At 38.6% G+C, this 265,615-nt stretch overlaps 1 pseudogene; it reads right to left on the bottom strand.

Moving 5' to 3' along the window:
• Positions 1 to 53,322: 53,322 nt before the first annotated feature.
• On the bottom strand, positions 53,323 to 208,501 carry LOC124976387 (serine/threonine-protein phosphatase 2A regulatory subunit B'' subunit gamma-like; annotated as a pseudogene).
• Between the last annotated feature and the right edge of the window lie 57,114 nt (positions 208,502 to 265,615).

Below are 265,615 nucleotides of genomic sequence, written 5' to 3'. Positions count from 1 at the left end.
CTTGGTGAGATGGGCCATATTCCTACCAGTGGTGGTCAAATTCTCCCTAGCCTCCTCACTCGCAGACTCTGAATTGGGGGCAGGAGGACTTGGTTATGCAGTTACTGCCACACAAAAGCTAGAACAGCAACTCCAAGAGGCAGTAGAGGTCTCTGCTGCCTCCCTGGCATCATTACAAAGATAAATAACTTCTATTGCCCAAGTTTCCTTACAGAACCATTGAGCACTAGATCTCCTGATGGCAAACAAAGGAGGAACATGCCTTTTCCTAAGAGAAGAATGTTGTTACTACATCAATGAAACTAGGCTAGTTGAGAAAAACGTTGAGGCTCTCAGATGTCTGAATGAAAGGCTGAAGCAACAACAATCAAATGGCCCCTGGTCAGGATGACTAGATTCCACTCTTGTCACCTGGTTGACCCCTATCCTTACTCTCATATTAGTGATAGAACTCTTACTAATGATTGCTCCCTGTCTTCTCAGGTTTGTCCAGAGTCGCATGAGTGAGGTCACTAGAGTAACATACAACAAGATGCTCTTGTACCCTTACAGCCGTCTCTCTACTGAACCCATGTCCAAGCCTTCTCCCCATGATGCCCCCTAATAAGCAGGAAGTAGCTAGATGGACTCTGGTGCCCTATATCATCAAAAAGGCCAGAATATTAGGGCAGTCTGAGGCAGCTAGGTGAACTGGTAAATCTTGCCCGAGAACTAATCCCAATACAGCTTTGTTTAGATGCTCATGGTCTGATCCCTTTTGGCCACCATCTAATCTCATATTGGTATTAGTTCTTTTTAAAGGTCTGGTAGATCTTGGCTGAGAATGAATCCATTCTAAGACTTTTCTTTGTTAGAGGACTTTTGATAGCTGCTTCAATTTCATTACTTGAAATTGATCAGTTTACATTTTCTATATCCTCCAGGTTCAATTTGGATAGGTGAAACTAAAGAAATAGCTCGTGTTGGAGAGCGCTTGCCTAGCTAGCTATGCTCAAGGACCCCGGTTCGAATCCCTGGCCCCTCAGAGGGGAGGAAAAAAAAAAAAAAAAAAAAAAAAACGAATTTGGATAGGTCAATGTCTCTAGGAATTTGTCAATACCTTCAAAATTATCAAAATAGACTGACACTGCTGCCACTGCCACTGCCATGGTCTGGAGGCCTTTTCTCCAAATTTGGCCACTGCCACAGTACCGTGGAGGCCTTTTCTTTGGACACTGCTGCCGCCAACTCATTCTCACTATGCTGCTGCTGCTGCTGCCCAGAAGTCTGTTGCCAGAGGGCTTCAGGTTTGGTTGCACACAATTGCCTCCATTTTGGGCTGCTGACCAGCACCTGGGGGGTCAGGGGGTCAGTTGGTTGACTGCTACCACCATCTTGGGATGCAGTCGCTTCTGTCTAGGGACACTGGTCAGGACCTGGAAGTCCAGTGTTGGGGTGCCTGCAGGTTAGGCTGTGCCTGGAGTCTTCCTGTTGGGAGTGCTGGTGATCATCATCTTGCTGCTTCTTCTCAGGGTCATTCCTCTGTGGGAGTGCATCCATGGTGGTCTCTGCAAATTGGAACAGCATTGAGATCTTGGGACTGCAATGTGATTGAGCCAGATCTGTGTGATAGTGACTGGGCCTGCATGGGCTGGTCTGGACCTGGCAATTCCATGAGAAATCGGAGACTGGGCTGAGAAACTTTTGAACTACAATGAAGGTGGTTGTTCAATTTTCCAACGAGATTTCTTTTTTCTTCTCTAACATCTCTGCCATATTTGAACCAGGTATTTTTGTGCATAAATTTGTTGAGGGCTGTGATGTATGAATAGTGTTTTGCAGTTTTGATTCTTATATTTTAATTTTTCTTTGTATAAATTATTCGTCTCACTTTTCTGTTTTCCTGGGTTCTCTAAATGTTCTCCTGCTAATGGCCAATCTCTGTTGATTTCTCTTCCACACTTCCTATAGATTTTTGCTCCTGGCTTCTCTCCTCCTTTCTCATAGACATCACATCTTATACAACTTCTCTTTGTCCAACATTTGAAATTGTAAGCCCTTTTAGCAAATTTACTGTATGTACTGTAGACAATAATTGAACTAATCATTTCTGTTCGTTGAGAGAAAATTGTGGATGTCTTAATAGAAACTACTGAGTTTGGGAGTGTATATTGGTTGCATTAGGTGCTGCTCATATTAGTCTCCCCTTAAAGGTGAGGAACTGGAAACCTTCAGAGACACTATAAGTCTGCAGGTAGAATCTGTGCTACCTCAGATCCATACTGCTAGATGGGAAAACACATGAAAAACAGGGGAATAAAGCGCCCCAAACAAACCAAGGTGCTCCAATAGCAGAATCCACTGACAATACAGTAGAAGAAAGGTCAGTGAAGGAGTTTAGAATGTACATAGTTAAAATGATTTGTGAAGTAAAGTATAAGGAGTGAAATCAAAGAGGAAATACAGGAAGTGAAAGACCACTTCAATAAAGAGTTAGAGATTGTGAAAAAAAATCAAGCAGTAATTCTCAAAATGAAGGAATCAATAAACCAAATTATAAATTCAATAAAAAGCATCACTAACAGACTAGACCACTTGGAAGACAGAACCTTAGGCAATGAAGACAAAATATATAATCCTGAAAATAAAGTTGACCAGGCACAGAAAATGGTAAGAAACCATGAACAAAACTTCCAAGAATTATGGGATAACATCAAAGGACCAAATTTAAGAGTTATCAGGATAGATGAAGAAGCAGAGATATGAACCAAAGGAATACACAATCTTTTCAATGATATAATATCAGAAGATTTCCCAAATCTAAAAAATACAAGAGGCTTACAGATCCCAGTGTATGAAATTGTGGCAAACCCACATTAAGACATATATTATGTGTCTTGTGTTTATGTGTGTTTTATGTGTCTTGTGTTTATGCATGTTTTACCTGCCTTGTGTTATGTGTGTTTTATGACTAAAGCACAGAATAAGGATAAAATCCTAAAGGCCATGAGAGAAAAAAATCAAATTACGTTTGGGGGAAACCAATTTGGATCTCAACTGATTTCTCAACCCAGATCCTCAAAGCTAGGAGGTTCTGGAATAACATATTTCAAGCTCTGAAAGAAAATGTATGCTAGCCAAGAAATTTACTTCCAGCAAAATTAAGTTTCAGATTTGAAGATGAAATAAAAACCTCCCATGGTAAAGTTAAAAGAATTCACAACTAGAAAGCCTGCACTACAGAACATTATATCAGCAAAATATCCCATGAGGAGGAAATGAAAAACCAAAACCAAAACCAAAAACAAAAACAATGAAAACCAGCAGAGAGAGAATTACACTAAAGGAAAGATCAATCAAAGGAGAAACTAAGTCAAGTTAAAAAACAAAAATAAACCAAAATGACTGGGATTACAAATCATATCTCAGTAATAACTCTAAGTATTAATGGCCTATTCTCATCAATCAAAAGACATAAACTGGCAGATTGGATTAAAAAACAAGACCCAACAATATGCTGTCCTCAAGACACTTATCTCAGAGGCAAAGACATACACAGACTGAAGGTGGAAGGATGGGGAAAACATATCACTCATGTGGATTGCATAAACAAGCAGGGGTTTCTATCCTCATATCAGATAAAGTGGACTTCAAGCCAAAGTTAATCAGAAGGGCAAAGAAGCTTAAGGGAATTATACTGCTTAAGGGAATTATACATCAACAAGACATAACAATAATAAATATTCATGCCCCAAACAATGAAGCATCTGTGTACATCAAACAAACCCTTCTCAACTTCAAGAATCAAATGGATGACAACACAATAATACTGAGTGACTTCAATACACCTCTCACTATTGAACAGATCTTCAAAAAAAAAAAAAAAAAAACTAAAGAAACCATAGAAAAATACAACCAATAATTTAGACTTAACAGACATATATAGAATATTTGATCCATCAACAAGCTGATACCCTTCTTCTCAGCAGCACATGGATCCTTCTCTAAAACTGACCATCTCTTATTCCACAAATCAACTCTTAGTAAATACAAGCAAATGGAGATAATACTCTGAATTTTATCAGATCATAATGGAATGAAATTAGAAATCAATGATAGAATATAAAATAGAAGTTACTCTAAAACCTGGAGACTAAATAAGACACTATTGGACAATGAATGGATAGCAGAAGAAATCAAGGATGAAATAAAAAAATACTTAGAGTTAAATGAGAATATCAGTGCAACATAGCAAAATCCCTGGGACACTGTGAAGGTAGTACTAAGAAGAAAGTTCATTGCATTGAGCTTATTCATTAAAAAAAAGTCAACAAATAAATGACCTAACATTACATCTCAAAGCCTGAAAAAAGAACAAATCAGTATCAAAAACAGTAGAGAAAAGAAAATAATTAAAATTAGAGCTGAAATCAATGAAATTGAAACCAAAGAAACAATTAAAAAAATTTGACAAAACAAAAAGTTGGTTCTTTGAAAAAATAAATAAAATTTATAAACCCGGAGTCATACTAATGACGAGAAAAAGAGAGAAACTGAAATTACTAAAATACATGATAACCCTCATAGAAATAGTGAAAGCAATCATGATATTCACTTGGAAAAATAAGAGACCTGGAATAGCTAAAGGAATCCTTAGCAAGAAAAGTGAAGCAAGAGGCATCACATTACCAGACCTTAAACTATACTACAGAGCAATAGTAACAAAAATGGCATGGTATTGGCACCAAAACAGATACATAGACCAATGGTACAAAATGGAAGACACAGAGACATACCCACATAAATATAGTTATCTCATACAAGACAAAGGTGCCAAAACCATACAATGGGGAAAAGGTAGCCTTTTCACAAATGGTACTGGGAGAACTGGAAATCCCATATGCAGCAAAATAAAATTAAACCCATATCCTTCACCCTGCACAACACTCAACTCAAAATGGATCAAGGACCTAGGATTTAGACCAGAGACCCTGCACCAAATGGAAAAAGTAGGCCCAAATCTTCACCATGTCAGCTTAGGACTAGACTTCCTAAACAAGACTCCTAAAGCCCAAGAAATAAAATCAAGAACCAATAAATGGGTTAAATTTCAACTAAAAAGCTTTTCCTCAGCAAAGGAAATAATTGAAAATGTGAAGAGAGAGTCTACAGACTGAGAGAAAATCTTTACCACATGCACCTCAGTTAAAGCACTAATCTCTAGGACTTATAAAGAACTCAAAAAACTTAACATGAAAAAAACACATAACCCGATCAATAAATGGACTAAGAAACTGAACGGATACTTCACAGAAGAAGATGTACAATTGATCAACAAACATATGAAAAAAATTTCAACATCTTTAGCAATTAAAGAAATGCAAATCAAAACTACTCTAAGATTTCATCTAACCCCAGTCAGAATGGTAATTCTCAAGAATACAAGTAACAATAAATGTTGGTGAGGATGTGGGGAAAAAGGTACATTCACACATTGCTAGTGGGACTTGCAAATTGGTGCAACCATTATGGAAAGTGATGTGGAGATTCCTCAGAAAACTGGAATGGAACCACCATTTCAAGATATCTCACACCTTGGTTCACACCTAAAGGACTTAAATTAGTATATTACATTCTTCATAAATTCTGGAGATTAGTGCTCTATCTGAAGTGTGTGTGGAAAAGATTTTCTCCCACTCTGCAGGCTCTCTTTTTACATTATTGATTGTTTTCTTTGCTGAGAAAAGCTTTTTAGTTTGAATCCATCCCACTTATTGATTCTTGCTTTCACTTCTTGTGCTCTGGGAGTCTTGTTAAGGAAGTCTGGTCCTAAGCCAATGTGATGAAGATGGGGCCTACTTTTTCTTCTATTTAGTGCAGGGTCTCTGGTATAAATCCTAGGTCCTTGATCCATTTTGAGTTGAGTTTTGTGCAGGGTGAAAGATCAGGGTTCAATTTCATTTTGTTACACATGGATTTCCAGTTTTCCCAGCACCATTTGTTGAAGAGGCTATTTTTTACCCATTGTGTGTTTCTGGCACCTTTGTCTAGTATGAGGTAAATTTACACCAAAAATACAAAGAACTCAATCAATAAATGGGCTAAGGAACTGAACAGAGACTTCACAGAAGAAGATATACAGACAATCAACAAATATATGAAAAAGTGTTCAACACCTCCAATAATTAGAGAAATGCAAATGAAAACCACCCTAAGATTTCATCTCACCCCAATTAGAATGACTATTATAGAAATCTTTCTCTCAGCAAAGGAAACTATCAGCAATGCAAAGAAAGAGCCTACAGAGTGGGAGAAAATCTTTGCCAATCATACTTCAGATAGAGCACTAATCTCCAGAATATATAAAGAACTCAAAAAACTCAACACCAAAAATACAAATAACCCAATTGACAAATGGGCTAAGGAAATGAACAGACACTTCACAGAAGAAGATCTACAAGCAATCAACAAACATATGGAAAAATGTTCAACATCTCTAGTAGTAAGAAATGCAAATCAAAACCACCCTAAGGGGCTGGGGAGATAGCTCAGTCGGTAGAGTGCTTGCCTTGCAAGCACAAGGCCCTGGGTTCGATCCCCAGCACCAAAAAAAAAAAAAAAAAAAAAAAAAACCACCCTAAGATTCCATCTCACCCCAATTAGAATGGCGATTATCAAGAATACAAGCAACAACAGGTGTTGGAGAGGATGTGGGGAGAAAGGTACACTCATATGTTGCTGGTGGGGCTGCAAATTAGTTCAGCCACTCTGGAAAGCAGTGTGGAGACTCCTTAGAAAACTGGAATGGAACCACCATTTGACCCAGCTATCCCACTCCTTGGCCTATACCCAAAGGACTTAAAATCAGCATATTACAGAGATACAGCCACATCAATGTTCATAGCTGCTCAGTTCACAATAGCCAGATTGTGGAACCAACCTAGATGTCCTTCAATTGATGAATGGATAAAGAAAATGTGGTGTATATATACAATGGAATATTACTCAGCCATAAAGAATGATAAAATTATGGCATTTGCAGGCAAATGGATGAAATTGGAGAATATCATGCTGAGTGAGATAAGCCAATCTCAAAAAAACAAAGGACGAATGATATCGCTAATAAGTGGATGATGACACATAATGGGGGATGGGAGGGGTTAGTTTTAGGGTTAGAGTTAGGGTTAGGGAGGGGGACAAGAATGGACGAAGGAAGGACTGTATAGAGGGAAAAGAGGGGTGGGAGGGGTGGGGGAAGGGAAAAAATAACAGAATGAATCAAATGGCATTACCCTATGTAAATTTATGAGTACACAAATGGTATGCCTTTACTCCATGTACAAACAGAGAAACAGCATGTATCCCATTTGTTTACAATAAAATAAAAAAAAAAAGGAAAAAAAAAGAACACAAGCAACAATAGGTGTTGGCGAGGATGTGGGGAAAAGGCACACTCATACATTGCTGGTGGAGTTGCAAATTGGTGCAACCACTCTGGAAAGAAGTATGGAGATTCCTCAGAAAACTTGGAATGAACCCACCATTTGACCCAGTTATCCCACTCCTCGACTTATACTCAAAGGACTTAAAATCAGTATACTACAATAACACAGTCACATCAATGTTTATAGCTGCTCAATTCACAAGCTAAATGGTGGAAACAAACTAGATGCCCTTCAGTAGATGAATGTATAAATAAACTGTGGTATATATACACAATGGATTATTATTCAGTCATAAAGAAGAATAAAATTATGGCATTTGCAGGTAAATGGATGGAGTTGGAGAATATAATGCTAAGTGAAAAAAGCCAATCCCCAATAATACTAGGTGATTTTAACATGCCTATCTCACCACTGGACAGATCTTCCAAACAAAAATTGAACAAAGAAACTATAGAACTCAATAACACAATCAATAATTTAGACTTAACGGACATTTATAGAATATACCATCCAACGAAGAGTGAATACACTTTCTTCTCAGCAGCACATGGATCCTTCTCTAAAATAGACCATATATTATGCCACAAAGCTACTGTTAGCAAATATAAGAAGATAGAGACACTACCTTGTATTCTATCAGATCATAATGGATTGAAATTAGAAATAAATGAAAGAGGAAAAAACAGAAACTGCTCCAACACCTGGAGATTAAACAATATGCTATTATATGATGAATGGATAACAGAAGATATTAGGAAGGAAATTAAAAAATTCTTAGAGGTCAATGAGAACAAAGAAACATCATATCAAAATCTCTGGGACACTATGAAAGCAGTACTTAGAGGAAAATTTATTTCATGGAGCGCATTCAATAAAAGAAGTAAAACTCAACAAATAAATGACCTAACACTACAGCTCAAAGACCTAGAAAAAGAACAGACCAACACCAAAAGTAGTAGAAGACAGGAAATAGTTCAACTCAGAGCTGAAATCAACGAAATCGAAAAAAAAGAAACAATACAAAAAATTGACAAAATAAATAGTTGGTTCTTTGAAAAAATAAACAAAATTGATAAACCCTTAGCCACACTAACAAAGAGAAGATGAGAGAAAACCCAAATCACTAAAATTTGGAATGAACAAGGAAATAACACAACAGACACGACTGAAATACAAAACATAATTAGAAGCTATTTTGAAAATCTATATTCCAACAAAATAGAAAATTTCGAAGACATCAACAGGTTTCTAGAGACATATGAATTGCCTAAACTGAACGAGGAGGACATACACAATTTAAATAGACCAATTTCAAGTAATAAAATAGAAGAAGTCATCAAAAGCCTACCAACAAAGAAAAGTCCAGGACCAGATGGATTCTCAGCCAAGTTCTACAAAACCTTTAAAGAAGAGCTCATTCCAATACTTCTCAAAGTATTCCATGAAATAGAAGAGGAGGGAACCCTCCCAAACTATGAAGCCAATATCACCCTGATACCTAAACCAGACAGAGACACATCGAGGAAAGAAATTTTCAGACCAATATACTTAATGAACATTGACGCAAAAATTCTCAACAAAATTTTAGCAAATCGCATACAAAAACATATTAAAAAGATAGTGCACCATGATCAAGTGGGTTTCATCCCAGGGATGCAAGGTTGGTTCAACATCAGGAAATCAATAAATGTAATTCACCATATCAATAGACTTAAAGTCAAGAATCACATGATTATTTCAATAGATGCAGAAAAAGCATTTGATAAAATACAGCACCCCTTCATGCTCAAAACACTAGAAAAAATAGGGATAGTGGGAACATTCCTTAACATTGTAAAGGCCATCTACGCTAAGCCCATGGCTGATATCATTCTAAATGGTGAAAAATTGAAAGCATTCCCCCTAAAAACTGGAACAAGGCAGGGATGCCCTCTTTCACCACTTCTATTCAATATCGTCCTTGAAACTCTAGCCAGAGCAATTAGACAGACCAAAGAAATTAAAGGGATACGAATTGGAAAAGAAGAACTGAAACTATCCCTATTTGCTGATGATATGATTATATACTTAGAGGAACCAAAAATTCCACCAGAAAACTTTTAGATCTCATAAGTGAATTCAGTAAACTAGAGGGATATAAGATCAATGCACCTAAATCTAAGGCATTTTTATACATAAGTGATGAATCTTCAGAATGAGAAATTAGGAAAACTACCCCATTCACAATAGCATCGAAAAAAATAAAATACTTGGGAATAAATCTCACAAAAGAGGTGAAAGACCTCTACAATGAGAACTACAGAACACTAAAGAAAGAAATTAAAGAAAACCTTAGAAGATGGAAAGATCTCCCATGTTCTTGGATAGGCAGAATTAATATTTTCAAAATGGCCATACTACCAAAAGTGCTATACAGATTCAATGCAATTCCAATTAAAATCCCGATGAGGTACCATACAGAAATAGAACAAGCAATCATGAAATTCATCTGGAAGAATAAGAAACCCAGAATAGCTAAAGCAATCCTTTGCAGGAAAAATGAAGCTGGGGGTTTCACAATACCAGAACTTCAACTCTACTACAAAGCACTAGTAACAAAAACAGCATGGTATTGGTACCAAAATAGACAGGTAGATCAATGGTACAGAATAGAGGACACGGACACACACCCAAATAAATACAATTTTCTCATACTAGACAAAGGTGCCAAAAATATGCAATGGAGAAAAGATAGCCTCTTCAACAAATGGTGCTGGGAGAATTGGAAATCCATATGCAACAGAATGAAACTAAACTCATATCTCTCACCGTGCACGAAACTAAACTCAAAATGGATTAAGGACCTCGGAATCAGACCAGAGGTCCTGCATCTTATAGAAGAAAAAGTAGGTCCAGAGCTTCAACATGTCAGCTTAGGACCAGACTTCCTCAACAGGACTCCCATAGCACAAAAAATAAAAGCAAGAATCAATAACTGGGATAGATTCAAACTAGAAAGCTTTCTCTCAGCAAAGGAAACTATCAGCAATGCGAAGAAAGAGCCTACAAAGTGGGAGAAAATCTTTGCCAATCATACTTCAGATAGAGCACTAATCTCCAGAATCTATAAAGAACTCAGAAAAGTCTACCCCAAAAATGCTAATAATCCAATCGACAAATGGGCTAAGGAAATGAACAGACACTTCACAGAAGAAGATCTACAAGCAATCAACAAACATATGGAAAAATGTTCAACATCTCTAGTAATAAGAGAAATGCAAATCAAAACCATCCTAAGATTCCATCTCACCCCAATTAGAATGGCGATTATCAAGAATACAAGCAACAACAGGTGTTGGCGAGGATGTGGGGAAAAAGGTACACTCATACATTGCTGGTGGGGCTGCAAATTAGTTCAGCCACTCTAGAAAGCAGTGTGGAGATTCCTTAGAAAACTTGGAATGGAACCACCATTTGACCCAGCTAGCCCACTCCTTGGCCTATACCCAAAGGACTTAAAATCAGCATACTACAGAGATACAGCCACATCAATGTTCATAGCTGCTCGGTTCACAATAGCCAGATTGTGGAACCAACCTAGATGTCCTTCAATTGATGAATGGATAAAGAAACTGTGGTATATATATACAATGGAATATTACTCAGCCATAAAGAATGATAAAATTATGGCATTTGCAGGCAAATGGATGAAATTGGAGAATATCATGCTGAGTGAGATAAGCAAATCTCAAAAAAACAAAGGAAGAATGATCTCGCTGATAAGTCAATGATGACACATAATGGGGGGTGGGAGGGGTTAGTTTTAGGGTTAGAGTGAGGGTTAGGGAGGGGGACAAGAATGGAGGAAGGAAGGACTCTATAGAGGGAAAAGAGGGATGGGAGGGGTTGGGGAAGGGGAAAATAACAGAATGAATCAAACAACATTACCCTTTGTAAATATATGATTACACAAATGGTACACCTTTACGCTATGTACAAACAGAGAAACAACAAGTATCCCATTTGTTTACAATAAAAAAAAAAAAAAAACACCAATCCCCAAAACCCAAAGGTCAAATGTTTTCTCTGATAAGTGGATGATGATACATAATGTGGGGTGGGGGGCAGAGGGGTAAGAGAAGAATGGAAGAACTTTTGGATTGTGTAGAGGAAAATGAGAGGGGGAAGGGGATGGGAGAAGGAAAGCTAGTGGACTGAGACACACATCATTGCCTTATGTACATGTATGATTACATAAATAGTGTGACTCTACATTGTGTACAACCATAGAAATGAAAAATTGTACCCCATTTGTGTACAATGACCCAAAATGCAATCTGTAAAACTAGAAAATAAAAAAAGTCAGAGTTCAGACAAATCTGAACTTTAAAATCCTTTTACATGCTATCATTCAAATACTTCATTTTTTTAAACAATTAATAAATTGTTTTTCAAGGAAAAAAAAAGCAAGCAAGCAAGCAAGCAATGTAGTGGAATCAGCGAAAATTCAGAAAATGATATTTTTGTTCATCCCTTTTCCCTTTTGGGATGTGCGTTGGTGGAAGGGAGTCCATTTATTTCTTTTCTTTTACTTCTGGGTTTGACAATCACTTTCAGTTATTGTGAGAGGAGCCTACTTAAAGATTTGACCAAACCCCCCCTCCAAAAAAAAAAAAAAAAAACAAAACAACCCAAAACAAAACAAAACAAAAGGCTGCAGAAAGCTTTCTTTTTTTCCTCTTTCCTACCTCCCACAGAGAGGCTGCTTTCACACCCGTCAGTCCTGTTCCATGCAGGAGAGGAGATGTGCCACTGTTCAGAAGACCCAGGCTTGACTAGGGTTCCAGTACCATTCACCACCACATCTCCAAACCCCTCCAGGGAATTCAAAAGCCTGGCTCTGCACACCGCCGCTGGAATGACAGCAGGCTTCCTAACACATTGTCCCTTTTAGAGCAGTTTATTAATGGGTAAATTGAAGCTTGTTGAAGTTGCCTTCTCTTAGGAAAATGAGAACTTTTCCAACACATTAGGCATACTTATTTAACATACATAAGCAGACCGTTTAAAAAGTGTGTACATGCAGGCATTCACACACACACACACACACACACACACACACACACACACACACAATCAGTGTTTTGGAAAGAGCAGAATTGGAATGGGAAATGCACATGCTACAGCTGAACTGTGCCCTCCCTCCCTACAAATTCTTATGTTCTAGCCCCAAACCCCCAGTATCTCAGAGTGTGATTGTGTTTGGTAAAAAGGCCTTTAAAGGGGTAATTAAGTTAAAATGAGTCATTAAGCAGGCTCTAATCCATTCTGACTGCTGTCCTTATATGAAGAGGAAATTTGAACCACAAATGAGACACCAGGGATACCTGTGCAGAGAGACCATGTGAAGCTGCAGCAAGAGGCTGGCCCAGGAGAAAGGTTTTCAGGAGAAATCAACCCTGCTGACACCTTGCTCTTGAACTTCCGGTTTCCAAAAATATATTAAACATGACAGGGTAAACATTGTTAGGTTGGAGCCCACAAAACTGCTTTTGACCAACAGCATGGGGATGAGAGATGGTAATGGTCATAATGTCAGGCCAAAACTACTGCAAATCAAGGACTCTGTAAATGTTGGAGAACAAGTATCTGCTTCTGAGAGTCTCAGAGAGGCTGCACACTGCAGTTCTAGTGCAGTTTGTAGGAGTTCCTTGAGATCCTGCCTTCTTTGGAGCTGAATGCAGAAAAGACTTCAGGGAGAAAACAATCATTTCCTGTTGTATTCCTAGCCTAATGGCTACCTCCCTTGTCCAGGGACATTTGGCATGCCTGGTGACATTTTTGATTGTTACAACTGAAGTGGCATCTAGTGGTTAGAGGTCAGGATGCAACTAAACATCCTATGACACCACGGACAGCCCCACAACGAAAAATGGAGGCGCCTCACCTGTCAGTAGTGCTATGGTTGAGGAACCCTGCTATAGACCTTCCTGGGCAGTTCTTGCCAGTGAGCTCCAGCCACTGGCCTCCTTACCCTACCTTGGCTTTGATCTCACCTATACCTATTTTGGTCTCCAGGAAGCAATATCTATGGAGAAACAGGCTATTTCTGGGAGAGTTGATGGGAACTTGAAATTAAGAAATTCTGATGGAGGGTTGGAGAGGAAAGGGATGTCAGAGATGTTTGATTTCCCTGCCATTAAGAAATGGGAAGTAGGGTTTAAAGAATGAAGAGGAATAAAGGGCACATATGCTAAGAGGATCACTTCAGGCAAATAAAATGCAGCCAGAGCCCAAAAGCAGGGAATTCAAACAGGCTGTAAATAAACGGCATCGGTTTTCAGATGAAAAGAGGACAGTGGGTCCCATCAGCCCCGAAAAGCATATTGACTTGGCAAACAGATTTCACGTTGACATTTCGCAGCTACCACAGGAACGACAAAGGCAGTAAAATACCAAAAAACAATCTGATCCCAGCGGCAGTGGTGCCGCTTTAACGATGTTTCTGCACCGGCGTGGGGTTTCGTTGCGCAGCGTCGACGAGACGCTGCCCTTTCCAAACTTCCATGGAAATATTTTCCATCACGTTGACATTTCATTTAAAATGAAATATAGGAGATATTAAAAATTCATGTTCATGACAGGTATTATTTGTTTGACTTTGAAATATACAGTGAACACAGTGTTAATGAACAGTGAGCGAAGTGTCAGTGTTGTGTGCGTGCATATTCATGGGCGGCTTCCTGACTTCAGAAGGAAACAGTTGCAGAATCAAAGAGTGCTGACCTTTTATGGTTCTAAAATCCGTGAGTGTGTGGTTATGAATAATTGAATGCGAAATAATAAAAATGACCCCTTTTTGGGGTAGTTCAGGTAAAAGCAAAATGCCACGACTTTATCCTGGAAAAATGAACCTCAATTATTTTTGAATTTGCATGAATTACATGAATATCTCACTTGAAACATTACTGGGATGCAATCACATTAATTCACCCAACTGCCAGCATGCCATCTGTGTCTCTGCCGTCTGTCCTCCACCCCAAGGACTGTGCAGTCTTTAGGTGTGGAGAGAAAGGCTTCCTTCCCTGGAATCCTCTATTCTCCTCTCATTTAGACTCCAGGGGAAAATTGTTTTATTCTGCACTGGGAGGCACTTTTCCTGCATGGTGCTGGGTGAGGGAAAGGAAAAGGAATGTTTTGTGCCTGTTACTATTGGCATGAGAAAAGGGAAGGGTGCCAGGCTGGGCCAATACATGGGAATAAGAAAAAAAGGGCAGGAAGGAGAACATGCATATTTCCTCACTTAGTAAGACCAGCAAGGACAGCTTTTCACTTTCTTTTACTCATAAAACATAATTGAATTTAGTGTTATTTTTAAAAACCAAAGTATAGAACTCCTGTGTTCTTAACCAATTTTCTATCATGTAAAGTTCTGTGAAAGCATCTGGGTTTTCTCACTGATTGCTTTTATAAATTAAAAAAAGAGCTTCATTTATTCACAGATCTTTCTGGAAAGGCTGCCATGTTCTGGGCACAGGGGAGACATAGTTCTGGGCCTTGCAGACGTTATGGACTAGACTAGTTGGGGAGGACAAATCAGGAACTAGTAGTTATGAGTGATAAGCAATGTGGATGGGGAAGGAGGGTTACTGCAGGTGCTTGCGATGGGGAGCCAGCTGGGTATGGAAGTTTTGAGAAGTGTTTCCCTAGTGAGCTTGAAGGAAGTGTGGGATTTGGTCTAGTAGGGCAAACACCAGGTGTGGGGACCTGTGGAGAGAAATCTTTCTAAGATGATCTCAGATGCCACAAGGATAACAACAGGTAAACAAGGAGAGAAACTGGCTCTCAGGGATAAAGCATGGCCAAATGAAGAAGGCCTGGATTCTAGCATGGGTTCTACCATTTATTAAGGAACAGAGAGGTTGCAAGATTTATTCAAGGTCACACAGTCTGTTGTCTCATTTGTAGTTTCTGTGTGAGGAGTATGGTAGGGTAGGAGCTTGAGGAGTTTGGGGTTGGATTTAGTGATATGAAATTTTACAATTTGAAAACTAAGCAATCTCTTATGTTTGTGCATGTATATAAAGGACATGACAATTCAATATTAATGCTACACTGTAAGATTTTTTTAAAAAAATTAAACACCTTAGCACATTCAAAGTATATAATTTAAGGAAAGTTTAATAAAGAGACTATTAACAAAGGTTTGCAGGTGACTAGGAGTAATCATAAGAGATGCCAGAATCCTAGAGTTATTTTCTGTGGCTCTAGAGTTCTATGAGAACAGAAACTTAGTCCTTGTTCACACTGCCTGGTAAAGTTAGGCACAGTGGATGTCTAATGGATAAAGTTGAGTGCATAATAAATGTCATTAAAAACCAACAATTTACCTGTCAATTAATGTCATAATGACAAAAACCCAGTGAGCACAATTTTAGGGAGATGGACCTGGTCCCCAGTCAGGGGAACAGTGGGTTAGGTGTCAACTAGTGGTGGTCCAAGTTTTCACTTTTCATCCATATGTTTTGACATTGAGTATGTTAATTCATCTTTTATGTCAGCAAGTTGAATATACATGAAATTTCAACAAAACAAATACTTTTGCTCAATGCAAATGTTATAAAAAAAACCAGAGAAACTGATCACTGACCGCCAGTGGAGCACCAGCTGCCTGCTGTTGCCTGGAAGTTCACTGTTACAGTACCTGCAAGTTTGATTACATGTGGCTGCTGTCATTTTGAGACAACAGCCAGGCCCCATAGGACCCCTGGCCGGACTGACTGAGCACCATCTCCAGGATCCCTCAGCCCGACCAATCACTCCCTGCCTCTGGGGCCCTCACATCGACTGACTGCTCCCTGCCGCCAGGACCCCCAGACCAACTGACTGCGCCCTATCACCGGGACCCCAGACCAAATGATTGCACCTGGCATCTAGGATCCCACAACCACACCAAACACACCCAACCTCCAGGACCCCTGCCAGACCAACCACATCCCGCCTCCAGGACCTCCAGCTGACCATGTCACCCCTGAGCTGCAGCTCCCCATTTGCCAACACATTTCGAAGCTAGAGTGGCCATCTTGGATAATCCTGGAAGCCATAGCTCCGATCTTTGGGTGGGGCAAATTCCATCCTGAGATGCCTGCTGGAGGCTTGAAGCTCACTGTCAGATACCTCTCATGCATCAGGCTACTGAACACTGGGAGGTTTCATTAGTATATGAATGTTATACTGTAGATTTTCTTTTTTCTCCTTTTTAAAAAATTTAAGTTTTTATTTCTTTACTTTTCTTACTCTCTTTTCCTTTTGTTTACCTGTTCCCTCAGTCTCTTTCTTCCCTTTTTTGCATGCTAATATCCAATTTCTTTTGATTACACTCTCACCCTTTCTATTTTCTAGAGCTTCTGTATATTCTTTTCTTATCCCATTAGCAGCCACATTCTACATCCCTCTGCATCCTCTTTGTCCTCCATTAGAAACTGCAGACCTTATTGCAAACCTGTTTGTTTTACCAAAGATAATATTTGAACTCATTCTGTTTACTATGACAATTTTGTTATTGTCCTCATAGGGGCTATTTGGTCTAGGATTGCATAGTGTCTGCTTTGGGCACTGCTAATATTGATCTCCCCTTAAAGAAAGGGTTTTAGAAATCTATAGGGCCACTATAAGCCCATAGGGGGAAATCTGTAATACCCCAGATCTGCACTGCTAGAAGGGAAGATACATGAACAACATGAAAAAACAAGGGAAGAAAATGATCCAAACAAATAGAGATTCTATATTAATAGAATTCAATGACAGTATGTTAGAAGAAGTGTCAGAAAAGGACTTCAGATTATACATGATTAGGATGATTAGTGAAGCAAAGGATGAGATTAGAGAACAAATGCAGGCAATGAATGATAATACCAATAAGCTGAAAGAGCACCTGTAGGAAGCAAAAGATCATTTCAACAAAGAGATAGAGATTCTAAAAAAAACCAAATGGAAATCCTTGAAATGAAGGAAACAATAAACCAAATAAAAAACTCAATGGAAAGCATCACCAAAAGACTAGACCACTTGGAAGACAGAACCTCAGACAATGAAGATAAAATATTTAATCTTGAAAATAAAGTTGCCCAAACAGAGAAGATGGTAAGAAATCATGAACAGAATCTCCAAGAACTATGGGACATCATGAAAAGACCAAATTTAAGAATTATTGGGACTGAGGAAGGCACAGAGATACAAACCAAAGGAATGAACAACCTATTCAATGAAATAATATCAGAAAATTTCCCAAACCTGAAGAATGAAATGGAAAATCAAATACAAGAGGCTTACAGAACACCAAATGTACAAAATCACAACAGATTCACACCAAGGCACATTATAATGAAAATGCCTAACATTCGAAATAAAGATAGGATTTTGAAGGCCGTGAGAGAAAAGCATCAGATTACATATAGGGGGAGACCAATACGGATAGCAGCCAACTTCTCAACCCAGACTCTAAAAGCTAGAAGGGCCTGGACCAACATATTTCAAGCTCTGAAAGAACATGGTTGCCAACCAAGAATCCTATACCCAGCAAAACAAACCTTCAGATTTGAAGATGAAATAAAATTCTTCCATGATAAACAAAAGTTAAAAGCATTTACAAATAGAAAGCCTGTGCTACAGAATGTTCTCAACAAAATATTCCATGAGGAGGAAATGAAAACCAACAGTGTAGGTCAGCAAAGGGAGGAACTACCTTAGAGAAAAACCACTCAAAGGAGAAACCAAGCCAAGTTAAAAACCAAAAATAAGCCTAATGACTGGGAATACAAATCATATCTCAATAATAACCCTGAACATTAATGGCCTAAACTCATGAATCAAAAGACATAGACTGGCAGAATGGATTAAAAAGAAAGACCGAACAATATGCTGGCTGCAAGAGTCTCATTTCATAGAAAAAGACATCCACAGACTAAAGGATGGGAAAAAAACCTACCACGCACATGGGCTCAGTAAAAAAGCGGGGGTTTCCATCCTTATATCAGATAAAGAGGACTTCAAGCCAAAGTTAGTCAGTAGGGATAAAGAAGGACATTTCATACTGCTTAAGGGAAGCATAAATCAGGAAGACATAACGATAGTAAATATTTATGTCCCAAACAATGGTGCATCCCCTTACATCAAACAAATCCTTCTCAATTTCAGGAATCACATAGACCACAACACAATAATTCTGGGTGACTTTAACACACCGCTGTCACCACTAGATAGATCTTCCAAACAAAATCCAACCAAAGAAGCCATAGAACTCAATAGCACAATCAATTACCTAGATTTAATAGACATATATAGAATATTCCATCCATCAACGAGCAGTTTCACTTTCTTCTCAGCAGCATATGGAACCTTCTCGAAAATAGACCATATGTTATGCCACAAAGCAGCCCGTAGGAAATGCAAAAAAATAGAGATACTGCCTTGTGTTCTATCAGATCATAATGGACTGAGAGTAGAAATCAATGACAAAATAGAAAACAGAAATTACTCCAACACCTGGAGACTAAATAATATGCTATTGAATGAAACATGGATAACAAAAAACATCAGGGAGGAGATAAAAAAATTCTTAGAGGTCAATAAGAATGATGATACAACATATCAAAATCTCTGGGACACTATGAAAGTGGTACTAAGAGGAAAATTCATTGCATGGAGCACATTCCAGAAAAGAATGAAAAGTCAACAACTAAATGATCTAACATTACAGCTCAAAGTCCTAGGAATAGAAGAACAGAACAACAGCAAAAGTAGTAGAAGACAGGAAATAATTAAAATCAGAGCTGAAATCAATGAAATTGAAACAAAAGAAACAATTCAAAAAATTGACAAAACAAAAAGTTGGTTCTTTGAGAAAGTAAACAAAATAGATAAACCCTTAGCCACACCAACAAAGAGAAGGAGAGAGAAGACTCAAATTACTAAAATACATGATGCAAAAGGAAATATCACGGGGTTTTCAAGATGGCAGATTAGAGGGCGGCTGCATTTCATGTTGCTCCAGGACTCAGGATTCAAAAGAGGAGATAGTGAGTGACTTGGGACCAACTCAAAGCCGCCGGGTGAGTCTTTTCCATTGGGGAGGCGTCCCGGATGGGGCGGTAGTCCCGGAATGCAGGGAACTTTGTGAAGTAGAGTTGCCCGGCGAGACACCCCTCCACCCGCTGGAGCGGTAAACTCGGACCACTGGGAACTTTGCAGAGGTAACCGCTCAGCAGAGCACTTGGTTTCAGAGTAAACCGCTGGGCTTCGGCGGCTGCCCAGAGGACGGCCTGCACAGGCAGGCGATTAGGTGCAGAACAGGGTCCCAGGTACTAGGCGGCTTTTCCATGGAAGAGCTGCAGAGAGAAGCTGAGGGGCGGAGCGAAGCTTCCAGGACTGCGGGCAGATTCTCTGAAGAGGGGCAGCCTAAGGAGACTCGTCTGCGAAGGGTGAGGCTCCCAGGCCCAGGAGGTAGGTCCGGGCCCCTGGGAACGTTGCCTGGGAAGGCTGCCCTGCCCAGGCGGTAGTTGTGGACTGAGGGGAACCTCTAGGAGGGGAACTGACCAGCGAGACCTCCTCACCAGGTGAGTTTTCCCCGCCGGGTGAGGTTTTCCCACAACGACGGTAAAACCAGAGACACAGGCCCAAACAGGCCTTGCCTCAGCCCGCAGCCTAGTTCCCCTTTGGATGACCATTAGTCAACAAGTGGAGGCACCTCTGCCCACTAGCAGGGAATATAACCCACCTGAAGGCCACCACCCCTAGAGAGGCAGCTTCCTTGGGGAGTACTGCATTATCAACTTCCTCCAAGACTTCAGGCTATTGAAGGATAAGAGGGGATACACTAGCAATCTTCAGGGACATTATAAGTCAACAGAGGAAATCTGCAACATCTCAGCAGTCCACTGATAACCTGAACGACATGAGAAAACAAGGGAAGAAAATGCTTCAAACATATCTGGATGTTACATCAATAAAATCCAATGACAGCCTGGCAAAAGAAATGTCAGAAAGGGAGTTCACAATGTACATAATACATATGATAAGGGAAGCAAACGATGAAATGAAAGAGCAAATGCAGGCATTGAATGAACGCACCAATCGACAGTTAAAAGAGCAAATACAGGAAGCAAAAGACCATTTCAATAAAGAGTTAGAGATATTGAAAAAAAACCAAACAGAAATCCTTGAAATGAAGGAAACAATAAACCAAATTAAGAACTCCATGGAAAGCACAACCAATAGGATAGAACACCTGGAAGACAGAACCTCAGATATTGAAGACAAAATATTTATTCTTGAAAACAAAGTTGAACAAACAGAGAAGATGGTAAGAAATCATGAACAGAATCTCCAAGAACTATGGGATATCATGAAAAGGCCAAATTTGAGAATTATTGGGATTGAGGAAGGCTTAGAGAAACAAACCAAAGGAATGATCAATCTATTCAATGAAATAATTTCAGAAAATTTCCCAAATCTGAAGAATGAAATGGAAAATCAAGTTCAAGAGGCTTATAGTACTCCAAATACACAAAATTACAACAGACCCACACCAAGGCACATTATTATGAAAATACCTAACATACAAAATAAAGACAGAATTTTAAAGACTGTGAGAGAAAAGAACCAAATTACATTCAGGGGGAAACCAATACGGATATCAGCAGATTTTTCAATCCAGACCTCAAAAGCTAGAAGGGCCTGCAATAACATTTTTCAAGCCCTAAAAGAAAATGGATGCCAACCAAGAATCTTATACCCAGCAAAACTTACCTTCAGATTTGACGATGAAATAAAATCCTTCCATGATAAACAAAAGCTAAAAGAATATACAAAAAGAAAGTCAGCATTACAGAACATTCTCAGCAAAATATTCCATGAGGAAGAGATGAAAAACAAAGAAGCAAATCAACAAAGGGAGGAGATATCCTAAAGGAACTCTCAAATAAAGAGGAACGAAGTTGTGTCAAAAATAAACAAATAAATGAATAAAATGAGTCAAATGACTGGGAATACAAATCATATCTCAATAATAACCCTGAATATTAATGGCCTGAATTCATCAATCAAAAGACATAGACTCGCAGATTGGATAAAAAAGAAAGATCCAACAATATGTTGCCTGCAAGAGACTCATCTCGTAGAAAGAGATACACATAGACTAAATGTGAAAGGATGGGAAAAAACATACCATGCACATGGACTCAGCAAAAAAACTGGGGTATCCATCCTCATTTCAGATAATGTGGACTTCAAGCCAAAGTTAGTCAGAAGGGATAAAGAAGGACATTTCATACTGCTTAAGGGAAGCATAAATCAGCAAGACATAACAATCATAAATATCTATGCCCCAAACAGTGGCTCACCCATGTATGTCAAACAAATCCTTCTCAATCTCAGAAACGAAATAGACCATAATATAATAATACTAGGTGATTTTAACATGCCTATCTCACCACTGGACAGATCTTCCAAACAAAAATTGAACAAAGAAACCATAGAACTCAATAACACAATCAATAATTTAGACTTAACAGACATTTATAGAATATACCATCCAACGAAGAGTGAATACACTTTCTTCTCAGCAGCACATGGATCCTTCTCTAAAATAGACCATATATTATGCCACAAAGCTAATGTTAGCAAATACAAGAAGATAGAGACACGTCCTTGTATTCTATCAGATCATAATGGATTGAAATTAGAAATAAATGAAAGAGGAAAAAACAGAAATTACTCCAATACCTGGAGATTAAACAATATGCTATTATATGATGAATGGATAACAGAAGATATTAGGAAGGAAATTAAAAAATTCTTAGAGGTAAATGAGAACAAAGAAACATCATATCAAAATCTCTGGGACACTATGAAAGCAGTACTTAGAGGAAAATTTATTTCATGGAGCACATTCAATAAAAGAAGTAAAACTCAACAAATAAACGACCTAACACTACAGCTCAAAGCCCTAGAAAAAGAAGAACAGAGCAACACCAAAAGTAGTGGAAGACAGGAAATAGTTAAACTCAGAGCTGAAATCAATGAAATTGAAACAAAAGAAACAATACAAAAAATTGACAAAATAAATAGTTGGTTCTTCGAAAAAATAAACAAAATTGATAACCTTTAGCCACACTAACAAAGAGAAGACGAGAGAAAACCCAAATCACCAAAATTCGGAATGAACAAGGAAATATCACAACAGACATGATTGAAATACAAAACATAATTAGAAGCTATTTTGAAAATCTATACTCCAACAAAATAGAAAATTTCGAAGATATCAACAAGTTTCTAGAGACAGATGAATTACCTAAACTAAATGAGGAGGACATACACAATTTAAATAGACCAATTTCAAGTAATGAAATAGAAGAAGTCATCAAAAGACTACCAACAAAGAAAAGTCCAGGACCTGATGGTTTCTCAGCCGAATTCTACAAAACCTTTAAAGAAGAGCTCATTCCAATACTTTTCAAAGTATTCCATGAAATAGAAGAGGAGGGAACCCTCCAAACTCATTCTACGAAGCCAATATTACCCTGATACCTAAACCAGACAGAGACACATCGAGGAAAGAAAATTTCAGACCAATATCCTTAATGAACATTGACACAAAAATTCTGAACAAAATTTTAGCAAATCGCATACAAAAACATATTAAAAAGATAGTGCACCATGATCAAGTGGGTTTCATCCCAGGGATGCAAGGTTGGTTCAACATCAGGAAATCAATAAATGTAATTCACCATATCAACAGACTTAAAGTCAAGAATCACATGATTATTTCAATAGATGCAGAAAAAGCATTTGATAAAATACAGCACCCCTTCATGCTCAAAACACTAGAAAAAATAGGGATAGTGGGAACGTTCCTTAACATTGTAAAGGCCATCTACGCTAAGCCCATGGCTAATATCATTCTAAATGGTGAAAAATTGAAAGCATTCCCCCTAAAAACTGGAACAAGGCAGGGATGCCCTCTTTCACCACTCCTATTCAATATCGTCCTTGAAACTCTAGCCAGAGCAATTAGACAGACCAAAGAAATTAAAGGGACACGAATAGGAAAAGAAGAACTGAAACTCTCCCTATTTGTTGATGATATGATTATATACTTAGAGGAACCAGGAAATTCCACCAGAAAACTCTTAGAACTCATAAGTGAATTTAGTAAAGTAGCGGGACACAAGATCAATGCTCATAAATCTAATGCATTTTTATACATAAGTGATGACTCTTCAGAAAGAGAAGTTAGGAAAACTACCCCATTCACAATATCCTCGAAAAAAATAAAATACTTGGGAATCAGTCTCACAAAAGAGGTGAAAGACTTCTACAATGAGAACTACAGAACACTAAAGAAAGAAATTAAAGAAAACCTTAGAAGATGGAAAGATCTCCCATGTTCTTGGATAGGCAGAATTAATATTTTCAAAATGGTCATACTACCAAAAGTGTTATACAGATTCAATGCAATTCCAATTAAAATCCCAACGACGTACCTTACAGAAATAGAACAAGCAACCATGAAATTCATCTGGAAGAATAAGAAACCTAGAATAGCTAAAGCAATCCTTCACAGGAAAAATGAAGCAGGGGGTATTGCAATACCAGAACTTCAACTATACTACAAAGTACTAGTAACAAAAACGGCATGGTATTGGTACCAAAATAGACAGGTATATCAATGGTACAGAATAGAGGACACGGACACAAACCCAAATAAATATAATCTTCTCATACTAGACAAAGGGGTCAAAAATATGCAATGGAGAAAAGATAGCCTCTTCAACAAATGGTGCTGGGAGAATTGGAAATCTATATGCAACAGAATGAAACTAAACCCATATCTCTCACCATGCACAAAACTAAACTCAAAATGGATTAAGGACCTCGGAATCAGACCAGAGGTCCTGCATCTTATAGAAGAAAAAGTAGGTCCAGAGCTTCAACATGTCAGCTTAGGACCAGACTTCCTCAACAGGACTCCCATAGCACAAGAAATAGAAGCAAGAATCAATAACTGGGATAGATTCAAACTAAAAAGCTTTCTCTCAGCAAAGGAAACTATCAGCAATGCAAAGAAAGAGCCTACAGAGTGGGAGAAAATCTTTGCCAATCATACTTCAGATAGAGCACTAATCTCCAGAATCTATAAAGAACTCAAAAAACTCAACACCAAGACTACAAATAACCCAATCGACAAATGGTCTAAGGAAATGAACAGACACTTCACAGAAGAAGACCTACGAGCAATCAACAAACATATGGAAAAATGTTCACCATCTCTAGTAATAAGAGAAATGCAAATCAAAACCACCCTAAGATTCCATCTCACCCCAATTAGAATGGCAATTATCAAGAATACAAGCAACAACAGGTGTTGGTGAGGATGTCAGGAAAAAGGTACGCTCATACATTGCTGGTGGGGTTGCAAATTAGTGCAGCCACTCTGGAAAGCAGTATGGAGATTTCCTTAGAAAACTTGGAATGGAACTACCATTTGACCCAACTATCCCACTCCTTGGCCTATACCCAAAGTACTTACAATCAGCATACTACAGAGATACAGCCACATCAATGTTCATTGCTGCTCAATTCACCATAGCCAGATTGTGGAACCAACCTGGATGCCCTTCAGTGGATGAATGGATAAAGAAACTGTGGCATATATATACAATGGAATATTATTCAGCCATAAAGAATAATAAAATTATGGCATTTGCAGGCAAATGGATGAAATTGGAGAGTATCATGCTAAGTGAGATAAGCCAATCTCAAAAAACCAAAGGAAGAATGAACTCGCTGATAAGTGGATGATGATACATAATGGTGCGTGGGAGGGGTTAATTTTAGGGTTAGAGTTAGGGTTAGGGAGGGGGGCAAGAATGGGGGAAGGAAGGACTGTATAGAGGGAAAAGAGGGATGGGAGGGGTGGGGGGAAGGGAAAAAATAACAGAATGAATCAAACAGCATTACCCTATGTAAATTTATGATTACATAAATGGTATGCCTTTACTCTATGTACAAACAGAGAAACAACATGTATCCCATTTGTTTACAATAAAAAAAAGGAAATATCATGACAGACACCATTGAGATACAGAACATAATGAGAAGCTACTTTGAAAATCTGTATTCCAACAAAATAGAAACTACCAAAGACATTAAAAAGTTTCTAGAGACATATGCTCCTCCCAAACTGAACCAGGAGGACATACACAATTTAAACAGATCAATAACAAGCAATGAAATAGAAGAAGCCATTAAAAATCTACCATACAAGCAAAGCCCAGGACCAGATGGATTCTCAGCCGAGTTCTACAAGACCTTAAAAGAAGAACTCATTCCAATACTTCTCAAAGTATTCCAGGAAATAGAAAAGGAGGGTACCCTACGGAACTCATTCTATGAAGCTAATATCATGCTCATACCCAAACCAGACAAAGACACATCAAGGAAAGAAAATTTTAGACCAATATCCTTGATGAATATAGATGCAACGATCCTTAACAAAATATTGGCAAATCGTATCCAAAAACATATTAAGAAAATTGTGCACCACGATCAAGTGGGCTTCATCCCTGGAATGCAAGGATGGTTCAACATCCATAAATCAATAAACGTAATCCATCATGTCAATAGACTTAAGGATAAGAATCATATGGTTATTTCAATTGACTCAGAAAAAGTGTTCGACAAAATACAACACCCCTTCATGCTCCAAAACTAGAAAAAATAGCGTAGTAGGAACATACCTGAACATTGTAAAGGCTATTTATGCTATGCCCATGGCCAACATCATTCTTAATGGAGAAAAACTGAAACCATTTCCTTTAAAAACGGGAACAAGACAGGAATGTCCTCTTTCACCACTTCTATTCAACATCGTCCTTGAAATTTTAGCCAGAGCAAGTAGGCAGACCAAAGAAATTAAAGGGATACGAATAGGAAAAGAGGAACTTAAGCTGTCACTATTTTCTGATGACATGATTCTATATTTAGAGGATCCAAAAACCTCCAGAAAACTTCTAGACCTCATCAATGAATTCAGCAAAATAGCAGGCTATAAAATCAACATGCATAAATCTAAAGCATTTTTATATGCAAGTGACGAAACATCTTAAAGGGATATGAGGAAAAAAACCCCATTTGCAATAGCCTCAAAAAAAAAAAATACTTGGGAATCAATCTAACCAAACAGGTAAAAGATCTCTACAATGAAAACTACAAAACATTGAAGAAAGAAATTGAGGAAGACCTTAGAAGATGGAAAGATCTCCCATGTTCTTGGATAGGAAGAATTAATATTTTCAAAATGGCCATACTACCAAAAGTGCTATACAGATTCAATGCAATTCCAATTAAAATCCCAATGACGTACCTTACAGAAATAGAGCAAGCAATCATGAAATTCATCTGGAAGAATAAGAAATCCAGAATAGCTAAAGCAATCCTTAGCAGGAAGAATGAAACAGGGGGTATCACAATACCAGAACGTCAACTATACTACAAAGCAATAGTAACAAAAACAGCATGGTATTGGCACCAAAATAGACAGGTAGATCAATGGTACAGAATAGAGGACATGGACACACACCCAAATAAATACAATTTTCTCATACTAGACAAAGGGGCCAAAAATATGCAATGGAGAAAAGATAGTCTCTTCAACAAATGGTTCTGGGAAAACTGGAAATCCATATGCAACAGAATGAGACTAAACCCCTATCTCTCACCCTGCACAAAAATCAACTCACAATGGATCAAGGACCTTGAAATCAGACCAGAGACCCTGCATCTTATAGAAGAAAAAGTAGGTCCAAATCTTCAACTTGTTGGCTTAGGATCAGACTTCCTCAACAGGACTCCCATAGCACAAGAAATAAAAGCAAGAATCAATAACTGGGATAGATTCAAACTAAATAGTTTTCTCTCAGCAAAGGAAACTATCAGCAATGCAAAGAGAGAGCCTACAGAGTGGGAGAATATCTTTGCCACTCATACTTCAGATAGAGCACTAATTTCCAGAATATATAAAGAAGTCAAAAAACTCTTACCCAAGAATACAAATAACCCAATCAACAAATGGGCTAAGGATATGAACAGACACTTCACAGAAGAAGATCTACAAGAAATCAACAAACATATGAAAAAATGTTCACCATCTTTAGTCATAAGAGAAATGCAAATCAAAGCTACACTAAGATTCCATCTCACCCCAATTAGAATGGCGATTATCAAGAATACAAGCAACAATAGGTGTTGGTGAGGATGTGGTGAGAAAGGTACACTCATACGTTGCTGGTGGGGCTGCAAATTAGTGCAATCACTCTGGAAAGCAGTGTGGAGATTCCTTAGAAAACTTGGAATGGAACTACCATTTGACCCAACTATCCCACTCCTTGGCCTATACCCAAAGGACTTAAAATCAGCATATTACAGAGATACAGCCACAACAATGTTCATAGCTGCTCAATTCAACATAGCCAGATTGTGAAACCAACCTAGATGCCCTTCAATTGGTCAATGGATAAAGAAACTGTGGTATATATATACAATGGAATATTACTCAGCTATAAAGAATAATAAAATTATGGCATTTGCAGGCAAATGGATGAAATTGGAGAATATCATGTTAAGTGAGATAAGCCAATCTCAAAAATCCAAAGGGCGAATGATCTCACAGATAAGCGAATGATGACAAATAATGGGGGGTGGGAGGGGGGTAAGAATGGAGGAAGGAGGGACTGTGTAGGGGGAATAGAGAGGTGGGAGGGGTGGGGGGGAAGGGAAAAATAACGGGATGAATCAAACATCATTACACTATGTAAATGTACGATTATGCAAATGGTATGCTGTTACTCCATGTACAAACAGAAACAACATGTATCCCATTTGTTTACAATAAAAATAAATTAAAAAAAAAAAAAAAGACCAGAACTCAGGAAGTTGGGTAGGATATCTGATTCACTGTAAGAACTATACTACAAATGCTAGTAGTTCAGAGAAAGTTTAATTTCTGCTCTTTCCTTCTCGTCCCTCCTTTGTTTCTTTTTATATTGTATTTCTGCATCAGGTACTTCACTCGCTTCCATCCCTCCTCATACTAGTAGCATTTGATTCATTTATGTTCTGCGATCCAATGAGGTTTCAAAAAGTTATCTTAAAATCCTGAGCAAAAAGAGTAAGGCAGGAGGATCATAATACCTGATTTCAAATTATACTAAAGAGCTCTAGTAACAAAAACAACATAGTATTGGCATCAACACAGACATGAAGACAAAATGGAATGAATTTTGTTGAGAAATAAAATCAAGAATCAATGAGTGGGATGGCATCAAATTAATAAGTTTCTGCAAAGGAAATGAGAGTGTGAAGTGAGAGCCTACAGAATGGGAGGAAATTTTTGCCAGCTACTCCTCTAATATGATAAATATCCAGAATATATAAAGGACTCAAAAAACTTAATTAATACCATCCCCAGTGGGGAAAAAACCCAAATAACTCAATCAATAAATGGGCAAAAGAGCTAAACAAAAATTTTTTAGAAGAAATACAAATGGCCAACAAATACATAAAAATTTTTTTCAACATCTCTAGTAATCAGGCAAATGAAAATCAAAGCCACGTTTCAGTCATGATGGCAATTATCAAGAATACAAATCATAAAAAATGCTTATGAGGATGTGGGGGAAAAGGTACACTCATTCATTGTTGGTAGGGCTGCAAATTAGTATGACCACTCTGGAAAGCAGTATGGAGAGTTCTCAAAACACTAGGACTGGAACCACCATATTACCAAGATGTCCCACTCCTTGGTGTTCATCCCAGAGAACTAAAATTAGCATATTATAGTGATATAGTCACATCAATGTTTATAGTAGCATAATTCATAAGAACCAAATTAAGGAACCAGTTCAGATACCCATCAACAGATGAATGGATTAAGAAAATGTATATATATACACAGTAGAGTTTTACTCAGTCATAAAGAAGAATGAAATTATGGCAGTTGCTGGCAAATGGATGGAGCTTGGAGAATATCATGCTAAGTGAAATAAAACAGACTCCAAAAGTTAAGGGTCAAATGTTTTCTCTCATATGTAGAAGCTAGAGGAAAATAAGGGAAAAAAGTGTTGAAGGAGTCAAATATCATAAAGAGATAGGGAAGATCACTGGAGTAGAAGAAGATCAAGAGGGAGGGAGGAAGGATGGAAAAGGGGAGGAAATGTGGATTGAATTTAACAAAATTATGCTGCATTCATGTATAAATATACCACAGTGAATTCCACCTTTATGTATATGTAGAAAGCACTAATAAAAAATAAACAAGTGAAAGGAAGACCAGTAGCGTAGAAGAAGGAGAATAGGAACAGGGAGAAGGGGAGATTAAGTGGGGGCACTGGGGACTGACATGGAGTAAATCAAATTCTATGCATATATGATTTTGTCAAAATGAATTCAACTATTATGTATAACCACAATGCCCTCATAAAAGTTTAAAAAATCAGCTTAATTTGACATAATGTCTTTATAATCTGCAGTAATTACCCCTTTCAAGGATGTTGGCATTAGGATTTTGAGAATAGAGAAAAATAGAACAAACAAACAAAACTTCCCACTCTCCATAAAAGAGGAGATTTTTCTCTGTTCTATATATTAGTAAGATGATGCATGGTGAGAGGACTTCCTTAATGTCACATAGTAGATCAGTCTGAGTACACTCAAAGTTGGATAATTCAAGGACATTTTAATAAAGAGACTATTTACAAAGGTTTGCACATGATATTGGGGAAATCATAAGAAATGATGTAGAATCCTAGAGCTATAACCAGTGGGGCAGTAACTGCTTTTAGAAATCAAGGCAAGAAGCAATCAGCAGAACCCAGATTTAGGGAGGGGTGTGTGGAATGGGCTTCCTGAAAGGAGCTTAGACATTTTGGTGGAAGGACACAGCCATCTCTTTGTAACACCACAAGGAGAAAGCTGGGCAATGAATCTCTCCACTTTCTTCACCTCTGTTCCCTCTGACATATTTCCAGGGCTCCCTATCCTGCAGACTCAACTGGAAGCCAGAGGAAAGGGGGGTCCTATCCAAGGACTGGTGGATCTCCTAGCACAAAGTGGGGTGGGCACAGGTGGAGAGTGATCTCGGGAGCAAAGGAAGATATCTGCCACACCCATCATCTGAGGTTGGTTGGGATAGATGTCATGTCTCTAGATTATACTTTCACAACTTGTCCCTGAGTCATGCCTTCCTCCAAAGGAGTGAATCTGAATTCAGATCACCTAACCCCAAGTCACCTATGAGCTCTCTGCTATTTTATCTCTTGATCTCAAGGATATCTGACTAGAGAGCACAACTTTGGGAGGATATATCATTTATCTATTTGTCATCCCTGTATATCCTTAACATGGACCATGGAAAGTTGACAACTGTATATCTAATAATTGATTCTCCTGACCACTAAATATGAGAATTTGTTTCCTTGCTCCAACTGCAAGGTGATTTTTGATACAGAACAACTGATTATGTACTCTAGCTGCACACATCAGCATGCTGATTATGTGAAATCTCGTAAGGAATTATAGTCAATGCCAATCATTGTGTAAGTGAAGGTCAAATTTTACATCTTCCATTGGTGTCATCAGCATTTTTAGGATAAATCTTTGAAGCACACAAATTAATACTGGGATACATGTCAGTACTGAAGGGATCTGTAAGATATTAAATGCCTGTGGACTACATAAGAGAAAATGTGTGAGAGAGAAAAAGATACCAGAGTCCCCACACAAAAAAACTATTTAAACTACAAGGACTATGATCAGTGAGCTTTTTAATAGTGCCAAATGCAGCTCAGATATTCCAGTTAGTCAGAAATACTTCTTCCAAATTTCAAATCTTCAGTAGGTGAACAGCTGTGGAGGAAGACTTGCATGCATCTGTGTGCACATGTCCACCTACATACATACATTGCTGGAGCTGCATTTAAAATTATAGCTGGAAGTGTATCTGTGTAGGTAATAATATATAGAAAGTGGTAATTAAAACAATTCCTCTGGATCAAGACAGACTTGGATTCAAATCCTGGCTGCACCACTTACTAACTGAATGACTTTTCCAAGCCTCAGTTTTTTTTCCTATGTAAAAAAGGAGTCACAATACTATTTATCTCATAGGGTTTGTTTCTAGGAGAGTGATCTAGGGGGCACTAAAAGTGTCTGTTTTTGCCATGACAGTTCTGCATAATAACTATAAACTTTCAGTGGTTAAAAACAATGAGTATTTATTGTTCATATGCCTGAAGTCACACAAATGTTGACCAGGCAGCTCTGCACATTTGGACTGGGCTTGGTTAAGTGGCTATGGTTAATCTAGGGTGTCCTCATCTGGGATGACTCAGGTGACTGGTTGTACTTCATGTGTCTTTCATTCTTCAGTAGGCTAGTCTAGGTATAGTCTCATGTGATGGCAGAGGGCAAGAATAGCAAGCAGAAGGAGAGAAGCACTTTTTAAAAAAGACTTAATTTTTAATTATTATTTTTATTTGTTATAATTAGTTATACATGACAGTAGAATGCACTTTGACACATCATACATACATGGAGTATAACTTCTCATTCTTCTGGTTGTACATGATGTAGAATCACACCAGTCATGTAGTCATATATGTACATAGGGTGATAATGTCCAATTCATTCCATTATATTTCATACACCCATACCCCATCTCCTCTTTTCACTCCCTTCTGCCTAATACAAAGCAACTGTATTCTTCCCTAGCCAAACCCCTGCTTTATTGTGAATTAGCATCAGCATATCAGAGAAAACATTGGACCTTTGGTTTTTTGGGATTGGCTTATTTTGCTTAGCATAATATTCTCCAGCTTCATCCATTTACTGACAAATGCCATCATTTCATTCCTTTTTATGACTGAGTAGTATACCACATTTTCTTTATTCATTCATTTCTTGAAGGAAGGACACCTAGGTTGGTTTCATAGTTTAGCTATTTGCGAGTAGAGCCGCTGTAAACACTGATGTGGCTGTGTCATTGTAATATACTGATTTTAAGTCCTTTGGGTATAAACCAAGGAGTGGGATAGCTGGGTCAAATGATGGTTCCATTCAAAGTTTTCTGAGGAATCTCCATACCACTTTCCGTAATGGTTGCACCCAATTGCAGTCCCATGCGAATTGGTGCAACCATTATGGAAAGAGAAGCACTTTTCAAGCCTCTGATTGCCTTATGATTTCTAATACTCCATTGGCCAGGGTAAATAACATGGTTGACCCTTAAATAAGAGCAAGAGGGAAACAAGTACATCGTTAGATGCAAAGAATGTGGATACAAGGAGAGATGAAGAATTGGGGCCATGAATGCTATTGATGTATTACAGGATACTGAAGTTCAAGTGAGGGAGTACTCAACCAGTACTTAGAACATGGTAGTGATTTAATAAATGATGGTACTTGTCATTTTTATTATTCCCTGCTTATACCACAACAAACTTTATATCAAAGTTTTAATTTTTACAGATGGTCTTTGTGTGCTACTTATGAGTTTTCAGAAATTTTTGCTTTAAAACAGAATAGGAGGTTTGAGTTCAAAGTCTGAATATGGACTCTTATTACACCCTCCCTGTGTTATATGGTGGAAAATTGTTTCCTGAGTAGCCAGACAGACCTGGTTAAATAGTGACTTTGTCTCCTTTCTGTTCTTTGATCTTGTATGCTTATGCCTCTTCAGTCTTCTTAGATGTAAAATGCAGATAACTGTACTTACCCTGTTGGATTTTTTGTGATGATAAATTAGAAGAATGTGTTTTATATCTTTTTCAGTGTTTATCACACAGTTTTCAAGAAATAACTATTATTTATAACTTTAGTGATCTATGTTGAAAAATTAAAGCAATTACCAAGTTTCTACTACACAAATACAGTACCTGTTAACACATCAATTATTTTATAATTTTACATGCACATATTTCCAAAATTAGTATTAGTTTCTTATCTTATTATACGAACCATTTTTCTTACTTAATATAACATGACAACAATTTCTTGTTAGGTAACATCTCATTATGGTTTAATTTGCGTTTCCCTGATGATTAGTAATGTCGAGAAACTTTTCATGTACTTTTTACCCAGTTTTATGTCTTCTTTGGAAAAATAGCTATTAAGATTCTTTGCCTATTTTAAAATTTGCTTTTTTTGTTTTGAGTGGGTAAGTTCCAACTATATTTTGGGTATTAACCATTATCATATAAAAGACTTGCAAATATTCTCTCCCATTCCATGGGTTGCATTTTCATCGTGTTGGTTGTTTCCTTTGCTGTGCAGAAGCCTTTTTGTTTAATATAGTCCCACTTGTATGTTTTTGCTTTTGTTTCTTGTGCTTAAGGTGTCACTTCCAGAAAATCATGTTCAATACCAGTGCTAAGGAGCTTTCCCCTGTTTTCTAAATTGTTGTTTACATATATATGATGGAATATTACTCAACCATAAAAGATGGAAATTCTGCCATTTGTGACAATGATCTTCAGGGCATTATGCTAAGTGAAATAAGCCAGATAGAGAAAGACAAATACTATAGAGTCTTACACATGGAATCTAAATATTGAACTCCCTGAAACAGAATGTAGGATGATGGTATTTTGGGGTTGGGGGAGAAGGGAATGTATAAGTCAGGGTTCTCAAGAGGAAAAAAAATCAAGGAAGTACAATTATAAAAAGGAATTTATTAAATTGGCTTACATAACCAGAAGCTGGAGAGTCTACAATGGCCATCTGCAGGCTAGACAGCTGGAGGAACCAGTAGCTGTGCAGTCTAAGAGGCTGAAGCCTCAGAACAATTGGAATCTGTGGTGCTACTCTAGTCCGAGATGGAAGACTTCTGGAAACTCCCTGGAGAATCACTGGCAGAATCCACTTTGGAAGAGTGAAGGATGAGAGTCTGATGTCCTCAGGCAATAGCAGTAGTAGTCAAGAATCTATTCAAGAAGACTGGAGTTTGTATCTGCTGCTGGTTCCTTGTTCTTCCAACCTTTATTTCAGTCAAGCCACAACAGTTAAGCCATCCTATTGGGCAGTGCTGCCCACATTTAGGGACGGTCTCCACTTCAATTCACTATTCCACATGCCAATCATTCCTAGACACATCCTCATTGATACACCCAGAAGCCTCGTAATCTTCAGCATCTCTTGATCCAATCAAGTTGACAATTCAAATTAACCATTACAGGAGAAATAGAGAAATTTTGGTTAAAGTGTACAAACTTTAAAGTTGTAAGATGAATAAGTTCTGGGGATTTAATATACAGCATATATAGCATATATAGCATAGTGACTATAGTTAATAATGTATTTTATACCTGAAATTTGCTAAGAGAGTAGATCTTTAATGTTCTCACCATGAAAAACAAAATAACCAAACAGCAACTAGGTGAGGTGATAGATGTGTGAACTAATGATTATGGCAATCATGTAATGACATATTTGTATATGAAATCATCATGTTGTACATCTTCAACTTATGCAATTTTGCTAGTTAAATGTACCTCATAAAGCTGGGAAAAATTACATGACATTCTTTCACAAGAACAAATATAGGTAGGTCTATAGCAATAATTTTAATATATCAATCATCTCCATTATGGTAAATTCTAATTTATTAAATCAGTATCCTATTGTTGAATCTTTAGATTATATCTAATATTTACTGTGGCAATAGTACTGCAATAAGTATCTTTTTAATATATTTATTCACTCAACTTCTTTCTGTAGGTTAAGTCTCTGTCATAAAATTGTTGAGTTAAATAAAGGCTAATCCCTGAAAGAAAAGTTTATTGTCAAGTACGATAAACATTTAGGAAAGTACACAAAATATAAATTAGAGATCAGCAAATCTTCACAAACACACTCCCATAATCACCACCCAGCACAAGAACCAAAACAGGACCAGGCCCCAGAAACCCTCCTCTGGTTTCCCCTCTTGGTCACTAACCGTGTCTACTCCCCAGAGGGAGCCACTATCCAGAACTGTTAACAGTATATTTAGATTTTCTACTTTTGAATTTAATATGAATGTGCTAGTTCTATATATGTTGTTTTGTTTCTGGTTACTTTCAATCAACATTCCAATTTTGTTTGTAAGATTCACCCATATTGCTTAACATAGAAACCGTTCACTCATTTTCATTGTTGTATATTATTTCATTGTATAAAGAAGTAATTTATCTGTTGAACAAATTGGGTCATTACCATTTGGACTCTTTAAGAGCAATGATTCTATTTTCGTAAGTGTTTTTGTGAGTGCACATTTCTGTAGAGTATATACCAGTAGCAGAATTGTGGAATCATAGGTATGTATATGTTTATCTTTAGAGATAATGTCAAACTCTTCCATGATGATTGTACTAATTGATGCTTCTACCTGTAGCATTTGAAATTTCCTGTTTGTTCCACATTCTCTTTAACACTTGCCATTAAAAATGAGCTCTTCTGGAGGGAGCATTATGGGTTTACTTTGTATTTCTCTAATAACAATGTTGTTGTTTTGAATACCTTTTCATATATTTGAGTCACTTAGATCTTCTTTCTTGAGAGGTGCTTGTTCAAATCTTGTCCATTTTTCACTGCCTATCTGAAAGTTCTTTTATATTCTAGAGAACTTTTATTGTTAAAAATGTGTTGCAAATATATTTTCAAACACTTCAGTTTGCTGTTATACTTTCTTCTTAGTGTCTTTTAATGAACATAAGTACTTAACTTAAAGAAAGTTAAATATATCATTCCTACCTACTCTCCCCTTTACTACATTTAAAAAAAAATGTGCTCTATTGAAGAAAAGTTTCTACCAACTTGGATAATATTTTAGGAAGTTTTGGCTGCTAGAACAAAGTACCATAGACTGGGTGATTTATAAACAACAGAATTTGCTTATCATAGTTGTGGAGACTGGAAGTCTAAGATCAGGATGATGGCGTGGTTGGTGTCTGGTGAGGGTCTTTTTCCAGACTGTGGACTGCCAACTTCTCTTTTTATCCTCCCATTGAGGAAAGAAGGTTAGAGAGCACATTGTAAGGTACTAATCACATTCATAAAGGCTCCTCACTCATAGTCTAATTATCTCCCAAAGGCCCTGCCTCTTAATGGCGTCACATTGGGATTAGTATTTCAATATATGAGTTTTGGAGTTAAGGGGTCACAATAATTGCATAACAGATGACAGCAATATATTATCTTCTAAAACTGTTTTTGTCATTTTGGCTTTCATATTTGCATTTTCAATCTACTTAGAATTGAGTTTTGCAGAGAATAAAGTCAGACTGAATTTTATTATTATTATATATGGATACCCTATTGTCCCAGCCACCTTTAGTAACAATATTATTTTTTGCTCATTACTTTGTAGTCCCATTTTTATTTTACATGAATGTCCACATCTGTGTGAAATGTTTTTGGGCTTTCTATTCTATTCCATTGATCTATTTGTCTAAACTTCAGTATTTGAATGGTACTATTTATTTACTCAATTCTTTTGGGGAGTAGTAGGATTTGAATCCAGCTTAAGATTAATTGGTTTTTTTTTTTTTTTGTACTGAAGGTTGAACCAAGGGGCACTTACTCACTAAGCCATATTCCAAGCTCTTTTTTATATTTGTTTTAGAGACAGGGTCTCACTTAGTTGCTTAGGGCCTCACTGAACTGCTGAGGCTGGCTTTAAACTCATGATCCTCTTGCCTTAGCATCCTGAGCTGCTGAGATCACAGGCATGTGCCACCATGCTCAGCTAATATTAATTTTTTAAAAAGGCAGTTGTCATACATTGCAGAGGAAAAGGCTATTATTTTGCTATCTTTTAAAAAAAGGTAGTTTTCTTGAAGCTACTTTTCTTATAGAAAGTCAACAGATGTAATGTCTCCTAGTTGTCCCAGCTATATGTGAAACTGCAGAAACAAAGTCAGTCAGAGAATTCATATTTTCTCATGGTTGATATTCTCTCATCTGTTGTTTTTGCAAACATTGATATTGTTTCTGGGAATTTACCAACTATTCTAGCTCTACATCCTTATCCTCTCAACCAGATGTCAGAAAACTGTGCAGACAAATAGGTGATTGTAAGCCAGCTCTTCTCAGAGACATTTGTATTTTAAAATGGTCACCTTAGAACAAAATGCCTCTAAAACCAATGGAATGGTTGTTACAATTATGTTTTATTTATTTATCTGTAATGTGATAAAGCAAGACTAGATGACTCCTGATTCTGCAGCCAGAGAAGTAGCTTAAGTCACTCAGACTCACAAACTTAATGTGTGGGAAACAGGAGCAATGATCAGTATCAGAAGATATGTTTTTGAGATTTTTAGAGATATCTTCTTAGTGACCTTAAAGTTTTACCTAATGAGTAGTGGTTTATTCATCTTCCTATAGAGGTTAATATTTTTCTTAATTAATTATTATGGAATTGAAAGATTAGATTGCAGCCCCTTGTTTAAAATTCTTTTAAACATAGGTGAAAAGACAGGAAAGCTTTAAGATGGATCTTTCTTCTATTAAATACAACTTGCCCTCATCTTGTTCTTTTAGTCACATTTTATTGTACATGCTTCCTCCCAAATATGGTCCTTTAGTTTTTGCTTCAGCAGTGCTTCTGCTACTTAGTTTTCTAAAAAGGACTCTTTTTTCCTTCTATTTTTTGGTGAAGACCATGTACCCTTACTTTATCTTGGGTACCTCTCCTGACAGGGGTCAATTGACCTGGAAAGAAACACTTGTACTCCATTGCTATTCTCCTCTCTCTGGTTTCCATTCAGGTAAGTTAGATTAGACATGATTCAATTCAATTCAATCCTCTTCAAGTAGTTTTTGAGTACCAACTACATGCTGAACATCAAGGTAGATACTAGCAATACAGAGATAAATTGATAGAGCAGGATTCCTGCTTTCATGGTGTTTATATTACAGTTGGGAGGCTGGACATCAAGTAAGAAATTACAATTGTGAAGGCAGTTTTGAATGATGCTGATTATAACTATGAAGGCAGTTTTGGATGACTCAAAGCTGCCCATTATGGTTTGGATCTGGAATGTTCCCCAAGGCCTATGTGTTGAAGGCTTGGTTACAAATTGGTAGTGCTATTGGGAGGTAGTGGAAACTCTAAGGAGTGAGGTCTGCTTGAGAAGTAGGTTACTGGGGGCATGTCTTTGAAGGACACAACTTATCCCCAGTCTCTTTCCCCCTGTAAGGGTTAATTTGAACTGTCAACTTGATTGGATTAAGAGATGCCAATGATGAAGAGGTCTCTGGGTGTGTCAGTGAGGACATGTCTAGGAATGATTAGAATGTGGGATAGTGAACTGAATTGGAGACCCTCCCTAAACATGAGCAGCACTGCCCAATAGGATGGAATAGAAGCTGGAAGAACAAGGAAGCAGATGCAGATGTAAGCTCCGCTCTTCTTGAACATGTTCTTGAATGCTGCTTTGATTGTTTAAGGATATCAGACTCTCACTTCTTCACTCTTCCAAAGTGGACTCTACCAGTGATTCTCCAGGTTGTTTCCAGAAACCTTGGTCTTGAACTAAGGTAGTACTGTTTATTGTCTTGTTCTGGGACTTCTGCATCTTGGACTGCATAGCTGCTGATTCTTCCAGCTCTCCAGCTGCAGATGGCCCTTGTGAACTATCCAGCTTCTGATTGTGTAAGCCAATTTAATAAATCCTCTTTTAATAATCATACTTCCTGTTGATTCTGTTCCTCTAGAGAACCCCAATACACCCCCACTTCCTGGCCACCATGAAGTGAACAGCTTTTCATTGCTGTGACCAAAATACTTAACAAGAACAACTGAGAGGAATAAAAGTTTATTTGGGGTTCATGATTTCAGAAGCTTGATTAGTCCATGGTCAGCTGACTCCATTGTTCTGGGCCTGAGGTGAGGCAGAACATCATGGTGGAAGGGTATGGTAGAAGAAAGCTGCTTAGTTTATGGCAACTGGAAAGGAGGTAGTGGGTAGGGAGAGAAAGAAGCAGGCTAGGGACAAGATATGATTCTCAAGGACATGATCCCAGTGATCTACATTTCTCATCTATGCCCTACTTGCCTACAGTTAACACCCAATAGTCCATTCATGTTAGTAATCCACCAAATAGATTAATACACTAATGAGGTTACAGTTCATGTAACAATGTCACCTCCAAACATACCTGTATTAACAAATGAATTTTTTTGGGATACACCTCATGTATAAACAAACCATAACACATACCCTTCCATCATGATGTACTGCTTTACCATAGACTTGAAAATAAGGGAGCCAATCAACAATGCACTGAAACTTCTGAAACACAAACCAAAATAAATCTTTGTTCATTAAGTTTTTTCTCTGGTATTTTGCCATAAAGATGGAAAATTGATTAACATTGCACAATCACATCCAGGAGGGAAGACAGACATCAGTCCAGAGCTGTTACTTCGTTTCAGTCCAAATTCATAAAAATAAGACTACTGTGGCTTCCTCTTCCCTGCCTAATATTACTCCCTGTAATTAAATTGAAAAACAAATTCATTGAGCAACAAATAGGAGTCATTGTGGTGTATGTTGGGAGATCAGGGTTTGGGAGAAAGGAGAGGGACCAAAAGTTGAGAAACATGATTCCTGACCTTAAATGGCATTGGGCCTGGGTTTGGGCACAGGTCATAAGATAAAATCATAAAGGAAAAACGAACAATGTCCTCTGAGAATGGTGATGTAACAATTCAATGACTTTGAACTCAGGGAAAGAAGGTACAATTTATAGGGTCATTGTGAAAAGCTCTAGGAAAGAAGAGATATTTGTGGTAATCTTTATGGAATGGGCAGAGTTTTAATAAGGAAATATGCGGAAAGACTTCTGGGTGGAAGGTCTGGAATGAGAAAAAACATAGAAGTAGGGACCAGTAAGCAGTTCCAATGACTGAAGCTGCAGGGAATGGTGGAAAGGAGCTGGAAAGGTAGATGGGAAGATAATAATGTAGAGGACGTTATGTCAAAAAAAGGAGCAAATGTTTAATCAGGTTAGCAAATATTATTGGGGAAGAATTACAGGATCAGAGCTATGTCTCTTTGACTCAGCTTTTCTGACCATGGCAGGAGACAGAGTTGATGGAAACTGGGAGAGAGCAGGTGAGGGGGAGATTAAAATAGGTCTTAGCAAGGGCCTGTGAGTGTAAGAAGAGATTTGGGAGGGACATTATAGACAAAAGGGCTAAAGGATGACTCTTCCTTCTCATTTTCCAAAATGATTCCAAGATTTTAAGTCTTGGTAATGGGGAAAAGATGATATCTATACTGGGTAGTTATCATTTTGTTATTTTTTTGACTTTCCTATATCTACTGTGTGAAAATGAAGAAAAGCAGGTTCCTGCCCTTCTGCAAAGAGACTAGAAGGGGCCAACCCTCTTATTAGCTCTGGCACCTAGGGTGTGGACACATGATACAGGTTTGGCCAATGCAAACTCCCACTGGGACGTTGGATCTGGAGGGGGCACTATAGGGACACAAGGGAAGCAGTGGAGTTGAGTGAGGGTTTGGTGGCAGGGGACCAATAGAAGCTTCCTCACCTGGCTTCCTAATTTCCATGGCTTTTGGTGAGTTCACCTTTTCCTGGACTCTCTTCGACCCTATTTCTAGGTCAGTTCTTCAGGCTTCTTATTAGTCCTCTGAATTGCCCAATATTATTCCAATAAATTCCTTTTTAGATAGAGACGGTTTTTGTACTTTCAAACCCAGAACTGACTGATACATTGCAGTGAATAGATACAGGGAAATTTTGAGGAAGATTTGATTTGGAGAAGAGAATTAATTTGATTTTGGGTATGAAGGACTGGCAGGACATCCACTCGTGCTTTCTATAAGGTTGAAATGAATAATGCATATTGGGAAAGAGGTTGAGGTTGAGTGATCCCTTTTAAAGATTTAGAGAGTAGCAAACCCTGAAAGAAACTTGTTACCTCAGCTGTGGAACAAGCAGGTGGGATACTTGACCCACTGATGAAAGTGATAATGAAGTCTACAACTTCATTAGTTGGGATGGCCATAGAAAACTAGGAAGAAAGGAGGCTGAGAGGACAGAGATTCAAGGCCCAGTTATGCATAGCAAGTGGGAGGGAGGATGAGAGACAGGCAGGGCAGAACAATGGGAGACACTGTCAGTGTAGAAGCTAAAGAGAGTTTCAAGAAAATAAGACCTGGGCAACGAGGTTCAATGTTATATCAAAGTGAAAGAGCATAACTATGGAGACTTTTATGTAAACGTTTTCTAAAGTGATGGTGGCAAGATTCAGGATGTCTGGAATCAAGGAGCTAGTAACTGTTGAGGAATCAGAGGCAGCTGGTTTAGACCATGTTAAAAGAATTTTTGACAAAGGAAATGGAATGAGAAGAGTAACTTGTATGAGTATTATCATTGAAGGCAAGTTCTCTGTGGGAATAAGGGAGCCCTAAACATGTCAAGAGAGCAGAGGAGGTGGAGAGAAAAGATTGCAAATGTTAAACTGCAAGAGAGACTACTATTGGAACTGCTTTTTGAAGGTAGCAGAAAGAAGAATTAAAGCATGCAAGGATCCTGCTTGCTTTGGTGATAAAGGGCCTTTCAGAGGATGGGAAAAGGAGCTGGAAGGGAGAATTCTTGATCCAGCTTCATCTCCAGTCCATATGGGAGCTTCCTCTGAGATCTGGGTCCCCTGGTTTTCTCTTTTTCAATCCCATCTTAACCCCATATCTGAAGCTTATCAAACTGTTCCTTTACTCCAGAAGCAGGAAAGGGACCTGGGGAAGGTCCCTTTAGTTCCTTTTAACTCAACCCCTCCTTGCATTTCAGATACACTTCTGAAAAGACTTCAGCTCCTTAATCCTGGCCTCTGTTCCCTGACTCCAATCCTTTCAGAGGACTTGACTGTTAGATTCTTATTTCCAAGTCACAGGGCCTCATTATCACATCTAATGCTCAGCAATTTGCAAAACTTAGCATACTGTAGTCTTTGATTTCACTCAGGTCAGGAGGATTATTTTTAATTAACCATTTTAATACGTATAATTCAGGGGCATTTAATAATTCACATTTTGGTGCAACCATAACCTTTATCTAGTTCCCAAACATTTTCATCACCTCAAAAGAAAATCCCATTGCCATTAAGCAATCACTCCCCATCACCAGTTCTACTTCCCCTGGTCCCTGGCAGCCACCTACCCATATGCTCTCAATCATTATGGCTATACCTACACTGCACGTTTCATGTAAGTGGGATCATTCAAAATTGATCTTCCATGTCTAGCTTCTTTCACTTAGTATGTCTTCAAGTTTCATCTACGTTGTAACCTGAATCAATACTTCTATTTATAGTTGAATAATGTTCCATTGTTTGTACATACCATATTTTGTTTATTCATTTGTCTGTTGAAGGACATTTAGGCTGAATCCACCTTTTGGGTATAGTGAGTTGCTTTAATATGAACAAGGTGTACAAATACATTTTGAGTACATATTTCAATTCTTTTGAGTATATACGCAGAAGTGGAATTGCTGGATCATATGGTAACTCTGCATTTAATTTTTGAGGAATTGCCAACATGGTTTCTCACAGTGGCAGTGCCATTTGACAGTCCCCTCAGCAATTTAAAAGAGTCTCAATTTCTCCACATTCTCACCAACTTATTTCCATTTAAAAATTTACCTTTTTATTATAGTTATCCTAATGGGTATGAAATATTTCACTGTTGTTTTGATTTGCATTTATAAAATAACTACTGATGCTGAATGTCTTTCTTGGACTTGCTGATAATTTGTATATCTTCTTGGAGGAATGTCTATTACCTTTTTACCCACTTTTAAATTTTCCTTTTTTTTTTGCATTTTTTGTCATTAAGTAGAGTTCTCTATATATTCTGGAACATTATTTGCAAATATTTTCTCACATTTTATAGCTTTTTTCACTTTTAAAATTTATTTTCATGTACAAAAATCTTTATTTTGATAAGTTCAGTTTATCTATTTTTCATTTTGTTTATGGTATGTTTAGTATCATATTTAAGAATCTCTTTCCAAATATATTAACTTTTCTGGTTTATACCTTCTGAGTCAGTCCCACTGTAGGGTGTTGAACAATACTGCCCCATAGTCTCCAGCAGCCCAGAGTGCCAGACCTGGTCTTCTCCAAATTTAAAAGAATTCAGAGGCAAGGAATGGTGACTCAATATTTCATAGTATATTGATTAACCACAAACCGGTTTTTAGGAAAACCACTAGTTATTAACTTTTAGTTCTCTAGCTGCTGAATATATAAGTGACAACCTTGAGACAACACATACTTAAGTACACAGGGAGAAGGCTCTATTTGCGTAGCAATAAATTTCCTACATAAAGAAATGTCCTGATATGAACTAGGTACTGTATGTAGACCATGTGTGCCTTATATCCATTACTGTCAGCCAGCAACCAAAAATATAATGGAAGGAAAAGGCTTGTGGAAAGAGCATACTAGGAATTCAGGGATTAGGGTTCTAGTTCTGTTATTATCATCCAGTAGAGGTGTGGTCATTGTGTTGATCTTCTTATTTATCTCTTCATTTATAAAAAAATTCTTTTGGCAGGCTTTAAAGCCACACTAGCTGCTTTTACGTCCCAAATGTTTTCAGCTCTCCTTAGATACAATCTAACTGCATCCCACACAGCTGCCTGCTGAACTTCCTCACATTCACAGATATCTGCATTAAAATTGAGAATCCAACAGTTTTCTCTTTTCTTTTTGTAACTGTATCAAGGAAAGGATGCTTCATTTTAAAGTCAAAATATAAAAAACAGGACTAGAACAGAGTGAATTGGGAAAAGTCAATTTGGGTGCTGAATTGACTAGGGAAGTTTTTCCATTTCCCTGTCTAGAGGATTGATGAAGGTGTGACTTCTTTTTTTAGAACTAGGACGGCTATGATAATGGCTGTATTTTTTTCAAAATTTGTAACTTTTCTAGAACTGAGGTGACCAAATGAATGATCTAGGAGAATAGTTAAGAATATAAAATCTAGGGGTCTTCTCTGTGAAGTTTAGATTGGGTCTTCTCTGTGAACTTTAGATTGGAACCAAGGCATCTATATATTCAAAATACAACTTTGCACTAAATTTCAAATGCACAGCCAAGCTTGGAAATCTCTAAGTTCTAAAATTTATGTCCTATATCTTGTGAGATTATTGAAACCTATTTGACTGAACAATATTTATCCACATTGTTTGCTAACTATGTTCTCTGTGTATATCTTTTTCTTCTTTGAGCTTGAAAGATTAAGGACAGTGGTTATTCTTTTTATCTTTACAACCTCAATAACAATAGGTATTAAAAAGCTATCATTAAATTAAACCAGAAATATCGAGCACATTTATTCAGCTCATAAGGAGGCATTGGTATGTCAGATTCTATACTAGGGTTTTATTGGGTATGTTCACTTATTTGTATTTATTTTTATGTAGGACTTCTTTCTCTTGCTTTTTCCTCTTAACACTTTTTGTTTGCTACCCCACATTGTATTTCTTGTATAAAATTGCACAACCATACAAGGACTCAGAAGAAAATCATGTTGATGTGATTGGTTGGTTGGTTATCTCAGCCAAAGAGGATTAGAAAACTTATGTGTCTGAACTCTCAGTCCTAAGTCCTTTTCACTAAACTGACAATTCTGTTTCTCTTCCATCCTGAGAATAAGAAAAAAGTTTTCTTTTGTCTCTTTCTCAAAAACATGACCCTTTTGCAGCTCCCTCACTTCCCATGGAGATGGTCCATTTGAACCCTCCAGGTCTTGCATCCAGAATGGCTGCAGTTGCAGAGATAAAGGCAATGAAACAAATGCTATCAAGGCTTACTCTAAGCTCCTAGTAAAGGGATTTACATGCAGCAGCTATGGAACAAACTGAAACAGTAATTGACCCCTGTGACCGTCTCTGATTATTCAAGGTGCAGTAATCTCAAGGGACCTCATTCATCTCTTTGCTGGAGTCTTAGCTGACTGAAGAATAATTACAGGGAATTCAAGTTAAGACTTAGAAAGATTTGTCACTGGCCGATGGGTACCACTGGCTTAATAAAACTCAACACATTTATAATTAGTATAAGCCAGCTATAAGTAACCTTGTGTTAAAATGCAAATTATTAAAACATCTATTACCAAATAAGAAAAGTTTTAAAAATATTAGGGATTCCAAGCACAGGAATGTGTGGTGAACTTGAAAAGCTTGATGCTAATTATGTGCTTCACTGAATTAAAATGAATTGGTGTTATTAATAAAGACTCAAATGATCCACCCTGCCAGCCCAACCTTTTACCACCTTGCATTTCATTAGAAATGAACTTTTCAATTAAGATCTGTCTTCCCACACTCACCAAAAAGAGTTTTCCAGACTTATGATTCAGTTATAGAAGCTAAAGGAACAAGGTAGGTGGGCATAGGGGTGGTAGGTAATGTCCAATTTGCCATGACAGCTTGCCAGTCTCTAATACAATATTGTAACTTCTTTCAGAGTAATGTGGTCCCTTGTCTAGGTCCCTGACATTGAATAATTTATTCAATAAAATGGTGCAGTTTAAGGGAAAATGAATGAAGATATTTACACGTGGTGGCAGCTCTCTAAAATAATATTTGCAGCCAAAAATTGGAATGAATCTGTCATCAACTATCTTGTAAGAAGAGAAGGAAATAGATAGGAATCAAAATGTTTGAAGATGTATTATTATTCTCAACTTAGATTATCCTAGGAAGAGCTTTTCCATGCAAATGAGAAAACATTCAATTTGAAATTCTTCTTGGAAACTAGATTGATTTGCAAATGTTTGACATATTAATAATTTCATAAGTAAATAGAGATAGAATTTAAGGCATGATTCAGCATTTCAAAAAAAAAAAAAAAGGATCAGGGGTATATTTCTCCTGATTTGGTGATCTGTTTTCACAGTGGTATAATTATTTTGTACGCTTTTCTTTACCTTTGATGCCTCTTTTCTTTAACTTGGATTCACCTAGTTTGCCAGGTTACTCATAAATATAAAGAAATATAGCAACAGAGCTAGTTATTTTCACCAGTTTATACACTTACCTCCTTCTCCCTGGATAGTATCAGTTGGAAAAGCCTTTTTTGGTGGGGAGAGTTATTTGCACCTCTTCCCTTTAGATTTGATTATGTGTGCTTTTCACTTTAGTAATAATTTCCCCATAAGATCTCCGTTTCTAGGAAATGACAGCTGGTATGGTTTCTGGTAAGTTCCTTGAGCACAGGGGCCTTTTAAAGACCTTGTTTGCTGCTGTCACCAGTGCTTGAGCAATGTCTGGTGCAGTGATGACATAATGGTCCGTCTTATCTCAGTCTTAGGTCTTCTTACCCACCAGTCCCCTGCACTCTGTCTCTTCAGTTCTCATCCCCAGCACACCCGACAATCATCCTCACTTAGGGGTTGTGCTCACACTGTCCTCTTCATGGAAACTGCTTCCCTCCTCTTCTCTGCCTAGTCATATCCCAGACATATTGTTTACTGAATGATGCTAGTCGACAAAGGCTTGGTTTTTAATAGTCTGACTGTATCTCACTATCATTTGCTATCACCAAATTTCATGAGAAATGGTTTGCCCTTATGGAGTTTGGAGTAGGTGAGCAGCCTAGGTCCTATGCCTGACATTTGTATGTTGTGTTTGGTTTCTCAAGGATCCTACACTGCCCAAGAATCTGCATGAGATGTCCAGTGGGTACTCAAACTGATTGACAGTTCTCTTTCCTCACTACTACAGTAAGTGATGGCTGTTTAGCTTTGATCCCTGCATCTGTTTTGGTCCTGACTTCAGGGAGACAGTTAGGTCAAAACATGGCAGACAGTTCCTCCCTCCTGTTTCCTAAGCTGCCTCTCATCTTTCTGGATGGCTCAGCAGCCTCTACAGAGAAGCTGTGTTCTTAATGTTTGGCTCTTTTCTGCTCTCTTGTGTCCCAACCCCAGCCCAGCTGCTCTTTTCTGCTTCTGGCTACTTTTGCCTTTGCCTTACTCTTCCCAGTAGTAATATATCATCATCTTTTAAAGGTACATTTTTGGTTTGGTCTATAACCCTCCTATACTTGAGAATTGTCACTCTCCATTTAAAAAACTCATTTCATAATTTGTACTTTTCACTGTCAGACTGACCTTCCCTTCACTTAGTTCAAATTACTGAGCTTTTAGTGTATTGAGCTACACTTTTCACCCTTAAATTTCAAAAATACCTTTTTCTGTCAAATCTTATTTAGGAGGGTTAACAGGAGAATATGACTATGTATAGAATGTTGACACCCAAACAGGATCCTTGAAATAGATGACCTTGCATGTGGGCTCTAAGATAATTAGCAAAAGGGAATTAACAGAAACCAACTGCTGACAAGATAGCACAGGGTCACAATCAAAAGAAAAGCATCAGGAATTGAATAGACCAACTGATCAAAGACAAAACTTATCAAGGAATCTGTGTCTTTAAAGAATATCATCAGGGGCCCTTTTGTTCCTTCCGTAGTACTTCTATGGCAGCATGCTGAGCAGCATCTATATCATCTGCACGGTTCTAGGCACTTGGTGATACAGAGAAGTGAGAGAGTTTTACTGACCTGCTCATAGTCCAGGGGTGTAGAAATCAGGGTAGAGGCAACAGTGGAACATAAAATGTATTGTTTCTGGAATTTAAATGCGCTAAGTTTAGTTTTGGATCCATTGTATTCAAGGTATTTGGGACTATTCAGTAGGGCTTGATTTTCCCATTATAGACACTGAAGTTTTTATAAGTCACTTGTTGTTACTGTAACCAAAAACCCTGACAAGAACAACTTAAAGGATGAAGGATTTATTTGGGCTCACAGTTTCAGAGGATCCTGTCCATGGCTGACTAGCTCCATTGCTTTGGGCCTGAGGTCAAGCGGAACATTATGGTAGAATGACCTGGTGGAGGAAAGCTGCTCAACTCATGAGAGAGAGAAAGAGGACCTGAGAGAAAATGAACTCTTCCAGGGCACACTCCCAGTGACCTACTTCTTTCAACTAGGACTCACCTCCCAGTGGTTCATTCAGTCATTAATGGATTAAGCTAGTACTAGATCCCTTGTGATCTAATCACTTCCCCAAAGCCCCACCTCTGAGAACATGAGATTTGGGGGAATATTTCAGACTGAAACCATAGCAAAGCTGATGTTGCAAGGTCAGCTCCTGGTGATTTTGCAGAAGGGATGACCCCTGGGACTGAATGAACTCACAGAGCATTTGAACGGTACTGTGTTTATTCCCACAATACTGTGTGATATCTTCTCTTCAGTACTGCTCATGGGAGAAGATGGGGGATTCTGTGAACTTCTGAACTCTTGGCTCACCCTCTGTGGGGAGCCATCCTTATCTAGCAGAATCAAACATGGTTGAGCCATGGGACACAGAGACCTGACTTCTAGGAACTGGCAAGCCACCAAGGAATGTCCCAGATCGCCGGGGAGTATGTGGCTCTATGTGGGAGTGATTCCCTGTCTGATTCTATGATAGTTTCCCTGAGCAAATTAACTCCCCTAACTCCACTCCATCCTGTTCATCACAGATGAAGCTCCTCCCGTCCAGGCCCCTTTACCTGTGTGGCTATAAATAAAAGAGAGTTGGGCTACTCCATGTTGTTAGAGTCCAGATCTGGTATGGCCCGATCCGTCATGCTCCCTCTCATTTAAAAAGAGTATTGACTCTTGTGTGTTTATTGATTAGATAAGTTTATGGGTAATTGATTGATTTATAACCAATATTGTCCTCACACAGTTAACCCTTTTCTTATCCACATGGGACGTGGCAGAAATCCTCACAACCCTCCTTGAAACAGAAATCACAAAAGAGATGTGTGCGTTCTATTCAGGTTATGAAGGCAATTAAATGTTTCATGATCTAGTTCTTGCCTTTCTTTACCATTTTTTAGGCTGACATCTGAAATGACCTTCAACCCGATAGCCCTGTTCTAATCATCTAAAATTAAAGAAAGATGAAATGTTTGTATTTCTTAGGGAAAAAAAAATGCATATCACTCCTTGCTGGGGCTCAGGAGGTAAAGCTCTCAGGGAAAACTGATTTGCTACTTCAGTAAATTTAAAACAATAACTTTTTTCCTTGATACTAAAACACAAAGTCATTACAGAAAACTCCAGACAAAATGGATAGGTAAATGACAATAAAAATCACCTGTGATTCCACCACCCTGATACAGCGACTGCTAATAACACTTGGATCTTCCAATCTCTTTTCCCTATGAACATATTGAGACATATTTCATGATAGTTGGTTTATACTAAGCATCCTATTTCATAAACTACTCATTTCTGCTTGTAGTATGTATTGTTTTGCCAATTCACATTACTTTTAATATTCAAAACACAAGAATATCTCTCTTCCATTACTCTCATTTTTCTGTCTAGTTGTCTATCTATCTAAGCTATCATTTCATAATTTTAATATACAGTGTTTTAAAAGCCCATAGGGATTTGCTTAACTCCAGGAGTTAGTCATGGTCACTTTCCTGCTGTGGAAAAAAATCAGAAACAGCATGTAGGTTGCTGAACAGCCCCAATCTAGCTCTGGTTGCTCCTACTGCTGCATGCTGTTGCTCCAGTGTTATTACTTGGTGTTAGGGTTTTTATATTAGGTGTTCCCCAAAAGCTCACGTGTGAGACAACGCAAGAACATTCAGAGGATAAATGATTGGATTATAAAAGCCTTAACCCAATCAGTGAATTTATCCCCTGATAGGATTAACTGAGTGGTAAATGTAGGCTGGCAGGGTGTGGTTGGAGGAAGTGGGTCCCTGGGGTCACGCCTTCGGGGTGTACATTTGGTGAGCTGAGCTTATTCTCTCTCTCTCTGCTTTCTGATCATCATGTGAGCCATTTCTCTTCACCACACTCTTCTGCCATGCTGTTCTGCATCACCTCAAGACCAGAGGAATGGGGCCCACTGTCTATGAACTGAGACCTTTGAAAACCATGAGCCCCCAAATAAACTTTTCCTCCTCTAAAATTGTTCTCATCAGCTCTTTTATGTTCAGCAGTGGAAAAACCACTAAAACACCTAACCACACCAAAAGATTGGCAGTAATAGGGACATACTTGCCTTTGGCACTGATGGCCCTGGAGCCTGGGATAGTTATTGACCACTAAAAAGAGCTTTTTCAGATTGATGCTTATGTTAACTCAGGAATAATTCCTCAGAGTACTGTTAGGGGTGGAGAGGAAAGTATATTTCTTGTATCATTACATTTATCTGGGTTGTACCATAGGCCCGGGCTCCCACACTCATACACATGTGAGTGTGCACACACGTGCACAGAGTTGCAGTTGAATTCTTTAGAAACAGACACTAAGATGGAGATTGGGGTGTAAGATGTTTATTGGGGATTAGCAGCTGGGAAAGGAAGGAGTAAGGATTGGGCAGAGGGAAAAATCGAACCTATGCAGGCGTGGCAAAGCCTCAGTCAGCCTATTAGGAGCTCTGGAGCAAATATTTCCAATCAGAATCATCCTGTGTTGGGCCACAATGGCTGAGCCTTTACCCAGTCTCATTTAGTCACTGGATGTAGATTGCCTCAAGGAAGGATACAATCTTGGGCAGGGTATCTTCAGATACCCTAAAGGTGTCCCCACTCTCTCCAAATCTGGCAGCAAGTTTTTTCTTGCAGGGGAAATCTGAGTGGTGGGCTCCTGGTCTACCACCATCCACAGCCTCCTTAGCTCCACTTCTTCATATGTTTTTTGAGTGCAGCTCCTTTAGGATACCAGTGGCACTATGTACCCAATGGAAAACTTAGAAGATGGAGATTAGTCGAATGGATGATAGGTCCTACTGTTGCAATTGACATTCATTATCCTTTTCTTCCACTGTTAATTTGAGATTTTCTCATCTTCAGAGACAGGGCCTACTAGCCCCAATGGCTTAACTAGTGGTCACACACTAGACCATGGGGGTTAGGGAGACTTGATAACCATACTCTTCTCAGGAAGGGGTTGTCGTCTTTACTCATATTGGGCAAGAAAGGACCAAAATTACTGGGTCACTCATATCCCTCCTTGCCCCCATTGTGTAGCAAGATTCCTGCCTGATTCTCATGAATAAGAACAATTACTTGGCTAGTATGGTGACTGCTTTGATTTTGTTTGCTGGCCTTTGAAAGGAGCTTAAAGTGCTCAGGCAGCAGCTTATATGGTTCAAAGAGGTCTTTGCTAGTCCTCTGGTTGAAGTATTCCTTCTCTGAGAACTGGACCTCTGTCCCTGTAAAGCACAAAACTATGGAGACAGGAAGCACAAATTTCGCAAGTAGTGGAGTGGAAATGATGGTGAGTGAAGTCATTCTGTATTGAAACCCTTTGTTTCTTGGATCCACGCATTTTTTCAACTAGGAACACAATGCCCCATTAGGTGTTTGATTCAATATCTATGCTGTGTCCTGTAGGATGGCATTTCATTCTCTCAGGGTATTGCTTCTAAGAGGACACTTCATGCCAACACTATCAGGCTTGCAGTTATAGGTGTCACAGTATAGGATCTAACCAGTAGAACCTGTGATTGCAGAAACACTCCTATACCTGGCACAGAAAGAAGGTCTCACTATAAAACAACAAGTGTCCTTGCACCTGGATCTGCCCATCATGAGTTGTGTCCTATCACATAACTGGCATTTTGTGCTTCTTTAGTTTGAATCTCAGCTGGTCCCATCTCAGGGACACTCCCTTGGGCCTTTAGGGAAAGTCATTTCTATAGACTCAGAAAATTCAGGAACTCAGATCTGCAGGACATCCTCTTGGAGGTCTCCATTGCATGTCGGGTCCTACCTAGGTTTTCCTAAGTAGGGCCTTGACCTTGGCATAACAGAACTGCTTTGTTGGCTCTTAACCTTTGAAGTTCGGTCACTTAGACCACTAAATTCAAGGCTGGGCCCTTATTTTTCTCTGTCTTTGCACTGTAGGAAATAACAATTTCATTCTGTTACCAAAGGATTCCTCTAGTTTTTTAAAAAAAATTTTTTTTAGTTGTCAGTGGATTTTTTATTTATTTATATGTGGTGCTGAGTATTGAACCCAGTGCCTCACATATGCCAGGCAAGCATTCTACTAAGCCACAACTCCAATCCTCCTCTAGCTTTATAGTTAGTTTCCAATTGCTTGTTAACTTTCTTGAGCATCTGGTTTATTTCTGAGGAGCACCAATGTACCTTGGCCATAACCATCCAATCTCATTTTCCTTGTAATTAATTTATTCTTCCATTCATCCATAACTTTCTTTCTTTCTTTCTTTTTTTTTTTTTTAGTTTGAATACTGTTTATTGACACATCCTATTGAAAGAAAGATCATGTCCAGATACTTCTAACCCAGAAATGAAATGGCTCCACTCTGGCAGATAAGTCATTTAACATCCTTGAGATATATATATATATATATATATATATATATATATATATATATATATATGTTTTAGATGAAGAATGAAAGTTAAATGACCAATAATTTAAACAACTGCTCAAATTTTCTAATTCTGTATGAGAATTTCCTTTATCTCTAAAGATTATACAGATTTAAACTGAATATCTCTATACCTACAGCAAATCACACTTGCCATATCTGAGCTGAATGAAACCAGAACTTACCTCCTAAAAAGCAGTATTTGGTCCTATTGCTTCCAAGCTATTATAACAAAATTCCAGGAACTGAAACATTTGCTGTGTTCTTTAGAGACATTCTTTTATTTAAACCTTTTCTAAAAGAATTCTGCTTCAAAGGTTTCACATGCAGCATTCAGGCATCTTAATGAAGACAGTCTAGCTTTTCAGAGATCATGTATCATCATCTGCAGAGTTTTCATTGTCTTTGCAACAAGGGTTTCTCTGTTTTCATAAGTCTAGAAACCATTCAGATCAATTAGAATGGTTGTGACTGTGTCTCCTTGATTACTGTTGATTAAATCCTGAAGAGATTTTTTAAGGATCCTTTGATTTTATCATGTCAAAGATTTCATCCTTGACATCTTGAAATGAAACAGGATCTTGTCCATGGATTTTCATCAGTTCTTGTATGACCCTAAGGAAATAATTAAGGGAAAAGACATCAAGGTATCCCTATTTCTCATTATCAAGCAGTTTGAAAATACATTGCAAAGTTGCAGGTTCCTTCCTGTTTTCTAATGCAAGAACAAAATCCAAGTAGGTCTTATAGTCCATTTCTCCATCATAAGTGAGACATTCCTGGAAAACATGATCTAAGATGTTGGTCATGGTTGCTGTTCTGTAGTAGGAGAGTTCTTTACTGAGCATACCATTGTGATCCTTATCAAGATTCAAATACTTAGGACAGAAGGATGAGAAAACCAATTTGTTTCTTGACTCTTTTTGGATATTTCCTCATCCTTTAGCTCCCGTAAGTCCTCCAGGAAGCTGCATGCTAAAATATCTTGAATTTTAATTTTTCTTGTTCTTAGAGGTTCCTAAAAGAAGAAAAATTTCTAACTGCTGTACAAACATAAAAGGAGTAAAAGGATTTTTCCAGTCCATTTAATTGTGGCAAAGTAGGGATAAGTTCCAATATGTAGTTTTCTGAATCAGATTCCAGAAGATACCCTTGCCCAGCAACATCATATGAACTGAGTCCTATTCTTGTTTGATGAAACCAAACTTTTTGCATGACATAGGCAAAGAACTGCATGATGGAAATTCTTCCGTACAAATCTGTATGAGGGAGTTTAGCAAAGACTTTTGCAGTGAAAAATTGCTGGTACTTTGGTACCAGCAACCTTCAAAACCTTCAAAATTTTCACCAAACTTCAAAAAATTTTCATAATTGATCATTGTTTCCTCTCCAATCACAGGTGATGTCTGGTTGTTTGTCTAACAGAAACCACAATTTCTGTAATTCTTCATTATCTAAGAGTTCTCTGCTTTTCCTTTGTAGAAAAGCAGCTCTGGATTCCTCCCTTAATTTCTGTAGTAAGACTTCATCTTCAGCTGGCAGCCTATAATAAAACAGGGGAATGGTTTTATATAATTAATTTGTTTTTTCTACCTCCTTCCCATTCTGAGTAGTATTTGGTAAATGAATCCATTTCTTGATCTTTTAATTCTTGTTCACTGTTTTGATTGGATCGGTGTTGGGCATCGCTAACCACCTACAAAGCACTTCTTTTCAGTTGGTGGCAGAATCCTGCACAGTAGCTCCGGCTTTTGCTGTTTATCTCTAACGTAACTTTCAAATGCCTGATCCATTACCACCAATAAATGGTAAGAGGCAACTTGTACGTGGCCTTTATTTCTGATTAATAAGTATATTACATTAATATTATAATTACCTCTAGGGATTGGTCTCATGGTTCATGATTTCTCAAGGGCAAGGTAATGTCACATTAAGTTTTTTTGTAAATATTTTTTGAATAAAGGTATGAGATATTTTATGGGAAGGTGGTTTTTGAGCTCTCTCAAATTTTTATCAGGGATTACTGTTTTCATTATTTAGGAGCAGAAGCAGTTTAAAATCCATTCAAAAAAAAAAAAAAAACACTAACGGTAAGAATTCTACCTTCATTGTTCTCAAATCAAATTAGATGTAGACCCACAATATTATCATTTATTGGGTTCTTCATGATGATAAAAGCTGATCTCAACCTAGCTGAAAGTTGAAGAATTTAAGACATGCACTAATGATTTTTAATATAAAGCCTAAAATAGATTTTGAGATACTGATGCCATGTGATTTCTCTGGAGTCTGACTTTTAATTTTCAAAAACTACCTAATACGTGCCAGCACTTCAGTGTGTTCATGCATTTGATCTTCATAATGACTCCATGAGGAGGTTCCTGTTGACATTTTCATTTTTTAGATGAGGAAACTGAGGCATAGAGAGGTCATAATTTCCCTAAGTTCACAATACAACTCTTAAATAGACTGTAGCTTCAGAGTTGTTTCATGTCTATGCTATAGTTATAATTATTCAACACTTAAAAATACATATATTTTTAAAATTCACAGTCTACTAAGAAATATTTATCCACTCAGTTTTCAAAAAGTCTATGTTATGGGATTTTTTGTTAATAGTAGAAATTCCAGATTGAAAGCAAACCCCCTACTCTGTAGAAGAGAAACCTGTGAATTGTTGTGTTCCCTATGGTTAAGGCACTATTTAAGTAGGATTTCAATTGAGGGCATATGCCTGGTACCATTGGTTTCTTACTTAAAGACTGAAAGTGGTATGCAGCACCTGGGACGGGAGATGAGTGCATCCCTGTCCTTTCATTAATGTCAAAACCTACCCTTAGTTCCTCTGGTCTTCCCTTCCTAACCAGCTCTTTAACATAACCATGCATATCACTTGATCAGCTGGCTGCTCTGTGTCCTGCTAACTGGCATTTGAGGATGATAATGAGGACTTCCTGCACCGCCCTTATTCTAACAGGACTGACCCTGCTATGACATCCCATAAATACAGCCCTGACAGAAGTCTGAAAATTGGTTCTGCTTGATTGTCTTTACATGGTCCTGTGACTCATTGCTTAATTTCTTCCTGATGCTTTTGCCATAAAAGTTCTGTAGCCTTTAATTTTTGTAAAAAAATATATCTAATTCCTGGTGTTAAAAATGTTTCAGGTAAGTAGTCACATTTATATAACTCCTAAATCCTAGGACAACATTTTACTTACTGCCTATTTTTTAAAACAAGTGTGAAAGGCTATTGAACACCTATTATATGAGAAATATATGAATTTCACCCTGTCTGTCTCCCCCTTTTTTCTCCTAGGCACCATGTCCTCATTCTGTCAGAATCTCTGTTTTAAGATTGATCTCCTTGTTGATTGTCCTATGGTCAGATGTAACACTTTTGGTTTAGATCTCAGAACAAAAATAAAGCTGAAAACATTTCCAATCTTTTTTTTTTTTTTTTTTTTTGCAACACGAGACAGAGTTTTAACACATACCCCACCCAGATGCTCAGCTTTTATCCACATCTGCGTGTGTGTCTCTGAGTTTTTACTTATCCTAAACATAGATAACTTGCACTGAGTACTGTTGCAAAAAAACATGCTCTAACCACCGATGGTTCCCAGAGTGTCCAATTCTACTCTGGGAAACCAAAGTTTCACACTGTCTTAGTGGAGGTAAGCATCCCATGGACAAAGTATTCTATCATGATGTTCCCCAAGACCCAGAATGTGTCTGGCATGTGGTCAGGGGTCAATAATTGTTGAGTCAATATGGCACATCTAAAGAAACATATGATTTACTTTATTTCTCCTTTTTCTTAGGAGTCTTGCTTCTTATCATTGTAGGTTTACTAGTTGAAATATCTTTAGTTACATATATTTTTCTAATTATAAGAATAACATGATTACTTATAGATATTTTGGAAAACAAAACAAAACAAAAAAACTAAAAAGGAATAAATAAAGACAACCACACATTAACACAGTCTGTTTAATTTTCAAATTGCTTCCATCTCTGTTAAATTTCTGTTATACGATTGAATTGTTTCTCTGTGTTTTCTTGAAGCTCACTGAATTTCCTTAAAACAGCTGTTTTAGATTCTTCATCTGACTTTTATTCCATGCTGGTTACTAGGTGGTTGGTTTTAGCACCTAATTATGAATGTTAGATAAGGTTGTGGTTTCCCGAAAGCTCTTGATTCTCTATGTATGTATTGGCATTGAAAGAGTAGGTATTTATTTTAGTATTCATGGTGTGGCTTTGTTTGTACCTGTCTTTCCAGAAGTCTAAGTAGTTCATTTATTTCTTCTGAGGCTGTCATCATTTCCATGACTGTAGCACTAGATGGTGCCCTAAGTCTAGGTTTGACAGGAGTTTGTTGGTGTGTTGTCACTGTTTCAGCACTAGAGGGCAATCTAACTCCAGGTCCCAAACTCACAGTAGGGGTATTGTTCAGAATAAAACAGGGAAGAACCTTTTGGGGCCAGACTAGGTCCAGATACCTCATCCACAGCCACCAGCTTGTGGTTAGAAACTTGAGAATTCTGCTGAGTTCTAGGCATGTAGAACCCAATCCCGGACTTCTACACCTTGCCTATGGCTACCAACATCACAGTGCTGTGTCACACTGCTAGCCTTTAAAGACCAGTGCAGCACTTGGGTAGTACCCAAAGCCCACACTACTGTGGAATACCTATTGCTGAGGTAGACTTGTGGCCCAAGACAACTACAGCCAGCCACAGGTGATGCTGCTGGAATAGAAGTTTGATAGGCTGGTGCTGTGTGTCTTCCCCTGGCATTGGACTATTTCAGAGGCTCCTTCCATAGATAGGCCTCGGAATGGGGACTGTTATGATTTTCCCAGTGTTAGGTTTCAATAGTCCAGTACTAAGCTCAGGACAATGTCTTGTGCTTACTGTTATGGTTTGGATTTGAGGTGTCTTCCAAAAGCTCATGTGTGAGACAATGCAAGAAGGTTTAGAGGAAAAGTGATTGAATTATGAGAGCCTTAACCCAATCAGTGAATTAATACCCTGATAGGATTTTTTTAAAATTGTAAACAAATGGGATACATGTTGTTTCTCTGTTTGTACATGGAGTCAAGGCATACCATTTGTGTAATCATACGTTTACATAGGGCAAAGATGTTTGATTCATTCTGTTATTTTTTTTCCTTCCCCCCACCCCTCCCACCCGTCTTTTCCTCTATACAGTCCTTCCTTCCTCCATTCTTGCCCCCTCCTTAGCCCTAACCCTAAACCTAACCCTAACCCTAATGCTAACCCCTCCCAACCCCATTATATGTCATCATCCACTTATCAGCGCGATCATTCGTTCTTTAGGTTTTTGAGATTGGCTTATCTCACTTAGCATAAGATTCTCCAATTTCAATTGAGTGGTAACTGAAAGACTGCTAGGGTGTGGCTGGAGGAGGTGGGTCATTTGTGGCTTGCCTTTGGGGTATATATTTTGTATCTGGAGAGTGAAGTCTTTCTTTCTGACTTTTGATCATCATGTGAGCTGCTTCCCTACACCACACTCTTCTGCAGTGATGTTCAGCCTCACCTCAACCCCTGAGGAATGGAGTTTGCTGGTTGTGGACTGAGAAGTCTGAAATTGTGAGCCCTCAAACTTTTTCTCCTCTAAAATTGTTCTTGTCAGGTCTTTTAGTCACAGCAGCAAAAATGCTGACTAAAACACTTACTGCCCTGTCCTTCAACCAGCAAGTGGGGTCTGCACACACTATGTTGCCCAAGGTTTGTGTAGTGTTTGTGAAGGCAATCCCTTGTCCACCAAGACTGATGCTAAACAGGATAGCCCCTGAGTCTCATAACTGGAAGGATCTGAGCAGTCCTGGGGTACACCCAAGTCTTTGCCACAGCTGCCAGTGATGCAGACTAAAATATGAATCTATTACACCAGAGCGCCAGTTCTTGGGACAGGTCTGGAGGCTCTGTCACTTGCACTGGTCTGAGGATGGTTAGGCTGCCCAAGGTTGGGGATGAATGATGGAGACAACCCTGTGGCTCCCAAGGTTGACTAAGTTGGGTCACACCTGAGTTTCACAGTACAGGTACAGACTTTGGGGTGGGAAGTTTCCTGGGCATACTTTAAGGCTAGCAACTGAATAGGCTGAAACTTGGATCTGTCCTGCTGGCTCCCAGGTCTCTGTGGGAGCTGGAGCAGATCTAGACATTCTGCCTGTATTGACTTGGGTGTCATTGCCTTTGTTTTATATATGATTGCTGGGTCTCACCATAGTGGTCTTGGCATTGGGCTCCAAGAGAAAGTCCTGTGCTAACTTTTGGCCCTACCCCTCAGTGGGTGGTTTGTTACCTGCACATGCTACATGAGGTTGGGAGCAAGGTGGTAGAAGCAGTCAACAGTATGGCTTACATATATATGTCCAACGACTAAGTTCCTGGGTACTGGCCTGAGATAGGGATCATTTGGCTCTTCCCAGCACTGGGTTTCATTTAGGCATGCCTCGTACTTAGTTTTGAGTCTAAGTCCTGAATTTAATTTCCTTTTCCTCCCCCAAATTTCTCCATACTGCTTGGAATTGGGGGATTGGTGCTTCAAGGTAACTCCTTCTTGCCCTCTTTAAAGTTCTTTTCTTTTTGTTATACTAAAACCAGGTACTGTGATCTCTTGCCAGCTTCCTTAACTCTTGTGTGAAGGTAGTTTGGTACATGAATAGCTGTTCCAACTAGTGTGACTGTGAGGGATCTTACTTGCCACCATCTTGGTCCACCCTCCTATTTGTTGATTTTTGATTTGGTATCATATTTTTTAGATGGTTTGGATCTTGTTTTTCCCTTGGAATTATAGTTGGAATATTCTCCTCTATTTTAAAATATACAAGACTATTTTTTTAAAAGTCTACCTATAGAAGATTTCACCATATAGAATATACTATGTTCCATCTCCCCTTTCAGATTCACTGTCTACCTTTCTATGCCTTTGGAAGCTGATTTTACCAACCTTATAAAGGGATTCCTGTGCCTTTGGCTTCCTGTTGGGTTTGATCCATGGAAAGCCCTGGGAGGAGATGGGAGAAAAGAGGGAGGAAATAAAAAACATGTATATTGTTCCTTTGATGCTCTGCTATGGTTTAGATGTGAGGTACCCCCAAAGGTTCATGTGTTCATGTGTGAGACAATGCAAGAAGGTCTAGAGGTGAAATGATTGTTATGAGCACCTTAACCCAATCAGTGCATTTATCTTCAGATATGTATTAACTGGGTGGTAACTGAAGTCAGGTACTGTGTGACTGGAGAAGGTAGGATATTGGATACTTGCCTTTGGGGTATACATTTTATCCCTGGCAAGGGGAGTCTCTCCTTGGTGATCATGTTCTGACCTGGACCTGCTTTTCTTTGCCACATACTTCTACCATGATATTCTTCTGCCTTGCCTTGAGCCCCAAGGAATAGAGCCACCTATCTTTGTGTCTTTTCACCAAAGGCCATATTTTAGTTAGCTTTTACGTCACAGTGACCCAAATACCTAATAAGATCAATTCTAGAGGAGGAAAACTTTATTTTGGGGCTCATGGTTTCAGAGGTCTCAGTCCATAAGTATCCAGCTTCATTGCTCTGGACCAAAGACAAGGTAGAATATTATGGCAGAAGGGCATGATAGAGGAAAGCAGTCAGGACATGCATCAGGAAGACAGGTTAAGAAGGGGTGTTGGGAGGGAAAGGAAGCTCCACTTTCCAGGGATAAAATATATACCCAAAGGCACACCCCCTAGACCCACCTCCTTCAGTCACATACTACCTGCCTAGAGTTATCAGTCAATTAATCCCCATCAGGGGATCAATGTACTGTAGGTTAAGCTCTCATAACCCAATCATTTCACCTCCAAACTTGCTTGCATAGTCTCACATATGAGCTTTTGGGGAACACCTCATATTTAAACCATAACAGATAAATTCTATTGGGTTCTTTCCTTTTGAGATCTGGTAATTACTCCTCTCCTCATCCTTTTAGGCTAACGTATTACAGCCAGCATTATTACACTGTCTGTTGTTTTCCTACACATATCTTTGTAAATAGTTACTTGAATATCCCATTTTGATTGTGTAACTTTTTTCTGTTGAAAACCTGATTGATATATATAGACTTCCTGGGATTATATCATTACAAATGCTATTTTAGTTGTATCTACTTGTGCCTTAGATCCTGGTATTCATTCCTAATACTGTTTTTTAAAATGATAACTTCTCAAAATAGAATTACTTATTCAAAAATTAAAATAAAATGACATAAGACCATTTACATAGATCTAAATTGGTTTTCACTGGGAAATACCTCCAGAAGGGAGTCATTAGCTACTTGATTTTGATAGGCCACTAACTGAATCTCGTTCCTCTTGTAGGTATCCCTAAAAGTATAAATCTCGGAGATGAGTAGAGCTCTGCCTCTCACTTTATTTTCATCTTTTATGGGTATTTTGAAAATTTGTTCTTTTTTATGACCTGTACATGAGTAGAATGTATGTTTATTATTACTTTTTATTAAATTCTTTTTATTTTTACAGACTGCATTTTGATTCATTGTACACAAATGGGGTACAACTTTTCGTTTCTATGGTTGTACACAATGTAGATTCACACCATTCATGTAATCATACATATACATAGGGTAATACTGTTTGTTTCATTCTACTCTTTCCATCTCCCACCCCCTCCCACCCCATTTTTCTCTACAACATCCAAAGTTCCTTCATTCTTCTCTTCCTCCCTGCCACCCCCCTTGTTATACATCGTCATCCACTTATTAGAGAACGCATTTGGCCTTTGGTTTTTTGGACTTGGCCTATTTCACTTAGCATATTTTCCAACTTCATCCATTTACCAGCAAATGCCATAATTTTATTCTTCTTTATGACTGAGTAATGTTCCATTGTGCATATATATACCACAGTTTCTTTATCCATTCATCTACTGAAGGGCATCTAGTTTGGTTCCACAATCTAGATATTGTGAATTTAGCTGCTATGAACATTGATGTGGCTGCATCACTGTAGTATACTGATTTTAAGTCCTTTGGAGATAAACTGAGGAGTGTGATAGCTGGGTCAAATGGTGGGTCCATTTCAAGTTTTCTGAGGAATCTCCATACTGCTTTCCAGAGTGGCCGCACCAATTTTCAACTTCAACCAGCAATGTAAGAGTGTGCCTTTTTCCCCACATCTATGCCAACACTTATTATTGCTTGTGTTCTTGATAATAGTCATTCTAATTGGAGTTAGATGAAATCTTAGAGTGGTTTTAATTTGCATTTATCTAATTACTAGGGATGATGAGCACTTTTTCATATATTTGTTGATCACCTGTATTTTGACATATCATATATACATGGAGTATAATTTTCCATTCTTGTGGTTGTATGTGATGTGGAGTTACATTGGTCACGTATTCATATATGAACATAGGAAATTTACATCTGTCAGATTCATTCTACTCTTTCCCATTCCCATCCCCCTCCCTTTCCCCCTTTCCCTCTTGTCCTATCTGGTGAATCCCCTACCCCGACCCATGCTCCCTATTGTGAGTCAGCATGCACATATCAGAGAGAACATTGGCCTTTGGATTTTTGGGATTGGTTTATTTCACTTAGCATGATAACCTCCAGTTCCATCCATTTACCGGCAAATGCCATAATTTCATTCTTTATGGCTGTGCCTCTCACTTTAGAAATGAAAGAAGCAGTTATTTCCTCTTTCTACTCCTGCCCACTAAACTTGGGCATATGAAGCAGGTTTTGCCATGGTAGGCTTGCATCCTGGGCTTGAATCTGAGAGAGATATAAACCTGAAGACATAGGTGGCATTCAGAGATTGCACACAGTGGGAAGGGAAGGAGCAGCAATGATTATCTTGGGAACAAAAACTTCTGCACTGGTGAGTGCCCCAGGCAGGTGGCCCCAGCTGTTGCCCTAGATAACTATGCCCTTGACTCTACCAAGGCACTCATCATTCCTGCTTGTGTTCTAAGTCTGGTTCTTCAGCCTCTTTTTCACTTTTTGGGAATTGACCCCTGAGTCATTATGAAATGTCCCTCTTTGTTTCTTAAAATATTCTTTGCTCTGAAGTTGACTTTATCAAATGTTGATATAGCCACTCTAGCATTTTTATGCTTAGTGTTTGCATGGTACATTTTCCCCATCCTCTTACCTTTAACTTATCAATATCTTTATATTTAAAGTTCTTAAGATCTATTTTATTAGCAAATTTTGAGTACAGTAGAGTAATGCTACCTATAATCATATTACTGTATATTAGAACTCTAGAACTTATTCATCTTACATAACTGAAACTGTATGTTTTCAAAACATACACACAAATGCTAACTATGGGATGCATATGCTAATTACCTTTCTTGTGGTAATTATTTAACAACGCATGCTTGTAGGAAGATATTAAGTTGTATATCTTAAACACATACAATTTTTATTTGTACTCAATTAAAAGTATGTATCCATAAAGCTGGAAAAAATGGATTTCTTGTTACTCTACCATGCCTGAAAGCAAAATTGCCTCTCTGTCACTTTTATGACAGTTTTGCTCCTTCTTGGAAATTTCTTTTCTGTTTAATCAGTTCATTTCCATGATTTGCAATCATAAACCTCAATGGTGCAATACTGGAAATGGGGACAGAATGTAAGCCACAGATCCTCAGGAAAACTGAAGGAATGCAGGTTTGCTAGATGGAGCAAAGGGTGGTAAATTCCTTTGTATGAAGGGAACAGTCTTTTGGCAGTTCAGGGCGTGTGGTGGTGAAGCAACCCCTTGTGACCTACTGTAATGAAGAGCTCGATGAATACGAAGTTTAGGGAAATCAAATGTCTCCTAGGATTGAAAAGTACAAGTGAGTGAAAATTGAAAATATGGCAGGATGGTCTGACACAATCAGGATTCAGGGGACAGATGTAAGCTTCCTCTCTACCGTCTCTGACTGTCATGTTAGGGCTCTCGATTTAATTGATGTTATATTTTGAGTACTTTTGGATTGGGTCATGGACGTAATGAATTTCATGTTGTAGAGAATCTGGATTCTGATGATTTCTTTTGATGAGTCATGTTCCTTTCATTGTAGCACACATCCAACCAAGTTAACTGTGTGCTTCAAACTGCATTTTGTTGTTTTGTTGTTTGTCTTTTTCTTCTCCAATTCCAAACTCACTTCAGATCTTTTAACTTTTGCTCAGGTGCTTCCAGTTTTCTCCAGACATGCCTGATTTATGATGTGGGCAGACAGAATTTGGGTATTCTCTTTCTGGCTCTTTTCCTTCCAAAATCTCCCCTTTCTTTAGTGACTACAGTTACCCTAGAATCAGTACTGATTCCCTCTGCCAGAAAAAAGTGCCTTTTTTTTGCACCTGCATCTGCTGCTTTGTGCATGTTTATTCAGGCTAGCAGCAGTGGAATGAAAACTCCACATAATGCTCTCCTTTGTTAATAGAATCTACTTTTCTTCACCCTCTTGTGCCTCAACATAGCTGTTTCTTGTGCTATGTCCATATTTCATAGTAGCTGTCTGGGAGGATCTTTACTTGGCCCCTATCAGAAACTCAATCCTGGATTTAAAATATCTCTGCTTTTTCCTCTTCATGCTTCTGAGATGCTCCTTCCCAACAATTATGGCTGAAAATATGCCCCTCAAAATGCTCTCTAGCTTTGCTGCAAAATCTGAGTCCCTGAGAGTTACACGTGGAAGGGACTTTAAAGATTGTTTAGAGGGACCTATTTATTGCATGGCTCAGAAAACAAGGCCTTAATGGGGCAGGTCATTCACCCATAGTAAGGGGCAGCGTTGCTAGGGAAGGTGAATGAGAGGGGTCTGAGAGAGATACTGAAGTCTGTTGAGAAGAGATGCATCTTCTGAAGAGAGAGATGTAATTTGTGAAACCTGTTGGGAAGGAGTGTTGTCCTTGGTGCTTCTTTGTAGCAGCGATAAGGGTATTATAGATGTAGAAGCTTGAAATGAGGAAGAGAAAGGATTTCTTTGGAAATCTTGTCTGAAGCCACCATAAATTTTAGAAACATCCACTTGGAAAACACATCAAACATGTCCTTTCTGAAGCGAGTTGTCACATTTCATCACCATGGCTGTTTTCTATTTCAGTCTCTGTCTCCTAAAGCAGCTGTGTTCATGTTGGAGTGAGATTCAGAATGTGAGACAGAGCCTGACAGGTGTTGCCTCGAGTCAGAGGCCTTTATCAAAAAGCATAAAGGTCCCCTGCCTTTGTTTGCCCATCTGTGTAAATACAGACATATGCCATTATCTCCAAGGCCCTCCGTCTCCACCTCCCTCTGCTCCCCTGCTCCACGACTGACAGAATTTGAAAATGATGACCTCACGCTAGTCTCTTGCTAGTAGTCGTAGTCATTCTTTATGCTAAAGCTGAATTTAGATCCCTCATTAATTCAGACACCTCGGTGGATTGGGTGGTAAAATGTCATAAATGAGTGTTTTCTGGATTATTTTGGTTATTGCTTATGTTCCAGAATCATAATAGCAAGTTAAAGGAACAAGAAAGAGAAGGAAGCTAAGTCAAGCAGAAACCCAAGTGGAGGGGGTGAACATGCTATTAAACACAAATGCCTAGAAACAGAAGGGAAAGATATAAAACATAAAATAGTGCCTGAATGACCCAGACCTATTGTGATTTGTTGGAAATGGTGACTTGAAAGCACACATGGATTTCGAAAAGGTGCCTTCATTGAAGTTTGGCACTGGAGTTACTTGCCCCGTTGCATGGGCTAACCTCTGAGGGGCGAGACTCTGTCCTGCCAGCAGACCTGGGACTTGAGAGCCATTTGTTCACTTGACGGACATGACTAAACACACACACACACACACACACACACACACACACACACACAAATAGAACAAAACCTCTCAGTTCTTTATTAAATGAGTAGAGGGAGTGGATTCCTGGACTGGGCAGGATGCTTTCCCTCACACGTAATCACCACAACATAAGTATCTATGACATCTCTTCTAAGAAGATGAAGGTTCTCTTACTAACATGGGTGGGAATTCTCAGGTTTGGTATTTTCACGGAAAGCTGCAGGTTCAGAAGGTATTTGTGGCAGGGGCTAGCACCTGGGAGCATTTACATGCACTGGGATAGATGAGTGATTGAGTGAATATATAACTCACTGTCAGCCTGTAATAGCATCTGGTGACTGCTCTCCTGGGGGGTTCATTCAAATAACCCTACAGGTACAGGCTTTTATTTGGAGGTCAGGAAGTCAGAAAATGGCAATTGAACACAAAATGGTTTTCTCTGAAATCAGTTATTAAAAATAAGCTGTGGCCATCACTAACTTTCTCATTTTAAATGGAACTGACACTATGACCAAATAATTGGTGGTAATTGCAGGCCTGGTGTCAGATTTAATAAACCTCCCAAACAGCAAATCCTTTAAAGATATCACTAGTTCTTTTCTGTCACAAGATGAGCTTTTATATCCTTTAGCACCTGATTACAGTTGCTGGTATTTTTCTTCAATATAATATTTCCTGTTTTTTAATAAAAGAACTGTCATTTCTAATAAAAATTGAAAAAAATCATCCAAGGAAATAACACAATTGATGGGAATCACAGGTTGAGACACACTGAATAAGCACCCATCTTCAAAAAGTGGAAATCTAATCTCAATTATATGCTGGAGATTGTTTTGGAATTGCAGCTCACTGTATGAAATGGGAAGGAGAATAGGAGAGATTCCTAACTCCTGGGAGTCCTCAAGCTGTACGCCCCTTGTCTGCAGAAGGCTTCCCCCTTAAAATGAGTAGTGGACTCTTGATTTCGGCTGACTAGAAGCAGAATGCTCTTTTGATTGGAGGGGGGAATGGAAACACATTCCTTCTTTTCTGGGAGAATAACTTTTCAGTACTCCACTCTGTCCCACATTAGAATTATCTACCTGCATACCCTTTGTCACATGATCTCACAGTCCCATCCATTAAAGCAAGAAGAATGTCTTTCTGTAGTCTGATGATGGGATCAACCACACAACCTGCTTTGACCCACAGAATATAGGTGGAAGGGGCAGCATATCAGTTCAGGGCCAGGATCTCACAAGGCATTATGTGCTTCAGCTCATGCTTTTGTGATTATGGCTTTATACTTGAAAAAAAAAACATGCCCATATAGTTTCTGGTTCAAAGAGAGACACATGGGTTAGACCTGATCCCACCTGCATTCTGAAGCAATGCTAACCCAGTTGACTTATACTAGAGAAATAAACACTCGTTGTTATAGGTCTTTGTTTTTTGAGGTGGTTTGTTATGCAGCGTTATTGTTGCAATAGCTGACTAACATAGACAATTAGCAAGATGTGGGGTGAGCTTGTGACCTAAGTATGGCCAACTATTTCTGACTGAGCCCTTAAAACCAGGAGAGGCAAATCATGGTGGGTCAGACAGTCATTATTCCTGGAAACTGTGACTGAGTTAAGTGAGTTAGCATGGCAGACGGTGGCTGTGGGTGACAAAGCCCTGAAGAGCCATGGTTAATGGCCAGAGCAACAGTGCTAGTGGTGGGTCCTGAGTGCATTGTGCCCACAGCTGGGTTTTGAGTCTGCCTCACTGCTCTTAGTGTCCTCCCAAGCCTTATTTGCCAAGTTTTCTATGGTTCTGTGGGTCACTTAATATTCTTGGGAAAAATTCCTCTTCTGCTTTTCTGCTAGTTTTACCAGAGATACATTGTCTATTCACAATGAACCCTCACCAGTACATCATGAATTGGGAAAAAAAAAAGTATTGTTTTCCCATATTATATTCCCTTTGCATGGCCACTTATTATATGTAGCACAGTGCTAGATTATCTCATGTAATCCTGACAGCCAAGCACACCGTATAGCAGAATGATTTGGAGCTCCCATCTCTCACTATGGAGTATGTTCTCTGTCTCTACAAACTATTGTCTCATTAGGCAAGTTGTTTAACTTAGTTCTGTGTCTTAGTTTTCTCATATGAAACTAAGAACAAAAAAATAACAATTTGTGTGCAGTTAAAGGCACTTAATATACCTATTCCATGATAAATTTCCCACCAGTATTCATTATGAAAGTAGTAGATAGGATGATGATGAACTAATGATGCTAGTATTAATTTTATGAGCTAGAAAATACCTGTGGTATTTGGGCTAACTCAGGTGAAGTGGTAGAGCTGAGATCTGCCCTGTTCTCCCAGCTCTCTGTCATTTCAGAGCATTTTAAGAGTTCATATGGGCTGGGGATATAGCTCAGTTGGTAGAGTCCTAGCCTCGCATGCACAAGGCCCTGGGTTTAATCCCCAGCACCACAAAAAAAAAAAAAAAAAAAGTTCACGTAGCACAGTGGTTATAACCCTTTCATCAGGCATGGTTCACATGTCTATTGCATTCTAATGTCTGTGTCTAGATTTTGAAAATACTTTGTGTGTGTGTGCTGGTATGGTAGTGTTAAAACTCATGTTCCTTTTAGTAACATAAAAAACTCATACCTCAGTGAATAACATTTTATTCAGATCCCTACACTCCCCACCTCTATGTTCTCATTGGAGAACTTCTACAGAATGATCTACTGTTCTGGTAAAAATTTATGTTTTGCATGTTCCATCTCTGGGGTTGGGGTAGGGAGAAGACTGGGATGTTTGTTGAATATTCTAGTTAATACTACAGGGCAGTGTCTTAATAGTGGTAGTGTAAAGTGTGTCCTGAGCAAGGACATTGGAAGATGCATCCCTGGAGCCAGGAAACAACAGAGGGAAGGCAGGCAGTGGACAACAGCATTATGAATGATGAATGGAAGAGTCCAGAGACACTTCACTGCTTCGCCATTTCACCCAAGACCTGTTCCCAGTGACAGGTCAAGACAATCATGGTAGGTTTGAATCTCAGCCCCAAATTCTAGTGTGTTAAGTATTACTTACTCTCATACACCATAATCCAGAGCCACTTTCCTCTGGCAGATAATTAATACTCAGCTATTCTGAGGATTCCCCTTCTAACACTACTGCATGGCCTCTGCTTTCTGAACTTGGGTCCAGATTCCATGTGTCATTACTATGTGTCAAGTCAGACATGGTAGGAATGTGGGGAGCTCTGGTGATTGGTCATCTGTCTCGTGTCCTGGTCTTTTGTGTATTGGGACACTGTTACTTCTTGAATATGCTGGGCCTCAGAACATCTTTGCAGAGGCTCAGATCCTATGCCTATGATATCATGTACTCTGAAGCATTTCCTCTCACGGTTTTGTGTCCTCCCTGGCTACAGTGTCCCAAAGTGGGATCTGGATCCTTGCTGATTTGGGGTTCTCTTTCTACTGCTCCCAAATATCAGGGAGTCCTTTCTAGTCTTCTACTTCCTATTTCTCTATTATCTTATGTTTCTGCTACTCCTCTTCAATACTTCTTTGTTCTTCTATTTTCCTCTCGATTTCCTTTGGAAGCTTGTGGAATTCTCCAGGACTAATTTTGCTTTATTATTATTTAAAAAAATTATTTTTAATTGACACATGGTAATAGTACAAATTTATGGAGTACAATGTGATATTTCAGTATATGTATGCATTATGTGATGATCAAATCAAGTTAATTGGCATATTTACCACCTCAAACATTTATCATTTCTTGGTAAAATATTCAAAATCATCTCTTCTAGCTACTTTGAAATATATGATTAATTTTATTTTTTGAATCACATACCTTCCCTGGGGCAATGAGCATAGCAGAGAAATCTGTTACTTGCTTGAATAAAGGGAAGAAGAAATATGGGAAATAGTCCCTCTTGATTAATATTTTGTCATTTTTTCTAACTACATGAGTAAAATTGAATATGACCTTCTGTGGATGAGTGAAATTTACTGGCAGTCACTTCATAGACAAGTTGATTTGCTATTCTGTGCCTCAGTTTCTTCATTTGCAGATAGCATTTCTGCCAACTTTCTAAGCTCAAGGTACTATTAAGAGGATGAACGGATTAAGAGGTATAAAAAAGATTAAAATAAAACCCCAACTACTACAGATATCTGGAATTAGTAAAGGAGAGCCTCAGGACTCAGAGGAATGCTGGGATATTTTGTGTTGGCATGTAGTATTTTGATGTTGAGTTTGTAGAAAATATAATCACTGAGGAGAGGACAAGAGAAGTGAAGAATGAAAACAAAACCTCATATAAAAAGATAATAATGATGTTTCTCATCTCAAAAATCATCTCCAAACTGCCCGTTTTCCTCCCATCAAACAATTGATGGGCAATGAGATTGTGCTTATTTGCAGTTAAAGCGATTACAATGTTGACGATTAAATGTACATGTGGAACAGAATAATGGAACAGTCCCATTTTATCACCAGTGTTAGCCATTTTCTCCACAGGGCACAGAGAGCATGTGGGTGAGCTCCATGCTCTGCATGATTTGCATGTAAAACTGTGTCCTTTTTGTAGCCTGGAAGCTGGTACCTTGGTGGTGTCAGGACCTGGCACTGGGTCATAGCACATGTTATGGTCACTGGAGTCACTCACAACTAACTGCTCTGGGTGTGGGCTCATTCCTCTCTCCCTCGTTCCTTGGATTTGCTAAGGAAATGACTGACATGGGAGAGTCCTTTACCATAGCCATCACCTTCAGGCTGTATTAAAAAAATCACTGGGTTCAGAAATGTCTCAGCCATAACCTTGAGACTGTGGCCCTTCAGTGCGGAGACTAATAATGACCACAAATGCAGCAACCATAGGAAAGGGAAAGGGTTAAACCATGCTGCTGCCTTGTCCCTACCCACTCCGTTCATCTGGGCTCATCAACAGCAGAGAGAGTTGCTGGCAAGCTAAGCACCTATTTCTCTTTTGATTCACATTAGATCTTGCTTTGTATTGCTCAACTTTGCTTTATCACTGCAGTTCAACTGGGATTTGTGTGTGTGTGTGTGTGTGTGTGTGTGTGTGTTTGTGTGTGTAATTCACTGCAGTTCAACTGGGATGTGTGTGCGTGTGTGTGTGTAATTGTGTGTGACAATTCTCAAACAATGGACCATCTCAACTAGTAGGGGATGGATTAGTGGTTAAGTGCCCAGTCTTCCTTCTTTTAGTGCAGTGGTTCTAAAATTGTGGCTCTGGTCTGGCAGTGTCAGCTCATCTGGAAACTTGTTAGAAAAGAAAATGTCTGCTCACCCCCTCCTCCCATGGAAACTTAGGGAGTGGGGCCCAGCAGTCTGTTTTCAGGAGGCCTCTAGCTGGTTCTTATGTGCTTCAGGTCTGGGAACTGCTTCTCCTGTGGGATGATTCTGAGCTGCTTCCCATCTTCTCATAGTCTTCAGAGCTTTGAGCCTCAGTTGCTCACAGTGGTTACCTGGGCACTAACATACACTCTATTGACCTTTCTGCCTTCCCTGTCTCACTTTCCCCACTTCCCCATTTGTACTTTATATCACCTCCCAAATAAACTACAATATCCAAGCCCCTTTCTCAGAACCTTCTTCAGGGAACTTACAAACTCAGGAAGTAAACCACCATCTGCTGAAGTCCTACCATGTGTGAGGTGCTTTACATACATAATCTCATTTAATTCTTACAGATGAGGAAACTAAACCCCAGTAAGATTAGTTGATTGTCCAGGGCTACCATTTGTTAAATGGTAGAGTCAACTTTTAAATTCTTTTCATACTGACTCCAAAGCCCACACATATTGACAACTGAAAAGCCTGGTAGCTCATAAATATGCTGGTTAAGAACGTGAGTTTTAGAATAAAATATTTGTGCATTTATAAGCTAGCTCTACCACTTCCTAATTATGTGAATGTGGGGAATTTTCTCTACTTCTCTGAACTTTAGTTTTTTCTTCTGAGGGTGTCTCACAGTAACACCATAATATTCACAACCTTGTATACATGTGACACCATGATAGTGGAATGAGATTTTCTTTGATTGAAAGAGCAACTCATTCAGATAGGTGTCATTTGAATCCTCATTTTAAAGAGAAGAAAAATGAATAACTTACTTTGCATAACCAGCTCTTTCCAGGTAGGTCTCTTGAACACCTTCAAATGATTCTTGCTTAGTACAATTGTTGGTTTATATTGACATGATTTTACAGGAGTATTCTGGGGGAGATGAGTATTGCTTCATGCTAATGGGAAAAAAAAAATTGGTCCTTTGGACCATCATGTATGTTTTGCAGGCAGGAACAGCAAGAACACCCTCCATCAAGAACTTAGCTCTGTCATCTATACCAACAGAGTCAGAAGCTTAGGGCCAGACAGGAATATCATAATAATGTGGTGTAGCCACCCAATTTTATGGATAAGGAAGAAGATAAAGAGGACATAAGGGAACGGAACTGGCCCGCTGGTGAGAGCCTTTCTGACCAGAACAAGCTCTGAGTCCCGGAGCCAGTGCAGCTCAGCGTACTCTGGCACGCAAGCAGATTCAGGGTCCAGACAGGGCAGCCAGAGACTTCCCCAAGTAGTCTGGACCCCTGCGGTGGGAGGTGCCATTCAAGGCTAGCCTCTCGGAGCTGACCGCCCAGTGAGAGACTTTCTACATAGAACCAGCCACAAGCCCCCGAACCAACGGAGAGCCTCGATCCGCAAACAGCCTCTGGGATCAGGGCAGGGCAGCCAGACACCTCTTCAGGCGGCTCTGCCCACTCCGGCTGCAGGCTCTCTTCTCGGGGCGATCCAAGATGGCGGCCTAGAGGGAGACTGCACCCCCGTCGCTCCAGAACCCAGGAGTTAAGAAGGGGAGGCATTGAGAGACTGGGACTGAAATAGAGCCACGGGTGAGTCTGCCCACTGGGTAAAGCTCGGCCCGGGGGGCAGGCCCAGATAGAGGTGCCTTATCGGAGCTGGGCAGGGCAGCTAGAGTCATCCACAGGCAGCCCTGCGCACTCTGGCGGTGGGCCCTGCCCACACAGCCAGCTTCTCCAGGTTCTCGGAACGGAACTGGCCCGCTGGTGAGAGCCTTTCTGACCAGAACAAGCTCCAAGTCCCGGAGCCAGTGCAGCTCAGCGTACTCTGGCACGCAAGCAGATTCAGGGTCCAGACAGGGCAGCCAGAGACTTCCCCAAGTAGTCTGGACCCCTGCGGTGGGAGGTGCCATTCAAGGCTAGCCTCTCGGAGCTGACCGCCCAGTGAGAGACTTTCTACATAGAACCAGCCACAAGCCCCCAAACCAACGGAGAGCCTCGATCCACAAACAGCCTCTGGGATCAGGGCAGGGCAGCCAGACACCTCTTCAGGCGGCTCTGCCCACTCCGGCCGTAGGCTCTCTTCAGGGGGCGATCCAAGATGGCGGCCTAGAGGGAGACTGCACCCCCGTCGCTCCAGAACCCAGGAGTTAAGAAGGGGAGGCATTGAGAGACTGGGACTGAAATAGAGCCACGGGTGAGTCTGCCCACTGGGTAAAGCTCGGCCTGGGTGGCAGGCCCAGATAGAGGTGGCTTATCGGAGCCAGGCAGGGCAGCTAGAGTCTTCCCAAGGTAGCCTTCCACACTCCGGCAGTGAGCTCCTCCCACACGGCCAGCTGCACGGTGCAGGCCCACAGTGAGAGCATTTCAGCACAGAGCCAGTTCCAAATCGTGGAACCAGTAGGGGGCTAGGGGCAGTTTTCTTCGGATACGCTGCTTTATCAGATTCCTCCAAGACATCAGGCTACTGAAGGCTGGGAGGTGATACACTGGAAATCTACTGGGACACTATAAGCCAATAGCGGAAAACTGCAATATCTCAGGGTCCCACTGACAACTGACCAATATGAGAAAACAAGGGAAGAAAATGTCCCAAACAAACCTAGATACTACATCAATAGAACCCAATGACAGCACAGCAGAAGAAATGTCAGAAAGGGAGTTCAGAATGTACGTAATTAAAACGATCAGGGAAGCAAATGAGGAGATGAAAGAGCAAATGCAGGCATTGAAGGAGGAGATGAAAGAGCAAATGCAGGCATTAAATGATCGCACCAATCAACAGTTAAAAGACCAAATACGGGAAGCAAGAGATCATTTCAATAAAGAGTTAGAGATACTGAAAAAAAACCAAACTGAAATACTTGAAATGAAGGAAACAATAAACCAAGTTAAAAACTCCATAGAAAGCATAACCAATAGAATGGAGCACCTGGAAGACAGAACCTCAGACATTGAGGACAAATTATTTAATCTTGAAAGCAAAGTTGGCCAAACAGAAAAGATGGTAAGAAATCATGAACAGAATCTACAAGAATTATGGGATATCATGAAAAGGCCAAATTTAAGAATTATTGGGATTGAGGAAGGCTTAGAGAAACAAACCAAAGGAATGAACAACCTATTCAATGAAATAATATCAGAAAATTTCCCAAATCTGAAGAATGAAATGGAAAACCAAATACAAGAGGCTTATAGAACTCCAAACATACAAAATTACAACAGACCCACACCAAGGCACATTATTATGAAAATACCTAACATACAAAATAAAGACAGAATATTAAAGGCCGCGAGAGAAAAGAATCAAATTACATTCAGAGGGAAACCAATAAGAATATCAGCAGACTTTTCAATCCAGACCCTAAAAGCCAGAAGGGCCTGGAACAACATTTACCAAGCCCTGAAAGAAAACGGATGCCAACCAAGAATCTTATACCCAGCAAAACTTACCTTCAAATTTGACGATGAAATAAGATCCTTCCATGATAAACAAAAGCTAAAGGAATTTACAAAAAGAAAGTCAGCATTACAGAACATTCTCAGCAAAATATTCCATGAGGAAGAGATGAAAAACAACGATGCAAATCAGCAACAGGAGGCGCTAGCCTAAAGGAATAGCCAAATAAAGGAGAAACCAAATCATGCCAAAAACAAATATGAGTCAATTGACTGGGAATACAAATCATATCACAATAATAACCCTGAATGTTAATGGCCTGAATTCATCAATCAAAAGACACAGACTGGCAGATTGGATTAAAAAGAAAAATCCAACAATATGCTGCCTGCAAGAGACTCACCTCATAGAAAGAGACACCCATAGACTAAAGGTGAAAGGATGGGGAAAAACATACCATGCACACGGACACAGCAAAAAAGCTGGAGTATCCATCCTCATCTCAGATAATGTGGACTTCAAACCAAAACTAGTCAGAAGGGATAAAGAAGGACATTACATGCTGCTTAAGGGAAGCATAAATCAGCAAGACATAACAATCATAAATATCTATGCCCCGAACATTGGCTCATCCACGTACGTCAAACAAATCCTTCTCAATTACAGAAATCAAATAGACCACAACACAATCATACTAGGCGATTTTAACACACCTCTCTCACCACTGGATAGATCGTCCAAACAAAAATTGAATAAAGAAACTATAGATCTCAACAACACAATCAGCAATTTAGACTTAACGGACATATATAGAATATACCATCCAACAAAGAACGAATACACTTTCTTCTCAACAGCACATGGATCCTTCTCTAAAATAGACCATATTTTATGCCACAAAGCTACTGTTAGCAAATACAAGAAGATAGAGATACTACCTTGTACTCTATCAGATCATAATGGATTGAAATTAGAAATAAATGACAGAATAAAAAAGAGAAACTTCTCCAATACCTGGAGACTAAATAATACACTATTATATGATGAATGGATAACAGAAGACATCAGGAGGGAAATAAAAAAATTCTTAGAAGTAAACGAGAACAAAGACACATCATATCAAAATCTCTGGGACACTATGAAAGCAGTACTTAGAGGAAGATTTATTTCATGGGGTGCATTCAAAAAAAGAAGTAGAAATCAACAAATAAACGACTTAACACTACAGCTCAAAGCACTAGAAAAAGAAGAGCAGACCAATACCAAAAGTAGTAGAAGACAGGAAATAGTTAAAATCAGAGCCGAAATCAACGAAATCGAAACAAAAGAAACAATTGGAAAAATTAACAAAATAAATAGTTGGTTCTTTGAAAAAATAAATAAAATTGATAAACCCTTAGCCACACTAACAAAGAGAAAGAGGGAGAAAAATCAAATTTCTAAAATTCGGAACGAACAAGGAAACATCACAACAGACACGAGTGAAATACAAAACATAATTAGCTATTTCGAAAATCTATACTCCAACAAAACAGAAAACCTCGAAGACATCAACAAATTTCTAGAGACATATGAATTACCTAAACTGAACGAGGAGGACATACACAACCTAAATAAACCAATTTCAAGCAATGAAATAGAAGAGGTCATCAAAAGCCTACCAACAAAGAAAAGTCCAGGACCAGATGGGTTCTCAGCCGAGTTCTACAAAACCTTTAAAGAAGAGCTCATTCCAATACTCCTCAAACTATTCCATGAAATAGAAGAGGAGGGAACCCTCCCAAACTCGTTCTATGAAGCCAATATCACCCTGATACCTAAACCAGACAGAGACACATTGAGGAAGGAAAATTTCAGACCAATATCCTTAATGAACATCGATGCAAAAATTCTCAACAAAATTTTAGCAAATCGCATACAAATATATATTAAAAAGATAGTGCACCACGATCAAGTGGGTTTTATCCCAGGGATGCAAGTTTGGTTCAACATTCGGAAATCAATAAATGTCATTCACCATATCAACAGACTTAAAGTTAAGAATCACATGATTATTTCAATAGATGCAGAAAAAGCATTCGATAAAATACAGCATCCCTTCATGCTCAAAACACTAGAAAAAATTGGGGTAGTGGGAACATTCCTAAACATTATAAAGGCAATCTACGCTAAGCCCATGGCTAATATCATTCTAAATGGTGAAAAACTGAAAGCGTTCCCCCTAAAAACTGGAACAAGGCAGGGATGCCCTCTTTCACCGCTTCTATTCAACATTGTCCTTGAGACTCTAGCCAGAGCAATCAGACAAACCAAAGAAATTAAAGGGATACGAATAGGAAAAGAAGAACTCAAACTATCCCTGTTCGCTGATGACATGATTATATATTTAGAGGAACCTGGAAATTCCACCAGAAAACTTTTAGAACTCATAAGTGAATTCAATAAAGTAGCAGGTTACAAGATCAATGCTCATAAATCCAATGCATTTTTATACATAAGTGATGAATCTTCAGAAAGAGAAATTAGGAAAACTACCCCATTCACAATAGCATCGAAAAAAATAAAATACTTGGGAATCAATCTCACAAAAGAGGTGAAAGACCTCTACAATGAGAACTACAGAACACTAAAGAAAGAAATTCAAGAAAACCTTAGAAGATGGAAAGATCTCCCATGTTCCTGGATAGGCAGAATTAATATTGTCAAAATGGCTATACTACCTAAAGTGCTATACAGATTCAATGCAATTCCAATTAAAATCCCAATGATGTACCTTGCAGAAATAGAGCAAGCAATTATGAAATTCATCTGGAAGAATAAAAAACCTAGAATAGCTAAAGCAATCCTCAGTAGCAAGAGCGAAGCAAGGGGTATTGCAATACCAGATCTTCAACTCTACTACAAAGCAATAGTAACAAAAACGGCATGGTATTGGTACCAAAATAGACAGGTAGATCAATGGTACAGAATAGAGGACATGGACACAAACCCAAATAAATACAATTTTCTCATATTAGACAAAGGTTCCAACAATATGCAATGGAGAAAAGATAGCCTCTTCAACAAATGGTGCTGGGAAAACTGGAAAACCATATGCAATAGAATGAAATTAAACCCCTATCTCTCACCCTACACAAAACTCAACTCAAAATGGATCAAGGACCTTGGAATCAGACCAGAGACCCTGCATCTTATAGAAGAAAAAGTAGGTACAAATCTTCAACTTGTTGGCTTAGGATCAGACTTCCTTAACAGGACTCCCATAGCACAAGAAATAAAAGCAAGAATCAACAACTGGGATAGATTCAAACTAAAAAGCTTTCTCTCAGCAAAGGAAACTATCAGAAATGTGAAGAGAGAGCCTACAGAGTGGGAGAATATTTTTGCCAACCATACCTCAGATAGAGCGCTAATTTCCAGAATATATAAAGAACTCAAAAAACTCTACACGAAGAATACAAATAATCCAATCAACAAATGGGCTAAGGAAATGAACAGACACTTCACAGAAGAAGATGTACAAGTAATCAACAGATATATGAAAAAATGTTCAAAATCCCTAGTAATAAGAGAAATGCAAATCAAAACTACCCTAAGATTTCATCTCACCCCAATTAGAATGGCGATTATCAAGAACACAAGCAACAATAGGTGTTGGCGAGGATGTGGTGAAAAAGGAACACTCATACATTGCTGGTGGGGTTGCAAATTAGTGCAGCCACTCTGGAAAGCAGTGTGGAGATTCCTCAGAAAGCTTGGAATGGAAACACCATTTGACCCAGCTATCCCACTCCTTGGTCTATATCCAAAGGACTTAAAATCAGCATACTACAGAGATACAGCCACATCAATGTTCATTGCTGCTCAATTCACCATAGCCAGATTGTGGAACCAACCTAGATGCCCTTCTGTTGATGAATGGATAAAGAAACTGTGGCATATTTTTACAATGGAATATTACTCCGCAATGAAGAATGATAAAATTATGGCATTTGTAGGCAAATGGTCGAAATTGGAGAATATCATGCTAAGTGAGATAAGCCAATCTCAAAAAACTAAAGGACGAATGATCTCGCTGATAAGCGGATGAGGACATATAATGGAGGTGGGAGGGGTTAGCATTAGGTTAAGGGTTAGGTTTAGAGTTAGGCTAAGGAGAGCGGTAAGAATGAAGGAAAGAAGGACTGTATAAAGGGAAAAGGGTGGGAGGGGGGGGGGGGAAGGGAAAAAAAAGAAACATCATTACCCTATGTAAATGTAAAAAAATAAATAAAAAAAAAAAAAAAAGAGGACATAAGGAATCTGTTCATGGTAGTATTTCTCTTCAGTAGGACTTTGAGCAAGCCCCAGCATCACCAAAGGAACAGCTGACCCAGGATAGCATCATGGCTTCTATTTCCTGGCCTGAGTTTAGGTAATACAACCTGCTTTTGCTATGTTGTAAGTTACCAAAACCCCAACATAGTCAACAGCTAATAGCATACTGTTATTACTGAAAAACTATTTCCACCACTGTTCTTACCTGCAAAATCACCCCAATGAACAACTCCTGTAATTCAAAAGGGTCAAAGAGAGCACCCAGGCTGAGCGTAGGCATTCCCTGGTGTAAATGAAACACAATAACAATTCCTTCTCTGGTTCCCCTGAAATTCTTTTTTTCTCTGAAGCTTATGTCTTCTGGTTACCTTGTCCCAGCTACTCAGAAACTTGGTAAAATCTCCAGAATTTCCTCCAGTTGAAGAGAAGAAAGTGAACCTGCAGCCCAGTGGAGCCTTGCGTCTTATAGGCATGCCTCCAGACTCTGTGTGTGTGTGTGTGTGTGTGTGTGTGTGTGTGTTTAGAATGTTTAGAAGGTGAGATCTGTTGACAAAGATGAATGTATGTTGGTTGATCTCCAGGAATAGCCACAGAGGATAAAAAATATAGGTAGTACATAGGTCTGATAATTTCTTTTTTTAACATTTTTGTGATTTGCAAGTTTCACTTAGAATTCTTTACAGTAAGCTCTGTAGAGTGGTGTGCTGGAGTATGGGCTTCTAGGGGACATGCACTGGACTTGTAGCACCTGTCCCTATGGTGCCATCATGGCTGATTTCATTATACCAGTGTGACATCACTGAATGTGGGGCTAGAAGAGATGTGGACATTTGGCAGCTGGTTGCCAGTGAGGCAGCCCCAGTTCCAGATAGAACCCCTGCCCCTATTGTTTTTATTTTTTTATTGACATATATTAATTGTGGAGAATGGCAGGTTTCATTGTGGCATATTTATGCACACATAAAAACATAATTTGATTAATTTCACTCTCCCCTCTCTCGTGTACCCTTCTCCCTTCCCTACTCCTGACCCCTTTCTTTTGTCCTTCTAATTTCATGGAATCCCTTTTTTGTTTTTTCCTTCTGGCTTCCACATATGAGAGAAACATATGATTCTTTTCTAAGTCTGACTGACTTAGTTTGTTCAAAATTATGGTCTTTAGTTCCATTCATTTTCCTGTAAATGACATAGTTTTGTTTTTCTTTATGGCTAAATAAAACTCCATTGGGGTATATATACCACATTTTCTTAATCCACTCATCTGTTGACAGACACCTAGGCTGATTCCACAATTTGGCTATTGTAAATTGTGCTGCAATAGACGTGGGTACGCGTATATCTCTAAAATAAGCTGAATTTAATTCTTGTGGATAAACACCAAGGAATGGTATGGCTGGATCATATGGTAGTTCTATTTTTAGGTTTTTTGAGAACCTTCCATACTGATTTCCATAGTGGCTGCACTAACTTGCATTTCCATCAACAGTGTGTAAGTGTTCCTCTTTCCCCTGCACCATTTTGAATTCTTGGTGCTTATCATTCCAACTGGAATGAGGTGGAATCTCAGTGAAATTTTGATTTATATTTCCCTGATATGCCTCAGGATTTTTAATAGAGTCTCCATTGGCCATCTCTGGCCAAGCAAAGGCCAGGTTCTCAGCATTGCCACATCCACATCAGTGGATGACCCCTGGAGATGGACCAGCAGCAGACATGCTGGCTTTCAGGACAGACTGAGCACATACACATTCCCCTCTGTCCTCACTCCATTTTGGAGGCAGGCAGGGTCAGAGGACAGAGAGATGCCAGCTGTTGCAGAACATAGCCACCTCAGCACAGCCTTGTCCATTCAAAATGCTACTGCTTAAGATGAATTCAACCCCATTACCTTCCTTATTCCCTTTTGTGACTTGAGCAATGAGAAAGTTTCCAAAATGTTCCCAAGTCAAGTTTATTTCAGTCAGGTTATGAAAGCATAATTAATTTGTTCAAATGTAGTAGACAAATTGAGACCACAGCATTGAAATTATTAAGTTGGTTGTTTGTTGGGTAGAGTTACAAGATATAAAGACTATTAAAGCATATTATTTACTTATATATAAACAAAGTCAATGAAATTTGAATTTATTAGACTAACAAAGAGTGAAAATATAATATTTCTATGTAGAAATTAATACACATCAAACATTATATACATCATCAAATTCTACCCAGGAGGTAAGGAGCCGTATGGATGCACTTTAAGCCAGCAGGTAAAGAGGTAGGTTGGATCACATTATGAAATATTATTAAATACAAAGGGAATAGAGCCATTTATGGCTTCACCATTTATAAATTTGACCAACCCTTTTTGAACCCATTTCTATTTCCTGCCTGCACCTTCTCCTGTGGGTAATGAATTCCACAAATTTATGACCTGCTGTGTGAAATAATACTCCCATCAGGTGCACTGGGAAACCAGCTCTTCCAGCAGGGAAGGTGACTGAACTTTCTGCCAGTTATTTCTGCTCATTAAATGTGGCAGGGCCATTTGTGAGGTGGAAGAATTTTCTGACAAATTATGTCATTGTGATGCATCATTTTCATAAATTATGTTACTATGCAGATTTAAGAAGCTTAAGCAATTGGTATAATTTTATCTTATGGACACTGAATTGTATTTCCATCTTTGGAATGACTGTTAGAGAGTGTAGAGAAAAATTTATGGCACTCATAGCTGTGAGTAGGATTTCTTAGTTTGCATTTTTGTATTCATTTCACTTCTGACCTTACTTCATGTCTTTCTTTTGCTTTTCCTTCCTTTTCTCATCCACTTTGGATCTATGCTATCTTGCTATCAAGAATAAATATTGGTGAGACACAATAAACCCTTTTGTATGTGAAATGAGAAATTGACAAAGAAGAAACACAAACATGCACAGATGGAGGCAGAAAGAAACACAGAGAAGTGGAGAGAGAGAGAGAGAGAGAGAGAGAGAGAGGAGAGAGAGAGAGAGAGAGAGAGAGAGAGAAAGAGAGAGAGAGAGAGAGGGAGGGAGAGAGAGAGAGAGAGAGAGAGAGAGAGAGAGAGAGAGAGAGAGAGAGAGAGAGAGAGAGAGAGAAATATCCTGGAGGTAAGACTGCAATAACACAGAGACTTCCCTGTGAGGCTTATGGAATTCCTGTCACTACTAACCTCATAAACCTCATAAATATAGCATTCTTTAATTGCTTCAAAGTTTCAAGTTTCAATAAATCTATCTCTGAATAATGGCCAACAAGCAATAAAATACATTAATTACTCAACCAAGTGACAAAACCTGTGGATAGTCCTATACATGCAGAATGCATGCCCATATTCCACTGTATTCTTTTTAATTAAATCAGATTTACTTAGGCCCTGCTTCTTATTTGTTCAATTCAGCTCTAACAAATGACATCCCACCTGAGGAAAACCTTTACAAAAGCAGTAACAAAAGGAACTATGGGTAGATAAGAGGCAGGGCAGTATGTAGGATTCTAAACAATAAAACAGTTTGGATTGAGGTTTTTGGACAGTGTATCTCTTTAGCATTTCATTCTCCTTCTCTCCTCCTCTTGCTGCTTATTGGAACTTTTCCCTGATTCCTTTCTTTCACAAGGTCCTGCTGCACAACTCAAACTCCTTTTTCTCCTTCAAGATTCTACCTCAAGCTCCTTCCCCTTGGGTATGTCTTTTTTTTTTTTTTCAGAGCAAGTTGACTTTCTGTACCCTATTAGACTGTAGTCCTTACTTTTCATGTTTAAAGATTCATCAATCTGCAACAGAGTTCATGTTACTGATTTTGATTATTCATGTAAACAACAGAAAATGACTGGCTAAGCAGAAAAACAATTTGTTGGAAGACCATATTAACTTTCAGAATCAAAGGAGAGGCTATTGAGCCAGGATCAAAAGTGGGCAGGAGCCAAAGAAGTCTCAGCAGCCAGGAACATTAGGCTCGTGCTGAGAAAGTATTTGGTTGGGATGTTCCTGTGGGTGTCATTGGAAATGGACACTTGCTCTTGGTAGTGGTACTGCCACCAGATTCAGCTTGACCACCACTGTATCCTTGACCTTATTAGTGAAAATAACCTCTGCCTTTGAATACTGAAGGAATGATACAAACACACAAACTGGACTTGCAAGCCTGAGTTATATGATACTGCTCCAGCAGGTAGAGGGTGGGGATAGGAAACGGTGAACTCATATCATGGTAAGGAATTCCCCCAACCTGGAAGGATATATGGATGCTGGGGGAATGTTCTGTGGAGGCTTCTGCTCCAGATCTCTCACCATTTAGCATCACGTGGGGTTCTGCAGGATTTGGTCACTCCTTTGAAAGAGAATAGAAGTCATTGAAAGGTTTTATGGAGTTCAGGGCATAACTGGACTTATCTTTAGTAGAATTACCTGAATTCTGTGTTGAAAGAGATTTCTCAAGGGCACAAATACAAAAGTAGGGAGACCAGCTGGGCCTTTCTTTATATCTTTTGGGGAAAGGGCATGTGTTAGGATTTCTGATGATGCCAATTTCTCTGCATACTTACTCTCCTTCCCTAACCTGATTTATTTCTTGGATCTCAAAACTAATGTATCCTGCTTAAAAGTAGATTCATTTTGAATCTGCTCTCATTGAATTTTATAATTTCTTTGCATTTTTTGGCCAGTTTCCAGTACAGTCCTAGAAGTCAGTGTCTTAAATAATTAGGTAGGCTTGCCATCTTGGATATTGACCAAATGGGTGAATGGATCCTTCCACATCAACTTGGCCAGCCCAGAAAGAGCTCATTCTCTATGCATAAACATGAGACATGGTCATTTTGGAGACAAGCAGTTTCCACTCCCACACATATGCATGTAAACTTCGTACAATATATACAGTTCCTATCTCTGCATTCAGACATCTTTATATGACCAAATTACCTGTGAAATATTGTGTAAATAATTTTCAACTCAAGGTATTCTTTAAATACATTTTAACCTTGAGTGCCTTGGCTGGCTTCCCAACTGCTAGTCTTCATCCATGCATTGACTGAACAAATGATAATTGACTTAACTTCTCAAAAATATCTGTACTTTTGCCCAGCTCTCTGCTTATTCTCTTCATGTGTCATTCCTTCCATTTGCTGAATTCGCTTGTTGTCTGAATGGCAAGAAATAAGATCTTCCTAAGGAGGCAGCAGCTTTCATGTTAGTTCAAGGTTCCCTAACTTTATGTACTCAACCAACATTAATTCCTTTGAGATTTTTGTCTTGAAAACTGTTCCAAGAGAAGTAGATGGAAAGCCAGCAGCCCTTACCTTTGGGTAGTTTCTTCATTCTCCTGTTTCCCTCTGACCATAGCTCTTTCACACACTTCCTATTTAATGAACAATTTACTTTCTTAGGTGGCACATTTCTACATGCCCTTTATTTTTAGTTGGCATAAAATAAGAGAGTTTGGGAGTAGAATATAGTGAATAGAGTTTAAGTATTGGTATTTTGATAAATACTTGTTGATTTGATTATTTTTCTTGTAACTGCAATAATATTTTTGGTAATAATTTTTTCAGATGGAACCTATTTTTTAGTGACAAGAGAGATTATGAGAGAAAAATTTGCAATTGGTTGGGAGCAGAGAAAAGAGGATACCAAATGATGACTTTAAAATCTGTACTATGTGTGAACTTGAGCCAAAAAAAAAAAAAAAAAAAGCAAATAGAGACTGTAGTCAGACCTCATTTTGTCAAAATGAATTTCTAAACTTTTCGTGTAGCCCTCTTTTGGGCTATAATCTTTCTTTCTTTTTAAAAATTATTGTTGTTTTTAGATATACATGATGGTGGGGTGTGTTTTGACATGGAACTTGAGAATCATGCTAAGTGAAATAAGCCAGTCCCAAAAGACCAAAGGCTGACTGTCCTTTCTGATGTGGGAAGGAGACGGAAAAATATAGAAGTTCATTGGGACTATATACTTGACTCAAATCATAACATAAAAAAGTAGTTACGATCATCAACAACTATAAAGGAAAAATATCATGCAATCAATTTAATCATTTAAAATAAAATTATTTCCAATTTCTATAAAATATTCTTGATACACTTTATATATTTAATACAAAAAGGTTTATGTACTACTACAAAACAACAGATGTGGACTAGAACATGCCTCTTAATTTTCCTGTGGTAATTATAGATAATACTCATCATTTTGTTTGCTTTTTTGTTATTTAGAAGGTTTATAAAAATAATTTTGATGACTTAGAAAACAACAGCTTCAGGAACATATATTAAGAGAAAAATAAGATATTTGAGCATCCATCCTGAAACAAAGTCATTTCTACTAACCCAGAGTGATACCCCATTGTTGGTACTCAGTAAATCACTGTCTTGGGTTGTGGACAATAGTGAGGGCCTGTCTTCCATGAAAGATCATGTTTACAAATAAAGGCATCTGTCCCTTGCACATTGTAGTAAAGGGAGGATAATTCATCTTCTCTTAACCCCTAATGCTCTAGTCAGTTCTGCCCTCTTGCCGATACCACTGCATTTTCTCTGCAGATAACACCAGATCATTTATTCACTTTATCTCCATTCACCTCCTAGTGCCAGTTACCATCATCTCTATCCTGAATGCAATAGCCTCCCAATTATCTTCTTGTTCCTACTCTTGTTTACTCTTCAATCCATTAGTCAGAATAATCATAAAGCACATAGATTAGATAATGTCACTCACTGGTTTAAAATTTTCCAGTGGTTTTCCATTTACCATTAAACATAAAATGAAATCAAAACTTCCCATTGGATCCCATTGGCCCTGCACAATTTGGTCCTTCTTGTTTCCTTCTGTGTCATTCTTCCCCTTGCTCACCCTGTTCAGTTTCCTAATTCTCTTTTCAGTCTCAGGGCTCACCAACTCACTTCTATTGCAGGGATTCTGCCCTTGCTGTTCCTTCTGCTTCTCTGCCAGGAATTTTCTTCTCCCAGCTGTTTACGTGGCTGGCTCCTTCTCAACCTTTAGATCTCACATTACCTCCTTGGAGAGTCTTATCTGGCTTTGTGTAAAATAACCCACTCTCATTGCTCCTGTTATTCTTTGTTATATGTATTATAATCAGTAATTGTTGTGTTTATTGGTCTGTTTATTTTATTGTTTATTTCCCACTAGACTATGATAATACTAGCTAACTTTTATAGAGGACTTGCTATGTGCCAGGCAATACTGTTTAACATGATTTCATAATATCTCTATGAAGGGATACTCATCACCGCAACCCTATAAAATAGGTTCTATATTATCACTAGTTTACAAATAGGAAAACTGAGGCATGGAGAGGTAAGGTGTCTTGTTCAAGGTCACATAAACTAGAAAGTGACAGAGCCAGGGTATGAACCCAAGTGTCCTGGGGTCTGGCAGCTGAAACTTTCCCTGGTATGCTCTGTTGTGTGCATGATGATGTGTCTGCCTTGCTTACCATGTGTGCCCAGAGCCAGCTCACCAACTGAGGTGTGACGTGGTGGGGACAGTTGTCCCTGTTGGTGTAGGTGAAAATCAATCAGATCCAATGAAACACTGGAGCAGGTAGTGGTGATGGTGGTGGAGATGAGGCTAAAGTTCTGAACACTAACATAGAAGGAGAGAAGAGCCAGGCAGACCAGTTTTGTCTGTAAAGAAGTGACTGAATTATCTCAGTGTCTGTCATTCAGATTTCTCTGATACCAACCACCACTAACCTCATCTGGGGCTTATGTAGAGCAGAGGTGTGCAAATTAGTGGTAAAATAGATGTTTTATCCAGGTGTATAACAAAATTGAGGCACAAGCTATATTGTTTTGGGCAATGATGGAGATAAACTTTCTTTGCTCACTTCCTCCTTTCTTTTGCCAAAGGCCACCATCTTGAAGTCTTTAGGGTATCAGTGGAGACTGTGGTGACAGGTGGATCAGGAAACTCCTGCAGATTGAAGGAATTTTGTGTAAGCAATTTCCTGAGCACATTTCTCTCTCTCTCTCTCTTTCCCTACCCTACAATGAATCTGAGATCTGACAATTAAAGGTGGGGGCTACATTCAGTGGTTTTTGGCTTAATATTACTAATAACTTCATTGGTGACCTTAGCTAATGAGGCCTGGGGAAGCTTTGTAATTCTTTCATTCTATGAACATTCATTCATCACACATTTATTGGCTATTTTCTGTGTTTCAGCCAAGGTGATAGGCACTGAAGTTACTATGTAACAATGATCCTTGACCTCAAGTAAGTTACAAAAAAGTATATGAACATATGAAAGTGTAATTAGTACAGGGAAGAATGGAATGCTTTGAGATTCCCAAGAAAGTCGCATCTGATTCAGACTGGGGAAATGAGTGTGTAGAATTCAGCTTGGCATGACTGGAGCCATCTTGAGTCATAACTGCCATGATTATCCTGATTAACTCTGTTCTATTTGTCCTGCAGTTTCCAAGTACACTATTAGTAAACAAGACCACTGGAGTGATTTGTGGAGTTTTATGACTCTGGCATTGTCAGTGATGGGATGTGTCTGACATCTTCAATATTAGCTTGCAATAAACCAGGCACATTCTGGCTTGGATGAAAGTCCTTTTTATCCTGACCACTATATATGCCTTTTCCCTCTGACCCATATCACTGGGACCCACAGGTCCTACCACTGCTTTTCACCGTGCTGCTGTCAGTAAATCCCCAATATATTGTACTTTGTGCAATCTGGATCTGTTCGACTTTCTTTGGGCTTATGGAACCTTGTGACTGGTTCTCATATACTGGGCTTGCGTTTTTCTGAAACAGAGGGGAAGGGCAGAGAAAATATTCTAGTGGAGATGACAGTTGACATGAGTCTAGAAATATGAGCAAACCTGGACAAATAGGGTGTGAGCAAACGGGCTCTGAGTAGAGTTGCAGGTGTATAGAGACTTGCAGGAAAGAGACACTGTGGGAAACCAGACACTAAATGCAAGTAGAGTGGGTTTTGGAGATGTGATCCTGGGTAGGCAGGCAGGAGCCTGATCATTGGTGCGTCAGTGACTTTGAATGTTATCCTGGGGCTGTTGAGATTTACTGACTTCTTTTAGACAGAGGTGTGCTATTAGATTGCATTTTAGGAAGGCCAATGGGTAGAATGACTTGATCGGAACTAAGACTGAGAAGGCCAGGCAAGAGGCTGTTGCAGAAATGTCAGTGAAGAAGAATGGAGGCTTGAATTGAGACTTGGGATAGTAGTCTCCAGAGGAAGGGAGAGATTCTAGGGAATTCAGGAGGTAGAAACCTTGGGAATTTGGATGTAGGGATGGGTGAAAAGAGACTTTAAATGGTTACTAAATTTCTCATTTGGTTGACGTGGAGGATAAATGGTATCATTTACTTAAATAGGAAAGAGATTGTGTGTGTGTGTGTAGATAATTTAAGTTTTTGACATGCTGAGTTTAGAGGCTTGTGGGCCATTTCAATGAAGATGTCCAGCCGAATGGACTATAGAACTGATTCATAATGGGAACTCCCTATGCATTTGTTAGCTGAATTAAAGTGACAGCACTCTGGAGGAAAGTATAGATCTGTTAGCATCATAGCACCATCTTTCATTTATTATTATTGTATAGCTGGTGTTATTCTTAGGGCACTTGATGAAGTTACCTGGTCAGAGCACAAGCTAAGAGATAGAGACTAAGCATGGTCCTTATTTAAGGGATAGGGGTGGTGGAGACTGGAGAGGAGACTGAAAGAGAGTAGTCAGAGGTAAGAGAAACTCCTGGAGGGAGAAGGAACTTGGAATCCAATGGGAGAGATTTCAGAGAAAGAGGCATTGCTGATGGAGAAAAATCAAATAAGGGAAGAATTGCAAAGTGACCATTTGGCTTATCAATTTGGGGAAGGTTGGCTGAAGACATTCTGTATTTATGCTTACACTTACTGATCTTTCATCTTTTGCCAGGCACAGTATGACCACTGCACATGAAATGACACAGATGAACTTCAGCTGGGTTTTAGTGAAGTAATGGAGGCTGACTCCAGATCACACAGAACTGATGAAACAGCAGTTACTGAGGAAATGGAGACAAAATAGAGATTAGACTCATGGGTAACTCATCTGTACAGGGAGGAAAGAGATTTAGTGAAAAATCAGAGTGGGTATAGTCTTGAGGAGTTTGCTTGTCTTCCCTTTCCTTCTCATTTCTCTTTTCCTTCCATTACCTTATCTTCCCTCCCTTCTTCCTTCCTTTCTTTCTTCCTCCCTCCCTTCCTTCTTTTCTCTTTTATTGTTCCTTTCACAGTTGAGAATTGTGAGACTTCTGAAGAAATTCTAGAGATGGAAAAGCAAGAGAGATGATAATGCTGAGAGAGCCAAGTCTCTGAGGAGGTGGGAAGGTTTGAGATAGAAACTTAGGTGAAACAAATTAGTCCTGGACAAGAAGAGGAACATCTCAGGGACAGAGGTGTGGTTAGGGTGAAGGCAAAGTGGAGATGACAGGGGCAGGAAGGAGCAGAAAATGAAAGGACTTTTAAAATCATGTTCCTATTCTCCCTTCTGTGCAGAAAAAGGGGAGGTGGTGAGACAAGGGACTTAGAAATGCTAAGGAAGTTTAGAAACTGCTAATGAAGGAATGAAACTGAGACACAAAGAAGGACTGCAAGCCGCACAGAAAGTCAAAGACTTTTGATTTGATGCTTCCCTACTTTCAATAAGTGTGTATGTGACTCTTTTGACAGTTCTGTTATGGAAAGGAAAGGAGGTCAAGAGCACTGGGCATGGCCTGGGGATTATTGCATTTATGTCAACACTCTTCAGAGTCTAATCCTAGGTTTAAAAAAATCCGAAGATGAGTCAAGAAGAGTAGCAAGCATCATCCGTCCACAGTATTGAAACTTTACTGACATAATAGGGAATACTTCATTTTTGTTGTTGTTGTTGGAAATCCATAAAAGTCATAAGACAGCCAGGTGGTAGAATTCACTACAGATGGCTTGAAGACCCAACAGTGAATGGGTGAAAGTGTAAAGTTGACTCTCAGCTAGCAGAAATAATGAAAAACAAAGCAGTAGAAGGTGGCATCTATAATTACTTCATGCATACCTTAACTTTTCATGGGGAGACACTGATGTATCTTTTTTCCTACCCTCAGTTCCTTAATAAAGAAGATCCAGAAAGAGGAACAAGAGCCAGGAAATGCTATGAATGCAAGGACACAGCTGTTGAGAAAGAAACTGCTCAAGCCTTTTGGGTGATGGGGAGGGGATTCATGAACTAGTGTGAAAGGACTGGGGACTCTGTTTTATTGTGTTGTTTAATGTGTGTGACATAGCATTTTAGAGCTGGGAGGGATATATGTGCATTTGCATGACAATCAGAGCTTGAGCCAAAGCCCAAAGATAGCTTCATTTGCATTTCATCTCATAGGGCACTGACTTCTGGTCCCTTGTGAAGTTTCTGTTAATTATGGGTAGAATCTTTTGTGATCCTGCCTGACCCACCAAATCCTCTTGCTTGCTTGAGCATAAGCCTATTATTCTGCCCTGCTTGAGATGTACAAAAGACTGCTTTGTGCAGTGTAGAAGATCACTATATGTGTAGTTGCCATGCCTCCTCTCGTCTCCCTCACCCCAACATGAGTTTCTGTGTCAGATAAAGGATGAAAGAAGTACTGGGGGGAATCTCTCCAGGGCTGTGGGTAAGGATGTGGGGAAGTAGCAGTTCCTCACACCAAAAGGACCAGAAGGCTTATAGCTGGCTTTCCTGGTTTTTATATCTTCCTGCATTCCTCACCAGAGAATTGGGCTGATGATGTCGTTTCTCATATAAATGCCAAGAAATTGACACTTGTATCTGACTGCCTAGTAAAATGACTGCCATCAATCATTACCCCTGCCTAATAGCATTACCATGTTAATAACAAATAGATCTCACCAAAGACTTGGGATTTTTAATATAGTTAAGTGTTGGCCTGTGGCCATAGGTTGCTGTCTCTCCAACCTCCAGCTGAAATCTTGCTAATTCTCACAAACTAGTCAGAGCTGAAACAATCAAGTGAAAGGCCTTTGGGGGAAGCACAGGAACTGTTAGATTTGAGTGGCCTTGCAGTAGATGGCGCTCTTTCCTCTGACTCCAAGCTGGTTTACTGTGCATAGTCAAGAAAGTTACTCTCCAGGTAGCAGTGTTCAGAAGCAGCAGATGAAATGAGGCCCGCCTTCTAATCCATCAAAAGCCAGATTTCACCATAAGCCCCATCATATGGGTATTTGAGTTTCAAGTAATTATTACCTGTGTGGGTAGATTAAAAAATCTATCAAGCATCTATGCACATAACTTTGAACTTCAATTTTGACCAAGGTGAAGGCTTCTGTACCCTATTTTCATGAAGTACTCTAGATCATCAGAAAGATAATTTCATTGTTATCTTTTAAATTTAAAATTTATTCCTACATACTTGAAACCAAAGAAACAACTCAGGTTTTGTGGGCTATTTTGTTGCCTTTCACAGACTGGGTGTCAACCCTATAAACCTGGGCATTTACTATATAAAAGATTATGTTTTACTAAGTTTCAGCAAGAATATGTATAACCCTAATTAAAATTCACTATTTACAAACCATTGCCTAATATCTGATGTGAATCTCCCCTCTTTATTTTTTTTTTTCTTCTTCTTCTAGCTATATCATTGATTTATGCCTCTAACTCTGAGGTCAAACAGAGATTTTAGCTTAAGAATGTCAGTCTTGTAATGAATAAATCGGTTAGGAATTAGTATTTTTTCCACAGACTCTGAATTTTATTAAAAGATCAGTCTTTTCGTGCCATGATACTTTATATTCACTGTACAAGAATTAGAAAATATAGTAAGTAAAATGATAAAGAACCCTCCATATCACCAAAATGATAGCTTTTTGATATAATTACTTTTGTACATAGAACTCCTCTCTGCCTTTTTCTTCCCCACTCTCCTATCTATGCATACAACAGACACATGCGTGCACACACACCAAACAAAGCTGTCATGGTCTGGCGGGGAGCAGGTGGCACACTGGCTATTCTCTCTGCCTCAGGACAATTTACAAAGGTGGGGCAGGATTCAGGAAAATTGAGAAATTACAGGGGCTGCAGTGGGGAGCTGTGATCACGTCTTCACCTGAAGGTTCCTGGTGAGTTTCCTCAAGGAGATGTACCAGCAGAAGCTCTGAAGGCTGGTGGAGGGTAAGGCTGAGGGGTTATTTCCCAGGCCGCTCCATTCCAGCTTAGCAGGGTCTGGGCACATCCCTTCACTGAAGGCAGAGTTACCGTTCTGGGCAGGCATCTCTACCCAACGCTTTCTCTGAGTTCTAGTGACCTCCCTCTTTCTGTGCTATTCTGACTCTTTGCTCTTAACAACCTCTCTAATCCTTGTTACTGTCTCTATATCCTGCCCTCATCTTTTAAAATACTCATTATTAAACTTTTCTCAGCTACCGAGTTTGAATGTGCTGTTTTCTGCCTAGACTCTAACTAATGTTTCATCAATTTCCACAAATTTTTGGCCATTATATGTTGAATTACTTTTACCTCATTCTTTAATTTCTCCTTTTCTGGAATTCCAGTGAGAGATGTTTATAACCTCCTTGTTCTTTGTCTCTTCCACATTTTCTATCTCTTTATCTCTCATTGCTGCATTTTGGTTGATTCCCTCATATTGGTGTCCTCATAAGCCATCTCCAATCTATTCTTTAATCTGTGCATTGAATTTCACATTTTCATTTCTAGAAGTTCTTTGGTCATTTTCTAACCTATCAGTTTTTCTTCCCCCATAGTACCTGTCTTTCCTTATGTTTTAAAGTCCTTCTGTTTTTATCATTTGAAGCATAATGATTTAATAGTCTCTTTTAGGTTGTTTGTCATGAACCATACAACTCTTCCAGTTTTCAAGGACAGTGGACCTTTCTTCATACCAATTACCTTCCCCTGTTTTGAACTTTTTAAAATTATGAACTCATTTTCAGCTGGAAAATATTTTTGTGTGTGTGTGTGTGTATGCACATGTGTGCGTTGGAATGTTCTGTTTGCTTTGGGTGTTAGAAGGCTTATTTGGAACACTTTTGTGTTAGATTTTGCTGGAAGCCCCATGGGTTTTGGTTATTTGGGGCCTACTTTTACACTAATTTATTGGCTAGAGATTCCCACACCACCTGAGTAGTATAAATTCAGGTCTCATATACATGTGTGGAACAGGCTGGGTCTGTTACTTCCAGGGTGTTGAGGGTGTTTCTTCCCCATAAAGATGGGCTGTTTTATCCCTTCCTTGAGCTACTGGGTAGAAGATAACTAGCCCATGTTACAGCCCTTTGAGAATGCTGGCTCCTCACACAGGTTTCAGTTCCTGCCCTCCATCTTGTGCATTTTGAGCCTTAAGTATCTTGCTCTTACGTGGTTTTTAAACCCCAGACCTGGTTCACAAGCTTATGGGTTTGGCTTTACATTCCTTCTTTACTTCAAGCTATTAGGGATCTTCCTTTTATTTGGGCTTAGCTGGGTATTTCTTCTAAATCTTTATTTATCAATTCACTGAACTTTTATGGAAATGGAGTTTCAAGGTGCCCCTCCATAAAGTTCTGTAACTCACTTCTCTACATAGCCACATTTTGACATAGAAAGATGTCCAGCATATGGAGTCCTTTTCTAATGGCTCCATGATAGAGTATGAAATACAGGTCACCAGTCTTTAGAATAAGACTTCCTGGGTAGACATGCTGTCTCCACTATTTACTAGTGCTAGATGCTGGGCAAGAGTCTTGTTCTCTTTATGCCTTATTTCCTTTTCTGGCAAGTGAAGATAATAGTACATCTACTTTGCAGGTTTCCTGAGGCTTCTGTAACCAATTGGCACAAACTTGGTAGCTTAATAGAACAGAAACTTGTTCTCTCACAGTGTGGAGGCTGGGAGTCTAAAGTCAAGGTACGTGCAGAACTGTACTCCACACGGAGATTCCAGGGAGACCCCCTTCCTTATCTCTTCCAGCCTCCAGTTGGTTGCAGGCATTTCTTGGCTATGGCTGCATTGCTCTAATCTCCTCTGCTTTCATGTTCACCTTCTTCTTTGTGTGTCTATCTGGAACTCCATCTGTCTGTCTCTAATTCTCACCCAAGTCATAGCTGATGCCAGATTCAGGAACAGCCCTTACCCTGTGGCTGTTGGTGTGTCTCAAGCAGGTGTTGACTCTTGGCTCCTGAGAGTTCAATACATTTACTTTTTTGTTTGGCTCTATAATACTTTTAAAATAGTTTTAGAATTGCTTTGCCAATGTAGGGCTGGGGTGCAGAGGTAGCATGCTTGCCTACCATGCGTGAGGCACTGGGTTGGATTCTGAGCACTACATGTAAATAAATGAATAAAATAAAGGTCTATCAACATCATATATACATATATATATATATATATGTATATATGTTTCATATATATATATATATTTGAAACAAATGTATTAAAAAGAGCTCAGGTTTGTTTGCTCCTGTCTCCATCCTCAGTCTTTTGCCTGAGACTAGCAATATACAAATACCAAGATCATAAATGATGTGGACTAGTACTTCATTCCATTTATTTCTTCTTCACTGTGGTTATGGTATTTATCTGAAACATAATTGCTTTGTTTGTTTTAGTTTGCTTTAGGTTTTAGGGTTTTTCTGTCATTGTCAATTTCCTTTTATTTTTTGAATATGTAGATCATTAACAATGTTATCATAAGTCAAAACTATTCTAACAGGTATTCTTAGAAGTGTCACTCCCTGCTGAATCCCTTCTACTCATTCTCTCAAGTAAACAGATTCAGTGTTTTCTTATTGATCTGTTCTGTGTTTATTTAAAAGATAAACAGCATGTATCTTTTATTACCTGTTCTGTTTATTTATAAAAGATAAACAGATTAGGCATTTTAATTTCCCTTTATTCATATGTAAAATATACTCTTTTGCCCTTTGGGAAGCGTCTTTCTTCATGGGAAAGTAGGAAGGGGACAGATGCCACTTCTTAATATTTTTGGAATTCTCCACATTCTTCCTTTTTGTCTTCCCCAATGTCTTTGAAGGGTGACCTATCCTTATAGGTCACCTGAACTGGGTGTGGATTTTAATATGCATCTGAATCATCTGGGGTCTTGTAAAAATGCAGATGTAATAGCCTCATGTGGGCCTCGCTGCCTTGCTAGGCACATAAGGGATGTTGCTGCTGAATGGGCCACTTTCTGAGAATCAGGACCCCAGACTTCTCCTGGTATGGCTAGACTGCACCATGGACAGTCTTCCTTGGTTCTGAACAAACTTTAGACTGCTGTTGCTGAGATGTCTGCTAGGAGCCAATACCCAATTGTCTACATTGGTCTGTCTGTTTAATTCAAGAAAGGAAGTTTGTGTCCATGTGCCTGGTGCTCTGTTTTGGTGGTAGTGATGATGGTATGCTGGAGGAGATAAACATGAAATGCTAATTCATAGTTTGATGAAGTATAAAATGTCTTTCTCACTTATTTTTTCTTCCCAGTTCCTTCCTACTTCTCTATCCAATTGCCTCATAAAATGCTTGTTACCCACAAAGATATTCAAATCATTTGAGCAGAGGTGTTAATTATGGAGTAAGCACACCCACTTAGCCCGAATAAGAAAAATGCAGGGTGTGACCTATGTCAGAGCATATTACGACAAAGGAAGTGCTGTTTAATCTCAGGTATAGGGTTAAGGTGTGTCCCCAGCCTCCTGATCTTTGGGCATAAATATGGTGTTGTTTTACCCCACATTTCCCAGTTATTACATTCTACCTTCTTATATATTCATTCCTCCTCAGAGCTCCCCAGTCATTTTTGGGAGAGGGTGTCCCTGAGCCAATCTCGGTTGTGTGCAGGTTCATCTACCCTTGTTGGCTCCATTTTCTTGAGGGTTGAAGCCTGTGTCTTTTTCATTTCTTTGCTCTCTCCTGGACACCTCCACATAAATCTCACTCTTGCCCTTTACCCAAACAGAACAAAACACAAAAATCATGTTTATCAATAAACCAATGTCTGGAGGAGGTAAGCAGCTCACTGGTCCTGCGAAGAGTGAAATTTCAGATGCCAATTTGGGCTAATTCTATGCTAATTTGCTATTATAGCATTGAAAAATCAAGTGTTTTGTTTATTCCCTAGCTTTAAATTGAGGGAAGAATTGCGTCCAGAACTGTGTTGAGCTCGATCAGGTTTCATTCTTGAAAAGAATGGCAGTGATTATTCCAGACCTGCCACTTTTAATTAGTTCAACTGCTTTGGTACTTACCACCTCCTCGAACAAACAAAAAGGTCAGGTTATAATAAGAAGGGCCTCTGCCTTTTTAGTCTGAAATGAAGCTTAAGAAGATAACCAGAGTCCCCTCTTACTGCATGGGGCTCTCTAGTCCCTTGAGGACAATAGTCATAATCTAAAATCTATTACATGTAATTTCAACATCATTTAGCACAGCTGTCAATCTGCCAAAGCAGAGCCCACAAACTGAGCTTCCATGGAGACCAAATCATCTTCCTTCTAAACATGTCATCTGCACAGTGGGCTGGAGGTCACTTAGAAGAGAGCAGAGGGGAACTTTGGTTTGTGTTCCTTTGTTCCCAGCTACTTACCTTCTCATAAAAAAATGTGTTCAATTTACAGACATATCAGCATAAACTCTTCCAGCAAGTGCAAATATTTACTTGGAGAGGAAAACAAAATAATGTCCGGACCAGAGCTTTCATTTTCTGTTAGACTTTGATGTTACTTTTTTATTTGAAGTCCAAGGAGAATAATAAATTGAATTCTTTTGTAAAAGCGAGGCATGGCAAATGTTGGATAAAAACTCAAGCTCAGTAAGTTAGTCAAAGAGAAAAATCCTGCTTTTTGCTAGAATCCGTGTGATCTATACATTGTTTTCTTAGCATCATCTTTAAGGTTTTTATTTTTTTTGAGGAGGGGGTGGAGGAAAACGCTTTATGTACATGTGACTGAGTTTCTGATTGACAGAGTTCACGGATGGTTCTTTTGAAGTGAGAACAATCTAATCCTGGAGCCACAGAACCACCCACAGATGTCACACAAGATCTCAGCTGTCAATATGCCACCTTGTTTTATTGCTATTTTCTTTTGCTCTTGGCTTCCACCAACCATTGTTCTTCAAATAGCTGGACCAAGATACAGCATGCTGTGAACCCATTATTTCTTTCAATAGTTACAATTAAATATTGTTGTTGCATGGCCATTAAGTTCGTTGTTAGGCAACTTAATCATTTAAAAAATATATCCAGTGAACCATTTTGTACCTTAGTGTTACTCCTATCACATGGGTCTTGGAGGTTAGGTGACTTGGAACTTAGGTACCTCTGCCAAACAACAAACCATTTCTTTTTCAGGTGAAATGATGTAAGAGAATGTCAGTATAAAAAGCTACTCAGGACATGTGGTACAATTTCATTTTGTAGCAGTAGAGAAAAAATAAACACAAAAACCTTGGGAGTTTTTTGGTACTAAACTGTATCCTTGGGATTTTAAGTCATAATGCACATAATCACTGGCATATAGGTGTTCTCAAATACCTGCTGTGGTAGCGTGGATATGACCCAGACCTGGCTGTGGGCATTGTTGGAGTTCTGACCTGCCTGGGCATGTCTGATGCGTGCTGGGATGGACTGCCAGTAGCTATTTGTGTGTGTGCATGTGTGTGTGTTTTGTTTATTTGCATGAAGGTGTATGTTTTTGGCTGGAGGAGGAGGGAGGCCATTTTGTGTCAGCTGTGTTAATGGTTGTGGAAGCTGAAGAGTGGGGACGAGGGAGAGATGGGTAGCTCCTGGGACCAGGGCTGACACTAAAGAAGCTGTCTTCAGGACTGAGTCTCAGATCTGAAGCAGTCATTTCTGCTCTCTGTGCTCAAAGTGTGACCTGGGAAATAGAAACACCTTCCTATTTCCCTATGGATCTGGCATGGGAGAATCAGAGAAATGTGCCACCTGGGCCTCTGGAGGGTTTGCTGACTTTGGGAGCAGGAATGTAACACTTTTGGTGTGGTCTTGCATGGGCCTGGGCAGCCCAGGTGGCCAAGAGGTGCTGCTTGTGGAGGAGCATATACAAGGAAGTCTGCAGTGGAGAGGAAGAATGTGGCAAATGTCATGTGGTGAGCACAGGTGGCAGATCGATTACTGAGTGTGTAGGAGGGGCCTCTGGAGGCTTGCAGATATAAGTAGCTGGAAGCAGGAGGACTATGGCCTAAAGCTGAAGGGTAAGAGTCTCTGAAATTTGAGCATTTATCATGACTTGCACCCAGAGCCTGATGGGACTTGGGAAAATTCTAGTTATATCACCCAACCATTTTTTTCCTCACTAATAATTTAGCAATTATAATCCTGGGATTAGTGAGGATTATTCTCTAAGGTGTATAAAAATCACAGAGGGCTGATAAAAATTATCCCAAGTTGTGTATATCAGACACCTAGGCCCACCTTTGGAATCTAGTTGTTGCTGTGGCAACCAGAGGTGCTCAGCTGTAACCTGGCTGTGCCTTGCTTCAACTGCACCATTTATCACTTGCTTTCTATCCTTGGGCATCTCTGCTACCATCTTCCAGGACACCTGCAGAAATGTGCTTGAGCATTCATGGTTACATGCCTAAAAGGAAGAAAGGTAAGTGACCATAGGCAACACTTGACCAATGGGTGAAATGAGCATGTGAATAAATTCTATCCACATCTTTGTCTGGCAGGACAATTGTGAAGTGATATTCCCATGTCTCTTCAGTGTTCCCAGTGAGGGAACTCCAGTTGCCCAAGAAGGAACTGGCTTGATAACATGGCTTATTTTGGTTTCCCTCCTTTTTTATTTCATCCTTTCTAGTACCCACCCTCGTTCCTATTCCCCAAAGCCTCTATTTCAGGGAATTCAGGCTAAGACAGAGTGAAAGACAGCTCTGCATATATTGCAGATTCCCTTATTTCCCCACTTATGATTTACCCAAATAAATCTGGGGAAGAGGGGAGGGGAAAGAGGGCTTTCCAATGTCCTATTGATAACAAATGAATGCCATTGTTATAAATTTAATACTTTTCTACTTTGATCCAGGGCCCGTTTTTATTCAGGAATCACTAAGACAGATCTTTGCCATTATTAAGCTCACAAACCATGTGGGGGAAGCAAAGGTACATATCTTACAAAGTACAAAAGAGAGTTTAGTGTGCTTTAAGAGTGTAGAGAAAGGGACAGTTAATTTGTTTCTGGGAGTGGAAAGACTCCATGGAGGAGAAGACATTTGATCTGGACCTTGAGAGATGAAAAGGCTATTGAAGACAGTGAATTGAAGAGTTGGAGAAGCTTAAAAAGAGTCTTACAGAAATGGAATTGGGGTGAGCTTCACTGTTCTTTCTGCTAAAGGGCCAGAGGCCTGCAGCCCTAATTCTTCTTCCCTTTGTTCCCCTGACTAGTGTTTGATTGCTCTCTCACAACCTTCCTTCTCAGAGATATCCTGCACAGCCTTTTCTCCTTGGAGGTTTTATCGCCTCTGTGTAGGGGAGAGTCAGAGCTGTAGTTCCTAACCCTGCTTGTGCTGGCTGGCTGTGGGGGCCTTATTTCTGGATGCTGGAATCTGGGAAGACAGTGAATGGTTCTGAGTGGTCTCCCTCCTACCACGGTTGGGATTACTTTGGTTCAGATGAGGGTTGTGGTGCAATTGCCTAGTGCATGGCACACAAGTTCACTGCTGAAACAATCAAGGACAGGCCTTTTTACATTGAAGGTAGAGGTCACATTTGCAAGCTCGCTTCTCTCCCAGTTTCATTTGTACTGCTAATTATGAACTGTGGGTTCTTATACTTCTGAAGAGGTGGTGAACAGTGGTGTATTTTCTTTTTTTTTAAAATAAGGACCAGAGGTGCATTTATTTACCCAAGTGTGGAGACCTTGACTGACTTGTGCAGCATGGTCCTAGGAAGGCAAGGCTTGGTGGGAAAGGCAGGTGACAGGAAGGGCAGGATCATATTGTCCACTTCACTCTATCTTTGCCATTAACCTGACTCAACCTTCTTTTGCATGTCTGCATCTCTTTTTCTCACTGGTATTCAAATGACAAGTTTTTGAGTTTTAATTTTAAAATAAAGCTAAATGAAACAGTCCCACAGATCAAACTAGAAATTGTTAATGACTGGAGGTACCTCTGCTTAATCAGTTAGCACTCCTGTGTAAAGAAAGGTCCAGTTCATGGGTGGACAGTTTAATGTAGATGAGGAAGTGGGCATGGTGCACATCCGTATTGCTATCTCTGGTTCATTCCATCTATTCTTCCTATATGTACAAAGACACCCACATGACATATTCTATCATATGCTTGCATGTGGGTATTCACTTCTAAGGTAGAGGCAACTCAAAGGCACAGTGCATCATTCAGAGTTCCAACAGGAAACAGGTGATCTGTTCAAAATAATACAGTTTAATGGGCTTATTTATAAAGGGACTATTTATAAAAGTGTGAATGATGAGGACCACTAGGGACAGAGCAGTACCCAGAGTTTATAGTATTGGAGCTGTTATCACCTCTGTTTCCAAAAAAGAGGGGAAGAAAGGATGATTTTTGAAACTTGAAGACGAGAGGATCACACAAGAATCAACTGCACTGGGAGGATCAAATGATTTTTTAATCAAGAGACAATCATCCAGAGGCAATCCTGCAGATAGGTATGCAGGCAAATACTGATCTTGCTTTCTCTATTTCCTCACCTGTATTTCCTGTGGGAAATACAGCTCTCCAATTGGGAGCTCTCCAATGGCCAGAGACAAGGAAAACCAGAGGGGTACACAAGCCATGCTGATATACTGCACACAGGCCAGTCTCTAGGCAAGGAGCAGGACAGATAAGGTTAGACACAGAGCAACTGTATGAAAACAAATCTCTGTCACTGTGAGTGCTAATCAATCTGTGCAACCACACTCTGCCATAACTGTCCATTCCCTGTTTTGTTCCACTGTGGTCCTACTTGTTATCCATCATTATTCCATTTATGGAATAAAAGGAGGCATGACAAGCACCTGTTCATGAATTAATCATAGGTCTCTTTTTTATTAAGCTTGGATTTAACATCAAAATCCTTCTGAACACAGTGGGCCAGGCAGCCACCCCTGATCAATTACCATTGATTTAAGATGCAAAAAAATTTGCCATTTCTCACCCGTTCAGTAAATCTATCATCTATTCACTTCCTATGCGGTAGTGGAGGAAATATAGAATATGATTAAAATAATTAGAACAAGATAATGAATTCCCTCCCCTTTAAAGAGTGGAAAGGAAAAACAAGAATGGCAAGATGCCTTTTCAGTATTTGGAGTCACAAACTGGCATGAAAAGTTTTCTCCATCAATGCCTGTCTTAGTCTGGTTGTGCTACTATAACAAAATGCCAGAAATCTGGTAATTTGTAAGCAACAGAAATTTATTTCTTGCAGTTCTGGAGGCTGTGAAGTCCAAGACGAAGACACTGGCAGTTTCAGGGTCTGGCGAGGGTCCTTTTCCTGGTTTACAGGTGGCCTCCTCTTGCTGTGTCCTCACATGGTAGAAGAGGGAGAATCTCTCTGGGATTTCCTGGATATGGGCACTAATCCCATTCAGGAGTGTCTCCTGACCTAATCATATCCCAAGGTCCCACTTCCTAGTACCATCACCTTGGGGGTTGGGTTTCATCATGTTACTCTAGGGGACGTAAACATTCAGTCCACTGCAGTGCTGTTGCTGAGCTCTCATTATTTAACTGCAGTATCCCATACATTGCACTAAGTGCTTTGCACAATTATGTCATTTAGTCTCCACAGCAACCTTCCACAAAACATTAATTATTTTCTCCATTTTATAGATGAGAAAGCTGAAGTTAAGTAACTTTCCCAAAGTGATGAGTAAACTGTAGAGATGACACTCAAATTCAGAGCAGACTGACACCAAAACTGTGCTCATGACTGCTAGGCAATACGACTTAACCTTCAATTGTTTTCTCATCCTTGGCAAACAATTTTGCTGGATAGAGAACAAGTGAGTTGTCTAGTCCTCACTGTTTTCCTTTCCTCACAACTTAATTGACCTTTGCCTGGCTCTCCAGGGAAACCAGACACCGCCATGTTTATGCAGTATCCATGCCTATAACCCTTGCATCTCCGATGCACCTGTGTGAAGAGCCTGGGGAATCATGCATTTTATCACATTGCCGCTAGATCCAGCCCTCACCCAAAGACTTGGAGAAAGCTTTCCACTGGACAGCCCAGCAATTTTCTGGTCTCATCTCATCCCATGAAAAGGAGACTGATCACAATATAGGCTGATAAAATATTGTGTAAAATAAAGAAAATCATTCTTCTTCTGGTTAGGCTTTCTCCAACAGATCTCTGGTCAGTGAATTCCATGTGTCAAGAATGTGTCAGATGCTGGGAGAATTGAAACGATGTTTTCATGATTGCTGCTTTCAAGGTGCTTAAAGACATCAGAATATGCCATAGTGCCACAGAGTACTTTTTAGTGTCACTTGCCATCCTTGGGTAATGTTAATTCATTCAGGGACTCAACACACATCCATCAACCTGGTACTGACATGACCAGTGCCCTCAGTATCTTCAACAGCAAAACTGCCTGGGATCTCTTTTGAGGGAGCTGTTCCTACCTCTTCTTAGCAAAGTGTTTCTCTGGGTCCTGCTAATTTTGTCCCTCCCGCTACTTTCCTAGTATGGTGGAATTTTCAAAATTTTTCCTATGCACTGAAAATACTAGAAGATCGAGGAGTCTGCTATTTTCTCTGTGTTATTCTGGGCCAGTCAGTTTCTCTCTCTGCGCTTTAGGTCATTGAGTGACAATAGCTTCTACCAACCAAGGTTTTAGAGTTTTCACAGATACTCTGAAATTTTCTTGGAACCAGGTTCTGTCAGATGTTTCAGTAATGCTTGGCCGGGAGGAGAGGCAGGGCAGTCCTGGGACTCTTACCCTCAGGGCAGGGAACTGCTTGTCTACTTGGCTGGATCATAGGACTGGGTGCTGCAGAGATGATGCTGGGGAAAGAACCATGCATAGAAACTCCAAGCTTAAGGGTTGAAATAGCAGCATATGAGATTCTTTATTTATAGTTGCTCTCAGTTTCCTGGAAAGGGAGGATGAGGTTCGATGTTATGTTAAAGCATGAATTTGGAAGGCAGTCATGTAGGATGCTTACAGAATTCTTTTATGTATATTTGGAGATCAAAGATGATTATGACATTTTACTCCACTCTGAACAAAAATAACCTGGCTAAGGGTCATGGCACACACCTGTAATCCCAGTTACTCAGGAGACAGAGGCAGATTAAATTAGTTTTTAAAAAACGTATTATCTGTTTTAGTTAACTTTTTTGTTGCTGTGACCAAAAGACCTGACAAGAAGAGGAAAAGTTTATTTTGGGGCTCAGGGTTTCAACTGTCTCAGTTCATAGATGGCTGACTTTGTTGCTCTGGGCCTGAGATGAGGCAGAAAATCATGATGAAAGAGTGTGGTGGAGGAAAGTAGCTCAGGCCATTGGACCAGGAAAAAAAGAGAGAGAGAGAGAGAGAGAGAGAGAGAGAGAGAGAGAGAAGACAGCGCTCTATTCAACAAGGACAAAATATATACCCCAAAGGCACACCTCCAGGGACACACCTCCTCCAACCACACCCTAACTTCCCACAGTTATCACCCAGTTAATCCCTGACAGAGGATTAATGCACTGATATTGTTAAAACTCTCATGACCCAATCATTTCACCTCTAAACTTTCTTGCATTGTCTCACATATGAGATTTTGGGGTATACTTCATATATGTCATAACTTTATCTTTTGGAATAACTAGACTCCTGTTTATTTTATGAGACTCATCTATGAATATTTCTGTCATAAGCTGTTTGCTTATTAAATGTTTTAATTTTCTGCCCTATCTCTAATGTGGTCTTGAGGTTATTGCAATTTTTCCATTCTCCTATAGTTAAATTCTTAGCCCATTTGAACTCTGTGTACATCTACTTAGATAGAATTAAGAATTCTCAAGTTTTATGATTCTAATTTATGTCGTATTATCATCCTTGGCCAGATTAACAATTGATTCACCTTGTAACTTGTCTTAATTTGAACTTATTTTGAGTTGATAATCATTTGCTAGAATTTATAGTAATGATGTTGAGTGAGTTTGCTTTGTCTGGGGAATTAACTGTTACTGTTACTTCCATGTAATCTTTGTTCCTTCTGCTACAAGATATTGGAACTTCAAATAGTTATATGAACTTGGGGGAACAAGGGACAAACTCATTAAGAATAGCTTGTATATCAAAAACTAAAGTAACTGATGAACTGTGAGAGAAAACTTTGCTCCTAGAGTCCATTCTTTGGTTTTCTGATTTGAGACAGCTTACCAGAAGGAACCTCCAAATTTAAGCGATTGAATTTTCTGAATAGATCAGAAGAAGATTCTTCAGAAAACCATGCAAGGAGAACTGGGCATTATTAAGCTGTGATTGCCAATGAATCTCAAACTACTACATATATCCCAATGTACATCAAATACAGTAAACTATAGCACATGGGCAGAATCCATCCTTCTGCCTGTCTGGTATGTCTCCTGAGCTAAGAATGATTTTAAATCATTGAAAAAAAATCAAAGGAAGAGTATTCATAAGTTGGGAAAATTATGTTAAATTCAAATTTCAATGTCCATAAAATTATTTTTCATTAGACTACAGTCATACAATTCATTTAGGTAATTGCCTACAGCTGTTTTGTGCTACCATGGTAGAAGTGAGAATTTGAAAAAGAAATTTACTACCTGCAAAGGATAAAAAATTAACAAGAAAGGCTTGCCAATCCTTGGTCCATAAAATAGCATTCCACAAGAAAAAAAATTACTACTTCTTTTAATAAACAATCTCATTGAATTATGAGAGCTTGTGAGTGAACGTTTGTTCTAGTATTTTTGAGGGGAGAATTATGGTATGCTTTGTTTCATAGACAGGTCCAGAATAGACTTTAAACTTCATTCTTTCTATTTTGTTTTTAGAGGCACATTTTCCATTTTCTGTTGTTTTTATGAAAAAAAGTCATATTTTTTCTCCTCTTGGGGATTTTACATGTAGCCAGGTTTCTGCATGTTAATGTAGATCAAAGAAACTGGAGAAGTAATGCTTAGGTTGAACGGTGTTGGTGTTCCTGTAAGGAATGCATGGAAGAAAGATGAAACACAGGAATGCAAAGGTCCAAGGGGCAGGAGAAAGGAAATGGAAGTCCTTAATAGAGTCATTGTGATCATTTGTTGGCAATAGCAGACAAGCAAAATGCTGCTATCTGAAATTTCAGGAAACTGCTTGGGTTGCAGCTTACATTGCAGTTGGGGTAGCAGTTAGAGTAACTGGATAGAAAATGCCTTCTTTTTTCCACTGAAAGATAGAGTGAATTAATCTCTGGTTCTGGGTAGACACAGACAAGAGAATCTGAGTTCTGGAGGAGGGAGGCTAATCTGTGAGTGCTGTTTATCACCAGCTATCAAGAATTTACAAGACGACCAAATTTCCAGATGAGAACCTCTCCCTAGGGAGAATGAATACTAAACGGAAGGGCATATTTTGCATTGGCAGGCTCATTCCATCTGTCTTTCCTAATCATACTTATTACTTACTGTGGAATATGGGCTGTTATGGTGATGTGAGGACAGAAACCATCTGCCTCACAGAATCTTAGAAACTTTATAGACCTCATAATGTCAGCAATAATAAGGGAACAGAGGATGTGACATCTGAAGACCAACTTGAAAGAGCACATGTTCATCATGGTTTACATAAGATTCCCTCCCATCTTCATGACATAATTTCAGAGTACCCTTTTGTTTTCCCCCTCTCTGGTCACCTCTGAAAATCCCATTGGTTAAGAGACTTCCACCACAACCCTGATGCCCACTGTACTGACCTCAGTTTCCTGCACACCATCCTGAGCTTCCCAACCTGTCAATGTTGAGTATTTTTTGATCAAGCGAATGTGGTATCTTGCATTTTATTGACTTTGTAGTAAGAAGGCTCTATGTTTTCAGTACAATTGCTGAGGGAATTTATTAGCATTTGCCTTTCCATTTAGAAGGAATACAAATTTTTATACTTTCCAGTTCACCTTCACAGAAGAGTAGATTTAATAAAAAAAGAGTTGTGAGAATTTTTATCCCATTCTCTTGCGATATATGCTAATTGCAGTCACAGAAGACATTGTGGCCTGCTTTATGAGTTTAGTAAGTTTTCTGATCTTTTGGCCATCACTAGAAATTGGTTACTAGAAATTTCTAGGAATAATAAGATATAAAAATTAAATCACAGAAATAGAAGATAACATGGGTCAATATTTCTTTTATCTTTTTCTAAGTGCAAACACAAAGAAGAAACTGTAGAAAATCTGACTTGTGCTAGAATACTATTCTATTCACATTTTGGGCTAAATAGTTCCCTACTGTGGGGGACTGGGCATCATAGATGTTTAGCAGCCTCCTGACCTCCACGGAGGAGTTGACAGTGGCAGTCCCCCAAGTCGAGACAATCGATGTCTCCAGACATTGCTAAATGTTTCCCGGGTCAGGGGGAGGCAAATTCACCACTGGCTAGGAACCACTGTTCTAGAACTTTTGTTTTGGATGCAAGGGAAACAAAACCCTCAAATTCAAGTCTTGGGGATTTACTATATGGCTACACGGACCTCATCTTGGAGATATAAAATTCCAGGGAACAAAGCAGATGAAGGGACTGACTTGGGAACCTGTGTCTCTGGTGGGTGTGTGGAGCTTCTCTCAGAGCAGCAGGACCTCCATCCTCACAACTGTGAATCATTATTTTATTGGCATTTTATTAATTTTTGACTTATTAACATATGAACACAAGGTAAATATAGAGAATAAGATGGTATGCACGAAAGAGTAAACTTTCCTCCTCTCTGACCACTAAATTTAGTTCCTTTTTCCCTGATGCAACCAGGTTATCCATTTTCTGTCTATACATGGAGAAGCATAGATACATGTTGTGGTTTAGACATGAGGTGTCCCCCAAAAACTCAGGTGTAAGACAATGCAAGAAACTTCAGAGGTGAAACTATTGGGTTATGAGAGCCTTAACCTAATCAGTGTGGGTAGATTATCTGGGTGATAATTGTAGGCAGGTAGGGTGTGACTGGGGAAGGTGGATCACTGGGGACATGCTTCTGGGGTACATATTTTGCCCCCGGTGAGCCAAGCCTAGTTTCTGCCTGCTTCCTGATTCTCATGTCCTGAGTTGCTTTCCTCTGCCACATCCTCCCCCCATGATGGTCTACCTCACTTGTACATAGCAATGGCGTTGGCCATCTATGGACTGAGACCTCTGAAACCATGAGCACCAAATAAACTCTTCATTCTCTAAAATTGTTCTTGTCAGGTTTTTTGGTCACAGCAGCAAAAGAGTTGACTAAAACTATATAAGTAATGCCTAGCTTTAAAAGAAGAGTAGAGATAAGACCTATTTTTTGGAAGCTTGCTTTGAAAATTTAAAAATCTTACCTAAAAATGTTCCATATTCATATATATGTTCACACACACACACACACACACACACACACACATACCTATAGTCATCCCTTGGTATCCATGGGGGATTGATTCCAGAACCTTCTGTGGATTCCCAAATCTAAGAATGCCCAGATTCCTTATAGAAAATGATATAGTATTTGCATATAACCTATGAAATTATCTAATATGCTTTAAATCATCTGCAGAGTACGTACAATACCCAATACAATGTAAATGCTATGTAAATAGTTGTTTTGTTTAGGGAATAATAACATGAAAAACTATGTATGTGTTCAGTTCAAATGTAATTTTGAAAAACAACTTTCAATCTGCTCTGTATTAGTTGAATCCACAGATGTGGAACCCATGAGTAGAGGGCTGACTACATATTTGCCTCACTAAACATCTTAATCATGTGCTTTATAAACCTCACAGATGAATGAATGAAAAGGCACGGTATCATTGTTATCACAAGCATTGGTTCCATTTTGATGCAGTGTCTTATTGGAGGTGATTATTGCTGGGTGATTTGTCTGCTTCTTACTGTCCCGGGCTCCTCACTGATCTCCTTGTAGTAGACACAGTGCAGAGTAGGCAATTGCAGCAAGAAAAGGGAGCAACCTGAGCTCTGTTTGGCAGAATGAAGCCATCTGAGAAATGAAATATGAGAAAGAGGAGAGGATGAACACCATCCCAGTCTTCATTGATTTCAAGTTCTGTGCAGTTTTACTCAAATCCATTGAGATGTCATGAACTCCAGACCACACAGCCCAGAGTCTCTGGATGGCATATAACACTTCTCCATCAAGAAGCTCAGCGCACATCACATGGTGCAGGTTTTGAGTATTGGTTCATGAAACCTCAGAATAGCAATTTTGCTTTCAAGTACCCCACCTTGGACTTGTCTGTACAATATACACATATTTTTTCACATTCTCTCAGGTAAAGTGAAAGTGGTTCTCTCAAATGTGTCCAGGCAGCCATGGAGACGAAAGTCAGTTATCACTGTTCACCGTCTCCTCTCTGGACATTGCTCTTTACACAGTGGCTGTTCAAACCTCAGGCCTATGAGACCCACATAACAAAACCCAGAGATGTTTCTTTTAATATCTGTGGTAAAACTCAGGCATTTATTTTTTCAATTATAGTTGTGGGGGAGAAAAGAAAATTGCAAGACCAGAGAGATGAAAGAGATTCCCCACAAGACACTTTTATTTATTTATTCAGGTTTTTCTCATCTCCTTTCTCGGCCTAGATTGCCCCCCTTACCACCACTTCAGCTGAGAAAGTAATTATAGACAACACCAAAGAGCACAGAAACACTTCCAGAGCCAATTCCAGTTATAAATGAGCCTTTAGGAAGTAAAGAGCTTTGTAGCAGTCTTAAAAATCTCCAAGCCTGGCTGGGATGTCAGGACTAAGGATTTGATCCATAAAAATTTCCTAAACAGCTCCACAGAAATTGTAACCATATGTTTACAATTTTAAAATGCATATCTGAACGAGATAAACCTGGCATCCAATGCATATGCCGTTGATGCAAATAAAGCATTTTCTCACGAATACCATTTACTTAAATGAGGAAGTTAGCTATGGTGGGATCTCAATGTTTCATTTTAGCAAATTGCCTTGAAGTGATGCTATGATTTTAAAATTTACTTGCAACTCATTCTGCATCAGATTTCTGTGGGTAGGCTGTCTCAATGTCTGTCAACACTAGGACTTTTCTTCTATGGACTTGACTGTGCTATGATTCTTCTGATTACAGGGAAATGTCTATTTTTGTAGAGTGAGAGAGTAGGCAAAGGGGGTTTATTGACCTCTTGTTTCCTATCAAGAACCATGTTACATTATCTTCAGATAGAATCTGTTCTGTCAGAAAATGCCTGCTGTAACTAGTTCCTCTGAATCCAGTACTTGGTTGAGACCCTTCTGGGATTTTTGAGCTGGCATACATACTGGCATCTGCACTGGGGTTTTTGTGCCCGTTGTGAAGACCTGAAACCTCATGGGGACCATGAGGTAGCTATTGCAGCAAAAGGTGGGAGAACATTCTGACCCCATTTATTACTTACCTTAAACCTGACATATATTCAATCATAACTTTACCTTATGTGAGTTTCCAAGGAAAAAAATTTCTCATCTTTTTAGATTTATTTCTACCCATTCATGTAAATATCAAGCAAGCAGAATTTCTTGCCAAAATACATCCAGCAGGGAATTTGCAGGTTTTAAAGTTTTCTTTTCTTGGAGAAAATATATATCCCATAGGTTGTTGCCTATTTTATACCTCTATATATTTTGAAGATGTTCAGCAACCTTGGTGGTACTTTACTTAAGTCTAGGTTCCCACCTGCTCCTGAGGGAAGGAAACATCATACAAGATAGGGTCAAGGATTGGAGAATTCATTTGCAGAAGTGTTCCAAGGGTTTCTCCTCATATACAGATGGATTCTTTAAAATTCTACCCAGTAATGGTAGGAAACAAAAAAGTCTTCAGAAATGAATTGAACTGACTACACATCAGGTATTCCTAATATAATTCATAGGGACTTGGTTTCCAGATGTAGCACAATGACATTTTAAAATATGTGTGTTAATATAAAATTTGAGGTACAGAGTAAGGCCCAAAGATCAGGAATGGTTATCATTGGAAAGATAATTTGTCACTCACAGTTTCTAAGAGAAGTGTGCATGCCATGTCATGGGGAACCACACGTGGGGAGGTCAGTTAGGAGGACAAAGGGAAACTGAGTCTTTATTTTGGTTTCTGCAGAAGAAACGGACAAGGCAGATTTAAGCAGACTTAGGATAGTGTAGTTTGAATAATTTCGGTGGGCTCTGGGGCATGATCCTTAGTTGTCTGGAATCTGGTCATAGGGTAATTAGGGCAGGCATATAGTGGCCCAGAGCATCAGAGCCTCATAAGGGAGATGGTTGAGGATGTGAGATCTGGATTTTTGGTTTGGAGATGAAGTGTGCTTCTTGGAGAACTCCTCCTGAGGAGAGGGTCCTGAATGAGGCAGGGGTAACTCAGACATTGTTTAGAATTGGAATTGTTTAGAATAAGGTAGTTCTGACAAATGCATGTAGGGTGCATAATAAAGTACATTCATAGAAGCTACAAATATGGTTCACACAAGTCGTTAAAATACAGATTCTAGAATCATTCTACCTGATAATGAATCCTGGTTCCCCACTATATATTGGCCACGTGTTATTTGACATAATTTCTAACTTGTTGACTCTTTATAATAACTCAAGATTGCAAGCACTAGTATCATCTCTGTTTTACATATATAACAACTGTATTAACAAAGAACCACCAGAACTTTCTCTGGAGCGAATAAGTGGCGTGATCAGTGAAACTTCCTATAACAGGCACAGAGCTAAAAGATAGGATTTACATACAAATCTTAAACCTCAATGTGGGACTTCACCTGTCTGTGGCCTTTGTCATGATCTGATTCCCACAAAATCTTGGATACATTTTCACTCTAGTTCCAACTCTGCAGTGCTTGTGTTTGTTTCAGCTGAGATTCACGTGGAGAATCTTCATCTACTCAAGGAACACAGCCTTTCTGAAAACCAACTGATAATCTAATAACATTTTTCCTTCTCTAACCATCCTCTTTGCTACCATGGTTTTTGGGGAAATGAGAGAGACTTTTATGTTTTCTGGGCATTTTGCTTGCTCATCTAACCAAGTGTGAGTGTATCAGCCCAATCACATGGTCTACTGACATTGTGCTTCAATGTTGCTGGGCTGGATTGTCACGTTTCATGGGAGGAGGAAAAGAGTGTGAATCAGATGGTGTTTTCAGCAGGAACAGCTGAAGCAGTTTGATAAAGCTTACTTTCTTGTGTTCAAACAGGACAGGCTCTTCCACTGCTCATGCTCACAGATAAGAGTGTGAGCACCCCTGTGGGGACTGCTCTGGGCTTCCCATGTTTCACTGTTCTGATTACAAGGAATTCTTGACAATGAATAATCAGGACAATAGATGCTATTTTCAGCAAGTACTGGTGTAGTAATCACTCTTCCTGATGAGGGTACCAGATTGTTCTAAAACCAGTAAACTGAGCTCTGTGGAAACAGAACATATATTTTGGAGAAGCATAAGTTTAAAACAGTCAGAAACACTCACAATTTCCTTTTCAGCAACAGTAATATTTTAAATAAGGGTTCCCCAGATCCTAGCTCATGGGGAGGAGTTAGTTTAGAAGGCATTAAAAAAGCAATGAGCCAAAAACAGACCCATCATCTTCTCTTTAAGGAGAGCTGAAATGATCTTTGCACCAAATATGTAAATTTGTCCTTGACTGATGGAGGCCATTATTTCTGAGACTTAGTGTGTGAAGATTCCTTAGAACATAGAAAGGATGTCTTCTTGTCTTGCTAGAATAGAAACATTTGAAACCTCCTGCCCAACACAGTGGACCAAATCTCTAAAGATTTACAGACCAGAGTTCCTCTTTAATTATACATTCTTCAAAGCAGCCTTAGAAATGACTTCATATTATTTCTTTTTTTGCAGATAATGACAACTTTCTTATGTATTATCCAACTGGTGGACATTTAGATTGTTTCTAATGTTTATTATAGTATACCTTTAAAATACATGAGGGCCAAGTCCTGAAGTCTTTGCAAATTCTAGTACCTCCAAGTTGGGTATCAGCACAGAAAAATCTTTACTTTTCATTTTTTTCACTCTCGATATGATGGTTTTAACTTAAGGAAAAAACTAATGAATATGTCATCCTGACAGTTTGTGATCATTGAATATGGTCCAGAATTGGCAACCCATCTTTTCCTCAGTGTTAAAATGAAAATAGTTCATTACCTTTTTTATTAAAATTCCAAAAAATCATTCATACTGTAAATTTTCTAAGAACCCAGGTTACATTCTATAGTCTGGAATTCAGTATTTGAAATTGGGGCCATGTTAGAAAATTACAGCAATGAATACAAAAGTTTCAGGTTGCTATTATTATCCCTGTGCACTGTCCTCAGACAGTTTAGTGGTGCTATTTAGAAGTGTCAGTCAACCTTGGGTCTTGTCTCCATCTTTATTTGAACTCATAAAATGTGACATTATAAATTCAGGAATTAAACAGCAATGCTAATACAGAACTACTTCTGGAGGAGGTGCATGAATGCTAATTATCATCCTTAAAATAATCCCCCATACACCAAACATTTTTCTGAAATAGCTTTGTTATAATAAATACATCTGCAAATAATCTTTTATGAGCATGATTCATGTGTGCATACATTTTTTGACAGTGTGATAAAATGTAGGAAGTAAGAACACATTTTCACTCTTCCTGAAGTTTCCTAGCCACCAAAGAGAACTTTAGGTAGTCCTGATGAATGCAGAGTGCCTTGCATTATTATACACAAGAGGTGGGTCCATGACTTAGCAACTACTGTTTTATTTTTCTAAGCCACAAAATGTTCTAATTTGACATTCATTTCATTCATACATTGGATTTGTCTTAGGTACAGGTGAAATTAAGGTCTCCCACTTGATTCCCTTTGAAGTTCCAGGAAGGCCCTCAGCTGTTTTCCCCATTTACTTGACTTCTTGAAATTCTACAGTTGGAGATGCATCCATAGACAAAGCAACTGTCCACACAGGTGTCCTTTTTTAAAAATGCATTTACTGTGCAGGATAAGATTTAAGACACGCATCTTGGTATTAAGACATACAAGTAATAGAGAACCGACAGTGAGATGTTAATATAAATAAGTTCACAAAGCTTAGAACAAATTGACAATGACTTTTAGGTTAGAAGACTATTGGTTGGAGGATTCTGAATACAAGGAGATTTAAAGGCAGAGATTTCTGTATTCTACTAATGATATCTGACATGAGTTTGGAAGCATGAGATTATGATGTTCAGACGAATTTTTGGCCATGTAAAGTCTAGATATTTGTTGATGGATGAGTGGTTTATTACCATTTTTTTTTTTTTAACAAAAGTTGGGACAAAGAGTCTGGTAAGAGAACTTTTTGCTGTTTCTGGGTAGAAGAGGACATATAACAAACAAAATATAGATGTGAAAATATTGGAATTTCCAGGGTAGTTTTCTTAATTATAGGAAATGAACATTTGAAATAAGTAATGTCTTGGTAACTTCCAGGGTTAGGAAAGTGTGCTGAATTAGGAGGTCCTGGCATGGAAAGAGCAGATATTCTGATGAAGGATGGGGAGAGGGAGGAAAGGAAGGAGCCTTACAGTAGATGTGGCAGTGTCTGGGACACTCAGGAGAATCAGTCTTGTTTGAAGCACCCATGTTTGAGACATGTCCCAATGTAGTCTGTGAAGACAATATTCACAAACTGGACCAACTTCCTACTATTCAGGCCATGAAGGCAGGTGTCTCATCCAGACATACCCTCTTTTTTCAAAGGACACAAATGATTTTATTATAGCTGGGCAAGGTTGAGAGACACTGTTATCCTCCTCTGAGAAAACCACACCACTCCAAACCAAAGTCAGAGGAGCAGGAGTGACCATCTGAAATGTTTTTCTCATCCTTACTCCAATATTACCTGTGTTGTTCATAAACAGGCAACATTTGAGCCATTCAAGCCGCCATTGGCTCACCACATTGCTGCTGAAATTCCCTTCTACAGTCCTCAACTTTCCTGGCCACCCAGGGGAAACCTTTTAACGTAGAGCAAAGCCAAAAGGATCCTGCGCACCAAAGATCAAACTCTGTCTCCAAGAATCGTCTCCTCCTAGGTTTGTGGCTTTAGGAGAAAAAGAAATAAGTGTGGCTATCTCTACCTTAGTTCTCACATTTCCCCTCTCCTTTGGGTACCTCCTTCTGGGCTGCTGACTCCGGCCACTCCTCATCAGGGTACAGTACAACCTGGCATCCTTCTTTCCCTTTCCCCACTGATGCTTAGGCCAGAAGCTGGCACTATTTGTCCTAAATGCTTAACTTTTTCCTAACCATTCTGAGGCCATGCACACAGCTGGTGCTATGTGTATGAGTGCTTAGGTGTCAGGATTCTGCTTCCCCTGGCCGGCCACTGGCCTCAGAGTTCTTGGAGAATTCTCCTGAGCTCTTGTTGGTTTCCTGCCATCCTGATTAGGGAACTGACACTTATCTCTCAAGATGATTTCTTTCTCTGGGAAAAAAAAAGTGAGAAATAACTTCAAAACTTTTTATTGACCTCTTGGGATTCTGACTTAAAGAATTTCTTAGCTTGGAGGTGGTGGGTGTTGATGCAGGAAGCATCTCTTCCTCCATTTCTCCTGGGCCAAACACATCAGACATTTGGTGCTCTCCAAGGAGGGTGGCTAGGGATAATTAATGCAGCTGTCTGTATTAATATGTGATTCTGTGGTGCCAGCTCTTGATTCTACTTAAAATGCCTCTAGCTTCTCAAGAACATTCTGTTCTCCAATAAAGAAAAATTAAATTTTTCATACCAAAATTATCTCCCACTTCTTACTGATGATGCTCTAGTCTTTCATTTTCCCTCATTCCACTTCCTAACTACTTATACCCATTTTCTTACGTTGCTCCTGTAAGAGCCCACAGATTTCAGAATATTTTGAAATATAGAGTGATTCTTCTGTTTAAAATAGCAGTAGGAGAATTTGAAGGCCCTTGCTCTGCCATAACTTGGTTCAGTTCACCCCAGGATCATGCACATTGCAGACACCCTTCCTATCCTCCCTAAGCCATTGTCTGAATCACATCTGACCTCAGTGCCAAGTCAGCACCCCTCTCTTTTTCAGGGTTCAGTTAGATTGTTGATTATGCCTTAACTCAAGCAGGATTTGAGGATAGGAATTCTATGAAGTAAAAAGATCATTTGGGAAAGAGATGAAAAGATGCATTTATTGGGATAGGGAAAAGAGGACTAGCAATCAAAAAAGGTCTATGGAAGAAAACAATTCTGTCTACTTTAGCACCATTTTTTAGAGTTGACTTTTCTTAGACAATAAGTTGTTTCATGAAATGAGTTCATTTGGAATCACACTACCTTGGTTCAAATTTCAGCTCTAAATACTTATTGCTCTGTGGCTTTGGACAAATCACTTAACCTCTCCCATCTCAGCTATTTCATGTGTAAAGTTAGGCTAATAATATCTACTTTTAGGGTGGTTGTGAGGACTCTGTGTTGAAAGTGCTGAGATTGGTGCCTAGCACATAGTTAGTACTCAACAAATAGTAATTCAAAGAAAACTTTTTGTTTTTTGATCAAATACATCAATGTTAAAATGACCATAATAACAATGATGATCATCACAAACCAATGCCTAGAATAGTCTGGAACTGGAGGTGCGCATATGTAGGCCTGGTTCTCAGGGGAGTCTAGGAACCTATATGTTTATACATGCTCTGCCAATGTTGGGGCTGTGGGAGGGAAACAAAGCAGATGAGGCTTCCCGGCCACGGTCAGACTGTAATCCTGCTCTTGCAAATAGAGGTCTGTGTTGTATATGTTTGCTCAAGAATGGAATGAGAGCCTGGTTTTCCTTCAACATGGTGCTAAACATCTGGTGAGGGAGAGTTTAGGAAAAGATTTAAACCATTTGTTCTTTATAACAGCTCTATGAAAATCTGCTAGCTAAAATCCATTCTCTCTAATAATTACAATTTCCAAAACTCTAATAAGCTGCAAAGGTAGTGTAACCTCTAATAAGAAGCATAGGTCTGGTGTAGAACATTTGAGTAGAGCTGCTAAGTGGGCTGAGGGCAGCCTGCTGGTTCACTGAGGTGCAGCTTCTCACCCAGGTTACCTGGTGTCTCCGGTACAGCGGGCAACCTACTGCATAGGAAGGAACACTGGAATGAATCAAGATGCCTGGGACTCAGGAAGCTGAAGTTCTCTCTCTAGAAGAGAGGTTCATAATGCAAAATCTACCCATTTGCCAACATATGGCAGAAATCTAAAGAGGATGAAAACTATAAATTTCTGTTCAAACATTAGTAGGAGTCCTTACCTGCACTGTTGATGGAGGGACTGGAGTCCCTGTGTGTGATTTGTTATAACATGCTCCTGGGTGCTCCTGCAGGATGGGGGCTCATCTTAAGCACATAAGTTCTATGCTTTTGTTATTATTTTTTGATCTTTAAGAAAAATAATTTGCAAAGGAATATTACTTGCAGCAAAAAATTTATGTATACTTCTACTTCTCTGAGGTGACCGCTGTGAGATTGTTGTTAGTCTGGGTATTCTAAGAAGCAGTTGCCAATCTGCAATTAGACATGCAAGAGGTTTATTGGGGGAAAACACCTGTGAAGGAAAATGAGGTGTAAACTAGAGGAGAGAAAGAGAGCCATCAGACTGCAGTGCAGTGAGGGAGATAGGCAGGGAAGGAAAGAACATCTTAGATGATAGTACAGCTTAGGTAAGTGAGACCTGGCTAAGGACAATCTTTGACAAAGTCAGGAGTCATGCATCTCCCATAAATGGGTCTAACTTAGTCTCAAAGCTACAGTCCCCAGAGACTGATCCCAGTCAATGACTAAATGCAGCAGAGAGACAAATACAGTCATGGGTTTCAGAGCACAGCATCTGGGGTTCATCTGTCACCTATGCTTCCTGCAGTAGGAGATCTAACAGGTACATTGACATGGCTGCTATCGTGTATAGTGTTTTACAGTTTTCCTGTGCCTATAGGATCTTGTGTCTTACAAATAGACATGAATATGTTTACATAACATTTTCAGTTGTGCAGATGAGGGCATACTATACATTTTGTTTTATATTTTTCTTTGATAATAATTTCTCATGAATGTTATGTCAGTACATAAAGATCTTTCTCACTCCTTTTAATGGCTGAATGGAATTTCATTGTTGTACAAAATCTATTCAACTCATTCTCAATTGGTTCATATTTGAGTTTCTTCCAAATTTTGACTAATGCAATTAAGACCATCTGTGTTAGCTTTCCGTCACAGTGACAAAATACCCGAGCAAATCAATTTAACAAAGGAAAAGGTTTATTTTGGCTCATGGTTTCAGAGGCTTCAGTCCATGGTCACTTGGACCTATTGCTTCGAGCATATGATGGCATATGGTGGGGGCATGTGGTGGAGGGAGCTCTTCACCTCCTGGCAGTTGGGGAGTGAGAGACTGAAAGCGTCTGGGGGTTCCAATATCCCCTCCAAGGCCCAGTGACCTAACTGTCTTCTACTAGGCTTTACTTCTTAAAGGCTCCACAACCTACCAGAAGTACCATGGACTGGGGACACATGAACCTTCGGAGGACATTCAAGATCCAAACTATAGTGCCATCAAACTCAGTCTTATGTTCATTTCCTTATGTACATATATATCTTATTAAATAGGGTAAATTCCTATAATTGGAGTTGCTGAGTCAAAGGGCATCGACATATTAACCTCTGATAGATCTGCCAAATTAATATCCAAAATGATTTTACCAATTTGTTCTTCTACTGACAGTAAATGACAATGTACCTTCTCCCCCTCAACCCTGGGTATTGTCATGCTTTGTCATTTTGCCAATTCAATGAGTGAAAATAGCATGTAGGGTTTAAATAAGTCAGTTTGAAAGGAGATCTAATATCTGCTATTCTTTAAAGCTTTCTGTTGGTGGGTCCATGGTGAAACTCTCCTGTGAGCCTGGGGGGTGACTCATCTGGGCTTGGAGCTCTGAACTCTGAAGGAAAAAAGCAAACCGGACATGGTTTCCTCGCCAAATATCAATCAATCACAAACTCCAAAAAGACACCAGAAATGGTTCCATTAAAGATTTCTTTTGAAATCTGAGAAAACTTCAGAATTCAGAAACCTTTTATTAAAGCGAAAATACTCTTTGACCTTCAGATAGAATCTAGCATCTATGTTTTTCAGATGGGAAAACTGAATTCTTTCATAGAGTCTGCTCTTAGCCAAGGTCACAGAACTAGTTAATGACAGATTTCACTCTAAACCCAGGTTTTCTGATTTCTAGTACTTTGTACTATGAGAATATAAATAGTAGTTATTTTTACCATAATTACAACTGGAAATACTGGTGCTAGCAAACCTCATGAAATCAAGACACTTAACTGAAACAGAGAAAATGAAAGCTGAAAGCATTGAATATTCAATATTTGAATAACAATTCATACATGCATGTCACCATGTAGCATGTATTAAACCAAACACTGTTTATGACAAGTTAAAAAAAAAAGTTTAACTGTCACCCATGACCCTTCAGCTCTCTGACAAGTAACATTTTGTGTGGTTACTGTGCACACATAAATGCACGTTAATGGCAAGTTTGGTAGCATAGGCTAAGTAATCGCCCAAGACCTTTATCATTTCTAGTTTAACCTAATAATGTGGACTCCAGTCCCCTCTCTGACTCCTCAGAGTTGGCTGACAGCATTGTTTGGATCACAGCACCTTTGTACACTGGGATAGAATTCATTTAAACATGGAAATCTAAACTCTCAGGGAGTAACTGGTATCTCTGAGCATTTTTAATCAACCTTAGAAACTGAACCAAAAAGACAGAGCAGTCTGGTTAAGAAGAATGAAAGATCCCTTCCTGAAGTGAAGACAGAAGTTCTGGCCTCTCATTTTCTGCTGTCACAGGGATCTGTTAACATTAATCCTTTGGCCCTAAGTAGTGAGTCTTTCTTGTTTACATTTTTTTAAAAATTATTTTGCACTCTCCTGAGGGACTTTATTCCTTTGTTATGATCTATCTTTCATCAAGCCCCCATTTTCCAACTTTGTATAGTTTCTCAGAGTTCTGAGAGCTGAGATCACATTGATTTTTTTTCTTAACCTTTTTAAAAGGCACACACAGAGTGAACGTATGGCTTACTGGGTTAATCACCAGGGGAGGACTTATGCAACTATCACTAAGTTAGGATATAGAACTTGGTCACCCATCCAGACACTCCTCCATGTTCCCATTACAACGTCCTTCCCTCCCTCTCTCCCTCCAATGCAGCCCTTCACCTGGTGCTTAGTAATCCCATCTGGCATTCCCAAGATGCTGTATTTTAGTTTTGCCATTTTAATTTTCTTTCAAGTCTCTTTAATTTACAGTGCTATCTCCATCCCTTTTATTTTCCTTATAGTCTATCTGTTGACGAACTTGGGACTTTTGACCTGTAGCATTACCCTCAATCTGGACTTTGCTAATTGTATGACTACTGTGTAGATCATCATGCTCCACTGTGTTTTGAGGTTTCTGAAAGTGGGCAGCTAATGCAAAGTATTTGTCAGATTTATGATTAATCCTTTTGATATGCTATTGGTGGTTGCATGATCTTTCATTGTGAGACATATAATGTCTGGTTGTTTATCTTTTTAAGATGCTAGCAGTGGTTGAAATTCAATATGAAGGTTCATTATTTATTGGGAGTAGTTAGATAGTTCCATTTTATTCTTCTCTTGTTAGTTAAAATACTGCTGTAAAGAAATACTTCCTCTTCTGTACTTGGTTATTCAGTGGTATTGTTCACATAAAAAAGGGTACATACATGCAAAAATGTAGTGTGAGGTTTGTAACATTTAGAACTAAATGTGTGACAATAGCATATAGAATGGGAGGGAGGAAATTCTTTTTATTTTTATGGACTGCGTTTTGATTCATTGTACACAAATGGGATACAACTTTTCATTTCTATGGTTATGCACAATGTAGAGTCACACCATTCATGTAATCATACATGTACATAGGGCAATGATGTTTGTCTCATTCCATCATCTTTCATATCCTCATCCCTTCCTCCCTCTCATTTCCCTCTACGTAATTTGAAGTTCCTTCATTCTCATCTTACCCCCCACCCCATTATGTATCATCATCCACTTGTCAGGGAAAACATTCGGCCTTTGGTTTTTGGGGATTGGTTTATTTCACTTAGCATGATATTCTCCAAGTCCATTCACTTACCTGCAAATACCGTAATATTCTTCTTCTTTATGATTGAATAATATTCCATTGTGTATATATACAACAGTTTATCCATTCATCTGTTGAAGGGCATATAGCAATCTAGCTATTGTGAACTGAGCTGCTAGAAACATTGATGTGACTACATTACTGTAGTATGCTAATTTTAAGTCCTTTGGGTATAAACCAAAGAGTGGGATAATTGAGTCAAAAGGTGGGTCCATTCCAAGTTTTCTGAGGATTCTCCACATTGCTTTCCACAGTGGCTACACCAATTTGCAACTAAATCAATGAAGTTTGCCTTTTTCCCTACATCCATATCAACATCTATTATTGTGTTCTTGATAATAGCTATTCTAATTGGAGTAAGATGAAATCTTAGAGCTGTTTTAATTTGCATTTCTCTAATTACTAAAGATATTGAACACTTTTTCATATATTTGTTAATTGCCTGTAAGTCTTCCTCTGTAAAGTGTCTGTCCAGTTCCTTGGCCAATTTATTGATTGGGTTATTTGTATTTTGTGTGTAAAGTTTTGTAAGTTCTTTATAAATTTTGGAGATAAGTGCTCTATCTGAAGTGCGTGTGGAAAACATTTCCTCCCACTCTTTAGGCTCTCTCTTCACATTCTTGATTGTATCCTTTGCTGAGAAAAAGCTTTTTAGGTTGACTCCATTCCATTTATTGATTCTTCTTTTGATTTCTTGTGCTTTGGGAGTCTTGGTGAAGAAGTCTGATCCTAAATCAAAATGATGAAGATCCAGGCCTACTTTGTCTTCTATTAGGTGCAAGGTCTCTGGTCTAATTCCTAAGTCCTTGATCCATTTTGAGTTGAGTTTTATGCAGGGTGAGAGATACAGGTTTAATTTCATTTTACTGCATATGGATTTCCAGTTTTGCTAGCACCATTTGTTGAACAGGCTATCTTTTCTCCATTGAATGTTTTTGGCTCCTTTGTCTACTATGAGGTGACTGTATTTATGTGGTTTTTTTCTCTGTGTCTTCTATTCTGTACCATTGGTCTGCCTGTCTATTTTGGTGCCAATACCATGCCGTTTTTGTTACTATTGCTTTGTAGTATAGTTTAATGTCTGGTATTGTGATACCTCCTGTTTTACTTTTTCTACTCAGAATTGTTTTGGCTATTTGAGGTCTCTTGTTCTTCCGGATGAAGTTCATGATTGCTTTCTCTATTTCTATGAGGAATGTTATTGGGATTTTAATTGCAATTGCATTGAATCTGTATAGTGCCTTTGGTAGAATGGCCATTTTGACAATGTTAATTCTGCCTATCCAAGAACATGGGAGACCTTTCCATCTTCTAAGGTTTTCTTCAATTTCTTTCTTTAGTGTTCTGTAGTTTTCATTGTAGAGGTCTTTAACCTCTTTTGTTAGATTGAGTCCCAATTATTATATATTTTTTGAGACTATTGTGAATGGAGTGATTTTCCTAATTTCTCTTTCAGAGGATTCATCACTTATGAATAGAAATACATTAGATTTATGTGTATTGATTTTATATCCTGCTACTTTACCAAATTCATTTATGAGTTCTAGAAGTTTTCTAGTAGAGTTTTTTGGATCTTCTAAATATAGGATCATGTCATCTGCAAATACTGACAGCTTAAGTTCTTCTTTTCCTACTCGTATCCCTTTAATTTCTTTGTTCTGTCTAATTGCTCTGGCAAGCGTTTCAAGGACAATGTTGAACAGAAGTGGTAAAAGAGGGCATCCCTGTATTGTTCCAGTTCTTAGAGGGAATTCTTTCAGTTTTTCTCCATTAAGAATGATGTTGGCTGTGGGCTTAGCATAGATAACCTTTACAATGTTGAGGTATGTTCCTACTATTCCTATTTTTTCTAGTGTTTAAAGCATGAAGGGGTGCTGTATTTTATCAAATGGTTTCTCAGCATCTATTGAAATAATCATGTGATTCTTAACTTTACGTCTATTGATGTGATGAATTACATTTATTGATTTCTGGATGTTGAACGAAACTTGCATCCCTGGGATAAACCCCACTTGATCATGGTACACTATCTTTTAAATATATTTTTGTATGTGATTTGCCAGTATTTTGTTAAGGATTTTTGCATCTATGTTCATCAGAGATGTTGGTCTAAAATTTTCTTTCCTTGATGAGTCTTTGTCTGGTTTTGGTATCACAGTGATACTAGCCTCATAGAATGAATTTGGAAGTGTTCCTCCCTTCTCTGTTTCCTGAAATACTTTGAGGAGTATTGGTATTAGTTCTTCTTTAAAGGTCTTGTAGAATTCGACTGAGAATCTATCTGATCCTGGGTTTTTCTTGGTTGGTAGGCTTTTGATGACTTCTTCTATTTCAGTGCTTGAAATTGATCTGTTTAGATTGTGTACATCTTCCTGATTCAATTTGGGAGGATCATATGTCTTTAAAAATTTGTTCATGTCTTTGATATTTTCTATTTTGTTGGAGTATAGATTTTCAAAGTAGCTTCTAATTATGTTATGTATTTCAATAGTGTCTGTCGTGATCTTTCCTTTTTCATCATGAATTCTAGTAATTTGAGTTCTCTCTCTCCTTCTCTTTGTTAGTGTGGTTAGGGGTTTATTAATTTTGTTTACTTTTTCAAAGAATCAACTTTATGTTTTGCCAATTTTTTGAATTGTTTCTCTTGTTTCAAGTTCATTGATTTTGGCTCTGATTTTAATTATTTCCTGTCTTCTACTAATTTTGGTGTTGATCTGTTCTTTTTCTAGGACTTAGAGACATAATATTAGGTCATTTAGTTGTTGAACTTTTTTTAATGTATGAGCTCAATGCAATGAACTTTTCTCTTAGTATTCTTTCACAATGTCCCAGAGATTTTGATACGTCATGTTGTTGTTCTAGTTTGCCTTTAAGAAATTTTTAATTTCTTCTCTGATGTCTTCTGTTATCATTGCATCATTCAATAGCATATTATTTAGTCTCCAGGTATAGGAGTAGTTTTTTGTTTGTTATTTTATTGTTGATTTCTAATTGTATTCCATTATGGTCTGATATGATACAAGGTAGTATCTCAATTTTTTTGTATTTACTAATGACTTCTTTTTTTTTTTTTTGTATGTAAAAATTACATTCTTTTTTTTAAATTTTTTTACATTTACATAGGGTAATGATGTTTATTTTATTTTTCCCCTCCCCCCACCCCTCCCACCCCTCTTTTCCCTCTACACAGTCCTTCTTTCCTTCATTCTTGCCGCTCTCCTTAGCCTAACTCTAAACCTAACCCTAAACCTAATGCTAGCCCCTCCCACCCCCCATTATATGTCCTCATCCGCTTATCAGCGAGATCATTCGTCCTTTAGTTTTTTGAGATTGGCTTATCTCACTTAGCATGATATTCTCCAATTTCGACCATTTGCCTACAAATGCCATAATTTTATCATTCTTCATTGCGGAGTAATATTCCATTGTATAAATATGCCACAGTTTCTTTATCCATTCATCAACTGAAGGGCATCTAGGTTGGTTCCACAATCTGGCTATGGTGAATTGAGCAGCAATGAACATTGATGTGGCTGTATCTCTGTAGTATGCTGATTTTAAGTCCTTTGGGTATAGGCCAAGGAGTGGGATAGCTGGGTCAAATGGTGTTTCCATTCCAAGCTTTCTGAGGAATCTCCACACTGCTTTCCAGAGTGGCTGCACTAATTTGCAACCCCACCAGCAATGTATGAGTGTTCCTTTTTCACCACATCCTCGCCAACACCTATTGTTGCTTGTATTCTTGATAATCGCCATTCTAATTGGGGTGAGATGAAATCTTAGGGTAGTTTTGATTTGCATTTCCCTTATTACTAGGGATGTTGAACATTTTTTCATATATCTGTTGATTACTTGTACATCTTCTTCTGTGAAGTGTCTGTTCATTTCCTTAGCCCATTTGTTGATTGGATTATTTGTATTCTTCGTGTAGAGTTTTTTGAGTTCTTTATAGATTCTGGAAATGAGCGCTCTATCTGAGGTATGGTTGGCAAAGATATTCTCCCACTCTGTAGGCTCTCTCTTCACATTTCTGAGAGTTTCCTTTGCTGAGAGAAAGCTCTCAAGTTTGAATCTATCCCAGTTGTTGATTCTTGCTTTTATTTCTTGTGCTATGGGAGTCCTGTTAAGGAAATCTGATCCTGAGCCAACAAGTTGAAGATTTGGACCTACTTTTTCTTCTATAATATGCAGGGTCTCTGGTCTGATTCCGAGGTCCTTGATCCATTTTGAGTTGAGTTTTGTGTAGGGTGAGAGATAGGGGTTTAATTTCATTCTATTGCATATGGTTTTCCAGTTTTCCCAGCACCATTTGTTGAAGAGGCTATCTTTTCTCCATTGCATATTGTTGGAACCTTTGTCTAGTATGAGAAAATTGTATTTATTTGGGTTTGTGTCCATGTCCTCTATTCTGTACCATTGATCTACCTGTCTATTTTGGTACCAATACCATGCCGTTTTTGTTACTATTGCTTTGTAGTAGAGTTGAAGATCTGGTATTGCAATACCCCCTGCTTCGCTCTTGCTACTGAGGATTGCTTTAGCTATTCTAGGTTTTTTATTCTTCCAGATGAATTTCATAATTGCTTGCTCTATTTCTGCAAGGTACATCATTGGGATTTTAATTGGAATTGCATTGAATCTGTATAGCACTTTAGGTAGTATAGCCATTTTGACGATATTAATTCTGCCTATCCAGGAACATGGGAGATCTTTCCATCTTCTAAGGTTTTCTTGAATTTCTTTCTTTAGTGTTCTGTAGTTCTCATTGTAGAGGTCTTTCACCTCTTTTGTGAGATTGATTCCCAAGTATTTTATTTTTTTCGATGCTATTGTGAATGGGGTAGTTTTCCTAATTTCTCTTTCTGAAGATTCATCACTTATGTATAAAAATGCATTGGATTTATGAGCATTGATCTTGTAACCCTGCTACTTTACTGAATTCACTTATGAGTTCTAAAAGTTTTCTGGTGGAATTTCCAGGTTCCTCTAAATATATAATCATGTCATCAGCGAACAGGGATAGTTTGAGTTCTTCTTTTCCTATTCGTATCCCTTTAATTTCTTTGGTTTGTCTGATTGCTCTGGCTAGAATCTCAAGGACGATGTTGAATAGAAGCGGTGAAAGAGGGCATCCCTGCCTTGTTCCAGTTTTTAGGGGGAACGCTTTCAGTTTTTCACCATTTAGAATGATATTAGCCATGGGCTTAGCGTAGATTGCCTTTATAATGTTTAGGAATGTTCCCACTACCCCAATTTTTTCTAGTGTTTTGAGCATGAAGGGATGTTGTATTTTATCGAATGCTTTTTCTGCATCTATTGAAATAATCATGTGATTCTTAACTTTAAGTCTGTTGATATGGTGAATGACATTTATTGATTTCCGAATGTTGAACCAACCTTGCATCCCTGGGATAAAACCCACTTGATCATGGTGCACTATCTTTTTAATATATATTTGTATGCGATTTGCTAAAATTTTGTTGAGAATTTTTGCATCGATATTCATTAAGGATATTGGTCTGAAATTTTCCTTCCTCGATGTGTCTCTGTCTGGTTTAGGTATCAGGGTGATATTGGCTTCTTAGAACGAGTTTGGTAGGGTTCCCTCCTCTTCTATTTCATGGAATAGTTTGAGGAGTATTGGAATGAGCTCTTCTTTAAAGGTTTTGTAGAACTCGGCTGAGAACCCATCTGGTCCTGAACTTTTCTTGTTGGTAGGCTTTTGATGACCTCTTCTATTTCATTGCTTGAAATTGGTTTATTTAAGTTGTGTATGTCCTCCTCGTTCAGTTTAGGTAGTTCATATGTCTCTAGAAATTTGTTGATGTCTTTGAGGTTTTCTGTTTTGTTGGAGTATAAATTTTCAAAATAGCTTCTAATTATGTTTTGTATTTCACTCGTGTCTGTTGTGATGTTTCCTTGTTCATTCCGAATTTTAGTAATTTGAGTTTTCTCCCTCTTTCTCTTTGTTAGTGTGGCTAAAGGTTTATCAATTTTATTTATTTTTTCAAAGAACCAACTATTTATTTTGTTAATTTTTCCAATTGTTTCTTTTGTTTCGATTTCGTTGATTTCGGCTCTGATTTTAACTATTTCCTGTCTTCTACCACTTTTGGTATTGGTCTGCTCTTCTTTTTCTAGTGCTTTGAGCTGTAGTGTTAAGTTGTTTATTTGTTGATTTCTACTTCTTTTTTTGAATGCACCCCATGAAATAAATCTTCCTGTAAGTACTGCTTTCATAGTGTCCCAGAGATTTTGATATGATGTGTCTTTGTTCTCGTTTACTTCTAAGAATTTTTTTATTTCCCTCCTGATGTCTTCTGTTATCCATTCATCATATAATAGTGTATTATTTAGTCTCCAGGTATTGGAGAAGTTTCTCTTTTTTATTCTGTCATTTATTTCTAATTTCAATCCATTATGATCTGATAGAGTACAAGGTAGTATCTCTATCTTCTTGTATTTGCTAACAGTAGCTTTGTGGCATAAAATATGGTCTATTTTAGAGAAGGATCCATGTGCTGCTGAGAAGAAAGTGTATTCGTTCTTTGTTGGATGGTATATTCTATATATTTCTGTTAAGTCTAAATTGCTGATTGTGTTGTTGAGATCTATAGTTTCTTTATTCAATTTTTGTTTGGACGATCTATCCAGTGGTGAGAGAGGTGTGTTAAAATCGCCTAGTATTATTGTGTTGTGGTCTATTTGAATTCTGTAATTGAGAAGGATTTGTTTGACGTACGTGGATGAGCCAATGTTCGGGGCATAGATATTTATGATTGTTATGTCTTGCTGATTTATGCTTCCCTTAAGCAGCATGTAATGTCCTTCTTTATCCCTTCTGACTAGTTTTGGTTTGAAGTCCACATTATCTGAGATGAGGATGGATACTCCAGCTTTTTTGCTGTGTCCGTGTGCATGGTATGTTTTTCCCCATCCTTTCACCTTTAGTCTATGGGTGTCTCTTTCTATGAGGTGAGTCTCTTGCAGGCAGCATATTGTTGGATTTTTCTTTTTAATCCAATCTGCCAGTCTGTGTCTTTTGATTGATGAGTTCAGGCCATTAACATTCAGGGTTATTATTGTGATATGATTTGTATTCCCAGTCAATTGACTCATATTTGTTTTTGACATGATTTGGTTTCTCCTTTATTTGGCTATTCCTTTAGGCTAGCGCCTCCTGTTGCTGATTTGCATCGTTGTTTTTCATCTCTTCCTCATGGAATATTTTGCTGAGAATGTTCTGTAATGCTGGCTTTCTTTTTGTAAATTCCTTTAGCTTTTGTTTATCATGGAAGGATCTTATTTCATCGTCAAATTTGAAGGTAAGTTTTGCTGGGTATAAGATTCTTGGTTGGCATCCGTTTTCTTTCAGGGCTTGGTATATGTTGTTCCAGGCCCTTCTAGCTTTTAGGGTCTGGATTGAAAAGTCTGCTGATATTCTTATTGGTTTCCCCCTGAATGTAATTTGGTTCTTTTCTCTCGCGGCCTTTAAAATTCTGTCTTTATTTTGTATGTTAGGTATTTTCATAATAATGTGCCTTGGTGTGGGTCTGTTGTAATTTTGTATGTTTGGAGTTCTATAAGCCTCTTGTACTTGGTTTTCCATTTCATTCTTCAGATTTGGGAAATTTTCTGTTATTATTTCATTGAATAGATTGTTCATTCCTTTGGTTTGTTTGTCTAAGCCTTCCTCAATCCCAATAATTCTTAAATTTGGCCTTTTCATGATATCCCATAATTCTTGTAGATTCTGTTCATGATTTCTTACCATCTTTTCTGTTTGGCCAACTTTGCTTTCAAGATTAAATAATTTGTCTTCAATGTCTGAGGTTCTGTCTTCCAGGTATTCTATCCTATTGGTTATGCTTTCTATGGAGTTTTTAACTTGGTTTATTGTTTCCTTCATTTCAAGTATTTCAGTTTGTTTTTTTTTCAGTATCTCTAACTCTTTATTGAAATGATCTCTTGTTTCCCGTATTTGGTCTTTTAACTGTTGATTGGTGCGATCATTTAATGTCTGCATTTGCTCTTTCATCTCCTCCTTCAATGCCTGCATTTGCTCTTTCATCTCCTCATTAGCTTCCCTGATCGTTTTAATTACGTACATTCTGAACTCCCTTTCTGACATTTCTTCTGCTGTGCTGTCATTGGGTTTTATTGATGTAGTATCTAGGTTTGTTTGGGACATTTTCTTCCCTTGTTTTCTCATATTGGTCAGTTGTCAGTGGGACCCTGCGATATTGCAGTTTTCCGCTACTGGCTTATAGTGTCCCGGTAGATTTCCAGTGTATCACCTCCCAGCCTTCAGTAGCCTGATGTCTTGGAGGAATCTGATAAAGCAGCTCATCAGAAGAAAACTGCCCCTAGCCCCCTACTGGTTCCACGGTTTGGAACTGGCTCTGTGCGGAAATGCTCTCACTATGGGGCTGCGCCGTGCAGCTGGCCGTGTGGGAGGAGCCCACTGCCGGAGTGTGGAAGGCTACCTTGGGAAGACTCTAGCTGCCCTGCCTGGCTCCAATAAGCCACCTCTATCTGGGCCTGCCACCCGGGCCGAGCTTTACCCAGTGGGCAGACTCACCTGTGGCTCTATTTCAGTCCGAGTCTCTCAATGCCTCCCCTTCTTAACTCCTGGGTTCTGGAGCGACTAGGGGTGCAGTCTCCCTCTAGGCCGCCATCTTGTATCGCCCCGTGAAGAGAGCCTGCAGCCGGAGTGGGCAGAGCCGCCTGAAGAGGTCTCTGGCTGCCCTGCCCTAATCCCAGAGGCTGTTTGCGGATCGCGGCTCTCCGCTGGTTCGTTGCCGGAGTACGCTGCGCTGCAGGGGCTCCAGGACTCGGAGCTTGTTCTGGTCAGAAAGGCTCTCACTAGCGGGCCAGTTCCGTTCCGAGAACCTGGAGAAGCTGGCTGTGTGGGCGGGGCCCACCTCCGGAGTGCGCAGGGCTGCCTGTGGATGACTCTAGCTGCCCTGCCCGGCTCCGATAAGCCACCTCTATCTGGGCCTGCCCCCCGGACCGAGCTTTACCCAGTGGGCAGACTCACCCGTGGCTCTATTTCAGTCCGAGTCTCTCAATGCCTCCCCTTCTTAACTCCAGGGTTCTGGAGCGACTGGGGGTGCAGTCTGCCTCTAGGCCGCCATCTTGGATCCTACTAATGACTTCTTTGTGGCATAGCATATGGTCTATTTTGGGGAAGGATCCATGAGCTGCTGAGAAGAAAGTATATTTGCTTGATGATGGATGAAATACTCTGTAAATGTCCAGTAAGTCTATATCATTGATTGTATTATTTAGTTCTATAGTTTCTTTGTTCAGTTTTTCTTTTTTTTTTTTTGGGAGGATCTATCCAGTGGTGAGAGTGGTGTGTTAAAGTCCCCCACTATTATTGTGTTTTGGTCAATTTGATAATTAAAATTGATAAGGGTTTGTTTGATATACATAGATGCTCCATTGTTTGGGGCATAAATATTTAAAATCATTTTGTCTTGCTCTTTTATGCTTCCCTTAAGCAGTATGAAATGTCCTTCTTTATCCCTTCTTACTAACTTATATTTGAAGTTCACTTTATTTGATATGAGAATGGAGACTCCTGCTTTTTTACTGAGTCCATGTGCATGGTATGTTTTTCCCCACCCTTTCACCTTTAATCTGTGGATGTCTTTTTCTGACATGAGTCTCCTGAAGGCAGCATATTGTTGTGTCTTTCTTTTTAATCCTATCTGCCAGTCTAAGTCTTTTAATTAATGAGTTTAATTAAAGTTTAATTAATGAGTTTAGTCCATTAACATTCAGGGTTAGTATTGAGATATGATTCACATTTCTGGTCATTTTGGCTTATTTTTGTTTTTTAACTTGACTTGGTTTCTCCTTTGATTGGCTTTTCCTTTAGGGTAGTTCCTCCCTTTGCTGACTTGCATTGTTGTTTTTGCCCTTTCTCCTCATGAAATATTTTGCTGAGAATGTTCTGCAGTGCAGGCTTTCTATTTATAAATTCTTTTAACTTTTGTTTCTCGTGGAAAGATTTTATTTCATCGTCAAATCTGATGGTTAGTTTTGCTGGGTATAGGATTCTTGGTTGGCATCCATGTTCTTTCAGAGCTTGAAATATATTGTTCCAGACCCTTCTTGCTTTTCCAATCTGGGCTGAGAAATCTGCTGATATCCATATTGGTTTCCCCTTATATGTAATCTGACACTTTTCTCTTGTAGCCTTTAATATCCTATCCTTATCTTATATGTGTGGTATTTTCATTATAATGTGCCTTGGTGTGATCTGTTGTAATTTTGTGCACCTGGTGTTCTATAAGCCTCTTGTATTTGATTTTCCATTTCCTTTTTTAGGTTTGGGAAATTTTCTGATATTATTTTGTTGAACAGGTTGTTCATTCCTTTGGTTTGTTTCTCTGTGCCTTCCTCAATCCCAGTAATTCTTAAATTCAGTCTTTTCATGATATCCCATAATTCTTGGAGGTTCCGTTCATGACTTCTTAACATATTCTCAATTTGTTCAACTTTATTTTCAAGATTAAATATTTTGTCTTAATTGTCTGAGATTCTGTGTTCCACAAGATCTGTTTTGTTGGTGATGCTTTCTATTGAGTTTTGAATTTGGTTGATTGTTTCTTTCATTTCAAATATTTCTGTTTGATTTTTTTTCAGAATCTCTATCTCTTTATTGAAGTGTTCTTTTGCTTCCTGTATTTGCTCTTTTAACTGTTTATTGGAATGATCATGCATTGCTCTCTTATCTCATCTTTTGCTTCTTATATCATTTTAATTATGCAGATTCTAAACTCTTTTTCTGTCATTTCTACTGCCATGCTGTATTGGATTCTATCAAAATAGCATCTTGGTTTGTTAGGGACACTTTCTTCCCTGTTTCTTCATATTGTTTCTATATATTCCCCTCTACCAGTGAAGATCAGAGGTACTGAAGTTTCCCCCTTGCAGGTTTATTATGACCCTGCAATTTTCCTGTACCTCTTCTTTGAAGGGGAGATCAATACCGGTAGCACCCAATATGGAGAAAATGCAGCCCTGAGCAAGATAACATCTATAAAGACTTTAACATTATTGTAATAAACACATAAGTTCAATTACTATTTACAGTGTTTCTAGTTGTCAATAAGAGGATGGGGAAGGGTGTAGGATATAAGTGAGTCAAGGGGTCCCCTGTCAAAGGGCCTCCAGTGTCCTGTAGGTGTCTCAGGAAGGGAGTCGCCCTTCCAATGATGATGGCCATACCCTCTGGAATAATTCAAAATGCCTGCACCAACCTCCAAAGAAGCTGGGGAGCCCCAGCGAGGATGTGTTGAGTCAGCAGAGGGGGCAGGTGCAGTGTCCCTCTGCGGTGGGGGAGTGGGCAGGCTCTCAAGGTTTATTTTTGATTGCTTTCACTTTATACAACTAAGTATCTTTTAAGAAATTAAAAATAAGAAACATTGTATTAATATAATTGTACAGATTATAATTTATAAAATTATATATATATATTCCATATTCAATGTTCTTCCTTTATTTGTGTAAATCCAAATTTTCATATGTTGTCTGCCTGAAGACTTTATTTTAGTATTTTTTTATTATGCAGATGCCTGGCATTGAATACTCTTATTGGTCTGAAAAGGTCTTTATTTTCCCTTCATTTTTTTTCTTCTTTTTTTAAAACTTTAAAAATTTGTTCTAATTAGTTACACATGGCAGTAGAATGCATTTATGCTTTTTGATAAATCATACATAAATGGAGTATAATTTCTCATTTTTCTGAGTATACATGTTGTAGGATCACATCGGTTATGCTGTCATATGTGTACATGAGGTAATGTCTGTTTTACTCTACTATAATTCCTACCCCCATACTCCTTCCCCTCCTTTTGCTCCCCTCTACCTAAAGTAACTCTACCCTACTGCCCTCACATCCTTATTGTGAATTAGCATCCACACATCAGAGAAAACATTTGGTCTTTGGTTTTTTGGGTTTGGCTTATTTCACTCAGCATAATATTTTTCAGCTCCATCCATTTACCACAAATGCCTTAATTTCATTCTTCTTTAAAACTGAGTAATATTCTATCATGTGTGTGTGTGTATAAAATCATATTTTCCTTATCCATTCATCTGTTGAAGGACACCTAGGTTGGTTCCATAATTTAGCTATTGTGAGTTGAGTTGCTATAAACATTGATGTGACTGTTCACTGTAGTATGCTGATTTTAAGTCCTTTGGATATAAACTGAGTAGTAGGATAGCTGAATCAAATGGTGGTTCCATTCCAAATTTTCTGAGGAATCTCCATACTGCTTTCCATAATGGTTGCACCAATATGCATTCGTACCAGCAATGTATGAGTGTATCTTTTCACTGGGTATAGAATTCTGGAATAATCAATTGTCTTTCTTTCTTTCTTTCTTTTGGGGTGGGTATCAGGATTGAACTCAGGGGTACTTGACCACTGAGCCACATCCACAGTCTTATTTTGTATTTTATTTAGAGACAGGGTATCACTGAGTTGCTTAGTGCCTCACTGTTGCTAAGGCTGGCTTTGAACTCTCAATCTCCTATCTCAGCCTCCTGGGCCTCCAGGATTACAGGCTCATTTTTGCTTTTTATTAATTTCCCTTTGTCTTATGGCTTATATAATTTCAGATGAAATATCTGTTATATATCTTATTTTTCCTCTATGTGTAATGTTTCTTTATTCTCTGGCTTTCTTTAAGATTTTTCTCATCTCTGTTTTTCATCAACTGTGTTTTTCATCAAGTACAATTTTTTTTAAAATTTGTAGTGCTTTGATTTCTCTGAGTTTTTTTTTTAACCTTTTTTTTTTTTTTGGTCTTACATTAATTTTTGGAAAATTCTCAGCTATTACTCTTCAGATATTTCTCTTTCCCTCTTTCTGATTTGTTCTGCGTTTTTGGGTCTACCAATTTACATATGTTCAATCATTTGATTTTTTAAAATCACAACTATTAGATGCTCTGTGTTATTTTCTTACTATTTTTGTTTTTTTTTTCTTTGCTTTCCATTTGGATATGTGTGTGTGTGTATATATATATATATATATATATATATATATATATATGCATATATATATATTTTTTTGATATTCAAGTTCACATATTTCAGTATGACCAGTTTGTTCATAAAATGATCGAAGGAAGTCATAATCTCAGTGTTTTATTTTTATTTGCATTTGCATTTCCATTTAATTCTTTCCAATAATTTTCATTCTTCTTTTGAAATTCCTTACTTGTTTATGCATAACTTCCAAGTTTGCCTTGTGATATTTTAACATAATTTAATTTTCATTTTAAAATTCACATTTGATAGTTCCACCAGCTGGGTTCTTACTGAGTTTGGTTCTGTTGGTTGCTTTAATTTTTAACAATGTGTGAGTGTATGTTTCTTCTTTGTGTGATTCATTTTTAAAATTGGATTTTGAACATTGTGTGCAGAACAATGAGAAGGGTCTCTCCATGTCCTGGTCCCTTCTCAGAGGCAGGCTGCTAATGCTTGTTACTCATTGCTAGGCTGGTGACTCTTGTGATTGGGGCAGGGTTCAGTGTCTAAAGTGTGTGTGTTTGTGTGTGTGTGTGTGTGTGTGTGTGTGTGAGATCTTACTTTTTTAGCACTTTCCAGGGAAATTAGCATTGTTAAGAATTTTTCTTTGAAGTAGTTCCGATCCTGGAAAATAATTTTTCATTTTATACTATTTATCTCTGAGATTTCACTCTTATTCTGGAAGTGTCTAAGGTACATGGCCATTGGTTCTTGTACCACATGAAATTTTTCTTAAGATTTCTATCACAACTCTTGCATGGATTAGTACTTCCTCATTGATCAAAATATGGGGTATCTGTATAACTTCTGAAAGATGAATTATAAATAGTGAGACAAGTCCTACTTCTTTTTCAAAATGTGCAGGGCTTAAATAATAGAGTCATATATTTATGGAAGTTTCGTTTTGGTAGGAAGTGACTTTCAAAGAAGTAAAATTTTTTGTCAGACAGATGTGGTTTAAAATCCTGGTTAGCTGTATCACTTTTATCAATGTAATTACTTTATCTGAACCTCAGTTTTTCCATCAGAGAAATGGAGATAATCTATTTATTCATCTTTTTTCAACAAATATGTCTTGAGTGTTTTCAAAGTCACAAGCATTACTCTAGAACTTTGGAATACAACATTGATCAATAGAAACTTAGTCCTCAAAAGCTTCTATACATTCTGTGCTTACACAGAGGTTCCTGAAGATTAAATGAGACATAATGTGAAACTTTGAGTTCAGAGCTGGGACATGATCATTGCTCTATAAATGTTCATTCCCTCTTATATCCTTTTAGTAGATGATTTCTATAACTTTAAAATTGATACTTTAAATTTGTTTAGCTCTTTGGCATTATTATTTCAGTAGTCAGTGGTTTCCCAAGCAACAACTGCTAGGCAATATAACTGAGGCATAAATCAATGTTAACAAATTTTGTTCTGACTCATAGCAGTCACTAGCACGGTATCTATTTTCTTTGTCCCCAAATATCTTCAATCTCATTCAGAAAGTCCCCAAATGCCTGTCTCACCTGGCTAGCGCAAGGCATTCCTGACACCTGTGGCCCCCTTCCTATGGTTTGGTGTCTTTTCTTTCTCCCCTACAACAAACATTACTCTACTTGGCATTACCCATATTGGGATGGCAGCAGCTTTGTTCTATTTGTGGTTGAATTTAGAGCGAAGGAATATTCTCCTTGTACCTTTCTCAGGTTTTGAAGCAAGGACATGGGATGGAGGGATGTTATATTTTCAATTCCCTTCAAATGACCTCAACTTCATATTCTTCTGAGCTTTCATTTTTTTATTCTTAAGACAACAACTATTGTTTATTTGCCCAGAATTCCCTCCCTCTTGTTCTCAGATATGTAGCCCTCTTCTTTTTGGAATGCCTATTTCTTTGTTTCTGTGGTTCTAATTTGTATATGTAGGGGCTATGGATCCTTACACGTCACAGGTTACTGGGTTACAACCATCACAGCACTGTGCCTACCTGTTCACAGTGAGTATGTCCAGGTACATCTGTAAGATTCAAAATTCTGGGTTTTGCTCCAGGATTTTTCAAGGCAAAACTGACAAAGGAGATCAAATCTCTTCCCAGATGGGAAGCTGTGGAATTGATTAGAAGTCTGCCTTCTCCCATCCAAAGCACTGCCTGCCTGAGGAGTTAATTGACAGGTATTTTTTCCTGATTACTTGAGAGATCTTAACTCCAGAAATATACATCTTTTTTTTTTTTTTTTCCTACATGCCTAGAAAGATACTTCTAGATCTCTCAGAGTCATTTTAGTTATGCAGCTTTGGTTCTTCTTACATATTATGTGCTATTTAGAATATTCTGTGAGAATATTAGGGCAGATACCATTTCTCTCTCTCTGATATTAAAAGTGGCAAAGATATCCTTTTTCTTTCTTTTTTTCTTAATGTTGCACAAGTAGAAAATGGCAAAATCAAAATTATAATTTAGGATTCTTAATTTTGTGATTAGTTTCACTTCCAATATACCATATTTTCCTTTTGTGACTTTTAAAATCCTACTAGAAAAATAATACCCACATATGTAGCCTGATGTTGCCTCAAGATTGCATCACATTTGTATCTCATCAGTTTTTCAAACCTCACCTAAGTCCTTCCTCAGGGCTTCCTACTTCAGGTTCCAGGTTTCCCCACAGACTTTGCAATCCATGTACTGTTCCTCATTTGTCTCTCACCAACCTTGGTGATACCATGGAGATTTTGTTTCCCATTCACATTCATGTTACTGATTCTTACTGACTACAGACCTGGGCACACAGAGGCCTGAGGTCTTCAAGTTATTCTTAGGTTGCTTAGACATCTCCTGTCCTTACAGCAGAGGATCACATCCAGGGATAAGAATCCAGGTCTCCACAGGATGGAATCAAGGACAAACAGAAAGGGACATAGGGAAGTTGACAAAGGAAACAGTCCCTACTGCAGGCACATTCTTCTTTGCAGAAGGTGGGCTTGGTGTGACCTTTAAGTAAGCATCATTACTCCCTGTACTTAATCTGTTCACTGATGTGTTCTGCTACATCTTGGTATTCATGAAATCATATTGTAGATATAACCCCCATACAACCAATCTTCCCTCTGTTTCAGGGTCAGAGACACTTGCCCCAACCAGTCCCAACTTGCCCTTAAACCAGTCCTGGGCTGGTTTAAGCAAAGATAGTCAATAGTGATGGGGGTATGGGGTTCAAACTCCTTCCTGCCACCACAGGGGCTTTGAGATCCTTTCTGGGTCAACTGCTTTTTCTGCTGTTGCTTTTGTTGTGCCCAAAGGCTTGAGACCCCACAAGGACCACCAGAGACCACGATCAATGCAAGCAGCAAAGAGTCATTTATTAGCGAGTTCGAACTCGGTCCTCTGCGTCCTTAATCAACGACGCTAGGAGAGAGGCCCCGAGCCCTCGTCAGCAGGGTTTTTATAAGGAAAAGCAAGCAGTTTTACAGTGTTCTTCTAATTGGCTAACATTCGAACAGCTAAACCTCCCCTGGTTGGGTCCGGTCAATCTATTTGATTTTCATTGGGTCCGGCCAGAACTGGACGGTCCTAGAGGAAGAAGGGAGGAGGGAAGGGGTGAACTATTCAGGAGCTGAGTCGGGGCTAGGCCCTGCTCTCGTCCTTGATGGATAAGGTCTCCAGGCAACTGCACATTCCTCGGACAAATATCTCTTAACAACCTTGGTAAGCACAGGGGCCCAGCAGTCCTGTTTGTCCTTGAGACAGTTAGCAGCACAGATACCACCCTGCTCTCAACACTTTCTGTGCAACTAAGAATAATATTCTAATAGAAACATATTCATGAGTCAAATAATGCTTGTGTTAAGTACTAAATTGGTCATTGTGGTTTTACGATAAGTCTTCACATTCTTTAATGCTCCTCTCTTATTTACCCTCCCCTTGAGTGGGAACTGAACTTAGTGTCTTGCTTCTAACAAATAGTATATGGTGGATGTCATGATGTACAATGTCTGAGATTAGGACATAAAAAGGCACTGTGACTTTCTTCTTTTCTCTCATGTGAATCATTCACTTTGGAGAATTTTTCCATTCAAGCAGTCCTGTGGAAAGACTAATTTGGCAAAGGTCTCTTGTTGATAGCCTGGAAGCAATTGAGACCTCCTGCCAATAGTCATGTGAGAGAGTCATCTTGAAAGGGGTCTAGCTATGGTCAAGCCTTCAGATGGCCGCAGTTCTTGTTGACACCTGGACTTCTGTTCATGAGAGTTCTAGAGTCAGACCACACAGTTAAGCTGCACCTGAGCTCCTGACCACAGAAACGTGTGATGGTAAGTGTTTATTCTTTTAAACCACTGAATTTGGGGTAATAGATAAACAGATTTTGCTTATGTACACTTACACTCGGGTGACAAAGTTCTGGATTTTGAGTTGATGACATGAAGGGATGAGAATTTTGTGGGGTTTTGGAAGGTGGATCCATTTTGTATGTGGGAGGAATGTAAATTTCTGACTGAAGGCAGTTGTGGAAGTTTAAAATTATGTCCTCAAATTCTTTAACGCTCCTTTATTTGAAGGTAATAAACCTAATTCTTTTCTCTATCAATAAGGATATGCTCAGCTTCTTCAGGGGTGGGTTCCTGGTGTGTAGCCTGTGCTGTTGCACAGGTCCCATCCTCGAAAGGACTTCACATTTGGTTTATAATTCAGTTGCTACAGCTTGAAGTTTGTAGTCGTTTTTAAGAGGCCCCGCCCATTCATTCTGCACACATTGCATGATCAGTCCTGCACTGCTTTTGCCACAACCTTGGGGTCCCCACACTCTTGGTAGTTGGTCTTCTATTCCCAGAGCTCTAGTGAGCTTGCCTTCTGGTCTACGGGAGCATGGGAAACAGCTATTCATTTGACATTAATTAGGACAAAACTAATTTTCTCCTGGTACTCAGGTGATGACATCAAAATTTGGAGGTAAAGACACTCAGGGAATGTTGATGGTCAGTGTCCCATGTGGTTCTCCCTCTGAGCTCAGGGGGCACTTCACTCAGCCAGGCTCTAATCCTCCTCATCTCTTTCTTGGCCTCTGCTCGTTTATGGGACCACAGAGTATCCCCAAACCTGTCGCTGCCTTGTTTCCTCCAGTTCTTTCACCTTGCCCTTTTCCAGGGATCACAATACCTTTTTATATCTGGGAAGCTTCTGAACCAGATCATTCTTTTATAACATCAGAATTTAGCTTCATTAGTTAAGTTCTGTTTCTATCCAGGTTGAGCACATTCTTAAACCAATAACAATTCTCCTTAGGAGAAGAGACTTGAGGTCTTATGGACTAGAAATTCACTTTTCTGAAACTTTGTGTTTACAGCTTCCCCAAATGCAACAAATGGAGTAGTTCTTGGTTTTATCTCCTGAGGAGCTCCTCCATCAAGCAGGAGCTCTCAAGAAGGGACTTTTAGTATAATGTATCATCCATTCTGGTCTCAGTGTTGTAGTATTTTCTATACATGCTGAAAGAGCCTGAAAACATCATAAAGTCAGAGCTTAGGTTGTCATTTTATCTTCAGTACTTTCTACTGTGGCTGATGTAGTGTGATTTGCAAGATGCAAACTTGGGAACTTTTTGACACTCCAAGTCTGATTAGAGAACCTACAACTGTGCCTTGGTTTTCTTGGTTGACCCAACTGTTTTCCATTTGACTTCCTTTTCAGATGAAGCTAGTTAGAAAAATAAGACACAGTTTCAAAGGTAAAGCTGCTGTATTTATTTACTTCTCTCTCTTGACATGGAGATATGAAGGAGCTATCTGGTACACACTAGGAAACAACTGAGGGGGACTGAGAGACTTCTGGAGATGAGTGAGGGTTAAGGAACTCATTAAACCAAGCAGAATTTGTCCAGATATCCACTACGGGCCTTGGGGTCTTAATTAGGTCAATATATATTCTTGCCACGTACAGTATTAAACATTATTTTAGATCTCATAAAGGTAAATGCAGGGCTGCATTATTCAGGTCCCTCTCTGAGAAAAGACTTCTTGCTCAGTGGCAAGGAGTGTGTTTTTACAGCAGCTTTCTGTGACTTTCTACTTCAAGTCTACCTCAGCCTCTGAGGATTGTCCTAACAGATGATCATTGCTCCATAGATTCCTACTGTGATGGTGGAGACTTTGTATGCATTTGAACCATCATTTCTCCCCTCTAACCCAACTTCTTCCCTTTCTGTTCACAGGTGTTCCTCTTCAACTTACTATTTGTAGTCTTAACTCTGTCTCAACATCTGCTTCCCAGAGGACCCAACTGACAGTGGTTCCAGGAATGCTTGAAGGAAACAGGTGGTAAGATGAGTTTTTGGGCCTGAATCACTCATGGTCTTGCTGGCAATGAGAGCTGCATCCCAGGTGGTATGGGAGGTGGGCCCAAATTGTCTCTGGCATGAGATGTTGGCCCAATTGCAAAATCCTCTCTGATGAATTGAGAGAATGTCCCAATGCAATAATTTAGGCATTTGAAAAAGATAGGGGAAACAGTTCATATAAGGAAAATGGAATTGGTTGGTTGTTATGAAGTTGTATTACTGTCTGTTAGAAGGATAACGAAAAGCTAAAGGCAGTTAAAAGTTGAAAACTAAGGTCAGAAGTCCTCTTTGGAATCTTTCAGAGAGACCTTTATTTTCAACATTTGGAGAAAAGAAAAAGACCAAACTCAGGATTGAACAGAATCCTGAGCTTCAAAGATACTTGGTTACACAGCTGAGGCACAATATGTGTATGTGTGTGTGTGTACACACACACATATTGTGCCTCAGTCAGGGCCCTGTATGAGAAAACTGGGATTCTGGTACATGGAATGGGGACAACTTTTTGGCCACCTTCCAGATAGATGTTGGCTCTCCAGCCTCCTCTAAACTCTTAGGACTTACAGAGATATTTATTGCCCTCTTAAGAGCTAACACATATCCCTCCTATGTAAGAAGCCATTATAAGCTAGGTAATGAATATGCAGGTTATCTCTTGTAAGGGAATAGCTCTAGCCCACCCATGTCAAGATGTTGTCTCATCCATTCTGTTAGGTGCTAGAACTATATTAGTTTAAATCTCACAAGGACCCAATTGGGGATGTCCTGAGACTGATGAGAGAGGAAAGGTATTATACCTTGAAGGAGTTACATGACTTAGAGTGTACCAACAGGAGTCAGGGGTTATCCATGGTATGGATTTAGAGGGGTTTTGAACAGAAATTTGAACAGAATATTGAGCATAAAAGAATTTACTGCCTTAGAAGCACTCTTGGGATAAAGGATTTGATACCTTAATAAAGGCTCAGGGGAAAGGTGCAAATTTACTGCTAATGTGACTTCTGGAAGTGGGAGAAAATGATGGTCTATGCTGGGTGAGATGGAAATGCCAGATACTGGAGGAAGTAAATAAAAACATCTCAGGAAAGTGAACCTGCTGGAATGGAGATCTTATGCCAGGCCAGAGAATCCGTCAGAGAATTACATTCTATGAGAAGGATCAGGGACACACACCATTTACTAAAGCCCCCAGGAAGGTGCCCTTTGCCAGTAAAGCACTACAGCATTATTATGAGTTTATCATTGGTTCTCTTTTGCAGACCAGTTCTGATGGTAGTAGAGGCTAGTATAGAAGTTAGCTATGAGAACAAAAATGCAGATTCTCTCAGTTTTTAAACCAAGCCATAATATCTTTTGATAAACAACTCTGGAATTCTAATATTTCCTTGGCAAGACAGAATGCTTGGTCATGGGGAACCAACTGATCCTGAATACAGAACCCAGCAGAATTCTGTTATAACTAGAAGTTGTAAATCTAGGATGGAGAAAGGCAAGACCATGGGCACAAGCAACCTGTGTGAATAAGTAGCCCAGACTCACTCTAATTCTACTACAGCCCTTTCCTCAGTGTCCACTTATGGTGTAAAACACATTGTAACATCAATAAGCATCTGACATAGCAGACTGTTGGCATGGTCTGCTGAAGATACAGCCCAAGCACAGGTCAGAGGTAATGCTCCAACATGCCATTCTCTAGGGTTCAGTACAGACATGTTATTAAAAGACCTCTATGTGGTGCTCTGTCCCCAAAAGAAAAGAAAAAAAAAAAAAAGATGCTGATATCCAGGAACTAAGGGATGGAAGTAAGAATGGTCCCATTTATTATTATTCCCAATGACCCACTGGAGACTTCTCTCCTCTTGCCTCAGAAATTCTGGGCTCTGAAATAATAGACAAAGAACTCCATTGTTTTCAAAGGAAACACATGCTTGCCAGGAGAATCAGCCAGGGTTCCATAATACTATAAGTTAGGGCTACCTTCTGAGACCTTTGAACCCTTGTATATAGGGATGAGCACATAAGAATAGCAATTACAATCTTAGCAGGGGTATTTGAAACTCAATAATGGTGTGGGGAGGTAGGGTATTGTTTTACATTGGAAGCAGGTGATCCATTTGGACACCTCATGGTCTTCCCTTGCCTGATTGTGTCTATGAATGGGCAAAAGCAGCAAAGCTGATCTGAGAAAGATATGCTTATTTGGGGCTTACACTACATGGGAATGAGGTTTTGGGTCACACCAGCATTTAAGCCATCAAGACTAGCAAAATTGGCCTGAGAGTAAAGATAGCTTAGAAGGGAGATCATTAAATAGCAGTTGGGATCCTAAGACTCTTTTTTTTTTTTTTTGCAGTGCTGGGGATTGAACCCAGGGCCTTGTGCTTGCAAGGCAAGCACTCTACCAACTGAGCTATATCCCCAGCCTAGTGATCCTAAGACTCTCTACAGCAAGATGCTTTTGAGATGGGCATCATTTAGCAAGACTGTGGCACCAGGGTCTGATCATTTTCACCCAATGACTGACTCCAGAGCTTCTTGCTAGACTGGGTGATGTGGATCATAGTCTGATGTATCCATTCAAAAAATCCTTTAACCTTTCACATGTGTTAGTCCCCCAAACCAATATTTGCACTCTTAATTGTATCTCAGTACCCACTCCCCAGAGTAGCCAACTTCTACTGATTTGGAATTTAAAAAGATGAGTTGAAATGGATTTTTATAATGGTTTATTTCAAAAGGGGAAAGTTTATCAAGAAAATTAATAGTTAAAAAGGAATTGTTTAAGCTAGTGGAAAGGATTTGAATGTTTCTAAAACAAAGAGATGATAAATATTTTAGGTGATAGATATGCCAATTACTTCAATCTAATCATTACACAATGTATATATGTAATGAAATATCATATTCTACCCCATAAATGTGTACAATTATTATGTGTCAAAAGCTTTTTTAAAAAGGAAATGTTAAACAACAATATATTCTTGGTATCACTAGAGTGCTACAGTGATGTGTTACACCTCTTTATTCTTAGAAAACCCTTTGGCCTGATTGACATATCTGGAATTTTCTTAGGATGCATTTTTAATGTTTTTATTAGTGTGTTATAATTACATATAATACTGGAATTGTGGTATATTTGCATATACAAATAACATAATTTGCTTCTTTACACTCCCAGATACTTCTTTCCCTTCTCTCCTCCTATCCCCTATCCCCTTTCCTTACTTGTCTCTTTTCTATTTATTCTTTAATTGGTGTATTATAATTATACACAAAAATTGGGATGTGTTATTTATCCATACGTGTACCTTATATAATTTAGTCAGTTTCATTTTCCAGTTCCTCCTCCTTCCTCTCTTCCCTCCCCTTCAATCCTCTTCATCTACTGTTCTGTCTTTGTGAGATTCCCCCACTTTTCAAAATTCATTTCTCTCTCTAGCTTCTGCATATAGAGAGAACATTCCACCCTTGACTTTCTGGGAAGAAAGGAATAAATACATTACCGGTGGGACTGCAAATTAGTACAACCACTAATTTGAAGAATCAGTACAGAGATTCCTCAAAGACTAAGAATGGAACTACCATATGATTCAGCTATTCTACTCCTTAGTTTTTATCCCAAAGAATCGAAGTCAGCATGCTATAATGATACACGAATCCAATGTTTATAGCAGTGCAATTCACAATAGCCAACTTATAGAACCATCTTAGGTGTCTGTTAGCACATGAATGAATAAAGAAAACATGGCATATATACACAATAGAGTTCTACTCAGTTATAAGAAAGAAATCATGTCATTTGCTGGTAAATGAATAGAACTGGAGAACATATGTTAAATAAAACAAAACAGTCTCAATATGTTTATGAGTTACTATGAACTCTTCAAATAAGTTTTCAGTGTTTCGAAGATAGGACTCTGGTTCATTCACATTTTTGTTTGTCACTTTCTCTCTGGTCAATATCCAGGACACAAAAACACTCAATAGGTCTAGTTTACTTTTTCTTGTTTAGCATATGCAATCATTTGCCTATGGCACAGGCCAAAAAATGAGGTTTTTTTTTTTTTATTTTTCTTTCTTTTTTTTTTTTTTTTTTTTTTGTGGTGCTGGGGATTGAACTCAGGGCCTTAGTGCTTGCGAGGCAAGCACTCTACCAACTGAGCTATCTCCCCAGCCCGAGTTTTTTTTTTTTAAAGCAAAGATTTTACTCAAGTATTATGTTCAGTTGTTTACTGTTTAAAGACCTACTTATGTCAGTATGTGGATATAAAACCTTAGCTAGATCATTTAACTTCTCTGACCTTATGTTCAAGTTCTTCATTTGTAAATTAAGGCAACTAGATTTTATAATTCAAATCAACTAACATTTACTGAATACTTACTATAACCCAGAAACCTGGTTAAATAATTTCTCTTTATTATTGTATTCAATCCTTTTTTTTTGTCTAGAGGAGGATTCCCTGATTTAAATAATTTTAACTAATTTCTCACAATCATCATCTAGTAAGTAATAGAACTGAACTTGAATGTAGTCCTGAATATCTCCTAAACCCATGATCTTTACTGCTATACCATGTTGTCTCTGTTGTAAAAATGAATGAAATACGAAGGGATTTTTCAACTCTAGAATTTCTGAGAATTACCATTGCTTTTAGAGTAGTAAAGAAATCCACGAGAGTGATTTCTTTTTTTTTTTATTCCTTATCTAGAGAGATACCTCAGCAAGCCATAAAAGTAACCAAGTTGGCGAGGACCAGTGCAGTGCAGGCTGAGCCCCTGGGCCTCCTCCTCCTGAGGTTCATACACATAAGGAATTCCATGAACAACTACTCTCCCTCTAATTTGGCAACAATGAGAAGCTTAGTGATTAGAGGATGGAGAATGCAGGTTTTGTTGCCTTTTCACAGATTATATTCTTAGCAATCTGATAAGAGAAGAAGGAAGGCAAATCTGGAATAAAAACAGAGCCCATTCAGTTTTGAAAATGGGAAGAGAAAATTAAAATAGCAAGAGCAGGAACCAGTCCCAGAGGCAGATGATTTGTGACACTGCTAAAATCAATAAGGAAAAATGACAGAAAAATGTGGGATAAAGAGGAAAGAACTATCCTTCTGCTCCACATCAGGTACTTGTAGACTCTTTACATTCAACCTAATTGCTAGGCATGGATCATTCAAAGTTGAAGATGGGATATGCATAGAGGATACTTGCTATCTTTCTCAACTTCAATGGTTCTTTCTCTTGACCCACACAGTCACACAAATTTTGCCAAGGTGTGCAAGATAAGGATTCATGGTGAAGGCAGGGTTCTCTGGGCTAGTGATAGTGGCTGGGATGGTGGGAAGTGGAACAGAGAATCCCAAGACTTAGAAGCTCCTGGGGTGCCTTTGCACTTTTCTCACAAAATGGTAATTGAAAAGTCTTATTCAATTAGAAAAGAAGCTTCCATGGAGCTATGGATAGGAAGTCCTAGAGACAAGTAGTTCATGCTTCCCTGTGTATCTAGAAGGTGAGATGAACAACTCAGAATGTGAAGAGAAAATAAAGAGAAGAAATCAAGTTCATTCTGTCCAGAAGTCAAGAAAAACACTTCACTCAAATACAGCACATAATCATTATGAATTGGAACCCTAAGAAGGGTATGTAAGTGGGTTCTTCAGTCTAGATAGGAACACAGAACATATTTACATATATGTGCAGGGCTATATGCACAATGTGTATATATGTTTCTATACAAATAAGTAAAATATTGTAGAGCAACATGAAATAAAAAATAACTTTGTTTTAGCCAGTGAAGCATGTGTTCTAAAAGGAGGGATATTAGCAAGGATCAGGACAGTTAGAGAGAACAAACAAGAAGTGGCTGAAGACAAGAAATACCCTTCTAGGGCATTTCTGCTTCCTCCTGCCTTCTAAAGTTCCCATCACCTTCCAATAGCCCATTCAAATTAATAAAATCCATCAATGGATTAGTCCAATGATGTGGTTAGAGTTCTCATGAGTCAATCACTATTCAAAAACCCCACTTCTGAACATTGTTATATCATGAACAAGCCTTCAATATGTGAGCCTCTGAGGGATAAACCAGACCCAAACCATAACAACAATAATTGCCATGTGGATATTAGCTAATATTTAGGCATTACTTCTTAGTACTTTAAATGCATTAGTAATTACAATTCTTCCAACAAATCTACAAGGCGGTGTTAAAAACAATAATAAAATTAAACAATGACTGCATTAGCCCTTATTAATTCCCAAGAAAACAGAATCTTAGGCAGAGAGTTTCTGTGCTATTATTTTATTAGGAAATACAGTCTCAGGAAGCTTGAGGGAGGGGTGAAGGTGAGTCATACAGGCAAGAGTCAGAGCCCATACGAAGTTGTGCTATCCAGCTGGCCACCAGTGTAATAATTCTCATACGTGGGAACAACATGTCTTAGAAGTTACTCAAATTATGTGTCAGCACTGTCCCTGGGTGGGAAAGGAGAGATAAAGGAAGAATCTATCTACTAACTGTTGTCTCCCAGTGGTCAAAGGATTCACCCCATGGGGTGTTAACTTCCCCCACATTTCCTAATTGTGCATTTGTGCATGTGGGCACCAGTTAGGGTCTGGCTGCTTGGAAAGGAAGCACTCTGTGACAAGAAAAGAAAGTGGCAAGGCATAAGTTTAAAGTAAGACTGTCATTTGTGAAAACCTAAATTAGGTAAGAAAGCATACAGAATTGAGAGAGACAGGGGAGATGCTTTTTTCCAAAACTTTCATTGTTATTTCCAATCTCCCTTTTCTACCCCCAATTTCTTGTAGCCAGTCAGTGCTTTGGCTGCTCTGGGTTAGTTCAACTGTGAGATGACACAGACCTTCATCCTCTGGGGGTCTGAAACTTTAGTTTCTTGGTCCTTGTTTAGCCATGGCTGCCACAATTGTCCTTTTAATGATTTTGGACAGAGTCTTTCCTGTTCTTGTTGGATGAATTAGCTCCCCATGTAATTCTCTTGCCACTTCAGTTACTCCTTCTGTGTCTGCTGGTCTATTGACATGCAGAGCAGATTGACCAGGTGGTATATACAGCTTCAGGTTCAGTAGAAGCTCTACTGTTTTCCTACAAAAAAGTTCTTTCTGTTTACCACCCAACTAGAATTTCTACTCCATTAGCATCTAAGACCATGAGGTTAGGAAGCACAAATTTCCCATTGGGTTTATAGGGAGTGGTAATGAAGATGGACCATCCTGACTTTCAACTCTTGATTCTCAAACTCATGTGTTCTAGCTATTAGGGATAGGACGTCATTACTACATTGGTTCAGTTGTAAAAAAAACACACAAAGTATTATTCTACACAAGTGTCTTCACCAAATAATGCGTGGTGGATTCCTTTGGAAATAGATTAGTTTGCAGGCATTTAGGCAGTGCTTTGGGATCACCATCTCTGGAAGGGAAAGAATGTAAGGAATCAGGATTGGACAGGAGAGTTGGACTGTGATACAGTTCAGGAAGGACCTTATTCTCCCTATAGGGAACTCTGAAGGTGCAAGCCCTTCAGAACTCACCCAAGTTGGAATGAGAAGCCTGAGTCTTCATACCAATATGTCAATCAGTCATGGCTGCCCTGGAAAGAAGTCATGCCTTTGGTGAGCTGATTTCTATCACGGTTGACAGCTGAGGGCTATCTGTTGGCAGCTGTCCTAATCTGGAAGAATGTCTTTCTGCCTGAAGAGGAATTTGGGTATAATATCATAGTGTTCACCTCACAGAAATCCACCATTCTGGTCGATTACTTGTCCCTGGGGTATAGAGCACAAGTAAGTTCTGTCATGTACCCATTGTTATACCTCTGTTACTATAGAGTGAGTTGCTCAATTTGGGGCAATGTTGTTTGGGATCCTTTGTTGATAGACTAGACCTTCTATAAAACTTTATATTATGGGGCTGACAGACACACTGAGAATAAGCAAGGTAAAGTCATACCTAGAGTGTGTGCCTTTTCTAGTAAGGATGAGCTGTTGCCTTCTCCCTGGTGGAACGGGTATGTAGTTATCAGTCTTCTACCAAGTGGTTGATTATTGTCCTTAAGGAATTATTTCATATTAAAAGCAAGAGATTTGGATGTGAAGTGCTGGCAGAAGGGTAGGTCAGCCTTGGTGAGAGGGAGACCATAATACTGAGCTCCTGCATAGCCTCCAGTCTTGTCTTGGCAACATGACTACTCTACTCATTGGTTCATTGTGCAAACTTTGAGGGGCCAAAGAGAAAGACTGGTTAATTTCCACAGGTAAGTTTATCTCCCTGATTGTTGAGAATCTCCTCCCTGGTGAATGCTCACTAATGAAGACTAACATGAGAAACTAAGTGGCCCTTCCATAAGTCCACTCATAAACATCTTCTACCAACTTCCTTCTCTTCAGTCTTCTAATCTTGTTAATTTCAAGCCCTTAACCAGCCAAGTCACTTGCCACTACCCATACATCCGGGTGTATCCTTCATGTTAGCTGTTTTTTCTCCATACAAATTAGATTATCAAATGTACTGAATGCAAATAACCTCACTAGGATGACTTGATTTTTTCCTCACTTTTAGGGCCACTCTTGAGTGGAACAGTATGTCACTTTTTGATAATATCACCATATTGGCCCAATTCATTTGTGAACCAGTTCTGATATTTTCTTCTCCCTTAGTTCATCATTGATAATCCCCAGTGAGACCAAGGTTGTGAATAAAAGGAGAGAGAGTAGTACAACAGAGGTCAAGGATATGGCACCTCTGTTCATCTAATTTAATTGTGCTTTCTGGACCTGCTTTACCTCTCTTAAGGCCTGATTGCACACTAGGAGCTACTTTTAAAATGATGAGTAGTTTTCTTCTGCAGAATACTCTAGAGTACTAGGGACTTGTCCTGTGCCTCTTCTATTTGGGCTTGCCAAAGATTTTAGACATCTCTGATATCCTGCTGTGAAGACCTTTAATGACAATGGATCTTCTGGGTCATATAAACTAAATAGAAAGGCAACTTGTACCTAAGCCTGCATCTTATCTAAAACTAAGTCACCTGGTACATGGGGCAAGTGTGAAATATACTGCTAAAATTTTCAATGTGACACATATGATCTCCCAAATCCAAAGAGACCATTAAGCATTTAGCACAGAAGGTAAGGATAGAAACAGTGTCTTTTACCTCAGAGAGGGTGTATGACATGGTGTATGACATACCTCAGGCCACTCTACTATTAAACTCCCATTGATGTGGGAGGCCCCTGTACCTTCATAGGGTTTTTCTTATACCTTTCACTATAATGTATCTTTCTAGGCATCCTAAGTACAGATAACATGTTAGTTCAATCAATATGGTGTCATTAACATACAGGAACATGAATATACTCTGTGTAATATTAAGATGATCACAGACCTTCTAGATTATGTTTGGACAGAGAACAAAAAGATTTGCTTTGTCCTTAGGCAGGACAGTTGAAGTATAATTCTGTCCCTCCCATATGAAGTCAAATATATGTTCATTCTCTCTATTGAAGGGGATAGAGAAGAATACATTCACCAGATCAATAGCAGCAGAGTGAGCGCCTGAGACCATATTGCTTTGCTCTAATACAGTTGCTACATCTGGAAATAGCATCTGCAGTTGGGGCTCCCACCTGGTTAAGATCATGGTAGTCTACTGCCATCTGCCACATTTCGCTGGTTTTCTCAGGTGCCGGAACACTGAAAGGAGATATAACTGAGTATCATCCCAGTTTCTTTTAGGTTTTACAGGGCAGTGCTAATCTCTGAAATTCTTCTTGGGATATAATATTATTTGACATTATTTTTGCCAAGACAGGGACAGTTTTGAATGCTTCTGTTTTATATTTCCTACCATAATGACTCTCATTCCATAAGTTAGAGAACAACTATGGGAATTCTTCCAGTTTTTTGGTATATTTATCCACTTGGGCCCACTCCGATATATTCTTGGGGAAAAACTGTATTCATCACCCAGTTTCATAGACAATCTCTTTAACCAGAGAATCATGGAGGACATTTTGTGTTTCTTATTAGTAATAGCTCAGATCCTGTTATCTCACAATCCTCAAAAAATTGGATATTCTAGAAATTCCTTTTTCTGTATAGTTACCCTGGCAAATATCTTAGATCTTTTGAGGAGAAGCATTGGGGAAATATTAATTGTATAAACTTCTTGTGGATTACATGATTCTTCCTTAAGAGTATCTACCTTTCTCATCAGTAAATAGGCTCTGAATCCAGGAATGAGAGAACGAGAAAATAAAAATGTCATGGAAGCTGCTATAGTTTAGATCTGGAATGCTCCCTAAAGTCTCAGGTGTTGAAATCTTGATCCCCAATGCAGCAATGTTCAGAAGTGGGGCTTAGGAGATGTGATTGGATCATGAAAATTCTGACCTCATCAGTGGATTAATCCATTTATAGCTGAATGGACTACTGGAAGGTGGTAGAAACTGTGAGGCCTGGTTGAAGGAAATAGGTCATTTCCTACATGCCCTTGGGGATTGTATCTTGTCCCCGGCCCCATTTTTTTTCTCTCTGTTCTCTGGCTACCATGAACTAAGTAACTTTTCTCTGTATCAACCTTCCACCATGATGTTCTGCCTCATCTCAGGCCCAAAGCAACAGAACCAGCCAACCATACCCTGAAACCTCTGAAACTCTGAGCCAAAATAAATATTTCTTCTTTTAAATTGTTTTTGTGTGGTATTTTGGTCACAGATCAAATGAAAATCTGATCAACACAGAAGCCAAGGGGCTAGATAATTTTGGGACACCATTTTTTACTCTAAATTTTTTCCAATTTCTGGTCACATTAATACTTTTCTTTGCCAGTTAGGTGAGGCTATGGATTGAATTCAGACCAATAGAATACAGGCAGTGTAATGTACATTCTAAATTATTGTTTATAGAAACCTCCCACATGACTTTCTGTCTTCTCATTTCACTGATTACAGTGAACAGAATAGAAAAGTAAGGGGTACCCAAAACACATTTTGCCTGATTCCTTTCCCCTGATTTTTCTTCTCTCAGATATCCAATGATTTTTGATCTTTAGGTGAAAGATGACCAGACCTAGAATTAAAAGCACTGGTTCTTCTTCCTGGTTCCACAACTTATTAGCAGTTTAAACTCAGATAAGGCATATAAGGTCTCAGAATTTAGTTACTTCATCTACCAAATGATGCATTGGATAAGGTAGTGTCCAAGAACCTTTTAATCCCTAAGGTTATATGGACCCTGAATATATGGTCAACTCTCTGTATTTGTGGGTTCCACATCCTCAGATTCAATTAACCATAGATTGAAAATATTGGGAAAGAATTAGATACATTGAACATATAGTTTTTTCTTATTATTATTCCTTAAGCATCTACTATGGTTTGGATATGAGGTGTCTCTCAAAAGCTCATGGGTGAGGCAATGCAAGAATGTTCAGAGAAGAAATTGAGATGGGGCCTAAAGGATAGTCAGTGTAGATAATGAATGATGGGGTCAGGAAGATGGGGGCTGATTCAAAGGAAATAAAACTAATACCTCCAGAGCACTTCCCCCTCCTCCAACCAGTTGCTAAGGTCACCTGCCCCCAGGGAATTGTTCCTCTCAGCAAGGAGTTGTTAATGAGTACTCCCTGTGCAGCTCCTTTCCTTTTGGGGAACCCCAGTCAACCCCTGGATGGTTGCTCTGTTCCTGCCTTTTGGTTACCACATAAGCAGGATGGGAGGAGGGGCCATGAGAAGAAAGGAAATCTGAAATCTATAAAGGGGGAAGACACCCCCATTCCCTCAGGCACCAGCTTTGGACCCCCTCATCTCTGGAGGAGTCTCTCTCTCTTTCTCTCTCTGTTCTATCCTTAAAACAAACAAACAAACAAACAAACAAACAAACAAACTTTTTGCTCTTGCCTCAGCATTTCTCAGGTGTTCAATCTTCAACACCAGGGGAATGGGATCCGATCCTGATTCTCAAGACTGGTTTCAAAATGATTAAATTATGAGAGGTGTAACCTAATCAGTGGTTTAATCCACTGATGGATTAACTGGGTGGTAACTATAGGCAGGTAGGGCTGTGGCTGGAGGAGGTAGGTCACTGGGGGGTATGCCTTTGGGGATTGTATTTTGTTCCTGGTTAATGGAGCTCTCTCTCTGCTTCCTAGTTGCCTTGTTCTGAGCTGCTTTCCTCCTCCATGCCCTTCTGCCGTGATGTTCTGCCTCATCTCAGGCCCAGAGCTATGGAATCAGCCGTCTGGGGACTGAGGCTTCTGACATGGTAGGCCAAATAAACTTTTCCTCTACTAATTATTCTTGTTAAGTCTTTTGGTCACAGCAATGAAAAACTGACTAAAGTACAGTATAATCACTAAACTACACTAAAGTACAGTATGATAGCTATTTGCGTAGCATTTACATTGTATTAGGTATTATTAGGTACTAGAAATAATTTAGAGATGATTTAAAGTATATAAGAGGACTGTGTAGGTATGTGCAAATACCACAAGTATCTGCAGATTTTGGTAGCTGCTAGAGGTCTTGATACCAATCCCCCACAGATACTGAGGGACCACTATAATTAGAAATTGATGCATATTAGGAAGCAAGTGGCTGATTTGGAGGTTAACCATTCCAGGGTTCTTTAACTTCAGCAAGTATTAAAGTCACTTCCTTGTTTGGCTTGTTTTGCTGGGAAGCTGGAGAAGTTCTGGTTCTGACTGGAATAATTTCCATTTCTTTTTTTTTTTTTACTCTACTCAGATTGACGTGGGTCCTGAAGATTAGTTTGGGTTGTTGCTATTCCAGGGGAATTGCTAGGGTGTTCTTAATCTGTGCAAGAGGGTACCACAGCCCCTGTGTACTTGTGCTCTCAAGAGAATCTGGGTGAACACTCAACTAAAGCTCCCATGAATGGAACTTGTGTGCTTAACATCTTCCCCAAAATAACAGTTTTTTTTTTTCTGATCTTAAAAGAAAACCTCCAAAGAACAAGTAAAATGTTCACACCAAGGAAGAACATTTTATAATTATAATTATGTTACTCTAAAAAGGCTATAATAAACTTTAAGCAAGTGCTTCCTATTTTATTTTCACTGAAAACAATTTATAAGCAGAACTGTCCTCTTGACATGATAATGAAGGAGCAGTCACACATGTCAGCTGGGGCAATTATGTTCTTCAGATGTCTGCCGTAAGTATTATATGATTCCTTCCTGCTGACACCTTATCAACTGTGACATGCATATTAAAAAGAACACCCAAGAGAGCTAACTTTAAAAACCTGAGTACTTTCAAGAAGTTCCATCTGTGCCAAGAAACCTTGTATCTCATCTCCAAGACAATCTTCTCTTTGCTACCTATGTTCTTCTCAAACCTCAAGTGGAAAGAAAGAGCAGAACCATGTATTTTGGTAGTTAACACAGGCTAATGCTTCAGGGTCTTAAAAATATACCCAAATTATTATTTCAATGAATATAGACTCCAGAGTCAGACAGATATGGGTTCAAATTTTTGCTCTGACATTTCCTAGCTCTTTGGCTTTGGTCAAGAGGCAAACTTGAGCTTCACATATAAAGAGGTAAAGATACAGACAACATTGCAGGAAGAACTGCATGAGAGAACAAGTTATAAAGTCCTAGCCTTAGGGTTTGTCTTAGGAACCCTGAAATGTTAGTTCCCCTCCTGCTCACATGTTTTAGCAGGGCCCAAGAGTGCCTGCTCTGTGTGTGTCTTGGGGTGTTACCTAGTCCCTAAGTCCTGTGACCATTCTGTTGAGGAAGAACAAGAGGGTCGAGAGGACTAGAGAGTGTTCTGATTCAGTCTAACTCCCAAATCCCAGGCCTGCACATTACACATTTTCTCTCTGTCGTTACCCTCCCATCTTTCCTCTCTCAGAATGCAAGTGAGTTGGCCCAGTTCCTCAAAGTTTTCACTAGCCATCATCAGCATCGGCTGCTCATTGGGTTCCCAAAGTGTGATTTTCCTCATCAGTCACCAGTCTATTGAGGGGGTAGCTCCTCTGACCATGCAGTGTGCCTCTTAAGGGTCTCAGGAAATAGCAGCTGGCCACCCTATCCTCTCCTCACCAGCACAGCCTGTGCAAGTACTTTAGGTAGGTACTTCCAGGTTGAAGAAGATCCCAGGACTCCTCTGCAGGCTTCCTAAAGCACTGTTATCTGGAAGGTCAAGGCACGTTTTTCTTATGAATAACCTAAATCTCTTTTTGATATCTCAAATCTTGCCCCTCTTCATTCAGTTCACTTTTGGCTCCAAAATCCATTAGGTACTGAAGCTTCTATTCAGTTTAACAGGAAGGAAAGTAGATCCTACAAGAAAGGTTAATCATCTTTCTTGCTTTATTCTGAGTTCTATCAAGTATGACTGACTCTTTTTTAAAGTTTGGGGAATAAACTGCACAATCTTCTAAGGAGGGTTTTGCTATATAAAGAAAAATATTATATCTTGGCCTGTGGTCATACTATTATTTTGTTACACCCTGAAAATCTGTTTACTTTTTTTTCTACCAAAGTTTTGTATTGTTGATATATATTCAAAATCTCTTGCTATAGGTGGTTAATATCTGATAGTCTCACTAGTAACTGTGACAATAAACATTTTATCATGAGCTTATTTTTATTTGTGGTATGCGTGTGTACATGTGCATGTGTGTATGGAGGGAAGAGGAGAGAGAGAAATGGTACCATTTATATGTACGTGTATGTCTATATTTTCTTGTCCCTCGGGTGTAGTAGAAAAACACTAAATTATGAATTGCATTTTTGACCATTCATCTTGGACCAGATTCTGGGGACAGGCTTGGGTGTATCTTTAGGAATACCACTTACTAATTATGAAACAAACTTGGACAACTCATTTCATCCCTCATAATTGTGGATTTTCTTAATTTGAAAGGTGAAAAAAACAACTACTTTGCAGTGTTATTGAAGAAATAGGGAAGGAGGGCAATTATAGACAATGTGTTTATAAATTCCAGCACATAGTGGCTTACTCTACTACTCTTATTCTTGTGTTTGACTATATCTGTAAAGGATGGAAATACATTTTATGTCTCTTTCTGGGAGCAATAGTCCAAGTAAGTCACCTTCGGTTAATGACCAGAAAACTCTGTGAAAATTCAGTAGTCTAGATCAAGGCCTTGATGTTTGCCTCTGAAAATTGAGGTCCAGAGTCTAAAGCTGCTCTGAGTTCCAGAGACAATTATTTCTGGATTTTCCATCCCTGCTGACTGTGTTTAGATAACCATTCTTCTGTTAAATTAATGTGGTATGATTTTTAACTCCTAAAGTTATTCAATTGCACTTGTTAGTTCTTGATTTTGTGAGTCATTATAAATTCATCATGTGAGGATCTGTTCTGGAATCACACAGGATTAGTGATGTTAGGCAGACTAGTTTATTATTCTCAGGGTTGTTCTTCTTTCCTCCTTTCTGAGTTGGTCCTGGCATTTGTTTTTCTCTAAAATACGGAAACTTTCTAATGGAAATTTTATAAATATACATAAATACTAAGTAGCATGACAGAGACATCCACCCATAAAATCTCCCATTACCACCAGCCCAGATCCTGGAGTGAGTTGGCATGTAAGAACAGCCCTTTTCTGCCAATTTGGAGGTTTGCTGCAAGCTGGGGAGAAACTCAACCATCTCTAGTTGATTTAGTAATATTAACATTTATGGAAGACTTCCTCTAGACCAGGTCCTGTGCTAAGCATTTATGTGGATGATCTCTTTGAGCATCAAAAGCACCAAATGAGTTAGATTCTATTGCTATTTGTGTTTTACTTATGGGCCAGGATTCAGCATCAGGATCCATGTCTTCAAAGGGTAAACTTGGCATATACTTAGTGAAGACCCCAGACTTCACCTAGATAATATGGTCTTGTTATACCACCAGGTGTTTAAATTCCCAGAAATGGCATGACAACTCATTGATGGAGTCAGATAATCCAGTTCTTAGGAGTTGAACTTATAGAAATCACTTGATCTAACCTTTAATTTATGGCAAGTTTCGACATCACTGACCTGTTCCAAGGCTGCCAGATCCTTGTTTGTAGAAGCCCCATGGTTAGTCATAGACAAAGGCAGGACCTGAGGACAGCAAGAGAGAAACGGTAGAGTAACTGCAAGTATTGCATACATTTTTGTTCACTTATGAAAAGCATCTAAGATATTACCTTGTGCCATTTTGTGCTGACTTACTATAAGGTCTAGGACTGGGTTAGCACATGCATGCATATAAAAAGCCTCCAAAAATGGCAGCAATTTGGTAGGAAGGGAGACATGCAGACTCAGTTAAAAAACGTAAATCTAAAATAGGATTTAAAATGAAGGGTCATAGAAGAAAGCATGGGGCTAAATTGGGGGGAATAAGTTTTTCAGCATTTTCAAGTCAGAATAGCAGTTCAGAATGTCTATTTTTTAATACAGATGTCAGTCACTTGTATAGTGAAACATCTGCATTATACTGATAACACATAATATTCAAGTAGAACAAATATGTATAAATAAACATTTTTAATCCTCCTACATATTAAGAGTTCTGGTATTCTCATTTAGATGGTTTTCCTAAGTCAACACACAACTACTCCTTCCTGGAGTGGCTAGGAGGTCATTCTTTTCTAACTAACATTTCTAAATTTTAAGTCTGATTTTTTTCTCTCCTGAAATTTCTCCAACTATGCAATATCATGAATTAATTAATACTAACATTATTTCTCCCAATGCCATTTTTGTTCTTGATATGAAGGAGAGAAAGTTTGATATTATAAGAGCTGAACATAATCAACTCATTGGGAGTCCACCTTTTGATTTTTAGTTCACATAGCCTTAACATTTCTTTTTAATAACAAAAGAAACACATATGTGGATAATAAGGTGACTCAAGCCAACTGAGGAAGTTGTTGGGTATTTTTGTTTTTATTGTTTGAGAAAATATAGATACTATGCTAATAAATTAGTTCAAATAATTTAAGTCCTAATTCCCACATTAAGTTGAAACTTAAATTATCTAATTAACAGTGACTGTTTTAGAACCCAGAACTCAGATAGTTCGAAAACATTTTAACTGGAAAAGTACTGAGAGGGACAGAAATATTTGAGTGTATAAATTTAGTACTTTTACCCCTAGCCCAGGAAAAACTGGACTCTGAGAACAGCTGAAAAAGGTAAATAGAAGACTCAGGATAATCCTGGAGTTTAAATGTGAGCCAAGAGTTTAGGGACACAGTTTTGTAGATAGAGTCCTTTCTCTGAAGTGTCTAAAACTAGTAGATCTGTTTAGATTTAGTGACAGAAATTTAATTCATCCTGTCTACCAATTACATTTTTTTCATGATTTTATACTCTCACATGTGACTCAAACCTATGTCCTAACTCTAAATTGGCAAATTACGGTTGTATGTGCTTATGGAGTACAAAATGATGTTATGATTTATGTATATAAGATGGAATAATTAAATCAAGATAATTAACATACCCATCATCTAAAAAATTCATTTAAGAACATTTGAAATTCAGTCTCAGAGCAATTTAAAATCGTATACTGTACTGTTACTTATCATATTCATCATGGTATCCACTTGATTTCAAAGCATACGAACAACGAATGAACTTTATTCCTCCTTCTGAGGCTTAGCCCCCTTTGGTCTTCATCTCCCACCTACCTCCCCAGCCTCTGGTAGCCACCATTTTACATGGTGCTGCTATGAGTTTGATTGTTGAAGATTCCATGTGTAACTAAGAACACAAAATTTTTATCCTTTTGTGCATGGCTTTCTTTTCTTAGTGGTCACCAATTCGAATCATGTTGTTGCAGATGCTCTTCTTAAAGGCTGAATGATACTCTATTGTGTATTTATACTACATCAAAGTGTCATTTGTTAATGGACACTCAGGCTGACTCCATGACTTGACTATTGTGAACAATGCTGCAGTAAACATGAGAGCAACATACTGATCTCAAATAGTCAGGGTAAGTGCCCAACAGTGGGGTTGCTGAGTCACAGGGTAGTTCTATTTTTAACTTTTAAGGACATTCCATACTAATGACATTCCCACCAAGTGTACAAGTTTTCCCTTGTCTTTACATCTTCACTGACACATCATTTTTCATCTTCTTGATTGTAGCTGTTCCGATAGATCTGAGATGGTGTTTTATTGTGCTAAGCAAGCACTCTACCACTGAGTCACAACCCCAGCTTTCATTGTTGTTTTAATTTGCATTTCCCTAATGACTACTAAAATGCAGTGAGCATGTTTTTTTATACCTTTTGTCCATTTGTATCCTTTCTTTTGGGAAATGTCTTTTAGGTCCCTTGCTCATTTTTAAAATTTGGGTTATTTTTCTTCTTGCTAATGAGTTGTTTGTGTTCCTTATATAATTTGGACATTAACCCCTTATATGACTTAAAAACATTTTCTCCCGTTTCATAGGTTGTCTGTTCACTGTTAATTGTTTCCTTTGTTGTGCAGAAGTTTTTTATTAAGATATAATCCCATTTGTCTATCATGTTTGTTATCCAACAGTTTTGGGTCAAATATAACAAATTATCATCGGGATCAATGCCATGTAATTCTTCCTTATGCTTTCTCCTAGAAGTTTATACAATTTTTGTTTTATGTTGAATTCTTTAATTCAATTTGTGTTAATTTTTGTATATGGTGTGAAATAAGGGACCAATTTCATTCTTTTGCAAGTAGACATTCAATTTTCCCAACACCCAACATTAAGGAGACCATTCTTTTCCCATGGTATATTCTTTATTCCTTTGTTGAAAATCGATTAACTATATACCTGAGTGGATTCATTTCTGGGCTCTCTACTCTGTTCCACTGATCCATATGTTTCTTTTTGTGCTAGAATCATAGTGTCTTAATTATTATCATTTTGTGGTATGCAGTCTCTCACTTAGGATTTTTCAACTTCATGATAGTGTGAATGTAATATACATTCAGTAACTATACTTTGAATTTTATCTTTTCCCAGGCTAGCAGTATGTGGTATAACACTCTCATGAAGCTGGGGAACAGCTACAGATAGCCAGATGATCATGAAGGTAAAGAACTGATATTGTACAGTATACTGTGTTCCTAAGCTATGATGTTCAGTAGATTAAGTGTATTAAGTACATTTTTGACTTATGATGTTTTAAACTTATGATGAGTTTATTGAAACATAGTCCCATTGTAAGTCAAGGAGCAACTGTAGTTTGAAAGCAAATAATGTGATGCCTCTGGCATTGTTTTTATGATTACCTTGGCTATTCAAGATTTTTAGTGGTTCTACATGAATTTTAGTTTTTTTTTTATATTTCTATGAAAAACGACACAAATTTTATTAGGGATCTCACTGAATTTGTACATTGCTTTGGGTAGTATGGACATTTTAACAATATTTATTCTTTTAATCCTTGAGCATGAGGTCTCTTTCCACTTAGTTGTGTCATCTTCAATTTCTTTCATCAGCATGTTATGGTTTTCAGTATATGGGGTCTTTTACCTCCTTGGTAAAAATTATTCCTAAATATTTTATTTTTTGTAGCTATTATAAATATTTTTGTTTTCATGGTTTATTTTTCAGAAGGATTGTTGTTTATAGAAGCACTACTGATTTTTGCATGTTGATTTTGTATCCTACAACTTCATGGTGTTTGTTCATTAGTTTTAACTTTTTTTTTGTAGAATCTTCAGATATTTTATAGATAAAATCATACTATCAGCAAATAATGACAATTTTACTTTCTTCCAATTTTGATTGCTTTTACTTCTTTTGTGTAATTACTTTGGCAGGACTTCTAATACCATACTGAATAGAAATGGTGAGAGTGGGCATCCTTGTCTTGTTACAAATCTTAGATGAAAGGGTCAACCCCATATCTTTGACTAGCAATGGGAGGCAAGAAAAAGAAGGGCTTTAGAGGAGGGTAAGAAATCTCATTTGCAACAGTTCTCAAATATGTCTCTTCCTTTTTGTTCTCTTTACCATCATCTGGTTTAGGATCTTCTGTTATACTCAGTACGATATAACAGCCATGATAATAATGCACATTATAATAATACAGCCTAACATTTAACATTTCCTGTGTGTCACATACCAAATACTTTGTGCATATTAACCTATTTAATACAACCAATCTATGAAGTAGGTAATAGTTTCATGCCCACTTTGTAGTTGTGGAAACAGCCTTGGAGTGGCTGAATAACTTGCTTAAATTCACACAGTAAGTGCCAGAGCAGGGATTCCATGTTAGGTAATTTGGCTCCAGAGCCAAATCCAGAATTACTAATAGTTTGTGGTCTTCTAACTGAATGTCTTGGTTCTTGGCAAGCCTTAGATTGCTGCCAGATTTAATGTTTTTAAAATATTACTTTGAACATTTTATTCCCATGCTCAAAAGCCTTCTTGGCTTGTTCCCAAACACAGAGTAAAGTCTTGACTCCTTAGCTGGGCAGTACACTGTCCAGCTCTAGCCTAGCTTGCCGGCAACATCTTCTCTGTTCCTCCCAGGGCTGAGGCTCCTGACAGGCCAAACTGCTAATGGCCTCGATGCCCACCCCTTACTCTACTCTGCCCTGAGATTACCAGGTGCTTTTCCTATTTTTGTATCTTTAGTTATGCAAATACTTTCTCTGCCAAGTATTTTTTCCCTGTTCTTTCTAGTTATTAAAACTCGCCATAAGACATGCTTTCAGCAGAAGTGACCAAGATGTGAGGAGATTCAAAGTCATTCCCAAAGAAAGGGAATGTTTAGCCTAGAGGAACAAAAACTCATAGGGACAAAATCAGCCTTCTTTAATTAAAAGGCTGTCATGTGGAAGAGGTTTAGAATAGTTTTACTCGGCCTGAGGCTGTGACAGCTAAGATTTGCGGATAGAAATAAATCGAAGAAAGCAAGTCCTTTCATCTTTGGGGAATTCTAACTTTTAAATTTAAGATCACTAAGGAATAGCTTGTTTTTATAGCCGTGATCAAACCACTTTCTGTGGCCCACAGTAGATCTCAAAGGTTTTCCTGATGGATCAAAATCATGCAATCATTCTTTATGTGCCATCCACTTAGAAAACTTATTTAATTGACTTCTATCTTTGCTAGGAGTAGAAAGTGTCTGAGTTACAGGGTTATTTTATTTTAGTATTCATAAACTAAAATACATGTACTTATCAGCTTACCAAGGAGTCGTAATTTAACAAATGACATTCAGCAACTGAGAGCATGAGTAACCATTGTACACACTTTTAGGTGGAAAACAGGAATTTACAGAAAGTTCAAGACACATTGCTTCATGATTAATCGTTGTTGCCTTTCTTTTAAAATTATAATACCTTGATAATGTTTATGATGCATTTATAATAAAGTTTATTTTAATTAAAATTATTGGGTTAGTATCACTATTTAGTTAATTGTATAGATTTTTACATTAACCCTATAATGTAGAATATATTTGCTTACAGAGCATTTTACACCTATAATTTTCCAGTAACTAGATTTTAAATTTTATTTTTAGCTCAAATATGAGTTATACTTACCTCTGTTGACATACTCTCTATCTCTAGGTATATAAACACCATCTCACTCTATCATTTCCAAATTGTTTTGCTTATTCAATGGTTTTATTATTATTATCTCCAAGTACCACTGTGTCCCCAGTCAAAGAAGATGGGTTCTGTAGTCTTTCATATCTCTCACGTATGCTTGTGACAAAAATGTCTACTTGATGGTATTTTTCTGTAGTGCAGATTTAAAAACCAGGTGAATGATTCAATGAGATGAACTTTGTGCATTCTTCTGATTTTGACATTTTGTGTTTTTCAGACTTCTGTAGTGTTACCTGGTGGACAGTCTTCTGAATGCTGCATTGCATTTTTCAGCATTTCCAGTTTTCTTTCTGCCCACAGAAGCTATGGTGTAATTAGAAAGTGCCCTGGGAAGGGGTTTTGACAGCTCCCCATCTCTTTCACTCTGGGGAAGCATTGATACAACTCCAGCACCTGAGTGGAGGGGAGCTGGGCAGGCGCCTCTGATCCTGGTGCTGCTCTCAGGAGGGCAGCAGTGGCCAGAGCTCAGAAGAGCTTCTCCTGGATACAAGCCCTGGAAATGTGGGTTCAGAAGAGAAGGAAAAGGAGATGTTTACCTTCTTCCATAAAAATCAATTTGATTCTGTTATTAGCAATTGTCTTTAACAAACAAGCCTGTAAGATCAACTAGTGCTGTGACAGAGTTGTTTCAAAAAGGAATGATTATTCATGCAGATAGCGAAGAGGTATTCCAACAGGACTTTATTTCAGACTATTATAGGCTTTCCCTAAAAGAAACAGTAATCTTTGTGATGAGCATGGGGAACAATTTCTTCAATACAAATCCAATTTATTTTGGCTAGCTGATTGGTGCTTGCAGCCAGATCATTGAACATGATATTAATTATTCATTAAGGTACTTGGAAGAAGAGATTTTGTATTCTCATGCAGTCAAAATTGATGAGGTTTTGCATTTGTGCTATAGGAATAGCTTACAACTCAATGCTAAGGCTCAATATAACCTTAATAAAAATTTTGAAAAAGACACCAATAATTTGAACTTTCTCACATCTACAGAACATTTGTTTTATTGAACCCTCATGAGCTATTAGAAGTGTGTTGAAATAGTCTTCCTACATTTAATCATATGGATATGGCTTTTTAAAAAACCTCAAGAACATTTCAAATGAAAGGTCATAATCACTATAATGGAGTTTAAAAATCTTGTGATTTGGAGACAAAATTGCAACTCATATCTTTACAAGAAACATTTACTGTAGCACATTTTTCATCACTTTGGTTCTCATATACAAAAATATTGGGACTGTTACCATCTTTAGTACAGAGACAAGTAGTATGCCCATAGATACGCAGCTCTGAGCTGAAAACAGAATTGCTTTACATCAGGAATATGGTTGGAGATACAGCATAAAACCAGACTGTTTGTATCATAAATCAAACTTGGTCTGAGAGTTAGACTTGAATCTCTAAACATGAATAGATCTACAGAGGATAGACCACCACTACTCTACCTCTCACCCTGGAGTGGTGTTGATGCAGTTCCACCTGAGTGGAAGGGAGCTGGGCTGACACCTCTCACATCCTGGTGTTTCTCTTAAGAGGGCTGCAGTGGCCAGTAGTTTGCCTGATGTTTTTCTATTCCATGTTCTGAAGTCTGTAAAGAAAGGTCAGTTCTAAAATATGAACATGTTTTAGAAGGAAATACTTTTAGGAGATGTATGTACTGGGGAGGTGTATTGGTTAGTATAGCCTTGGTCATAAGGAACAGAAAATCTAGACCCCTGAAGACTTAAATGGAGACATGTTAGCTCACAACATTAGAAGCTCAGAGGCAGAGCAGGCACCAGACATGGTGCTCAGAGGCTTAAAAATGGCATCAAGGACTCTCATTCTTTCCATATCAGCTCTGTGTCATTCTAGGGCTATTTCCTGTGTAGTTATGACATTGGCAGTCAGCTTACATGCTTCTTTTTCAAAGCAAACAGGAAGAAGCACTGTCCCCCAAGTATGGGATATATGTTCTTTGGCATGATTGGCCCATCCAAGGTCATGTGATCATGCTAAGAACTATTAATCAGTGCTGGGAAAATGTTATGTGTGAATTGAAGTGAATTTATCAGGATTTGAGGGAGTGGGGTGGTTGCCTGGACAACTGTGGGGCTCTCTTATGAAGGACACAAAGGAGAGATGAATGATGGATAAGAATACAAAGTATCTTCTACCAAAAAATAGAAGTGCTCTTCCTTTTTCATGGTAAACTTGTATCTGGGAAACCAGTCATTATGAATCTTACCTTGGAGCCTGCCATCTTAGAAGGACTCTATTGGAAATTGGACTAAAGGTCATTTGTGTTATGTTCTGGCTAAGAATTTTGCCTGTGTCTTGAGACTTTCTGTGAGGTTGAATGTAAAGCTGATGGACTTCTTAATCTGGTGGAAGAAATTTCTAGGCAGCATAGTATTCAGGGAATGGCATGTGTATTGCTGGCAGCTTTTAGCCAAATTTGTTGTGACAATCAGGAGGAGAAAGCACAGCAGAAAGATTTGAAAAAGTTACAGTTTGGACAGAAAACTGTGAGTAAAACTGAGGCTAAGGAACAAGTGTTTGTTAAAGACATTATAGCCACTAAAGAAATGCTAAAGACTTTGCCACAAAACAATAGTGAAGATGGTTTGAAGGTATCTTAGGAATTGATAAGACCACACCCATCTTAGACTCAAGGGTAAAAGAGTAAAGATTCTCTTGAGAAGAGAACAGTGTGATACCTCTTGAGAAGAGACCTGGGGAGCCTATCAAGTTGTTTGAACATGGTCAGTTGTGTAGACACTCAGAGGCTGCTGTAGCCAGGGTCCCAGGAGGCTTGGTTACTGCCTGAGATGGCAGACCTTTGTGGACTGCATGGTGGCTAGTTCTTCAGGAAGGCAGGATACTGGAGTTGGGGGTCTTAGAGGTTTCCACTGAGATTTCAAAGAAAGGCCTGGGAGGCCAGGCAATGTGCAGCAGGATCAGAATCCCTGTGGGCAGCCCCTAAGAGGATAATATGTGGAAATGTGAAAAGGAAGCTGAAACTGTAGTGGAGACCCCCAAGATTAAGAAATGTCAGTACCAGGAAATGTCTGCTAAGGAAAACTGTGGAAATTGAGCAGAAACAATGTAATGAGACAAGGAAATAATAGGAATTGCTATAGTTGTGTGTTATGTAATAATAATAAGCTGTATTTGGTATTTGCCTAGACTTGTAAAACTAAAATAAAGGCGCCTGGTGACAAACTTGCTGTGTGGCAGGATGACACTCCTGAACAATGCCAATATGAACCTTTATCTATGATTTGAGTCGTGACTCCTAGTCTAGTGTTCTGATCTTTATCAATGAAGACCAGAGCATGACTGGGCTGAAAATTATTACTTAAACCTCTGGACTTTGGAGTAAACTATCAGCAGCACCGTGACCAGAGGACTCCACGTCGCTCTGTCTCTTGATTGACCCGGCTGCAGTCTACTCCGTCACTGATTGCTGATCAACCGTAGTCATCGAGGCCATCCAGCCTCCAACTCATCGGACACCTGAGGATACCTGAGGACATCTGAAGACATCCGAGGAGCTGAGAGAGGCTACGGCTGAGAAGAATCCCCTTGGTCTTATTGACTGACTTCTTGGCTAAGAGACATTGCATTGAGTAAGTCTATGGAAATTGTACTCTAGGTTAATAAGGGAGCGAATCTTCAATGTATTGTGACTTGCTATTATTAGGAATGTTAAGCTGAGTGTGCATTGCATGAATAAAATCCACTTGTTGGAACCAAACTTGATTCCTCTCTTACTCACTACTCGCAACAATATGTTTGTTTTTTTAATCTATATCAACATCAAGATATTCTAACAATAATATATGAATACTTTTAATAATATTTAAAAGTATTTTTATTTTGATAAACATTCTTATGACATTTTAGACATTGTAATTTCATAACATGTTTTAATATTTGTAAGGGTTGAACACTGTCCCCATTTGTGAAAGCAGCAAAAACAAAGTGTTTGAAAAAAAGGAACTTATTTATAAATAAACTTTAGAACCATTTGGCATCACTCCCCTATCTCCTAATCTGTTGTAATTTTGATGAATATTGCAAGAAACCTATGAATTAATTCGGAAAGACCCATAATCTTTATCATAGTTAATTATCCCCTTCACATTCATGTCCAATTTTACCATTTAAATCACTCATGTATTTTCACAGGCCTTGCACACTTGAAAAAATTTTCAACTATTCCTGTTACTGGAATTTTCCTCTTACTTATGAAGTATTATGAAGGTAGAGTTTTCTTTCTGTATAATTTTTTCCATAAATCAAACTACATGTTCAGATTTGTTAGTTTGAATAGTTAGTTGATTTCATAATTTAACTTAAAAGGAAACTACTTTCTTCCTTTGAGAAAGTAAGTGGGCAAAGATACAAACAAACCAGACAACCCAGCTCCCTTTCTTTCTGAGCAGCAGTTTTAGAGGGGAAGGTTATTATAGTGGTGGAGGACTTTCATACCAGGTGTTAGATTAGCAGAAATGGCCTTCATGAGGGTAGGTAAAAGCAATAGGGGAGAACTCATGTCATCTTCATCTCATGGGAATGGTGTCTCATAGCATTTTCTAAGATCTACAATATGTGTAGGTATAGAGATATAATTCTTATTTTCCCAGGACAATTCTGTTTGATACCTATTATCCTCATATAATTATATTTTATTCCATCTTTCTCTTTCTAAAGTGTGCTACTTTGGATGACAAATGACATATCTCCTCATACAGCAGTGACTGCAATTACACTGACCACTGTGCCCTGGGACTGGGAACCAGGATGAGGAGAAGAGGCACTTAGAACTTAATGGAGTCTTTTGCCATAGGTACAGGGCTCAGACTGCTCATTAGGAGTGGTAAGAGCCACCTTTGTGAGCACAAGCCCCCTTCTCCTGCTTACAGAGCTCCATGTTTTAATGGAGATGGACATGGCAGAAGAGCACACATTTTGTCACTTTTTGATCTAGTCACTGTACCAAGAAGCAAAGCCTTGTTCTGCGAAACTTAAGCTATTACATTTTCCTAGAACAGAATTCATGTTTGGTACATCCTGGTGCAGCAACTAGGTGAATCACATCAAACCCAAGCAACAAGCAAAGTTCATGCTGAAAATGTAGTGGGAGAAGGGATTTTAGAGAATAGTCGAGGTTAGGGGGAAGCCCATATCCTTCTGATAATATTGAAGGATCTGATGTCAAATGTCACTGCTCAATGATCTCAAGTAGATGTCATCATTGCTCCTGAGACCTTCTCAGCAATCAGGGACACACAGATGTACAGATTACTGGAAACCTGGTTCATGAAGGTTTCCAGTTAGCCATGCCTATGTACCTACTCCTAAGCCACCAGCCTCTTGTTCTTTAGGGTGAGGGAATCATGAGAAGGAACTTATCAGGATCCTGTGATTTAGTCATATCATTTTTCTGGAACAGTATTCCCAATGTGTGTTCTGCAGATCTCCAGTTCTGAGGGGCAATAAGAGCTGTACTAAGAAAAAAGGGGTATGTTTGTGCAAGGGAATCACGTCATGCTAGTCTGTGTTTTCGCTTCAACTTGAGGTTCTTAGTGAGAGTCTCACAGAAGACCTGGATATGGACCAGACATGGCAAGGATTGTGTTGAAAGGTCAAGGAAACAATTTTGGAGAAAACAAATACTATTTGGAGAGATGAGAGGGATCATGTATTAAACATTTTGGTGACATGATAAAATAGACAGTTTTTCTGCCTTGCTGAATAGGAGAGGCCAGCAGCTAGAGGCAGCAAAAGGGGAGTTTTGGATACTATTGCAGAGTTAGTATAGGTATGATGTGATTAAAGGCCTGAAGTAGGGTGGCAGCAATGGGGTTAGAAAGAAGAGAAGAGTTATAAGAAAAACAAATACAAAGACATGTCCACAGAATAGCCATCATAGTGGTGCTGCCAATCATCAGCAGCCATGGGGTGTTAGCAGAACCTAACATTTGAGACTTTACCATGTGCCATGTGCTTTGGATAAACATAATCCATAGATGATCTTGGTTCAATCTCATGACACTGGGAGGTAAAATTTGCATTTTACAAATTTAGAAATGCTGATTTATAGAGGTGAGGTTTAAAAACAATTTATAGCTAGGAAGTCGTGAATCTCACTTTAAACTCCAGCAGAACCCCAGAGACGATGTGGGATGAAGAAGCACCCTGAGAAACTTCACAGAAGATATGATGAGCAGAAGGAGGAGGTAGTTACCTCCCTTCTGAATCTTATGGACTCGAAAGCAGTTGGCAATGCATTGGGGGTGGTTGGTGGTTGAATTTTAGTAAATGAGTGGATTTAGTCCATCAGGTAGGCAGGCTGAATGTGAGAAGGAGATCATTGCCAATTGGGTGCTTTAGGGGCTCTGAATAGCCCTGGTGCCTATAGTATTAATTTCAAAGGAAACAAGTGATAAAATCACTTTCCACCATCATTTGAAATGGTGTCAAAATCCTATTAAAATCTGAGGATGACTGAAGACTCGGCTCTCAAGAGGAAAAACAGTTTCTAGCTTTTGTAAAATAACTATTGAACATGTCAAGTATTTACTTTCCATGGCTGTAATAATGGTACTTCAATATCTCTCATGGTTGGTTGGAGGGGGAAGGGAAAAGCATTTGTAAAATTTAAAAAAATAAATTATGATGCCAAATATTCTTCACAACAATTTTGAGTCAGTTTCTGAGCAGGTCTGTAGAGGCTGTTAAAATGTGAGATTACAGCAGAAAACCAATTTCAATATAAGCCTATGGAGATCCCATTACAATATAAAAATGAAATGTTGCCAATGTATGTTATACACTACACACAGAAATAGATAGAAAGCAATACAAAACCCTCATGCCTGTACAATATTTTGGTTCAGACATGCATCCATTGATTGAACAGCATTCTCTAGAAGGAAGCTGACACAGTCTGCTTACCTCAAACTGGAGTTGTTGTCATTCCGCAGATAATGTTTTATTTAAATGAATTATGCTTTAAGTCACCTGGGTAAATTTCAAAGAAACTGAATTCAAAGTATGGGGCCATAACTAGACAACTCAAGGATATTAATCGAGAAATTTAGGCAGTCAGGATGGGTAGTATATGAATGAGTCTCAATTCTAGCTATGTATTAGAATTAGAATCACGTAGGAAGCTTTAAAGGATACCTATGTCCAAACTCTACACACAGAGAGTTTAATTTAATCTGTATGTTTGTGGTTTGACATTATTGGTATTCTGATGTGCAATGCTGATTTACATAAAGGCAAAAAAACTGAATTTAGTAGGGTCTGCTATGTGTGTCACCTCCCCCGCAAAAAATTGAATGAGAAGCTTTGCCAAACACAAACAGAAATTGCATGCAAATAGGTACAATAACTTATGCCAATTTCTCATCCCAGTTGCTATATCATTTTGGAAGTCTGATGGAAGAAATTTTGAGGAATGGGCAGAGAGTAGAGATGGGAGCATTTAAGGTGTACCTGGGACAACTTGGATTTCTTGGCTGTTTGCACACTGATTTTAACTATTACTGAGGCAAAAGTGATCAAGCAAAATCTATTACCTAACTCCAGGTTAGGTAACTCCAGCACTCTGGATCTGATAAGTTATCCACTCCTCTCTTTAGGATTAAGTTGGGAGCTTTATTGATTAAATTTTAAGCAAATCAAATAGTGACAGTTCCATGGGGACCTCAGTTGGTCCAGGAATGAGCATAAGTTCTGAGTCTGCCAAATTGGAAGGTATTTCTTTTATTTCCCTGTCTGCCCTTAACCAGTATTAATAAGCACGCACGCAAATGTTAGTAGAAATCAATGCGACCTCACCTCACCACCCCGAAGGAATTAACTCAGGAGGAAGCTGTACCTAGATATGCAGAGTGGAGAGAGTGAAAGTGCCTGGTTCTTGAGGACATCCTGAGCCGCTGACCGTGGATACCTGGAACCCACTTTGCTTCTGGACATGTTAGATAATACAGTTGCTTCTTGTTTAAGCTAATTTGAGTAGGGATTTAGGTTACTTTCTGCTTTTAAAGCATCCTAACGGGTACAATTGCAGGGCACAGTGATATCTATGAGTAAATGGCCTCTGTGGTTGGGGTTTATGTGAAAAGTTGAGGGGCAAAAAGAACTGGAATGACATTGGGGTTTTTAGACAGCAAATCATTTCAAGGAAGAAAATAATCTGAGTTAAGGACTCTTTCTCTGTTCTCTTGTAGTCTGCTTAGGCTCTTTTTACTATCTTTAATCTCAAGTGGATTTTACCTGTATGTGAGAGAGTTCATGTTAAACAACACATTTAGTAGAAAGAATCAGTTAGGAAAATCACTCCACTACCTGACCTTATGAAACATAATCATTTAAAATTTCTACCATAGGAAGAAAAGACAATTGTGTTTCAAGTGGTTTATTTAATAAAGTTTAGGAAGTCCAGAAGACTACATGTGAACATCAGACACTACTGAGTATAACAACTGTATGTAAATACTTTTATGTTAAAATAATGATGGGTATTACATACTATTGGACCTGGATTTTTTTTTTTTTGAACAATTAACTATAATAGAATTAACGTTTTTAAGTAGGAAAAAACAGAAAACATGCATTAGGTAGGCTTATAAGACTCTATTACTCTTCCTCTCAAATTCTGAATAAGTTTTTATGATGTATTTTAAAAGTGACACATATTTGCTTATCAGGAAAGACAAGGGCATTTGAGTTGGCCTTAGGAATCCCATGACACTAAACTCAAAGACCTGAAACCAAGAGAAATCTCAGAACCTCTGCCCCTCCTTTTGTAAAGCTGAGGATTTAAATAAGATTTCTAGTACTTTTTCAACACAAAAATTTTACCATCTAAATGTAAGATTAAGAATTTTTTTAAGTGAGTCTTATACCCAGTACTTTCTGATTAAACGTTACTTTCTAACATGTTTAATAGATCTCCCATTTGTAGCTCAAAATTTAAACTTTTATATATAATTTAAGTGAAATTTCAATACATCTTCACTGGTATTTCGGTTGGAATTGTCAATTTTGGGGAGTTGGGGTCAATCTAATTGTTGATTTCAATTTGTATTTACTTTATCTCAGGCTTGCTTTCTTCTCACAATAACCTTCTGCCTAATGACTGCCCCTTGAAATGACATCAGGCAGTGCAAGATTGATGGGTAGACCAGATCATACCTGGCCACATCTGGCTCTGGCCTCGAGCTCAGATAATGAGTAATATACTTAGAACCGAATGACTAAGGGGAAGGATGGAGATCAGATGAAATAATAGGACTTTTGCTTACTTCAGCCCTAGAGTCTTCTTTTTCATTAGAGCATTGTAGTTATACAAAGTAGTTAGGTTCGTTTTGACTAAGTCATTCATGCATGGAATTTGATTTCAATCCCCATTTCCCCCTCTTTTCCCTCCCCTCTATTCTCTCCTGCAATTTTCCTCTACTCTACTGATCTTTCTTTTTGCTTCTTTATTTATTTTCCATTAGTATTTTCTGCATATACATAAAGGTAAAATTCCCTTTGGTCCATTAAAATATGCATATAACATGATTTTGTTAAATTGATTCCATATTTCCTCCCCTTTCCTATCCTTCCTCCCTCTCTCTTGTTCTTCACATTCTACTCTCCTGATCTTCCCTATATATTTATGATACCTTGTTCCTGCCCCTAACCCAATTTCATTCCCTTATTTTGCTTTCCTTCCACATTTGAGAGAAAATATTTGATCTCTGATTTTCTGAGTCTGGTTTATTTCACTTAGCATGATGTTCTCCTTTTCCATCCATTTACTGGCAAATATCATTATTTTATTTTTCTTTATGGCTGTTTAAAACTCCATTGTGTGTATCCACCACATTTTCTTTATCCATTGATCTATTGACAGGCATCTGGGTTGATTCCAAATATTTGGCCTTTATGAATTGTGCTTCTATAGACATTGAAGTCAGCCCTAGAATTCTGAATATAATTGTCATGCAAAGTCTATCCAGATAGACAATATTCAAAGTGATGTGTTAATATTAACTTGGAGCTTTGTAAGGACTTGTCACTTTCTTTTCTTTCTTTTTTTTGGAGAGGGATCCAGGGATCAGACCCAGGGGCACTTAACCACTGAGTCTCATCTCCAGTCCTTTTTATATTTTATTTAGAGACAGGGTCTTACTAATTTGTTTAGGGCCTTGTTAAGTTGCTGAGGCTGGCTTTGAACTTGCAATCCTCCTGCCTCAGCCTTCCCAGCTGCTGGGATTATCAGCATGTGCCACTGTGTTGAGCTAGGACTTGTTACTTTCAACAAATTCTTTGGAGCTTCTACCCTGAATGACAATGACATATAATTTAATATGTGTACATACTTTCAGAACAAATTTGAAAGCGTACTATGTCTGTTTGTCAGTCTTCAATTTTTTTCTATTGGGACTGAGGTTCCAAAGCCCATGTGGTTATAGCAATAATCTAAAAATTCCCCTGGTATACCTTTTTCTGTGTTTCCTCACTGACCTTGCTCTGATGACTCAATTGCTTGCTTGCTTGTTTCCTTCCTTTCTTTCTTTGTCAGTGATATCTATTACGTGCCAGGCACTGTGCTAGGAACTGTATATACAAAATTGTTCCCTGCTTAGTGGGGGGAAACAGAAAAATAAAGGAATAAAAAGAGTGTAATAATATCCAAATAAAAGGAGAGAAAATAACTACTTCTTAAAATATCTAGTGTGGGTAAGAAAAGACTTAGCAGAAGATAACATTGTAATGAAGATTGAAGAAAAGAAGAAAACTTTTTACTATTTTTTTAGCACACGATGGGCATGATCTAGTGTGTAAGTGTATAGTAAAAACTGAAATAGTACATATAAGATTTATTGTAACATACTTCCTCCAGTGTCATCTTCCACTTCATCCACAGCTATGTGACACCTTGCAACATACCCCTGGGAGGTCCTAAAGCATAACCAAAGCCTCTACCAGGGCCCTTGGTTTGTTGTTACACATATTGTCTAGTGTAAGCTCCAGTGTATTTCTTGTTTACTAGGTCTTCAGAAAGAACTTCCTTACCAAAACTTCCCTCTGACTTCTCCTCCTTCCCCACAAACATCTCCCAAACCACCAAACAGCCAACCAACCAATATCTACAACCTGCCTTCAGTTTAGAAAAATCAATCACTTTTTTTTTAGAGGTAATTACAATAAAATTTTATTTCAAAAAATTATTTATGCATCACAGAAAAGATGTGAGCTTTTTGTCTGATAGTGAAAGAGACATTATGTAAATGGGAGTATCACTGGGGTCCAGTCCAGACTTCAGTCTAACCCCAGTTATTTCATCTCATTATTTGAAATTGAGCAAGCATATCATTTAAACAGAGAAACACTTAGTTGTCTCATACAAAAGTAGAAATGATGATATCTAATTGATAAGTTGCTATGAGAATTAATTATATTGGCATACAGATAGAAATGATCCTTTCTATATATACAGATTAACTTCTAGCAGGCAAAACCCCCAATGAAAACTAGAAAATATGGGAGAGAGAGATTGTAAAGAACTCTTTGAAGGCACCTGACAGCTACCAAGGTTGCTGACTTGAGGAACTGAGTCCTGTAGAGCAGGGACCCTTCTAGTCCTGATGTGGCCTCTTCTTCCATGACACCCCCAGTTCACCCATGGCACCAGCTGAGAGGCCATGGCAAGCACCATGAGTGTTGTCACAGACAGCTTGGGCAGGAAAAGCCAAATGTGCGATCCCCTTAGAAGGAGTCCTCATGACTCTACCTCGTGTACAACCAGAGAAATGAAAGTTGTACCCCATTTATGTACAATGAATCAAAACGATAGTAATAAAATAAAATAAAAAATAACCACTGTGTACCAAAATTCTAATGCTTATTCACTGCATGGCTGGACAGTTTTTTTTTTTTTTCTCAATTTACTTAATCAATGATACCCTTTAATTGCCAAAAGGAAATTAAGCTATCACTAGCCACATAAAAGAGAAGACCCTCGAACTCTGGTCTGTACTCCCCAGTGTCCAGGCTGCATGAGAAAAACCAATCACTTTTAAGAGAAGATTTATCTGAAAGTAGGTTCATTGTGCACAGTCGATGTCGTGCATTGACAACTCTTACTCACCTTTAAGCATATGGTCTTTATGGTAGGGCTGTCCAGCTATTTAAATATTGTCCAAATAGAGTCTAATCATGTAATAGATGCACAGATGGTGCTGGAAAGAGCACACTGGTGGATGCTGAAGTTAACTTCCATCATTCTTCCTTGCATTTTAATTTATTTTGTGACTTAATTGACAATGGATTTGATTGCAGTAGAAATCTGCTAGGCAGTTTCCAGGTTGCTTGAGTTTTGCTTTTGATAACCTCATGTGAGTGTGTATGCTGTTTGGTTAGTTTTAGATTTTGAAGTCTTAAGTAATGCTTTAGAAAATATGAATCCTTTCCACGCCAGAATAATTGAATAAAATGTTAGCCGATGCTTAATCGAGAGACTTAGACAGCAAACACCTAGACATTTGTGGTGTGATGGACAGTTACAGTGAAGTGGTAATAGCAACCAGTATTATTCATTCCAGACAAAGCACACTGTATTTAGGATTTAAGTATTTGTATTGTGGTTCTGGATCTTAATGACTAGTTGTTTGGACAAACTCATCCAACCTAGGTAGCGTGATGTTCCTCATCTGTGAAATAAGAATTGCACTAAATCAGAGTGTTTTTCTGCTAACAAGTTTTAAAGTAGTCTTTAAGTGAAATTGCAGGGGGAAATTAGTTATATAAAAGATATACAATTGGAGTTGTGCTTAAAGCAGGACCATCTAAGTGTCTAGGGTCCAGAAATGCAGATGAAACCTTACAGAGAAACCCCACAGAGTAGCAGCTTTCAGGGAGTGATGGTTTCTTCCCTGTACTGATGATAAAGTCTGCAATACAAAACAATGTGATTGCAGAACGTGAAGCTCCTTGTCTAGAATGCAAATCAGGTAACTTTGTGTACAGTGTGCTGCCTGTTCAGTGATGGAAAAAGAAATCTGTACTTTTTCCACACTGAATTTTCATATGGGTCATTTAATAGTTCACATTCCACAGTTGCTGGAGAAGCAACTGTGAGCATGTAGACTGGAAACAAGGTTAGGAGGTAGGCAGAACCTTCCTCACCAGCCATGATCAGAGGTTTGAACTGTATTGTGAAAGCTGTGGATGATCTCTAGTGGAGTGTGAGGAGGGAAATAACAAAATACAGATGTATCCATTAGGAAACGCACTCTCCTAACAACAGGAAAGAGGGACTCTGGTGGGGTTGAAGAGATTGGGGAGGATGAATGTAGGGGGTTGGAAATCAGCTACACGAGTAGTCCAGTGAAGCAGTGATCAATATTGGACTGAAGGCTATGGATTTTAATTACTGTTGAACAATTTTTCCATTTCTCAATAAGCCCTGTTTTGTTGTAGTACATTTTTTCCCATGTTCTCTATTTACTTACAGTACATTAGAGATTTTTGCCTTGTCTTGAATTAGCAAGATTGATCTGAATATGTGAAGTTTCTTTTCCATGCATTGAAAGTGTTGAAATAAGATCACATTATTTATTCTTTTAAGGTTTAGGAAAATGCAGTGTGAATATTTTCTTCATTTTTTTTTTTTTTTTTTTTTTTTTGGTGGCGTGAGTGTATGCAGTGTAGTTGTTTGATCCCAGAAGTGAAAGATGATAAAGCTAGAGCCATGAAAGGAATTAAGAATGCTTTCAATTTTGATAATTTATAATTTCATGGAAAATATCCCTTTCATCTAGGAATTCAAAATTATTTCTGAGTTTTTTAAAAAGTACTCATAATTCCTTTTATTGTTTCATACACATGGACTTTCTTTTCCCCATTAGTCTCATGGTTATTTGTGTTTGTGCTTTCTCCTATTTTTTTGTTTTGAATAACTATTGATTTATGTTACTTTATCTGAGAATTACCTGTTATTGAACATTTCTATCTTTGTTTTGTTTTATAAAATATCAATTTCTGCTTTTTATCTCAACTTTTTCTTTCTGTTTTCTTTAGGTTTTATTCTACTTAAATTATTGAAGTCCTATTTAGTAGTACAAGGGTATAGAACTTCAAATTTTCTCCAGTTCACAGTTTTAGATTTCTCCCTATGTTTTATTAATGTAGTGCTTTCAAAATTATTATTTTCTAGATATTCTGCTACTTTGGGACCAATAACAGACTCATGGCTTGAATTGTTAAAGACTGGGTTATAGCATTTTCAGATGGCTGATTTTATTTCTCATTTCTACATTTATTGCATTATGACCAGAGAGCATGGGTCATTATTATTATCACAATTTGTGTTTTTAGATTTTTCTTGTGCCTAATATATGGTCAAGTTTTGTAAATACTTTTAAAAGTATTTGAAAATGGTCTCTATTGTCAGGGTAAGGAGTTAAAAAAAGGTTAATATAATGAATTACATTCTAGATTCTTTATATCCTCACTTATATTTCAAGTATTTGACCTGCTTGGGATTGAGAGAAATAAATGAAAGTCCTCCTTTATTCGATCATTCTCCTTAAATTTCTGCATTTTAAACTTTTTGTGTTCTTATGTTACAATAATTATAATGTTAAGTATATCTGGAGATATATCTTTATTATAGATCGAATGTTTTTGCCTAGAATTCTGTCTGGCAAAGACATGATAACTAAATAGAAAAACAAACAAAATCACTAGTAAGAGCAATCATGTTACTTTGCACCTTTCCCAATGACTATTTGGGTAATATAAGGCATATAGATGGCTTTTGTTTATTAAATCCAGTTTAAGAAATTTAATGAACTTATCACATTTAAATATACATAATATGTCACATATATATTGTGTTTCTATTCCATCATCTTAAGTTTTCTTTCTCTAAGGTTTGTGCTGTTTTCCATCTTTCGTTGTGTGATTTCTATCTTGTTTATTTGGGTCTGGTAGGCCCCTCTTACTGATATTTCTAGAGATTTATAATCTCGTTTTTAGTTCCTCTAGTGGCTACTTTATTACTGTACATATTTTTTAAGGCCCTATTGATGTCTTACTATGAAATATGAGGAAATGAGCACCCTTGCCCATCTTTCCTCTCCTTCTATCCTTCCACCTTGCCTTTAGTTCTCTTCATTTTGACAATGCCAAAGATCATCACATTTACCTAAAGGTCATAAAATCCTAATGACTTCAGTGTTCACCAGTAGTCCTTAAATACCACAGCTGCCCCGTTTCTAATTCTTTATTGCAGTTCACTTTTGGATGGCTGGGGTTCGTTCTCTGTCTGGTAAGGGCTATGGTTGCTGTGGTCTGTATGTTTGCACATTCCTGCTTAATGACTGGTGTGTGGTTAGATTGGAATGATTAGGGCACAGTTCTTTCTCCCTAAGACTCTAAATACTGCTCTCACTGAATATTTTTTGGATTTGTTATACTAACCTTAGTATTTCTATTTTCATTATTGCTCCCTACTCCAAAGAACTGTTAATATCAGAGATAAAGTCTATGTTTATTTATGAACTGTGGTTCTCTGGAGGGGTACCAAGCTATTTTAATATATAATATTTCTCCACCCCCTCTCCCCATAACCAATTTTTGGTTCTTGGGGGTGATATCATTCCTGATGAAATCAATTTACTAAATCGATTCCCTTATCCTTTAAGATGACTTCATTTTTCAGTGTGGTGTATTCTGTCCTGAAAATTTTCTTGGGGCACTCTTTTTGTTACTGCACATTTAGGGCTTTATTTGTTCTTCCTTTCTCTCTCCTTCTCCCCCATTACCTTTCTTTTTTTAAAATTTATTTCTTAGTTGTAGGTGAACACCACACCTTTATTTTTTTTTATGTGGTGCTGAGACTCAAACCAAGTGTCTCACATGTGCTAGGTGAGTGCTCTACCACTGAGACACAAACCCGGCTCTTTCTTTCTTCTTGACATAAGCAGAAATTTAATTAGGAAAGTAAGGATGACTCACTCAAAGGAAAAGATAGGGACAGAGAGACTGTGGGCTTTTGCACAAGTGAGAAGTCTAAAGCTTTCTTTTCTATGCCAACTTTTCTATTATTATATTTTTGAAAACAAATTGTGTTTATATTATTCCATTCCCTTTTGAGAAATAACAATTATGTATATATTCCACCATTCTGATCTTCTCTTTAGCTTCTTCTTCTGTTCTTCCATTTTGTTGCCAAGTTGCTTAAAAAATTCCGTGTAATTGCTTTTCAAATGTATCTCTTTCTTTTTTGTTGCTTTTAATGCTTTTTCTCTTTTGGAGTGGTTTTATTATACTCTATCTCTTTATGACTTTATCAACTTTTTCCTAATATGTGTATTTTTTTCATTCACTTTTCTGTTTCTTTTATACTTTCCTTCCTTTTGATATGGCATATTGTTAATGATATAATCATGTGTCAGATTTTTGGGTATTCTTTCCCTTCTCCCCTCTTTTGGATACACAGATTGCCATTCAAGAGCCTATGTGAATTCACAGCCTACCTCTGTGACACCTAGATTTTTTGTTGGATAATTTTGAACTTATTTTGCTTAGATAGGTGTGGTAAGAAGGTGCATCTCGTTGCTATTTCTGGTCTTTTTTTCAAACTTGCCTAGCCTCAGACTCTTTTCAGCATAGGAATCCTAAGTAGAAAAAGTACACATAAAAGCAGTACTTCCTCAACCCTTGCCAAACACAGCAAGCACTGTCTACACTCCCCCAGGTTGGTCTCCAACTCACATGGCCTCAATGGTCTTCATTCCTTAGGGTAAAGGTCAAACTAGGCCTTCTGGGTAAAACTAGGCCTTCTAGGTTCCTCTTTTTTATTTTCAGAGAGATTTGTATTCCTACAAAGACCCAAGGAAATTTGAATTTGTTTTTACCATCTCTAATTTGAATCTGAGTTTCATTTTTTTAGGTATAGTATCTATCCTTTATAGTCTTTGATTGAGGATTGTAGGCATTTCCTATTTTATTTTAAATTTATTTTTCTTCTTTTTTTATTGTAAACAAATGGGATACATGTTGCTTCTCTGTTTGTACATGGCGTAAAGGCATACCATTTGTGTAATCATAAATTTACATAGGGTAATGTTGTTTGATTCATTCTGTTATTTTTTCCCTTCCCCCCCACCCCGCCCACGCCTCTGTTCCCTCTACACAGTCCTTCGTTCCTCCATTCTTGCCCCCCTCCCTAACCCTAACTCTAACCCTAACACTAACCCCTCCCACCCCCCATTATGTGTCATCATCCACTTATTAGCGATATCATTCATCCTTTGGTTTTTTGAGATTGGCTTATCTCACTTAGCATGATATTCTCCAATTTCATCCATTTGCCTGCAAATGCCATCATTTTATCATTCTTTATTGCGGAGTAATAGTCCATTGTATATATATACCACAGTTTCTTTATCCATTCATCAATTGAAGGACATCTAGGTTGGTTCCACAATCTGGTTATTGTGAACTGAGCAGCTATGAACATTGATGTGGCTGTATCTCTGTAATAAGCTGATTTTAAGTCCTTTGGGTATAGGCCAAGGAGTGGGATAGCTGGGTCAAATGGTGGTTCCATTCCAAGTTTTCTAAGGAGTCTCCACACTACTTTCCAGAGTGACTGCACTAATTTGCAGCCCCACCAGCAATGTATGAGTGTACCTTTCTCCCCACATCCTCGCCAACACCTGTTGTTGCTTGTATTCTTGATAATCGCCATTCTAATTGGGGTGAGATGGAATCTTAGGGTGGTTTTGATTTGCATTTCTCTTATTACTAGAGATATTGAACATTTTTCCATATGTTTGTTGATTGCTTGTAGATCTTCTATGAAGTGTCTATTCATTTCCTTAGCCCATTTGTCGATTGGATTATTTGCATTCTTGGTGTAGAGGTTTTTGAGTTCTTTATAGATTCTGGAGATTAGTGCTCTATCTGAAGTATGATTGGCAAAGATTTTCTCCCACTCTGTAGGCTCTTTCTTCGCATTGCTGATAGTTTCCTTTGCTGAGAGAAAACTTTTTAGTTTGAATCTATCCCAGTTATTGATTTTTGCTTTTATTTCTTGTGCTATGGGAGTCCTGTTGAGGAAGTCTGGTCCTAAGCCAACATGTTGAAGCACTGGACCTACTTTTTCTTCTATAAGATGCAAGGTCTCTGGTCTGATTCCGAGGTCCTTAATCCATTTTGAGTTTAGTTTCGTGCATGGTGAGAGATATGGGTTTAGATTCATTCTGTTGCATATGGATTTCCAATTCTCCCAGCACCATTTGTTGAAGAGGCTATCTTTTCTCCATTGCATATTTTTGGCCCCTTTGTCTAGTATGAGAAAATTGTATTTATTTGGGTTTGTGTCCGTGTCCTCTATTCTGTTCCATTGATCCACCTTTCTATTTTGGTACCAATACCATGCCGTTTTTGTTACTATTGCTTTGTAGTAGAGTTGAAGATCTGGTATTGCGATAACCCCTGCTTCACTTTTTCTGCCAAGGATTGCTTTAGCTATTCTAGGTTTTTTATTCTTCCAGATGAATTTCATAATTGCTTGCTCTATTTCTGTAAGGTACATCATTGGGATTTTAATTGGAATTGCATTGAATCTGTACAGCACTTTTGGTAGTATGGCCATTTTGACAATATTAATTCTTCCTATCCAAGAACATGGGAGATCTTTTCATCTTCTAAGGTTTTCTTTAATTTCTTTCTTTAGTGTTCTGTAGTTCTCATTGTAGAGGTCTTTCACCTCTTTTGTGAGATGGATTCCCAAGTATTTTATTTTTTTTGAGGCTATTGTGAATGGGGTAGTTTTCCTAACTACTCTTTCTGAAGATTCATCACTTATGTATAAAAATGCCTTAGATTTATGTGCATTGATTTTATATCCTGCTACTTTACTGAATTCACTTATGGAGATCTAAAAGTTTTCTGGTGGAATTTCCTGGTTCCTCTAAGTATATAATCATATCATTAGCAAATAGGGAGTTTGAGTTCTTCTTTTCCTATTTGTATCCCTTTAATTTCTTTGGTCTGTCTAATTGCTCTGGCTAGAGTTTCAAGGACGATATTGAAGAGAAGTGGTGAAAGAGGGCATCCCTGCCTTGTTCCAGTTTTTAGGGGGAATGCTTTCAGTTTTTCACCATTTAGAATGATATTAGCCATGGGCTTAGCATAGATGGCCTTTACAATATTAAGGAATGTTTCCACTATCTCTATTTTTTCTAGTGTTTTGAGCATGAAGGGGTGCTGTATTTTATCAAATGCTTTTTCTGCATCTATCGAAATAATCATGTGATTCTTGACTTTAAGTCTATTGATATGGTGAATTACATTTATTGATTTCCTGATGTTGAACCAACTTTGCATCCCTGGGATGAAACCCACTTGATCATGGTGCACTATCTTTTTAATATGTTTTTGTATGTGATATGCTAAAATTTTGTTGAGAATTTTTGCATCGATGTTCATTAAGGATATTGGTCTGAAATTTTCTTTCCTCAATATGTCTCTGTCTGGTTTAGGTATCAGGGTGATATTGGCTTTATAGAATGAGTTTGGGAGGGTTCCCTCCTCTTCTATTTTATGGAATACTTTGAGAAGTATTATAATGAGCTCTTCATTAAAGGTTTTGTAGAACTCGGCTGAGAACCCATCTGGTCCTGGACTTTTCTTTGTTGGTAGGCTTTTGATGACTTCTTCTATTTCATTACTTGAAATTGGTCTATTTAAATTGTGTATGTCCTCCTCGTTCAGTTTAGGCAATTCCTATGTCTCTAGAAACCTGTTGATGTCTTCGAAATTTTCTATTTTGTTAGAGTATAGATTTTCAAAAGAGCTTCTAATTATGTTTTGTATTTCAGTCGTGTCTCTTGTGATATTTCCTTGTTCTTTCCGAATTTTAGTGATTTGGGTTTTCTCTTGTCTTCTCTTTGTTAGTGTTGCTAAAGGTTTATCAATTTTGTTTATTTTTTCAAAGAACCAACTATTTATTTTGTCAATTTTTTGTATTGTTTCTTTTGTTTCAATTTCGTTGATTTCAGCTCTGAGTTTAACTATTTCCTGTCTTCTACTACTTTTGGTGTTGGTCTGCTCTTCTTTTTCTAAGGCTTTGAGCTGTAGTGTTAGGTCGTTTATTTGTTGAGTTTTACTTCTTTTATTAAATGCACTCCATGAAATAAATTTCCTCTAAGTACTGCTTTCATAGTGTCCCAGAGATTTTGATATGATGTTTCTTTGTTCTCATTTACCTCTAAGAATTTTTTAATTTCCTTCATATTATCTTCTGTTATCTATTCATCATATAATAGCATATTGTTTAATCTCCAGCTGTTGGAGTAGTTTCTGTTTTTTACTCTTTCTTTTATTTCTAACTCCAATCCATTATGATCTGAAAGAATACAAGGTAGTGTCTCTATCTTCTTGTATTTGCTAACATTAGCTTTGTGGCATAATATATGGTCTATTTTAGAGAAGGATCCATGTGCTGCTGAGAAGAAAGTGTATTCGCTCTTGGTTGGATGGTATATTCTATAAATGTCTGTTAAGTCTAAATTATTGATTGTGTTATTGAGATCTATGGTTTCTTTGTTCAATTTTTGTTTGGAAGATCTGTCCAGTGGTGAGAGGCGTGTTAAAATCACCTAGTATTATTGTGTTATGGTCTATTTGGTTTCTAAAATTGAGAAGAATTTGTTTGACATACATGGATGAGCCACTGTTTGGGGCATAGATGTTTATGATTGTTATATCTTGCTGATTTATGCTTCCCTTAAGCAGTATGAAATGTCCTTCTTTATCCCTTCTGACTAACATTGGCTTGAGGTCCACATTATCTGAAATGAGGATGGATACTCCAGCTTTTTTGCTGAGTCCATGTGCATGGTATGTTTTTCCCCATCCTTTCACCTTTAGTCTATGGGTATCTCTTTCTATGAGGTGAGTCTCTTGCAGGAAACATATTGTTGGATCTTTCTTTTTAATCCAATCTGTCAGTCTATGTCTTTTGATTGATAAATTCAGGTCATTAACATTCAGGGTTATTATTGAGATATGATTTGTATTCCTGATCATTTGGTTCATTTTTTAAATTTTATTTATTTATTTATTTTTTTGACACAACTTGGTTCCTCCTTTATTTTACAGTTCCTTTAGGATAATTCCTCCCTTTGCTGATTTGCTTCTTTGTTTTTTATCTCTTCCTCATGAAATATTTTGCTGAGAATGTTCTGTAATGCTGGATTTCTTTTTGTAAATTCTTTTAGCTTTTGTTTATCATGGAATGATTTTATTTCATCATCAAATTTGAAGGTAAGTTTTGCTGGGTATAAGATTCTTGGTTGGCATCCATTTTCTTTCAGAGCTTGATAAATGTTGTTACAGGCCCTTCTAGCTTTTAGGGTCTGGATTGAAAAATCTGCTGATATCCGTATTCGTTTCCCCCTGAATGTAATATGGTTCTTTTGTCTCACAGCCTTTAAAATTCTGTCTTTATTTTGTATGTTAGGTATTTTCATTATAATGTGCCTTGGTGTGGGTCTGTTGTAATTTTGTGTATTTGGAGTCCTATAAGCCTCTTGAACTTGATTTTCCATTTCATTCTTCAGATTTGGGAAATTTTCTGATATTATTTCATTGAATAGATTGTTCATTCCTTTGGTTTGTTTCTCTAAGCCTTCCTCAATCCCAATAATTCTCAAATTTGGCCTTTTCATGCTATCCCGTAGTTCTTGGAGATTCTGTTAATGATTTCTTAACATCTTCTCTGTTTGTTCAACTTTGTTTTCAAGGTTAAATATTTTGTCTTCAATATCTGAGGTTCTGTCTTCCAGGTGTTCTATCCTATTGGTTATGCTTTCTATGGAGTTCTTAATTTGGTTTATTGTTTCCTTCATTTCAAGGATTTCTGTTTGGTTTTTTTCCAATATCTCTAACTCTTTATTGAAATGATCTTTTGCTTCCTGTATTTGCTCTTTTAACTGTCGATTGGTGCTATCATTCAATGCCTGCATTTGCTCTTTCATCTCCTCGTTTGCTTCCCTGATCATTTTAATTATGTACATTCTGAACTCCCTTTCTGTCATTTCTTCTGCCATGCTGTCATTGGATTTTATTGATGTAACATCTAGATTTGTTTGGGGCATTTTCTTCCCTTGTTTTCTCATATTGTTCAAGAATCAGTGGGTCATTAAGATATTGTAGATTTCCTCTATTGACTTATAAAGTCCCTGAAGATTGCTAGTATATCCCCTCTTATCCTTCAGTAGCCTGAAGTCTTGGAGGAAGTTGAGAATGCGGTGCTCCTCAAGGAAGCTGCCTCTCTAGGGTTGGTGGTCTTCAGGTGGGGTATATTCCCTGCTAGAGGGCAGAGGTGCCTCCACTTGTTGACCAATGGTCATCCAAAGGGGAACTAGGCTGTGGGCTGAGGCAAGGCCTGTTTGAGCCTGTGTCTCTGGTTTTACCGTCCTTGTGGAAAAACCTCACCCGGCAGGGAAGACTCACCTGGTGGGGAGGTCTCGCTGGTCAGTTCCCCTCCTAGAGGTTCCCCTCAATCTACAACTACTGCCTGGGCAGGGCAGCCTTCTTCTGCAACGTTCTCAGGGGCCTGGACCTACCTCCTGGGCCTGGGAGCCTCACCCTTAGCAGATGAGTCTCCTTAGGCGCCTCTCCTCAGAGAATCTGCCCACAGGCCTGGAAACTTCTCTCCACCCTTAAGCGTGTCTCTGTGTGACTCTTCCACCAAGAAGCCGCCTAGGTCCTGGGACCCTGCTCTGCACTTAATTCCCTGGCTATACGGCCCCTCCTCTGAGCTGCTACCTGAAGCCCCGTACAATAGCTCCGAGATCCAGAGACCCACCACACACCTCTTCCTCCGGACAGCCGCCCGGTGTTCCGACGCAGTCACTAGGAGTCCAAGCAACTCACTTCGCATCTCCTCCTCCCGCCAACTGCCTGTAGCCCTAGGCAGTCACTCCGAGTCCAAGTGACCTGCCCTGTTACTCCTCCTCCTTGGGGTAGCCCCCCAGGTGTTCAGGACCGGTCGCTCGGAGACCAAGCGACGCACCGCACTCCTCCTCCAGGCAGGCCACCGGTGTTCAGGAGCGGTCTCTTTGAGTCCAAACAACTCACCACTCGCCTCCTCCTCTGAGCAGCCACCCGGAGCTCTGATGCAGTCACTCCTAGACCAAGCGAGCCGCTGCTCTCCTCCTCTTCCTCCGGGGAGCCCCCCAGTATTCAGAAGCGGTCGCTCTGAGTCCAAACAGCTCGCCACGCAGCTCCTCCTCAGGCAGCCACCCGGAGCCCCAGTGGTTGCTCTGAGTCCAAGCGCTGTGCTGAGCCGCCTCCTCTATGATGATCCTAGTGGTCCGTGTTTACCGCTCCAGTGGGGGGAGGGGCGTCTCGCCGAGCAACTCTACTTCACAAAGTTCCCTGCGTTCCGGGGCTACCGCCCTATCCAGAATGCCTCCCCAACGGGAGAGACTCACCCAGCGGCTTTGAGTTGGTCCCAAGTCTCTCACTATCTCCTCTTTTGAATCCTGCATCCTGGAGCAACATGAAATGCAGCCGCCCTCTAGTCCGCCATCTTGAAACCCTCTTATTTTTCTTCTTTAATTTTTGTTCTTTTTGACCATAATTTTGAATTTCAGAGAATAGTGACTATATCCTTGACCCTGATCCTTGATTGGAATTTCCAAGCTCGTGGTGATGGGCCTCCCCAGATAGATATAGCTTTTATTCCTTGTTTAGAGTTGTCAATAAGGTTGGGAAACAGACCACAAATTACAAAACATTTCAAGATTTATGCCCACTTACCAGCGTATTTGAGATAGTTACCATAAAAATGTTATATTACAAAGAAAAGTAGAATTTGAAATGGAAGCACAAGAAGTAAAGACAGAAAGAGACATAGAAAAGAGAAGTAAAATTCTACCAGATTTCTGTGACAAGGTTTTTTGTTGAGGATCAACAATAAAATTACTGCAAACTTCCTGGAATCCAAAGCTTGAGAGGAAAATCACAGTAACTGGTTCAGTTTAATAGTTTGATGAAGAGAAGCACATTATCAAATGAAGAGGAACTGTTTTTCGGGAACAAAAAATTTGTAAGACACAATTTGTTAAATGAGGAGTTCTTGTTTATTTTATTACTACCCACCTGTCTTGTTTTTGACAGCATACATGTAGACACTCTTTCTCTTTGAAGGAGGGGTCTGAAGTCTGGTGTTCAAGTGATTCCCAACCCTGAGGGTAGAGCTCACCTCTGGGCCACAAGTGTGTTTGCTAGTGCCAGCTCTGGGTCTTCTGTGTTTTGAACCTACCCACATCCTTGCCAGTCTTGATTCTTGAGTCTCAATTAATCCTAAGCTTCTGGTTCTTAAGCTTTCTCCTTGTGTTAGATGCTGAGAACCTCTGGACTTATCTTTACCTGATCTTTCCTGGTCCATTACCTTGAGCCTTTTTCATGCTGTACCATGCTACAGCATGGTAATGAGCCTCTTACCCAAAAGAGCAGAGGGTCACAGAGTCTCTCAGGGTGTGATAGATATAATCATGGTGGCTTGATGGCTTCTGGAGAAGGGTGCTGAGGTACACAACTCAGATCTACTAGAAGGGAAGGATTTATTCCCCCAGTTCCTGAGAGGATTGCTGGAGGAAAGAGCTCAACTTCAGTTTCCTAGTGCCTTAGTTGAAGGATGTACCCCTTCCCAGGGCTACCTGCATCCAGTGACTCATCTTCATGGTGTTATGAGGCCTGACCCTTTTGCTTCTACTCAGGACAGCTCTGAAGGGTCTCATTGAATCCAAAACCCCTCATAGTGTTGTCCAAAAGTTCAGTCTTTGTTCCCAGTGCCAACTAAAGCCAGTTTAATAATGAGGACACAGTTTTGAGGAAAAGGAAAAAAATGTTTTATTGCCTTGCTAGCAATGGAGAAAAACAGGGAACTCCTATCCCAGAGGTAAAGGAGGTGATTCTGCCCATCAGGAGGAACAGGGGGCTTTTAAAGGAGCTCTTCAAAGGCTACATTCCAGGTCCCAGGGCACCCTGATGGCGTGTTAACATTCACTTGTTAATTTGGGAGATATTCACTTCCTAGATTCTCTGGCACATATCTTCTTCCTGTGGAGCACTGATAACTCAAGGTAATCTTGTTCCCTGCCCCCAGGTTAGGAAGCAGGAGAGGGAGAAGAGGAAAAGGAAAACATATCCCTTTTAAAAATAAGCCTCAGAGCTATATTCAAAAGGTGAAGTGGACCACTGTTATAATAGGGTTGGTGGAAACCTTCATACACCCATGAAACTACATTACCACCAACCTTCTCCCTTGACCCAATCTGACTTTCTTCCCTTTGTTTCCTCAAGAGCATTTTATAACAACCCTCTTGTCCACTAATTCCCACCAAGGAGTGTGTCTCCTGTAGAATCTAACAGGCAGTAACTTCCTAAAACCAGCTTAGTCTGATGCACTGCATCATGGTGGAATTGGCCCCCACACTGCTGTATTGAATCTTAAGAACATGTAGTACCAGGAAGGAAACAACACTAAAGAGGGTTAGAATTCCAGATGAGAAGGAGGTAGATTAAAAGAGTAGGGGAAAGGTAAGGAAGAAAATCAAGTATACTGGTATAGCTTCGTCTATCCTTAAGATTCCAGTTTTGGGGTTATGCTGATGGAACATTTGAAAACCACCTTTCACATTCTACCAGCTCCACTTGGGCTACCTGAACAGGGAACATCTGAAACCTCTACAGGATTCCTAACCTTACACCCTGTAGAATACTTCTAACTACCTTCCTACTGGATCCTTACAACAGCCTCTACCTGAAGTTGGACCATTCTCATCTCAAAAGAGAGAAAACTCAGGTCAGGAGACTTGTCCAGGGTTACCTGGCAGACAGTCCAAGGCTGCAGAGCCACCACAGGTGCTTTTTCCAGTGTATGGCAGTTTCCTCTGAAATGAGAACTCTAGACAGCCAGCACCAGTGCTTCCTGCATGTTAACTAAGTTCTTTAAGATTAGAGTTGCACATTTACTGGGGCTGTTTACACAGCTTGAATAAAACAATGGGGTCTCTGGCTTGCATGGAGCACAGCAGAAATAATGGTAAGCAAGTTAGAATCAGAGAAAGCAACTCTGATTCTCTCAGCTGCCACTTTTTGCTCTCTCCACAGGTGTACATATGACTCAACAAACTCTTTTAGTGCATGGAATTAGGGGCCTATTTATTTTTTAAGTTAAAAAAAAAAAAAAAAAGCCTTTCTGAAATCTTGCTTGGAATCCCAGAGCTTCCTGCTATGCACTGTGCACCTGCAGTGCTGGTATATAAATGCAGGGAGCTTGTTCCCTGAAGTTTCCATGGGGCCTACATTAGCTTTATTTTCCTTATGTGGGTCTAAGCATCACTGAACAGATTAAAATTAATTCCAGGAGGACCATACAATAGAGAGTTGTGGTGAGGGAAACTCTGCTGAGTCTTGCTACTAAATTTTTAAAAAGAATAAGAAAGCAGAAAAAAAAAAACTTTCCTCCCTCTTTGCTTGCCTCCTGATTGTTGCTCATTTTGATCTATGTTCATACAACCCTGTTGTCTTTAGTTACTCTGAATGAAGGTAGATCCCAGGATTAGCACATAATGTATATTTCCTTTTGTCTCTCTTCTGAGCCCTGCAGCAGACACACACACACACACACACACACACACACACACACACACACAAACACACAATAAACAAATCTTTAAGAATACCAATAGCAGAAAAAATAGGTGTGCTTCTCTCCTGCTTTCCATTTGTGAAAAGGGCCTGGTAGAGTTTCCTTTCCATGCACCAGCTGAGAAGGTTGCAACTTTTCATGATTGATTCAGCATTGAGTTCTGTAAAGCTATTCTGGTGCATAAGAAGTCCTAAAACCAAGCAAGTACCATTCTCCTCTCTCCCTCCTCCTCCTCCCCTTCCTCTCCTCCTTGTTTCTTTCTAATGATAGGTGTCTGACTTATCCATTGTGAACTTTATTTTGCGGAAGATGCTTTGGGTTATAGGAATGCTTCACTGAAGTCAACAGGTTGAAGGGGATTAAAAATGGCCCACGAACACTAATATTTTATACCCCTATGGGGAACGCTTCTTTTTAATATCTCTACTGTAAAATCTATTTGTGGGCAATGACTGGGGAAATATGGCAAGAGTCATTTAAATAGAAGGTGACTTTATTCAACTGTCTTTCTAAAAGATCATAAATTATCTTTTACTTGTTTATTTTATCATTGAAAACAGGCCAAAATTCTCCTCTATACAATTGAATAACTTTAGTTAGCTACTGTTTAAAGGGACAGTGGGGTAGGGGTGATGGCAGAAGATTGGAGGAGACACATGCAGGGTGGTGAATCATGTAGCAGTTTAGAGATTACAATTGTGACTGTCAGAACTATGCTCCTCTGGACTAGATAAATATACTGGGAGCCAGACCTCTGGGCACTGGCTTCTTAGGCTAGAACAAAATTAAGTGAAGGTCAGATTAGGATCATACTCCAATCATTCCCATTCCTGCTGTATCATTTAAAACTCAGTTATGACCAAAGATCAAGTTCTGTCTGTTAGCCAGTTTCTTGAGCCAACACTGGTAAATTTTACTAAGAACTCTTTCCTTTATCTGGGAAGGTCATCTTTTTGCCCATGCTGACCTTCTGAGGAAGGAGACCTGAATAGCTATGAAACAGGGACCACTGTCTTTCTAATCAGCCATATCAGCTCGATCAACTTTACAAAGGAATGGCAAATGAGTCTTCTAGATCCTTCCTTCCTTGTATAACCACAGAAGTTAACTTTCATGGAAGAAAATGTACAACCATTTTATAACATACAATTTCCATTGGTATACTGTGCAATGTTTTGCAACACAAAGTTGTGTGTATGTGTGTGTGTGTGTTTTGATTTCCTGAATCGAATGGGGTTAGTTTTAAAAAGTTCCCAGCATTAAGATAACCTGGGAAAGATAGCAAAATAAACTTTCTTCAAAACATATTCTTGGAAGGCATGAAGGAAAAGCGTAGACACTGTTACCTGCTACCCTTCAGATAAGAATGTCTGCTCAGCTATGGGACTCTGGGGAGTGTGACCAACAGGAAAACCTCCAGCTGCCATCTGGTTTGGAGTCTGCCTCAGCTACTGAGTGCCACTAGGACAGATTGCTGCTCTTTCTGACACTGTACTTAGTGATTTTTTTTTATTTGTTCTTTTTAGATATACATAACAGTAGAGTATATTTTGACATATTATACACACATGGAGTATAACTTCCCATTCTTGTTGTTGTACATGATGTGGAATTACACTGGTCCTGCATTTATATATGAACATAGGAAAATTATGTTGGATACATTCCACTGTCTTTCCTATTCCCATCCCCCCTCCTTTCCCTCCATTCCCTTTGTCTAATCCAATGAACTTCTATTCCTCACTCTCTCCCCCTTATTGTGTATTAGCATTCACATATCAGAGAACATTCGGCCTTTGGTTTTTGGGATTGGCTTATTTCACTTTGCACTCAGTGACTGAGTGAAGTGGTAGTGTCACCGCACCACATAACTCACAATGGCAATATGTGTTCCTGAGCTTCCTGGAGACCTCGCTGGGCCTTGGTTGCAATTCAGTTACTTCCTCAAACCTTTTTCCTCCATCACAGGTGTTGATTTTTTACAAATGACCTGCATCCCAAACTCCATCTAGGTACCTATTTCTAGAGAACCCAAGCTGAGATAGTTGGTGCCTAGGAGAATACAGGGGTTCACATTTGACAAGCCTCAGGAGGACCAATTGTAGACAAAATCATGAAGCAGGCAGGATTTATCTTCAAAGCACCTCCTGTCACTCTACCAACCTCCATCTCCACCCAGTACCAAGTGTTTTCTTCCCAGGCATATAAAGTGGTCCTGCTCTCCTGGGTCCTCCTCCGTGCTCCCACATTCTGGTTCCCGGTGCTCCAGGCTTTCTTGTTTTGGGTTATGTGGAAATCAATCAAACTTCATTATGTAAAAATGTAGACAATAACAGTGGGCCAGTATCTTTATGTTTCACCCACAAAATGTTTACCCACAATCAATTAGCTTTTTTTTTTTTTTTTTCTATTAGCATTCTTAAATACCTACTGTGTCCTGGTAAAGAATTCAGAAAGGATTTCTGCCCAACAAATTCCTTGTTGTTCCACCTGTCTTTGGTCTTTTTGGTAAATGCCTTAGTCACACTGGTTTTTGAACAGCCTTTTTAAAATGCAAATTGATCATGTTTGCCTTCTTGGAACTCCTTCACAGCTCCCATAATTCTTAGCTCAGTATAACGATGATAATAACAAATGATCTTTACCAAGAACTTTGTTTATGTCAGGCATTGAACAGAGTATTCTCTGTGGGCCAGTTCAGCTGTTCTTCACTACATCCCAAAGAAGTAAGTTGTCACTTCCATTTTTAGAGCTCTGATGCAGGGGCGTGCCCTGGATGCCAGATCCTGTCCTCCTAACCACTACACTGCACTGTCCAAGTTCTTTCTTCAGCTGTAGAGGCCCTGAGCAACTTGGCACATTGAAGTGTCTCTCCAGCTCACTCAGTCTCTTACCACTCCCAAACCTGAACTCACTGGGGTTTCCTTTGCTTCCAGACTGTTGTCCCTGATGTCTTCTGGAACTGCCCCCAACCTACACTGGAATGCCAGCTTCTCACTCCTGACTTCGCCTCTGTTCACCCTTCTATCATGTGGACCTCACTTCCCATATTGATCCCTCTTACCTTTCTCCAAACAAACTGAAGATGGCCCTGCAAGCACCGACCCCTATTGAGGCACCTATTTGTCTTTCATCCCTGCAGGTCCATAAGTTCCTTGAGGGAGGGAACATGTGTTGCTCACTGCTATATTCTCAGCCCTGACAGTACCTGTTGCAAAGTAGATGCTATAAAAGTACTTGTAAAAATGGATAACTGAACTCCAAGGGATACACAATATGGGAACATCATAGTGGTGGTAGTGAGGAGGTAGGATACAGTTTCTTTGGGAGTGGTCCTTTTCAGCACCTATTCACTTGTATTCTGCTAAAGTCAAAGTTCTGCTCTCTAGGACATGAGATAACAGACTGGCTGGCTACTGAATTAGTTTCTCACTTCCACTTAAGTGGCTCTCCTCATCTTATCAACAGAATGAGTGATCAGCACAGAAATTTGTCCCTAGCGAGTTCCAGGTACCATGAGATTGGAATAGAAATTGGATTCCTAGGTAACCTAACTTCCCCTTGGGTGGCAATGCTTCCGTTTGCCAAGTGGGAGGTCAGCTCAGCTGCCAGGACATAAGGAACACAAGCTTCAGGATAGGCCTAGAACTCAGATCCTGCCTCTGCCACTTGCTCTACTATGAACAAGTGGTTTTCTAAATCTCAATTTCCTCCTCTACAGTCATGGACTTAATTTATGCTTTTTTCTCAGCCCTCAGTTAGCTGCCATTAGTACCATAGTGCACAATTTGATTGAGAAATCAGGCCATTTTCTGGGTAGGCAGCCCTGTCTTGCTCTTTTGATATCCTCTGAAAGAGACAAACTGATAAAAGAAAAGTAGGGTGCATGCATGGAGTTCCAACTATATAGAACCACAAATTAACCTCTTGTTTTGGTGATTGGGGTTAGATTTTAGCTCAGGCTTAGGTCCAGAGTCTGTTATGACCTTTTGTCCCTGACTGAGTACGCCACCCAGGAAGATTTGGACTGGCAATGCTCCAAGCCAGAGGAAGCCTGACAGTTGCTTGTTGAAGGAAAATTGTTACCAGCTCTCTAGGTATTTGCAGCCTGACAAATAAACTGTCTTCCTCAAAGAATTTAGACACACATAACTAAACACTGAATACCCAGATGGCCCTTCACAAATGAAAAGGTGGTAAATAAGAAAAGCCGAGTGTAATCAATGTTACTGTCTTCTAAACTGCATGGAGAAAAATTCCAATCAATATTTGAGATAGTCAGTTCTTTTAGAACCAGGGAATGCTGAGAATGAAAGACTATTCCATATATAGAAAATGATTTGAGGAAATCTTTATTCTAATTCAAAATGTTCGCATTTTTGCAATTCATGAGATTTGCTCTGTAGCAAAAGTGGAAAACCATTGTATATAACATTTAGAAACTCTGAACAAAATTGAGTAAATGCTGGAAAAAATTCTACAGTGTCATTTTGCCTACAAAACAATAAAAGAAAATAATAGCTGAAAGGCAACAAGATATAAGTAGACCCTGGTTTGAAGGAATTAGTATTGTAAATGCATCTTTTAAATTACAAATAAATTACCTCAATTAACTGTTTTTAGAAATAAGGCATAATGTAACTTAAAAACAAAGCTTTCTGGAAAGCATAGATATTTATTTTGAGTCAACTTGGTTAAAAAATCCTTGAACTTGCTACACAGCTCACTGACCAAGTGTTATCATTGTAAGAAAATAGAGATTATTTCCTTTTTCTTGTGATCTCTTATTTTTTTCCCCCATTCGGGAGGGAGATGGTCTTTTTCCTGGTTGAGCTTCAGTGAATCAGAATATTGACCAAATATTTATTGAGTGTGTGCATGATTTGATCTGTGGTGTTCCACTGTTAAGATCTTACTTCTGAGTGTGACTCTGCTGATTTTTTTGAGTGCATGGTGAGTGATTTCTGCTGATTTGGAACAAGCTAAAAGAACAATTTCACCCTGAATCTCAGGGCATGCTGGCTACCTCGTCCTTTCTAGCCCTGACTTTCTCATGTGCATGGGGCACTCCTCTTAGGCCTCCCACCATCTCCCTTGTCCTCCTCTCCACCATCTCAACACTACACCCTCTGTGCCATCTGATCAGCAGTGGATGGAGAGTCAGGGCCCCAGGCAAAGGACTATCCTCATGACTTCCTTCTTTCACTTAGGCACTCCATGGATGCTGTTCTAGGCACTGGAAAGACAGAAAGTAGTGTGTAGAAAGAAAAAGGCTGCATGATCTCATCTGTGGGATATAACAAACCAAATCTGTGGTAGGACAGTGGTTACCAGGAGTGGCGTGGTGGGGAAATGTCCTTAAAGTTTATCAAGTTGTAGTTACAAAGGATGAGTATATCTAGATGTCTAAAGCATGGGATGATGATTGCAGCTAATGCTTTGCTTTCTACTTCAAATTTGCTAAGAGGGTAGATTTCAGGTGCTTTCATAGCACCCACACACACACATGTGCACGCACATGCACACACGGTAACTGTGAGGAGATGGATGTTAATTAGCTTGACTATATATATATCAAAACATGTCGTATGTCTGATGTAAACATCATGTTGCATATTTATATACGCTTTTATTAAAAAGTGATGTTTAAGCAAATAAATAACCAAGATGATTCCTGAGATGATAAGTGCTAGGGAGAAGCTGGAGGACAGGCTTTACTTCTGGTTGAGAAAGACCTGTTTGCAAACATTAGGGACGTGGGGACCTGGGTAAGAAATTGCAGAGGAAAAGAAGAGCCAGGACATTTACCACTTTTTTTTTTCTTTCTTCCATTTACTTCTCTAGATCCCCTTTCCACCCTGCTATGTCCAGGGTTGACTTTCCCTTGCACTCTGTCTTCTGTTCAGGTCCAATCAGATAGGAGTCCTAGCAGGAGATGGGGGCCTGGATATTGAATTGAAAGTCTCAGTTCCACACAGTATTTCTATCTTCAGATAACAGTGATGTCAATCTAAATAACAAATGCTAAGAGATTCTCCAAATATTTAATGTTTATTCGGGAAGAGCTTGCAATGAGAACACTGAGTAACCTATGTATGCATTCAAGGGGGTTGAGGCAAGGAGAAGGTTTTAAAGGCAAAATGAGGAGGATCACATAAACTGTTTTGAAATAATAATCCTTAGAGACAAAGATCAATAAGAGTAGAATCCAAGGTTGGACAGATGTCCTTGAAGAAGTTTTTTCTGTCTGTTGTAGCTTTTGTTCAACATTGTGGATAGAACACAGCCTTTTGTGCTAGTTCTTGTGATCGTTCACACCTGCATGAGATCTCTTTCTTCACAATTGTGGCTTGCTTTATTATTATTGTTTATTTACTAAAGATCTTCTATGGTTTGAGTCTGGATTGTTCCCATTCAAAATCACATTGGAATTTAATCTCCATTATGAACTATTAAGAAATGGGACCAGATAGGACCTATAAGAAGTTATTAGGGCTCTGCCTTCATGAATGGACTTATTCATGCAATTAATGGGTTAATGGAATATCTTGGGAGTGTATCTGTTACAAAAGCAAGTTTGGCTAGTCCCTTATGTTCCCCACTCCCTATTTCTTGCCCTGTGATGTTCTACATCACTATACCACCTTGGGAGTCTGACAGCAAGACCACCACCACCAGATGGGGTCCCTCAACTTTGGTCTAGAACCATGAGCCAAAACAAACCTCTTATCTTAATAACAAAATACCACAGGTTGGGTAAGTTATAAACAGAAAACAGGGTGAGACAGGGTTTGACAAAAGTGACTTCACTTTGATTCTGACAACTTTCTCATTAACCACACCTTTCCAGGCCAGGGTGCTACCCAATGTCACTACCTCTGAGGATTCCACTATGCCTTAAGTTTTATGACTGCCTGCCCATACTTTAGAGGAGCATTCAACCATATATTTGTGACTTTTTCCTTATTCGAATATACCATATATTTCCTATGGGGTCCTGCCTCACATAGCCACGTCAGCTATGGTGAAGAGTATGGATTTTTAAGTACCGTGAAAAGCTAATTGGAAACCTAAATTTAAAAAATTTAAGTTTATTGGGGAATAATTTAAATACAGTGAAATTTACTGCTTTTACATTTTATGAATTTTGACAAAGGCATATGATCATATCACCACCACAACAAAGATGTATTGTCGACCATTGGAGGCTTTCAAACATGAGGGTTACCTGACTTGTTTCCATTTAGAAAACCTTACTGAACCTTGAAGAAAGATCACAGAAAGCAAGAGTACTCACAGAGTCCAGTTAGGAGACTACTGCTTTGGTTTAGGCACTGTGCTGGTTAATCAGAGAATGAGAATGATCCTCTGCCTTTAAAAAGATTACAGTGGAGCTGGAGAAAACAAGGAAACAGAACATTGCAGTCAGCGTGAGAGCCTATGTGGTGTGGTGATGTATGGGGTGCATGAGAGTTCCTGTGCAGACTCTGCCTTCCTGGGACCTCTCTGGTTCTTTGGCTTGGGCTGGCAGTCCCCATCAGCCTAGTACTTGGGGGGAGGGTATCAGAGTTTTTGGATTTTCTAAATCCCAGTAGTTCAAGGTATGAATCTATTCCTTTGAAACGTAGGACAGCAATGTAAAAAGATGACTGCTTCACCACAGATAATGTCTATCAGAGCGCCTCCTGCTATTTTTCTTATCACAGCATACAGGGATAAAGGTCAGAGGCAGTTCACTGCGGAGAGTGGCCGAGTTGGGCTATCTTGTCACTTAGTTTACAATCAAGCATCTTGAGGGCTGAATGGGGAGGGGTGTCAAAATCTTGGCTCTCCTGTTAGCTATTGGTGAGAAATGCTGTCATAGTCTCCCTCTAATTGGTAAGTTGTCATGGGTCAGAAGACAGAGTCATGAAATTTGGAGTCATAAAATCTGGTTTGGGTTGCAACAATGAATTACCTTTCCGAGGTGTGATCTCTGAGCTTCAATTACCTGGAAACAGATAATAATATCTTCCTATCTTATGGGTTACTGAGCACTTTCTCATACTTCAATTATTACATTGTAAAAGTCTTAGTGACAGAGAGCATATAGAATTCTCAGGACTGATCACAGTGTTCTGCTTGATATTTGTACAGGGAAAATCGTTGTTGATTTTAATCACCCTGGAAGAGCAGCATGGAGAAAGATATGGAGAAAAGAGATCACCTTGCTGGCTCCTCAGCGTTGACCACCTGCTGTCACTACCCACCTGAATCACCTCCATTCATCTGTATCGACAACACCATCTCTAATCACCTCCTCTGCCAAGTCCTTGGATAGCAGAGACTAGGAAAAAAGTAAAAAAAAATGTGGCTAGAAGTGCCATCTGGGATGATTTTAGGTCACTGAACAGTAGCTTTGATGAGGGGTTTAAAGTCATTCTTCTATTGCCAATTCAATCCTTGGTCACATTTCTCAAGTTTTAAAGTCATTTTTCCCCTGCACTTATAGTAGTACCTGAAATGACTTATTAAAAGACTATAATGACTGTTTAAGGGTTTCATTTTAATAGGAAAATAAACATCTGTCTAGATACTCACGAATGGAATGCTTTCAGCCCCATAAAATAATAAACCCAGACAGAAGGAAGACAATGTTTTATTGAAATGAAAACCACTTAGATGATAGTAATGGCAATAAGTACAATAGTAAATATAATAATGATAATGTCAAGAGATGATATTGACTGAGAATAGCTGTAATGACATAAGTGGGGTCCAAACAATTAAAATCATAAAACACCGTCTCATTATTATAAGGTTAGTGAAATGACCAGGGTGAGCCTATGTGGAGGATGCAAATTACAAATTAAGTTTTTGAATTGTCAAGTTTCCCTGTATATACTCTGTACTAGGAACTGTGCTAAGCAGTCTACATGAATTATTTTGTTTAATTCTGACAATCTGTGAGATGTGGGGGTATGATTGATCTCACCAAATAACCAGTGAGAAAGCTAAGACTCAGAGATTCTGTCTTTCAGTCAGGCTGAAGTCACAGAAGGGGATCAAGGGCAAATCAGAAGATTTGCACCGTCAGAAGGCATCTTTGCCACACTGAACTTTCTTTTGGTATTTAGCCATTGCTATTGGTAATTTGTTGCTTCAAGCTCTTGTATGAATTCTCTGATATGGGTCAGAACATGACATCAACTAGGTTGACTCCAAGATAAACACACATGCTAGGCTGATAGTTTTCAAGTTTATCATGTACTAAAGACAAAGCTGTGAAGGTTTGGTTTAATTTGTTTCCTATGAGTTTATACAAAAGTTGTATAGTTTTAAGCTTTACACTAAAATCTATGATTCATTTGATCATTATGATTTTAATTAGTATTAATTTCATGTGTATATAGTAAAGTAATATAAAAAAATCAATATTTGCATGTGTTATAAGGTAAGACATTTATTTTGCATATGAGTATCCAATTATTTCAACACTATTTGTTGAAAAGACTGTTCTTTCCACATCAAATTGCTTTCGTCGTTAAATATCAAATTGGCCAGATATTTGTTTCTTGACAGCAATACCCCAATCTCTTGTTTACTCTAGCTTTAAAGTATACCTTGAAATCATGGAATTCCTTAACTTTATTTTCTTTATCAAAATTCTTATGACTAATCTAGCTCCTTTGTATTTCCATATAAATTTTAGGATCATCTTTTAACAAATATAAGACACTGGGATTTTATGGGAATTGGGTTGAGTATATAGATCAATTTGGGGGAGAATCCGTATTTTTACATGTTGAGTCTTTGAATCTATGAGAATTAGAAGTTTTATGCCATTTAAGTGCTCCTTAACTTCTCTAATTAATGTTTTGTGGTTTTTATGTACAAGTTTCATTTCTGGCCAACTTATGTTTTCATTTCACACTTTTTGATGGTATGTTAATTTCTAAGTGTTGATTCCTATTATGTAGAAATGCTATTTATTTTTGCATATTTCCTTCTCATAACTTTGTTATACTTAATAGTTCTATTAGCTTTTTTCTTTTGTGAATTCCTCAGAATGTTCCATATAGATGATTGTGAATATAAAAAAAGAGCTTTACCACTTCTTTTCCAGTCAGTACGCTATCTTTTCCCTTACTCTTCCCCTTCCCCTTTCACCTTTCTTCTTTCCTTTGCTTTAATCTTCTAGCTAGGACATCTAGTATGGTGTGGACTAGAACTGACAACAGCAGACACCTCAGCCTCCCTCCAAATCTTAGGAGGAAGCATTCAGTCTTCCACCATTAAATAGCATCTTGGTTTTATGTTTTTCATAGACACAATTTATCAGGGAGTTTCTATTTCTAGTTTTCTGAGAAATTTCATTCATCAATGAATACTGAATTTTTTTCAAAAGCTTTTTCTGCATGTAGAAAGGTGATCACATGATTCTTAAAATATTGATAGATTTTTGGTACAACCTGGCACTGCTAGAATGAACTCCAGTTAGTTGTGATGTATTTTTTATACATTACTGTATTCAATTGGCTGATACTTTGTTAAGAATATTTGCATCTATGTTTAATGATTTCCTATTTTTATTTTTCTATTTTTCATTTCTTATGATGTCATTATCCAGTTTTGTTAGGAAATGCTGGTATCATAAAAAGGACTTGAGAAGTTTCTTCTATTTCCTAAATAAGTTTGGGAAGGACTGGTATTATTTTCTTCTTTAAATGTTGGTTGGACTATACCAGTGAAGCTCTCTGGCTAAAAGTGTTACTTGTGAAATAGTTTTATCTAAGAATTCAATTTTTTAAAATAGATACAGGACAACTGTGGTACTTATTTCTTCTTCAGTGAGCTTTTTAGTCACAAATATCCATTTCATTTATGAAATGTATGGGCATTAAATTTGCTTTAAATATTACCCTATTTTTTTAATGTCTATAAGATCTCTCATGATGACCTCTTTTATCCCTGATATTGCTAATTTGTGTCTTCTTTCCTTTTTTTTTTTTTTTTAATAAGTCTTGGCTAGAGAGGCATTGATTCTTTTTTTGTTGATTTTAAAAAAGGATCTGGTTTTGTTTCATTGGATTTCTGGATTGTTTTTTTTTTCTGTTTCATTGGTTTTTGCTTTTATCCTTATTTACTTTCTTCTTATGTGGATTAAGTTTATCCTTTTTCTAGTATGTTCAGGTAGAGATTTAGATTTTTTCAGATTTTTCTTCTTTTCTAATGCACATTTATTGTTTTAATTTTTCTAAGCATTATTTGCATGTTCCCTACAAATTTTGAAGTGCTGTTTTTCATTCTCATGCAGTTAAAAATAATTTTATATGTCCCTTTGTGATTTTTCCTTCAACACATGCAGTTGTTTAGAAGTATATTAGTTGTTTTAAAAATATTCAGTTTTTGATGTTATTTCTAATTTGTTTTAATGGTAACACATGATTCATATTATTTCAGTCCTCTTAAATTTGCTGAAATTAATTTCATAATATAGAATCTAAACTATTTTAGTGAATACCCCATATATAGTTGAAAAGAATGTCAATTTTGTAGTTGTCGATGAACTACGTAATGCATGTTGATTTGGTTTAGTTGATTGGTAACGATGTTCAAAGTATTTTTTATTGGAGCCTGCCTATCCAGTGACCATTCACTGACTTAGTCAATATGTCATTCATTGATTAACTAAATTATTAATTCCAAGTTGACTGAGCAAGGTTGTACAATTTATTTTTTCCCTTTTATTTTAAAATCTAAATTAAAAATTTTCTTTTTAATTAACCTGTAATAATTATGTATATTTATGGGATGCAGTGTGACATTTAAATGCATGTTACAATGTGTAATGATCCAATGAGGGTGAAATTTCTCCTATAACTTCTTTGGAGGCTGAGTTCCTCTCTTCTAGTTCTTCAAAATACCTATTACTTGTAAGCTATAGTTAAAGAACACTAGAACTCTGTTTCTCCTATCTAACTCTATTTGGGTATCCATTATCCAACCTCTCACTACCCCATGTTTCTAACACTGTTTTGTTCTCTTCTATTTTGAGATGAAATTTTTAGCTTCCATATGTGAAAGAGAACATGCAATATTTATTTTTTGCATCTGGTTTATTTCACTGATTGTGATGGCTTCTAGTTCTAGCCATTTTGTTACAAATAACAGGATTAAATCTTCTTTACCGCTGAATAATGTTCCATTGTGTACATAGACCACATTTTTCTTTATTCATTCATCTATTGATGTGTACCTCCATTGGGTCCATGAAGTGAGAAAGCTAGATCATATGGTAGACCTAGTTTTTTTTTTTTTTTTTAAGGAAACTCCATACTATTCTTTATAATAGTTACACTAATTTACATTTCCAGTACATTTGAATTCCCTTTTCTCTGCATTTTGGTCATCATTCATTATTTTTCACTTTTTTGATAATACCTACTTTAACTGGGATGAGATGATATCTCATTAGGGCTTTTATTTGCATTTCCCTGATGGCTAGTAATGTTGAGCATTTTTTTTTTTCCTTAAAGCAATTGGACATTTGTATTTCTTCCTTAAAGAATATCTGTTCAGGTCATTTACCCATTTTTAAATCATTGTTTGCTTTTGGATTTTTTGAGTTCCTTGTATATATTGGGTATTAATCCCTTGTCAGATAAATAGTTTGAAAGTAATTTCTTCCATTCTGTATATTGTCTCTTTCCTCAGTCAATTGCTGTGCAGAAGCTTTTAGTTTGGTATAGATGTTCAAGGAATCTATATCCTTAATGATATTTCTGCTGGTTCTATCAATTACTGAGAAAGTTTGTTGAAATAGCCAATTATAATCGTAGATTACAATTGTTTCCCCTTTTAGTTCTCAGTTTTTGATTCATATATTTTCAAGCCCTGTTACTGGGTATATAAACATTTAGGATTGTCATGTTCTGTTATGAGCTGAATTGTGTCCCACCCCATTGTCCACCAAATTCCTATGTTGATGTCTAACTTCAAGTACTTTAGAATGTGACTGTATTTGGAGATAGGTATCCTACATAGTAATTAAGTTAAAATAAATTCATTAGAGTGGTTCTTAATCTAATAAGACTGATGTCCTTAGAAAAAGAAATGGTTAGGGCACAGACACACAGGGGGAAGACCACGTAAAGTTAAAGGGAAAAGATGGTCATCGACAAGCCAAAGTGAGAGGTATTAGGTTCAAGGCTTAGTATCTACACAGTCATTTTAAATTCTTACCATGAGTTTCTTTCCACCCTAGAGTGGGTACTTACAGAAAAAACAAGAGTTAAAATGTAACCTCCCCTTCCCACCTCTCATTAACCACCCCACGGGACATCCCCTTACTTGTCCTGTCAGCCCATCCTAAGTTCATAAGTTCTTATGCAAGCAGCTCATATGAGCTCATGCGACCTTATGCAAGTCATCCAAACCGCCCCATAAAATACCCCAGAGCTGTTTTTCCTGCCTCTCTTGCTTTTCCCGAGCGATGGCCTTTGTCAGACCCTGACTGGCAGATAAAACTTTCTACGTGTGAATCTCCTGGCCTGGCTTCTGTATTGCTCATCCGCATGGCATTTTCCTTTCAGTTTGGTGTCATGACTCAGATCTGGCTCCCCAGCATGCTTGTTCCCCTTGCTTTAAGGGTCTAAGTTGCCCTGGGGCCGGATCCCACCCTCCACGGAGACCAGGCTTCCATCTTATGGAGTGCTCTCCTTCACATCTGGACTCCAGCCTCATTTGGTAAGTGGCTCCTCCCCTGGCTTTTGGTTAAACCACCTGGGAAGTGACCATTGAGAGTCTTGCACCCCTGAGGTTCTCCGTGGGTCTGGAGAATCCCCAGTCACGGTTCTTGCAACTGAATCCCTATACTGATTGCTGGGGGAGAGCTCCAGGTTGATCGGGGACTCTTTCCTGAGGGGATTGCCTCTTGTGAGATCTACTCTTGGTCCTGTGTTCTATGAAAGCTCCGGCGCTGGACACCCATGTACCCCTACAGGTTTAGCCTCAACACTTACCTAGTAGTGGTTACCACCCTCTAGGTAACCTGTACTTCACTCAGGTGATTCCCTAGGGGCCGAGGGATGCCTCGCCTCTATATTCACCAGATCCTCTCTCGCAGTGGGCAGTTCACTCTCAATCCCCACGCATAGCCCCAACGCATAGTTGGTCATAGCCTCTTGACCAACTTAGAGTCTCTCTGCCTTACCCCAGACCTCAAACCAAAAAGGCTTATCCATTAGTGTAATCCAATTTGGCCATTAGATCCAAGATGGCAGACTAGAGGGTGACTGCATCTCCCGTCGCTCCAGAACTCAGAATTCAAGAAGGGGAGGTATTGAGAGACTTGGACCAACATAGAACCGTGGGGTGAGTCTCTCCCACCCGGTGAAGCTTGGCCCGGGTGGCAAGCCCGGACAGGGGCAGCTTCTCAGAGCAGGGCAGGGCAGCGAGAGACTTCCCCAAGCAGCCCTGCTCCCTCTGGCTGGCAGGCTCTATCCACAGCCAGCTCCTGGGAGCAGGCCCACCCAGTGAGAGCTTTTCCGCACAGAGCCAACTCCAAGCCCTGAATTCAGCTGTGGGCCCCGCTGGCAGGTGGCTTCTGGGACCAAGGCAGGACAGGGAGAGGCTTTCACCGAGCAGCCTGGCTCCCTCAGGCAGGGGCAGGCCCTGTCTATACCCAGCTTCTAGGAGAAGGACCGCCCAGTGAGAAGATTTCCACGCAGAACCAGCCCCAGCCCTGGACCCAGTAGCGGGCTAGGGGCAGCTTTCTTCAGAAGCACTGCATTATCAAGTTCCTCCAAGACTTCAGGCTACTGAAGGCTGGGAGGTGATATACTGGAAATCTACAGGGACACTATAAGCCAAAGAGGAAATCTGCAATATCTCAGAGTCCCAATATGAGACCTGACCAATATGAGAAAACAAGGGAAGAAAATGTCCCAAACAAACCTAGATACTATATCAATAAAACCCAATGACAGCACAGCAGAAGAAATGTCAGAAAGGGAGTTCAGAATGTACATAATTAAAACAATCAGGGAAGCAAACGAGGAGATGAAAGAGCAAATGCAGGCATTGAAGGAGGAGATGAAAGAGCAAATGCAGGCATTAAATGATCGCACCAATCGACAGTTAAAAGAGGAAATACAGGAAGAAAGAGATCATTTCAATAAAGATTTAGAGATACTGAAAAAAAAAAAAACAAAAATTCTTGAAATGAAGGGAATAATAAACCAAGTTAAAAACTCCATAGAAAGCATAACCAATAGGATAGAACACCTGGAAGACAGAACTTCAGACATTGAAGAAAAAATATTTAATCTTGAAAACAAAGTTGACCAAACAGAGAAGATGGTAAGAAATCACGAACAGAATCTACAAGAATTATGGGATATCATGAAAAGGACAAATTTAAGAATTATTGGGATTGAGGAAGGCACAGAGAAACAAACCAAAGGAATGAACAATCTAGTCAATGAAATAATGTCAGAAAATTTCCCAAATCTGAAGAATGAAGTGGAAAACCAAGTACAAGAGGCTTATAGGACTCCAAATATACAAAATTACAACAGACCCACACCAAGGCACATTATTATGAAAATACCTAACATACAAAATAAAGACAGAATTTTAAAGGCCTCGAGAGAAAAGAATCAAATTACATTCAGGGGGAAACCAATACGGATATGAGCAGATTTTTCAATCCAGACCTTAAAAGGTAGAAGGGCCTGGAACAACATTTACCAAGCCCTGAGAGAAAACGGATGCCAACCAAGAATCTTATACCCAGCAAAACTTACTTTCAGATTTGACGAAGAAATAAGATCCTTCCATGATAAAGAAAAGCTAAAGGAATTTACAAAAAGAAAGTCAGTATTACAGAACATTCTCAGCAAAATATTCCATGAGGAAGAATTGAAAAACAATGATGCAAATCAGCAACAGGAGGAACTAGCCTAAAGGAATAGCCAAATAAAGGAGAAACAAAATCATGTCAAAAACAAAAATGAGTCAAATGACTGGGAATACAAATCATATCACAAAAATAACCCTGAATGTTAATGGCCTGAACTCATCAATTAAAAGACATAGACTGGCAGATTGGATTAAAAAGAAAAATCCAACAATATGTTGCCTGCAAGATACTCATCTCATAGAAAGAGATACCCACAGACTAAAGGTGAAAGGATGGGAAAAAACATACCGTGCACATGGACACAGCAAAAAAGCTGGAGTATCCATCCTCATTTCAGATAATGTGAACTTCAAGCCAAAACTAGTCAGAAGGGATAAAGAAGGACATTTCATACTGCTTAAGGCAAGCATAAATCAGCAAGACATAACAATCATAAATATCTATGCCCCGAACATTGGCTCATCCATGTACTTCAAACAAATTCTTCTCAATTTTAGAAACCAAATAGACCACAACACAATAATACTAGGTGATTTTAACACACCTCTCTCACCACTGGATAGATCCTCCAAACAAAAATTGAATAAAGACACCATAGATCTCAATAACACAATCAACAAATTAGACTTAACAGACATATATAGAATATACCATCCAACAAAGAACGAATACACTTTCTTCTCAGCAGCACATGGATCCTTCTCTAAAATAGACCATATTTTATGCCACAAAGCTACTGTTAGCAAATACAAGAAGACAGAGATACTACCTTGTATTCTATCAGATCATAATGGATTGAAATTAAAAATAAATGACAGAATAAAAAACAGAAACTTTTCCAATACGTGGAGATTAAATAATACACTATTATATGATGAATGGATAACAGAAGACATTAGGAGGGAAATAAAAAAAATTCTTAGAAGTAAATGAGAACAAAGACACATCATATCAAAATCTCTGGGACACTATGAAAGCAGTACTTAGAGGAAGATTTATTTCATGGGGCACATTCAACAAAAGAAGTAGAAATCAACAAATAGACTCAACACTACAGCTCAAAGCCCTAGAAAAAGAAGAGCAGATCAACACCAGAAGTAGTAGAAGACAGGAAATAGTTAAAATCAGAGCTGAAATCAACGAAATTGAAAAAAAAGAAACAATCGGAAAAATTAACAAAATAAATAGTTGGTTCTTTGAAAAAATAAACAAAATTGATAAACCCTTAGCCACACTAACAAAGAGAAAGAGGGAGAAAACTCAAATTACTAAAATTCGGAATGAACTAGGAAATATTACAACAGACACGAGTGAAATACAAAACATAATTAGAAGCTATTTTGAAAATCTATACTCCAACAAAACAGAAAACCTCGAAGACATCAACAAGTTTCTAGAGACATATGAATTATCTAAACTGAGCGAGGAGGATATACACAACTTAAATAAACCAATTTCAAGCAATGAAATAGAAGAGGTCATTAAAAGTCTACCAACAAAGAAAAGTCCGGGACCAGATGGGTTCTCAGCCGAGTTCTACAAAACCTTTAATGAAGAGCTCCTTCCAATACTCCTCAAAGTATTCCATGAAATAGAAGAGGAGGGAACCCTCCCAAACTCATTCTATGAAGCCAATATCACCCTGATACCTAAACCAGACAGAGACACATCGAGGAAAGAAAATTTCAGACCAATATCCTTAATGAACATTGACGCAAAAATTCTCAACAAAATCTTAGCAAATCGCATACAAAAACATATTAAAAAGATAGTGCACCATGATCAAGTGGGTTTTATCCCAGGGATGCAAAGTTGGTTCAACATCAGGAAATCAATAAATGACATTCACCATATCAACAGACTTAAAGTTAAGAATCACATGATTATTTCGATAGATGCAGAAAAAGCATTTGATAAAATACAGCATCCCTTCATGCTCAAAACACTAGAAAAAATAGAGATAGTGGGAACATTCCTTAATATTGTAAAGGCCATGTATGCTAAGCCCATGGCCAATATCATTCTAAATGGTGAAAAACTGAAAGCATTCCCCCTAAAAACTGGAACAAGGCAGGGATGCCCTCTTTCACCACTTCTATTCAACATGATCCTTGAAACTCTAGCCAGAGCAATTAGACAAACCAAAGAAATTAAAGGGATATGAATTGGAAAAGAAGAACTCAAACTATCCCTGTTTGCTGATGACATGATTATATATTTAGAGGAACCTGGGAATTCCACCAGAAAACTTTCAGAACTCATAAGTGAATTCAGTAAAGTAGCGGGTTAGAAGATCAATGCTCATAAATCCAATGCATTTTTATACATAAGTGATGAATCTTCAGAAAGAGTAGTTAGGAAAACTACCCCATTCACAATAGCATTGAAAAAATAACATACTTGGGAATCCATCTCACAAAAGAGGTGAAAGACCTCTACAATGAGAACTGCAGAACACTAAAGAAAGAAATTAAAGAAAACCTTAGAAGATGGAAAGATCTCCCATGTTCTTGGATAGGCAGAATTAATATTGTCAAAATGGTCATACTACCAAAAGTGTTATACAGATTCAATGCAATTCCAATTAAAATACCAATGATGTACCTTACAGAAATAGAGCAAGCAATCATGAAATTCATCTGGAAGAATAAAATACCCAGAATAGCTAAAGCAATCCTTGGCAGAAAGAGTGAAGCAGGGGTTATCGCAATACCAGATCTTCAACTCTACTACAAAGCAATAGTAACAAAAACAGCATGGTATTGGTACCAAAATAGAAAGGTGGATCAATGGAACAGAATAGAGGACACGGACACAAACCCAAATAAATACAATTTTCTCAGACTAGACAAAGGGGTCAAAAATATGCAATGGAGAAAAGATAGCCTCTTCAAAAAATGGTGCTGGGAAAACTGGAAAACCATATGCAACAGAATGAAACTAAACCCCTATCTCTCACCCTGCCCAAAAATCAACTCACAATGGATCAAGGACCTTGAAATCAGACCAGAGACCCTGGTCTGATAGAAGAAAAAGTAGGTCCAAATCTTCAGCTTGTTGGCTTAGGATCAGGCTTCCTTAACAGGACTCCCAAAGCACAAGAAATAAAAGCAAGAATCAATAACTGGGATAGATTCAAAATAAAAAGCTTTCTCTCAGCAAAAGAAACTATCAGTAATGTGAAGAGAGAGCCTACAGAGTGGGAGAATATCTTTGCCACTCATACTTCAGATAGAGCGCTAATTTCCAGAATGTATAAAGAACTCAAAAAACTCTACACCAAGAATACAAATAATCAATCAACAAATGGGCTAAGGAAATGAACAGACACTTCACATAAGAAGATCTACAAGCAATCAACAGATATATGAAAAAATGTTCAATATCTCTAGTAATAAGAGAAATGCAAATCAAAAGTACCCTAAGATTCCATCTCGCCCCAATTAGAATGGCAATTTTCAAGAACACAAGCAACAATAGGTATTGGCCAGGATGTGTGGAAAAAGGTACACTCATACATTGCTGGTGGGGTTGCAAATTAGTGCAGCCAATCTGGAAAGCAGTGTGGAGATTCCTCAGAAAACTTGGAATGGAACCACCATTTGACCCAGCTATCCCACTCCTTGGCCTATACCCAAAGGACTTAAAATTAGCATACTACAGAGATACAGCCACATCAATGTTCATTGCTGCTCAATTCACCATAGCCAGATTGTGGAACCAACCTAGATGCCCTTCAGTTGATGAATGGATAAAGAGATTGTGGCATATATATACAATGGAATATTACTCAGCCATAAAGAATGATAAAATTATGGCATTTGCAGGCAAATGGATGAAATTGGAGAATATCATGCTAAGTGAGAAAAGCCAATCTCTAAAAACATAAGGACAGATGATCTCTCTGATAAGCGGATGAGGACATATAATGGGGGGTGGGAGGGGTTAGCGTTAGGGTAAGGGTTAGGTTTAGGGTTAGGTAAGGAGGGTGGCAAGAATTGAGGAAGGAAGGACTGTATAGAGGGAAAAGAGGGGTGGGGGGAAGAAAAAAATAACAGAATGAATCAAACAACATTGCCCTATGTAAATTTATGATTACACAAATGGTATGCCTTACTCCATGTACAAACAGAGAAACAACATGTATCCCATTTGTTTACAATTAAAAAAAAATTCGGCCATTATACACTCCAGATAATAACTCCAAATGGCCGCTTAATCGCACCCTAGATTCCAACATTCTTAGGTATCTTTTTAACTTCTGTTTGTTCGGAAAATGGAAGGAGATCCTGTATATTCAGGCTTATTATTATTTTTTCCCTACGTTCTAAACCTTCTCTTTGCAATTCCTGCTCTTTCTCTCAAATCCTCTGTTCTCTTACTAAACCGGCACCTATACCACCTAAAGCTGAAATTCCTACTTCAGATTCTTCCTCCTTTGACACTGACCCTGCTGCAGTCTCAGCCCCGCCTTCCCTCAGTGACTCTGTTGCAGCCTCAACCCTGTTCGTGGCCATCTGGGCTGCTGCAGCCAATGCCACTGCCTGCACCACCAAGCCACAATCTCCACCCTTCATGCCCTGCCTCCGTCTGCCAGGGCTCCACCTCCTCCTACCCCTGCACGAGCAGCCGCCAGCCAGCCCGCCTCCATGTTCCTTCTGCGTGAGGTGGCCAGAGTGGATGGAATATTCAGAGTGCGTGTGCCTTTCTGGTTGTCTGACCTCTCCCAACTAGAGAAGCAGCAGGGGCCCTGTACCTCCAACCCCAGTGCCTATATTAAAGAGTTCCAACACATAAGCCAATCATATGACCTGACCTTCCATGATCTCCACATGATCTTATCCAATACTCTTTTACCTGAGGAACGCAGGCGAGTCTGGGAGCAGGCTAGAGTCTATGCCGATGAAGTACATCAGACCTCCCCAGCATGGCCAATCGACAGTGTGACCCCAATTGGAATTACAATTCACTTGGGGGTGGGGATCGACAATAGAGACCACTTTATCACCTGCCTTATGGCACGACTAAGGAAAGCAGTCCATAAGCCCATTAACTATGATAAACTCCAAGAGATTGTCCAAGACAAAAATGAGAACCCTTCGGCATTCCTTGATTGCCTAAGTCAGACTTTATTACAATACACTAATTTAGATCCTGAGATCTCCAGATGGAAGACAATTCCTAATGAATTACTTTTTCTCCCAAAGCCTTCCTGACATTAGGGTAAAACTTAAACATCTAAAGACAGGACCCCTAACTCCCCAAGCTGAGGTTCTAGCTGTGGCCACCAAGGTATATAATGGGAGAGATGAAAAGGCCTGCAAAGCAAAAGTACCAGGTGCTTGCTCAAGCCATCCATACAGTTCCTGCGCAAGTCCCGGTTTCCTCCGGTTCAATAAAAGGTCCATTGGACTGCCAGGACCTTGTTTCAAGTGTGGTCAGACAGACCGTTGGGCCCAGGCATGTCCCAAGCCTCACCAACCCCCCAGGTCCTTGTCCTAAGTGCCGACAGGAGGGACACTGGACTGTTGATTGTCCTTGAGTACATAGTGGCTCCAGACCATCCAGCACCCCTAGCCTTTCATTCTAAGTTTTAGGAATGGCTACAGAGGACTGATGAGGCCCCGGATCCGCACATCCGACCACTGCTATCACTCAACCGGAACCCTGGGTAACTCTCCGAGTTGCAGGTAGGCCTATCTCTTTCCTTTTCTATACTGGGGCCACATATGCAGTCCTTACAGAATATTGGGGGCCTACCTCTCGTTCAACATCCTCCATTGTCAGGGTAGAGGGCAAACCTTCACAACCTTTACAGATATCTGCTCTTGTCTGCACCTTTGAGACCTTAATTTTTACCCACTCCTTTTTAGTGATTCCAAAATGCCCCGTTCCCCTTATGGGTAGGGATATCCTTTCCAAATTGGGGGCTACAATTTTCTTTGCCTGGACTCCCTTCTAGATACAACTGTGGCCCCTTTAATCCTAATGCTCATTAAAGTCCCTCTTCACCAATCCCCACTTGCTCCTTCCCTTTACCTCCCTCAGAGGTTAATCCCATTTTATGGGATGTCTCAAGTCCTTGCCTTGCCCAACACACGACCCTTTACAAATCTACCTCAAGGACCCCTCCCCTACGACTTCTCAGCACAACCCCAATATCCACTTTCCCAATAAAAACTCCTGGGTTTACTGCCCATTGTCAAAGATCTCTTACAAGAGGGATTTCTTAGACCCACAAATTCTCCATATAATACTCCAATTTTAGCAGTAGGAAAACCAAATGGCTCCTATGGCTTGGTTCAAGACCTCCGCCTCATTAATTTAGCTGTTATACCCATTCAGCCCATAGTCACCAGTCCCTACACCCTCTTTTCCACCATCCCTTCAGGTACTATTCACTTCACAGTACTTGACGTAAAGGATGCATTCTTCTCCATTCCCCTGCATCCCAATTCTCACAATATCTTGCCTTTACATGGACAGATCCTCACTCCCATACCTCTTCTCAGCTGACCTGGACTGTTCTCCCACAGGGATTTCGGGACAGTACCCACCTCTCTGGACAGGTTTTGGCCAAAGCTCTAGCTAGCTTCATTACATTTTAACAAGTATATGGTTTTACAATATACTGATGATCTCCTCCTCTCTAGTCCCTCTTATGAGGACAGTCATGAGGACACTTGCAAGCTCCTTAATTTCTTATCCGCCTGTGGCTATAGAGTGTCTCCCTCCAAGGTCCAGTTGTCCTCAGCAATGGTCACTTATTTAGGCCTCTTCTTAAGACCAACTCATAAGGCCATTACTGTTGATAGGAAGGGCCTTATTGCTAATCAGTCAGTTGCCTCCACTAAGGAAGAAATTCTCTCTTTCTTGGGAATGGCAAGATTCCTCATGCCTGGATCCCCAACTATTCCATACTAGTCAAGTCCCTATATGACATAGCCTGGGGCTCACGCTCTGAACCCCTATTGCAGCCCATCACCACACACTTTACTAAGCTCCAGCAATCTCTCCTTAACACACCTGCCCTTCATTTGCCTGATCTCTCACACCCCTTTCTACTTTATGTAACTGAAAAACAAGGATTCACCCTTGGAGTTTTAGGACACATGCTGGGGTCAACTTTTGCCCCTGTGGCCTCTCTATCAAAATCCCTTGATTCTACCACGAAAGGCTGGGCCCCTTGTCTGTGGATGCTAGCTGCTGCCTCTTTACTGGTTAATGAATCCAAAAAGCTTATCTTCAGAGCCACATTGACAATCCTAACCCCACACCACCTTAAAGGGACTGCAAGGTTGCTGCATCCTGTCCCTTTCAGGTGTCTCTAATGGAGGACACCAGTCTCATCTTTCTCACCTGCCCCCCATTGAACCCTGCTACACTTCTTCCTGTCCCTCAGACTCTTCTTCCCATTCACTCTTGTATGGGAACTCTGGAAGAGCTTCTTCCACATCCCACTCACATATATGAAGAACCCTTGCCCCAAGAAGCTCATACATAGTTCACCGATGGTTCTTCTTACATAAAGGAACCTGCCTAGCAGTATATGCCATAGTCTGCTTAACATCAGTTATAGAGGCTTCCTCGCTTCCCAACAACACATCCAATCAGCAGGCTGAACTAATTGCTCTCACCAGGGCTTTCACTTTAGTTAAGGGGTCCTCCCTCAACATTTACACCGACTCCAAACATGCCTTCCATATACTCCTCTCTCACTCAGCCATCTGGAAAGAATGTGAATTCCTCACCACTAAGGCACCTCTATTGTAAATGCTGTCTGCATCACAGATATGCTTCAAGCCTCACTCCTCCCACTGCCATTGGCATCTCTCACTGTAAGTTTCACCAAACTGACTCCTCCTTTGTCTCAATAGGCAACAAGACAGACTTTGAGTCTAGAGCAGCTGCCCTCCATCAGGCTCCCAAATACCCCCATCTCCTTCCCCTATTCTCCCCTCCTACAACTCTCTCACCACAACATCCTTTACTTAACACAAAGTCAACAACCCAACAGATATTTCCATAAGCTCTTCTACCCAAATACTGCCTCTTTGTGGCACTTCATTTCTTCTCAACTCAAACTCTCTCCTGAAGGCTCTCAATTCCTTTCTAACCTTTGTTCCTCCTGTGACATTTGTCAAAAAACCAATCCTTCATCCAACCTCCAACCCCATGCTGTCACATCAGGTGAGGGGACATCTCCCAGGTTCTGATTGGCAACTGGACTTTACTCACATGCCTTATTACACACATAATTCCTTGGCTTGGCCTCCCTACATCTCTTCAGTCTGACATTGGTCCTGAGTTAACCTCTCATATTTCACAGCTATTAGCCAAAGTTCTCAACATCTTCTGGCAGTTCCATATTCCCTACCATCCATAATCATCTGGAAAGGTAGAACACACCAACCGTATTTTAAAAACTACCCTCACCAAACTATCCCTTGAATTACACCTAGATAGGATAAAGATCCTTCCTCTGGCCCTCCTTAGACTCCAGGCTTTTCGAAAGAAACCCCTTAACATCTCCCCATTTGAGCTCTTGTATGGGCGACCTATCTCCCACCTCAATCTCCTGGCCCCAGAGTCATCTTTGTCCCTTACCTTCTTTTCCCTCTACTCGCTTACATTAGGAACCCCCTCTGGGAACATGCAGATAACTTTCTGGCTAAACCTAATGCTGACCCCCATTCTCCTTCAACTCTCTCTCCTGGCAATCTAGTACTTCTTAACTCTCCCAATAAAACCTCCCCCTCCTCTTCCCACCTTACTCCAAAATGGACTGGGCCTCACCAGGTAAGACTCACCACCCCTACAGTGGCTCACCTTGAAGGTATCCCTAACTGGATACACCATTTTCACCTAAAATTATTCCATTCTCCCTCATATTCGGTCACACCTACAGGGCCACTCAAGTTGCAATTCTCAAGAATCATCACTCCAGGCCTCCCTTCAATTCCCAAGGATTCTGAGACCAGCAACTACTCTCCAGAAGACCATCCCACCCAGTGAGTGAAGTTATTACCCTTTCCTGACATTATAGGTTTCTCCAAATCTTACGGGAGGAACTGTCTCTTGACTTTACCCAATTCCATTCCCACAATCTACTATGAATAGTATAGGATCTCCATCTCCAAGGATCTTTTTCTGACTTCACCCTGCACAAAATATACCTATACCCACACTTCCTACTTATCTCCCACTCTTTCCTTATTCTATGAGTATAATCCCCATTATACCTCTTCTCTTCTATTTAACATACTTCCTTCTTGGGACATCCCACACTCTGGGGGTCAAAAATTCCTGGCAGTTTAAAATCTATGCTATAGACTTTGATCTTCCATATCTACTCATATCCATCCAACCTCAGGCTACACACAAACCATCATCCTTACCTTTGACTTCTCCAAAGCATGTAAGGATAACTGCCCAGACTGGAAAAGATACAGTGTAAGAGCATATGATTATGGCCAATTTTACCTCTGCCTAAAATCTGAAAACACAGGCTTGTGCATAGAAAATTATTGGAAAGGATGCTCATCCTGGTCAGGTACTTATAACTATAGTAACCTCAAACATGGAAAACCAGGAGGTCAATTATCTACACTTACACTAAGTTATCAATGGTTGGGACAACAAACCTGACCGTAACTCTCCTTCAGAATATCAGATCCTTGGAACACAAGATGGGAGCAAGGAGTCGAAGGGTCTGTTAACATTGACTATAAGACAGATATTCCATACAGTTCTATTCTAATTATAAAGACATATAATCAGGAAATTTCCTTAGATAAAGTCATTAATGCAATCAAGGACATATTCTCCCACCTTTCCCAACAATTGTCCCCTCAACCCAAATCATCCTGGACACAACTCATTAAATTCTCTCTTAATCTCCTTCACCAAATTGTCAATGACTCACCATATAAAAAAGACCATTTTACATGTGCCCCATTAAACCAATTCCCAATCACAGCAATTATGCTCTGCAATATCTCAATTCCCCACAATTACATACCACACCCATGAAAGCGCTCCCAAAATATATCTATCCTTTAGGGATAACTGGACCATGCCGGCATACCCCCAAGGCACTATTCAAAGCACTACTCTTAATTCCCATGCTCCATAAACATCACCCTTGACTCCACTACCTCCTACTCTAGCACACCGGACACCTACTTCTTATGCTCACAAACCCTAAATACTTGCATCAACTCCCCAACTGTAGGACCCTGCCTACTGGTTATGCTCTCCCCTCAACTCACTTTGTATAGATATTCAGAATTTATGTTATCTTTCACTCCAGTTACCTGACAAAGTGTGCAGCCTTCCTGCCCGTTCTGGTAGGCATTACTGTAGCCAGCTCCCTTGCTTCCTTAGGACTCTCAGCGAGAGCTCTAGAACACAACTTAGCCCTAACCCAAACAACTTGAACAATTGAGTAATGAGGTGGCCGTATCTATTGAGACTTCCACCGATTTGCCTCCTCCAGGCTCAAATCTCCTCCCTAACAGAGGTAGTATTACAAAATAGACAGGCTCTAGGACCTCCTCAGCTGAAAAGGGCAGAACCTGTTTCTTTCTTGGGGAACAGTGATGTTACTATATCAATCAATCTGAGAAAATTGAACAAAATATACAAATCTTACAAGATATGGTCACAAAAATCTGACAGAAGGGCTCCATGCCTAATCTTTCCCCTCTTTCCTCATCCCCTTGGACCCCCTTTCTGTCCTGGGTACTCCCTCTCTTAGGCCCACTAACTACCATAGTAACCTTGGCTTTCTTAGTCCCCTGTCTCTTCAGGTGCCTTCAGGAAGTCATCCTGGAAAAAAACAAAATCTTCACTAATCAAATGGTCAACCAGATGATCGTTAGGGAATACCAACACCTATCCAAAGATGATGACTCCCCCTAAATGTTGCCACTGCCTCCAGATTCAGATCCTTGTCACCATCCTAATGACCTCCCACACCCCTAACATCTTGAGACTACACCCCACTCCAGCTGGAAGTAGCTAGAAGAGCAATCTCCGCCCACATCCCCACCCAATATAAAACAAAAAAGGGAGGACTATTAGGTCCAAGGCTTAGCATTTATGCAGCCATTTTTAATTCTTACCATGAGTTGCTTTCTGCCCTAGAGTGGGTATTTACAGAGAAAACGAGAGTTAAAATGTAACCTCCCCTTCCCACCTCTCATTAACCACCCCACGGGACATCCCCTTACTTGTCCTGTCAGCCCATCCTAAGTTCATAAGTTCTTATGCAAGCAGCTCATACGAGCTCATGCGACCTTGTGCAAGTCGTCCAAACCACCCTATAAAATGCCCCAGAGCTAAGTTTTCCCTGCCTCTCTTGCTTTTCCCGAGTGATGGCCTTTGTCAGACCCTGATTGACAAATAAAATTTTCTATGTGTGGATCTCCTCGCCTGGTTTCTGTGTTGCTCATCCATGTCACATTTTCCTTTCAAGAGGCCTCAGAAGAAATAAACCCAGCTGACACCTTGATCTTAGAATCCTAACATCCAGAACTGTGAGAAAATAAATTTCCATTGTTTAATCCTTCTTGGCTATGACAATTTTTAATGACAACCCTAGAAACACAAATTCCTATATTTATGGTAAGACAACATTATTATCATTATAAAATGTCCCTCTTACCTTACTATACCGCTCCTTGGTATTTATCCTAAAGAATTGAAGTCAGTATACCATAGTGATATATGCACACCCATGTTTATAGCAGCATGATTCCCAATAGCCAAACTAAGGAGCCATCAATGAATGAATGGATAAAAAAAATGTGGTATACATATACACAATGGAGTTTTATTCAGTTGTAGAATAGAATGAAGTTATGTCATAACTTCAGGAAAATAGATGGAACTAAAGACCAATATGTTAAGAGAATAAGCCAAACAGAAATTAAGGGTCATATGTTTTCTTCCATATATGGAAGCTAGAGAGGAAGAAGGAAAAGAAAGGTGGTGGTAGGAAATCTTGTGAAAATTAAAGGGAGATCAGTGGAGTAGAAGAAAGGGACTAGGAGAGGGAGGATAGGAGGGAAAGGGAAAATACTGGGGAATGATATTGGCCAAATTATATTGTCATATCGTATTCATGGATGAATATGTAACAATGATTCCCACCATTATGCACAACTATAATTCACCAATAAAAATGTGGGAAAAATAAATGTGTTTTGAATAAAACAATGTTCCTCTTCATTTGTGGCAATGATTCTCATTCTGAAATACACTTTGCTTTCATCCAGTTGTCCCTTTGTTTTGATTAGTGTGTTTATTGTATGTATTTATATTGTCTTTCTTTTTAATGCTTTTATGTCTTAAAATTATCTTTCATTTGCTTTTTCATCATGCTCATATTTTCCTCTGTCTTCTTGATCATATTATAGAGTATATTTATAATAATTTCTTTACTATTTTTTCTGCACTGGTTCCATTGACTCAGTGATTTCTTGACCTATTTATACTCATTTTAGTTTCTTCTTTGACTAGTTATTCATTAAATTTTTCTGTTTCTTTGCATGCCTTATCATTTTTGTTTGAATGCTTGGTGTTTGAATTTGTGTTGTCAGTTGCTGAATTTTGTTGTTTTCATTTAAATACTACTGGATTTTATCCTGATTTGCCATTAAGTTGTTTGGAATCAGTTGGATCTTTTGAATTTTTCCTTTAAGACCTGTGGTCGGGGTCAGGATCATTCTTTAGTCTAGCACCAGTGAGCTCACCACTGTGGTGGAGCTTGGCCCAGTTATTCCAATATGTGTATGGACTTGTGGAATTTATCTTCCTACTCTTATCTTTTGGTTCTTTTCCTGTCACACATCTGTTTCTTCACTCAAAGACTCATGAGGACTCTTTGCAGAAGTTAGGAGCTCCTCCTCTTGTACGTCCCTCCTGTTTTGGTTTTCTGTATCACAAATTCTAGCTCCCGTGGTCTTCCCAACATCAGGCTCTGTCTTTTTGACTCAAGAAGACTGCTGAGTTTTGTTTGGGTCTTTTCTTCATGCACTGAAGCCTGAAACTGCCTCCAAACTGTAAACTGGTACAGTTGTAGTGTTCATTTTTTTGTTTCTTTTCTCTTCTGTGTTTAATATCTGAAAAATTGAGGTCTTCTACATTTTGTCTAGGTTTTTAGTTGTTGAAGGTGAAAGGACAAATATCGTTCCCATTGAGGTGGAGTGGGGGAGAGAAGGACAGTAAGTGTAGGTAAAGAATAATTGGGTTGGATGGGGAAGATGGGGGTTGGTTTGGAAAGGAAAGGGAATAAAATGTTAATGCCTTCAGGACAATCCTGCCCCCCCACCCCACCAACTTGTTACCAAGGTTACCTGCCTCCAGGGAATTGTTCCTCCCTGCAGAGAGTTGTAGGAGTTGTTAATGAATGGCCCCTGGGCCACTCCCTTCCTGCCAGTATCCTTGGAAGGCTCCTTTCCCACCTTGGCCCACATTGTGGAAAGTAGGCAAGATGTGGGAGGAGAGAACATGAGAACCAAGGAAATATAAAATGTGTAAAAGGGTCAGGACACTTCCGACACCTAGCTCTTGGGCCCCTTCTCTTCAGAGAAGTCTATCTCTCTTCTATCCTTTAAATAAAACTTGCTTTCTACGTTTGCTTCACTGTTTATTGGGTGTTCAGTCTTCACACAGGGGGAAATGGAACTTGGCCCTAATTCTCATCACTGATATCACTATTACTCTATTTTAATACCTTTATTTACTTTTGTTGGTGCTTATTAATCATTCGGAATGGTGGGATTCATTGTCACATACTGATACATGCACATAACATTATTTAATCAATTTCACTCTCCAGTAACTCCCCCTACCCTTCTCTCCTCCCTTCCCCTAATTTTCTTCTATTTTCATGAGGCACCCCTCTTTTGTCTTTTTCTCACTAGTTTCCACATATGAGAGGAAAAGTGATACTTGCCTTTCTGAGTTGGGCTTGTTTCATTTAACATGATCGAACCCAGGGCCGTGTGCTTACAAGGCAAGCACTCTACCGACTGAGCTATCTCCCCAGCCCCCCATTTTTCTTTAGGTAACATAATTTTGTTCTTCTTTATGTCTGAATAAAATTCTATTCTACCACATCTTCTTTATCCATATGTCTGATGGACACCAAAGCTAATTCCATTAACTTAACTATTGAGAATTGGGTTGCACTAAATGTGGATATGTATGTATCTCTAAAGTATGCTGACTTTAATTATTTTGGGTGAATATCAAGAAATAGTATAGCTGGATCATATAGTAGTTTTATTTTTAGTTTTTGAGGAGCCTCCATACTGATTTCCATAGTGACTGTACTAATTTACATTCCCTAAAACAGTGTATGAGTTTCTTTCCTCCTATATCCTTGCCATCATTTATTGATGCTTGTAATTTTGATGCCTGCCATTCTGACTGGCATGAGATAAAGGATTAGTATAGTAATTTCCCCCCTTTTTCTATTTGTTCTTTTTAGTTATATATGACAGTAGAGTATATTTTGACATATTTATGTGAACATGGAGTATATCTTATCCTAATTAGGATCCCAGTCTTGTGGTTGTACATGATGTAGAGATTCACTGTGGTATATCCATATATGTTCATAAGAAAGTTATGTCAGATATTTGCATTTCCCTGATGGCTAAAGATGTTGAACATCTTTTCATATAATTATTGGCCATTTGTAATTCTTTTTTGAAACGATGTTGGAACTTTAAAAAATTTAATCCTAAAAACTAAGAATCCCTTTCAAAGTCCATCCCTATTCTTAAGAGGAAGTTAAAAGTCTAAACATAAAATGTACAAAGTACTTTCTCCTAAATTGTATTCTTGTTTTGCTCAATCTCAACACTATGGTGTTTTTCTCATGTCTGATTAATGCCTGGGTCTCTTTAGCAGCTGTAGCTCAAGATATCTTACATAGGAAATGGTACCACTCTTTGGCACATCTAGAAATTTACCTTAATCTCAAGTCTCTCACATATCCAAAGTTCTAAGGAACTGTCAGGATAGAGATCCTACTAAATGAAACATTTATAGTCTAAGTACAGATTGCCTTATGTACATGTGGTTTCCAAATAAAACAATGTTTCCAGTACTAAGTACATACTCTAGAATCAGAACTCAATTTGCTGTTGTCAGATACTGTCATAGAGATGGGGGGATCATATAAACAGAGAAAAGGGGATGCGTGTATATGTGTTTGTGTGTGTGTGTGTGTGTGTGTGTGTGTGTGTGTGTGTGTGAGAGAGAGAGAGAGAGAGAGAGAGAGAGAGAGAGAGAGAAATTGATTAATTTATACCCATTCTCTATTCTACTGTCCTTAAATATAAAATTCAAATGGAATAGCTCTTCTGACAAAAGACTTACACTATAATTATGCTTTGTGAGGAAAGGTGGGGGGGAGAAGAAAATATGTGTAACTATGAAACATTCCCTTGTTTTAACAAAATTTCTAAGTATGAGATGGTAGGATCACTTTTTTCACATTTTCTTTATCCATTTATCTTTGAAGGGCACCTTGGTTGGTTCCATAGTTTGGCTAGTATGAATTGAGCTGCTATAAAGATTGATGTGACTGTGGTACTATAGTATGCTGATTTTAAGTCCTTTGGGTATAAACCAAGGAGTGGGATAGCTGGGTCAAAGGGTGGTTCTATTCCAAGTTTTCTGAGGAATCTCCATACTGCTTTCCAGAGTGGCTGCACCAATCTGCAGTCCCACTAGCAATGTAAAAGTGTACCTTTTCCCCCACATCCATGCCAACATTTATTGTTGCTTGAGTCCCCTTACTTTTGTGTTCACTCCCTGGCTTACTCCTAACCATCAGCAGGTGTATTTTTTTTTTTATGCTGGAGGGCTTTCTAAGGCAGCTGGAGTCACTTCTTGTGCTCGAGATAGGATAAAAGTGGCACAGAATCAACAGTCCACAATCTGCTCTTACTCAAGGACCTGGGCAAGGTACCTCTGAATTGTCCGTTCCCAGTTTCTCAGTGGGAAGAAGTTCTAGTTGTTCCCATAGGTAACTGATTGATACCTTACATTTCCTACTTTTCTAACCCTGTTTCTGGGATCATTCTCAAATGAACTACCTATATTCAATTCCTTCTCTTAAGCTCTGTTTCTAGGAGAATACAAATGAAGTTACCCCTACTTTCTGTCAAGAAAGCTATCCATGGATAACAAGAACTCTACAAGTAAAATTCACAGCAATAGGGTCCCCAAATCTCACCAAATACAGGAGAAAGAAGGAAAACAAATACAGGATGGTGAATGCCTTCTGCATGTACACAGCTCCCAATGATTACATCATTGTACCCTATAAAACCAAAATCCCCTCTGTAACTGACAGCCATTTTCCCCATCTGGAAAATGGGTCCCAACTGCACCCATCTTCAAAGGAATAAAGGCTTCTCTGAATCTGTTGAGGTCTGCTTCCTGTCCTTTTGTGCTTATAGCTATTACTTCATACATCAGTCTTAAAGTATACTTCCCTGTATCAGCAAAGCCTGCCCTACTAAGCATTCTCCCAACTAAGATCAGGTTTCTGTTGCTCCCAGGAGGATCAGAGACAGAATTGCTGTTATAATTTGTAACTCAGGAATGAGCCTGTTTTGGCCCTTAAGATGAATCCTTACCCCCATTGAGATAACTTCTAGAGCCAGTGATCAAGAACATCTTCCAATGCCAGGTATTTTTTTTCTTGCCACTGGGGATATTTCTTATGAGAAGTAAAGTTGCTTTTGAAATTTGATGTTTCTCAGAGATCTTGTTTCAAATACCCAGCACCCTTCTGCATACACCCATTTTCATCTGTTTCCCTACCGCAGTTCTGAGTCTAGAAGATTTAACTGGAATCCTGAATCCACAAATCTTTTACCAGCTGCCTGCTGCAACAGCTGCCACTCCAATTAGTTCCCAGGAACATGTGCTGTAAGTTCTCTCCAATGAAAGTGACTCCCTCATTATAGCCAGACCTTGGCCAACACTTAGGTGATTTCTTTTTTTGGTGAATTGGCTATAAATGAGTGAACCACCAGTCTCTTTATTGGCTATAAATGAGTGACTGTCAGCCTATTTCTACTGAAACTTCATGCCTTCTTGCCTCTGAGACCCCTATTCTAGAGGAAAGACTCCTGCCAGTGGGAAGAGATTTTAGACTGTTCTTTTCAAAATAGTCACGTGAAGAAGTGGGCTCTATGAGAATGAAGAAATCTTAAAAAGAGGGAATAAAAGAGCCCTCCTAATGGAAAACAAATTGATCTCTGCTGCATGAAAACCTCACCTCCTGGTCTGATTGCTTTTTTGAGTATTGATTATGTGAAGTCCTTAGATCCTCCTTAAGGAGGGCATAAGGTTAGAGTGGGCTACCAGACTGGGTGAAAAATCAATATTCTTTCTTGTTCCAAACATGTCAGATAAAACACGAATCAATGTTCAAAGAACCAAAGAAATGGCTGAACTGAAGAAAGACAAAGAGAAAACCTGGATGTATTTTTTTGGCTCAGAGTCAGGTTAATTTGTTTACATTTATTGGCTGCATTAATATGACATTGGCAGAACTGAGTAGTTGTGACAGGCATTTGAAATAAGGACAGAATTCATTACTGGTGCTGTAGTCTGGAAGCCCAGACTGAGAGGACTGAATTTAAGATAAATGGGTAAACTGATGAATCAGAGGTAAGTGAAGAACTAGAAGAGAGATGTAAAGGTTGAAAAAAAGGACAGAGACCAATGGAAGAAAGAACAATAGGAACTTCATTAAGCAGTGGTGTGAGGTACTTCAAACGAGGAGGAAATTTAAAGGTTGAATAAGAGGGAAAGTAAGTAGGGAAAAGAAGTTGACAAAGGAAACAGTACAGAAGAGGGAGAGAGCATCCTATGAGGCTCCATGTGAGAAAGAGCAAGGGTGAGTAGTGAAGGAAATAAGTCAGAAGTAGAGAGGAGGGACATGGTCAGAGTGGAGACGGTGGCCTGTGGGCCACATCTGGCCTGTTGCTTATTTTTGTAAATGTATTTTTTTGGCTCAGAGTCAGGTTAATTTGTTTACTTATTATTGGCTGCATTAATATGACATTGGCAGAGCTGCGTAGTTGTGACAGAGACAGGTGGCCTGCAAAGCCTAAAATATGTATTTTTACATGACAATATTGTTGAGCCCTAGACTAAAGTGAAGGAGAGTAAAGTAGAAGTGAATTGGTTAATGAAACAGTCACAGATGACCAGTTGCTAGTGAAGATACCGGTAGTAGGTGGTGTGGGTGCCCCACCCAGAGGTCTCCACTGGTGTATCACTAACCACCACACAGGTCCCCTTCTGAGAGCTGATCTTGGCTGATGGCTTTGGCAAGCATGTACAATGGCTTTCCTCCTCCTTCAGGTTGCAACTAACTCTGTGGTGCAGCTTTTACCACAGTTTCCCCAGGAATCAGTGAAGCAGCCTCTAGCTGACAGCATGCTCTTGGTTGGCTTTGTTACCCTGTCCTGGCCTGCCTTCCTCACGTCCCTTCTCCAGAAGGCATTCCCTGCCCCCTGCCAATAAAACACTCGAATGCACACAAGAATCCCTTTCTTGGGTTCTGTTTCTCAGAAGCTTACTTAAGATGGTACCATTCAGTCAAAGTATGCACTTGGCCATATTTTAAATAGAAATAAATGCAAAGCACTAAAAGGATACATCAAATTCTGTCATTGTATAGAAAACATGATTATTAAAATTGTGACTTATAAAATTAAATTACAGAATACGGTCAGAGAAGCATAGAAAAGCAATTTACTATATCATGTTCTTCTTGGCCACAAGCACTGGATTTGCTTGAACCTACAGTGGGAGCACACATGCATATCTGAGACCTTTTGTTATCTGAGTGGGAGCTGCTTTGGGCAGGTATCTGTGATTGGGCCTGGGAGCCGTTCTAACTAGCAAGGCTAGTTCAGATCACTGAAACCTTCTCTGTAGCAATGAACACACATAACATCTGTGTCCCCATGCAACCAAAAAAATGCCTTGGGCACTGAAGCAGCAAAGAGACCTCTGTCCTATCATCAATATATTATTTCTGCTATTCCTCTTCATTATTTTGAGTATCCTGGGAAAGAGAATACTCTACACATTCCATTTATGGCTTCATGTGCTGTGGAAGCTCCCCCCCCTCAAAAAAATTTTTGGAACTCTTTCATAGACAACAGCAATGTTTTCTTCAGCTCTGTGAAGTTCTCCCCTCTCTGGTATGTCCTAGGATAACATCCAGTAATACACAGAGCTGAGAGGCAGGAGGTGGAGAGTTAATGTAAAACAAGCTTTTAGTCCTATTGGTAAAGTAGCCATGGGATCTTTGGAAGAAACAGCAGGCACTAAAATTAAAAACATTGTCTCCAGGGCTGCTCAGCCTGAAATGCTTTCTACTTTTTAAACCACAAACCTGTTTCAAAAATTCTGTGAATCCTCAAGGTTCAGTTCTAAAGGGCTACTTTCTTTACACAAAATTAGCATGATTTACATGTGTTTTCATCTGCTATGCCTACTTGCTCATCTAAAACTGTCAACTTGTATCAAGGACTATGACTAGAAGCAAGCATTCATATGCAGCAAGTATCTAACTTCATTTATATATTTAACAACCACACTTTTAACTAGGAGTGAGTGACCCTGCCGGCCTTGGTCGTAATTGGGAAAATACAGAGGCATTGATCATGCTGAGGGCTGGTGTGCAGCAGCAGGCCACTTAGCTAGCTGGTAAATCTTGTTGCATCCCAGTGGGACTCGATTGTCCCCTATGCATTAGCCCTCAAGTAGAAACTCTGTTAAAATGGAAAAACAAAAAAACCCATTTAAATTCTTTGTGAAAAATATCACCCCCAATACATCAACTCCTTGTGCTGGCAAAGACAAGGAGAAGTTAGAAGCAGTTTTAAAACAAGAGAGATCATAGGTTAACATCAGCAGAGTGTGGCATTTGCCCCACTGTCCTTTCCATCCTGTAGTAGATACTGTAAGTTGATCATTCATCCTTTCCTGCTAAGTTCAGCCCCTGCCTCACCTTCTTTTCAGCCTAACTCTCTAGGCAGTCCCCACCAGTACATCAGAGTTGACACTTAACATGGTACCTGCTAACCATCCTTTGCCTTAGTCCAAAGTAATTTCTTTGAAGTCACCTCCTTTTATCTTTTTTTTTTGCATGGCCTCATTGCAATTTTCTGACTTCATCCTGTTCTTTCCCAGGTTTCGGTAGGTATATTTTGATGGCATACATTTTTCAGTCGATTTTTGTTTATAAAAGACTACGGCAACTATGACTATAGTTTACTTATTAAATTCTGGAAGTTGGCACATACAAACTCCTCAGGATATGTGATCATTTGTCATTAGGCATTAAATAATTCTGATTGGTTGCATTTGCTTGTTGTCTGAGCTTTATTTTGCTCTCTTGGGTATAGTTTTGAATAAACACTCTTGCAGTCAAATCACATGGCATGTGTTTCATATTACATAAAAGTATTTTTTTTGTCCTATGAAATTCTGACAATCTTTAGCTCAACTCTATAAATGCTATGCTTCAAAACATGTTTCCCATTAAAAGTAGCTGCAAACATATGCAAACTGATTTATTCAGTTGGCACAAATTATACTTAAATGAATGAACTGGGATCTTATTCACATATAAATCATTATTATGATTTAGTCTAAGGCTTATATTTTATCAAGATTCTTGCACCCATGAGGTCCTGGGTAGATATCTATTCACCTAACGGTATCTGTGACTCTGGACAAGGTCAAAGAAAGTGATGGTCCTTAGCAGAATTCAACAATCTGTGTTTAATTTATCCCAAATGATTTGTAGCTAGTATTCTATCCTTGAGCAGAGCAAGTCTACTATATGTGCTCTATGGAACAAGAAAGTGATTTATAAAATTTCAATGAGTGCTGTGGTTAACTCTACAATGGCTCAGCAAGTACGAAACAAAACTCTAGTGAATGCTAACCTAGCAGTTATTTTGGTGGTCGAGGAAATGCCTGGGAAACTCATGACTGAGTCTCTATGCAAATGCAGCTTAAAGTCAGGAGACTGAACAGTCATTTTATTGAAGTGTTAGGAGCTAAAGGCTTATCTGTCATCATTGAACCATACTTTTGTGCAGTAAATAATATGCTATGGATTTATTTATGTATGGAAAGATTAGGCAAAGTCTCCAGACAGAAATCTTGCAAATGGCAGAGTCCACTATGTTGAGTATTGATCCCTTTGCTAGTTCTTTAACAAATGAGAAAATATGGAAATCTCTGACTTCTTTCAACATAATTGAATAATCACTCTACGCTGGGCACTGTTGATTGAAGTGAAACAAAATGATACTTTTGGCAACACATATTAAGATGTGATATTTCAGGGAAAATCTCTCCTGCTCAAATATACATTATTCAAGAGAGATTTATTGAACTTATCATATGTACCAGCCAGTGTATTAGGTGCTCATGACATAAAGTGTGCAAGAAAAGATAAAAGACAGGACAGAGGATTTATTTGCTTGCTTATAGGTGCTTGAAGGAAAAGAAACAGTGCTACAACAAGTAAGAGCAGGACCTGACCTGGTCTAAGAGATCTGGAAAAGCCTGGAGCTGACATCTGAAGGAGGATGAGCTGGAGATAACTGGCTGGCTAGTGAATGCATTTCAGGGAAGAGCTCAGGCTTAGTAAGAACTGAGCTCAGTGGTAGGAAAGAGTAGGAAATCAAAGAGGTTGTTGAAGAAAACAGCCCAGGTCACTGTGTCTGAGCTCTTCCACACTGAGAGAGTGGTATGAGAAGAAGCTGTGATGGGAACAGGGACTGTGCCTTTGGCACCATGTCAGACACGCCAAGTGTTATAATATTTAAGAGCTACAGGAGGTGGTCATTAAAATGTTCTCAGTAAGCCACAAGAATATCATTTTGACAAGATCACTAAGACTTTTTGGTGTTGAAGCAAGATTGGAAGGCAGTCAGAGTACAAAGAGGAGAGCAGTTGGGCAGCTATAGTAGAAAACCAGGGAAGAAGTGATGCCAATTCTGACTAGGATGATCCAAAGAATCAAAACCACCATCAATTTCTCCTCTGATTTAAGGGAAAATAAAGTTCCTGGAAAAAAAATGTTTGGGAGGCAGATGGTCATTTAGCACTTAACCATGTAACTCACAGAAAGGTTTGGCAGAGGGGTTCTGGCAAAGAGGGAGGGCCCAGAGAATGTGTCCTAGCAAATGATGGGAACCCAGAATACCTTTCTGAAGTTGTGGTTTGGATGAGTGTGGAAAGTAAATGTTGGTAGTTGGGAGTTAGCAGAGGATCCTCAGAACCCCACCTGGTAGTGCTAATCAAGTGCTACTCTGAACAAAAGAAAGGATACAGTAGGCCAAGAAAGTCAGCCCTATCTCTTTTCTAAGTTATTCAATGTCTCCTCTGCCCCGTGTTCCATGAATTCACAGGACACTTAAAAATTTGTAATTCTAGTATGTGGAATGGAAAGGGATGTTAGAGATCATTCAATGCAGGAGTATGTGTATGTGGGAAGGGACTGAGATGGCTGTGTTTTGACTGAGATGACCTGGAATAGCCATATACAAACAAAAAGCAAAACAAAACAAAACCAAGCCCAGAAAAGCCTGTTCTTGGGCCTGGCAAGGAGCAGTCTAGAAAGGCAGAAAATCTTCAGATAATAACTATTATACTCTAGTCAAACTGTGGTTCCTTGTTGAGACTTCTGGTCATCTATGTTTTTGTGTGTAGCTAAGGTCATAAACATCCTGATTCAGCAAGTATACTGAAGGTCATAAATATCTGCTTGTGAGCATGTGCTCATATATGTGACCTGTTAGCACTGGCCTTCTTTCTTTGATCTGCAAGTGAAAAAAAAAAAAAAAAAAAAAAAGCCTATGAAGGACTCAGTGGGTTGCTGTTACCTCCAAATTAAGCACATCTACTAGCCCAACTGTGCCTTGCATCTTCTTCCACCTGCTGAGATACCGAATCTGTTTTCTAGGGTCTGAGCCCAAGCAGGACAATGTACTTTATGCTATTTCTCCTGGTAAGTACAACTGAACACCTTTAGTAGTTCATACCTTTTTATTTTATTTTGTTTGAGCTTTTAAAAGTTGAATTAGTTTTAATTGAGAAATAATTACATATGTGTGTTACAATGGAAATGTTTTGAGATTTGTATACACTATGGAATGATTATATCAGGTTAGTTAACATATGGTCCACCGCATATATGTATTTCTTTTTGGTTAGAATATTAAATGTGTATTCTTTTTAACAAGTTTGAAATATACTCTACATAATTATTAACTATGATCACCATGCTGTGCAATAGATTTTGAAAACCCATCTCTCTTGTCTAACTTAAACTATTATGGTCAACATCTCCCCACTGTCCCTGCCCCTGCACCCTCAAAACCCTGGTAACCACTGTTTTACTCTCCGCTTCTGTAAGTTCAACTTTTTGGATTCCACATATACATGAGATCATGAGGTATTTGACTTTCTGTGCCTGGCTTATTCACTTAGCATTTAGGCTAGACATGTTTTATAAAGCTGACATCACATTATGAAGGGCAGGGAAAGAAGGCAGATAAACTAGGGAGCTCACAAATGATGTCATGATGAGTTCCCTGAGTTTTCTTTTTGCCTTATAGTTAGACTTGTCACTGAAGATGACCTGGAATAGGTATATACAAACAAAAAGCAAAATAAAACAAACCCAAGCCAAGAAAAGTCTGTTCTTGGGCCTGGCAAAGAACAGTCTAGAAAGGCAGAAAATCTTCAGACAATAACTAATACACTCAAGTCAAGTGTGGTTCCTGGACCAGCAGCATCATGATCACCTGGGAAATTATTAGAAATACAAATATTTAGCCCCTCCCCCTTTTACTGAATCAGACTTTTTATTTACTTATTTTTTGGTACCAGGGATTAAAGCCAGGGTCACTTAACCACTGAACCACATCCCTAGCCCCCTTTAAAAATATATTTTTAATTTAGAGACAGTGTCTCACTAAGTTGCTTACAGCATTGCTAAGTTGCTGAGGTTGGCTTTGAACTCATGATCCTCCTGCCTCAGCCTCCTGAGTCTCTGGGATTATAGGCATGCACTCTGCTTGAATCAGACTCCTAGGCTGGAGCCTAGCAGTCTTCCTTAGGGAGTCGTGCAGAAGATTCTGATGCATGCTGAGGTTTGAGAACCACTGATTTAGTACAGCTGTTCTTTGTTTCAATTAAAAAAATTGAAGCCAGGGACTGATTGATTTGTTCCAAATGATAACCTCGGGGGAGTCTAGATTTTGTTCTAGATTTTCCCATGATGCATCTTCTCATGCTAAGGAGAACAGAAAAAAATTAAAACACATGCATTAAATGTTAGCAAGTGCTATCGTGTGTACTGAGTGTTCAGTGCTTGGCACATGGTAGGTCTTAGTTATTTATGGAATCTTGAACAAAATGTAAGTTTTTCATTCAACTACAGTTTCAGAGAGGATGTTGAAAGAAAAGGATCTCTTGGAAAACATCAAACTGGCATCTGAAAAACCTATACCAGTGAAGATAGCTGCTGTACTTAAATGGATTGTGCAATGTTCTCTCAAATTTCTGGTTTCTTTTTTCCAGCCTCCATGAGGCCTTATAAATGCCTACCCCCAAGTCATGCCAGTATTTCTCAGCTCTGACCTATCACCTTATTCTGATGGGGGAATGAAGAGTCTAGATTCCTGTGGTTCAAGCACTAACTGTACTCTCCCGAGTAGTTGAAATGTGAATTTTCGAAAGTGGAGCAGTTCGTAATTGTTCTTCCACTGGGTCTGAGCCCCAACCCACCGAGTGATTATATTTACATCATTAAACCTTTAAATTTAATTGGACTAGAGCAAAGCATAGATGTTTGCTGCTTAGAAAATAAACATTTCTATATTGTCTTAAAATTCACCTCAACTGTTGCAGTTATAATGACTTGGAGACTAAATAGGGTTTTAAAAATTTATTTTAAAAGTCATGGGTGCTAGAATGGGCTGATGGAGGCCATTTGAACTCGATTTTTACAAGTCGTCTTTTAATAACTCTCTCTGTGCAATCCTAGGTATGAGGAGAACTCATAGGTGACTGTAATTATGGTAGTGCAATTAGGCATTTTGACCCTGTAGATGTAAGGAGGACCTAAGACGACTGTAGTTGTTTCTGAAGTCTACTATTTTATATTTTGTAAAACTGGTTGGAAATAGCATGAAAGCTCTGTTTTAAAGACTTTTTCAAGCCACTTGGTTCAACAGATAAAGAGGCATGATCACTGGGTGGGTTTCATTCTACAGTAACATTCTATTCTGTTTCTCATCATTAAAGCCAACATATACAAAATCTGGAAGAAGAAATGGAAACAGGGCCCAGAACGTGGTAGCATTTTCTGAAGGGAACAAACATACATATTTGAGCATTTACTTTACAGTGACTCCCTAATGCTATTTGCATATTCACTATGACAAACCTCTCAGCTCAGAAACCCATAGGAACTGGACATTGGTTTAGATCAGTAGTTCTGAAAGTGTGATGCCTGGACCAGCAGCCTTAGTGTCACTTGGGAACATGCCAGAAATGCACAATCTCAGGCCCTGTCTCAGACCTACTCCGTCTGAGACTATGGGGTTGGAACCCAAAAACCTATATTTTGACAAGTCCTCCAGGTGATTCTGATGTACACTAGCTTGAGAATTACTTGCAGTGACTTGAAAGAAGACATATCTTTTCAAAAGGACACAGCATCTCATTGCTGATGTGAAACATTAGTTCAAAGACTGACTGAGAAACTGGAGCAACTGTGTCAAAGGCAAAAAGGAAGCCTTTCAAGAACCAGATACACAAAGCCAATGGCTCTCCTGCTGGATAAGAAGAGTGAGAAAATTCAATCAAGCAGGCTATACATCTGAAAGAACCAGAAAGCAAATAGCCTCTAGGGTGGTGCCCATCTCATCTATTTAACTCTCATCCTTGGCCTTCAACTTTCTGCAGATTATTTGTACTTAGCAAAGTTTGCACATCTGGTTTGTGAAGCTGAAAGCAAACCTAAGTGATAGGCACCCCCACCTCTTCTAACCTTTCTTTGTAGTGTTGCAGGCAGGAGATGGTAGGTTCAGCTTGTGTGTAATTTATGGAGACAGGTACCTGAACTGGGGAAGAATGGTTGTGGTTTGGTTATGACTTGATTGTCACTCAAGGTCCTTCTGTTGGAGTCTTGGCCTCCGAGGATTGGGGGTGATGGTATTTTTAAGAGGTGAGACCTAGGGGGAGGTCCTCAGGTCTTGTTGGGGGTGTGATGGGCTGACAGATCTGGTTCCATGAGAATGTTATAGGCCCGACTATAAGGAAATAACTAAACAGACTCCATTTTGCTCCGAGACTCCATGTTATATAGGAAATAAGCTTCTCCCATGGGAACACCCCACCTCTGTGCCCATTATCAGTTACTTAGTGTGACATGTTTAGCAATACAAAATGACAATTCTTAAGTAATGAAAAAATGCTCTCTTTTGATCTCTATTGCTCTTAACCAATGTACCATGTAAATGGTGATTGTATGAATGTTAGTAACAATTCTTTAGTTTGTACTTAGGTAAGGGTCATTTTGACCCACTTCCCCCTCTGTTGATGATCTCATGATGTTAGTTTGTAATTTCGAGTTATAGCAACAGACACTTATGATTGATGTGATTTTTGATATAAGAACCCTTACAACCCTATGGTCGGGGCTGTTCTCCCAATAGCCATTTTTTGGGGGCATTGTGTGAGACAGTCGGCCAGCTTAATAAAGACTCTCAAATTTGGACTTCTCAGTGGTGATCGGTCTGTTCTTAAGTTGCGCCCCATAACAGGGGTGCTGAAGGGTGATCATTTGGTAGTTCTCATGAGAAGTTTGTTACAAAAGGAGCAAGTCTGACTCTTCTCCTCCTCTGCATCCTGATTCAAGATGTGATCATTTGCTGCTACCTCTACTTCTACCACGATGTGATGTTATCTGCTGCCCTCACCAGAGACTGAACCAATGGAGTCACTCAATCTTGAACTTTGAAACTTCAAGACTCTGAGTTAAATAAACCTGATTACATGAATGGTATGAATCTACATAATACACCACCACAGAAACGAAATGATGTACCCTATTTGTGTACAATGACAAAATGCAGTCTTTAAAAAATAAAAATAAAAACTAAAAAAAACAAATAAGCCTCTTTTCTTCATAAGTTGACCTGTTATAGTGACATAAAGCTGACCCACATAATATTTACCCAAATTTATTACATGAGTGGCATGGAAGCCTTCTGGGAAGAATTTAAAGAGAAGGAAGAGAGAATGAAGTAAGGCTGACTAGTAACTAATCTTTAATTACCAGAGGGAAGGAGTGATCCTTCCTTGGTGTCCTAGACTAAATTCACTCCGATTTATCTCTTGATCCTAGTTCTGTGGAAGAAAGGCAGTCTGTAAGTAAAAGCGGAAAGTCATTTCACATTAAAAAACTCCAGAGATCCTTGGGCTAAGCAGTGTTGTTTTGGTGTTTGTAAGAAAAAGTACAGGTCATTTGGGAAAGAGGACCCATCCTATCTCTTCTGTAAGGAAAGGGGTTTTTGTTTTAGGGCATTTAGAACTCCAGAAAACACAACCAAATCTTTTATGATTCTTGGCAGTTGAGAGTCAGTCGAGGCTCCTCAAACATATATTGGTTTTGTCTGGATGACCTTGGGTGACTAGTCTTATAAAGAGTATGATGTAGTGGAAAGGTTTCATTTCTCTTTGTGCTTCCTTGACATGTTTGCTTGTCATTTTCAGTTATGTTATAGTTGACAGGGCTGTGTGGGTTATAGGACATGTTTGCTCATATCTTTATTTCCTCTGTTTTGCACAGTAACACCAAGGCCACGACTCAGTATACAGGTGTTCACCTAATTACACTGATTGAGAGATCCGCTGAAAGCAAGCCTTTTAAGAATGATTTGATGCTTAACAAAGATGTGGCATGCATAAGAATTACAAACAAGCCGAGACTATTGACTTGGCCAAATATATCTAACCAATCTGTAGTTAACATTTAGTGCTGAGAAACAAGAGGAAGACTCTAGAATTGTTCAAATTAGGAGGAACAACTGGAGACATATTTTTTTTAAATGAGATTCTGCCTCAGTTTCCCACTAGTTATTTCTGCTTAAAAATCTTGCCAAGACTAGGCCTTGTCATGAATGGCAGTGGGTGTCTGGGTTCCTTGAACCTCATCTACCTTCTACTGCCTTCCTTCCTTGGCCTCTTCTCTGCCTACTACACATCCCAATACCACCCCTATCCTTTATGCCCTCCCACTAGTGTGGCTCCCTCATTTGGGTGGTTTTCTCAGAAACTGCCTTTTTAATGGCAAGCACAAATGCTTGTTTTTCATGGTATTCATGGCCTTGGCAAGAGTCTCTGGCTACTGCCCAGCTCTCTACTACACTTGCTTTGCCCTTGGTGCCATTCAAGTGCTCTTGTCTAAGTTCCTTAACTAAGATTTAGTCTTACTGCCAGCCCTACCATGCTACCTGGTGAGCAAATTTCTGAACTTTCTCTGATACCACTGATACTCAGATCAAAACGTGTGCACATGTTGAATGTGCTAAATGGATGGAAGCATTTCATCTCAACCCAAACGCTAGCAATGTTTTAAGAGTGTAGTGTGGTCTGCGGACACCTGCTTCAGAATGTCTGGGAAGTAATTAACAAAGCAAATTCCTGGGTCCTAATTTTTTTATTCTAATTTTTTAAGTCTAAGATGCAGTTTTTGTTTTGGTTTATACATTTCCAGTTTGGAAGTCACACTTTTACATTTGGTTCTTAATTTTGGCTAAAAATCCCAGAGTGGAGATGAGGGGCAGGGAAGCCTGGAGGTGTACTAATAGATGCAATGTGTGGGTCCATCACACATTGAAATGAAAATTTATCACTGTAGGGACTAGATATTGGTATTTTAAAAAGCCTCAGAGTGAATCTAGAATGTGACTGGACTTGGAAACAAATGCTTAGCGAAGATGATTCAATATATGTAGTTTCCAAAATCTGTAATACAAAACTGCTTTAATGAAGTTATTTCTCCTTAACCATATTGCTTAAAACTGGCCTAACTGCAGGTCATGTTAAAATGTACTCCTTTCTGTGTCTTGCTATGGAATCATTTTTCCTTTGCTCTTTTCTTGGTAACTTGGCTTTTTATTTTTATTTTTTCTGATTAAGTGAAAAGAGGAAAAAGATATAAAACTGGCTTTGCAAGTTGATAGTTCACAGTTGAAATTGGCCTACTAGGTATGCTTTATTCTGTCTCTAGAGTGTTTTTTAAAAGATTTAAATCAATAGTTAAACATTGGGATGTTTTCAAATAAAAATTCAGACTTGCCACATGAAGAAAAAGCAGAAGTTTCATCAACAATGGGGCCACCTTCCCCAGATGACAGTTGGGTAGTGCTGAGCAGCAAGTGCTTGGGAAGGGGCTGAGTACCCGCCAGCCCATCAGCCTTTCTCTGTCCTACTTACGGCTGGTCCCTCAAGTGTTTATGTTTGTGACTTTCAGGATAAAGGAAAGGATTCAATCAGTCAATATTTGTGCACTTACTAAGTATCAGACACTCCATGGTCAATGTTTTTCTTTTTCTCACACAAACCTATGAAATATGAATCATCCTCTTTACAGGGAAGACTGAGGCTCTGCTGGGCTGACCAAGGCTACCTAGGGACTCGGTCAGAATCCCAATCCCAGTGTGTGTGCTGCCTAAGCTTCTCTAGACACTCCTGCTTGCAAGAACTGCGGGAATTCTGACTTGCTTCTATAACTTCTAAGATTAGAGAGATAGAACATTTGGGGGCACCTGAGAGGTATTTTGCATTCCATTAAGGCTTTGTCACCTGGATTAGGGAGTTCAGAAATCAGTCAGTAAATTTGGGGAGGGCTTTGGTCTAATTAGGTTGAAGAGTGAAGGCAGAAGCTTTTCGGGCAATTTAAGACAGATTTGCAATCCTATCAAGTGGATGCAATCATGTATGTAACCTGAACACTTCTAGGAGAGTTAATAACTTCTCAGGCACCTCAGGGAATGAACGGGAAGAGCATTTGTTCGAAGCAGCTGGTTATCTGAGCAACTTTTTGTAAAGTAGTTTTGTATGGAGTGAGTTCCTGTCCATAACTCAACAGCAGTCAGTTTGGCTTCTGGTGGTCTAGATACCACATTTTTAGTATAGTATAAATATTTTACCATTTTGTTAAATGGCATTTTTATGTTCTTTGTGTGGCTTTCTTTTTCTTCTTTTCATAGACAGATATTTATTGATCTAAGCAATATATTCAAAACTACAAAGAACAAGATCATAGGAAAATATGTAGTCATCTTTTTAAAATTTGTCCTTTTTAGATATACATAACAGTATATTTTGACATATTCATAAAAACATGGAGTATATCTTACTCTAATTAGGATCCCAGTCTTGTGGATGTACATGATGTGGAGATTCATTGTGGTATATTTATGTCTGCTCACAGGAAAGTTGCATCAGACATTACACTGTATTTTCTGTTCCTTTCCCCATCCCTTCCCTTCATTTCCCTATGTCTAAGCCACTGATGCAAGCATCAAATTCCCTCATTTGAGGTCCTAAGGATGGTAGCCAGTCACTCCAACCTATTGTGACAAGATCCAGAACAGAATCTGTATCTCCATATCCACTCTAGAGAGAGGTCAGTCTCAGCATTGGAGAGTTATCCAAGCCAATATGGAAAATGGGGGCTGACACAGAAAACTAGGATCAGACCAACTGAGCAAATGGGCCTCTTGAGCAGCACAACCCACCTGATTGGCTTCCATTTCAATAGTGTAGAGCAATGCCCTGGGATTTAGGATAGCAATTTTTCCTTAAGAATTATCTATACATTCATTGAAAACCCTTTTTGTATTGTTTTCAATGACATCTTGGGGCCATAATTATACCTTTAGAAATGAATCTCAAATGAAGATGTATTAGTAGAGAGATTCTATTTCTATATACATTTCAGGAACACATCTCTGGCATAATCAAAGCTTGTAATCATTTTCTTATCTGAATTGCTTTCAGTATCACTAAAAATGGGTTGAAGGGAAGGCAAATGATGAGGTATTCGGTGTCTAGAAAACTTTCTATTACTCAGGTATATTTTGTTGACTGGTAAGCAAGGGGAGAGCAGGCTGAAGATCACTTTGTGCTTTATTGGTGAATTTCTCCCATGAGCTCTTTGTAGGGTACTATAGTCAGTCTCAGGATGGAGAGAGAATTGGCTATTCCAATTCAAAGGGCATTTCTCTAGACCATTGAATTGGAGGCCAGTCAGATGGGTTGTGCTGCTCAAGAGGCCCATTTGCTCAGTTGGTCTGATCCTAGTTTTCTGTGTCAGCCCCCATTTTCCATATTGGCTTGGATAACTCTCCAATGCTGAGACTGACCTCTCTCTAGAGTGGATATGGAGATTATAGATTCTGTTCTGGATCTTGTCACAATAGGTTGGAGTGACTGGCTACAATCTTTAGGTCCTCAAATGGGGGAATTTGATGCTTTGCAGTCTCTTGAAAGGAAGTCCCCTGCACCTGAGATACTGTTTTCTGGCATTCATCCATAGAAGTGCCTATAGGTCTGTAATGACTAGAGGCTTTACTTTTGGTTGAGGTTGATTCAGTAACAGACAGCTGTCAAAAGCAGTGGTTTTGTGAGCACAGTGATGATGATTTTAAGAGCTGACAACATTCAGGCCAGTATTCAAATACAGATCTACTGATCTTGCTGTGCATCTTCATACATGGTGCTCTAAACCTCAATTTCCTCATCTCTAAAATGATTCAATATCAAATTGAGGTAGGAATATTAGAGGAGTAAATGAGAATGTATATCAACTGCTGTCTTGGAGGCTGGCACACCTGTGCTTGATGAAGAGAACTTCTTTCTAATGAAGGAACATTAAAGGTAGCCTTAATCTCTCATTGGTCAGGTGTTAGAAGATCCCTGAATATTCAGAATATGATCCCTTCCATAGATCACCATCATCAGGAGTCAAGGTACCATCTTCCCTGAGAACAGACTCAACAATCTGCAGCCCAGTGTTTATCAGGAGCCAGGTGTTCACCTGAGCTCAGAGTGAGATAACATTCTCAGCAGTTCACCATCCACAGAGTTAGAAGGGATCAGCATCCTGCAGACACTGGTGGTTGCTATGATTTGAATGAGTCTCCTCCAAAATTGAGATGTTGCTTATATATTAAGAGGTGGGGACTTGGGAGATAATTAGGCCATGAGGGCTCCTCCTCGATGAGATTATCAAAAGTCTTCATGGCAGTTTTAAGTTAACTCATTCTTCTGCCATGTGAGGAGGCAGCAAGATAAGAGGCTGGTACTTTGCCCTTGAACTTCCTAGTATTTAGAACTGTGGGAAAATACATTTATTTTCCTTATAGATTGAAAATACATTTATTTTCCTTATAGATTATGCCTTAGTTTCAGGCATTCTGTTATAGCAGCATGGGATGGCCTAAGAGTAGGTATCTAGAGTAACCCTACATTCAACAAAGATTACCCTTTTGTAGTGTGTACTTCCTTCAGTAGGAATGAGGAGCCTAGGATGATTTCTATTCCTGGAAAGGATTCTGTTATGTTTCTGTTATGGGTTATGTTCCCCAAAAGCTCATGCATGAGACAATGCCAGAATGTTTAGAGGTGAAATTGGGTTACGAGAGCCTTAACCCAACCAGTGTATTAATCCACTAATAGGGATTAAATGGGTGGTAACTGTAGGCAGGTAGGGTGTGACTGGAGGGTCACTGGGGGCATGCTTTTGGGGTATGTATTTTGCCCCTGGAGAGTGGAACTGCTTCTCTCTCTCTCTCCCTTTCTCCTTCTGGTAGCCATGTTCTGAGCTGCTTTCCTCCACTACACTCTTCTGCCATGATATTCTGCCTCACATTGGAACCAGAACAGTGGAGTTGGCCATCTGTGAACTGAGATCTCTGATCTCATGAGCCCCAAATAAGTTCTTCCTCCTCCTCAATTGTTCTTGTCGGGTTTTTTGTTCACAGCAGCGAAAACGCTGACTAAAATAGCTTCCGCCTCTGACTCCTCTCAACATTTACAGTTTCTCTAATATTCTATGTTTTATATTCTATGTTATACCATTCAGCTTTTAACCTCGTATAATCAGACTAGACCTCCTGATACCCCTTTTTGTTGCAGTTGTTTACTGACTGTTCCTTCTCATTCTTTGGTTTAGTTCCCAGTTAGCTCTTTAATGCTACTCCTGTTATTTTTGGTTATTTAATATTTATGTTCTTTCTAGCACCCTGGTTTTATAGACTGATCCTTTAAAGATACAAGTCAGATCACATTGCTATTTGCTGAAAATCCTTCACTGACTTCTTATTTCATATATGGAACATGATCACACAGGGTCTCATAAGTCATAGAAAATACTTGTACTTTTGTTAACATGGGTTCTTTTTACCAGCTACAAAGACCATCCTGCTAGCCACTGGGCACTCCAAGTCCTGCCCCAAGGCTTTCACAGGCTCTTCCCTTTGCTTGCTTGGAATTCTCTTCCCTAAGATATATGTATGATCAGTTTCCTTAATTCATTCAGATCTTAAATCACCTTCTCATTGAGTTTCTTTAATGACCATCTTATTTAGAATACTCAAACTCTGTTGAGATTTCATATCTGAGTTCCTCATTTTTCCTGTTTAGCATTCATCAGCTGTAATATAACATTTTATTAATTTTATTTTTACAGACTGCATTTTGATGCTTTGTACACAAATGGAGTAAACTTTTCATTTCTATGGTTGGACACAATGTAGATTCACACTATTCCTCTAATCATACAAGTACATAGGGTAATGATCTTTCCTACCTCACCCTCCCCCATATTATTTCCCCCTATGTAATCCAAAGGTCTTCCATTCTTCTCTTTATTGTTAATCTTTATCACTAGACTATAAACTTCATGAAGGAAGGCGCTTTGTCTGTTTTATATCCTCAGTTCCCAGAGGAGTGTGTGGTACTTAATAGTTAATAAATAATTACTGTTGACACACTGCCACAGGTAAAAGCCTTATTCATTATACCTTTTATTTGTCCATTCATTAAATGGCCAGTTTAATTTGAAAATAAAATCCCTCCAACTAACTGGGCACAGTGGAGCATGGCTGTAATCCCAGTGACTCAGGAAGCTGAGGCAGGAGGATCATGAGTTCAAAGCCAGCCTCAGCAAAAGCGAGGTGCTAAGCAACTCTGTGAGACTTTGTCTCTAAATAGAATAAAATGCAAAATAGGGCTGGGGACTTGGTTCAGTGGTTCAGTGCCCCTGAATTCAATCCCCCGTACCCCTGCAAAAATCCCTTCAACTAGAAAGGAATGAACCACTCTTGATGGAAAAATCACATACACATACCCACATTCACACTTCCAACTTCCTCCTTTGGAATAAATAGAAAGAACCAATCTGAGAGCTATCCAAATGTAGGCAGTCATAAACTAGATCTATACCTAATACCAGCATTTTTTGGCACAATAAGGTGGTCAAGGGCCACTGTCTAAGCACAGGATCAATGGGAGAAGCTTGATTTGGTCCTGTGATTTCCTTGGTCAGCACAGATTGCTATCTCAGAGTCCTCATATTTAGGTGCTTTGGGCCCTCTGGATTCCTATCATGGCAAAGAAGAGCTTGTCTTCTACTAAGGTTATAAATAGAGCTTAGTGTAATTATATTAGAAATGAAAATTTGAGACTTGAATTGTGTTTGGTAAAGTCTTTGGGACCAACCTTGTTTAAGATTATTTTAGTTTTAAGTGGAAATCATAAGGTTGACTCATTGCCCAGGTGTAGAAGAGATGATAAGGGAGAACTCTTAGGACTGAAACCAAGTATACGTATAAGTGTTTCTGACCACATTTCTAGTCTCCCTTAGGAAAGGAAGGGATAATGACTTCATGAATCAGTACTTTTGAAAGCTGGCTAACCTCTGCCCTCCACAAGCTACATAACAAGTTTCCAGCTAAACACCAATCAGGTGAAAGATGTAGGGACAGCACATATAACACAGACACAGTTGAATGCAGTAACGGAGACTCAAGATGATAGGTAACTTGTTGTTGGTGAATTTTATTTAATTTTTTTTTCTAATAACAGTTTTGCAAGTTTTAGACATTGATCTAGCCTAGGTCTGAACTCTGTCAAGAACTTTAATCTCCTTCTAGACATTTCTGATCTTTTTGAGGAAAACTGAAGGTGAAGGAGGGAGAAACAAAGCCTTAGGAGAAGAGATTAAAGGTGAGGGAAGATGACTTAAATTTCTACTTTTGAGTCTGATTTATTGAGCTCTGGGTGTTGTATAGATAAACTGGGGACATAAAAGTACACATGGAACATCACAAAGTGTTGTTTTGTCCCATGAAAAAGTCATTCTGGGTTAACATTGGCAGTTATGAGCAATTACTAGTCTCACTGCCTCTTATCTTGTTCTTCTAATGTAAAGTCATGTAAGGACAAACAGCCTGTTCATTCCATTTCTCTTTGTATGAAATCTTTGTTCTTATATGATTTATAGACCTGTTCATTTAAGTGATATGAAGTAGAACTAATATAATCTGGGTCAATACACAGAAATTGTCTTCACCTTTAAAAATTCTATGAAATGTATCCTTAAGAAGTAACTAAACAATAGCTTTAAAAATTTTCTTGGAATTATGTGAAGAACAATTTATAATGCAAATGAATTTTTATAATCTACAAACATATTTACTGTATTTTCAATAAGATGTGTTTCAGTACCTTAACAGATTATTGTCTGATACTATACAAATATGGCATTAATGAAGAAGTTGAAAAAATAAACCTCATCATCAGTTTAACTATCAAAATCATCAATCCTGTTTTGAAACCATTGTGATTAAATACAATACAATGTGTGAACTCAGATTGCTTTCTTGACTTGCCAGATTAAATTTTAGATAACCGACAATATTGCATAGTTATTTATTTTGGAATTGTTCTGTACTTGATGTAGCTAGCACAATGTGAGCATTTTCAAAATGGAATAGTCATAGTTGGGAATTAAGTATAGATGCAGATTACATTTTTAACCCTATTGGCTTAATATGAAAAAATATGAAGTTGTGGTATTTTTAATATTCCTTTATTTTTAAATGAGTCCCCTCAAAATAAATTTCTAGTGAATTATAATTAGATAAAGTGAGGAGAGATAGACATATTAGAAGATTAGAAAATTCAAGGTGACTTATAAAAAATTGAATTGCCCTACTTTAGTTCAAATACTAGAAGTTTTCCACTGAGATCTTGCTTTGTAGATGGAAACACAAACCAGTTCTGGTTCAGTTAATGCCCTGCTAGAGTGAATTATGAGAGGTCCAGGCATGATTCAGTGAGTCAGAGCTGTTGCTTTGAGTTCTGAGAATGGTGAATGCAGTCAGAAAACATCAAAAATAATCACAAAAAATGACCCCATAAATCTTAAAACATTTTACAGCCAAACAAAAATGCTCACACATAGTAGTGTTTCATGTTGAGGAGGCAAAAGTTCCTTGAGCTCTTCAATAGAACCAATTTCCTAAGCTTGACTGGCAAATAATCCGTGGCCAACTCTACTTTGCCTAAAATAATAGACACTATGATCACATGAACATTTTATGTACAGTGAATGCTTAAAGTTAGGGCATGACCCTGTGGTTAGAAAGCATCTCGCACAGGGTTTAATGGAACGAACAGTGGTTAAAAAAATTTCCTTGATTGATTACAAATTAACCTGCCTAGAGAGCCTCATGTTCACAAATAGTATTTTTTAAAAAATAATTTTGGATTAATAAAACTTTCTCCCATAATTTTATTTTCTTTAAATATCAAATAACATGTTTTCCACAGAAACTAAAAACTCCAGTTTTCAATGTCTTAGAAACCTTCCTGACTCTCTCACAGGCATGTGTTTCCTATGTGTTTATTTTATTAACATCTGCCTTACTTATTTGTATGTAAACTTCATGAGGGCAGGGATCTTGGCTTGTATTCATCGTTATTGCATTTTTAGTGGTTGCATAAGTCACAGTCAACATATAGACATATCTGTTGACTGAATAATGAGAGAATGAATTTGGTCATAGTCTTGAGGGTCTGTATGACCTGCAAGGGTGGATAGAAATCATGAATTAATTCATCCCTAGAAGGTGACAGAAACAAGTGCACAGAATACACTAGAGAAACAAGGTACCTCAAATTCTGAGAAGCTTATTTCAAAGAGTGATCAAGAAACAAAGGAAAATGCACTAAATGTATCTACTGTACTTGTGACCAGTCATTTTAGAACACCAGTTGGTGCAAGAGTAGCCACTATTCCTTATCTGAATTTAGTAGGCTTTAAATGTGCCAGTGACAGGAAACGTAACTCAAACTGGCTTTTAACAAAAAAATGCAAACCCACTTATAATAATACAAATAGTTAGGTATTTGACATGATCCTACCATTTAAAACAAATAAAAATCCTAGATTAAATTTTTTTTAAAAATTCTAAAATGTATTAAAGAAACGCCAAGGTAAAGATGGGGCACCTAACATGAAACTCTTTCTTGATAAAGCTGAGACTCAAGACATTCTTCAGAGTAAGAAAGATCCAGAATTGTATGTACTCTAGATCTCTTCTCCCAGAGTACTCAAGGCAAATTTATCTTTGTGCTGAGCAGAGCTGGTAAGATGCTGACTTAGAAGTTTGAGTAATATGTTGGCTGGCTCCCAGCTGAATTGTCATCTTAAATTTGCCTCACTTTGGTGGTTCATTAAATGGTTAGAGATTGGGAGAAGAAAATCCAAGTCTTTAGAGGAGTACACTCTTACCCAAGAACCTGAAACAAATTTTACAAAATAATTTCTAATTTAAATAACAGTCTTACAGGGAATAAAAGAGGGAATGCAACTAAGCACAGAAGGAAAATAAGGAACCATCTTAATTTGGTTCTCACTGTTACTGACTCCAAGATAAGGATTTGAAGTCATGTAGCTTATTCAGAAAATGCAGGTGATGCTAATTGGGAAGTAAAGAAATGATACAAGGAAGCCCAAAGTGGGCAATTAGAATTCAATAAATTCATGAGAAAAATCTGGGAAATGGTATAAAATCAATAATCCATCTGAAAGGTGAGGACACTCACCTTTATATGCCAATTCTGGTTAATTATTGGCTGATAATATGGCTATTATCATAAATTACATGGCATTTCTAGGCAGCCATGAACATGGATGGCAGAGCTTGTTGAGGTTCAAACAAAACAAAACAAACAAAACAGCTGTTAGGTATAAACCACAGAGTGCAGATGCTGGCAGAGTTAGCCGAAGCACACTGAAAGTTTAAGAGGTATGAGAGAGGAATAGATAGCATCTGGTACAGGAGCAATAGCAGAAACAGATCTACAAAAACTAAAGATATTTCAATTATGAGGTACTGACTGTAAAACCATAACTTAATTAAAAGATAAATTTCAAAATCTAATTACAGAACAGGGAACTATAAAAAGTGATAAAGAACCAAATAGAACTTCTGGAACTTTAGGAAATAAATAATATAGTAATCTAAATTAAAAACCCAGTGGGTGATAAATAGAATTGATTTAAAAATAAACCACAGTAGATGGGCCTTAAATCACATGAAACTCAAGTGAATAGAGCCTCAGTGAATTGAAATATAGGAGGCTATGCACAATGAAACAGACAAAAAGATTAGAAATAGATATGAGGGCAATAGAGGCTTATTGCACACAATGAAAATGTATAGCATACTTCTCAGCGGAGTCCCAAAAAGATAAGAGACAGAGTAAAGAAGAGGTGATATTTAAAGTATCATAGTTGGTTGTTTTCTAGAACTGATGAGAAGTTTCACTCCAAAGACACATATCACTCAAGGAATCCAAATCAGGATGAATAAAAAGAAATTCAGATCTCAAACTACAATGAGCCCTCAGAAAACTAAAGACAAATAGAAAATATTAAAAGCTACCATGAAAAAAAGAGTACTTATTATGAGTGGCAATTGGTAGGCTATCTTCACAATGACAATGGAAGCCAGAATTCCATGGAATATGATCCTTAAGTTAAAAAAATTTGTCAGCTAAAAAATATAATTTTATGCCTTGAGAAATATCTTTCAAGAATGAATGAGAAATAAAATATATTTTCAAAAAAACAAAAACCTGGTTAGTTCATTACCAACAGGCATTAAAAAAAACTTTTGAAAGTCAGAAGGACTAAAAATGATAAAAAGAACCTGATGTTGAGAGTTTGATGTATAAGAAGTAATTAAGAACAAAGAAGTCGTAAATATGTTGGTAACTTTATGTTGATTATATAAAATTGATGTTGAATGGGATTAAAATATAGAATTAAGGGACATGACTACACTAACATGAATGTCAAGAGAAATTCAATGGAATCAAAATCTTCAAAGGGAGGGGAAAAGGTACAGATTAATTGTACTATGATAAGACAGTGTTAGCACTTTTAGGTTATCAGTATAAGAATAGAAATTGAAAAGACTACCCAATCAATAAATGGGCTAAGGAACTGGGCAGACAATTTACAGAAGAAGAAATACAGGCAATTAACAGATGAAAAAGTGTTCGACATCTCTAGTAATTAGAGAAATGCAAATTAAAACCACTCTAAGATTTTATCTCACTCCAATTAGAATGGCTATTATTAAGAAAACAAACAATAATAGATGTTGGCGTGGATGTTGGGGAAAAAGGCATACTGTATATTGCTGGTGGAGTTGTGAATTGGTGTAGTCACTCTAGAAAGCAGTATGGAGAATCCTCAGAAAATTTTACTGGATCCACCATTTGACCCAGTTATCTCACTCCTTGGTTTATACTCAAAGGATTTAAAATCAGCATACTTCACTGACACAGACACATTAATGTTTATAGCAGCTCAAGTCACAATGGCTAGATTGTGGAACCAACCTGGATGCCCTTCAACAGCCAAATGGATAAAGAAACTGTTGTACATATACACAATGGAATATTATTCAGCCATAAAGAAGAATAAAATCATGGCATTTGCAGGTAAATGAAAGGAGTTGGAGAATATCATGCTACATGAAATAAGCCAATCCCCCAAATCCAAAGACTGAATGTTTCTTCTGATAAGTGAATGATGATACATAATGGGTGTTGGGGGGGTGAGGGGGTAAGAGAAGAATGGAGGAACTTTGGATTGTGTAGAGGGAAATGAAGGGGGGAGGGGTGGGAGAAGGAAAGATGGTGGAATGAGAGACATCATTACCCTATGTACATGTATGATTAGACGAATGGTGTGAATCTACATTGTGTACAACCATAGAAATGAAAAGTTGTATCCCATTTGTGTACAATGAATCAAAATGCAGTCTGCAAAAAGTAAAAAAGAATTAAAAACTAAACTAGTTGAAGAAAAAATGGAGATAGAAAAACCAATTTAATTGAAAACAAGAAAAAAGAAAAATTGAGAAAGCAAGAAAAAAAAGTGATATAGAAAGAGCAGGACAAACAGTGATTTATGACACTCCTGTTTTTATAGAAAGTTTATAATTAATGCAGTTCTGTATACCTGAAATCCAAGAAAATTTAAAAAATTAAAAATGAAACAGCAGAACCAACCTAATAAAATTGAGAAAATGGAAATAATAATGGTAAGGGTAACAATTACCATAATGCAAAACAAATAAAACAAAAAAATTTTAAATTTATTTCCTTACTTTATAACTAATGTCCCTAAAGATTTTCCCAAAGGGAGAAAGCATAAATAACAGTATCAGAAATGATAAACTGGATACCACCAGAGATCTTCTAGCTCCTAAGAGATTAATTAGAAAAGTGTGAAAAGCAGTATGTAAAAACTTTGGAAATTTAGAAAAATAGAATTTTACATAAAAGAGCAATTTACCAAACAAGACACAAAAAGAAAATAGAAACCCAAAGTTATCTAATGATAAAGGAATTGAAATCATAATTAAGATCAGAGAAAATTTCAAATAGGTTTCTACCATGAATTCTATCAATCATTCAAGAAAAAAGTTTTCAATCTAAAACCCTTTTAGAGAACTGACAAGCGTGATACTGTTCTCAATTTATACTGTCAGAATAACCTTGATTTCACCTATTGTGGATGAGAGAAAAATTTAATGAAGAGAAATACAAACTCATGAGGATAATAAAAGCAAGTAGAAATATCCAAAAGAAATACATAATGATGAATTAGGCTTATGCTACTGTTAAGTCAGCATTTTTATCAGATGTGTTTTAGGCACTCTTTCAAATCCTCTTGCTCTACCTTTACTTCAACCATTATCAGGGAGACTGTTCCACACTAATTTTAACCATATTTGAATAGACACAACCTGACAGTGCCTCACCTTACATTCAATGGGTTATTATTCAACCTCTAAAAAGGTGGAAATCCTGACCTACACTACAACATGGATGCAGTCATAAAAAGACACATACTGATGTACAACTAATTGGAATAAATAAAAAAAATTAATTTTAAAAAAGACAAATTCTGAATGATTTCACTTATATGAGGTCTTCAGAGCAGTCAAAATCAGAAAGTGGAATGATCATTGCCAGATGGAGAAGGGAATAGGGAATTATCGTTAGTAGGTACAGTGTTTCTGTTTGCAAGGTGAAAAGAATTCTGGAGATGGATGGTGGTGATGGTTGCACAACATTAGGAAAGCATTTAATACCACTGAAGTGGACACTTAAAAATGGTCAGGATGGTAAATTTTATGTTATGCACATTTTGCCACAATAAAAAAATAGAATAAACCCCCCAAATTCTTATGAATTGGAGGCATTTCCTTACCCTGATTAACAAACATACTTGGTGGGGGAATATTGAAAACTTTTCCTTTGATACTGAGGAGAGCCTTTTCTTGATTGTAATTCCATAGTACACTGAGAAAATATAAGCCATTTTAGGTATTTCAACAGAGGAAATTAAATGCAGGGAAATGATTACAAAAGGTGCCAGAAGAGTTGAGAAACAAAGAGGGGGTGTTGGATCTTATCAGAGATGATCAAAAACAGACACTGTGGGCTGGAGGGATGTAGCCGTGGATACTGTGACATGAGCTCAGGTGCAGAGCCCCACATTGGGAGCTACAACCATGATAGCATGAAGACCACAGGGAAGACATACGCCTGGTGAGAGCTGCAGAGAAAAGCATAACTGCTGCCAGACCCTGCCCTGCACTGGGTGACAATGGCATTCCTGATGGATTCATTTCTTCCACAGTCTAATCTTCCTCCAGTACCATCCCCGCCTCCTTCAATTATACCCAAGTGGAAATCAGAGGACAGGGAATCTGCGAAGTAATCTGTAATTTTTTTTCTGTTGTGGTGTACAGCAATGTGAAGGATGGATAGAAGATCTGGAAGGCAAACAAAAACTATTCAGTGCTGAGGAAAAGTGTTCCCCTCTGGGCGGGGAGGGGAGCAGCACACCTGTCTTCTGAGACACCAGAGGTGTTCTCCTTGTTGTCTTCATTTTTGGATTCATTAGTGATTGCTTTACACTTGTCTTTTAAACTCACATCCACAGTACTTTAGGTTTTCTTTTGTGTGTATGAGTTATCTCATAGAAAAAACATAAAATTCCTAGAGTTACATAACTGAAAAATTCAGAGCATGGACTGACTTTAAGCATCTTTTATTCAGAGGCTTAAATGCTACCGACAAGGCTTACCTCTATCATTCCATTTCACCCTCTGGGTGGCTGCAGAAATCGCTCTTCTCTCCACACTGATTCTCCCTCCCTTTTCCCCAGAAATCTCAGCAAATATTTCATTGTCTCTTTCTAGATCACATGGTGTCTCTAAGACAATCAATGTGACCAACAAGAGAGAGGAATCGCTTTCTTGCAAATTTCATTAGCTGACTGGAGGATGGGCGACTCCTGTAAAGGAATCTGCTCTGGTAGGTAGAAGAAATAGGGAGGCACATCCCAAGTGATCATTCCACTTCGGTCAGCCCTTATCCACCCAACTCCTGGGTTAGTGGTTTCTCATATTTGATGTAATTCCTACTAGGACCTAGAGAAAAACAGAAAATGAGGGAGGTAGAAACTGACTATCAGTAGAGTTGTGTTTCTGTTCTGAATCTCAACAAGTCATTCTTAAATTATACTCACTAGTTGATTCCAGGAATTATCATCATGTAATTTTCAGGGTTTCTCTAGGTTGTGTATTTCCCTATCCTTCACCCCTGCCACCTTAAGAGCCACTCTATCTGGCTCTGAAAGGCAGAAGTGATAAAAGCTATCTCTGAGAGAGGATTAGGTGATGAGTGTTGGTAACCATCATGTGTCGCAAAGAGAGCATACACCCTACACTGTGGTTTGCTTCATGTGTAAATAATAATTTCTGACCTATGAAACATATTTAATTCCTTTGAATAAAAAAGGCATATATATGCCCTTTACTTCTACATCTTAATATGTTTATAAACTTTCGAAACGTAACATTGAATGTATTTTTTGATTGTGAATTTAATGGTAGAACACACTTAATTAAGCTCATAGGAATGATGAAAACAGAAAAGTTGTGGCCAAGTCCTGTTCAAGAAAGGAATCAGCACCGTAGCTGCTGGAGTGCTGTCCGCAGACTCTTTTCAGCTGTCAACCCTTTCAGGGATTAATTACTTCAGCTCTGGACAGCCACCGTGCCCAAGGTTATGTCTTCGTAGGGTAGTATGGTGGTTGATTTTTATGTGTCATCTTGGCTAGACCATGGTACCCAGATATTTGGTCTGACATTATTCTACATGTTTTTGTGAAGGTGATTTTTAAATGAAATTAACATTTAAATCAGTAGAGTTGGAGTAAAGCAGATTATTCTCCATTGTTTAGGTAGGTCTTACCAATCAGTTGAATGCCTTAAAAGAAAAAGACTAATTTACTTGAAAGAAGGGCAAATCTGCTTGGAAACTCTTTGGACTTGAACTGCAACTCTTCTCTGATTCTCCAACCTGCTATCTTTTTCTATAGATTTGAGACCTGCTAGCACCCATAATCAAGTGACCCATTTTTTTGTATATGTGTGTGTACATTTTATACATATATATATATGAAAAATGTTAGAGTATATATGCACATATGTATTCTGTTGGGTCTGCCTGAATAATACAGTTGGCCTACATTTGACTAATCAGGATGAGAATGTAAGGTTCAATCAATTTAGGCCAGCACAAGGCAACTGGTAGACCATTCAAGCTCCTGGGTTTCCTCCACAACTCCAGTCGACTGAAGCTATTGGGTCTGGGTTGTGGTTCAACTTCTCCCTCTGCCTATGTCAGATTCCTTTTCTTTCCTTCTACTTGTTTTGATCCTAAGGACATGCCCTAAGAAACATATTGAATGCTAAACTACAAACCAGAGTCTACCTCTTAGAAAGTCCAACTTACAACAGAAGAAAAGTGGAATGTATAGGGAAAATATGATATATTACGGGGATCTTCCAATTCTCCCTGAAAGGAACAATTCCAAATTTTAGAAGGAAGATATAAAGGACAAAGTAATTGAAATCTGAGAGGTAAAAAAGACAGTTTTCTCCTTAGCCAGCTACCCCTGAAGTTTGAGGAAAGAGAAGAGTTTGATCAGGCAGTGAGAAAGAGAAGCACTAGACTGTCCTAGTGAGATATCATATCAAACATGTCTCCATTAGAAGATGGGATGGAGTTATCATAAAATGATGGGAAGAAAACAATAAATATTAAATGCAGTTATGATTCCTTCTAGTTGAAATTGGTATAAACTTTCTTAGAAGGATGAATGTCAATTCCTCATCACATCTACATCTTTTCCCTTCGTTTCTTCCTTCCCTAACATACTGGGAACTGATTCAAATTATGTGTTCAGACTGTAATCCTCCTTTTATAATTTATGGCATGTGCTTTTTTAAAGGTTAAGCTTACTTTTATCCTGTAATCACATCAGGAAATTTAGTCAATTACTCAGAAACAAACTTAAAGGTAGAGCAACTCCATTTTGCTTATGTGGCAATGTTTAGGTCCCCAACTAGCCCATAGACTTTGGCTGTTGTTGACTATTTGTTACAAAGCTCAGGTTTCTCTTTTGGGTTTTCTTTGTCAAGTGTTTATCTCTGTAGATGTATTTCTCTTTGTCTATGTGATGCAAAAATGAAATATATGGTGAGAAAGTTTGGCAAAAATTTAGTCAAAGGATCATCCTTTCAGAAAATTGAACTCAAGTTGTGTTTCTTGCTGCTATGGACTCACAGAAAAGGAATGGAAGCTTTCCCTGATTTCCCTTTTGTGGGAGAATATCCGAGTCTTTATCCCCCAGTTCCATCTAGCTCCTTTCTTTTACCCCACCCCCATCCATGGCAGGAAGAACTCATATTTTGGGAACAATGATTTTGTTCTCTTTAATGTTTGTTCTCTCGCAATATTTTTGCCTCTCTTTAAAAGATACATTGATATTTAGGCTGTGGGGAGAAAAGTCAGAAAGTTGTTACCTTCAGAGGCTGAGAGATTGTGCTGTTTACTGGAAAGATGGAAAGAAGCACGAGAGAACTTTCTGGGATGATAAATGCTCTATATTTTGATCGGGATGATAGCCACATGACAGTATACAGACATAAAATGTCACTGAGCTAATAGTAAATGTATCCTATAAAGAATGTCAGAGAACATGTCTTAGAAGCTATAATCATCAGAAAATATTTATCTGTTTAGAAGTGAAGTTAAAAAGAAGATTGCTATCAATTCCTCAATGTATGGAAAGGAGAAAAAAAAAAGAAAATCAAATACAGTTTATTTTCTTCCCTTTTTTTGGGTTTACTTCCAACAGTCTGGTCTTTCCATTGTCAGCTTGGCAATATGAAGGGATAAATGTTGTTCTTAGTAGTTAAGAAAGACAAGTCAGAAATCAGTCCAACAAACAGATTGAGACTCTGTGCTCATTTTATCTTTGAACTTGTTCCAAGGAGATTTCTAATTTTTCTCGTTTGTAGCTTGAGGCCATTTAGACCAGCCATTCTGCATTCATATTCATCAGTGATTTTGGCTTTTCATGGGTATTGGCCAGTTCCTTCTTGTAAGCCACTGTTTATAATGGCTGACTTTGCTGACTTCCAGTGCTCTGTTAATGTCAAGTTCCTCAGTACCTGGCCCAGCTTGCTTATATTCTTAATGTGTGATATCTGTTTGTTCTGGCTAGTGGCCAACTTTTTAGGCATCTTTGAGGTTTTCTATTTGGATTCTAGTCCAATAGGAGTTGTTATGGATGCAGTTTATTAAAATCTTACCTGGGTTGAGCAACTTTGGCTTTCAGAAATCTGCCATTTTGTGTCAAGATTAGAGAGAAGTCATTACAGATGAGAAGTAGATACCCTCAAGAGGCCTTTGTTGGATAGCCTTGGGTTGTATTGGTAGAATGCCCTGGGATTTGGACTCCAAGACTCTAATATCTGCATGTTGGAGGTTTATTGGAGCATACTCTTGGGAACAACGCCTATTAAGGAGGAAGGAAATTAGGATTGGTGGAGGAATAAATTGAACAATGATATAGTCATTGCAATACTGGTTTCCATTAATGACTGGAGTTCTGTAGCTGGGATGACTTTTCAGAGCAAGTCCCAAACTATGTCAAAGAAATAAGGCCATTACACTGTTATGTGGGTCTTCTGGGGAAGGAGCATAACACTGACCAAAGCACATTCCTTTAGCTGAGAAAACTGCCCAAGTGAACACAGTTGGGAGCCTATAGTAGCAAATGCACTTCCAGTGGCTGGAAAATGTGTTCTTTGGTCTCCATCCACTAGGGTCCATTCTTTGTGCCACTTGAATCCACTTAGATTCTATAATGAGTTGATACCATCTGCAGAGCACTCCAAGATTCTGGTTGGTTTCTTTTTCTGGAGCGACTTATGAGAAGAAAATTGATTGGATAAACTATAGGCCCTGTTGCTACAGATGGTTCTGATGACACCAACAATATTTATCATCTCCCTCTTCTAAGACCCATTCTAGAAATCCCTCTTCCTTTGTTTGCATGTCTGCTGATCTAGGGAGTTTAATTGAAGGGTGTCCTAGGCACTAATCCATGGATAATAGAAGATGGCTTTGTTGGTTACTCAGAGGCCTGGAAGTCAAAAGATTAAAAGATAAGGAAAGCTGGAAGCAGTGATGCATGCCAGTAATCCCAGTGACATGGGAGGCTGAGGCACGAGGATTGAGAGTTCAAAGCCAGACTCAGCAAAAGCAAGGTACTAAGTAACTTGGTGAGACCCTGTCTCTAAATAAATTACAAACTAGGGCTGGGAATGTGGCTCAGTGGTTGAGTGCCCCAAGAGTTCAATCCCTGGCACCCCCCCCCACCAGAAAAAAAAAAAAAAAAAAAAAGGAAAAGAAAAAAAAAATCAGGAGAAAAAGATCTGGGGAATATCCAAAATCCATTTTAGAGTTTGCTTTGCAGGGTTGTTTACCTGGGAAACAGACCCTGCGATAATGGAATTTGTGTGCAGTATGTTTATTTGCATCTATAGATCCATACTTTTAATGGAAAAAAAAAAAATCAATGCAGAATGGGCCTAGGGAGAAACTGACGGGAATGCAGTTGGAATTGTAGCTTCTGACAATTTTGGGGGGGGACTTGAAAATTAAGAATGATACTTCTGATATATTTCCCAATTTAGGTAAAAGGGTCAGGTTTTTATACCCATGCATTAACCAAATTACTGAATGGTACTTGTCCTAAGGAGGAAAAATAACATTTGTAGAATATTTTTTTTTTCTTTTTTTTTGGGTGCTGGGGATAGAACCCAGGGCCTTGTGCTTGCAAGGCAAGCACTCTACCGACTGAGCTATCTCCCCAGTCCCCATTTGTAGAATTTTTAAATCAAGAGTAATGCTTGGATAGGGGGCATAAATGCTGGTCATTTGTAGCCAACATGTCTTGTGGCCGGGAAGTGAGTGTCTTAGTCCTAAAGGGGACTTTGGCAACTACTCACTGAACTGGTTCACCGAAAATTGAAGTATACCAGAGCAGAAAGGAGTAGTGCTATAAGGGTTGAAGAGTGTCTCTACTCTTTCTGTGGTTTTGTAGTCTCAGACCTGGAAGAGTATCACACTATAAAGTTCTGTAGGTAAATAAATAGACTTGAGCCTGTTGGAAAATAGCACCTTAGAAGCAGCTGGGTCACAAGTGTTGGGCCACCTGTGTTTCTGTGATATAGGTATTAAGAATCTTGTGAGTCTTAATGCCCCTTTGTATAAGCTTGTCATACAGAAAATGAAGCTGCCAGCAGAGTTGTCTTTGAATGGACCACACTGAACACAAATGGCCTCGTGATTATACAAAACTCAATGGATCAATAGTGCTAGACAGTAAGTTCTTACCCCATGGTTGTCAAAGAGCTGTTTCCTGGAAGTTATACCCTGGGCCATTGGGCTATAGTCTATTATCACTCAGGATTTTACATAAATTTGTGAATCTAGCTCAAGGGTCCCATGTGCCAAAATTGCTGAAAAGTTTAATATCATTCTTTAAGGAATCAAATCATGGTGAAGCTATATGATATTACTTCTACTTTGAATGTGGTGGAATTTTTTTACTCTTATTATATTGATATATATTACTGTACTAGATTCCATTGTTCAGAATATTTTCTGCTTTATCCTAAGGAAGGAGTTGATGTCAGGTTTGGATTATGTGAATTGCAATGAAGTAAAACAGACAATGAGTGAAAATGAGTATCATTTCTGAATAGAGGCTTAAAGAGTAATTACATAGTCATATTAAATAAGGAATATTGCAGTTAAGGGCTGCTTTATTAACCTAGGCCTTGACATAAAGACTCATGGGGGAGAGTTACAGTTGACCTATGATGAGGATGCAAAGTGATTAAGAAATAAACTTCTACCATTGAAAAGCCCTGAGAATTTTGAGGAATTATTTGTTATCACAGCACATTTCAACACAGAATGACTGATAGAGTCAAAATTCATAGGTTTCCTTTGTATATACTCTATTTGAAGACTTAATATGTTTACTTAAAAATGACTAAAGAGCACCAGGTTATAGTAATTCTCTGGTAGAATATTGTTAAAGTATAATTTGCTTTAGAAATCTCATTCCTATATCTGGTCATTTTTAGTGTATCATTTTGCTTTCATTTTCATGACAACAGCAAAGGCATGGAGAATAAAAGAAGACAGGGAAGGACACAGGGAAGATAGACTGTCAACAATACCTGATTCCAGGTTGAGAGAAGGTGGGGACAGCTGTACTTCTATAATGAAAAGGAATAAAAAAAACCTTTTTAACTTTCAATTTGTATTTTTGGAAGGTATATGTTATTGATTCTTTTGAAAGCAATGCTACAATGTTCTACAGTTTTGGTAGAATCAAGGGAGAAAATGGAACGTCTTTCTTGCACTTTCCTCCACACTCAAAGATAGCACACATTTGCTGAACCCAGATGCACACATGCACATTCAGTGAAATTAAGTTTTCATTTCCATCATGGAACTTTACCTTCATACTTAAAGAAGTAACAAAAACAAGCAAAAGTTAGTTTTAGTTATTTTAAAGATACTTTTATGTGTACTTGTCTAAATAAATTCTTTCAGTTTTTTCAGGGGGAGGGTTTGGAAATTCTTATTGACCTACATTGATTAACTTTTATACAAATAGAAAAGTAAGGTCCACCAACATTTTTTTATAGCTACCATTTAAAATATGCTTTCATGTGCAACACTGTGCTAAGTATGTCACATGATTCATATGTAATAATGAAAGAATTGATAACCTCACCTATAAAATAAGGGTTTGAAGACTAAACAGGTTGGTTTGTTGAGACAGGAAGTGGTTAAATGTAAATGCATACGAAGGGCACAGCTTCATGTCTGACAAAGAAATAGAAAGAAATTATAGCTTATATGTGCCCTAATGTAACACTTCTTCACTCCAAATGATGCAAGTTTTTATCTTCAGTTTTCCCATCTTCAGTATGGAGAAAATACCAAAGAAAATTGGCGAGGGTTGATATTTTGGGACACAAAACTATGTGTTCTCTGTAACACCTGACTTCTTCTTTTTTTTTCTTTTGTTTGGTGCCCCAGCAACACCTGCCCACCCTTTTTCCTTTGGAATTGGATTGTGGAAGCAAAATTCTAAAATGACTTAAAGACTGTCTCTTACTGTCCTCCACCCCCACACACTGTATAATTAGCCTCTCGATAGGGAGCAGGACCTATGAAAATGACGGGATAGAATTTCCATGATTAGCTTACTCATCCTTCACCTTTGAGTTAATCAAAAGGGAAGTTGTTAGATGAGGACCTGACCTATTCAGGGGTGGCTTAGTCTCATTTGGGTATCTCTTAGAATACCATAGTCTGGGTGGCTTAAGAACAGCAGAAATTTATTTCTCACAATTCTCGTAGCTGTGAATTCCAACACCAGGGTGTGGGCAGAGTCAGCATCTGGTGTGCTTCTGCCCAGATGGCCATCTATGTCCTCACATGGCAGAAGGGGCAGGCAGCTCCTTGGAGTTCGTTTCATGAAGCACTAGTCCCATTCATGAGGGCTCTGTTCTTAGAACCTAATCACTCGCAAAGCCCCCGCCCCAATACCATCATGTTGGGGATTAGTTTCAATGTAATAATTTAGCAAGGTATAAACATTTGGTCGATGGCAAAGGGAATCTTTTAAATGAAGGTGAGGCATTGGAGAGTCAAGTCTTCTGCTGATTTTGAAGGGGCAAACTGCCATACTGTGAGGAGGGTAACATGGCCAACATTTAATAGAAGACTCTAGGAACTGAAGTGGTCCTTTACCAGCAGTTAGCAAAAAATAAAACAAACCAACAAACAAGAAACAACCTAGAGTCTCTGTCATATGGCCACAAGGAAATGAACTTCTTCAGCAACCCAAGAGAGCTTGAAAGCGGGTGTTCCCTTAGTCAAGCCTCTGGATGTGGTTGCATCTGCCTGATGCCTTGATCTCAACTTTAAGAGGCCCTGGGCAGAGGAAGGACTGAGCTATGATATGCCTGGCTCCTGACTCACAGATACTGTGTGATAATAACTTGGTTGTTTCAAGAAGCTGTTTGTAGTTATTGGTTATGTTGTAATAGAAAAATGACATAAGAGGAAACACATGCCACTGAGCATAAGATCTCACCTCCTGAGGGACTGCTGAGGAATCAGATAACACAACTCAGAAGTGTAAGGGTGTTAATCACCCAAGGGTAAATACTGGCCAATGAAATGAAATAAAAGTTGGGAGGAAGGAGCATAAATTCCCAACTTCAGTAGGCCACTCTTATGGTTTGGTTCTGAAATGTCCTCCAAAACTCATGTTTTGAAGGCTTAGTATCCAAGGCATCAATGTCCAGAGGTGGGATTGTTATAGGAAATTATTGGATCATCAAGATTCTAACCTTATCAAGGATTAAGCCATTCAATGGGTTAATAATTTGAATAGACTATTAGAAGGTAATAAAGCTATGGGTAGGTGAGTCATGGTCACTGGGAACGTTCCCTTGTAGACTACATTTATTCCTGCCCTCTTCTCCCCTCCCACTCCCCAGCTTTTTGGTCGCCATCAGCTGAGCAGCTTTTCTCTGTCATGACCTTCCACCATGGCTTCCTAGACTCAAAGCAATGGAGCCAGCTGACCATGGACTAAAACCTCTGAAAACATGAGCCAAAATAAACCTTTCATTCTCCAAGTTGTTCTTGTGTGGTATTTTGGTCACAGTGACAAAAAGCTGCCTAACATAATCACTCTTACTGTTTTTGTGGAACCTTTTTAAAGAAACCCCATGTGTAAAGGAATACACCCTACCTACTTAACTTGGTTTGTCTTTTCCCAGCTTATTGTGAGTGGTAGCTACCTTTGTATGATACCACATCACAGTTTGCTTGTTTCTTTCCTCTCCAGTCTCACCATGTTGGTCTTGAATTTTTAATCCCTCCTGCAAGTTTGACTTTCTGATGGATCTGAACTCAGTCACATAAAAATTAAGTGCAGATTCAGAATTTGAGTGTAAGTCTGACTCTGAAGCATAAACTTATTTCAGTATACCTATTTCATTTTCAAGAAATTACATTTAAAACTTGAAAAAAGTTCACAGTAGAGGCATCATACAATTTTTCTTCCAATAACCACTACAGGAAGACAAGGAGTAGGGATTTCATATTATGTTGTTATTCAAAATTGAGGTGATAGAACTGTTAGAAGGAACAATTTCTGATTCTTCCAGTATGTTCAATTAACCAGAGATACATTTGGAAATAAAGAATTCTACAGCATGATTCTTGAGTCCTATAATGTTCATCATTTATATATGTCTGGGCAATAGAATTATAAAAGTCATTTGCTTTTTTCATGGTGAAGAAAGACTTTCACGCATATACTTTCTTTTCATTTTTTTTTTTTACAGTTGTCAATACATTCCCTAAACTTGGAATTTTGCCTTGAACTGTTTCTGAGATGCTCTTTTTGTTGAGCAGTGTTCAATGAGCCTGAGGCAGAGTTTGAGGCATATAAACAAAAAAGACAATACCCAAGTGCATGTTTAACTCTGAGTTATGTTGGTAAATGAAAATACTCCTTTCAAATTACTTAATATGTTCAATGCTTTAGGGCCTAACAGGGTGGGCATCATGCCTTGTTGCACAAATAATAGATCCCAAAGAATACATAAATTCTTATTTCTAATTTATTTTTCTATTTATGAACTTGCGGGTAAGAAACTTGATAATCATAGCTACGAGATTAAAAACATTGGAGATATTTGTCCTTTGGCATCTGTTGCAGATTTCTTGGGGACATATCTGCTGCTCAATTTGAAATTTTTCCCAATAATCTGAGTTGAGTCCTTTGGTAGTCACATGCTGATCTCTGCTAATCTCTGAGTTGCAGATGCCTAAGAATTAAATCCTGCCTGAAGTTTGGATGGACATTTTGTCTCAGGAATTTGAAGTTGAGATGGAGACCACTAATGAGGTGGGCTCATCTCTTGACTAGAAGGTAATTACCTTCTTCTTATTGTGTGCAAGGAAGCTTAAAGAGCTCAGCTAATTTTTTGTTGTATTTCTCATTCTCCTTTCCTGTTTTATAGAAATATATGATGAAGACAGAATACCAACAAGGATGATTTTTGTTTTCCTTTCCTGATCCACTTTTCACCCTTGACTTCCCTGCTTGGTTTCTCCATCATCTGACTCAACAACTCCTGTGCCTGCCAGCTTCCAGTGGGTTTGGAGGGAGCACTAGGTGATCAAAAGACAGGAAGAGAGGTTGGGGTGTTTAATTTTTGGCCTCTTCCAACTTGGGCTGCAGATTTGCAGTATCTGTATTTCTATGTCAAGGTTACAGATTGTGTAGAGTAGTTTTTCTCTTTTGGCTATAATGAGAGATCTCACTCTGTTTTAATAAATGCACCCCAAATCTAGCACAGGGCAGGCTGTGTTGCCACCGCTAGGCCTAAAGGAACAAGAGGAGGGAGCCTAACCTTGCCTTGCTGCTTCCCTTAACTTTGCCCATAATGCTTTCAAAGTATGCTAATTATGCTTTTTGAGAGTGTCATCTGCTTTCTGCTGGATCATGACTGATCAGTTTGACTATGCTCCTGAAGTCCTAATTCCTTCCTGGTTCCTGACTGTGGAATACACCTATAACCTTATAATAAATTTCTCTTTTAGTTCAATATGTCTTAAAACCAAAAAACCACCAGGTCCAGCGCCCACACACATGTTCCACACCAAGATCCAGCCCCAGTCTGCACCCACCATCTCCAGCACCTGTGTGCCCCGTGTGTTCTAGTACCTGTGCTTGTGGCTGACCTTCTATCCCCACGTGGGATTGCCTCTGCCCACTAGCATGGATTATTCCTGATTTGGAGGCCACCATCCCTAGTGGGACAGTATCATTCTTGGGACACCACATTATCAAGTTCCTATCAGACATCAGGCTACTGAAGACTAGAAAGTTTGAACAGTACGGTATAGTTTTATTGTACAATTTTTTTATTAGTAGTATTATTATGATTATTTCTATTATACCTACTATTATTCCTACTTTTATTAATATTTTTTCTCACTCTCTATTTTCCTCTTATCTATCTGTTTCCTTGGAGACTCTTTCTCTCTTTTCTCATGCTAACAACCTATTTCTTTTAATTCCACTTTCACTATTCCTAAGACATTGCACCTCTATAGACTCACTTCTTATCTCATTAACATTATATCCTATACCCCACCCCACCCTCTTTGTCCACATTAGAAATTGTGGTCCTTATTGGAAACCTATTGGTTATGCTGTAGATAAGAATCCAACTCATCATCTCTGTTTATTAAGACAATATGATTAATATCTTAATAGAGACTATTTGGGTTAAGAATGCATATTGTTTGTATGGCTTGCTGCTAATATTGATCTCTAACTTCAAGGTGAAGTATTGGAAACATGCAGAGACATTGTAAGTCTATACAGGGGAAATAGCAATACCTTGGATTCACACTGCTAGAAAGGAAGATACGAGAACAATATGAGAAAACAAGGGAAGAAAGTGTCCCAAACAAACCTGATGCTTTATCAATTGAATCCAATGGCAGCATGGCAGAAGAAATGTCAGAAAGGGAGTTCAGAATGTACATAATAATGAAAATGATCTGAGAAGCAAATGATGAGATAAGAGAGCAAATGCAGGCAATGAATGATGCACCAATCAACAGTTAAAAGAGCAAATGCAGGAAGCAAAAGATCACTTCAATAAAGAGAGATTCGGAAAAAACAAACAAACAGAAATCCTGAAATGAAGTAAACAATAAACCAAATTAAAAACTCAATAGAAAGCATAACCAAGAGGCTAGATCACTTGGAAGACAGAACCTTAGACAATGAGGACAAAACATTTAATCTTGAAAACAAAGTTGACCAAACTGAGAAGATGGTAAGAAATCATGAAGGGAAGTTCCAAGAATTATGGGATATCATGAAAAGACCAAATTTAAGAATTATTGGGATTGAGGAAGGCACAGAGAAACAAATCAAAGGAATGAATAATCTATTCAATGAAATAATATCAGAAAATTTCCCAAATCTGAAGAATGAAATGGAAAATCAAATACGAGAAGCTTACAGGATACCAAATGTACAAAATTACAACAGATCTACACCAAGGCATATTATAATGAAAATATCTAACATACAAAATAAAGATAGAATTTTAAAGCTTGCAAGAGAAAAGTATCAGATTATATATAGGGGGAAACCAATATAGATATCAGCAGATTTCTCAGCCCAGACCATAAAAACTAGAAGGGCCTGGAACAATATATTTCAAGAAAATGATGCAAAACAAAAATCTTATACCCACCAAAACTTACCTTCAGACTTGATGATGAAATAAAATCCTTCCATGATAAAAAAAAGCTAAAAGAATTTACAAATAGAAAGTCTATACTACAGAATATTCTCAGCAAAATATTCCATGAGGAAGAAATGAAAAACAACCATGTAAGTCAGCAAAGAAAGGAACTACCCTAAGGGAATTCAATTAAGGAGAAATCAAGTCAAGCTAAAAACAAAAAATAAGACAAAATAACCAGGAATACAAGTCATATCTCAATAATAACCCTGAATGTTAATGGCCTAAACTCATCAATCAAAAGACAGAGACTGGCAGATTGAATTAAAAAGAAATACCCAACAATATGCTGCCTTCAAAAGACTCATCTCACAGAAAAAGACATCCACAGACTAAAGGTGAAAGGATGGGAAGAAACATACCATGCCCATCGGCTTAGTAAAAATAGAGGGTTTTCCATCCTCATATCAGATAAAGTGGACTTCAAGCCAAAGTTAGTCAGAAGGGATAAAGAAGGACATTTCATACTGCTTAAGGGAAGCATAAATCAGCAAGACATAGCAATCATAAATATTTATGCCCCAAACAATGGCACATCCATGTATGTAAAACAAATCCTTCTCAATTCTAGCAACCAAATAGACCACAACAGAATACTAGGTGACTTTAACAAACCTTTCACCATTGGACAGATCTTTAAAAAAAAATTGAACAAAGAAATCTTAGAACTCAATAACACAATAATTTAGACTTAATAGACATATATAGAATATTCCATCCATCAATGAGCAAATATACTTTCTTCTGAGCAGCACATGGATCCTTCTCTAAAATAGACCATATGTTATATCACAAAGCTACTTTTAGCAAATACAAAAAATTAGAGATACTACCTTGTATTCTATCAGATCTTAATGAAATGAAATTAGAAATTGATGATAAAATAAAAAACAGAAACTACTCCAACACCTGGAGACTAAATAATAGGTTATTGAATCTTGCATAGATAACCGAAGATATCAGGGAAGAAATAAAAAAAATTGTTAGAAATAAATGAGAACAACCATACAACATATCAAAATTTCTGAGATGCATGAAAGCAGTACTAAGAGGAAAATTTATTGCATGGGGTGCATTCAATAAAAGAAGAAAAAGTCAACAACTAAATGACCTAATATTACATCTCAAAGCCCTAGAAAAAGAAGAACAGATCAACACCAAAAGTAGAAGACAGGATATATTTAAAATGAGAGCTGAAATCAATGAAATTGAAACAAAAGAAACAATTCAAAAAATTGACAAAGCAAAAAGTTGGTTCTTTGAAAAAAAAATTGATAAACTCTTAGTCACACTAATGAAGAGGAGAGAGAAAATTCAACTCAGTAAAATTTGTGATGTAAAAATCATGATGATGAAATATCATGACGACACTAATGAAATATGAAACGTAATTAGAAGGCATTTTGAAAATCTATACTCCAACAAAATAGAAAATCTCAAAGACATTGACAGGTTTCTAGAAACATATGATCCACCCAAACTGAATCTGGAGGACAGACACAATTTAAACAGATCAATTTCAAGCAATGAGATATAAGAAATCATCAAAAATGTATCAACCAAGGAAAGTCTGGGACCAGATGAATTCTCAGCTAAGTTCTACAAGATCTTCAAAGAAGATCTCATTCCAATACTCCTCAAAGTATTTCATGAACTAGAAGAGGAGGGAACCCTTTCAAACTCATTCTATGAAGTTAATATCACCCTGATACCAAAACCAGAAAAAGCCACATTGAAGAAAGAAAACTTCAGATCAATATCCGTAATGAACATAGATGCAAAACTTCTTAACAAAATTTTAGCAAATTGTATATAAAAACATATTAAAATGATAGTGTACCATAATAAAGTGCGTTTCATCCCAGGGATGCAAGTTTGGTTTGACATGCGGAAATCAATAAATGTAATTCATCACATCAGGCTTAAAGTTAAGAGTCGTATGATTATTTCATTAGATACATAAAAAGCATTTGATAAAATACAGCACCTCTTCATGCTCAAAACACTAGAAAAAATAGGGGTAGTAGGAACATACCTCAACATTGTAAAGGCCATCTATGCTAAGCCCATCTCCAATTCTAAATGGAGAAAAACTGAAAGCATTCCCCCTAGAAACTGGAACAAGGCAGGGATGCCCTCTTTCACCACTTCTATTCAACATTTTCCTTAAAACTCTAGCCAGAGCAATTAAACAGACTAAAGAAATTAAAGGGATATGAACAGGAAAAGAAGAACTCAAACTATCACTATTTGCCAATGGCATGATTCTATATAAAGAGGAGCGGAAAAATTTCACCAGAATACTTCTAGAACTCATAAATGAATTTGGTAAAGTAACAGAATATAAAATCAATGCTCATAAATCTAGTGCATTTTTATTCATCAGTAATGAATCCTCTGAAAGAGAAATTAGGAAAACTATACCATTCACAATAACCTCAAAAAAGAAAAATACTTGGGAATCAATCTAACAAAAGAGGTGAAAGACCTCTACAACAAGAACTACAGAACACTAAAGAAAGTAATTAAAGAAAACATTAGAAGTTGGAAAGATCTCCCATGTTCTTGGATAGGCAAAATTAATATTGTCAAAATGGCCATACTACCAAAAGTGCTATACAGATTCAATGCAATTCCAATTAAAATTCCAATGACATTCCTCATAGAAATAGAGAAAGCAATCATGAAATTCATTTGGAAGAATAAGAGACCCAGAATAGCCAAAGCAATTCTGAGCAGAAAAAGTGAAGCAGGGGGTATCACAATACCAGACCTTCAACTATACTGCAGAGCAATAGTAGCAAAAGTGGCATGGTATTGACACCAAAATAGACAGGTAGTCCAATGTTACAGAAGAGAGGAGAGGAGACAAACCCACATAAATACAGTTATCTCATACTAGACAAAGGTGCCAAAAACATACAATGGAGAAAAGATAGCTTCTTCAACATATGATGATGAGAAAACTGGAAATCCATATGCAACAAAATGAAGCATAAGAAATAAAAGCAGGAATCAATAATTGGGATAGATTCAAACTAAAAACCTTTTTCTCAGCAAAGAAAATAATTCACAATGTGAAGAGAGAGCCTACGGAGTGGAAGAAAATTTTTAACACACACACTTCAGATACAGCACTAATCTCCAGAATCTATAAAGAACTGAAAAAACTTTACATTAAGAATACAAATGGTGCTGGGAGAATTGGAAATCCATATGCAACAGAATGAAACTAAGCCCATATCTCTCACCATGCATGAAACTAAACTCAAAATGGATTAAGGATCTCGGAATCAGACCAGAGACCTTGCATCTTATAGAAGAAAAAGTAGGTCCAGAGCTTCAACATGTCGGCTTAGGACCAGAGTTCCTCAACAGGATTCCCATAGCACAAGAAATAAAAGCAAGAATCAATAACTGGGATAGATTCAAACTAAAAAGCTTTCTCTCAGCAAAGGAAACTATCAGCAATGCGAAGAAAGAGCCTACAGAGTGGGAGAAAATCTTCGCCAATCATACTTCAGATAGAGCACTAATCTCCAGAATCTATAAAGAACTCAAAAAACTCTACACCAAGAATGCAAATAATCCAATCGACAAATGGGCTAAGGAAATGAATAGACACTTCACAGAAGAAGATCTACAATCAACAAACATATGGAAAAATGTTCAACTTCTCTAGTAATAAGAAAAATGCAAATCAAAAACACCCTAAGATTCCATCTCACCCCAATTAGAATGACGATTATCAAGAATACAAGCAACAACAGATGTTGGAGAGGATGTGGGGAGAAAGGTACACTCATACATTGCTGGTGGGGCTGCAAATTAGTGCAGCCATTCTGGAAAGCAGTGTGGAGACTCCTTAGAAAACTTGGAATGGAACCACCATTTGATCCAGCTATCCCACTCCTTGGCCTATACCCAAAGACTTAAAATCAGCATACTACAGAGATACAGCCACATCAATGTTCATAGCTGCTCAGTTCACAATAGCCAGATTGTGGAATCAACCTAGATGTCCTTCAATTGATGAATAGATAAAGAAACTGTGGTATATATATATATATATATATATATATATATATATATATATATATACACAATGGAATATTACTCAGTCATAAAGAATGATAAAATTATGGCATTTGTAGGCAAATTGGAGAATATCATGCTAAGTGAGATAAGCCAATCTCAAAAAACCAAAGGACGAATGATATCACTAATAAGTGGATGATGACACATAATGGGAGGTGGGAGGGGTTAGTGTTAGGGTTAGAGTTAGGGTTAGGGAGGGGGGCAAGAATGGAGGAATGAAGGACTGTATAGAGGGAAAAGAGAGGTGGGAGGGGTGCGGGGGAAGGGAAAAAATAACAGAATGAATCAAACAACATTACCCTATGTAAATTTATGATTACAAAAATGGTATGCCTTTACACCATGTACAGAGAAACAACATGTATCCCATTTGTTTACAATAAAAAAATATAAGATTTTAAAAAAAAAAGGAATACAAATAACCCAATCAATAAATGGGCTAAGGAAATGAACAGACACTTCACAGAATATCTACAAGCAATCAACAGATATATGAAAAAATATTCAACATCCCTAGTAATAAGAGAAACACAAATCAAAACTACCCTAAGATTTTATCTCACCCCAATTAGAATAGACATTATTACCTCATGTATGTATATGACTGCATGACTGATGTGATCCTATAATATGTACAATTGGAAAAATGAGAAATTATACTCCATTCATATATGATTTATCAAAATGCATAAATGCATTCTGCTGTCATGTATGACTAATTAGAACAAATTTAAAAATTTTAAAAATCAATTGAAAAAAAAAAGAAATAGGTAAGATAATGTAGGGCCATAATAAGGGGTAAATACTTAACCTCCTGGAAATACAACATTTGTTTACCAGACTAGAGAAATCTTTCCCTTTCTAGGCAATGGGGGATTGGTAAAGAGTTTCGAATAGAGCTATGAAATGAGTTTGATTTGAAATAAGACTACTTGGTCTACTGGATGAGCCACTAGCTCTCTGCAGGGAGTCTAAGAATAAATGTCTCAGCAGGAAGTGGCAAGGTCTCCAGATGATACTGAGGATGGTATGTGGTCTCCTAGGTGCCTGGTATTTAGACCTATATGTTATCTCTCAGGAGATAAAGCTATCTCCTCCCCTTGTGTGAGCTTGAGTCTTTCTGACTCCTATTATTAGATGATTGTGTATTCCTGCTTTCCTCTCTCCATCTTCTCTATAAATAAACAAAGCTATGGAGCACAGTGCCTTTCTTCTGAAGCTCACCTCCTGGTATGCCTAACTGTGCTGGTGCAGGTACTCCTCTCTGTCAGGTGGTGAGAAATTGGGATCTACTGCATTCTCAGATTACAAATGGCTACATGCCATCCGTGCTGTTTGCTTCTGTTATAGGCTTGATGGTTTTTGGGCTTCAGGAAAAATAATCTGTTCTCCCCACTACTGCTTGATAAAGATGAAGGTGAGATAAGGAGATCAGTCAAAGGCCAATCGTAAGGCTGGGTCAGTAAAAGTAACGCCCCAGAGAGAGTCTTGGGAAGAGGTAGTGACATATATTCAAGCAGAAGTTACAGGATTTGGTAGATGATGGTGGGATGTAGATAGGATGTGGCACAATATTGAACCTAGATTATTAAGATAATGGTATTGTCATTCAGATAACTATGGGAAATTGACTTAAAACAGGATATATGGGAACCAGTATGGATTTTGCAAGTTAGGTTTGGAATATGTACAAACCTAATGTAGAAATTGATGGTAAAACAGAAAAGTGTTTTGGACACAGCTAGAAATGTTATTCAGCAGAAGGCCAGGGTTAGATGCTTCAAATATATTTGAAATTCATAGTTTAAAGAAGACTGTTGGTTCAGAATCTGATCAAGCATGCTAAGATATGCTTAACAGCATTATCTACCTGAAACAAATAGTGGCAAACAAATCCCTATGCATGGTACTAAATAAACAAAGCTGGGAAGGGGTATCAAGTGCCTTGTGGATTTTTTATTCTTTGCTCCTTATTTTTCCTAGGGAGTAGAAAGTAGTCACATGGATAAAAGAGCTCCCAAAGAGAGCTTTCGTGTT

The sequence above is a fragment of the Sciurus carolinensis genome, chromosome 2 (genome assembly GCF_902686445.1).
Source record: "Sciurus carolinensis chromosome 2, mSciCar1.2, whole genome shotgun sequence".
Classification (NCBI taxonomy): domain Eukaryota; kingdom Metazoa; phylum Chordata; class Mammalia; order Rodentia; family Sciuridae; genus Sciurus; species Sciurus carolinensis.
This window is presented reverse-complemented; position numbering and strand designations above follow the sequence as displayed.